At 44.7% G+C, this 288,358-nt stretch overlaps 1 protein-coding gene across 5 annotated transcripts; it reads right to left on the minus strand.

The window, feature by feature from the left end:
- Positions 1 to 32,574: 32,574 nt before the first annotated feature.
- PNPLA4 (patatin like phospholipase domain containing 4) lies at positions 32,575 to 183,742 on the minus strand. 5 transcript variants are annotated; one of them, XM_055121510.1, is made up of 7 exons: positions 183,667 to 183,742; positions 52,772 to 52,956; positions 48,071 to 48,165; positions 47,810 to 47,945; positions 41,744 to 41,809; positions 39,879 to 40,031; positions 32,575 to 33,877 (listed from the first exon to the last, which is right to left on the minus strand). In XM_055121510.1, the coding sequence occupies exons 2-7, from the start codon at positions 52,949 to 52,951 to the stop codon at positions 33,554 to 33,556; spliced, it is 954 nt and encodes a 317-aa protein (XP_054977485.1). In that variant the 5' UTR covers positions 52,952 to 52,956; positions 183,667 to 183,742; the 3' UTR covers positions 32,575 to 33,553. The 5 variants fall into 5 exon arrangements, 4 of the variants coding, with proteins under 4 accessions (XP_054977485.1, XP_054977483.1, XP_054977484.1 ...); XM_055121508.1 differs by lacking the exon at positions 183,667 to 183,742 and adding an exon at positions 55,087 to 55,144; XM_055121509.1 differs by lacking the exon at positions 183,667 to 183,742 and adding an exon at positions 54,928 to 55,013.
- Positions 183,743 to 288,358: the final 104,616 nt, after the last annotated feature.

Here is a 288,358-nt window from a genome sequence, read left to right on the forward strand (position 1 = left end):
CCCTCACCCATTTATCTACACATACACACAAAACAACACTCCCCACACATTCATTCACACTATCCATGTTGACTAATACTAATATCCACACTAGCTGATTTAACACACATCATCCACAAACTCCCAGACTGAGACAACACTTTCACACAGTCAATCATTCACACTCACCTACACTCCCTCACACCTTCACCCCCACACTCACACAACACTCAGCCACAAGCATCCAGTCACCCTCCACACTCTCTCATGCATGTTCATTCCTGCTCATGCTCCGTCACACACACTTCCACACACTCACAAAACACTCTCACACATTCACTCACATATCCATACACTCACACACATGCTCACACATTCACACACCCACACACATTCACCCACACATCCACACACTAACACACACTCTCACACATTCACCCACACATCCACACACTCACACACACTCTCACACATTCACACATAATCACAAGCTCACACATTAACCCACAATTTCACTTGCTCCCCCACACACTCACACACTCTCACACATTCACACCGTTCCACAATTTCCCACAGCCCTTTCACACATTCACCCATACATCCATGCACTCACACACACTCTCACACATTCACCCACCACACATCCAAGCACTCACACACACTCTCACTCATTTACATGCACATCCACACGCCCTCACACATTCACCCACACATCTACACACATTTTCACACTTTCACACACATATCCACACACTTCCACAACCCTCTCACACATTCACTCACACACCCACACGCTCACACACACTCTTACACATTCATCTACAATTCCACATGCTCCCATAACCCTGTCACACATTCATCCACACATCTACACACACACCCTCACACATTCACCCTCAATCCACACACTCATACACACTCTCACATATCCGTACTCACTCTCACACACTCACACACATATCCACACACTCCCACAACCCTCTCACACGTTCACCCACACACTCACACACACTCTCACACTTAGGGCACACACCCTGTTCACTCTCTCATACGTACACACGCACATCCCTGATAGGACACACAACTACCCTTCCACACTTCCACTTGAGAATGCGGGTGGCCGCCTAAAGTCTCAGGCTCTCAGCCCACTCCTGTTTGCGTTTGGGGGCCTCACTACGGAGCTCGGATTTATTCGTGGCTCTGTGCCCTGGTGGGCATGTGGGTTGGGGCTCAGGGGACCAGCCCCCTGCCCTGTGCACTCCCAGACTTACCACCGGGAGTCATTCCTGAGCGCAGAGCCAGGAGGAACCCCTGAGCATCGCCCGGCATGACCTCCCGCCCCCAAAACAGCCTCCACACACAAGTGAGTGTCATTCCACTCACTCGATTGCTGTGTCCGTTATGGGGCTGGGCATCACCCTGGGCATGGGGGGCGGTGGGGATTTAACTTATGGCCACATACCTGCAAGGTAGACACTTTCCCTGGACCCTGCAAGGTCTAGAGAAATTTCGAGATATGGGCCAGAGACAGACAGAGACCCAGGCCTCCCGCTAATTCCACTGCAAAGGGGAAACAAAGGCCCAGCTCGGCCGGCGAGGGCTGACCATCCTGGTCTCCCTCATCCTCAGCCACGTTCAACCCACCCTTCATCACTGGGGCATCAGAGACGAGAGGACGGAGCGATATGGGCCCTTCCCCACCCCGGGTGGCGGGGGCATTGCTCTAAGATGACCCGGAAGTGGATCTCTGAGGGATCATGGGATTTAGGATGCAGGCTAGGTCGTTGGGAATCACCGCAGGAATCAGGCAGAGCCTTGTGAGCTTCCTCTACACAGCCACGGCTCCAAACAGAAGCAGGAAATGCCAGCCAGGCTTTCTCCGTCATCTCCGATACCCAGAGCAGGGCCCTGGCAATGCTTGAATTGTGTCCTGGTCTGCATTTGTGTTCAAAAACACCACACGTCTACATTTTTCCCCGGGGAGGACAAAGGCAGGGTGAAACGTGGCGTCTGCTCTATGCACTCCCCCCAAGTCTCTGTCCAAATCACACATGAACATGAATGAGTCTTGGGTCCGGTCACATGGTGTCCAAATTAGTCACGCCGAAAAAAAAAAAATCCTTCTTTCAGAATAGAATCCAAATGACCCAAATGTATCCCTATTAGCTCCAAAGAGTATTCCGGTCAGGAAGAAGTGTCTCGGCACACACAGAAATGATATAGGAATGATGAATTCTACATCACTCGGCACTGGCGTGGCATTGTCATTACTTGGGATGTCTCGTTATTTTAATTGCAACCAATTACTCTAGCTGGAATGGTCGCGGCGAGGAGTATTATATATTTTAGTGGTATATATGAAATGTATCATCCACTCACTCATGCCGGCGTCCTTTTTTGCATTCATTAAAAGATCAAAGTTTCCATTAATGCTCACAGGAAATTTGGAATCCAATAAATATATCATTAGGCTGAAGGTGAACAGCTTGGAGTTCCCTTTCCCCAGCAGGCTGGGAAGTGAAATTGCTAGCTCAGGGCATTCGTACTTCTAATTCATCACAGACAGTTATGGTACCGCCGTGCTGCTCAGTATTAATCTCACCGTCTTCCACCACGCAGGAAGATGACATTCTCGCACCCTTTCATCCCCTTCTTCCCGGACACGAATCCGTCTTGCCTCCTGCAACCTTCCTTCTGGGTTTCCCAGGTAAATTATTACCTTAAAGTTCTTAAAGTGGACCCATCCGTCTCTTCGGGTAAAAGCCTTGAGGACGGGGAAGAGTGAGATGCTGTTTGAAGGCAGGATTTGAAAGGTTGTGGGTTGGATCTAGCCATCATCTTACCTTTCCTTTGGACGTGGCTCAAGCTGTCATTGTCACCGTTATCCCATGTTGCTCATCGATGGGCTCGAGCGGGCGCCAGTCACGTCTCCATGGTGAGACTTGTTGTGACTGTGTTTGGCATCTCGAAGACGCCACGGGGAGCTTTCCAGGTTCTGCCATTCGGGCGGGAGACTCTCGGGAGTGTGCTGGGCTCTCCGAGAGGGGCGGAGGAATCGAACCCGGGTTGGCCGAGTGCAAGACGAACGCCCTACCCACTGAGCTATCGCTCCAGCTACCACAGTAAAAGTCCTCTCTACCAGAATAAAAGTCCCATTCACTGGACGTTCCTATATCACAATAAAAGTCTTTTGCTGGACATGCCCCTGTCTTCCACAATAAAAGTCTCGTCTACTGGATGTTCCTGTACCACAATAAAAGTCATCTACCGAATAAGCGTCTACCTACCACAGCAAAAGTCTTCTCTACTGCACCTCTACTTATTACAGTAAAAGTCCTCTCTGCTGGATATGCTTCTATATACTATAATACTGGAATTCCCGCACCACATTAAGAGTCCTCTACTCAGCATGCCTCTACCTACCACAATAAAAGTCCTCTCAATGAGACCGGAGCAGTATTACGGTGGGTAGGGCATTTTCCTTGCACCAAACTGACTCGGGTTCAATTCCCAGCACCCCATGTGGTCCCCCCTGTACCACCAGGAGTGATCCCTACAATGCAGAGTCAGGGGTAAGTCCTGAGCGCCTCCGGCTATGTCCCGAAAACCAAAAAATAAAAGCCCCATCACCTACTGAGCAGCTCTGTACCACCATAAAAGTTCTTGAATGAGGGCTGGAGCGATAGCACAGCGGGGAGGATGCTTTCCTTGCATGCGGCCGACCCGGGTTCGATTCCCAGCATCCCATATGGTCCCCTGAGCACCGGCAGGAGTGATTCATGAGTGCAGAGACAGGAATAACCGCTGAGCATCGCCGGGTGTGACCCAAAAAAGCAAAAAAAAAAAATGTTCTCTAATGAACCAGCATCTCCCTACCACAGTAAAAGTCCTCTCTACTGGACATGCCTCTATTCCCCACACAAAAACAGTCCGCTGTACTGGACACTCCTGTACCATAAGAAAAGTCTTCTCTACTGGACATGCGTCTATTCATTACAATAAATGTCCCATCTACTAGGCATTCCTGTATCACAATAAGAGTCCTCTACTGGATATGCCTCTATCTGCGACATAAAAGTCCTGTCCACTTCACATGCCTCTAATTCACCACACAAAAACGTCCTCTCTACTGGACACTCCTGTACCATAAGAAAAGTCCTCTGTACTGGACTCTTTGGTGCCATAAGAAGATTCCTTTCTCTGGGACGTGCCTCTTCCTACCACAATAAAAGTCCCATCTCCTAGACATTCCTGTATCACAGTAAAAGTCCTCTACTGCGCAGGTCTCCACCACAATAAAACTCATCCCTGGCTGATAGGCTTTTTGTCTCTCACAACAAAAGTCATCTCTAGGGGGCTTGTCTTAAATGTGAGCAAAACTATGGCCAATGGGTCTGGCTCTACCACAATAAAAGTCCTTTCTACTGGTGTTCCTTGGTTTAGCGCAGTAAAAGCCGGTAGACTGGACCCTGCAGAGCTTGGAGCTAGCATTGTCACTGTCGCAGTTATGCGTTTACAGTTTTGTTCCTTCACGTGTGCTGTGGGCTGGAGCGATAGCACAGCGGGGAGGGCGTTTGCCTTACACACAGCCGACCCGGGTTCGATTCCTCCGCCCCTCTCAGAGAGCCCGGCAAGCTCCCGAGAGTCTCCCGCCCGCACGGCAGAGCCTGGCAAGCTCTCCGTGGCGTCTTCGAGATGCCAAACACAGTCACGACAAGTCTCACCGTGGAGACGTGACTGGCGCCCGCTCGAGCCAATCGATGAGCCACGGGATGACAGTGCTACAGTGCTGCGCTACACGTGTGCCGTTTGGGTGGTTTCTGACCCTCTCTGTTCCATAAACATAGGTAACTTGGAGCTCAACTCATTGCCTTCCTTTTCCAAAAATCCCCTCCGCCCCGTCCCCCCCAGCCCCCACCATACATTGCTTCCTGCAGCGACTTGCGTGATCTCTTTTCCCTGCGGATGATCTACTTCCATATAGATGGGGAAATCAAGGCAGCCGAGGAAGCCAACCGCGAGCAGATTCCGCGCTGGGCGCGCGGCCTCTTTGGCGCTCCTTTCTCTGAGCCGCGCTGCTCCCCTCTCCCGTGGGGATTACAAGGAGATGGAAAATAAATCCATTCGGAACGTGTCGGCAGCCTCGAGTGCGCCGGGCTGACCTTTTCGCAGGTCCTTTGTCCCCTAATCCATCAAAGCTGCGTCATAGTTCATCTGGGCTGCGGGGACAGAATGCCACCACCGGGCGGGCGGGCGCTGCCTAATCAGGCCCGGAGACGGATTCCCCGAGCGCCGGGGGGCATGGGGGGGGAGGGCTGGGACAGGTGCACGGTTCTTCCCTACCCCCCTCCCCAGACCCTACCACCTCCTCAATCCCCCTCCGCCTCCTCGCACCCCAGCCAGAGGGGGAGAACCAGGTTACACTGTGGGACCGGCTTCCTCCGGCCGCTCTGAAGACACCACGGTGCTCCCAGCTCTGGTGCTCCCGGCTCTCGGGGAATCCACACACGGTCCCCGGCCGTGCCACCGGCTACGTCACCCTCGGCCACTGGCAGGGAGGTTCCGGGGCAGGACGGAGCTTTGCTAAGGGGGAGCCCTCAAGTCAGCTCCGAGAGCAGAGCTCCAGCAGCTGCCTCGGTTTCTCTAGGCTGCTGTTCCCTGCTCTGTGGGGTGGACAGAGCAATGCAGCCCCACACGCTCTCAAGAGGAGATTTGTTTTATTGTTTTATTGTTTGTTTGTTTGTTTTATTGTTTGTTTGTTTTTTTCTTCTTGGGTCACACCCAGTCACACCCAGAATCTGCCCCTGGCTGCCCTGTGATTCCATCAACGGCCAACATCCAGAGACTATGAAACCAAGCTCCGGGCCGCGCGACATCTAATAGCCTAGTTCTCCCTCTTGGAAAACCCGACAAGCTACGGAGAGTCTATTACCCACTCGGGTGTATGAATATATGGGTACGAATACCAAATACAGTAACAGATATATACATCCCTCTCGGAGAGCCCGGCAAGCTACCGAGAGTATCCCGCTCCCACGGCAGAGCCTGGCAAGCTCCCCCGTGGCGTATCCAATATGGCAAAAACAGTAATGATAGGTCTCATTCCCCTGACCCTGAAAGAGCCTCCAATCATTGGGAAAGACGAGTAAGGAGAGGCTGGGTAAGTCTCAGGGCTGAGTGTAATAGAGACGTTACTGGTGCCCGCTCGAGTCAATCGACGAACAACCGGATGACAGTGATACCCGGGGATGCACAGGGCTTACTCCTGGCTCTGCACTCAGGAATCACTCCTGGCAGTGCTCGGGGAACCAACCGTATGGGATGCTGGGAATTGAACCCGGGTCGGCTGCGTGCCAGGCAAACGCCCTCCCCGCGGTGCTATCGCTCCAGCCACTCAAGAGGAGATTTCTGAAGAGCGGGCAGGGCAAGACGCAGCATCTTGAGAAGGACAGCTGCATGTACCGGTCATCCCACTCAGAGTGCCCCCTGCTGGCCGCCAGAGCCAGGCGCGGAGGGTCCAGTCCAGTGTGTGAGCCGGAAGCACCCGGTTCAGAGTGGCCAGAAGTGGGAACAGGGGAGAGTTCGGTGTCACGGGCTTGGTGGTCCCGTGGAAGGTAGATCGCGGGCTGCATGGAGCTGGACCCAGGCCATGGCTGTCCCGAGGGGCGTCCGCAGCCCGAGCGGCCCGTGCCACAGAGACACCCACCACTGGCCCCTGTTCTCCGCGGTGAGTGGAGCTGGTCCCTCCTGCCACTGCTCGTCCTCTCGGCGTCCTGCTGGCCTTGCCCATGCCTCCAGGTCACAGGGACACGCGCTCTGCTCATCCCCTCTCTCGTCCACGTCCCGCTGCTGCTTCCTCGCCAGTGCGGGGGCCAAGGGGAGCTTGGGTGGACCCTCAGCACCCCAGGGCAGCAAGTGGCGGAGCTCCTGGGCGCGGCCGTCAGACTGGACCTAGGACCCTGCCAAGGCTTGGACAAAGCCAGTGATCCCCTGGGCCTGGCCCCCACACAAGCACTGCAACGGTGTGAGTGATGTGGGTCAGTACCAGGGTAACAGTCTGAGGAACAGGTGTGGGTAATATTGTGAGTAATAGGTTGAGTTCTGGGTGAGTGATGGTATGAGTAATGATATCCTGGCTAAGTAACAGTGTAACAGCTGTGGGTAATGTGTGTGATGGTGTGAGGAAAGGCTGCAAGGGTGTGAGTGATGTAGGTCAGTACCAGGGTAACAGTGTGAGTAATGCTGTGGATAACATTGTGAGTAACAAGTTGAGTTCTGGGGTGAGTGACGGTATGAGTAATGGTATCCTGGCTGAGTAACAGTGTAACGCCTGTGGGTAGTGTGTGTGATGGTGTGAGGAAAGGGTGCAATGGTGTGAGTGATGTAGGTCAGTACCAGGGTAACAGTGTGAGTAATACTGTGGGTAACATTGTGAGTAACAGGTTGAGTTCTGGGGTGAGTGACGGTATGAGTAATGATATCCTGGCTGAGTAACAGTGTAACGGCTGTTGGTAGTGTGTGTAATGGTTTGAGGAAAGGGTGCAATGGTGTGAGTAAGGTAGGTCAGTACCAGGGTAACAGTGTGAGTAATACTGTGGATAACATTGTGAGTAACGGGTTGAGTTCTGGGATGAGTAACGGTATGAGCAGTGATGTCCTGGCTGAGTAACAGTGTAACGGCTGTGGGTAATGTGTGTGATGGTGTGAGGAAAGGCTGCAATGGTGTGAGTAATGTAGGTCAGTACCAGGGTAACAGTGTGAGTAATGCTGTGGATAACATTGTGAGTAACAAGTTGAGTTCTGGGGTGAGTGACGGTATGAGTAATGGTATCCTGGCTGAGTAACAGTGTAACGCCTGTGGGTAGTGTGTGTGATGGTGTGAGGAAAGGGTGCAATGGTGTGAGTGATGTAGGTCAGTACCAGGGTAACAGTGTGAGTAATACTGTGGGTAACATTGTGAGTAACAGGTTGAGTTCTGGGGTGAGTAACGGTATGAGTAATGATGTCCTGGCTGAGTAACAGTGTAACGGCTGTTGGTAGTGTGTGTAATGGTTTGAGGAAAGGGTGCAATGGTGTGAGTAAGGTAGGTCAGTACCAGGGTAACAGTGTGAGTAATACTGTGGATAACATTGTGAGTAACGGGTTGAGTTCTGGGATGAGTAACGGTATGAGCAGTGATGTCCTGGCTGAGTAACAGTGTAACGGCTGTGGGTAATGTGTGTGATGGTGTGAGGAAAGGCTGCAATGGTGTGAGTGATGTAGATCAGTACCAGGGTAACAGTGTGAGGAACAGTTGTGGGTAACATTGTGAGTAACAGGTTGAGTTCTGGGGTGAGTGACGGTATGAGTAATGATATCCTGGCTGAGTAACAGTGTAACGCCTGTGGGTAGTGTGTGTGATGGTGTGAGGAAAGGCTGCAATGGTGTGAGTAAGGTAGGTCAGTACCCGGGTAACAGTGTGAGTAATACTGTGGGTAACATTGTGAGTAACAGGTTGAGTTCTGGGGTGAGTAACGGTACGAGTCGTGATGTCCTGGCTGAGTAACAGTGTAACGGCTGTGGGTAGTGTGTGTGATGGTGTGAGGAAAGGCTGCAAGGGTGTGAGTAACGCAGGCCAGCACAGTACCGGGGTAGCAGTGTGAGTAACGGCCGTGAGTACCGATGCTCGGGCATCCCAACAGAGACCCGGTACCTGGAGCCAGACAGAACGTGTGAAGGCTGGATGGGCGGGCGGAGGAGGAAGCGTGTGAGCGGGAAGTGCTGAGAGCCACTCGGTAAAGCGCAGGTGGGTAATTTCTGAAGAGGGAACGTGGCGCGTGCAACTGTTTGCCGTCCTCACGGAAGGCAGGAAGCGCTGAGGGGCTCCTGGAGAGGCTGCGGGCGCGGGGCGGCGGCTCCGGAGAGGGCCCGGGCGGGCGGGCGGAGGGCTGCTCCTGCCAGCCGCCCGCCCTCGGGGTCACGCAGTCCTGTGGCAAAGTCACCCCTTCACGCAGTCCTGTGGCAAAGTCACCCCTTCACGCAGTCCTGTGGCAAAGTCACCCCTTCATTCCACCCCCGTGTTCCTTTGAATTGCAGCACCTCTGGGCTCGGGTTACGGCTCCCCCTTTCTCCTGCCTGCCCCGCCCTCGGCGTCCCCTTGCTCCGTTCTCCCCCCCTCCCCACACGCAGGGCTGCTCCCAGGGCTGACCGCAGCTGTCCCCAGCTCTGGCCCACTTCGAGCCCTGTCTCTGTTCTAAGCTCTTAGACAGACGTGCCGTGGGCTTTCCCTTCTGTCCTGTGCAATAAAGGGGGCCCCTTGGCTGGCTGTTCTCTCAGCCACCCCCTGGGGAACAAAGGCTGCCCAAGGGTAGGCTGACCTAAATAGGGGGAGAGAGGGAAAGAGAGAGGGAGAGAAGGAGAGAGAGGGGGAGAGAGAGAGAGGAAGAGAGAGGGAGAGGGAGAAAGGGAGAGGAAGAGGGAAAGGGAGAAAGGGAGAGAGAAAGAGAGAGGGGAGAAAGGGAGAGAAGGAGGGAGAGGGGGAGAGAGAGGGAAAGAGGGAGAGGGAGGTGGAGAGAGGGAGAGGGAGAAAGGGAGAGAAAGAGGGAGACGGAGAGAGGGAGAGGGAGAGAGAAAGAGAGAGGAGACAGGGAGAGAGAGAGGCAGAGATAGAGGGAGAGAGGGAGAGGGAGAGGGAAGGAGAGAGAGAGGGAGGGAGAGAGAGGAGAGGGAGGGAGAGAGAGAGGGAGAGAGAGGAGGGAGAGAGGGAGAGTGAGAAGAGGAGGGAGGGAGAGAGGAACAGAAAGGAACAGAGAGTGAGACAGAGAGAGGGAAGAGGAAAAGAGGGAGAGGGAGCAAGAGGGAGAAGACAGGGAGAGAGACAGGGAGAGGGAAGAAAGAGGGAGAGTGAAAGAGAGGGGGAAGACAGGGAGAGAGAAGGAGAGAAAGGGAGAGAGAAGAATGGAGAGTGAGACAGAGAGAGGGTAGAGGGAAAGAGGGAGAGGGAGAGAGGGAGAAGACAGGGAGAGAAAGGGGAGAGAAAGAGAGGGAGAGACAGAGAGGGAGAGAGAAAAGGAGAGAGACAGGGAAAGGGAAGAAAGAGGGAGAGGGAGAGAGAGGGGGGAAGAGAGGGAGAGAGAAGGAGAGAGGGAGAGAGAGAAAGGGGAAGAGAGAAAGGGAGAGGGAGAGAAAGAGCAGGAGAAGACAGACAGAGAGAGGGACAGGGAGAAAGATAGGGGAAAGACGGGGAGAGAGAGGGAGAGAGAGAGGAGAGAGGCAGAGGTAGAGGGAGGGAGAGAGAGAAAGAGGGAGACAGAGAGATGAGCGAGGACTTTGCTGTGCAAAGTCACATCCTCACCGTGCCCCCGCCCTGGTTGTGGACACGCGGCAGACTGGCAGGGTGAAGGACGCAAATCCCACGGGCAGCGTCCCCGGGCAGGGACCCCCGGGCATCAGCCCTCCTAGAACTGGGTCCTTGGGGCCAGTGAGCAGCCCAGGCCCCCGCTGGGCGGAGCTACGGCCGGGACTCACGGCAGAGCCTCCCGTGCTGTTCTGTACTCGGCTCCTGTCCCCTTTCCCGCCACGGACACGGCTCGGAGACTCGCCGGACACTTCCCTGCCCTGTCTGCACGTGGCTGGGCGTGGCCACGCACGTCTGTTCACTGGGCCCCAGGACCTGACAGAATCACACAGGTCCAGCGGCGGGAGCCCTTGTGCTCTCGTAAGAGCCCTCGGAAGATGGCCCAGGCCTTGCCGGGGACGGGGAGCTGAGTGCCCAGGCCAGCCCGGGATGCGTCCCGGAAGAGCCGCACACTAGCTGAAGGGCGGCACTCTGCAGGAGCACTGCGTGGCCTCCTGGGTCACAATGGTGGCGTCGGTAGGTACGCCCAGGCCAAGCTGCGGCGTTGGACTCAGGGTCTCTGGGACCAAGCAGAGTGCTGAGTCTTTACTGCACGGGCCGAAAAGTGCAGGCAGGAGTGCTGGGCCTGAGGGTCTGGGTGCGGGTTCTCGGGCCATTGAGCATGTCCAGGGGGGCAAAGCCCCCAAGAGGCGCCACAGAGCTCCCAGCGCTTGTGGGCTGGGGGAAGCCCCAGGTGAGCGCTTCCTGCGTGGCGAGGTGGTTCTCACGGGGGCTGGACAGGTTGCTCGGAACCCTGGGGAGGAGGCTGCGTGGGAGAAAACGGTATCACAGAAGAAACAGAAGAAGAAAAAGTGTATGGCCCCGGGAAGAGACAAAGCATAGGATAAATAGAAATCTAAGTGAATGGCAAATACATTTAAAAAAGAAGGAAAGAAACTCTGGTCTATAGACACAGTGGAATGCTAGTTGGCCGTAAGAAGACATGAAGCCACGCAATTGGCTGCTACGGATCCAATGACATCTCTGGATGGATCTGGGTGGATCTTAATTCAATGACCACTCCAGATGGATCTGCGTGGATCTACAGAGCCAATGACATCTCTAGATGGATCTGGGTGGATCTATAGATTCAATGACATCTCCAGATAGATCTGGGTGGATCTATAGATTCAATGACCACTCAAGATGGATCTGCGTGGATCTACAGATCCAATAACATGTCAAGATGGATCTGGGTGGATCTACAGATCCAATAACATGTCAAGATGGATCTGGGTGGATCTACAGATCCAATAACATGTCAAGATGGATCTGGGTGGATCTACAGAGCCAATGACATTTCTGGATGGATCTGGCTGCTCAGGATGGATCTGGATGGATCTATAGATTCAATGATATCTCCAGATAGATCTGCGTGGATTTATAGACCCAATGACACCTCTAGATGGATCTGGGTGGATCTATAGATTCAATGACATCTCCAGGTAGATCTGGGTGGATCTACAGAGTCAATGACATTTCTGGATGGATCTGGCCGCTCAGGATGGATCTGGATGGATCTATAGATTCAATGACATCTCCAGATAGATCTGGGTGGATCAACAGAGCCAATCACATCTCCAGATAGATCTGGGTGGATCTATAGATTCAATGACATCTCCAGATAGATCTGGGTGGATCTATAGATTCAATGACCACTCAAGATGGATCTGCGTGGATCTACAGATCCAATAACATGTCAAGATGGATCTGGGTGGATCTACAGATCCAATAACATGTCAAGATGGATCTGGGTGGATCTACAGAGCCAATGACATTTCTGGATGGATCTGGCTGCTCAGGATGGATCTGGATGGATCTATAGATTCAATGATATCTCCAGATAGATCTGCGTGGATTTATAGACCCAATGACACCTCTAGATGGATCTGGGTGGATCTATAGATTCAATGACATCTCCAGGTAGATCTGGGTGGATCTACAGAGTCAATGACATTTCTGGATGGATCTGGCCGCTCAGGATGGATCTGGATGGATCTATAGATTCAATGACATCTCCAGATAGATCTGGGTGGATCAACAGAGCCAATCACATCTCCAGATAGATCTGGGTGGATCTATAGATTCAATGACATCTCCAGATAGATCTGGGTGGATCTACAGATTCAATGACATCTCCAGATAGATCTGGGTGGATCGACAGAACCAATCACATCTCCAGATAGATCTGGGTGGATCTATAGATTCAATGACATCTCCGGATAGATCTGGGTGGATTGACAGATCCAATCACATCTCCAGATAGATCTGGGTGGATTTACAGAGCCGATGACATCTCTGGATGGATCTGGGTGGATCTAATAGGTTCAATGACATCTCCGGATGGATCTCGGTGGATTGACAGGTCCAATGAGATCTCTGGCTGGATCTGGAGGGCGTCATGGTGAGTTGAAGGGAGTCAGAGCGGGTGGGACAGACACACAGCACTCTCACACGTGCAATGGGAAGCACAGTAGGACAGTAAGGAATGGGCGCAGGCGAAGAGAGTAAGAGCAGGAGAGCTGTCTTCGGGACGATGCGTGTCACTGGGCCCTACGGTGGGCTCAGGGGGACGGCAGTTAACAGGTCAGGGAAGGGCGCACCGTGACCATGCGGGAGGGGCACAGGGAAGGACACTGGGGACCTGGGTGGAGGGCAGTGGACACTGGTGAAGGGGTGGGTGTTCCTGGAGCATTGTACCCCGGGGACATGCGATCCTAAAGAACTTTGTGATCCGACTGAACACATGAATAAGGAATTCCTTTTCCTCCTGAAAAGCCGTAAATCTACGCAGGCTTAGACCTCCTGCTCCCCCTCCTCCATCCGCCACTGGCTCCTCCCTGGACCTTGCTCCCGGATACGCCGTGGACAGCACCGCCCAGCTCTTCTCTCCCGCTGCCGCTGCCGTGGGGTCTAAGTGGTGGGGAACGAAAAGAAAGGAGAATTTGGGGCGAGATGAGCATGCGGACTCTCCTGAGGGCTGTGCGCTTCCCGGAGAAACACGGGCATGGCAGGCGGAGGAGGGAAGAAGAAGGTGGAGCACGGGGAATCTCCGGAACTCTCAGCCTGGGGTCTGCAGCCCGGCGGTGTGCAAGGGGCTGAAACTCATCCCGTGCCATCCACTTTCTGATTTGCTTTCTCTTAGGAACACACTCGGCTGTGCTCAGGGCTTACTCCTGGGTCTGTGCTCAGGGCTTACTCCTGGGTCTGTGCTCAGGAGTCTCTCCTGGTGAGGGGGCTCCGGAGACGGAAGCAGGGCTGGCTGCAGGCAAGGCAAGCCCCCTTCCCGTCGTGCTATTGCTCCGCCCCCAAGTTTCACCTACTGGGATCAAAGACGCATTTTTCTGCGCCTGCCTTATCGTCACCGTCCTCGCTCTCTGGCGAGACTTTTCGCCCATGTTGAACACAAACTCGTTTCTGGCAAGCCCAGGAGCGCGTCGATGCAGGAAAGAGGCAGGGGGCAACAGCCGTCGGAGAAAGCCCTGTGACTTCTGCACGTTCATGCCAAGATGTTGGCGTGGGAGTCGAGCAGACACCACTGCACACAGGCACAGGAATCTGCCCTGGACTGTGCCCTTCAGCATCTGCTGCTTGCTGCCAGCAAGGCGGGAAGCGGACGGGGAGTCTGGGATGCAAAGTCTCAGCCCGTTGCCCGCCTTGTGGCCCAGAGACACTTCTCATACACTCCGCTTTGTAATTTTTGTCTTTTTGGGTGGGGATAGGGGTATACCTGGCAGTGCTCAGGGCTCACTGCTGCCTCGGGTGGGTCGGGGTGGAGGACCCTCTGGGGTGCCAGGGATCAAACTGAGGTCGGCCGCATGCAAGGCAAATGCCCTACCCGCTGTAGTACCTCTGTGCCCTCTTGACCCATGTTCCTGGGGTTAGGTTTCCGGGCATGGTTCATTTTCCTCTGCCTCCAGAAGACTCCTCATTCTGAGAATACCCTCCGTAACCCCCACCACCCCGCCTCCGCCACGCTCCAGGCCACTTTCCACATGCTCACGCATGAGCAAAGTCCCACGGAACCCAGGTAATGCGGAACGCTGTGATCTTGGACTCTGGGATCAATAGGACCCGGGGGGAGAGATCCTCTGCCTGCTTCTGCCAGTTTCCGGCGACCCAGGGGTCACACCCACAAGCCACCTCCTTCTGGCGCCAGATAATCTCCTCATCAGCCACCCTCTAGAACTCACGACTGCTCTTCTATGCCTCTTGGAGAGCCCGCAAGCAACCAAGAGTATCCCGCCTGCATGGCAGAGCCTGGCAAGCTCCCCGGGGCGTATTTGATATGCCAAATGCAGTAACAATAACAGGTCGCATTCCCCTGACCCTGAAAGAGCCTCCAATCGTTGGGAAAAACGAGTAAGGAGAGGCTGCTAAAATCTCAGGGCTGGGACGAATGGAGATGTTATTGGTGCCCATTCGAGTAAATCGATGAATAGCGTTACGGTGATACCATCAGGAAAAAGCACCTCTTATGGTCTGTGCTTCAGAGCCTCACCCGTGGATGGGAATTCACAAAGATCCATTCAAATATATCGACTCTTTAAGAAGAATGTTCCCTCAGTACTGCCAGAGGCAGCTCCCAAACAGACAAACAAATTCTAAAGTCACAGGGCTGGAGCGATAGTCCAGCGGGAAGGTCGTTTGCCTTGCACTTGACCGACCCGGGCTCACTTTCCGGCATCCCCTAGGGTCCCCCGAGCACTGCCAGGAGTCACCTCAGGGCATTGCTGAGTGTGACCCCAAAAGCCAAAAAAATTAAAAAGAATTTAAAAAATAGAGACCTCTGGCTCCTCCGATTAAAAAATGTAGCATTGTCACACTGTCGTCCAGTTGCTCATCGATGGGCTCGAGCGGGCGCCAGTCACGTCTCCGTTGTGAGACTTGTCGTGACTGTGTTTGGCATCTCGAAGACGCCACGGGGAGCTTGCCAGGCTCTGCCGTGCGGGCGGGAGACTCTCGGGAGCTTGCCGGGCTCTCCGAGAGGGATGGAGAAATCGAACCTGGGTTTGCCGCGTGCAAGGCAAACGCCCTCCCCGCTGTGCTTTGATATAATAATAATAATAATAGTAATAATAATAATAATAATAATGAAGTCATCAATGGCCTCAAATTGAGAGTCTTTTTAAGTTTTTGGCACGAGAGGAACAGAGTGTTGAGGAAAAAGGAGTCCGTGATTTAGTGACCAGCCCCAAACCTAGAGGGTCACACGGGGCTGTGGATCGGCTGTTCCTGTTGGGGCTGGCCCGGTGCTTGCCAGCCTCTCCTCATCCTGCTGCACAAAAGCAGCCGCGTGGCGGGGACCCGGCTGCCTCTGGCTCTCGTAGCTTCTTGCTTCCTCTCCCCCCGCCTCCCCGGGCCTGCTGGGCTCCTTCCCCGGGTCAGTGCCCTTCCTGGTCTTGCTCCGTCTGCCACCATGATTCGGAGGGACCGGCAGCTCGACTCCTGCTGCCCATCAGGGAGAGACTTGGGGTGCAGGGGTGCGTGCAAGCCGGGCGCGAGCCCAGCAGGGCAGGCTGGACCCGGTGTGCACCTGCTACAGGTGCCCCCAGTACACACCATGCGCCTGTGACTCTTGTGCATTTATTTGGTTTTCGGGGCCTCGCCTGGCAGTGCTCAGGGCTTCCTCCTGGCTGTGAGCCGAGGGGTCACTCCGGACAGGGCTCAGGGGACCCTGGGGGGGGCCTGAGATTGAGCCCGGTCGACGGCTTTCGAGGCAGCGCCCTGCCCACAGCACTGTCACTCCAGCCCTGGCATTTTTACTTGGTTTCTTCAGCCATACCCAGCGTTGCTCAGGGCTGACTCCAGGCTCTGTGCTCAGGGCTGACTCCAGGCTCTGTGCTCAGGGCTGACTCCCGGCTCTGTGTTCAGGGCTGACTCCCGGCTCTGTGCTCAGGGCTGACTCCCGGCTCTGTGCTCAGGGCTGACTCCCCGCTCTGTGCTCAGAGCTGACTCCCCATTCTGTGCTCAGGGCTGACTCCCCACTCTGTGCTCAGGGCTGACTCCTGGCTCTGTGCTCAGGGCTGACTTCCAGCTCAGTGCTCAGTGATGATTTCTGGCTCTGTGCTCAGGGCTGGACTCCTGGCTCTGTTCTCGGGTCAGGACTGACTCCTGGCTCCATGCTCTGGACTCACTCCCAGCTCAGTGCTCAGAGATGACTCCTGGCTCTGTGCTCAGGACTGACTCCTAGCTCGGAGCTCAGGCCTCACTCCTGGCTCTGTACTCCGAGGACTGACTCCCGCCTCAGAGCTCAGACCTCATTCCTGGCACTGTGTTCCGGGCTCACTTCCAGCTCAGTGCTCAGGGATGACTCCCGTCTCTGTGCTTAGGGCTGACTCCCAAATTAGTGCTCAAGCTTGACTCCTGGCTCTGTGCTCAGGGCTGACTCCCGGCTCTGTGCTCAGGGCTGACTCCTGGCTCTGTGCTCAGGACTCACTCCTGGCTCTGTGCTCAGGGCTCATTCCCAGGTCTGTGCTCAGGGCTGACTCCTGGCTCTGTGCTCAGGGCTGACTCCTGGCTCTGTGCTCAGGACTCACTCCTGGCTCTGTGCTCAGGGCTCATTCCCAGGTCTGTGCTCAGGGCTGACTCCTGACTCAGTGCTCAGGGCAGACTCCCAGCTCTGTGCTCAGGGATTCATCCTGGCGGGGCTAGGTACAGTATGTGGTGTTGGATTGGAGCCTGGCTTAGACACGCGCAAGGCAAGTTCCCGCCCAGTAAACTGCCCCTGTGGCCCCTTCGGAGAAACATGTTCCAGAAAGTGGTTCAAGGTTCTGGTGAGCAGAGGGCAGAGGGCCCTGATGGGGTGGCGCTTCTCTGGGACAGTAGTTAAACGCCTCTTTCTGGGCCGAGGGACGCCGGCTGATTTCTGGGCCGGCCTGGGCTGTTGAGGCGGGAGGGGACATGTTGCCACCAGGTGTCATTTGTGTCTGTTATCTGTCCATGTGTGTCTATGTGTCTGTCTGTCTGTCTGTGTCTCCATCTCTGTGTGTGAACCTGTGTGTGTTTGTGGCTGTCTGTCTGTGTGTCTCTGTCTGTGTGTCTATGTGTGTGTTCTGTCTCTGTGTGTCTGTGTGTGTCTGTATGTGTCTGTGTGTGTCTGTGTGTCTCTATGTGTCTCTGTGAGTGTCTATGTCTGTCTGTCTGTATCTGTGTGTGTCAGTCTGTGTATTTGTGTGTCTGCATGTGTGTGTTTGTGTCTATCTGTCTGACTCTGTGTGTGTGTCTGTGTGTGTCTACCTGTATGTGTTTGTGTCTGTCTGATTCTGTGTGTGTTTGTGGCTGTCTGTCTATATGTTTCTATCTGTGTGTCTATGTGTGTGTTATGTCTCTGTATGTGTGTGTCTGTGTGTGTGTCTGTGTGTGTCTGTATTTGTCTGTGTGTGTCTCTGTGTGTGTCTATGTCTGTCTGTCTGTGTCTGTGTGTGTCAGTCTGTGTATTTGTGTATCTGCGTGTGTGTATTTGTGTCTATCTGTCTGACTCTCTGTGTGTCTGTGTGTGTCTGCCTGTATGTGTTGTGTCTGTCTATCTGATTCTGTGTGTGTCTCTGTGTTTCTGTGTGTCTGTGTGTGTCTGTATTTGTCTGTGTGTGTCTCTGTGTCTGTGTGTGTCTATCTCTGTCTCTCTATGTCTGTGTGTCTGTGTGTGTCAGTCTGTGTGTGTCTGTGTGTGTGTCTGTGTGTGTGTCTGCCTGTATGTATTTGTGTCTGTCTGATGGTTGTGTGTCTGTGTGTGCCTGTCTGTGTGTGTCTGCCTGCATGTGTTTGTGTCTGTCTGTCTGATGGGTGTGTATCTGTGTGTGTGTCTGTGTGTGTCTGTCTGTATGTTTTTGCATCTGTCGTGTGACTCGTGTGTGTGTGTGTGTGTGTGTGTGTGTGTGTGTGTGATGTCCAAGGACATGTTTTCAGGTTTTCTGTTCTCCCAATACCGAGGTAACCCTCTACAACCCCCGGCACCCATAGGGTACTTCTAGTCCGGTGGGACCCAAAAGCCAAACCAAAAAATGATTACCGAAAATACACCTATTATCCAAGCAAGTTTATATTAGATCAATCTCCTTATAGGCTCTTACAAAAGCAAGCTGAGGTTTTATTTTAAAAGAAAACAAGAAACAAACAACAAAAACGAAAAACAACCACTCCCCGCCCCCACACACACACAAAAGAACTTGTCTCGATGTTCCCCAGAGGAGGTCAAAGAGGACCAAAGTGTGACAATGTTCCCCCCAAACAATTTAGACTTTTTGCCTTTCAAACTGCATTTGGGAAGTACATTTCCAATATCTTTGGACGTTGTGTCACTCCGCGCATACATATTCATGACAGCAATGCCTCCATTGACATTTTCTCTTAATTGATGAGTGCTTTCAAGTTTTGTCCTTGACATATTTTAGTACCAAATGTTTGAGTGATTCAAAACTTTGTTCCATCTTAGAGTTGTTGTGTTGTTTTTTTTTTAAAGTTCTTTTCATGCAGATGAGCTGTGTAGAGGCTTGGAATTGATCCTTATGTGGATTTCAGGGGGAAAAAACAATACAGGTAGATAGGATTGTGCAAAATAAATTTCACATTTTTGTACACAGAGGAAAATGGAAAATTAAAAAAATTTAATGATTATTTTTAATGGGGGCGATTAAAACTTTGTAAGCATACACTGCAAAAGTGGAGGGAAGAGGTAGTAATTCAGAGAGGAAGAGGGTAACAAAATCCAACACCAAGTTCTATTTCACAAGGAGCAAGAGGAGATCACACACGGACACTCCCTTTGCCCAGCTGAGACATTGATTCTTGATCTTGGTTCAAAGTCTTTTCATGGATCAAGCGGTGATATCCGCTTGAATTCCCCCGTGTGGCTCCACGCCACAGAATTTTCTTCCCTGAGAGACCCTGCTTTTAAGCCTGCACTTCTCAGAGTGCTAAGGGTTTGTATCGCTATTCTGAACGCTTTCAAACAGTAGCAGAGACGCCCGACTTCAGCGCCTGGGTGTTTGAGGGGCTCGTACCACAGGCGTGCGGTAGATCTCGTGGACCAAGCTGTGTGGTGTTGGAAAGACACAATTGCTACGGACATACCCGGAAAGGGAAGGGCAGGAGGAAGCATCCTTTTAGAGCACCTAGCATCAGACTTTTCTCCGAGAGAAAAGTCTGTCCTTCCTCATTCCAACAGCCGTGCAGTAAGCCACACGCTTCCCTTTCACAGACCTCAAACCAGGGCGTCCAAGCCTTTCATACCTTCTGGGTTTTCTCTTTTCATCCCGGACAAAAAATCAAACGATGTAGGCGGCCCCTATGGGATCAGGGTGAGCCGACATCCACTGGCCTGACCCTTGAGGCCTGTCGTTCAATGGGGCGAGCTCCTCCTTGGTATTTTCTAGCCCCTGTTGGGGACACGGGGAATTCTAAGATCACAGGAGTCGGTAAGGACCCGGACCCCCCAGGTCATCAAGGCTCAGCCCAGTGCAGGGACTTTGCCAGCCTCTCACTTCCTCCTTAAGAACTGCATTAGAGGGGTTGGAGCGATAGCACAGCAGGGAGGGCGTTTGCCTTGCACGCGGCCGACCTGGGTTCGATCCCAGGCATCCCATATGGTCCCCCAGGCACTGCCAGGAGTAATTCCTGAGTGAAAAGCCAGGAGTAACCCCTGTGCATTGCTGGGTGTGACCCAAAAAGAAAAAAAAAAAAAAAAAAGAACTGCATTAGAGGGGTTGGAGCGATAGCACAGCGGGTAGGGCATTTGCCTTGCACGCAGCCGACTTGGGTTCGATTCCCAGCATCCCACACGGTCCACAGAGCACCGCCAGGGATAATTCCTGACTTGCAGAGCCGGGAGTGACCCCTGAGCATCACTGGGTATGACCCAAAAAGAAAAAGAAAAAAAAAAAAAAGAACTGCATTAGAAACATCTCTTGCGGGGAGACGCATTTTCTGTCCAGGTGAGGGCGCACCTTGCGTTGGACCTGCTCTCTCTCCTCCCTGATGCAGGAGCTCCCAGATGCAGACTTAGAATCTGGCTGTGCACATCTGGGCACAGAGCCACGACCCCATGCATGCTCCCTCCCGAAGCGCCAGTTGGGGGGTCTCGCCGTCTCCTGCCGGGTCACCGTCCACACTCGGCGGTGCTGGGGGTCCTTTCGGACACACGGGCTTGAGGCAGTTACTCCCGAAGGCTGAGGAGTGCCTCTTCGCCCAGATGCCCACCGCCCGGCTCCCCGAACACACACAGGTGCAGCCGTCACGCTGGCCGGGCTGGGGGGGGAGGGTGGTCACTGCCCATGTGACCGTGAGCAATGCTGAGTGTCACCTGGCACGAGCTGGGGAAGCTGAGAGGGATGGTGAGGCCCAGGACATCCCCGGTAACAAGCCCTCTGTCTTCCCCTGCACACATCAGTTGCTCCTACCCCGTCTGGGCAGCGAGTCCAAGCGGTGCCGAGGGCCCTGAAGACCTCCAGGATGTGTGCAGAGAGCTGGGCTGGGTCAGACACAGACTCGCACACGCGCTCAGCTTTGCTCAGGGCTGACTCCTGGCTCTGTGCTCAGGGCTGACTCCCGTCTCTGTGCTCAGGGCTGACTCCTGGATCTGTGTTCAAGGCTGACTCCTGGCTCTGTGATCAGGGCTGACTCCTGGCTCTGTGCTCAGGGCTGACTCCCGGCTCTGTGCTCAGGGCTGACTTCCAGCTCAGTGCTCAGTGATGATTTCTGGCTTTGTGCTCAGGGATGGACTCCTGGCTCTGTGCTCAGGTCAGGGCTGACTCCTGGCTCCATGCTCTGGACTCACTCCCAGCTCAGTGCTCAGAGATGACTCCCGGCTCTGTGCTCAGGACTGACTCCTAGCTCGGAGCTCGGGCCTCACTCCTGGCTCGGTACTCAGAACTGACTCCTGCCTCCTGCCTCAGAGCTCAGACCTCATTCCTGGCACTATGCCGTGGGCTCACTTCCAGTTCAGAGTTCAGGGATGACTCCCGTGTCTGTGCTTAGGACCGACTCCCAAATTAGTGCTCGAGCTTGACTCCCGGCTCTGTGCTCAGGGCTGACTCCTGGCTCTGTGCTCAGGGCTCATTCCCAGGTCTGTGCTCAGGGCTGACTCCTGACTCAGTGCTCAGGGCGGACTCCTGGCTCTGTGCTCAGGGATCCTTCCTGGCAGGGCTAGGTACAGTATGTGGCATTTTTTTGTGTTTTTTTTTTTAAATTGGAAGTGGTATTTATCCAGATCACTGTAGGGGAAATAACCAAGTCACAAGTATGTAATTCCGTAATTGTAGAATACCTGCTTTCGTGTTCGATACATCTTCCGGGGAGATGGCAGCGGCGATTAAATTCCATCTTGTTTTCAGTGTTGAAGTAAAAATGAGCAAATGTGGGACCGGAGCGATAGCACGGCGGGGAGGGTGTTTGCCTTGCACACGGACAACCCAGGTTTGATTCCCAGCATCGCAGAGGGTCCCCTGAGCACCGCCAGGAGTGATTCCTGAATGCAGAGCCAGGAGCAACCCCTGAGCATTGCCGGGTGTGACCCAAAAAGCAAAAAAAAAAAAAAAAAAAGAGCAAACATGAAAAAAAAAAGAAACCCAACTATCCAATGCCGTGTTTATTTCCAGTTGGCTGACCGTCACTATTATTTACAAGGCACTGACACGGGGGTTTCCAATGGTGACAAAGAGTGACAGTGCAGATTTTCTGCTCCCCATCCGTGGCGAGAAAATCTTGAAGTCACAGTTCCGCTCCAGACACAGAGTGCCAGCCTGCAGTGGGTGCGGCTGACAGTGGAACCCCGTGGCTGACTCCCCGTGCCGATGTCACTGCCGATGACCGGGGGTCTCTGCGTGGGGCGAGTTTGAGATTATTTTTCCCTGCACAAGTATAGAACAGTCAACGTTGGTAGCTGTGAGGTGAATGTGTCTCTGTCTCGATGTCACTCTAGCAAGTGTGGGTCCCCTCGTCCATGCAGAGTGTGCTCACATCGGGGATGATTTTTTAGGGCTGGGAAAGCTCTTTCGGTGTCTCTGGCTTTCATCAGCCACTTTTCACCGCCCTGCTTTGCATCTCCAGCACTTCTGCCCTGCCACTCGGGCAAAGCCGCATCTTTCCTTCTCCAACAGGCAGACTGCAGCTTTCGGACCCTCACCACCCCCTCTTACCTCCCATCACTCTAGAATTTCTTTTTGAAAAGTTTTCCTCGTGCACCCATGGTTTATGTTCTGTGTGGTTGAGTTCCACGCACACAGTTTTCCAACACCAATCTCCTTCTTTTTTAAAAAGAAATAAATTTTATATTTAAATCTCTGCGTATTTAAATTTTATTTATTTTGTATTTCTTTGTTAAAAAAGAAATACGTTGGTGTACAACATCCCATCATCTCAGGCCTAGCTAGACTTGGATGTAAACATCGTTTTTCTGTTGCTGTTACTTTATTTATTTATTTATTTATTTATTCTTTTTGGGTCACACCTGGCGATGGACAGGGGTTACTCCTGGCTCTGCACTCAGGAATCACTCCTGGCGGTGCTTAGGGGAACATATGGGATCCTGGGATTCGAACCCGGGTCGGCCGAGTGCAAGGCAAACGCCCTACCTGCTGTGCTATCACTCCAGCCCCCTGTTGCTGTTACTTCTAACGGACTATACTTCTGGCTGTGTAACTGACTTTGATACTGTTTCCGTGGACTAAGTTAATTTGCATATTCTGCCTCTGTGGCTGCATATCATTGGTTAGAACATCAACCTACTTAATTAATAAAAGGGGCTGAACAGGCTGCTCTCTGGCAGGCCACAACACAAAAACCTCCAGAGACAATTATCTGATCCTCCCCAAAAACGTATATTTCTTCCGCATGCATATTTAAATGCCTCAGACTGTCTAACCAAACCTTACTGCAACATTGTTGCAACAGAAATAAATCTCTTTATTTAAATTTCTGTAAAATTGATTCACAGTGAGATACACAATTACAAGGTTGTTCATGATTGGGTTTCAGTCATATAATGGTCCAGTACCCGTCCCTTCACCAGTGTACGTTTCCCACCACCAATGTCCCTAGTTTTCCTCCCTCCCACACCTCCACCTCTATGGCAGACACTTTTCTTCTCTGTCTCTCTGTCTCTGTCTGTCTCTCTTTCCTCTTTTTGGGCATTATGGTTTGCAATGGGCTGGAGCGATAGCACAGCAGGTAGGGTGTTTGCCTTGCAAGCGGCCAACCCGGGTTCGATTCCTCTGTCCCTCTCGGAGAGCCCGGCAAGCTACTGAAAGTATCCTGCCCGCACGGCAGAGCCTGGCAAGCTCCCCATGGTGTATTCGAGATGCCAAAAACAGTCACAACAAGTCTCACCATGGAGACATTACTGGTGCCCGCTCGAGGAAATCGATGAACAACAGGACGACAGTGATACAGTGATACAGTGATGGTTTGTAATACAGATACTGAAAGCTTATCACGGACCAGTATCTCAGTAAGACTTGGAAAAGATTGCTTTGAACAAAAACTGACTGTTGAAAGTAGGTGAAGGGCCATAGCCAATGTCCTTTTCAAACAAAGCGTCCAGCGGGGAGGGCGCTTGCCTTGCGTGCAGCCCGAGGACAGTCCGGATCCTGCAGACACACTTTGCTGGACTCGTGGAAAATTGGGAAGCCCGGAACGCTGGGATGATCACACTTCTTGGGATACACGGTGTTGCTGTACAACATCTCACAATCTCAGGCCTAGCTGGGCTTGGAGGTAAACATCGTTTTTTTTTCTGTGACTGTTACTGTAACTGACTCTGCTTCCGCTGATGTAACTGACTTTGATACTGTTTCCATTGACTATGCTAATTTGCATATTCTGCCTACGTGGTGGAGTATCATTGGTTAGAACATCAAGCTAGTTAATAAAAGGGGTTGAGCAGGCTACTCTGGGGCACAACAAAACAAATATTGTCTCCCCACACATCACCAAGGATTGATCCCTGAGCACTGAGCCAGGAGTCAGCACTACAGGGCCAAACTCCTTCCTGCACAGTTGCTCACCTGAGGTCTTGGGGGGTACCCAGGAGAGAAGGTTGGGGGGATATAAATTTAACTCTGGATCTCAGTGTCTGTCAAGTGGCTGAAATGGGAGGATCAGGCAAAGGGTAACACTGTAGCACTGTAGCACTGTCGTCCCGTTGTTCATCGATTTGCTCAAGCGGGCACCAGTCACGTCTCCACGGTGAGACTTGTTGTTACTGTTTTTGGCATATGGAATACGCCACGGGGAGCTTGCCAGGCTCTGCCATGCGGGCGGGATACTCTCAGGAGCTTGCCAGGCTCTCCGAGAGGGACAGAGGAATCGAACCCAGGTCGGCCGCGTGCAAGGCCAACGCCCTCCCCGCTGTGCTATCGCTCCAGTCCAGGCAAAGGGTACCGTCCCGCAAACACCAGCCAGCACACGGACAAGGGGACAGAATTACGAGCAGCGGTGCCTGATGCTTTGTGCTGGGACCTTCCGCTCCTTCCTACACCACGGTGCGCCCTGCCAGCGAAAGTCAGCCCCGTCCTACCCTCCTCAGAGCCTTGGTTACTCGGGCAGCACAGGACCTCGGGGACCGGCAGCAGAAGGCCGGGAGTGTTCTATTTGATTTCCCTCTGTTCCAACCCTTCCACCTGCCAAACTGTCTCCGTGGCACCCGTCTTCTTTTCCCCAGGACCCGGCTGCCTCCGCGTTGCAGCCGGTGGTGGCCCTGGGGGGTGGTGGCTGCGGAGGCCCCCACAGATGGTGAACAAAAAGCAGCTTCCTGCTCCACTGGTCGGGCGCCCTGCAAACTCTGGGCCAGCTGCCCGGGGGCAGAGTTCAGAGAAGCGCCAGGAGGCAGGAAGTGGGGAGATATGCAGGAATTGGGGGTGCCAGGTGAGGCTCGTCTTTCTCAGGACTGCCAAGGGGGGTCCTTGACAGCTGGCACCCAGCGGTGGGGGGACACATTCACATAGCCACTGGTCAGATGTCCAGGGACTCAAAATTGTCCATTTCACAGGCTCAGTCCTTCTGGACACGCCACAGCACCCAGGGGGTGGGGGTTTGCTGCGGTTCTTCGTGAGGAGACCGGGCAGAGACAAATCCCACACTGAGTAGAATGAAGTGACTTTAGCACATGGTGTAGACTAGAATGAAGTGACCTTTGCACGTGATGTAGACTAGAATGAACTGACCTTTGCACGTGATGTAGACTAGAATGAACTGACCTTTGCACGTGATGTAGACTAGAATGAACTGACCTTTGCACGTGATGTAGACTAGAATGAACTGACCTTTGCACGTGATGTAGACTAGAATGAAGTGACCTTTGCACGTGATGTAGACTAGAATGAAGTGACCTTTGCACGTGATGTAGACTAGAATGAACTGACCTTTGCACGTGATGTAGACTAGAATGAACTGACCTTTGCACGTGATGTAGACTAGAATGAACTGACCTTTGCACGTGATGTAGACTAGAATGAACTGACCTTTGCACGTGGCTACTGTGCACAGTGGGTTCTATAGAGGATAACAGCTGCTGTACAATGATGAGGGTGTGTGTGTGTGTGTGTGTGTGTGTGTGTGTGTGTGTGTTCAAGGGACACAGATTCTATTTCTTGAATGAAAGTTGTTTAGTTTGAGAGCAGACGACTGGTTAAAGAAACTTTGGTCCATCTACACAATGGAGTACTATGCAGCTGTGAGGAGAGATGAAATCATGGAATTTGCTTCTTAGTGGATGGTCATGGAGAGTATCCTGCTAAGTGAAATGGGTCAGAAAGAGAGGGACAGACATAGAACAAATGCACTGATTGGTGGAATAGAAAATAACATAGTATGAGACTGACACCCAAGGACAGTAGAGACAAGGGCCAGGAAGATTGCCCCACGGTTGGAAGCCGCCTCATGAGCTGGGGGAGAAGGCGGCTGGGATGGAGAAGGGGTCACTGAGTCAGGGATGGTTGGAGGGATGCTCGGGATGGGAGACGTGTGCTGAGAGTCGACAAAGGACCCACCGTGACGGCCTCTTGGTGTCTGTATTGCAAACCAGGATGCCCCAAAGCAGGGAGAGAGTGTGGGGGAGATTGTCTGCCATGGAGGCAGGGGGAGGGCAGGATGGGGGGATACTGGGGACACGGGTGGTGGGGAATGTGCACGGGTGGAGGGATGGGGGTTCTGTCATTGTGTGACTGACACTCAAACATGGAAGCTTTGTCACTGTAGCTCACGGTGATTCAGTAATAAAGAAGAAAGACACTTGCTTAGAATCCCATGTGAGGGGAGAGGGGAGGGTTGAGAGGACACCGCCTTCTCCTGAGTGGGGATTAGCTAGCAGCAGGGACACAGAGAGACGGGCGGGCAAGGCAGGTGGTCGGGGCTGGGAGAGCCCACAGGGGGCTTTGACCGGGGGAACCGGCGCCGAGGGTCAGCTGGGAAGCTGCCGAACCTCTCCTGGTCTACGCCAGCGACCGACCGGGTGACAGAAGAAGGGCACACACAGAGTTCGGGGAGGGTGAGTGTGTGTGGGCGTGGGGGAGGGGCGGGGGGGACACTGTGTGGCCAGTGTGGGCTTCTGAGAGCTCTGTCCATCTGGCTGGGCAAAGATGCCAGGCTATACTGGCAGGAGAGCGTCTGAGGCTGCCCTGGTGGTGGGGTAGGGGGTGCAGATCCGACAGACAGGCCGCTGCTCTGACTCATGAGCACTGTCACCGTGGTCAGCCAAAGAGACCTGATCCCATCCTCGCCCCCGTCCCATACTCTGTGGTGCAACGGGCTCGGTTTCATACCGCGCCCAGAGATCCTAGGAAAAGCGGGCCCACCCGACCCCGATCTGAGTTAAACTTCATCAGGCGAGCGATCAACGTTCAGTGTGGGCGATTAATCCACATTCGCTTTGGGGGTGGCGTAAGTCCAGCCCGGGCGTTGGAAAGAAGGCTCTCTCTGTCCAGAGGGACCAAAGCGCTGTTCCTCATGCTCTCAGAAACGTGTGGGTTCTTCAGGAGATATCGGTATGACAAAGAAGAGACAGAACAACAGCTCCCACAGAAATGGGACAGTGACGTGAACGTTTTTCAGCCAACCCTGCTGGTACCCTGGGGACCCAAAAACACACAGCGGAAACAGCATCTGCACCTGTATGTTCTTATAGTCATTGCAGCACTGTTCATCAGAGTCAGAATCTGGAAACAACCAGAATGCCCAAGAACAGAAACTATGGCACATCTACACAATGGAATAATATGCAGCTGCTAGGAAAAAATGAAGTTATGAAATTAGCCTATAAATGGATGTACATGGAGAGTATCATGCTAAGTGAAATGAGTCAGAAGGAGAAGGACAGATGTAGAATGACTGCATTCATCTGTAGCATATATATATATATGTATGTGTGTATGTATGTATGTGTGGTTGGCAACTATACCACCTCTTCTTCACTGATGACATCGTTCTCATAATGCCAAACATTAGCCAAGTGGCACAAGTGCTGGCCGACTTCGACCACAAGTGTGGAAAAGTCGGACTGCAGCTGAACCTCAGCAAGACGATGTTCATGAAAAATGAACTAGTCCCTGACGCTCTATTTGCTCTCAATGGAACAAACATCTCCGAATGCAGCAGCTATGTCTACCTGGGTCGAGAACTCAACATGAGGAATGACTTGGCACCAGAACTGCTCAGGAGGAAGAGAGCAGCGTGGAACACCTTCAAGAGCATCAAAGAGGTGGTTAAGAGGATGAAGGACCTCTGACTCTGGGCACATCTTTTCAATTGCACCGTTATTCCTGCGTTAAGATACACCTCAGAGACCTGGGCCCTACACAAACAGGATGAGAACGCTATTCGGGTATCCCAGAGAGGAATCGAAAGAGCTATGCTAGGAGTATCACTTCTCTCTCACTCAAGTGAGAGAAGGAATCCGGAGTTCCGACCTCCGTCGACGGTCAACAATCAGGGGTGCTGTCTCATTTGCCAAGACATCAAAAATCAGATGGGCCGGACATGTAACGTGTTCAGAGACGACCGCTGGACTAGCGCTGTTACCGACTGGATTCCACAGGATGTCAAAAGACCGCGTGGCCGCCCACCAATGAGATGGTCAGACTTCTTCGTCAAAATCCTGAATGAATGATTTGAGGCTCTTCCTGTTCCTGGAGTGAGCAGATACCATTGGGCTACACTAGCACACGACAGGGACAAATGGAGACGTTACTGGCGCCCGCTTGAGCAAATCGAAGATCAACGGGAAGACAAGTGATACAAGTGTATACACACACAGATCACCCCCTGACTGGTCACCCTGAAAGATCATCACCCTAAAAGATGATCCCTTTGGCAGATCAGCCCTGATGAGCTCCCCCTAACAGATCACCCCTCTAGAGTCATTCCCTTGACACATCACCCATGGCAGGTCATCATCCTGATACATCACCCCGACAGGTTCTCTTCCTGACAGATCCCCCCGGATAGATCATTGTCCTGAGAGATCACTCCTGACAGATCACCCCTGATGGACCCCCCTGACAGATCATTGTCTTGACAAATCATCCCGAAAGATCATCACCCTGAAAGATGATCCCTCTGATAGATCAGCCCTGATGGATCCCCCCTCACAGATCACTAGTCCAGAATCATTCCCCTGATGTGATCAACCCTGAATGATCACCCCTGACAGATCACTCCTGACAGATCACTCCCCCTGATGGGTCACTCCTGCAGATCATCTCCCCAATGGGTCACCCCTGACAGGTCATTCCCTCTGACAGATGATCCCCAACAGATCAGCCCCTCCCCCAGTCACTCCCCTGCTGGGTCACCCCTTGTATAAAGGATGCTGTACTTTGGGTTCCCTTCAGGGGGCGCCTCCTCCCCATGCCTAAGAGGGAACAAGAGGGGCTGGAGTGATGGCACAGCACAGAGGGCACTTTCCGTGCACACCTACTATCCACGTGGTCCCCTGCGCACTTCCAGGGAACAACCCTGGGTGCAGAGCCAGGAATAACCCCTGACCCTATAGGATGCCCAGGGGATGTCCCCAGCTCGAGACCAGAACGACGCCTCCAGGCTGTGCACTGCCAAGGTCCCAGTGGACAGGTGGGTGGCCGCAATGTCCTGGTCCCGGGGGAAAGTTGGCTGGCAGTGAGCAGGGAGCTAAGATGTGACACTCAGTCCCCGTCTTTAGGGCCGGAGCCAGGGTTCGGCCGGGACAGCACTTGACCTGGGTTTGCTTCCCGGCGTCCCATAGCTCCCCCAAACACCGCCAAGATCCCCGAGTGCAGAGCCAGGAGGAAGCCCTGAGCATTGCCGGGTGTGACCCCAAAAGACCCCCATCCCAATAAATAAGAAAAGGAAAAGAAAGGCGCCCCCTGGACAGCTTCAGGGGTCTTGCAGGTTCTTTGACCGCCTCCAGGGGCATTGTGTTGGGGACAATGGAGCTGCGAGCAGCAGTGGGTTGGGGGGCACGGGAGGGGGGAACTGAGGCTTCTTCTGTCAGCAGCATGTCAAGGTGACGGGCGGGAAACTACAGGGATCAAGTGCCTCGATGTTTCCTGGGCGTTTCCTTTCGCCCTGATGCAGGTGCTGTTCTATGTTGCAGTCCTGTGAACATCGAGTACATCAAGTACTTTCATGCATCTCTAGAGACTTTGATTTCTCTTTCAGGGCGTGTGTGTGTGTGTGTGAGAGAGAGAGAGAGAGAGAGAGAGAGAGAGAGAGAGCGCTATACCTAGCAGGGCGGACTCCTGGCTCTGCACTCTGGGACCGGTTGTGGCAGGGCTCGGCGGGGTGGGGAGGGGGACTATATGGGGGGGCCGGGGATGGAGCCCGGCTCAGCTGCCAGTCAGGCAAATACACCCCCACTAGAAAATCACTCTGGCCCCACTACAGGCTTTTAAATAAAATCGATGATGTCTCCTAACACTTAGGAGATCATCTTGATTTCCAGGCGTGCAGTCATCTGCTTAGTCCTAGCTTTGTGTGTGTGTGTGTGTGTGTGTGTGTAGGACCACAGCATGGGTGCTCAGGGAGGGCGAAGCTGATGCCATGACAAGCTGAAGTTAACATTAAGTCTCAACGAGGCCTCAGTTTCTCTTTCCCCGGAGCAGGACTTGAAGTTTCTGGTAAACTCCCAGTTGAGTGATTTGCTGAGATAAGGAATTGGGAAATTGGGTCTGGTCAGTCATGTGGAGTCACTGTCCCCTGCTTAGAAACTGCTACTAACCATTGTCTAATTGCCGACCGCTGTTGTAATAGGGCTGATGTTAAAAACACACCAATTGTTGGGAAAGACGAGTAAGGAGAGGTTGCTAAAATCTCAGGGCTGAGTATAATAGAGACGTTACTGGTGCCTGCTCGAGTAAATAGATGAACAATAGGATGACATGACGGTGATAGAAACTGCTCTTAACCCGAATCCTATAGAAACCGCTTGTGAGTCGTGTTGCGTGAATATTCGTGCGGTCGGAGGCACTAAGACAAGGAACGCGGAAGAAATGTATGCCATGGAGGGTCTAGGTTCTCTCTGACTCTTAGACCTTTGAGGCATAATTTTACTCTCCCGTATTATTTGCCCTAAAAGTTCCAAGGAACCTGGAGTTGCATTTTATCCTGTGCAAGTTTTAAACCCACGACTCTAATTAATAAATGACAGCTTCATAAACCTTCTGCAAATTTGTCTGAGGTGCAGCAGTAAATAGGATATCATTCGTATAATGGACAATTTTAGTCTCAGGGTACTGTGTCCTTATTACATCCAATGGTTGATTAACAGAATATTGGCACATTGTCAGTCTGTTCATCACCCCTTGTGGCAAAACAGTTCACTGACACCTTTTAGTAGGATGCTCTTTTTTTTTTTAAAGTTTTTATTTTATTGAATCTCCGCGAAAAAAACACAAAGCTTTCAGGTTTAAGTCTCAGTCATATAATGATTGAACCCCATCCCTTCACCGGTGCACATGTTCCACCACCAAGAACCCCAAAATACCCCCCTTCCACCCAGCCCCCACCCAAGTAGCAAATGATCTTCACTTTATTCTCTCTATACTTGGAATACATTCAATATTTCAACAGAGAACCCACTATTATTGCTTGGAATTTCCCCCCCAACAATCAGGCCTGCTGAAAAGGCATCATTTAATAATTTCTTTTCATTGCTGAGAATGAAGACTCTATGAGCCCTTTTGGATTTAGGATGCTCATATTTTTTTTTTTTGCTTTTTGGGTCACACCCGGCAACGCACAGGGGTTACTCCTGGCTCTGCACTCAGGAATTACCCCTGGTGGTGCTCAGGGGACCATATGGGAGGCTGGGAATTGAACCCGGGTTGGCCACATGCAAGGCAAACGCCCTCCCCGCTGTGCTATCGCTCCAGCCCCAGGATGCTCATTTTTAAAAGAAGGCACAGTGAAAGCAAATTTCTCTCCATCCTCTTCCCTTAGAGGGATGTTATAGAAACAATCTTTTAAATCAATTATAATAGAGTCGGGGTCCTGGTCAGGACTCCCATGCGTTGGATGAGACTCGGACCCTCGCTCCATGTAGCGATGGCTCGGGCTAGGAATCAAGTTCCTTTGGTCGTGCACTATGGCGTGTGGACGGGGTCTCTCTGTTAATTGGGGACCCGAGACTCGGGCACGGCAAGGGCTTAGTCTGTCTACACTGAGGGATCCCACTCCCGATGGGACTTGGGGAGCCAGATGTGGTGCCAGGGATCCAACTGGGATGTGAGTTGCCACGTAAAAGCCACCCTCTTGCCCCCATGTCATCTCTCCCGCCCTTTCCCCGCCCGTTTTGAGGCTCCTGTGTCCACCGCTCACGCGCATGGGAGGAGACCCAGGTGAGGACGAGGAGCAGGTGGCTTCCGTTGCTGCGTCAACGGAACTTCCTTTCGGGGTGTCCTAAGGTTCCCACAAGCCCGTGAGCGGCCTGCGTGGACGGAACGACCTTGGCCCTGAATTGTGAGACAGCTTCATGCCGTCGTTCGTGGGGGACTGGGGGACACACCCACTGTGCTGTGGGGTGCACCGGGGGTCTCGGCCTGTCCGTGGTGCTCACGCAACAACAGTTCACTCCTCGAACCCTTTCTTCTTCTTCTTTTTAAATTTATTTTATTGAATCACCATGTGGAAAGTTACAAAGTTCTCAGGCTTATGTCTCAGCTATCCAATGCTCAAACACCCGACCCTTCACCAGTGCCCATATTCCACCACCAAAAACCCCAGTATACCTCCCACCCCCCATCCCTCACCCCCGCCTGCGTAACTGATAAATTTCACTTCATTTTCTCTTTACCTTGATTACATTCCATATTTCAACACAAGACTCACTATTGTTGTTGGAGTCTCCCCCCAAAAAAAGACAGCCCTACTGCCAAGGAAGCATTTGATAATTAGTTTTCCATTGCTGAGAATGGAGAGATATGAAGTTGTGCGGCCACGGCTGCGCGATTTAAGATTTCTGTATTTTAGTAATTAAGTCCAGGGAGATTTGTGTTTAGAAATTGCATCATTTCCCTTCCTGGGGCAGCATGGGGCAATGGCTTAGTTCACAGTCTAGAGACATGGCTGCAAGCAGTTTCTGGGACCAAAAGTACTCTAGCTGGCCTCTGGATCCTGGTCGATCAGCAGAAAAAGCGACCGCACAAAAGTGTGGCCACCCAGGTCGAATCTCGGCAGAGGGCGCGCCGGTATCGGCCCCGGCCCGAGACTGCCCAAGCGTTCCTGTTGTTCCAAGTACAAAACCCTTTCTTCTTCATGGCGCATGGCTGCTTTGTTCACTGAACGTGCGTCCTGAAAGTGATCATGTCACGTTACTGCATCTGACACAGAGCTTGTCTCCCTTCGGGCGAGTCACACAGCAGCTTCATTTAAAAGCTGACTGGCTGAATTATCCGACGATTCAACAGCCATCGGAATGCGCGAGCCCAGGAACTGGTAGACTCTGCTGATTCGCCGAGGGACAGACAGACGTGGGGACCAAGCACGCACAGGCATGGAAGGAGAGCTGTCGCACAAACGTGTGTGTTTGCAAACATAAGCTATGTACGTCCGTGTGCATGGGCAAAATCCGAGTGCAGTCATATGTGCAGAAAATCAAAGACTGCCACTGGTGACTGACTGAGAAGTTAATCCAGTGACTTAGAAGCCAGGCTGGACACCCCAGTTTGACCACCCGGCGGTCCGGGTTCTCCCCATTTCACGGGCCAAGCCCTGTCCAGCTGCAGAGCCAAAGGTTCAGGCTCCTGGTGCCGGGGGAGCGGGAACCCAATTCAAGACTCCTGAAATAGAGAAAACTGGAATATTCCGCAGGACGCATGCACACCTCTTTGTCGCTGGTCTCAGGGCAATAGCTGAGACATTGGATAAAGCCCAGGGGTCCGACGACGACGATGACGGCATGTGAATGCACCACGAAGCTGTGATGTCCAGGCACCGTGGAATACTATGCAGCAGCGGCAAGGCACGGCGGAACCGGGGCTCTTCGCTGCAGGCTGATGGGAACTGGGCAATGCCGCGTTGAGCGAGGTGAGGGAGGGGGAAGACAGGCACGGGAAGTGTCTAGAGCAAATGAACCAGGAAATTTGACACGGTGAAGGGGGATGCTGAGGGCCGCCCTCAACCTCAGAGTACCGGGAAGAGAAGAGGAGCAGAGGAGAAAAGCAGCTGGGGCGTGGGGAGAAAGATAGCAAGCAGCAGGGGGCAGGGGTGCGGGGGAGTGGAGCGTATCAGGGCTAGAGCAGAGAGCTACAGCCGAGGACCCCCGCCAGCCAGGGTCCAACGGCCACAGCAGGAGGCGGGAACTGCAGCCCCCAACGCACAACTGTGCCTGTCCCGGGGGTAGGCTGGGGCGGGGAGGACAGGAACGTGAGACCCCCCCATCCCCCGCAGGTGGAGGGGTGGGGGTCAGGGCTGCCACGCCGCGTGTCTGAAACGCAGCTCTGAGTCTCTTAATCGGACAGATTGGTCTTTCACTCACATGACGAGATTTTCCAGAGTGGAGGCGCAGAGGTGGGATTGCGGGGAGGGTCTGTCGACGTTGCTGACCGGGCACGGCAGCACAGCATGCCCTGGCCTTCGGGGGGGGGGCGCAGGGGACGGCAGAGCCCAGAGAGCACCGTGCTCCCCACTCCCTACCTCCCCCAATTGTCCCCGCGCCCCTGCAAACGTGGGAGAGGCAGGAGCTGGGGTTTACGTGCTGAAAGCCGCGTTGTCTGGGGCTCAGGAGAACCATAACGGTGATTTAGAGAAGGGCTGCGGCTGGCGAGAGGAACAATTACAGACGTGCAATTAAATGGGCTCGTCTCTAAGTGCCTCTTAGTAATTAAGGGTTCATGCTTGGTGAAGCCTCATAAAATACACCGCGGATTGGAGACGAGAGACGCCGAGAATTGGGAGAAACCCACACACGCCCTCCCACGCGAGGGGACAATCACTCGCACGCGGCGCTAGGCTGGCGCGCCACGCTCCGCACGGAGGCGGGCGGGGGCCGGGGAGGAGTCATTCTGGGTCGAATTCTAATGGGGTCAGCGCCGTGATTCCCACAGTGGGGGAGACGGCGGCGTGGGGGTGTCAGGACGGCAGAGGGGGGGTTGGTACGAGTCTCTGGTGCAACGCTGCGTTCCCCTAAAGCAGGCGGATTTCCAAAGGGGTGATGAGTAATTTTTCTCTTGAGGGGAGGGGCTCATGGTTCTCAGGGAACCGTGCTCGGGGATCACTCCGGGTGGGGCTGGGAGCCGTAAGCAGTGCTCGGGATCAAACCTGGCCCAGCCGAGTGCCAGGCAAGCGCCTGCCCCCCGCAAGACATCTCTCCAGCCGACGTGCTTGTTTTGAAAAGGTGGCAGTGGGCCAAGGATGTTTGGGGACCCCCAGGCTGATGGATTGACCCGAAAGAGAGAGATGAGACAGCTGCAGAGGCAGAGAGGGAGTGAGACTCAGAGAGAGGGGAACAGAAATAGATGGGACAGAGATGCAGATAGGGACAGGGACCGGGATGAGATACAGGCAGTGACGTGATCACAGAGACATGACATACAGAGAACAGAACACACAGATGTGATGCACAGATGACACAGACATACAACATGTAAGTATAGAGATGCAGCATGCTGAGGATATAAACACATGATGCAACATACAGATGCCATAAACACACAGATACACACAGATGCCATAAACATACACATACACACATATAGCCATAAACACACAGATACACACAGATAGCCATAAACATACAGATACACACAGATAGCCATAAACATACAGATACACACAGATGCCATAAACATACAGATACACACAGATAGCCATAAACATACAGATATGGAATTATGGATGACATCAACAGTGATACAACATACAGATGACATCAGAGATACAACGTACAGATGACATCAAGAGAGATACAACATACAGATGTCATAAACATATAGATACAAACAGATGACAAACATATGGCATACAAATGAAATCAACAGAGATACGACATACAGATGACATAAAGAGAGATACAACATACAGATACCACAAACATACAGATACACACAGGTGACATAAACATAGAGATACAACATAATGACATAAACAGAGAGATGTGACATACAAATGACATAAGCACGCAGACACATATAGAAGCCATAAACATACAGATACATACAGATGACATAGAGATATGACATACAGATGACATAAAGAGAGATACAACATAAGGTGACATAAACATAGAGATGCAACATACAGATGCCATAAACATACAGATATATACAGGTGACATAAACATAGAGAAATGACATACAGATGCCATAAACATACAGATATATACAGGTGACATAAACATAGAGATGTGACATACAGATGACATAAACATAGAGATACGGCATACGGATGACATAACCAGAGACATATGGCATGCAGATGACATAAGCAGATACAGGTGCTATAAACACATGACATATGGATGACATCAACAGAGATAGACATATGGATGACATAACATGCAGATACAACAAACAGATACCGAGCGACACAATATACAGATGACAAACATAGAGACGGTGATGGGTATGAACAGAAACCTCAATACACATGTAGACGGTGATGGGATACAGATGTAGAGAAAATGGCGACAGGCATGATATATGATATGACAGAAACATTAGATACGGCAGAGAGATGATACTAGCCTGGAGATGGTGACAGAAACATGCACAAGCGTGTGACGTGAGAGGTCACAGATACACATATGGGTGGTGACAGACACCACAGAGTGGCAGATATGACCTCTGCATGGTGACGGGCATGGCAGAGACATGCATGCTGACAGAGATGATGTAAACGTGCAGCGGTAACATATTGTGACATGAACATGGAGATGGGGACGGGACTAGATCTAGATGGTGACAGACAGGACTGATGTACTGATGATGAAGACAGTGGCCTGGAGAATAGGTAGTGACAAGCATGACACCCACATAAACGCAGAGGCGATATGATAGTCATAAATGGTGACAGATACGACATAAACAGATATGACATAGTATATAGCTGAAACAGATGGCATGACACAGAGATGGTGACATGGCATAAGCATCGATGAGACGGTGGCAGATATGACGCAGATACAGATGGTGGCAGACGTAACACAGGCATGGAGGTGTGACATAATCGCAGTGATAGGACACATGGATGGTGACACGGTGTCAACATCGATGCAGACAGTGATCAATAGGACACAGATATAAATGGTCTGTCACAAACACATAAACACATCGATCTGACATATACATGATATAACACAAACAGTGACATGGGATAAACATCGGTGATTTTTATCCCATGACGGTGATTGCCCAATCTGCCTGCTGTCTGTCGTCTACAAGTTGTTCACTCGAGTCATCCTGAATAGAATAGGCAGAACACTAGACTAAGGACAACCAGGTGAGTAAGCCGGGTTCCGAAAAGGATTCAGCACAATCGACCATATCCACACGGTGACCAAGCTCATTGAAGTTTCGTGACAGTTCAAGATGCCACTCTGTCTAACGTTCATTGATTTAAAAAAGGCCTTTGATTCTGTTGAGACTGAAGCAGTCATCGAAACCATAGCCAAACAGGGCGTTCAAACACAGTACATCAAGATCTTCCTTGAGCTCTATTTCGGATTCACCACCAGGATCTCACCTTTCTACAAGGAAGCAATCATTGACGTAAAGAGAGGGGTTCGGCGGGGTGATACCATTTCACCAAAACTCTTCAGTGCCACCCTCAAGAATGTCATGCAATGACTGGAATGGGAAGGAATGGGAGTGAAGATAGATGGTCAGCAATTACACCACCTCCGCTTCACTGATGACATCGTTCTCATAACACCAAACATTAGCCAAGCGGCACAAATGCTGGCCAACTTCGACTGCGAGTGTGGAAAGGTTGGACTGCAGTTGAATCTCACCAGAACAACGCTCATGAAAAGCAAACTAGTCCCTGACGTTCCGTTTGCTCTCAATGGAATGAACATCTCTGAATGCAGCAGCTATGTGTACCTGGGTTGAGAACTCAACATGAGGAACGACTTGGCACCAGAACTGTGCAGGAGGAAGAGAGCAGCGTGGAATGCCTTCAAGAGCGTCGAAGAAGTGGTTAAGAGGACGAAGAACCTCCGGCTCCAGGCACATCTTTTTGACTCCACCATTCTTCCTGCACTAACATACGCCTCAGAGACCTGGGCCCTGAGCAAACAGGATGAGAACGCTATTCGGGTCTCCCAAAGAGGAATGGAAAGAGCTATGCTGGGAGTATCACGTCTCACTCAAGTGAAAGAAGGAATCCGGAGTTCCGACCTCCGTTGACGGTCAAGAATCAGGGACGCTGTCTCGTTTGCCAAGGCGTCAAAAATCAGATGGGCCGGACACTGTTGCGATTCAGAGACGACCACTGGGCTAGAGCTGTTACTGACTGGATTTCACGGGACGTCAGAAGACCACGTGGCCGCCCACCAGTGAGATGGTCAGACTTCTTCGTCAAAACCCTGAATGAATGCTTTGAGGCTCTTCCTATTGCTGGAGCAAGCAGATACCATTGGGCTACACTCGCACGTGACAGGGACAAATAGAGACGTTACTGGCGCCCACTCAAGCAAATTGAAGATCAACGGGATGAGAAGTGACAAGTGATGGTGATTGACAGGACACATGAGGATGAAAACGTCAAGATGTGCCATAACCACGGAGACAGGGTGGACGGATGACATAGACCTGTGGATGGGGACAGTCGCAGCTTCGGGCAGGGACAGATGTAGACCGAGCTGATGACCCACAGAGACAGAGGACTCCATCCACAGGCAAATGTCCACAGGCGCCCACACAGACAGGGCAGACAGAGACGCAGAGACTCGGGATCAAACCCAGTTACCAGCAGCGCGGGAACAAGTGGGGGAAGAAAAGAAGCAGCGGAGTCGCGCAAGGTTTAGAGGGGGGAAAAAAGAAAGACAAAGGTTTAATTCGCAGCCTCCACGGACAGCTGCCCGCGAGGCCGTCAGCGGTTCTCCTCGTCCTCCTCGAACCAGTTTTCTCTGTGCAGGAAGAGCACGGCGTCCTGGAAGCCGCGGCGGAACAGCGACCGCATCCCCTTCTGGCTGGGCGGGAACAGGGCTTGGTTCAGCCTCACCAGGTTCGCCAGGGAGAGCTAGGAGACAGAGAGGGGAGAGTGACGAGGAACTGGGGCCGGCCACGTCACGGCGCGTGGCTTCCGTGGTGGCAGGACACGCCACTGAGTGTCTTCGGTGGTGGCAGGTCCACGTCACAGCACGTGGTTTCCATGGCACAGGCCACGTCACCGTGTACGGCTTGTACAGCCAGAGGTGGGCCGAGCCAGCAAGGAGAAAACAACATCTAGGTAAGAAGAGCTCCAGTCCAACAGGGGTCCTGGGGCGTGTCGGGGAAGGACGTGGCCGGGGGCAGAGTGGCTGTGCTCCGAGCAAGGCCCCAGCTTCTGTCCCAACACCCGGGGCTGTCTGAGCCTCAGGACCACGGATGCTGACAGCCATAGACGTGGGCCTGTGGCTGGGGAGACGGGGTGTCTGTCCTGGGCACTGCACCAGGGGCTTCGCTCCACCCCCAATTATGCCTCCAGAGGTGGCAGCTGTGCCCCAGAGATGGCCAACTGCCCCCGGGGCTGGCCACACCGGGCAACAAGAAATTTATGTGAGTTATTCAGGAGTCCCATCAGGCTTCTGTGCTTCTGTTTCAGATACCACAGCGGTGTCCCGTCATTCAGCCAACTGAAGACTGCACGGCCTGTTAGGACTCGGCCAGAGGCCCAGGACCGTGGACACTCACCTTGCACAGGGCTGACCCGGGGTTGACCCCCCACACCCCACATGACGCCCTGAACCCGGCCAGGTGTGATCTCTGGGCACAGAGCCAGCAGTCTACCCCCCCGTACCGCTGGGAGTCCTCCCCAAACCGAACCGAAACACACTCTGGGCAAGATTGGCCCTGGGGATGCTCATCACGGGGGTGGAAGCCGTGGAAGCTCCCGGAAGACCAAGTCGGCAACAACTCACCACGAGGTCCTGGTTGGAGATGTTCATGTACACGTCCAGCTGCCCCTTGTCCCGTGGGGAGATGTCCAGGCGTCCGCTGAAGGGGGAGACGGTCACTGTTCGGCCCACGGGCAGGATGGGCAGGCTGTCGGTGAGGCCACCGTCCACCCACTTCTGTGGACAGGAAGGGGCGGGGTCAGCGCGGGGCAGACCAGGGTCTGGGTGGGCGCTTCTGCTGGGACAGGCCCCCACGCCTTAGGGCCGACGAAGGTCTTCTTTTTTTTTTGCTTTTTGGGTTACACCTGGCGATGCACAGGGATCACTCCTGGCTCTGCACTCAGGAATTACCCCTGGCGGTGCTCAGGGGACCCTATGGGATGCTGGGAATTGAACCTGGGTCGGCTGCGTGCAAGGAAAACGCCCTCCCCGCTGTGCTATCACTCCAGCCCCTCTTGGGGCCCACAAGGACTCGGTCTGACGCGCTGGGCGCAGGCTTGCTGGGAGGCAAATCCTGCCCAGATGGCAGCGAGTCGCATCCAGCATGACCTGCACAGGCGGCTGAGCCCAGCTGTGGTCTGGAGCTCTGAGGAGGCGGGTGCAGGGGGCAGCCAGCGTGCACGGGAAGGTGGGCTGGAGGTGCTCATGGGAAAGTCACGTTCACTGCTGATGGTGTGTGTGTCTGTGTGTGTGTGTGTGTGTGTGTGTGTGTGTGTGTGTACGGGTCTTTGCAGGGTAAGAGCTGGGAACGGGCCCTCTCTGCAGCTGACACCACATGGCACACAGTGTCACAAGCTCTTTGGTTTGCGAGCTTGGTTGGGCAATGCCTGGACGGGTTTGGAAGGGGTACTTGGTTTTGGGGAGTAGGAGGGGCCGTGAAGATGCAGGCAAGACTCAGGAAAGCCAGCCCGGATGCAGAGAGGTGAAGGAAGGAGAAGGGGAGAGAAGGCAAGGGAGAAGTCAAGGGAGGGAGGAGGGGGGAGGGAAGGAAGGAAGGAAGGAAGGAAGGAAGGAAGGAAGGAAGGGAGGGAGGGAGGGAGAGAGGGAGGAAGGAAGGAAGGAAGGAAGGAAGGGAGGGAGGGAGGGAGGGAGGGAGGAAGGAAGGAAGGAAGGAACGGAGGAAGGGAGGAAGGGAGGGAGGGAGGGAACGAAGGAAGGAAAGAAGGAAGGAAGGAAGGAAGGAAGGGGGGGAGGGAACGAAGGAAGGAAAGAAGGAAGGAAGGAAGGAAGGAAGGAAGGGAGGGACGGAGGGAGCAGGAGGGAGGGAACGAAGGAAGGAAAGAAGGAAGGAAGGAAGGAAGGAAGGAAGGAAGGAAGGAAGGAAGGAAGGGAGGGAGGGAGGGAGGGAGCAGGAGGGAGGGAACGAAGGAAGGAAAGAAGGAAGGAAGGAAGGAAGGAAGGAAGGACAGAGAGAAAAAAGAGGAAAGAGAGAGCAAAAGAAAGAAAAAGAGAGACAGAAGGAAAGAAGGAAGGAGAGAGAATCTAAGGAAAGAAAAAAGGATGGAAGAAAAGAGGGAAGAGCACAAAAGAAAGAAACAGAGAGCGGGAGAGAAAGAGAAGGAAGGAGAAAGAGAGCAAAAGGAAGCGAGGAAAGCGAGAAGGAAGGAAATAAAAGAGAAAAAGAAACAGGAAGGGAGGGCGGAAAGCATGAAGGAAGCAGGAAGGGAAATTGCGCGGCTCCCCCAGCGTTGTTAGCCGTGAGGTCTGGGCCAGGCTCCCGGCTCGGAGAAATCTCTATCTGTGTATCCTTTCCTGAAACCAGGAACCAAACTATTCCCGGCGGAAACCTCGCGCTGCCGGCTGCCTGCAAAGGCTTCTCGTGCTCGACTTCGACTTCCCGAGGCCTCGCGCCGGCGGGACCTCCCGGTCCTTGTCGGGGGCGCACCTACCTGCCCTTTGTACTCCACCGGTTTCAGTCCCGCGTAGATGGGCACAAAACTGCTGGCCAGCAGCACCTGGGTGCACGGAGAAGACGCGGCTGGTGAGGCGCGGGGCCCGCACACGCCCTCGCTCCCGGCTGCCCTCACGCTCTGCTCTCATGCCAGCCGGCGGGAGCTGGCACTTGGCAGCAGGAGGGCGGCGTGCCACGTGAAGGAGACAAAAACAAGTGGACTGAAAGCGAGCCCTGTAATGTCACCTGCCCGAAGGCGGGGGAATCAGGAACAGAGGGTGGCCTGGCCGGGCGGCGGCAGCAGACGGAAGGAGCCTGCACTGGGACCCTCTCTCCAGGCCTCTCTCCCTCCCTCGGTCTCTCTCTCTTTCTCTCTCTCCTTCCCTCCTTCTCTTTCCCTCCCTGTCTCTCTCTCCCTGCCGTCTCCCTCTGCATGGCCAACCCAGGTTGGACCCCCGGCACCCCAAATGGCTCCCTGGGGCCCCTCCAGGAGTGATCCCCGAGTGCAGAGGCAGGAGGAAGCCCTGAGTGTCCTGGGTGTGGCCCCAGAGAAACAAAACCCAAGCAAACACCAAGGGGCCAACACGCAGGGGGGAAATGCTGGGAGATCCTCAGGTGAGTGTGGGGAGATGCTGGGAGATCCTCAGGTGAGTGTGGGGAGAGGCTGGGAGATCCTCAGGTGAGTGTGGGGAGAGGCTGGGAGATCCTCAGGTGAGTGTGGGGAGAGGCTGGGAGATCCTCAGGTGAGTACGGGGAGAGGCCCCGCCCCATACGCCCCCCCCCTGTCAGCAACAGCAAGGGGGGCAGCGAGGCCTGGATCAGGGTGCGAGTCCGTGGACAAAGTCCGTGGCCAGGTGTGCCCACCGTTAACACAATCTGAGCTCGCCTGTCCTGGCGGGGGCTCTGGGTAGGGGCACAGGGGCGGGGGGGACAGGGGGAAAAGAAGACCACAGCAGCCCCTTGGCGTGTTCTGTGAACCCAACGTGGGTCTTTACATGCAGCTGTTCTGTGGCGTCAAGTGAAGGATTTGCAGGCACAGGCTGGGAAATGACGGAGCTTTGGGGTCACGACAGAACCGGTGTGGGGTGGGCTGCGGCAGTGAGCACGGTCTCCCATCTCGGGGGAAGAGACCGGGTGCCTAGAAGCCAGGACACGCCCACGCTGCCCTGCCTCCAGTCACGGGCGCCAGGCCTCATGCCACACGTGTGTGTATGCACACAACACCCATACCACATACATACATACACAATGGTCACACACCCACATACGGACACATACATGCACACACATTACACACACATGCACACTTACAGACCGACACATAACATACATACAGCACTCACAACATGCATGCTCACACAATAGTCACACGCCTACACATACTGACAACACACATACATGCACATTTACAGACCAATACATAGATGCACACCAGCACTCACACATTCAAGCATATTTACAGACCAATACATAGATGCACACCAGCACTCACACATTAAGCACATTTACAGACCGACATATACATGCACACCAGCACTCACACATGAAAGCACATGCAAAACCCACACCCACACGTACTGACACATGCAGACAACACACACATGCATGCACACACAACACTCATAAACCCACACATGCTGACCACACATGCCCATGCCATGCATGCACACTCCCATGCCTATACATGACATATACATCCATACAAATCACTCATACTCACATATTTCAACACATGCATGCACACACAACGTTCACAGACCCACACATACTGACACATACATACACAGAACACACATACATGCATATACAACACACATGCTGACATATACACATAACATGCATGCACAGACAACACACAGAGACATATATTCACACACAAAACATACATGCATACAACACATGTATGCACACATAACACACATCTATACATACTGACACATGCATACACAATGCACACATGCATGCACACTTACAGACCCACACATACATGCACATAACACTCACATGCATGCACAGGTAACACACACATGCTGACACATGCATGTCATACAGCACACACATACATGCATGCACAGGTAACAAACACACCCATGCATTCTGACACATGCACAAGCAACACTCAGACACAGGCATGCACACCCCATACCCACATGACACACACATGCACACAAACCACTCATACTCACATATACACATGCATGCACACGCGGCACTCATAAACCCAAATATACTGACATAGATGCACACAAAGTACATGCATGCACACACAACACTCACCTCCACACATACTGACAAAGGCACAAGCAACACCCACACACATGCATGCACACTCACCTGCACATACTGACACATCCATGTACACAGAACTCACACACGCGAGCGTACACAGTAAACTGCACACCCATGCACACAAGTCACATACATGCATGCACACACAACACACACATACACATGCATGCACTCACAACATACATAACCGCTGCACACTGACACATACAGGCACATAAATCCTGACAGTCACACGCCCAAGCATACATAACACTCATACGCATGCGCACACTCATACACAACAGACACACACATACACTACCACACTCTCACATGTACAGACATACACCCACACTCACACCCCCACGTGTCCCCTCACACACAGGCACCGTCATGCCACACACACTGACGGCTGTCCTGGCCGTCTTGTTCTTCCCCCGTTCTGCGTTCTGCTCTGTGGGGAGGAATCGGGCATGGCTGGGCGGTTTCTCCCTTTGCAGTCTGCCAGTCCACGGCTGACGGTAAGAAGACGCTGGGGAAACGTGTTCCTCTAAGCCGGGATGCCAGAGTAGAAGGAGCCTGGCACGAGGGGCGCCGAGTGATGCTGGGGTCTAGGAAGTCATAGACTCATTTCTTCCTGGGGTCTGTTTCCTCAGGCAGCTGCGGTCACAGCCTTCGTGCACGGGGGCAGCTGCAGGTGACGCCCGAGTGCCACATCCAAGCGTCTGCTGTCCCTGATTGCTCCCGGTCCGTGCCCCGCGGCTCTTCCTAGACACACACTCGAGTGCGTGCCCTGTGGCGTGCTGTGTCCCCAGGAGAACGGAGTGGCCTGGTACCTTTTCCAGAGGATGGCTGTCTTTTTTCCACCCCCCCTTTTGGTTTTAGGACCCTCCTGGGCTTCGTCCTGGCTCTGGACTCAGGGACCGCTCCTGGCGGTGCTCGGAGACCCTACGGGATGCCGGGGAGTGAACCCAGGTGGGCCGCGTGCCGGCCAGCTCCCTCCCGGCCGGACCCCGTCTCCCCTCTAAGGAAGGGGACTGAGCGCGGCTCTCAGCTGCCTGCCAATCAACTTTTCCCAAGGATCAGGCCCTCTCGGCCACACGTGTCCACTGTGACCTGGGCAGTGCACAGCCTGGAGGCGCCGTTCTGGTCCCGAGCTGGGGGCGTCCCCTGGCCGACAGGAGAGCCCTGGGCACCTCCCGCCTCGTCTCTGCTGGGCAGTATCGCAGGATGGACGGTGCACTGGGGTGTCCTGCCCACTGGCGGGGGGCTGCAGAGGGAGGACGCCGCACTGGGCAGTGTGGCAGGAAGCCGCAGGAGAGAGGGGCTGGACGGCAGGAGACAAGCTGCCTCCCCGGGGTACTGGCCGGTCCACTAGTGTCTGGATCACTGAGCACCGATCACTCACTTTTCTGCCTAAAGGAGAAATGAATGACTGAGCGTCCCCCCACCCTCACAGAGACTCCTGGAAACGACTTTTTCTGCTTTATTCGGGGACCGGAGCCTGCAGGACTCAGGGCTGGCTGACTCCTGGCAGTGCTCAGGGGACGCTATGCCATGTGGGGATCAAGCCCGGGGAGGCCACGCCCCAGACAAGGCCCGGAACCTCTGCACTGGCTATCTGGCCTCCAATTCTCCCCATTCTTTCCCTCCCATTGGTTTTTATTTAGGCCACACCTGGCAGTGCTCAGGGCTTACTCCGGGCAGGATCGGGGCACCCTCCGGGGTGCCAGGGATCAAATCTGGGTCTGCCGCATACGAGACAAGCTCTGCTCAGTACACTGTCCCTGGCCTCCAACTGTCCCCGTCAGAAGCAAGCAAACAGGACACGTCCCAACTGTGCCCCTCGGCTTCCACCCCCGCCCCACGGTGCTACAGTCCTACCCTGTGGCGGTAGGTGCCATGCAGAACAGGGACAGTGAGCTACAGCAGGATGGGGTGTACCATGCATACGGAGACAGTGAGCTACAGCAGGACGGTGTGAACCATGCACTCGGGGACAGCGAGCTATAGCGGGACGGTGTGTACCACGCAACGCAGGGACAGTGAGCTATAGCAGAACGGTAGCAGGACGGTGTGTACCATGCATACGGAGACAGTGAGCTTATAGCAGGACAGTGTGTACTATGCATGCAGGGACAGTGAGCTACAGCAGGACAGGGTGTACCACGCATGCGGGGACAGTGAGCTACAGCAGGACGGGGTGTACCACACACGCTGGGGACAGTGAGCTACAGCAGGATGGTGTGTACTACACACGCGGGGACAGTGAGCTACAGCAGGACGGTGTGTACCACGCATGCGGGGACAGTGAGCTACAGCAGGACGGGGTGTACCACGCATGTGGGGACAGTGAGCTACAGCAGGACGGTGTGTACCACACACGCTGGGGACAGTGAGCTACAGCAGGATGATGTGTACCACACATGCTGGGGACAGTGAGCTACAGCAGGATGGTGTGTACCACACATGCTGGGGACAGTGAGCTACAGCAGGATGGTGTGTACCACACACGCTGGGGACAGTGAGCTACAGCAGGACAGTGTGTACTATGCATGCAGGGACAGTGAGCTACAGCAGGACAGGGTGTACCACGCATGCGGGGACAGTGAGCTACAGCAGGACGGTGTGTACCACGCATGCGGGGACAGTGAGCTACAGCAGGACGGGGTGTACCATGCATGCGGGGACAGTGAGCTACAGCAGGATGGTGTGTACCACACATGCTGGGGACAGTGAGCTACAGCAGGACAGTGTGTACTATGCATGCAGGGACAGTGAGCTACAGCAGGACAGGGTGTACCACGCATGCGGGGACAGTGAGCTACAGCAGGACGGTGTGTACCACGCATGCGGGGACAGTGAGCTACAGCAGGACGGGGTGTACCATGCATGCGGGGACAGTGAGCTACAGCAGGATGGTGTGTACCACACATGCTGGGGACAGTGAGCTACAGCAGGATGGTGTGTACCACACACGCTGGGGACAGTGAGCTACAGCAGGACAGTGTGTACTATGCATGCAGGGACAGTGAGCTACAGCAGGACAGGGTGTACCACGCATGCGGGGACAGTGAGCTACAGCAGGACGGGGTGTACCACGCATGCGGGGACAGTGAGCTACAGCAGGACGGGGTGTACCATGCATGCGGGGACAGTGAGCTACAGCAGGATGGTGTGTACCACACACGCTGGGGACAGTGAGCTACAGCAGGATGGTGTGTACCACACACGCTGGGGACAGTGAGCTACAGCAGGACAGTGTGTACTATGCATGCAGGGACAGTGAGCTACAGCAGGACAGGGTGTACCACGCATGCGGGGACAGTGAGCTACAGCAGGACGGTGTGTACCACACACGCTGGGGACAGTGAGCTACAGCAGGATGGTGTGTACCACACACGCTGGGGACAGTGAGCTACAGCAGGATGGGGTGTACCATGCACGCAGGAACAGTGAGCTACAGCAGGGTGGTGTGTACCACACACGCAGGGACAGTGAACTACAGCAGACGGTGTGTACCACGCATGCGGGGACAGTGAGCTACAGCAGATGGTGTGTACCACGCACGCGGGGACAGTGAGCCACAGCAGGACGGGGTGTACCACGCACACGGGGACAGTGAGCTATAGCAGACGGTGTGTACCACGGACGCGGGGACAGTGAGCTATAGCAGACGGTGTGTACCACGCATGCGGGGACAGTGAGCTAGCAGGACCCTGGCGAGGCCGGGGTGCAGGGAGGGCGGCCGAGCGCCGGGCAGAGGCGCCAGAAGCCAGCGCGGGCACTGCCATACCTTGATGAGGTCCTCCCGGGAGCTGAAGCTGGACACCAAGTAGTTCTGCCTGGTGCTGGTGTTGGTGATGGACACGTGCAGGCGGCGGTGGGCCAGCTGGTGGGCGTTGGCGGGGAGGATGGTCTCCATCCCACACCTGCAGGGCACAAACGGGGCTGCCTGAGCCCCCCCGCCACACCCGCAGGCCCTAGGCAGCACGGCCCCGCCAGGGCCTTGGCAGGAAGTGGGCTGGGGAGGGGGGTGTCTGTGGGGGCCACTGACCTGAGTCGGGCCATGAAGTCGTAGCCGGGAGTCACGGTCCCGAAGGACTGCCCGCGGATTTCTTCGGCCAACGTGTAGGTGAACGCTTTACATTCCTGAGACAGTGAGACAGTGCCCGCTGGGCGGGGATGTCCAGACGGATGCGTCGGACTCTGACGCGGAGTCGTGTTCTCTGAGAAAAGCACCTGCACTCTGACCCCACCCACCCCCATCGGGCTGGACCCCCGACTCCCGACTCTGCCACCCCGCTCTGGGCCCTGGCAAGCAGCCTTCGCCGAATGCCAATCTAACCCCTCACCCCCTCGGTTCTGAAACCGACCCAGACCCGGCTGGCCCACACGTGGGGAACCGAGAAAGGTCTCACGTCTAATCTAGCACTTTCTTCTGCTGCTTTCTCCCTCATCCTGAAGCCCTCGCCACCCTGACAAGGGAGGGGGACGATTTCCCTGTGCGTGTGTATGTGTGTGTGTCTGTGCATTTCTATGTGTGTGTATGTCTGTGTATTTCTGTGTGTGTGTCTGTTGTATGTCTATATCTGTGTGTGTGTCTATGTGTATATTTGTATTTCTCTGTGTGTGTCCGGGTATTTCTATGTGTGTCTGTGCCTGTGTGAGTCTGCCTGCGTGTGTGTCTGTGTTTGTCTTTGTGCATTTCTATATGTGTGTGTCTGTGTATTTATCTGTGATTCTGTGCACACTCTGTGTATTTCTATATGCCTCTGTGTGTGTCTGCTGGTATCTATGCATTTCTATGTGTGTGTCTCTGTGTATTTGTATGTGTGTGAGTCTGTGTGCATTTCTATGTGTCTATGTATTTCTGTGTGTGTGTCTGTGCATTTCTTTTTTTTTGTGTGTGTGTCTGTTGTATGTCTATCTCTGTGTGTGTGTCTATGTGTATCTTTGTATTTCTCTGTGTGTGTTCGGGTATTTCTATGTGTGTCTGTGCCTGTGTGAGTCTGCCTACTGTGTGTCTGTGCTTGTCTTTGTGCATTTCTATCTGTGTGTGTCTGTGTATTTATGGGTGTCTCTGTGTACTGTCTGGGTATTTCTATGTACCTTGGTGTGTGTGTGTCTGTTGGTATCTGTGAATTTCTATGTGTGTGTCCCTGTGTATTTGTGTGTCTGAGTCTGTGTGCATTTCTATGTGTCTGTGTACTGGTGTACAACATCCCGTAATCTCAGGCCTAGCTAGGCTTGGATGTAAACTTAGTTTTTCTGTTACTGCTACTGTAACTGACTATACTTCCGGCTGTGTAACTGACTTTGATACTGTTTCCATTGACTAAGTTAATTTGCATATTCTGCCTACTTGGCTGAATATCATTGGTTAGAACATCAAGCTAGTTAATAAAAGGGGCTGAATAGGCTGTTCTCCGGCAGGCCACAGCACAAAAAACTCCAGAGACAGCTATGTGATCCTTGCAAAAAATGTATATTTCTTTCGCGAGTATGTCTTAAATGCCTTGGGACTGTCAAGTTAAATCTTACTGCAACATTGTTGCAACACTGTGTATTTCTGTGTGTGTCTGTATTTATCTGCGTGTGTATGTGGCTGTGTGCAGGAACTGAATCCGGAGCTGTGTGCCATGTAGTCCAAACGCTCTGCAGCTGAGCCCGACGCCCAGCCGGGCGGGGGAGGTTTGTACCTCGGCTCCCCCAAAGTGGCTACTAACGGCAGGAAGAGCAAGTCTGGCCTGGACACTCGGGAGCTGCACTGGGGCCGGGAACTGGGGGACACTGACTGGCCTTGGCGGGGGAGAGGAGCGTCGACGAGCAAGCAGAAGGGGGACTGGAGCGACAGCACAGCGGGGAGTGGCCATGGGCTGGCCAGACTCCAGCTCTAGTGCTCCCTCTCTCCATCCCAGGTGCGTGCAAGCAGTGAGCTTCCGTGGCCGGAGCCTGTGCGGGGGGGGGGGGCGAGTCAAGGAAGACCCTTCTGGCTCAGGAGCAGAGAGGGGCCGAGGGAAAGACAGCCGGGGCATCCCCCCCCCCCCCCCCCGAAAGGCTTTGGGTCCAAGGAGCCACGGAGGCCGGGCCGCAGAGGAGAGTTGGGACCCCCGGCTCCACAGGGGAGCCCCGGGGCAGCAGGACGGAAGGCGGGGGAGGAGAGTCGGGGCCCAGAGTGCATCTGGTCATGGCTGTGAAGGGCAGGGGCATGGACTGGGGGAGCTGAGAGACAGAGGAGGCAGCTCAGAGGCCCCCTCCCCTGGGTGACCATGGCACCAGGCCGGACTGGCCCCGCCCCCCCCTCCCCACATAGTCCCCTGAGCCCGCCAGGAGGGATCCCTGAGTGCAGGGCCAGGAGTCAGCCCTGAGCACGGCCGGGGGCGCCCCCTCTGCACCCCAGGAGAAACCTGGAGTCTTCAGCAGGGACAGTCATCCCAAACCCCACAAGGTCTGCCACTGGCCCTCCCGGTGCTGAGGGCTGTGTGTGTGCATGTGTGTGCGTGTGCGTAGGGGAAGAAGTTTGGGGGGTGGTAAAGGCTGCGCACCTCACCTCCAAGTCTAAATTTGCTTCCACTGAAAATACACCCGAGTCAGGTGCTCCTCCTAATTATACGTGTCTGCGCTCAGGACGGGACTAATTGCCCACAGACGTGTCACAACACTGCACAGCTCCAGGAACGTACACCATCGGCGAGAACTGAGCTAACGTGCCACAGCCTCGTCGGGGGAAAAGCAGTTTGGTTTCAAAGAAAGAAGGAAGGAAGGAAGGAAGGAATAAAGGAAGGAAGGAAGGAGATAGTGAAAGAGAGAAAGAAAGAAAGAAAGAAAGAAAGAGAAAGAAGGAAGGGAGGAAGGAAGGAAAGAGATAGCGGAAGAGAGAAAGAAAGAAAGAAAGAAGGGAGGAAGGAAGGAAAGAGATAGTGAAAGACAGAAAGAAAAAGAAAGAAAGAAAGAAAAAGAACGAAAGAAAAAGAAGGAAGGGAGGGACGAGGGAAGGAGATAGTGAAAGAGAGAAAGAAAGAAAGAAAGAAAGAAAGAAAGAAGGGAGGAAGGAAGGAAAGAGACAGTGAAAGAGAGAGAGAAAGAAAGAAAGAAATAAGGGAGGAAGGAAGGAAAGAGACAGTGAAAGAGAAAGAAAAAGAAAGAAAGAAAGAAAAAGAAAAAGAAAGAAAAAGAAGGAAGGGAGGGAGGAAGGAAGGAGATAGTGAAAGAAAGAAAGAAAGAAAGAAAGAAGGGAGGAAGGAAGGAAAGAGACAGTGAAAGAGAGAGAGAAAGAAAGGAAAGAAAGAAAAAGAAAGAAAGAAAAAGAAGGAAGGGAGGGAGGAAGGAAGGAGATAGTGAAAGAGAGAAAGAAAGAAAGAAAGAAAGAAAGAAAGAAAGAAAGAAAGAAAGAAAGAAAGAAGGGAGGAAGGAAGGAAAGAGATAGCGAAAGAGAGAAAGAAAGAAAAAGAAAGAAAGAAAGAAAAAGGAAGGGAGGGAGGGAGGAAGAAAGGAAGGAAGGAAGGAAGGAAGAAAGGAAGGAAGGGAGGGAGGGAGGGATGGAAGGAGGGAGGGAGGGAGGGATGGAAGGAAGGAAGGAAGGAAGGAAGGAAGGAAGGAAGGAAGGAAGGGAGGAAGGAAGGAAGAGGTTGAAGCTGTCCTTCCAGTGTCTCTCCTGCTACAAGGGACAGAGAAAGAACCTTCCACCCCACGACAGTCAGAAAAGGCGCTTTGGAGAGGGGGAGGAACGAGGGCAGCAGTGACAGTGGCTCTGAGCCTGCGACAGGCGTGGCCCGCCTCTAAGGCACGGACACCGCGGTGCTGGGCTTCCCACACCCCCAACAGAGCAGGGCACCCGCTCAAAGGGGAGGGGGCCAGGGCACCGTGGCGCTTTCAAGAGACACCCAGGACACGTGGAGCTGGCGCAGGACGTGGCCCCGTTGGCGGGACCTTCTCACGGCTTTTCAGGTTCACCCCCTTGGGGTTCTCCGAGCCCGCCAGGCGCAGGGAGGCAGCGGCCAAGCCCACAGACGGGAAGAAGCTCCCGTCTGAGCAATGGGCCTTGAACCGGATTCCTCCTGCGTGAGCAGCTCAGCGGAGACCCGGGAACAAGACTCTGGACGCTGGACATTTCCCAGCTCCTGAATCTGGGACGCGCCCTAAATTCAGCTCGGAAGGCCGCGCGCGGCGTGTTAAGTCATTGGCAGATGTAACGGGGCCCCCCACGGACGCACGTCTAGAAGCTGAAAACAGATTTTCTAAAGCAGATGACATGCAGGGAAATGCTTATGAAGCCTCATTTTCAGTACGGCCGGCCGGGGCCGCTGCTTGGCCCCCAGGGCGGCTGCTCACGGGGAGGATGAGAATCAAATCACATCCCCGTGCCCTTCCCCACCTCACAGGAGTCGGAGGACTCCGCTTTACTTCACCCCGTTTGCAAACAGCAGGGACCAAGGACCGCACGTGCACGGTCCCCCCCCCCCCCCCCCCCCCCCGCAAGAGGCCCCGTGCTCTCCTGCCATCCCACAGAGAAGGAAATACTCTTGCAACAAGAGGCGGCCGGACTCTTAACGCGGACTCCAGTGAAGGAAGTGTCCCTGGCCCCGACGCCCCTCCACACCCGCAGGGATGCTCTGGGGGCCCTCCGGGGAGATGAGACCCCAGTGGGCGCGTGCACGGCAAGCTGCTGCGCTGGCCGGTTTTCCTGCAGGAGGAGGTTTCTGTCCTTCCTTCGGAACGCCCAGGCCGAGAGCTGCCTTCGTTCCCCCTGAATTACCTCTAATTTCTGCGGTGCCGTGAGCAGGACCGTGGCCACCAAGGAGCCCGCGGAGGCGCCCGCGAAGGCCTTCACGTCCTTCAGCAGCTTCCTGCCGTGCTTGCAGAGGGCAGACGCTGCCCCCAAGTGGTAGATGCCCAGGAACCCACAGGCGGCAAAGGACAAATTGATGTGCTTCATTTTAACTGGGGAAGCGACGACAGGAAACAGACAGAAACAGAGGCTTTGGTAAGCTGGGATCCTTTGTGAAACTGGGATGTTTTGCTGCAAGCTGTCATACCCAGGGGAATGTCATACCCCGGCCGCCGGATGAGTGACTAAGACTCTCTGGGAAGCGCCCAGCTGCCAACCCGCACCCCTCCCCCACCCCCACCCCCAAAATCTTTGCAGGGAACATTTTCTTTCTCCTCTCTCACCTGGGCCCAATAGTGTCACAATAGACACAAAGCTACAACAGACCCGTCAGTGACCCCTGGGGGTGCATCTGCTATGGCTACATTTATGCTAATTTTTATATTCTTTATTCCTTAACGGTAAACACAGAGAAGGCCCAAAGTATTTGCCCCTCCCCCCACTGTTCTTAGTTTATTATTTTCCCTAGATTTTTATGGAACTTTGGGGGGTGGAGAGAGGGTAGAGAAAAGTAACATCTGCAGAGATCCGAATTCCCGAGGGTCCCACTGGAATGCATCCCAGTTTGCCAAGAGCACCGGGGTCGATGGGGGCCGCAGTCCTAAAGCTCTGATAGAAACGTTGATGCTTTAGCAGGTTTGAAACTGCGGCCCCTGACCCCCAGGCCTGGCCGGAGCGAGGCTGCATCTATATAATCGATAGAACCCCCTTCCCGGGGCGCTGCACCATGCAATCCTGCAAACTGCCATCCTGCAGCAATTCTGAACTCTTTCCATTGTGCATACGTGCACACACACACACACACACACACACACACACACACCCCTCTCTGAGGTGCTTCACCATGCAATACTGCAAACTGCCATCCTGCAGCAATCCTGAACTCTTTCCATTGTGCATATGTGCACACACACACACACACACACACACACACACACACACACACACCCCTCTCTGAGGTGCTTCACCATGCAATACTGCAAACTGCCATCCTGCAACAATCCCGAACTCTTTCCATTATATTGCACACACACAAACAAACACCCCGATCCTGAATTCTTTCCATGGTGCGTACACACACACACACACACACAACCACCGCTCCCTGGGGCACTGTACCATGCAATCCTGCAAACCGCCATCTTGCAACAATCCTGAACTCTTTCCATTGTGCATACACACACACCAATCCTGAACTCTTTCCTTTGTGCATACACACACACCAATCCTGAACTATTTCCATTGTGCATACACACACACACACACACACACACACCATCCTGAACTCTTTCCATTGTGCATACACACACACACCAATCCTGAACACTTTCCATTGTGCATACACACACACACACACACACACACACCATCCTGAACTCTTTCCATTGTGCATACACACACACACACACACACACACCCCAATCCTAAACTCTTTCCATCGTGCATACACACACACACACACACACACACACACACACCCCTCTCCCTGGGGTGGTGCACCATGCAACCTTGCAAACTGCCATCCTGTAACAACCCTAAACTCTTTCTATTGTGCATATGTGCACACACACACACACACACACCAATCCTAAACTCTTTCCATCGTGCATACACACGCACACACACACACACACACACACACCAATCCTAAACTTTTTCTATCGTGCACACACACACACACACACACACACACACACACACACACACACCTCTCCCTGGGGTGCTGCACCACGCAACCCTGCAAACTGCCATCCTGTAACAACCCTGAACTGTTTTCATTGTGCATACGTGTACACACACACACACACACACACACACACACACACACGCCCCGGGTGCCAGTGTGTCGCTGCAGCCGCGCGCCCAGAGCAGGCGCCTGGAGCTCCCCGGGGTGCAGGGGCCGCCGGCCCGTCTGCGGAGCCCTGGGGTCCGGGGCGTGCGCCCTAAGCCCCCGGCCGGACGCGGCACCGAAGCCGGGTGACGGGCCCGCCTCCCCGCTACCGCCCTGAGCCCACCCGGCCCACCTGGGGACCCGACTCCCTTTCCCAGCCAAACACCCCTTGCTTCTGGCGCGGGGCCGCCCAGCCGCCACTCAAGCGCGCCCCGCCTATCGGAGCGCCCGGGCCCCGCACGGCCCGCCTCTCACTCCGCTCGACCAATAGCAGCGCGGCTCGCTTCCATACCTCCCGCCCCCTTGCGGTCCGCCTCAGTGCCCGGAACCGGAAGACGGGGCCCGGCGTCTCCGCGAGGCCCCGCCTCTCTGCACCGCGCGCCTCCTGGGAAGGTCCAGAGGGAACAGGTGTGGGGGCGGGGACGTGGCCAGGAGACACCGCCCCACCAGACTTTGTGACAAAATCACGCTGCGCGGCCCCGCCCAGGAAGGTACGAGCGGTGCCGGGGTCTCGTTTGTGACGTCATCGTCACTGGCTTGGCCGCTATTCGGAGCGCCCCGGAAGTGGTTGCCTCCGCTGGCCGGCGATCCCGGAAGTGGTTCCCTGCGCCTGTTTCCCCGTTGCCCCTGGCAGCCGGAGCACACACTGAGCGGCTGCGCCCCCTGCCGGAGGGTGAGCGCGCCCCGCCCGCAGGATGCTGGCTGGCCCTGGGCCCAGGTACTGCCCCGCGCTGGTGACGTCGGAGCCCGGGAGGCGGGCGGGGGCGGGGCGGGATGCACTAGGGAGGCCGCCCAGCAGCATCCCTGCATCCCTGCATCCCCACATCCCCGACTCCCTGCATCCCAGCCCCGGGCGCTAGCTAGCCCACGCGGGTACCAGGCAGAGCCGAAAACGCAGCGCACTCCGGGGTCCCGAGGTGAAAGGCGTAGATGGAAACGAGAAGGGGCGTCCGATTCTGTTTTATTCGAGATGGAAACGAGGAGGGACGTGTGAATCTAATTTATTCCATCCAGTAGGGTTGATTTTCTGATGGATACAGGGCAATACGGGATACGATCCTCATTCTACTGGCTCTGAGCATGTTCTGATCCTTACCATTTGCCAGTCCTTAAGGGTTTGGTGGGAATAACCGGGAGGGAACCCCATTTCTCACGTGCCTGGGGGTCAGTGAGCAGATGGTGCAGGACGGAGGGTCTCTGTTGGTTGGCATGTCCAGCTCTCCAGTATTTTCAGGAATGGAAGTTGGGAGTCCTGAGGACGCTCAGACTCAGAGTGGGAAAGTGGAGAGCCTCAGTTTATTAGCCTCTTAGCTAATGGGCTCCTTTATTAGAAAGGAGGAAGAGAAAACAAAGGGAGAGGGAGGACTACTCTGGTGTTGAGTTGTGTGGTGTTGGAATTATGTGCATGTGAATACAGGACTCCTAGTGTGGGAAACACAGAATTTCAATGAAAAAATTTCAAAGTAAAAGCCTAAGTACCAAAGGAAAAAAAGTAGAAGAGAAAAAAAAAACGAGAGAAACTCCCCATGTGGGAAGGAATGGGAAGGAATGTAGTTTATTTTGTGGGGTTTTCATAGGGAAATGGCTCTTTGTCTTACAGGGGGTGCAGACTTTAGAGATAAGGGGGTTTCCTGCAGACCCTTTGAGATGGAAATTGGTTTCTTGGAAGATCCCTGTCAGGCTAACTCCCAATTGATCAGAAAAAGGTCTGGGACTTGCGGGAAGTCAGAAATGTAGGATGCGCCTGCCCTGCCTGGGCCTGCTCCCTGCGGCTGGAGCGGACGGACACCCAGGCGCTCTCAGCAGCGCTGTGCGGGGAGGGAAGCGGGTCTCAGTGCAGGGGAAATCATTCTGGTGGCGCTGGAACAGCCGTATGATGGGCAACTCGGTAAATCGGGGTGTTTTTCACAGAACATTGTTTTTAGAATGTATGTGGAGCAGAGAGAACTGAAATGGAGCCACGTGCAGCCGCCGAGGACGGGAAACTGAGGCTTCCTCCTGCCCTCACTCACCCCAGGACCCTATCCTTCATGTTCCCGGTGCCGTGCCGGGTCCCCATGGCAGACACAGATCCTGGAATACAGAGGGAGCGAAGACGGGGCCGGAGCAGGTCCTGGCCTGTCTACCCTCTGGTGAGTGACGACCCCCCCGCCCCCCCCCCGCCAGATTACGCTCTCAGGGCTCTGTCTGGAAAGCTCCAGAGTTTTAAAATTCCTTTTGCCTTTGGGGACTGTGTGGCCGAGGCTTACACCTGGCTCTGTGCTCAGGCTGTTTCACCAGGAAATCCACAGTCGAAGATGCCACAGGGGGAATTAACCCCAAGCAGAAGGGGAAGCGCCTCTGTCCCATCACAGCAGCTGTTTGCAGGACAGGGAGTGGCGGCCGGGTCAGGAGGCTTCACTAAGCTATTCTCTGTGGCTTCAGAAGCTGCAGGCACCGGGTTCTGGGCTAGGTGGCCTCCGACACCATCCTGAAAAGTCAGTGCGGGGGCAGAAGGGTGTGGCTGGGCTCAGGAGTGGAGGTTAGCAGCACGCTGCTGCCGCCTGAGCTCAAGGCGCCTCCAAATTCTCCTTTCGGACTCTCCGGGGGTCTTTTAATCTCAGCTCCCCAACAAGGGATCACTTGGGGTGGGGCGGTGATGTCAGAGCACCCCACTTAGGTGAGGCTTGTGTGAAGCGGGGAGGAGAGACACAGACAGTCACTTTCTCCCCATCTGCCTCTGTACCTGGGGACCCAGGGTCACTGGGTTCTTGTCTCGCCTCACAGAAAAGGATTTCAGGAGTAGACGAGCAGTGAAGTGAAACAGGTTTTATTTGGCGGGTTTCAAAGGGGAGGAAGGAGAGAAAGTGGGAGAGAGTGGAGAGGAATGCGCTCAAGAGAGAACGATGGGCTTCTCCAGAGGCACAGAGAGCCTACACACACCCCAACAGGAGACTTGGAAGGATCAGAGGCCAACCCCCAAGAGGGGAGATTCGGGCGACACAGGTGCCCGGCCACATTGGCACAAGCTGCACATGTGGCCCCTCCTTTTGCTCAAGGTGGCTTTCATAGGGTTTTTCCAGCCTGGCCCCACCTGGGGCTTCTACCCAGGTAAGAGTCTGTCACTAGGGAGGTTGCCAAGGGGGTGGGCTTGGGAGTGGGGATGGTCTTCTTGGAAATCCCTTTCCTGGCCTTTGTTCCAGCTGTAGCTTCTCCAGCAGGGGGGTCCAATCTCCTCCAGGTCTGTTGCTGGCCACCCCCCCTGTGCTGTCTCTCAGGCCCGCAGTGCTGCTGTGCCCCCCAGGTGAGCAGCTGACAGCCACTCGTGCTCTTTCCCGTCTCAGTCCCCGAAAGAAACAGGATTCCACATAGACGTTTATCTCTGTGTAGTGCTTAGAGAACTGTGGACTCTCTCTCTCTCTCTTTCCCTCCCCCCTCTCTCTCTGTCTCTGTTTCTCTCTCTCTGTCTCTCTGCCTCTGTCTCTCCCTCCCTCTCCCTCTCTTTCTCTCTGTCTCTGTTCTCTGTTTCTCCCTCCTTTTGGGCATTAGGCTTTTTAGTACAGGGGCCGGAAGGTCATCCATCATGCACATCCCTTTCCCTCCTTTCAACACCTGGTCCTTGTCAGAGTGACCATCTCCAGCTCTCATTGTCATACTGGTCCCTTCTCTGTCCTCACTGCCCCTCGCCCCGACACACTTGGGCGAGCTTCCCACCACCGAGCCTCCTCCCGGCCCTGTTGGTGTGTGCCATACCCCCCTGGCCACGCCCCAGCTCACGTGCGTCTCCTTCTCCGCCAGGAGTCTGGAGCCATCAAGAGCAGAGGCCCGGGAGCTGGTCAGCGGCCGGAGACCCGCCCGGGGAACAGGCCGGGCAGACACAGCTTGGGGACCTCTGTGGGAACTCTGGGTAGGTGAGTACACCGGAGAGCACCACACGGGTCGGGGACACGGAAACTCGGCGCCTGCTCTGCACACGGTCCCAGGGCTGGTCTGCACGTGCTGTCGGGACACTGGCCCGTGGCCTGGATTGCCCTGGTGTCCACAGAGGGCCCGGCTCCAGCGCTGTGTCCGTGGCTAGGCTGCTTAGCCTCTCTGATTCAAACTCCTGGCCAGTGCATTGTGGGTGCCGCTGCCACCTGAGTGACAGAGATGGTCCATGACACTGTGGAGAAGTCAGGAGTGTGGAGTGTTTGTCCAGAGAAACGCCCACGCTAGTGTCCTTATCATCCCCGGCCGTAACAGGGTTCATGGTAGTTTACCAGGTAGGAATAATGAAATGATTGTCACTCATTAGTAAGGAAATAATGGTCCTACAGTATGTTTTAAGCATTTGTGAGGCCAAATACTGTAGACATACATATATGTGTGTATATATGTGTACGCATATGCATGCAAGGCCCAAAGAAGAGTGCTGTTGCTTGCTGGCCTATTTCATTTCTAACAGCCTGAATCATACTAGTCAGATTGACATCTCAAGGTAGATCCTCTTCAGTGTGAAAATAGTTTACTAGGTAGCGCAAAGCTTTGGATGATTTTTAATATCTTAAATCTGTTGGAAAGATAATTTGTTAAAAGAAGAACTCTAAACGGTTAAAACAGTTAAAGTAAAATTACAGTAAATTAGAGTATCTCTTCTCTCTGTGGAGGGAAAAGAGATCTACGTGAAATCCAGTTCCTTGGAACTGAAAACATTTTTGAATCCTAATTCATTCTCCTTGCAATTTATGCATCTGGCATTATTAAAATATTCATATCTCTGAGCTAAAGTGCCATCACAAATTTAATTTGCAAAACAGAGATACCATGAATAGAACATAATCCATAATCACTTTTTCTAGGCTTCGTGTTGAAGGCACTCTTTGGGAAATATAGATAACTCAGTTCTCTCTTGTAACTCTGTAACAAAATTTTTTCAAATAAGCATCGTTTTAGAAAATCATGATGTAATAGACACTCAGAGCCAAAAGTTTAAGGATTATGCACACACACATACATACACACATGTCCACATGTGTACACACATTGTATATGTATATATGCATACACATTTGTGATATATGTTTGTGTGTATATATACATACACATGTACATACATACATGTGTACACCCGTGCACATGTATATGTAGTTCATTCTTTTGCACGAGGGTATAAGCGGGCATTGGGTTGCAGTGTGGGGAGCTCTGCGCATTCTGCGGGCTCCCCCCAGAGCCTACCGCGCTGGCCGGATGGGCTGGGGCTGGTCAGCGCCTGGCTGTGCCCTGCAGCCCTGTCCCCCTCCAGGCCCCCGGCTTCCTGCCTGGGCAGAGCTTGTGTGCCTGAACAGTGGCCCCCTCCCCGGGCGTGTCCCCCGCTGTGTACCTGGGTGGTGCGTGCGGTGCCACCAGGGGGCGCCCTGCTCCCAGGAAAGGGGCCGCCCTTCCCAGCAGCCCGCCCTGCCCTGTAGGAAACAGAGCTGGCCCTTCTGTTCAAAGGAGGACTGGCACGCGAGCCTCTGCGAGGGCCTTGGGCCTGTCTCCTTGTGAGACCTGGTCCTTGGGATTGTGACCTCTGGGTACACACAGAGCTCACTCCTGGGGAGCTGCAGGCCTTTGGGAGACTTTGCAGACATGCGTGCAGCTGTCCTGGGTTTCCTCCCTGGCACGCTGTATGCTCCCCGTGTCGGCCAGGACTGAGTCCCGAGCACTGCCGGGTGTGGCCCCCTAAGCAAACCACACCAGACGCAGAGAAACCCCCAAACACAGACTCAAGCACACGTACTTATTTCCAGCTCTTTTCCCGGTCGGCATGTCCCCTTCCCTCCTGTCAGCACTCGGTTCCCCCAGAGTGACCATTTCCAAATCTCTCTGTCCGGGTGGTCACTTCTGTGTCCTCATCTGCTGGTGGCACAACGAATTTTGGACCCTTGCAGCCTTGAGGCTGTATGTATGTGTGTGTGTGTCCATGTGTATGAGTCTATACTCCCCTGCCACCCGGTCTCGGGTTTCTGGTTCCCCTCTGCTTCACGGGCAGGCCCACAGTCTGTCCTGCCACTGGGGTTCCGGAGCGTGGCCTGAATCCGCGGCAGTCTGCCCTGCTGACAGCAACGTGCGCTCCCGGGTCCTGCAGTCTCTCCTTGCTCCTTGTTGGCATCTCTCCTCTCAATCTTGGCTCCATTTTCCACTCACGTGTCTTGCACATTGATTTTAAAGAATAATCTGCACATTTTAATATTATTATTTCAGGTTTTTTTGTTCCCATGGTGGTGCTCAGGACTCACTGCTGGCTCTGCTCCGAAGACACTCCTGGTAAGAAGGGGGTTTGGAACCTGGGTCGATCGCATGTAGGGCAGACAGACACCTTCCCCACTGTCCTGCGGCTCGGCCCTAGTCCAATCTGTACTCTTGACTGTGTCTTCTGAGCTGCTCTGTAAGCTGTGTGCTGTGTCCCTTCCTCGCAGTGGGGTCTGTGCGCCAGAGTCTCTGTGCATCTCCCGCGACTGCAGGCTCACTCGTGCCGGAGTGTTTAGAGAAGAGGCAGCCGTTTCTCTGTCATGGCAGCCCTGGTCCGTTGGGTCCCCTGAAGGAATCTTTCTTCTCCTGCCTTGACTCAGGAGGTAGGTAGAAACATCTCTTTTTTTCCTCAAGAGATGATTGTGTTTTCTTTTTGGGGGGATGGGTGATGGTTCTGGGTCACACTTGGCGTCACACATGTTTACTATGGGCTCTGGGCTCATAGATCACCCCTGGCAGGGCTCAGGGGACCACGGCAGGTGCCAAGGCGCAAGGCCAGGTCACTGGGTCGACCCTTGTGTGCATCTGTGTCCCGCGAGGGCCATTGCTGTCTTTGGCCCACACGGGGTGGAAGGGGTACAGCCCTTCGGGCCTTGCCCTCTGCATGCAGGTGCCGGCGTTTCCTGAGCAGCAATGAAGAAGGTCGTGCTGTCATCGTCCAGAGGAGCCCACAGCGGCCCTAGAACTCACATGTGTGGTGGGACCCAGCCCTGGCACCGTGTATGTGCTGCTGGTAAGCTGGGGGACAGTGTCCGCGCCCTCTGTCCATTTGCAGCTCTGATTGGAACACACTGACCACACCCACCACATATACAGTGGCACACACAAACACACATATTACACAGAGAAACACAGACATACACATATTGCACACATAAGCGCAAGTAAATAGTAATATACACAAACAGACACACAGATATATGTATTGATACAGACACATACATACACAATTAGGCATACAGAAACCAAAGACACAGATACACATATACATGCATAGGCAACACACAGATACATGCACAAGCACACAGACAACACACATATGCACACATGGAGACAGACAGACATGTGGCACATATGCACAGACATGAAGACACACGCAGACATATCACACACACTTGCGCACACACAGATATAGACACAGACACACACCTATGTACATGTACGTGACACATAGACATATATACTGACAGATACATGTGCACACACAAGACATACTGATTCACACAGACACACAAACACACAGACAGCAGTTATACACTTAAATGTGTAAACAGACAAATGCACACACAGACATATACACAGACACATGCACACACAGATGTGCACACAGATGTACACATAGAGACAGATGTATATACAGACATGCAGACACACAAACACATGCACACAACACATTCACATGCACACACACATTTATACAAACACACTTAGACATATACATACAGACATGTGCACAGATACACACAGACATTATTGTACACGCAGACATAAACGTATCCAGACATATACAGAATGTACAGACATACAGTCACACAGACATACAGATACAGCAACACAGGCACACAGAAACATACACACATTTATATACAGAGATACAGACATACACATACCAGCATAAAATGTACACAGAGATACACATGCACACACAGAGACACTACACACATAGCATATATATACACAGACATATATATAACACATCTGCAGGTACATTTATAGTCATATCTAAAGAAACACACAGAATGTACACACACAGGTATATACATAGACATATATCAGACATACAGATACAGAATTATATGCTGACACACAAATATAAATATACACAAACACAAACATATGCACGCACAGACACAGACATACAGAGACTCAGACATAAACGCATACCCACATGCACACAGACAAAACACACACATACATAGACTCACACACAAGTGCACACGTAGACATACACAAACACGGATACAGAAAATGAATACAGACACACCGACAGTTAAATACACTGGTGCACACACTTATACAGAGGCATGCACAGATACACAGATGAATATCCCAACATACACATACAAGGACACATATACCCAGATCATAATCATATACACAAAATAGATATACAGACATACACTCACATGCACACACAGACATATGTAGATATAGAGAGACACCTGTGTACACAGACACACATGTGAGCTCACAGGAACCCACATGCTCACACAGACACACTCACATGCACACACATACACACTCATATACAATATATTCCAGCATAAACTACATACACAAAGACACAAATACATACACAGATTCACTCTGACGTGCATACAGAGACACATGGACTCATACGGAAAGACAAACAAGCTTGCACACACAAATGACAGACAAAATACAAAAATAGACACAAATCCACACTGACATGCACACACAAGCATCTATAGACAGACACTCACATGCACACAGACATATAGAAAGACACACAGAGATTAACATATAGACACGTAAACACAATGATAGACACACAGACATATACACAGACACACTGAGACACAGACATCCATAGACATGGACACATAAACATAGACATAGACACACAGATATAAATGGTCACACATAGAAACACAAGGATATATACATTTATACACAGACACACATGCACATCGAGACCCAAACAGACATGTACACATACATACAATTACACACACAAATGGACATATACAGATACACACGCACACACAGACAACAGACTTGTACACAAATAGACTCAAACACACAGAGATATACACAGACATATGAAAATATATACACAGACACACATATATATACAGACACACTTAACATGTACGTACACGCACACATATACACATAGACATAGACACAGACATACATATACTTACACACAAGCACATATAGACAGACAAAGATATATATCTAGACAAAAACACAGATATATTCATAGACACACATGCATACACAAAGATATATAAACAGGAACATGAACATACACAGACTCACATAGACATATGCACACATGCACATACAGCTATAACATGTACATATATACAAACTTATGCGCACAGACACAGATACGTAGATACACATAGACACAATCATACAAATACACAGACATGCAGACATGCAGATACACATGCTAAATTATACTTACACTAACTCATACACAGACATAGATACATATATACCAATACACATGCACATACAGACAACACGTATACATGTAGACACATGCACACACAGACATACACTAACATAATATGTACAAAGAAATATAGAAACAGATATGTGCACAAACAGGCATATCCAGACACATGCACACACAGACATGCACACTAACACAGACACAATATATTTACAAGCACAGACATATTCATAGACAATGCATACAGAGAGCAGCACATATACATAAACACACACCTACATCCTCACACATATACATGTACACACAGACATACACACAATCAAATACACACATAGAAACACATGCACATAAAGTGATATGCATATATATATACACAAAGATACACAGATGCACAGGTACACACATATGTACAGAAAGACAGACCCATGCACAAATAGACACAGACATACATACACAACCAGACCCACACATACATATATGTGGTCACATTCACACTCAAAAACACAGACATATACAGACACACATAGATATACAGACACATGCGTGCACACACAGACACACACACTCGCACTATTTATACAGATATCCAACATTCTCATACACAAAAAACATATACATAGATACATAACAGGCACACATAGGCATGTATACATAGACACAAGACAGATTACATGCATAGACAAATACATGCACACAGAGACATATATTCAAACACAGATTCACATAATCACACATGAACAACACACATATGTATACATACCCACATTTGCATATACCCATGAATGCACAAACACATACATACAAACATGTGCACAAGCAAATAAACACACACAGAAACACAGAGAGACACAAAAACAGAAACACAAAAACGTACATGTACATATACAGAGATATGCACATACCCACATATATCCCACAGACATAAAGACACATAGACATGCTCAAACACATGAATACAATGCACACACCCATGCACCCACATGCATATATAAAAAAACACAAACATATACACTGACCCACACACATGGAAACACACAGACACAAACATATACACACAATGACGTGACCACAGGTACAGATACATACATACAGAGAGTCAAACACCCAGTGTACATAGGATACATACATATATATAGACACAAACATGTGCACAGATATATGCAAACACATGCAAACACAGACAAACATGCATACACGGATATACAGACATGAACACACATGTAAATTGATGCACATAAACAGAGATAAACTTGTAGACACACACAGACATAAATACACAAGCCACACAGACATAATATGCACAGACACGCACACAGAGGTACACACAAAGACCTATATAGTCACAAATATATGCATGCACAGAAACACACATCGATTCACACAGACATTTACATAAACAAATACCCACATGCACACAGAGACACAATACACAATCAGCCACAAATGTGCACACACAGAATGCAGTAGGCACAGACACATAAATATACACATAGACACACAAACACAGACACAAAGATACATAAAAATATTTAGGCACAGAGATATACACATGCACCCAGATACACACAGACATACACAGAAACACATATGCATACTCCAATACCAAAGCACGCAAACAAATCACACTTGCAAACAGACATATACTTAGAGTCATACAAGGATACAGAGACACACATGCACAGACATACACGGACATAGACATAGACACTTATATACACAAACATGAACATACTAACGTATACACATACAGACATAGACACAAATACTGACAACTACATAGACATACACCCGTATTCACACATAGAGATATGCAAATATATGCACAAATACATGGACACACACAGACATATAAAAAATAGACACGGAGAGACATATATACAGACACTCATGCAAAAGATGCACAGACATACACAGACACACAGCCACATACACAGACACCACACACATGCTCACAAAAAGACACAGATATAGACACAGAGAGATACATATGTATACCTAGATACACATGATCATATAAATAAATACATATGCAAAAACACATAGGCATCTAGATACAGATGCACAGAGATAAACATATACACCAACATACACAAACACAGACAAGTACACAGACAGACATGCATATGCACACAGATATTCACACAGACATATACATAGACATACACATTCACGCATCCATAGACACACAGACACAGTGACATACACATAGACATAAACATGCACATAACAGAGATGTATATACAGACACCACATACATGTGCACACAAAGACACAGATATATACCTAGATACACACTTAGTGGACACACAAACACAAGACATATACAGACACACATACCACATGTACAGACAGTATACATGGACACTCAGACTCAGATACACTATAGATATATCCCCAGACAAATACAGACACAGAGAAACACAGGTATACACACACAGAGGGACACACAGAATAGTATACACAGAAATGTAAAGAGACATGCAGATGCATGCTCACACAGATATATACAGGAACAAACACAGACATACACAACTATATACATACACGTATGTGCATGTAAAGACATACAAATACACATACACACAGCAAAACAGACACCCAGAGATACACATGTATACACACAGACATGCAGACACATATACAAACATATACACAGACACACAAGGCACACAAATATACACAGACATCCAGTGGACACACAGATGCACATACAGAGATGTACAGAGAAACATATCCACACTCAGACACAGATAAACACGTACAGACTCACACAAACATATACACAGACACAAATTCATAGACATGCAACAGAGACATATACACAGACACAGAAATGTTCAGACATGTGTGCACATATACAGAGACAGAGACAACACATATATAAACACAGTCAGAAGCAGAGACACAGATATATACACAAACTCACAAATGTGCAGACAGTCATATACACACAACCACACCCACATGGAGACACACACAGATATAGACATGTGCACACACATTCATGCACTCAGATACACATAGGCATACGCACACCAATTTGCACAGACATATATATGCACAGAGAGACACAAGCATATACACAGACACACAGAATATATAGACATATACAGACACACAGACATGGACACATAAAACAGGCACATGAAACCTACAGACATACACAGATACACACTCAGATACTGGCGTACAGATGCACACACATATACACGTGCACACACACAGACATACGCACACACAGAGAACATATATATATATATATATATACACAGACATAGATGTAAAACTTGTGGAGCCAAAGAAATACAGATGCACACATAGGCACACTCATATGTATAGAGATATATATGCATGTGCACACACAGACTTAACAACACAGATATAAACATAGACACACCAAAAATGCAAGCACAGACACAATGACATACACAGACACACACACATATATATATATACACAGATACACATATGTGCACACACAGAACAGATATACACACAGAATCAGGAACACACTGACATATACTCCACACGTGTGAACGCAGACGCAGTGATATACACAAACTCAGAGAGACATATACGCAGACACATACACATAGACATATACATTTAGACTCACACAGACATATATACACAGACACATATTCACAAATACACACAGTCATAGCACAGACATATGAAAACAGTCACGTATGCACACACAGACATGTACATGGACACACAGAAACATATATACATAGACACAATGACACAGACACAGACATATACACAGACACGCAGAGATAGAATTAAAGCACACAGACTGACACACAGAGACACACACAGAAACACAAAGATGCAGAGATATATACCCAGACCCACAGAGACAAACAGGTATAGGCATAGACAACTGTTGGCATAGACACTTGAATACACAGGCATATACATAACTACACAGATATGCACATACAGATATATACACAGATACACACACAAACACCAGACATATAGATACACACCCAGAAACGCATACAATATACACAGAAATATACACGGAGACATAAATAGACACACCCATGGGCACACACAGACATACAGACACATACGAGCATATACAAGAACTTTCTCCATGCACACACCTAGGCATAGCACGGTTTATACACAGCTACACTCATTTGCACACAAAGACACATACAAATATATACACATGTGCTACACTAACACAGAAAGACAGACATATATACAGAGACACAGATATATACCTAGGCACATATGCACAGACAGATGAACATATAGCCACCTGTAAACCCATAGACTCACACAAATACATAAAGAGACACACACCCACATGCACACAATCATAGAATGGACTTATATACAGATTCACATGTACACACACTTAATACACAAGATACACGCAGGGACAGACTAAAACACACAATGGGCATAGTATGGAGACAGAGGTATATATCAACATATGCAATACTCAGATTCATAAACAGAGACATATGCACATACAGACGTACACAAACACAATGAACAGACATATTGTATACACCCAGAGACATAAACACACCTAAATAGACATACACATACACCTATGTGCAACACAGACATGCAGACTCACAGACATAAATGCAGACATATATGGATACACTCCAGACATACACATACACTCACAGACAGTATGTACACACAGACATACAATCACACCACCCAGATACACACAGAGAAGAACATACATATGCACACTCAGACACAGCTATACACACAGACACATATTCGTATACAGACACAAGCATGCACACACAACAGCACACAAATATACACACAGAGAAAAACGTGCATACACTCAGAAAACACACATAGACAGACGTACACAGACATATACCAAATATATGTGCACACAGAGACACACAGACCTGTACAATTAAAGGCATGCACATACAGACAACAGACGTGTATAGACACACATACAAATGCCCACACAGAGACATACACATAAGTTCGTGGACACACAACACAGTCACAAAGACATATACACAGACATAAACACAGACACATAGACATACACAAAGACAAATACACACCCAATACACGGACGTATGCATCCACAGACTAAAAAGTATATATGCAAAGATATGGGCATATGACACAGACACACAAATATACAGATATTTGTACATATGAGGAATATAAACAGACATGAAAACTTACACTGGCACACATCCATGTATACATACAGACACAGACATATACAGACACATAACAACATAGATACAAACACACCTGCATACACAAACAGCATACACACACCCACTTGAATAGACTGACAACAGATATATAGAGACACATGCACACTCAGAGACATAGACATACACATTGACATACAGACATATTCAGACAATACAACATATGCACACAGACATTTACATACTCAGTTACATAAACATGCACACACAATACACATATACACAGGAACATACATGTGCACAGTCAACTGCACAGAGACATATAGACATATACACAGAGGCACATAGATATATGCATAGACACACACACAATCTCACAGACACAAAAAAACAGATATAAAGACATAGAAATACCGATACACAGACACACATATACAATGATACACATGAACACAGACATACACACAAAGACAGAGATACACACACAGACATATGCAGACATACCCAGTGAAACACAGAGAGACATAGTCATATACACAGATGCATACATGCACATACAGACACAAAGACATATACACAGAGTACTAGAAACACACATAGATATATGCATAGAAACATAGATGCACAGAGACATGTGCATAGCATAGACACACAAAAACACATGCACACATATTCATATACCCAGGCACACAGACATTTACACAGAGACATACATGTTCACACAGATATATATAAAGACACTCTAACACACAGATACAGATACACAACATATACAGACACATACTTGCCCACATGACATTGACATGCACAGACACACAGACATATGCACAGACACACATGAACTAACAACAGAGACACATGCATACACAGACATGCACAGACACGGAGATACAGACACAGACACTTAGACACGCATACTCATTGTTATATAGACATACACTACAATATGCAGAGACACACATGCACACACAGATACAGAGACATACTAAAGCACACAGACAGACCTATGTACAATATACACAGACAATATGGACATATTCATAAGCAGACACATACAGACGTATACATATACAAAGACTCACACATATACATGCACTTACAGAGATGCAGGTAAGTGCTTCCACACTGAGACACATACAGAGAAACACACAGACATGTACAGAGACACTCAGATGCGCACACACAGATGTATGGACATATACATATACATAGCCACACAGAGACATTTAGAGACATGCAAAAAGAATCAGAGACACATGTAGACATATATATAGACTCACAGACATGCATACTCACACACATGCATACAGACACACAGACATATGCAAACAAAAAGAACATAGATATATGCATAGACCACACAGGAACATGCACAGAGAGACACAGAGACATTTACACAGATGTATATGAGACACATGCACACCTACATATGCAAATAAACACAGACATCATCACAGACACACACGTGCACACAAACACGTGTTTGTTTGTGACATACACTCAGACACAGATATATACATAAACATACATACACATAGATATACATGCAGACACAGAATGACATAAAAACAGGTACACACATAGACACAGAGACGTATATAGATTTTATATGTATATACATATGTACACACATAGACATACATACACAGAGACACAGACATACACAGAAACTTGCACAGAGACACAGATATATGCAGACACACAGACATATACATAGACATATATGGAGAGAAACACAGACACATAATAACTCAACACATGCACCCAACATATACATACACACATGCACACAGGCACACACAACATATACACAGATATACAAAGACACATATGTACATAGACACAGAAACATCAGACACAAAACAACATATGATTGGACACACAGACTTGCACACACAGACATGCACGCAGACATATACATAGACAAAAACATATAGACAGACACACACATGCACACACAGAATTACATATATACAGCCATGTATACAGACACACACAAATACACAAATATATACAAAGACACATGCAGACACAGATACACAGAAACATTCACAGACACAAACATGTACAGAAGGATACAGACTACATACACAGAGATAATCACAGATATATGCACAGACACACACAGAGACTCACATACAAACACACATGAGCACACATAGGCATATACCCAGACACACAGAAAAATGCAATCAAAGAAACATACACACAGAGCAAGAAACAAAGAGATATAAATTAGACTCAGGCTCACACAGATATGTATACACAGAGATAGATATATGGACATAGAAGCACATGCACATTCACGCAGAGACAATTATATGCACAGATACATGTATACACACAGATAGCGTAGAGATACAGAGACATCTGTGTATATACACATATACACACATCTCATACACATATAGACTGATACAGAGACACAAATGCACACCAAGAGGCACAGACAACGGCATAGGCAAATATGGACATGCCCACATGCGAACACAGAGGCACAGAAAGAGACATATACAAAGACAGAGATACACAAAAATATATACATACAAACAGACACATACCCACATATATGCAGATACACAAAAATACATGTATACATATACACAACAGTCCTATACCACACAGATGTATATATAGAAAAACACATGTGAACACAGAGACACATGTATGTATACACACAGACACATACACATGCACACTTACATAAACATATACACAGGCACACATATGCACATACATTTGAATACAGAAGTATATAAACACAGACATATATACAGACAAACATAGATATATACACAGACACATGCCCACACAGACATACTGAAACATAGACACAAGGGAGATATATACAGAGACACAGGTGCACACAGATTTATACATAGACACATATACATGCATATACATAGAAACATGCGCTCACATGCACAGTTATAATCACAGACACTCACAGACATACCAACACACATGCACACACAGACACACTAGAACTATACACATGCACATCCACACCTAACATACATATACATACACAAAGACACACAGATACACACATTTGTATACTCAGACACCCAAACAATGCCTAGAGATACATTTATTCACAGACATAAACATGCATACGCAGACAGAGACATACACACGAAAGCTGCACAGAGAAATATACACATATACAAATATAGCACACAGGTACACACAGACAATCACAGTTTCACATATATGCACAGACACAACATACAAATACAGAGACACATAGATACACAGACACAAAGAGACATACACAGACACATGCACACAGGAAACATATGCAGAAACACACAAACACACAGACATATACAGAGACACTCACATGGACATACATGGACATGCACACATAAAAGATCAACATGTGCACACACAGAGACCTGTACAGAGAGGTCTCTGCACAAAGACACACATACTGACGTATACACGGACACTAACAAATCTGTACACACAGACATATACAAAGACACACAGATATATACAAACATGGAGACACACATACTCAGTTATATACATGTTTACAAATGGATGAAATATATACAGATACACAAACATATATATATAAAGACACACAGACATATATATGTATATATATATACACAAACACACACAGACATACTTGGTCACATACATGCTCAGAAACAGATGAAATATATACAGATAGACAAACACAGATATATACAAAGACAAACATGTATTCAGAGGTACATACATGCACACACCTGCACACAGATTTATACACTATTACACACACGTGCGCACACAGATATTTATAAACACACAGACACAATGACATAGACGCATAGAGAGTCCAGACATAGACCCAGACCCAGACATACATACTAGCACACACAGACACACTTTGGCATATACATAGAAACACACACACATTGGTATACAAACGAACCTGCACGTATCGACATACACAAACGAACATAAAAACATATACCCAAACACAGGACCATATACATAGAAATGCACAGACACAAGACGTGCACTTAGACACACAGATAAACTTTGACAAAATTACAGACATATAGTCAAATAGACTCAGACACACACAGGCTCACAGACATATACATACACAAATGCATACAAAAATACACACCCTTTGGTATACACAAAAACACTCTCATGCGCACACACATTCACCACAGACATACAGACAGGACATGCACACAAGACATACACTCAGAAACACAGACATGCACACAGACATACCTAATGCTTACACAAACACAAAGACATAAACAGAAACACACGTTGTACAAATAGACATGTACACAGGACACATTAACAGGTATAGAGAAAGACACAGACCTCTACACAGACACACAGAAACATACAGATATGAAAGTAGACAGATAGATACACACATACAACACAGACACCTATGTAGACATACACCTACATGCACATTCAGATACACACCAGCATATGCACATACAACATCGAGACATATAGACAAAAAGAAATGTACATTCACAGGCATGTACACATGTACACACAGACATGCACACACATAGACATGCAGACAGACACACACAGACATAGAGGCGCACACACAAATATGCATGGATTTATACAGACAGATGCACACACATATGCAGAGACATATACAGACACAATAAGATATATACAGATATATATAGACACAGCATACACAGCCCACATACATGCACACACCAATATATAGACCCATGCACAGACACACAGACATATACAGACACACAGAGACATGTACACACACAAAACACAGACATATATACAGACACACACCCACATTCACACACAGATGCACACACAAACATGTAAATAGATTCATAGACACACACACAGTCATACATGTGTATACATAGACACACACAGGCATTTACAGATACACACAGGTACACCCCCAAAGATATAGTTGCATAGATACACACATTCACAGACAAACATGCAAACACAGAGACAGACATATACACAAAGACACACACAGACATATATTCAAATTCATTCATACACACAGGCTTACACAGACACAGCATTATTAAGAGACACACACAGACATACACATATGCATAAACAGAGGAATATACAGACACCCAAACATATACACACAGACAGAAGAAATCTACAAACCAAGAAACTCGTACATATACAGAGACACACAAATGCACACAAAAACATATACATGGGCACACACAGACATATGCACACTCAGAAGAAGACATAAAGAGGCACACATAGACATATACACACAGAGAAACAGACATACAGATAGTGCCCACACAAGAAGAGACACACAAATATGCTTAGAGAAACAGACACACACAGATAAATCTATACACACAGACACATGCACACACAGACAAGGATAGACATACAAAATATATAAGACACAATAGATACGCACACATGCACATAGAGAGCCACTCAGGAATATATACTAAGACAGAGAGAGAGAGACATGCACAGACATATACATAGACCAGAGGTATATATATAAATGTATACCAACACAGTGCACACAAGCAGACATACACACAGGTACATAGACATATACAGAGACACACATAGATGCATATACATGCACACATTTACAAGGAGAACATACACATGCTCACAGAGATACACACTGAAACTATACACCTGTATGCATAGAGACATACATACATGTGCACATATATTTATATAGACACACATGCACACACAGACTTATACCCAGACATATACATTGATCAACACCCATGCACACACAGACATACAAACTCACACAGAGAAACATACACACACATACACAGACACACATGCCCCACAGATACACACTCCACATATAAACAGACACACATGCACAACTTACACCACAGACGTAAGGACAGATACAGACATATAGGCAGACTCAGACTTATACACAGGCAAAAATACACTCACGAACTTATAAACAGACATTCAGATATATACAGATACACACAGATACACATGCACACAGATAGGCACAAAGACACATAAAAAACACATGTATACACAGAAACATACACAGATACACATACATGCACACACATAGATACACAGACATAACAGATTTACATATGTACAGACTTAGGGTATATATACATTCACAGAGAACCATGCACACACAAACACTGACATACATACGTACCTACAAAGACACATGTGCACACCCAGAGACACAGAGGCACATAGATATATATGTAGACACAGACATATACACAGGCACACGTAAACATATACATAAATTCACAGACATATACACGTATGTACAGATACAAAAACAGGCACACACAGAGATATATACACATAAATACACAGAGAAACATAGATATATCCAGACACACACAGATTGAATAAAATACACATATGCACACACAGAAACATACACAGACACACACATACATGTACGCACACTGATAAACACTCAGATACACCAATATATACAGAGAAATACATGCACAAAGACACACAGAAACACACATATATATACAGACACAAATATAGACACACACAGATACATACATAGATATATATAGAAAACATATTACAGGCACACAAATGTGTACATAGACACACAACCACATGCACATACAGAAACAACAGACAAAAACACAGAAACAGGAGTTTGCTCACACATAAGACACAAAGACACACATATATACATTGATACACTGATACAGTCACACAGACACACAAAAATACAGACACACAGATTCACAAAAAGACACAGACATTTATAGATACATACATACACATGCACAACACAGAGAAACACACAGATACATACCTGCACATGAAACACCCACATATTCAGGACACACAGATATATCGACGGATACACATAGAAATTTTTATCTACATGTATACACTGACATATATAAAGACATACACATATTGACAGACACAATAGACATCTATGTAGGAACACATTGAGACAGACACACAGGTGCACATGCACACACAGAGATATATACTCAGAGACACACACAGGTATACGCAGACATTACCCTTTATACACAGACTAAATACAAATAGACATAAACATACCCATTTTCACACATACACAGAGAGACACAGACATATGACAGAAACACACAATGAGCACACATGCACTCACATAAATATAAACAAAGAGAGACACACAGATACACACAGACACACGCAAGGCCTAAACACACACAGAAGACACACGGATACACACAGACATGTACACAGATGCATACCCAGTGTACACATAGAGACACACTGACTATATACACAGCCACATGCACACAAAGAGACACAACAAACGTACACAGACTTACACACATGTGCACACACAGACATACAGATATATACATAGACAGGTACACAATCATACATACATGCATATACACAGAAACAGACACAGAGAAACACATGAATATATACATAGACACACAGACACATGCAAACACACAAAACATAGACACACATACATATAGGCAGTATAGTCTTTGCCTGTCTGTCTGCCTGCCTGTCTGTCCGTCCATCTGTCAGCCTGTTCGTCTGTCCATCCAGACTCAGACATATATGCATACATGTATATATGTATGTAGATATATACATAACATACATACAAATGTGTACATCGAAACATGTGAACACAGTCACACAAAAGCACATGCACTGACACACATGTAGAGACAGAAAATGTGCACAGATATGCACACAGACACATGCAGACATATACAGACACATGCAGACATACACAGACACACACATATATACATATATCCACAGCCATATACATAGACACATACACATGCACAAAGTAAGAGAAACAGACAAATATTACGTGCACACACAGATTCACACAAACATACAGGGACACATACATGGACACAGAAATGCACAGACACCCAAATATAGATACATCCGATGCACACACAAATCTACAGTCATATAGGAAGACAATCATATGCACACATAGATATACACAGAGACTCACATAGACATATACAAAGACAAGTGTACACAGATTCACACAGATGCATATACACACGTGCACAGAAAATGCACACATAGAAATATAGACAGCCACACGCATGCACACAGAGACATGAACATGCAGAGATACACACAAGTAGACACCAATGCACACACAGACTAAAGACACTCCCGTGTGAGCACACACATGTAAACATACACATGCATCTAGATAGGCATATGGAGGGATCTACACAAAGACACAGACATATACACAGACATGCACACATATGCAGAGACTCACATATACCCACATGCAGACAGACTCACACAGACATACAGATACACACCACACACCTGTATGCAGAAATGCACATATACACACAGAGGCACCTAGAGACACGCAGAAACATCCACACCCACACGAGGACACACAAATGTATTCAGAGACACACACATGTACACACATGTACACACAGATGTATACACACAGAAACCCAGAGACATATACACAGGTGTGCACATGCACTCACACAACACACACAATATGAGAGAATGAGACACAGGTAAATACAGATACACAGACAACAAAGACATTGGCACAAATATGTACATGCTCACAAAGACACACTTGTGAGCACACATATACAGACATAGACTTATAGACACAGATGTACACAAATACATGCACACAAAGAGGCAGACATATGAACATACCCACTTGCACGCACAGAAATGCAAAGATTTATAGAGACATGCACAGAGACACATGTAGACACACATTTACACAGACTACCACATGTATACAGAGATAGGAATGCACAGAGACACACAGAAAAATTCACAGCAACATACATGTACACACAGACATTTACAGACACAGATATTCACACAGACTTATAAACAGGCACACAAATGCACACACAGACACAGACTTATCCACGGATACACACATACACACAGACACACAAAACATGCACAAACACACAGGTGCACAGGCACACGAATGTAAACACAGAAACATACATTTACAGATATAGACATACATGTACAACAGATAAATACACAGATTTAGACACACATGCACACATATAGAGGCACACAGATATATATGCAGCCATACATAGTGTAAATACAAGACATAGATTTATACAGACACACAAACATACACAGACACACATTTACACACAGACATATACACAGCACACCTTCATGCACACACATGTGCAAACATCAGACATACACACTTACTCTGACAGAAATATACAGAGACACACACATTCACTGACACACAGCTAACCATGGAAACAGAGACACACTCACGAAGACGTACAGATATACAGGAATGAACACAAAGACACAAATATTTACCTGGACACACAGACACATGCACATACACACAGATATTTATACACAGATATACATTCATAAAGAGATGGAAACTGCACACTTAGACAACACATACATATGCACAGACATATAGACACATACAAAGTAATAGACATATTCACAGACAACATATGCACAGAGACATACACATACGGAGACACACAGACATGCAGATCTATACATAGACACATAGACATGATCACACAGACACACACATATACATAGACAGACAAAGACACTGCATGAGCACACACAAACATGCACAGACACACACATGTACATACAGACATACTCAAAGACATACTCAGATGAACACACAAAGACAAAGTACAGATATATACAGAGACTCACTGTGTCCCATACAGGGAGGAAGGGGTGCAGCCCCTCAGGCCTTGCCCTCTGCATGCAGGTGCTGGTGTTTCCTGAGCCGCAGTGATGAAGGTTGTGCTGTCATCGTCCAAAGGACCAGCACAGCAGCCCTGGAACACACATGTGTGGTGGAACCCAGCCCTGGCACCGTGTCTGTGCTGCTGGTAAGCTGGGGGACAGTGTCCGCGCCCTCTGTCCATTTGCATCTCTGACTGGAGAACACTGACCACACCACCTCTCTGCCCCGCTCTGGGGACTCTGCAGAGAGTGTACAGACTTGCTCACCCTCTTCCCACACACATAGCCACAGACATACATCAAGACATAGACAGAACACAGAAACCACACAGACAGACACAGACATATACACAGAAACAAACACATGCATACACAGATACACAGACAGAAAGCACAGACATAGCATACACACAGATACACAGATATATACAGAGGCACATACACCTCATACACGAGACAGACACACAGATACACATGCACACACATGCACACACAGACACAAACACATAAACACATACACAGCCACACACATACACACATATACAGTGACACATGCACACAGAGAGACACGCACTATGAAACATGCATATACAGACAGATATATATATAGAAGCACATATACACATGCAGACACACATAAACGGACACAAGAACACACAGATATACACATATACACAGACAATTGCACGGAAAAACACATGCACACACAGACACATAAATGCACACACAGAAACACAAACACACACACAGACATACGTAGTAACCATACATGCACACAGACATATAGACATGATACAAAGACATAAACACACAAATAGATGTACACAAAGAAAGATCTATACACAGACACAAATACAATTGTACTCACAGAGACCCATAACAAATATACATTGACAGATACACACAAAAACACAGAAATATACCCAGATATAAACAAACATGCAGACATAGGCACAGAGACATATTGCCATACAGACACAGAGATACACATAGAGACATACACAGACATACATATACATGCACACATACACACTGACAGACATATACACTGAGAAAATAATGTACACACAAACACTGAGATACATACACACAGACATGAATACACAGACACAAATATGCACATAGACACAGAGATATATGGATAGATACACAGAAATGCACACAGACATGTACATAGATGGTACCTACAGATCAATACACATACATACAGACACACCAGACATATATGTAGACAAACATGCTCACCCACACATATATGTGTATATATACATATATATAGTCACAGTAACGGAGAGAAAAACACAAACACACATCCACATGCACACACACTGACACACACATGTGCATACATACACAAACACATACATATACACAGACACAGATGCACACACAGGCACAATCATATATACACAGACGCAGACTTATACACAGGCACATAGCACACAGACAGATGTGTATGCACAGAGGTGTATTCACAGAAACACATGCACACACAGAGGCACAAAGACATACATGCACACACACTGACACAGACACATAGACACAGGAAGACATACACAGAAATATTCACTGACACACATAGACACATCCGCATACACATAACTACCACATACACATAAGTAGAGATATATACTCTCAACATGTGTATAGACAAATAGACATATGCACAGACACATGTATAGACACATATGCATACACAGTTATATACACAGAAAAACAGAATTGCATATACAGACACATGAGTACAAACTGACACATGGAGACCAAGACACATAAAGACACACTCGGACATACACACACAGACAAAAAGACATACATATCCACATTGACTCCCAGACACAATGACATAGACACAGAACCACACATAGACAAGTACATACCTAATGCACACAAAGAAAAACAGGCATATTAAGAGACATAATGACAAACAGATACACACGGAGACTCAGACAGACGTATACACAGATACACTCTTATACCAGACAGTCACAACATGGACTTATGCACAGACTCACAACATGAACACACAGAAACACAAAAACATATACACAGACACACAGAGACATAGCCACATACACATGCGCACCAACACATGTGCACACAGACATATACACAGACACACACATGCACACAGACATGCACAGAAACACACACGCACACACCAACACAGAGACACAAAGACAAGGACATAGATGCATACACACACTCCCATGGCACCCAGTTACAACACGGACTTGTGCACAGACTCACAACATGCATGTGCACAGACACAGATATATACACAGATATATACAAACAGATATATACAGTCACACACAGACATGCACTGCCACATACACATGCACACCAACATGTACACACCAACATGTGTGCACGCACAGATGCATAGAAACACATGTGCACATTAACACCAATATAGAGACAAAGATGGACACATATACAGAGTCATAGACAGACACATATACATAGATTGAAAGACAATGACATGGATACGCACAGATATATACACAGACATACAGACATATATATATGCACTAATATGTACACACAAGCACACCCATTGTATACACAGATACGTAACCATAATACCAATACACACATTATCACGCATTGACAGATATATACACATAGTATCACACAGGCACATACATAGACACACACCCACATGCAAAACAATCACAACATGGTCTTATACACTGACTCACAATATGAGCACAGACAGACATGAACACAGACACACACATATGCGCTGACACATGCACACAGAGGTACACACAGACATATGCCAAGAAACACACAAAGTCACACACAGATAAACAGACTCACACAGACACATGCCACACATTAAAACATTTTTGCATGGACTCACAACATGCACACACACAGACAAAAATAGACATATACACAGACATAGACATCCATACACATATGCATGCACTCTGACAAACACAAAGGCACACAAAGACACATATACACAGTAGAAACATATATATTTATATATATGCACAGATATAGCGACATAGATGTACACATATACACAGACATACAGAGACACAGACATGGACATAGTCACAGAAATATACTCAGACACCCAGTGATTACACTGGTAAACACATATGCATATGCAAAGACACATAATCACAGACTCATACATATAAACAGATACACGTGCAGAAACATATGCACACACAGGCATATACATAGACACACACATGCGTACACAGACAGACACACAGACATACACACACAAAGACACAAATATATACACACAGGCATAAGACAGACATAAACAGACATATACACAGACTCACAGAGATGACACATGTGTGCACACATGGCACACATGACATATACACATATATACACAAACACAAATAGACATACAATATATATACAAAGACACACCCAGTGCACACAGATATACACAGAGACATATACCAAGACATACATAATTTCACACAGACACTTACAGACATATTCATAGACACAGACCCATGTGCAGACATATTTACACACAGACATATATAGATACACACAAACATATACAACACATACATGGTACAAACTCACACAGAAACATACAAACACAAGGTATATGCAGATACACATAGAAACAAAGGCACGCACATACATACATAAACACACAGAGACAATGATAGAGATATACATAGAGTTAGACATATAGAATGATGCACAATTATATCTATATATACACAGACGCACCCTATGAACATGCAGATACATAGGCATATACAAAGACACAAACACGTGCGTGCACTCAGACACACAGAAACATGGAGAGGTATACACAGACATTACAAAGATGTACACATGCTCACAGATAAGCGCATATACATATACATACACACTATCCAGATATGTATATGCTCACACATCACAACACAGAAATTCACACAGATATATACAAAGATTCAAAATCACACACATATATACATAGATACATTGACACAGACATATACACAGACCCACATAGACATATACACTGAAACACTAATATATAGACAACACACAAATATATTTAAACACACATCCAGTGCACACACAGATACACATAGACATATACCAGGACACACATATTCATTCCCAAAGATTCACACATACTCACAGACATATACACAGACATACTCTCCTATAACACAGTCACAATACGGACTTATACACAGAATCACAACATTCTCTGCCACACACAGAGACATATACATAGACGCACAGATATATAAACAGCTGCACGTATGTTCACAGAAATGTTTGCACACACAGATGTGTACACAGACACTTGTGCACACCACTACGCACAGAGACATTGACGGACACAGTGATACATATATGGAGACACAGGCCATACACAGACACATGTGCACACACACAAGAAAACAGACATACACAGACACACACAGACTTAGACATACAACGTATCCATAAATACATCTAATGCAAACACAGATCTCTACACAGGACTATACCAAGACATACACATAATCACACACAGAAATACAGGCTGACACAGACCTATACACACGCATTCAAATGCAACACTGTCACAAAACGAACTTCTACCACAATCACAACATGCACACACACGACATATATAGTCACATACATGTTTACAGACACATGTGCAGACACATACATATACAATGACTATATACACACAGACACATATGTATAGAGACACATACACATACACTGGCAGTCTCATAGACTCCCAAAACGCAGACATACTTACAGACACTAAACATATACATAGACTCACAACCACAATGACAGTAACATATACAGGCATATACATAGACAAACATATGCAAACATACAAGCACACAGATGTATACACAGATAGACACAGACATAGACATAGAAACACACAGACATGCAAATATATACATGGAAACCCCCAATGCACACACAAATACACACAGTCCTATGTGAAGACACAGACACACAGACATACACCCACTACAACAGAGTAACAACACGGACTTATACACAGACTCACAGCATGCATAGATAGACTCATATAGGCATACAAAGAAATATACAAGCCACACATTTGTAAACACACAGACATGTAAACAAACACACATGCACAAATACTGAAACACAGACACAAACACAAATTCACACACATATATACATAGAGACACCATGATATATGCCGAGGCACAGCTATATACGCAGACCATGCACAGACACAAGTACACACATATACACAGACACAGACATTGACACAAATATATATACACAGGTATACACAGTGCACACACAGATATATAGACAGGCATATGCGAAGCCATCACATAATCACACACAGACTCACATATACACGGACACACATGCAATACACAACTCGGTCGTATACACAGATAACATGCGCACACACAGACACAGACATTGACACAAATATATATACACAGGTATACACAGTGCACACACAGATATATAGACAGGCATATGCGAAGCCATACACATAATCACACACAGACTCACATATACACGGACACACATGCAATACACAACTCAGTCTTATACACAGATAACATGCGCACACACAGACACAGACATATACAGACACACCTACATAGATACTGTTACACACATGCTCACACAGACATACACAGAAATTCATAGACAAATGTGCACATTCTGACACAGAGACACATAGACACAAACATACACAGACACACACATGCGACCGCAAGCCCACACATTCATATACAGAGACACAGACATATAGAAACATGTAGGATAACATTGGTTTGTCCTTTCTCCCTCTTTTGTGAATAGAAGACACACAGTAAATTAATAGAGACAAACCCAGTGCACACATAGAATCACTCAAGCATATGCAAAGACACACATTCACAAACAGAGACACACACAGACTCAGATATATACATGGAGTCATACCCACATGCAATAAGTCACAACAGGGTCTTATACACAGACTCACAACGTGTGCACATTCAAACAGAAACAGACATGGAAATATATATAGACACACACATACACACAAACACATGTGCAAATATACAGAGACACGTGCATATGCAGGCACGCAAACATATACAGAGACACAAACGTCCACACATTGACACACAGAAACAAACCCAAAGACAAAGAGCTATGTACAAAGACACATAAGCGTATATACAGACACATACAAGCACAAACACATATACACAGATATATAGAAAGATACACAGAGATACACAGATATGCACACTGAATCACCCAATGCACACACAGATACACAGCCATATGCAAAGAAACGCACAGACTCACACAGGCATATACACAGACAACATGCATAAGCAGCAGTTATAAAACAAACTTATACAGAGACTCATGACGTGCACACGCTCAGACATAGACATATACAGAGACACACAGACATGCACACACACAAGCACACAGATACATAGGCATATACACAGACACAACCAGAGCATATACAGATACAACAGACATATATAAAGGCACACACATAAGTAGACATAGATACTCACAGGCACCCTCATGTAGCAGTGTCATAACTTGTACTTACACACACTTACAACATTGATACATAAAAATTGATCTATTCAGAGCTACACATAGAACTGTAGACAGCCATACACACATGCATGCAAACACATATACACAGACATATACAGATGCACACTTATACTGCACATACAGATACACACAGACACAGACACACACAACATATACAGACACAAATACACAGAATTATACACAAATGGCTATGCTTACACAGAAAAAGACATACAGACACACAGATATATAAACAGACATAAACATGCACACAGATACCACAGACATACACAGAAACACACACACAGTCACACAGAACAGACAGATACAGAATCAGACACACAGACATATCTAGACACACATGAACGCATACAGACAAACAGACATACAGAGACACACAGACACACACTACACTGGTTTGTGTGTGTCTGTGTGTAAATACATACAGAGACACATAAGTATGTGTACAGACAGTAAAGACATATACACAGGCAAACACTCAGGCATAGATAGATATTCAGAGATGCACCTGTGGGCACACAAACATACACAGACACACATATATACACTGATACAGAAACAAACATGCACATATACAGCAGACATATACATGCAGAATTAGACATACACAAACATAACACAACACATACACTTGTGCACCCACTGACACAGGGAGGCACACACAAAGACAAAAGCACGCAAACATATACATAGACATAGAGACACACAAGATATATACATAGACACACAACAGACATGCACAGAGACACATGAACAGTACACAAAACACTCACATGCAGATATATACACAGATACATAAATACTACACAGATTTACAGACATAGAACCAGAGACTCACATACAGAGTCATGCCCTTGCATACACACAGACACATACAGAGACACATACATGCTCACAGACATATGCAGATAGAGGCACACAGAAATATACACACACCACACATACAGACAGAGACACAGACACATGTGCACAAAAACACAGATTCGACGGACAGACTTACATACACACATACAGATACACACAACATATTTACAGAAAATGTACAAGAGCAAACACAGACATACACTGACTGACACTGATGCATATGTGACATAGACATACAGAGACACAGACATATAAAGACACATGCACACAGATATACACATAGGCATATACACCGACACACATAGACACATAGACATATACACAGATACACATGCATGCACACACAGACATATACACAGATACAGAGACACAAACACACATAGACTCAGAGATAGATGCATACACATAGACACAGACATATACATAGCCACACACAGACATTCACACATACACAAACATACTGATACAGACATTTACACAAAAGCACACATACACAGACATACAAACACAGGGACATAAACAGATGAAAACACGTATGCACACTTATGCACATATTTATGCACACAGAGACCTGTATACAAGACACACACCCAAGTGCATATAGTGAGACCTACACAGGCATATCCACAGACACAAATACAGTCATATACAGAGACACATAGATATTTGCATAGACATACAGACGATGAACAGACATACAGATATATATATACAGACATACAGACAGATACAAACACAGATATATACAAAAGGAGACAGACACAGAGACATATACAAAGGCACACAGACATCTATACACAGAGACCCACACGGACATACAGAGACACAGTTCACACAGAAGCATACACCTAGATATCCACAGACAAACATAGAAACATAGACACAAACTAGACATATACCAAGACACACCCAATGCATGCACAGATAGACACACAAAGACTTACATAAAGACACACACATGCACAGAGATAGACAGACTCACGCAGACATACACAGATACACTCCCACATTCAGCACAGTTACAACATGAAACTATACACAGGCTTAAAACATGCACACAGAGATAGAAAATTGATATGAACAGAGACATATAGATAGCCACACACAGATGTGCCAGACACATATAGACATATGTGGAAACACTTAGACACAGATACACACATATAGACATATACACAAACACATACACAGAATTATACACAGATGCATACATTCATGCACAAAAAGACATACTGATAAACACAGATATACAAAAACACAATCATGCACACAGACACAATAGACATATGCAGAGACACACATAGCCACACACAGATATATATACACGGACGTATACAGAGACATATGCAGATACACAGAACAGAAATATACACACAGAATCAGATACAGAGACATATACCCAGATACGCATGTGCACACACTGACAGAGACACCGAGACACATACAGAGAGACGTACAGAAACACAGACACAGACAGACATATACACAGAATCCCAGAGACAGATACACTATACTTAGCCACATGGACACATAGAAATACACACATGCACACAGACAGACAATAAGGACATGTTCACAGGCATAAACAGACATATTTTTATGTCTTTTTGTGCAAGTCTGTATGTCTGTGTGTCTTTTTGTGCATAAGTGTATGCATCCATGTATAATTCTATCACACACAGACACACATGGTATATGCACAGAGTCAACCACATGAACTTCCACAGAGACATCAAGAGCACAGTTTACATATAGACATAAACTTAGAAACACAGACACAGAGACATATACACACAGATATACAAACACACAGATGCATAAAACTGCACACGTAACATACATATATACATACAGAATAAATACACAGACATATACACAACATACTTTTGTGCAAACCACTGTCAGAGACACACAGATATATACTAAGACATACAGCACACACATGCACAGACACATGAACACACAGAGAAACACAGACATATACTCACATGCAGATATATATACAAATACACACATGCATTAAACAGATGTGCAGACACATACACAGAGACATACACATATACAGACATACCTTTGTGCACACACAGACATACAGACGTATACAAAGACAAACACATGCACAGAAATGATATATACATACAGATATAGACATATATACACAACACACATGCACACAGTCATACACAGGCACACACATGTACACAGACATACACAGAAAACACAGACTTACACACAGACACAAATGCACGCAGGTGTATTTAGACACAGTATACGTGCAAAGACAAGACATATACACTGACATAGATGCACACCAACGCAGACACCCACATGCATACGGAGACCTATATAAGGACACATTCACACAGATACAAGTATGCACACATTTATAGACATTTACACTAACACAAGTGTGCACACAGGTACATACAGTCATATACTTAGACACACATACCATTTACATAGACACGTGCACACACAAACATACTGGCTCAAAGACATATATGAAAACACACAGAGACACAGATATACAAATCCAGAGACGTAAGCACAGATGAACAAATGTGCACACACAGACACAGAGAGACGGTCATATACAGACCCACAGAAACACATACACACATAGACATACAGACAGATGAACACACACAAAGATACATACATGGACATCTCGACACAAACACAGACATAAACACAGGTATACACAGACATACACAGAGACACAGACACAGTGCACACACAAGCACAAATAAACCAAATATACGTAAATAGATACATAGACATAGACATATGCACATGCAGAGACATACACAAACATACACAGACCCATACAGGTACACACACACGCACATACACAGACACTCAGAGACATATACAAAGAAACATAGAGACATGCACAGGCATCTACACAGACACAGATATGTACAGTCATACACTGACACACACAATGCACACAAGCAGACATACAGACACAGACATCCACAGACATATAAACATCCACACAGATATACACCCAGGCACACTCATATACACAGAGACCACACATATGCACACACGGATATAAAGAGACAAGCAGACATTCACAAACTCATTTATGCACACTGAGACATATACATGGACACATACCTACATGCACACACTGAGACACACATACAGACTTGTGTACAGAAACACACATGTACACATAAGACATATAGATTACCAAAGACACAGATATAGATACACAAATATACACAGACAACGGTTACACACACTTGTAAATAGGGACATACATGCACACAGACATACACGTAGACACATGTGCAGATATGTGCAAACAGACATATACACATACACAAAAATATACACACAGACACATACAGATATATACACAAAGGCAGATACAGACTTATACAGAGACACAAACATTATACGCACACATATATAGAGATATATAAACACATGCACATAAAATTTACACAGACACAACATACACACAAAACACTTGTATGTACACACAGACATAAGCAGAGACACCAATATGCACACAGACATGCACATACACCAACACATATGCTCACACAAACATACACAGATTTATAGACACACAGTTATACACAGATGCACATGGAGACATCGATTTATATACACAAAGACACCCAGGTAAAGGCATGAACACACACACAAACATACAAACATATAGACATATACACAAACTCATGCATCTACATACACATAAGTCATATACACAGAAACACAACAGACATATACACAAGCACACATAGATGAACAGACATACACACAGAGAAACACATAGACATACACAGACACAGTGTCCACACAAGAACACAGAGACACACACAAATACACAGAAATAGACACACAGAGAGATATTCATAGACCCACAGACACGTGCACTCACAAGACAAGCAAAGAAATATCACGAAAAACCTACAGAGACACAGATACACATGCAATGGACAGATACTCAGAGACATGTATGTAGATAGACACAGGTATATACAGACATATAACTAGCCACACACCCACATACAAAGACACAGAAACAGACTTATACACAAACACATATATGCACGTGGAGATAGGCATATACAGAGGCATACAGATATTACACTGACATACTCAGATACACACAGACACACATGCATACACGACACACAGATATACACAAAAACCTCTGCACAGACATTTTGAGCAGGCACCGGTAACATCTCTCATTGTGACACTTATTGTTACTGTTTTTGGCATATCCAATACACCAAATACACAAGGGGTAGCTTGCCAGGCTCTGCCATGTGGCGTGATACTCTCGGTAGCTTGCTGGGCTCTCTGAGAGGGGCGAGGGAATTGAACACGGGTCTGCCGCATGAAAGGCGAACGCCCTACCGTTGTGCTATCGTTCCAGCCCCGGCACAGACATAAACATATACACATACACATTTGCACACACGGACACACAAGGCACATGCATAAACACACACATGCACACACAGATGTATACACAGACACATATGGACACATACATAGACACAGACAGTCACACACTTTGCGCCACACTCAGTCACACACAAACACACAGACATGCACAGAGACACAGACATATATAGAGGCACACCCCAAATAGAACAAATAGATATGTACATAGACATACAGAGATATAAACACAGGCACATATGGTCATATACATAGACACAGTCATACACACATGCGGTATAACAGTCACAGATGTATACACAAACAGACACAGAGATATGCACACATGCATGCAGACATATTTACAGAAAAATATTGCAGACACATGGACACACAGAGAAACACATATAGAAACACACATGTACACATATACATACAGACACATACATATATATACAGGTTTTATATATATATATATATATATATATATATATATATATATATATGGGCTCTTGATGCACACAGACACAAACACACATGCACACACAGAGACTCACACAGGCACACATGTACACAGAGATATACAAAAACACATACCGAGGTGTATACACACTCACACACAGACATATAAACAAGAGAGACTAGTCTGAATTTAGGTTTCATTTTGCAATGTTGCACATTGATTTTAAAGAATAATTTGCACATTTAATATTATTAGTATTCCAGTATTTTTGCGCACATGTGGTGGTTAGGGCTTACTTTTGGCTCTGCTCAGGAATCACTCTGGGAGAGGCGGGGGGCCTGGGGGGTATCGGGGATCGAACCTGGGTCCGTTGCATATAGAGCAGACAGATACCTTCCCTACTGTCCTGCAGCTCGGCCCTGGTCCGATCTATACACTTGACTGTGCCTTCTGAGCTGTTCTGTAAGCTGTGTGCTGTGTCCCTTCCTCGCAGTGGGGTCTGTGTGCCAGAGTCTCCATGCATTCTCCCCCGACTGCCGGCTCACTCATGCCATAATGTTGAGAAAAGGGGCAGCTGTTTTCCTGTCATAGGAGCCACCGTCCTTGAGGTCTCCTGAAGGAATCTTTCTCCTCCTGCCTTGACTCAAGAGGTAGGTAGAAACGTCTCTTTTTTCCTCAAGAGATGGATACACGGAAATACATAGACACAGACACATGCACACTAATACAAACACAGACATCACTGTCATCACTGTCATCCGTTACTCATCGATTTGTTCGAGCAGGCAGCAGTAACTTTTCCATGGTGAGACTTGTTGCTACTATTTTTAGCATATTGAATATGCCACGGGTAGTTTGCCAGGCTCTGCCGTGCAAGCAGGATTCTCTCGGTAGCTTGCCGGGCTCTCAGAGAGGGGCAGAGAAATCGAACCTGGGTCAGCTGCCTGCAAGGCAAATGCCCTGTCTGCAGCGCTATCGCTCCAACCCAAACACAGACATATTTGCAGAAACACAGGTACAAACACATGCACACAAAGACATATATGGAACAAATATAAATATATACACACATATGCTTAGACACACACATGCATACACACAAACACAAAGTCACACACAAGTACACAATTAAATGTTCACACATACATATAGATATACATCTACTCATACATACAGAGAAATATGCAAACACATGTGTGCACACAAAGAGACATATACAGACACAAGCACATGCTCACATAGACATACACATATACTCAGATACAAATGGGACACACATGCACACACTGATATATACAGTCACAGACAGACATGAAGTCACACACATTTACATATGTACACAATGAAATAACTATATACTGACATACATGGGTAGACACATATATAGACAGACACACAGACATGTATGCACATACAATGACAGACATATACAGCATGCACAGGTAGACACACATGAGCACACACAGACATATACACAGATACACAGACACAGACATACATATATGCTTACACATAGACATACATATACACAGCAATATACACACAGAGACATACACAGATACACATATATATTCCAACATAGATAAACGTATACACAGAAGCAGCGACATGCAAACATGGTCACACAGACACAAAAGAAATATACATACAGATTCTCACATATGCAGAAACACATGCGAACACAGACACACTCAGACATAATATACAGACAATCAGAGACACACATGCACACAAATAAACAGACATATGCACACTCAACACAGACATACACAGATACAAAATACAAATACATGTACAACAGACATCTGGAGACAGTACACACATGTAAACACAAATGCACATTTACAAATAGATAACCGACATATACCACACACAGATACATACACACAGAGAAACACAGATACATATGTTTGAAGATACACAAATGCACACACAGACATATTCAGAGACACACATGTGTACATTGACACAAACGAACATACACAAACATGCACACATAGACATATGTACACAGTCACATTTATACAAACATACATACACAAAAAGGAATACAGAGACACATATACACACAGCCATATACACAGACCACCATATGGCACACATATACAGATGTGTACACAAGACAGCAAATATTTACACACTGAGAAACAGAGACAAAAATGTACAAAAATACACACAGTGACATACACATAAACACATTGTCACTGTCACTGTCATCCCATTGCTCATCGCTTTGTTCGAGTGGGCACCAGTAACATCTCTCATTGTGGGACTTATTGTTACTGTTTTGGCATATCGAATACGCCATGGGTAGCTTGTGAGGCTCTGCCATGCGGACGCAATACTCTCGGTAGCTTTCTGGGCTCTCTGAGAGGGATAATTGAATCGAACATGGGTCGGCCGCATGAAAGGCGAACGCCCTACTGCTGGTCTATTACTCTAGCCCACACATACACAAAGATACATAATCATATATCAACACATGCACAAATCTGACCACAAAGAGAGGCAGACATGTACACAGAGACACACCCAAATATACAGATACACACCCACATGCAAACACACACAGACATACATGTTGATACACAGAGACACACAGAGACATACACAGAGATGCACAGAGATATGTACCCAGAGACACAGACAATCACACACAGAGACACATATAAACACAGAGTAAGGCACACAGATATAAATACAGACACATGCATACACAAACATATACACATGGAGACACATAGAGATACATAAACACACATACAGTTGTACACACAGACCCACATATCCACGCAAAGCTGACATACACAAACATATACACAAACATGCACACACAGATACAGACATGCACAAAGAGTCACACGGACATATACACAGAGACATACCAAACATGTAAACCCACATATAAAACAGATATACAGACTCACACGTGGGCACACTTAGACACACATATAAATATACACAGAGAAACACACAGAAACAGACATATATACTAAAATATGCACACACAGACACAGATATAGACAGACACAATCACAGTGCACACAGACATATATACAGACACACATAAACAGAGATACAGATATGTATATAGATACAATCAAAAGACACACTGACACACACTCAGTCAAACACATCTGCCCCACATATGCATACACAGTGTTATTTATAGACACACAGGCATGTGCACGTACACATAGTCATGTATACAGACACACATCCACACACAGGCAAGACATATACACAAACACAAACAGAAAAATGCATAGTCACATAGAAATGTATACATTGACACATATTTTCACACACACATAAACACACAAACATACACAGTAATATAGGCAGACATATAGATATATTAACAGACACAGCCAAATGCATAGAGCGACACAGACATACATAGACACACGCATATTTGGACACTGACATTACACACATATACAGAGTCACATAGATACCACACAAACAGCACATCATATATGCAGAAACATGCAGTATGTACACAGATACATGGATACATGGCAATGCAACATATACATATAGACATATGCATAGACACTTAGACAAATGCACAGAGAGATATATACATAGACACATGCACACAGACATTTACACAGACACAATGCACAGAGATATGGACACACTTATACTCTCAGATGCACTCACAGACACACACATGAACACATAGACATACAGAAACACAGATTGAGACAGAAATAGACACAGACACATACACAGTACATGTGCACACAGGAATAGAGACAGACACATAGACACACTTGCACACACATGGAAACATAGACACGTATACACACAACACAGACTTATATAGAGACACAAAGGTATATGCATAGTCATACAGACAGAATAACACATAGACACACACATACACAGGCATAAGCAGAGACTTAGGCAGACATATACACAGAAACAAACTGAGATACAGACACAACAAAGACATACAACATTGACATATACACATGTACACATATATGCACAGATTCAGATGCAGACACAGAAATATAAACAGACTCACATACCCACATGTACACACAGACACACAGCGACATATACAGAGATACACATGTACACACATACAAAAATAGACACACACATAGACATAAAGACACATGCTCATTGACATATACACAGACACAGATACGCACAGAAAAACACATATACATAAAAACACATGCATTCACATACATGTACACAGACATTTACAAAGAAAAAACATACACATGTGCAACACACCAGACAACAGACATATACACAGACACATGCAGACACACATGTTCACACAGACATAAACTTACACACACAGGCATAAACCCAGACATGTTCAATAGATACACACAGATACATGCACACCCAGGGTCTAATATACAAATACACACTGGCATATACACTGACATAAACCCACATATACACACACAGATACACAGAGACACACAAACAATAGACATTCACATACAGACTGAAAGACGCATAGACATACGCACGTGCTGACCCACAGAAACACAAGAGACACACATACATAGAAGTACAGAAAAATGCACAAATGCAGACATATGCAAAGACACACAGGCACACATGAGTATACAGAACATACAAATGCAAAAACACACATGTGTACACCTGTACACACATTCACACAGATACAACATGCGCAAAGATAAATGAATACAGGTATACACACAAAGACATATAGACAAATACAGGCACATATGCACACACCCATATTTACACAGATTCACACTGATATATACAGATACTTGCATGAACCAACAGACACACACAGATGTAGACACACAGAAAACGAACAGTGACAGAGACAGACACACATATATACATACAAACGCAGGTGCACACACAGACATGCAAAGACTTATACACAGACACATGTATATGTACAGACCGAGAAGAAATATGTACAGACACACAGAGACTCAGATAGGCAGAGACATGTAGACAGAGACATACACATACACAAATGCACACATATATGTAGACATAATTCAGACACATGCATATACATATAAACAAACTCCCTGACATATGGAGACACACGCACACACGTACACTTGCAGAGACATATACACACAGTGTGCACACACATGAACATAAAGACACAGACATAGATAAAGATACAAAAATGCACAAAGATATAGACAGACCTACACAGTCACACACATGCACACACAGACATATATAAAGACACACAATGATACCCAGATGTACACACAAAGTCACACACCCAGTTCATACACAAATACACATACATATAAACAGAAAGACATATACACAGAAAGACACAGACATACACTTGCCACAGAGACTCACAGACCAGACCCACATGCACACACATAAATTCAACACAGACATACAGAGATGCACATACCTGTGCAATGACAGACACATACAGAGACCTACACCCACATGCAGACATAGATTCATACATGTACACACACATTCACACATAGACATGTATATACAGACACGCACATAGACATTCATATACACACAAAGACACACGCATACACAGAGAATATAAAGACATACACAGACACTCAGACATAGAGATAGACACACAAAACAGGTGCACAGACATATAGACATATACACAGATAGAGGCACACACCAGCATAAGATGCACACACATATACACGTGTACACACAGACATATACACCAGAGACATATATACATAGACATAGATATAACACATGCACAGGAAGAGTTACAGTCATATCTACAGGATGCATACACATGCACACACAGATATATACATAGATGTATATCAGACATATAGACAGATACAGAATTATACGCTGACACACAAATATACAGAAACACAATCATACAGACACAGACATACAGAGATTCAGACATAAACTCATACCCACATGCACACAGCCAAAGCACATGTATACAGACTCACACACATGTGCACAGACAAATATACAGACACGTGGACACACAAAATGAACACAGACACATGCAAGACATTAAAGTACACAGGTGCACACACATATATAGAGGCAATCACAGATACACAGATGAATATACCAACACACACATACAAGGACACACATATCCAAATCATAAACATGCACACAAAATGGACACACACAGACATATACACAGACATACATCCACATGTACACACAGACATATGTGATGTATAGAGACTCACATATACATAATCACACACATGTGTGTTCACAGTTACCCACATGGACACAGACACACTCACATGCACACACCTACGCATGTATACACATGCACAAAGCTCAGGCTACATGCACAAAGACACACATATACACAGATTTACACTGACATGCATACAGAGACACACTTGCACTATTACAGCCACAGAAACATAAACACACTTGCACACACAAATGACAGACAAACACAGAGACACAAACCCACAATGACACACACAAGCAGCTATAAACAGACATATGCACATATCCAGACTTATATAAAGACGCACAGAGACTAACAGTTATATAGACACAGAAACACAATGATAAACACCCAGATATACATACAGATGCACTGCTAATCATACAGACACATACACATGCACACACACTGAGACACACAGACATATACATAGAAACACAGCTATGTGGACACACAAACACAGATATAGATGCAGAGATAGACATAGCAGATATGCATAGAAATGCAAAGATGCATAGATATAAACACAGGCACTCATGCACACAGACCCACGCAGACATATACACATACCTACAATCATCACCCACATATACACACATGCACAGAAAACTGAATTGTGCACACATAGACTCAGACATGCATACATACATAGACACATGAAAGTACATAGAGACTCATATATATAGACACACTTAATATGTACATACATATACACATATAAACACAGACATACACAGACACACTTACATGCATTCACACTCAAGCACATACAGACACAGGTATATATCCAGACAAAACACAGATATATTCATAGACACATACACACTAGCATACACACAGACAAATATATACAGAAACATACAAAGAGACTCACTCTGACATATACATACACACATTCACACAGCTACAACTGTACATATATACAGACATGTGCACAGAACGAATATAGACACACAGATGCATACACATAGACACAGTCAGACAAACACAAATACATTGACATGTAGACATACACAGATATACATGCTAACTCACATTTATACACACTAACTCGTACACAAACATAGATACACACATACTCACAAACAACTAGTATACACATAGGCACATGCACACAAACTCACGTACACTAACACATACAGACATATACGCACAGAAGTATGGAAGCAAACAGATATGTCCACAGACAGGCATATTCAGACACATGCATACACAGATGTGCACACTAGAACAGACAAAACATATACACAAACACAGATATATGTATCGACACATGCATACAGAGAGCAACACACATATGCATAAATACACCTTATGCTCACACAGACATATACATGTACACACAGACATACACAACATACATACACACAATATACATATACACATATACATAGAAACGTATGCAAATGACATACATATATATACAAAGATACATAGGTACACAGGCACATACATATATGCAGACACATTCACACTCAAAAACACAATTATACAGACACATTAGATGTACATAGACACACGTGCACACAGAGACACACAGAATGACACAAATACACAGGCATATACACAGACACTTTTTTCCAAACAGACATACACAAAAAATACATAGATACATAACATGCACACACAGACACACAGATGTATACATAGTCACAAAACACAGCTACTTATGTATAGATATACATGCAAAAAGAGACATATTCAAGCACAGATGTACACATAATCTCACACAAACAACACAGACATATAAACCCATTTGTATAAACACATAAACGCATTAACATATACACATGTACACATGTGCACAAGCAAAAAACACACATAAATGTACAGAGAGACACAGAAACATACAGACTTACAGATAGACACACAAATGCTCACACAGACATACAGACACACATAGGTATTTACAGACAATGTACTACAAGAGGAAACACATACACTGACACTGATGCATACATGACACAGACATACATAGAGACACAGATATAAAGACACACATGAACAAAGATACACACACAAATATATATACACAGAGAAAAGCATTCACAGTCACATAGACACAGACACACATGCGTGCATACACAGACATATACACAGATACAGAGACACAAACATATATATAAACTCAGAGACAGATGCATTCACTTAGACACATGTACATACCCACAGACATTAACACATGCACACACAAACATACTGATACAAATAGACATTTAAAGAAAAGCACACATACACAGACATACAAACATAGGGCCATAAATTGATGAAAACTTACATATACACACTTATGCACAGAGACACACACCCAAATTCACATAGTGAGATATACTCAGATATATACACAGACACAAGCACAGAGTCATATACAGACACAGAGACACACAGATATTTGCATAGACACACAGATGCATGAATAGATACACAAATACATATGCAGATATGAAGACATATAGACAGACACCAACACAGACATATATAGGAGACAGACACACAGAAACACACAGACATATACAAAGGCACACAAAGACAAAACAGACATAAACACATAGAGGCCTCCACAGAAATACAGAGACACAGTTCACACACAAGCACAGAGAAACACACAGAAATATACACAGACACAGGTATATGGATAGACACAGAGACATGCACGCACACACAAGCACACACCTAAACATACAAAAACAGACATATAGACAGACACTCCCAATGCATGCACACAAACACACAGACTGTATAAAGACACACACATGCACACACAGAAATACAGACAGAGTCACACAGACATACTCAAACATGCAGCACAGTCACAACATGAAATTATACATGGGCTCAAAACATGCACACACAGCTACAAAATCAACATACACAGAGACATATAGGCAGCCACACACAGATGCACAAGGCACATATACACAGACATACAGGCAGACACACTTATACACAGACACATAGATATATTTACAGACATATATACCCACAGAATTATACACAGATTCATACATTTATGCACAAAAAGACATACAGATAAACACAGATATGTACATAGAGACACACACAACCATGCGCACAGACACAACATACGTATGCAGAGACATGCATAGCCACACAATAATATATACAGAGAGATATATAGAAACACATGTAGATACATAGGGCAGACATATACACAGACAGAATCAGACACACACAAACATATATCAGACACACAGAAACACCCAGACACACACAGACACACAGATAGAGACACAGACAGATATATACAGAAATACACAGAGACAAACACTATATACTTAGATACATGCACACATAGAGATACATGCATTCACACTGACAACAAGGACATGTACACAGGCATGTCTATTATAGTTTTATGCATAAGTGTGTGTCTTTTTGTGTCTTTTGTGCATAAGTGTATGCATCTGTGTATAATTCTGTGTAGCACACAGAGACACATATGACGTATACACAGTCAAACACATGCACTCCCACAGAGACATATGAAGAACACATTACATACAGATATATACGTAGAAACAGACACAGAGACATATACAGACACACACAAATACACAGACACATAAACATGCACATACAACAGACATACATAGAGAATAGACACACATATACATAACACATGTGTGCAACCACTGACAGACAAACAGATAGATACTTTGGCGCACAACACACCTGCGCAGCCACATGAACACACATACAGAATCAGACACTCACATACAGATATATATACACAAATACATACCTTGCACACACAGACATACAGACACATAGACATATACACACACAAACACGCACACAATCATACATACACAGACACACACATATGCTCGCAGAGACATGCAGATACAGAGACATATAAATATATATACACAGCACACACGTGCACACAGACATACACAGTATACACACAGGCCTACACACAGACACAGATGCACACAGATGTATTTAGACATGGTACACGTGCAAACACAGACATATACAAACGTGTACACAAAAATACATATGTCCACACAGACAAACATGCCCACGGACATATATATTCAGAGACACAAGCATGCACACAGACATACACAAACTGAGATTCACACAGACATACACAGAAACATACTAACATGGTGAGCCAAAGACAACACAGAGATATACACAGACTCACTTGTTGGCATACACAGACATATATAGATATATACACACAGAGACACACAGAAACACACTGACACATACACTGACACTTGCACAACAAACTCAGATAAAGATAGACATATACACGAAGATACACATAAACAGATATACAGATATGTGAATAGACACAATCACAAGACACACTGATAGAAGCACACCCAGTCACACACATGTGCCACACATATACATAGTCATTTGCAGACACACAGATGTTCCTGTGGACATGTATACAGAGAACATATATGAAACACAGGCACAAAGAAACATAAGTCATACACAAACACAAAGACAAGGAAATATACAGATAGACATGAACATATGCACTGACACACACGTTGGCACAGACACATGAACACACAAACATACACAGAAATATAGACATACACATAAATATATAAACAGATACACAGCCAAATGCAAAGAGTGACACTTGAGATAAAGAGACGCAAACGTATACACACAGATACCAAACAACACATATATGCATAAACACACATTTACATGGACACACACATGCACACATGGAAACACAACATAGACACATGCATAGATACACAGATATATATACAGAGACACGTAGACACGCATAGACATAAACATAGACACATTGGTGCACACGCGTGCATGCGAACAGATATTTTCACAGACTCATACAAGCACACAGACTTACAAATGCACACACAGATATATGGAAACACAGTCATATAGATCGACAGAGATAAACAGCATATACACATACACATACGTGTGCACATGCAGAGACATACACAGACATATGCTTGCATACATACATGATGACAGACAGAAAGACATATATACAAGACACAGGAATTCACACAGACACAAAGGTGTATGCATAGTCACACAGACACAATAACACATAGACACATGCACAGACATGAACACACAGAGACTTTTGCAGACATATACACAGACACAAACCAAAATGCAGATACAACAAAGAGATAAAACAGACATATACTCATGTGCACACACATGCATAGACACACAATTGCAAACACAGAAATATAAGCACAGACTCATACAGACCCCCACGTGCACATAGACACACATCAATATATAGACACACATATTTACACACACATATAAACCTAGACACACAGAGACATACACAGACGGACACTAATTTGTATAATAGACACATAATACAGATACATACATAGATAAACACATGCACACACAGACATGCGCACAGAAAAAACCAGATAAACACGTGCAACACACCAGAAAACACAGACATATATACAGATACACACAGACATATACACAGACACATATGCACACACAGACAAACTGACACAGACATAAACCCAGACATGCACAATAGAGATGCATAGATATATGCACACTGAGGGACAAATATACAAATACACACAGGCAAATATACAGATATAATCCAACATGTATATACAGATGTACACACAGACATACACAACAGACACACAACAGTCGTACATACACACAGAGTCAGACACAGACATATAGATTCACATGCCCAATCAGAGAAACAGACACACAGATAACATATAGACACACAGAAAAATGCACACAGACATATATAAAGACACAGATACAAACAGGTACACATAGATATACACATACAAACACATATAAATGCAAAAACCACAGGGGCATGTGTACCTGCGTGCACACACATTCACACAGGCACAACATGCTCAAAGATAAATGAACACAGATATATAGCTATACACACAAAGACATAGATCCACATAAAACTTAGACATATACACACAGATACACACCCACATAAACACAAAGTGATATACACTGACTTATACACAGATACATGCATGTACCAACAGACACACAGATATAGACACACACAGAGAAATAGAGACATGTACAGAGACAGACACACACAGAAACACACCTACACAGAAGACACACAGACATATACACAGAAACGCACATACACAGAAAAGAAATATGCACAGAGGCACTCTCATGTATAGAAACATGGACACATATACAGAGACATAAACGTGGATGCTTACAAGTATATACAGATACAATTCACGCATGTACACATTAGTCTCAGACGTAGAGAGATACCCAGACATACATAGACACACACACCCACAGACATATACCAAGACATACATAGAGGAATAATCAGACATACACGTAGTCACACACCTGATGCAGACAGGGATACACATACATATACACAGAAAACATGCACACACAGACATACATGTACACACAGAACTCACAGACATAGACACAGCCACAGACCCATGTGCACACACATAGATACAACACAGACATATGCCGAGACAAACACATATATAAACACAGTCATAAGCAGAGACAGAGATATATACACAAACTCACAAATGTGCAGACACAGTCATAAACACATACCCACACCCACATGCAGACACACACATAAATAGACATGCACACACACATTCATGCACAGACACACATAGACATATGCAAACCTATTTGCACACAGATACAGACATATAGATGCACACAAATATACACGTGCCCACACAGACATATACACAGACACACAGAGAACATATATACGTACACAGACATAGATGCAACACACACGGAGCCGCAGTTAATCATATCTACAGAAACAAACAGAATGTGCATACACACTTACAGATATATACATAGACATCTAGAGACCCACACAGACATAGAGATACAGAATTATAGAAAAACACAAGTATACATATACACAAACACAAATATATGCACTCACAGACACAGACATATAGAGTCTCAGACATATACACATGCCCACATGCACACAGACAAAATACATATGTATACACAGACTCACACACAAGTGCACACATATAAGTACACAGACATATGGACACACAAAACATTTAAACACATCGGTCGACATATATATAGAAAAGCATGCACAGGTGATTGTGATTTTACTGACACACCTATACAAGGACACACACATATACCCAAACCACACATGGGCACATAAAATACACACACATACAGACATACATCCACATGAACACATACATATATTGACACAGTTATACACACGTAAGCACACAGATACACAGAAACACACATGTAGAGACATAGACTCACATACACACATAAACTGAGATATGCACGTGTATTTACAGCACAGACTATATAGAGAAAGATACACATATACACATATTCACACCGACATGCACACACAGACACACATGCACTCAAACAGACACACATTTGCACGCACAAAGACAAAGTTACACACTTTCACACACCTGCACGCACAGAAATGACAGACAACACATATAGACGCAAACACATGAACCACATACACAGACATATATACAGACACACATGCACACACAGACATATAAAAGATACAGAGACTCACAGATATATAGACACACAAACACAATGACAGACACACAGACATGCAGAAATAGATACAGTAGAGATATACACAGCTATATACACAGAAACAAAAGCACACAGACATATACACAAAGACTCATGCAGACACGTCCACAGAAATGTACACAGACACGCTCACATGTACAAATGTACAAGCACAATTACAATACAGATTTTTAAACAGACATATCCACAACAGACGTATACACGGACATATATATATATAGACACAAACACACAAACATACACAGACACACACATACGCACACACAGAGATATGGGCACACAGAACACAAAGAAATATTGATAGACACAGAGATACACAGACATACATAAACAGAACACATGCTCACATATAACAAAAAACAGATTACAGACACATAATGAACACATGCACATGGAGGCATATAAGCAGACACACAAACCTATAGACACAGACATAAACATAAGCCACACAGACATGTATATACAGAAATACACGCACACAGGAGTATACACAGACATATACAGACACAAATATATGCATACACAGACTCACAGATTCTCACAGACACATACATACAGCTATATTCCCACATGCACACACAGACACAACACACATATACAGAGACTTACACAAATGTGCACAGACACAGAAATATGCAGACACACAGACACACAGACATAGACACACATCTATCACATAGATACAGAGAAACATAAAAATACATACATAGACACAGATGCACACAGGCGCATACACACAAACCACAGATATGTGCACACACACACCGACACACAACAGAGACATAAATACAGAAACACAAAATTATGCGCAAAGACTCTCACATGCACACACAGACCTATATACAGACAGAGACACAAAGATACACACACAGACGCACAGACACGAACGGAAATATACTTAGACACTTAAGGACAGAGACACACGAACACACTGATACATACAAAGACATAAATAGACACATAGACGGATAAAAAGACAAATACACAGACACACCTATATGCACACACAAAGATATGCAAACATATAGAGAGACATACACATGGACACACACAGGCATATAAAAAGACACGGAGAGACATACACAACACACATGCAAAAGATATACAGGTATATATAGTTACACACAGACATATACACAAACACCACACATAGCCACATAAAAAGACACAAGGCATATACATAGACACACATGATAATATACCTAATCACAAATAGATGTACAGAGACACACACAAACATATATAGACACAAATGTACAGATACACACCTATACACTGAGGCACCCAAACACAGACCCATATTCATAGGTACACACAGATTCACACACAGACATACACAACACACACATAGACACACAGTCACACATATACACAGACACATGCACACAAGATACACACATATACACAGACGTATACACAAACACCACACACATGCACACTCAAAGACATGTAGAAATGTGCCAAGACATACACCCAGTGCACACAAAAACACAAGGCATATACAGACACAGACAAGTCACATGTACACATAGACATTAGACATGCACACAGACTCAGACACACAATAGACATTTATTCAGAAACACAGGTATACACTCACAGAGGGAAACACAACAACAGTGCATACAGAGATATATACAGACACACAGACGCATGCCCACACAGATATAGAAATAATCACGCACACAGAAATATATATATACACAAACATACTCAGATACACAGAAGTATACACAGATACAGATACACAGACACAGTCATATACACATGTGCACACACAGACCTATAGTCACATAGATCAAACATATAGATGAACACATATGCTTACGCTGTCACACATAGACATATACACAGATATACACCCACATTTACACAGACTTATACAGAATCAGAAACACGTTCACAAAAACACACATACATGCCCACAGATATATAGAAACACACACATGCACACAGAACAGGTTATACACACAGAATCAGACACTCAGAAATGTACAAATACACCTGCATACATAGACATGTGCACAGACATACACCGGCACACAGAGATAAATACACATGTAAACACACAGGCATATGTACAGACACTGACTCAGATATACACACACACGCACGCACACATAGTCACTCACAGACATATACAGAGGCACACAGTCATATAGACAGATACACATACATGCACGCACACACATATAAACATACACAGAAACACGTACAAATATAAACCTATTTTCACACACAGAGCCGCAGACACAAATAGACACACAGAGACAATCATACATACATATACACAGACACATTTGCATAGACAGTGATATAGCCTCACAGACATGCAAAGATATATACAGACACACAGCAATATACATATACCCATAGACATATACATGCACAGACATTGGGACACACACGTATACACAGCCATACAGAGAGACCCAAAATCACCTAAAGACATGTAAAGATACACATGTATACAGACAGCCATATAGACAATACCCACACACGTATATACACAGATATGCAGATGCATACATGATGAAACACAGACATGTAGATACATACAGACAGACATAGACACACAAGGCACACAAGTACATACACACAGACACACCCAGTGCAAATGCAGATACACACAGACATATACTAAGACACACATCTCCACACAGACACGAATAAAGATGCACAGACTGACAGACATACAGAGACACAAATATTCAGACATGTGTGCATAGATAAATAAACACACAGACATGTACAAACTCACAGATGCACATATGGATACACATGCGCACATGCACACACAGATATATACATAGGAACACACAGACATATACACACACATGATCCCAAACACATGACACACAGACAGAAGTAGTTTAGTCAGACACTTACAGATGGATATACAGACATCCACATACACTCATATCCAAATACACACATAGACACAGACACTTATGGCAGCATAAGATACAGAGGTATATACATAGAAACATAGACACAATCAAATATACACATATATACACACAGAAACACAGACATAGACACACAAAGAAACAGACATACAACTGTCCTACACAGGCACCCCCCAATGTATGTAGTCACACACATATATATATGTACACCAAACATACGCACACATAGGTACAGACATATACACACAGACACCTGCACGCACACACACAAACACAACACCGATGTACACAGACTTACACCTGCTCACCTGCATACACAGATAATATACAGACAAATAGTTACACACCCACATGCACACACAGGTTTGAAAACAGATGAATTGACACGTTTATACAGAAATGCACATATGTACACAGATACACGCAGACATATACAGAGATACACATGCACAAACAGTGTCTCAGAGAGACATACAGAGAAATACACACACCCGCACAGACATGGAGAGATACAAAAACCCACACACAGCATGTACACATAGAAAGACATATACACGTAGAGAATTAGACACAGATATAAACAGACACACAGATAACAAGGATATTGATACAGATATATACATGCTCGCACAGACACACACTTGCGAGCACACATATACAGGCATATAGACATAGACTTATAGACACAGATGTACACAAACACATGCACACAAAGAGGCAGACGTAGACAGATACGCACATACCCACTTGCACACACAAATACAATGATGTATATAGACATGCACACACAGACACATGTAGATACACTGACATGTACACAGCCTAACACATGTACATACAGATATAGGAATACATGGGAAAAATGCACAGAAACACATGTGCACACACAGACATATACAGACACAGATATGCACACGGACATATACACAGACATGCAAATGCACACACAGAGACTTATCCAAGGATACACACATATTCACAGACACACAAAACAAATGCTCAAACACTCATATGGACAGACACACAAATGTAAACATAGAAACATACATTTACAAACATAGACACACATAGACAGACTCAAATACACAGACTCAGACACACATGCACACATACAGAGGTATACAGATATATATATATATATATATAGATACACATAATGTAAACAGAGTAGATATATTACACACAGACATATACACAGACACATTTACAGAGAAAAAGATACATACACAGCACACATAAACACACAAATAGACACACACATACACGGAGACATAAATATACCCAGACACAAATACACATTCACAGAGACCCCTAGACATATACACATACATAGACAAATACACACAAACACATGCAGAAACAGATGCTGGCATATACACAGAAACCCAGACATATACACAGACACACAGATGCACACACATGAACATGTAGACATACATACATAGAGACACATAGACACACAGAGATAAACAAAAACACATAAAGATAGAGACACACACATGCTCATATACAAAGATACATTGTGGGATAACCAAAGAAACATGCAGTTACACACCCAATGTATACAGAAATACATACACACAGATATATATATATATATATATATATATACAGAAAGACTTGCACACACAGAGATACACATATACCTAAAACTCAAACAACCATAAATACAGATACAGACTCACATAAATTCACATAGATATAAAACAGACATGTACAGAAACAGAGACACACACATGTGCAGACAGACATATACAAAGACCCACACCGACATTCAGACACAGGCACACACAGTCATAGAAAGACACCTGTGAACATATACATACAGATGTGCACACACAGATACACATGAATATACATACACAGACAGACATAACATACAGATATACACACATATAGACATATGCAGACTGAACCACAGAGACATAAACACGGGCACACATAGAGACACACAGACATAGGATATATACAGACACATAAGTACACACGTGTACATACAGAGCCACACACAATATACATACACAGACAAGTGTATACACACTGAGACATGTACAGAAACACATACACATATGCAGAGAAACACTCATGCATACACACCGACACACTCAATGCTTACACAGGCATGGGCACACAGAGATTCAGAGAGGATTAAGCAAACACGCAGACATGAGCACAACGGAAATACATACACACAGATATATACACAGAAACACATGTAGACACATATATACACAGACACATATATAGATTGCAGACACAGCCAAACAGATATATGCTCACAAATACACACACCTAGAGACACATTCACACACATATACATGCAGAAATACATATATACAAATATATATGCAATACACACTCACACATATACACAGACACATATAGAAACCCAAATACATGTGCACACACATATGTACATACATGCAATCATGTATACAGACAACCACAGACAGATGTTAGATGCACACAGAGACACTCAGACATACACACAAAAACACAGCTACCCACAGAACAAAACAAGCACGTCTACATGCGCACAGACACACAGATACAAAGAGATAGACAAGTGTACACACAGAGACACAATCCTATACAAAGATACACACAGTCGTACACAGACACACATGCACAATAACACAAGCAGAGACACAGACATATATACACACACGGATATACACATACAGACACACATAGGCATATACCCAGACATATAAAAAGGCACACACAGAGACAAACAGGTATAGACACACATAGAGACACACAGAGGTATACACCCAACATAAACAGATATTCATTGATATATACAGACACACACAGACATATTCATACAAAGATATGCACTTAGACATATATACAAACATACATACACAAAAAGGACATATACACAGAGACACAAGGAAATAAACACATAGATACAGATATGTACACAAACACATAAACATGTACACTGACACATGCACACACAGACAGACGTATACAGAGACACAAACATGCAGACACAGATATACATAAACTGAGGTCACACAGACATATATACAGAAACATACCAACATGTAGACCCACAATGTAGAGACATACGCAGACTCACATGTGGGCAGAAACACACGCAGCCATACACACTGACATGCACACACAGACACAGATGTAGACAGACAAAATCACAATGCACACAAACATATACAAAGACATATACGCATAGAGCCAGATACATAAATAGACACAGTCACAAGACACACTGACAAAAACACGGTAAAACACTCATGCACCACACATATGCACACACAGTCATTTATAGATACACAAACATATGCACATACACAAATGTACATAGACACGTACAGCACTCACAAGCACACAAAGAAACAAGCACAAAGAAATATAGACACACACAAACATACATTGACACTCAGACTCTCACAGACACATCAACACACACAGAAATATAGACAGATGTAAACAGACACACAGCCAAAGGCACAATGACACTGACATATACAGACCACACACATGTATGCACACAGACATACACAGACACAGATAATATTTGTATATGTGTACAACACATCATATATGCGGAAGCACACATTTACACGGAGATACGTGCACACGTGGTAACACAATGTACACAGAGACACAGAAATGTAAATAGACACATGCAGACATATACACTGACCCAGGTGTACACACATGCATGCATACACACAGACATTTACACAGACACACAAGCACACAGACACAAATGCACACAGACACACAGATACTCACATGCGCACACAGACATAGAGAATACACATACACACACAGAGATGTAGACACAGAAAGACACTGATAATATACACAGCAGATACAGAGACCCACAGAGACACAAAGTTATGTGCATAGTCTTACAGAAACATATATCCACTGAGATAAACAGAGACTTACACCGACACAAACTGAAATGCAGACCCAACAAAGACATGTAACACAGACATATACATATATACACACATGCACAGAGACACAAATGCACACAGAAATATAAAGACAGAGACTCGCAAACACACCCACGTGCGCACAAGACAAGGACATATACATAGACATACAAGTGCACAGACAGACGTATACAGAGACACAGATACACAAAGATATATATATATATAGACATGCACACAGACATTTACACAGACAAAAACGGATACGTGCAACATACCAGGAAACACAGCAGTGTATACAGACAGACATATACACAGACACACACACAAACATAAAATGACACACACAGACATAAACCCAGACATGCAAAATAGAAATAGATATGATATGCCCACCGAGGAGCATACATACAAAGACACATAGGCATATACACAGACATAATCCCACAGTACACACAAACACACAGAGACATATACAGAGACACACAGACAAAAGACATACATATACAGACTCAGAGATACACAGATATACAGACACACACACATGCTCACTCTCAGAGGCACACCGATATGTACATAGACACCGAAAATTGCACACGCAGACATATACACACAGATACATGCAGACACACATAGACACACATGCATATACAGACATAAATGTAAAGCCACAGACATGTGTACACACGTGCACACATTCACAGAGACAAAATATGTGCAAAGAAAAATGAAGACAGATATATACACACAAAGACATATAGACAAGCACACACAAACATAGCCATATATGCAGACACCCCCACATGTACACAAAGGGATACACACTGACGTATATACCGATACATGCATGTACCAACAGATACACACAGAGACAAACACAGAGAAACAAAGAGTGACATACACAAACACACCCAGATATATACATAGAATCACACAGGTGTGCACAGACACATAGACACCCTCAGATATATAGACATATAGACACATATACACAGAGACATATATCCAAATGCACACATGTAGATGCAGACACAATTCACACACGTGCACACAGACATATATACAAATACCTAGACATGTGACAGACATATATACAAATACCTAGACATATAAACATCACACAGATGCACACAGAGTTGCATAGACATATACACAAACACGATGCGCACACACATGAACACATACGCATAGTCATATATACAAAGACACATAGATATACAAAGATAAACACAAATGCATAAAGATGGAGACACACAACTAAATTCAGACATACAGATGCACACACAGACATACGCAAAGACACATAGTGTGATATCCACAGATACATGTAGTTACACAACCAGTGGATACAGAGATACATATGCATATACATATACACAGAAAGACGTAAGCACACATATAGACACATGCAGCCAAAAGTCACACAACCATAAACACAGACACAGACCCACATGAACTTGCATAGATACAAAACAGACATATACAGAGGCAGAGACACACACTTATATAGACACAGTCATATGCACAGATACCGATAAATACATAGACGCACAGACATTTACACAGACCTGCACCTACATGCAGACACAGACACACACATGCACACAAAATCACCCAGAGACATACATAGACATATGTACAGATGTACTGACGCAGATAAACATAGACATATAGACAGACACAAACATATACACAGACACACACAGAATGTACAGATATACACAGGCACACAGACATATAGACAGACAACACAGGCACACAGAAAGAGACATATACACAGGCACACACCGGCATGCAGATGCACACACAGATACATACACATGTACAGAGACATATACACAGACACACAGGGACATATATACATACATACACAGACATAGATACAATATGTGCATAGACACAGTCAGTCATTTCTACAGAAACATACAGAATGCATACACACAGATATTTACATACACATTTAGAGACCCACAGTGACATATAGACAGAGATAGAGAATTATACAAACACACAAATATACACATATGCAGACACAAACATGTACACTCAGACAGATATACAGAGACTCAGACATGTACACAGACCCACGTACACACAGACAAAACACACATATACACAGACTCACAAAAGTGCACACACAGTCATATACACATAGAAACAGAAACAGGAAATGAATACAATGAGTACACAGACACATGCAGACATTCAAACACATAGATGCACAGACATCCACAGGCACGCATAGATATACAGATGAACATATCGACCCACATATACAAGGCCACACATACATACCCAAATCGTACACATGAATACAAAATAGACACACACAGACATATACACAGACATAACTGATGTGCACACACAGACCTATGCAGATATGCGGAAACATATGTACACAGACGCATACATGCAAGCACACAGACATATACACAGATACCCACATGCACATATATACAGATACACAGAAACCCCCATATACACGCAGCAGAGACTAAATACACAAAGACACACATATACACAGATTCACACTGATGTGCATACACAGACACGCATTCACCCATACAGACACAGACACTCATGCACACACAAACAAAACACAGACATATATACAGACACACTGAGGCACACTAATATGCACATAGACACAGAGTCAGAAAAAGGCAATATACAGACATACATACTGTCATATACACAGACACATAGGGATATACACACCCACATGTACACAGAGCCAGAAAGACATATAGAGACTTACATATGCTAACAGACACACAACTGATCCATACAGAGTCACACACATGTACACACATGCACATATACACACAAACATAGACACATGCACACACAACATATACACGCATAGATGTGTATGTATACACATGCATGCACAACAGATATATATACACACAGAAACAGATATATACAGACACATGTGCACACACTTACACAGATACCTAGACACACAAAGACACACAGATATATACATAGACACACACGCGTATGGACGATATACACCCAGAGATACACAGACACACATGCACGATAGACGTATGCACAGATACATAAAAATAGACATACACCTACACACTGTCACACATATATACACAGACCCACACAGAGGGACACGGATGTACACATACATGCTGAGAATGAGACACAGACATATTCTGACATGCAGACAACAAAGACATTCACACAGGCACAAATACATGCTCATGCAGACACACAAGTGTGAACACATGTGCATATCACAGACATATAGTCACACACGTACACAAAGAGACATACACTCACATGCACACACAAATAGATGTACACTGAGACATATGCACATACAAAGACACATGTAGACACAGACATGTACACAGACTAATGCACCTGTAGACACAGATAGATAGACACACAGACATACTTAGACAAATGCACAGAAACAGAAATGTGCACATAGACTTATACACAGACACACAAATGTACATACAGCTTTATACACAAATATATACACACAGAAACACACTAAACAAATGCACAAGCTCACAGGCACACACAGGCACACAAATGTAAACAAAGAATCATACATTTACAAATTTAAACACAAACATACCACAGACAAATACACAGACTCAGACCACAAACATGTGGATATTCAGAGGTACAGAGACATATACACAGCCACACAACCACACAACACATGCATATACACAAACACACAACTTACAGATACACACTGACACAGATATACACAGAAACACATTGAGTATACACAGACATACAGACATGTACAAGACACACATGTACACAGGACAAAAAAAGACATAGCAGACATTCATATGTATTACAGAAACAAACATACAAGCAGACACCTTTATACACAAACTGAGATTCACAGACATATACAGATAATCATACCCACCTGTACAGACACAGAACACAGAGATATACACAGACTCACAAACATGCGTACACACAGATATATACATAGACAAAAACAGAACCACACACAGGGACACAAGCACACAAACAGACATAAAGACACAGCAAATACGTATGCAGATATAGACATGCACACACAGAAAAGAGACAAAGGAATATAGACATAATCACAAGACAGACACGTACATATACATGCACACACACACACAGAGACACAAATAGATACAGATACACATGGACATATACATAGCCACACAGAGACATGTTCACATATAAACATATACACAAACACAAATGGATATATACAGGGATACACAGACATACACATTTACACATAGAAAACCATACATGTACACAGCATACCCACATGGACACACAGACACACACATTCACACGGACATCAGATATATAGACACATAGACTCTTGACAAACACAGAAGTATACACAGATATATAATCTGACACACAGACACACGAAAATTTTCACAGATAGATATAACACAAAGACACGGATTCAGACACATGCAATACACATTGACATATACAGACATTTATGCACAGGTACACATTCATACCAAAACACAAACTGCACACATAGATAACACATATAAACTGATAGACACACAAAATAAAAGACCTATACACAAATAACACATGCACAGAAACACATGCCTACATAATACACAAACACGCAGATATATACGTAGACAGATAGACATCATACGGACACAAATAGACACAAATGCATACACATGTGCACACGGTGAGACACACAGATGTATAAAAAGATATAGTCACACATACACGGCACATACAAATATTCAGACACGTACATATACACACGTATGTACACAGACATACAAAGACACAACACATGTGTGCATAAATATACACAGACACACAAAGACAGACACAAACACACATGTACAAAGAGATATACATGAACGCATACCAACATGCACACACAAAGACAAACCTACAGACATATACAGACTCACTGTGGCCCACACAGGGTGGAAGGGGTGCAGCCCCTCAGGCCTTGCCCTTTGCATGCAGGTGCCATTGTTTGCTGAGCAGAAGTGAAGAAGGCCGTGCTGTCATCATCCAGAGGAGCTCACAGCAGCCCTGGAACACACGTGTGTGGTGGGACCCAGCCCTGGCACCGTGTCTGTGCTGCTTGTAAGCTGGGGGACAGTGTTTGCGCCCTCTGTCCATTTGCAGCTCTGACTGGAGCACACTGAACACACCCACCCCTGCAACATTCTGGGCACTCTCTGCAGAGATTGTACAGACTTGCACACTCCCCTGCCCCCCTATCAGCCACACACAGATATATGCTCAAGACACAGACAGAACACAAAAACACCACACAGACACACACGTACACAGACATAACACACATATACACAGACTCACAAAAGTGCACAACAGGCATATACACATACAAACACAGAAAATGAATATAATGAATACACAGACTCATGCAGACATTCAAACACATAGATGCACACACATCCATAGGCACGCATACACTCAGGCACACAGATATACAGGGAAACACATGCACACAAACAGGTATGCACACATAGACATATACTCAGAAATGAATTCATATACCTAGATGTATACACAGACACAGACATGCAGAAGCAGATACACATATACACACATGCACACATATAAAAACACACATGGACACACAAAAATATACCCAGCCACAAACACACATTCAAACAGAGATACAGACATATACACATACAGAGATATAAACACAGATATGTACACAGACACACATCCACATGCACACACACTGACATACACAGAAAACACATGCACTTGTATACTAACTGATATACACAGAAACATACTGAAACAGACATATACACAGACACACATGCGCAAAAATAGAAATAGAGCCCCACACAGACATATACCAGACACACAAAGACACCACAGATAATATGCTCAGACACAAAAGAAATGCACACATACACACAAAGAGACATATACCTAGACATATACACACAGATACCCATGAATACAGACATATAGACAGGACACACACAGAAATATACCCAGAACACACACACAGATACACACAGACATATACAGACACACTTCCGCATGCACAGACACTAACATATATAGACACACGTGCACATATGTGCAGACACACACAAGACAAATACACAGACACACGCAATTACACAGTTACACACAGAAACCTATACACAGACACACACCCAATGCAACATAGAGACAGGTATATACATGTGCATTCAGAGACACACAATGGCACACATATAGACACAGAGATAACATAGATACATGCATAGACACAGAAAAATGCACACAAAAACACAAATATACACAAGATATAATAGACACAGAAGAACACATGTAGACAGATTCATATACACAGACACACTTTTACACACACACATACATGTACCTACACAGAGACACAGACATTCAGACAGGAAACACATACACACACATATATAAACACACACACACTGCTACAACCACACGTATACATAGATGCAGACACAATATATATGTAAGACTTGTGGACAGAATCACACATAAACAAATACAAAGGTATTCAAAGACACAAATGTGGAAATACAGATGAATAGACTTAGAAACACACTCAGAATATGCACATAAAAACACAGACACAGACATATAGACACACGTGCACACTCAGAGACAGACACACATCCCCACATGCACAGACATATACACTGAAACACACATATTCAATAAAGACACACAGACATACACAGACTCAGATGTGCACACATTCATATATACAGAAACACACAGAGACACACATAGATGTCCATACAAAAGCACAAACATGCAAGCACAGCCACAAACTTACACAGAGAAATACATATATACAGAAAAGACACACACGTATCTATATACAATATATACAGACACATGTAATGCACACACATAAAAAACAGATACACACAGACACAGGTATACACACAAGCACATATAAAACAGACATATACATAGACACATACACAGACACATGCAAACAAGTATGCACAGATGGAACTTATACAAAGACACACAAACACGTACAGAGACACACTGATATGCACACACAGACTCATACATATGCACACAGAGAATCATACACAGCCAAAAAGAGACACACATATATATTCATAGACATACAAACACAATCAAACACACATGTACATATATACAAACAGACATATTCACACACACATGCACAGATACACACATATACTCAGAGACACACTGACATACATAGAGACAAACAGAAATGTACACACCTACACATACCAATGTGCACAAACACAAGCCAATGAATACACAGAGACACCATATACACAGACACAGACATGAACACACATACACATTATGTACAGCGATACATGTGTAGAGACACAGAGACATATAAACACAAATACAGGTGTGCATGATAGCATAACAGTAAGGCATTCACCTTACACGTGACTGACCCAGGTTTGATTCTTCCACCCCCTCAGAGAACCTGGCAAGCTACTGAGAATATCTCACCTCTCACCTGCATGGCAGAGCCTGCCATGCTCCTCGTGGTGTATTCGATATGCCAAACACAGTAACAACAAGTCTCACAATGGAGACGTTACTGATGCCCTCGTGAGTAAAGCGATGAGCAATGGGATGCCTAGAACACAAAAATATGCACATAGACACACAGATATATACACAGATATATGTGCAGACACATAGATATCGACATATACGCACATACATACACAGATAAACAGACATAAGTAGACCGACATAATCATACGTGCACACAGACACATGTGCAACATAGACGCATAAAGACATATACTCTGAAATAGAAACACACACACATTCATATTCACAGAACACACCGATAGACACATGCAGACACAAAAACAGAGACAAACACGGGCACACATAGAGATACACATACATGAATATATACACACACAATTACACACATATACATACATACAGAGACACACAGAATATACATACACAAACAGACATAAGATACATAGACAAGTATATACACCCTGAGACACATACGGAGACACATGCATATATGTAGAGAAGCACTCATGCGCACATACTGACATACATAATGCAAACATAGACCTATGGACATACAGAAATTCCGAGAGGATTAAAAAAAAGACATGTGCACAATAGAAATACATATGCACACAGATATATACACAGAAACACATGCAGGCACACATATATACACAGACATACACACATGTATGCACACAGCCACACAGACTCACAAACACATGCATGCATATAGAGACACAAACATATTCATGCACATATACATGCACAGATATATATACATAGACACAACATATGTGAAACACACACATACAGAGACACTCAAGGACATATTGACTCACAGACATATACATAGAGACACAGGCATATATAGACAAAGACACACACAGACATATAGAGACATATACACAGACATGCACCTAATGCAAACTCAGAGACACAGACATATACACAGGCACACACATGTACACACACAAAAATCACAGACACATTCAGACAAAGCCAGAACAAGACAGGCATATACACATATACATAGGCACACAGAGACACACAGAGATGTGTCCGTAGAAGCACGAGCACACACAGACACATAAACAAGACAAAGACATTTACACACAGACACATACATGAATGCACACACAGCGACACACATAGACATATAGACAATCACATATAGAAGACACACACAATGCACACACAGATACATGCGTATACACAGATAAATCTGCACACAAACATACACACATAGGATCACACAGACACACTTACACACAGACATAAACACAGATACAGACACATAAACAGACACGGTCGTGCACAGACATACACAATGATATGCACACACTGATATACAGATACATATATACAAATATATAGATATATATGCAACACGGTCACAGATACACAGACACAGCCACCCAAATACACGTACAAATATGTACATATATGCATACATATAAACACAGACAGCCACAGACAGACAATAGATGCACACAAAGAAACTCAGACATACACATAAAAACAGTAGTTACCCACAGAACGAAATACGCAATCATATCTACATGCACACACACATGCACACAAAGACACGTGCACACACATAGAGGCATAGTCATATACAAAGACACACAGAACCATATGTATATAGACACATAGTCATACACAGACAAGCACAAACATCACACAGACACACATGCTCACTAACAGATGCAGAAAGAAACACAGACAATTATATGCACAGATATACGCATACAGGCAGAAATAGAAAAAGACCCAGACACATAAGAAGGTACACACAGAGACAAACAGGCATATACACAGAGAGAGACACACAGAGATATACACCCAAACATACACAGAGACTCATAGATATACAGACACATACAGACATATGCAGACATAGATATACACTTAAACATATACACAAACATACATACACAAAAGGAACAGAGAGACACACAGACATAGGCACATAGCCATATATGCAGACCACCATATGGCACACACGTATACAGATAAGTGTACTCAAGACAATGAACATTTATACACAGAGAAACACAGACACACACAAATACACAAATATATACACAGTGACATACATATGTACACACAGATATACAAACATATACCAAACATACACAAACCTGCAAACAGAGAGAGGCAGACATATACACAGACACCCCCAAATATACACAGACACACAAAGACATATGTAGAGACACATTAGACACATGGAGACACAAAGAGACATATACCCAGAAACAAATATGCACACACAGAGACACATTAAAACACACAGATGTAAGTATAGACAGACACATGCATGCACACACGGATACACACAGACATACACAGACTCACAGAGACATATACACAGATACCCATACGCAACATTCATAATGACTTATACATATTCACAAAAATGAGCACATACAGACACACAGACATATATACAGAGATATATAGAGAGCCATATGCACAAGCATAGACATGTACACACACAGACATACAGAGAAAAACACATAAAACACATGAGCACACACAGATATAAACACATAGAGACACCCTAACACAGATCGATACAAACACAGAAATAGACCCAGACACGAATTCACATGCAGAGAGACACAGACATGTACACAGACACACATCCAAATGTGCACACACAAACATACACACAGACAAAATCATGCACATACTGACACACAGATGTATAGACACATAGAGACATACACTAATACAACAGATATATAAATGAACACACATGCACATTGACAAAAACAGACATATATGCAGACACAGACACACAGACACAGGTAATATGTATAGACACAAAAAGGCACACACAGACACATGGAGACATATATACACAGACACACACAGATACAGAAACATGCACAGACTCATAGACACATATTCACACAGAGACATAGGCATATCCACACACAGAGAAAAACAGAAATATATATGGACACACATACACATACATATAAAGGCATACCACATATAGGCAGACATACAATGCACACTCATATGTATAGATATATATACACATGTGCACACACAGACTAAACAACACAGATATATACATAGACACACCAAAAATGCAAACACAGATACACACATGCGCACACAGACACACATAGAGACACACAGGGACAGACGTATACAAAATCACACACATGCACACACATAACAAACATATACACACAGAATCAGGAAAACACAGACATATACCCTGACACGTGTGTACAGACACAATAATATATACAAACTCAGAGAAACATATACACAGTCACGTATATACAAACACATTCAGAGACTCACACAGACATACACAGACACACTTAGAGATACACAAAATCACAACACAGACATATGAAAAGACTCACATATGCACACAAAGACATGGACATGGACACACAGAAACACAGATCTATATAGCCACAGTGACACAGACACAGACATATACACAGACACACAGAGACAGAAGTAAAGCACACAGACTGACCCACAGAGACACACACAGATATATACATATACACTTGAATACACAGACATATACATAGCTACACAGATATGCACAGACAGACATATGCACAGATACACTCACACACACCCAGACATGTATACAATATACACAGACAAATATTAATAGGGACATAAATAGACACACCCACGGGGACCCACAGACAAACAGACACATACTAACATATATAAGAACTTTCCCCATGCACACACACAGGCACAGCACAGGTACGGCTTATACATAGACACACAGGTTTGCACACAAAGACGCATACAGATATACACACACGTGCTACACTAACACAGAGACACACAGAGAGACAGAAAGACACACAGACAATATACACAGAGACACAGATATATACCTAGACAGATATGCACAGATGAACCTATAACCACCTATAAACCTATAAACTCACACAAATATATAAACAGACATACACCCACATGCACACAATCACAGAGTGGACTTAATATACAGACTCTCACACATGCACACACACTTAACACACATGAGACACACAGGGACAGACGAAAACACAATGGACGTAATACAGAGACAGGGAGGTATATATAGACAAACGCAATACTCAGAGATGCAGGAACACACAGACACATGCACATGCAGACATGTACACAAATATACACAATGAACACAGACATAATGTATACACCCAGAGACACACAAGCATAAATACACACATATAAACCGATAGACATACACAGACATACACCCATGTGCAACGCAGACATGCAGACACAGAGACATACATGTGTAAAAACACAAGAAAGAAGAGAGAGGGCCCAAGCGGGGCTCTATCTCTCCCGCTGCCCGAGTTCGGTAGTCTCACGCTGCTTCCCCACCCCGGGGAGGTTGATGAAAATGATGAGGCAGGCAAAGGCAGAAACGGAGCCAAGCTGGTTGGTCTCAATCGCAGTTTATTCCAATCTCCTCTCTATACACTCCCGTCTCTCTCGTTGCTTCCTCCCCGTTCTCGATCTCTTTCTGGATCTTCTAATATTCCCCTTTCTGTCCTGCTCGCTCTCACTTCTTTCACCTTGTGCTCTGCTTATGTGTGTGCCACTGTACTCTCTTCGTCTGTCTCCTGCGCCTGTCTCTCTGCATCTGTCTCTCTGCCTCTGCTTCTGTGTCTTCTTCCTCTGTCTTCTACCTCTGTCTTCTGTCTGTGCCCCCCTTGTCTTCTTTCTCCCCCCCCATATCTTCTATCTCCTCTCAGTGCCCCACAGTTTTAGTTTATATAGGAAATTACATAGGGTGGTTACACAAAGGTGGGTTTAACATCAACAAATCAACAAAGAAGGGTAAGACCATTTCTTGAGGAAATTAACAAAATCTCATCTAAGGAAATCTCATCTAAGGAGATCCACGCAAGGGTGTGATTTCAAACAAGGGTGTATCAGGGTGTGAGCTAGTAATCTACTTAAATAGTTATAGTAAATCTACTTCTAATATTTCTAACAATGTTATTCTGTATGAGCACAGTAAGAGATATAAAGTTTGTTTTTTCCTGAGGACATTCACTATATAATCCAGACTACAGTCCTCAGGCCAGGTTAGTCTTCCTAACCCCAGCAGGATCCAAATCTCATTGTTACTTTTGGATCATGACAGCATTATCCATGATCATGCCCTCAACTTGTAGTTGAGTATTGTGGCACTTTGGCCTGGCCCATTTCGATGCCAGGGTAGCACATAACTCACTGCGTGCCCTGCATCCGTCCTGTCACTCGTTGGGTTCCTGCTTTCGGGGTGCTAGGAACTGAGGGCAACTTGAGTTAAGAAAGCAGATGCCCAGGAGTAAATATTGGAGTCAATCAACTCCCAAGTTACAAGCACAATATTGTCTTCCTGTGTCCATACAGAAAAGACATTGCTTTAAATCTATGTTCCCTAAGGCAAGGCAAAAAAAGGACAAATCCCATGTTATCCTACACATACATATGGACACACTCCAGATATATACATATACTCAGAGACCATGTGTACACACAGAGAAGAGCATACACACGTACACTCAGACACAGACATACACACAGAAACACATGCACACACGCAGAAAATTCATATAGACAGACGTACACAGACATATACCAAACACATGTGCACCAGAGACACAATTAAAGGCACGCACAGAGACAGCAGACATGTACAGAGAAACACAGTCACACAGCCATATACACAGATATAAACACAGACACATAGACAAACACAAAAACATATGCACAATACATGCACATATGTATCCACGAACTAAAACTATACATGCACAGATACAGACATATGCACACAAAGACACAAATAAACAGACGTGTGTGTATATATGGACAACGTACACAGACACAAGAAAACATACACTGGCACACACCCATGTGTACACACAGACACAGGCACACAAGAACACACACATAGAGACACACATACCTGCACACAGAAAACGACATACACACCCACTTCCACAGACTGACATCAGACATATATAGAGACACATGTACACACAGGGACACAGACATACACATTGTCACACAGACATTTACATACACAATTACATAAACATGCACACATAACACACATATACACAGGAACACATATGTACAGACACTCAACCATAGAGACACATACAGACATAAACACAGAGACACATAGATATATACACAGACCCACATCTACAACCTCACAGACACAAAAACATATACAAAGACATAGAAATACCGACACATGGACGCAGACATATACATTGACATACATGAACACACAGACATATGCACACAGAGACAGAGAGAGACACACAGACATATACACAGATATACCCAATGCAACACAGAGAGACACAAATAGTCACATACACAGATGCACACATGCACACACAGACACAAAGATATATACACAGAGACATAGTGACATAATTATGCATAGAAACACAGATGCACATAGAGACATGTACACAGCATAGACACACAAAAACACATGCACTCATATTCATATACCCAGGCACACAGACATTTACACAGAGCCATACATGTGCATGTAGACATATATACAGACACTAACACACATAGACACAATGCACACAGGTACAGGTATACAACATATACAGATACATACTTGCACACATGACACTGACATGCACAGACACAGACATGTACACAGACACATGCACTCACGACATACAGAGACACATGCACACACAGACATACACAGACACATAGACATGCACACACATAGGTATATACACATACACTACAATATACAGAGACACACATGCACACACAGATACAGAGACATACTAAAGCACACACATAGACACACACCTACGTACAATATACATAAACACAATATGCACACATTCATAAGCAGACACACAGATGTATACATATACACATATACATGCACATACAAAGACAAACACAGATAAGTGCTTACATATTGAAACACAGAGAAACACACAAACTTGTACAGAGACACTCAGATGCACACACAGATGTATGGAAATAGGTATACATAGCCACAGAGTGACACACAGATACATTCAGAGACATGCAAAAACAATCAGAGACACAGATAGACATATATACAGCCTCACAGACATACACAGAGAAACACCCAGAAAGATAGATAGACACAATGATACATACACACACAAACATAAACACAGATACAGAATGCATACACAGAGAAAGTCACACAGTGTCACGTACATAAACACAGACGCAGATATTGCACACACATAGAACACAGATACACATAGCATGAATACAGACACACAGGCACACTCACACCTGTACTCAGACATGCAACTGCATGCACACAGAGAGCTACACAAAAATACACACACGTCAGACCTACATGCTTTCACAGATGTACCGACACACAGAGACATATACACAAACAGACATGCACAGACAAATGTGCACACAGAGACATACACAGATGCATATGCGCACAGAGACAGAGACATATATACAGAAACACCAACATACAGCAACAAACACATGAATACACACAGACACATTTACAGACGTACGTAAGCATACACAGATACACACAGACATATACTCAGCTACACACAGTTACACAGATGTGCACAGACATACATAAACAACAGATGTACACACAGATATATATATATCCACACAAATATAAATTGACACAAATGCACATACACAGACACATGGACACATTCACAGATACACCAACATTCACCTCCACAGACATACAGAGGCACACTTATACACAGACACATATGCACACAGATATAGATATAGACTCAGGCACATACACAGGCATCTACCAAACACACACATACAGACACAGACATATGCACAGAAACCCACAATGACACACAGACACACATGCATACACAGAGATATACGCAGACATATAGACAGATACATATGGACATACAGACACACACACACAGATCTGTACACAGACACACACCACATGAACACACAGAGTTTGTTCAGAAGACACAACAGACATGCATATAGGACATATACACACACAATATACAATCATGTGCACATGCACCCACAGATTTACAGACATTTACACAGACACAGATGTACACAGATACACACAGACACATGCAAATATATATAGACACACACATGAACACACAGACACATGCACATAAAGACACAGACATATATACAGACACACAGATACAGACACAAACAGAAATAGAGACTTATAGATCGACACACACAGAGACAGATATATACACAGAGACATATCCAGATGCACATACAAAGACATATACAGACATACAGGCAGAGACGTACAATCACAGACATAGACACAGGTACACACAGACTCAGACACACAATCACACAGATATATACATAGGCACAGACACATGCACACACAGACATATGAAAACAAACTCACACAGACATATACGAAGATACCCACCGAAATGCACATATGCACAGACAATTACAGAGGTACACATAAATGCACTAACAGATATATAAACAGACTCTCACAGACACACACACATACACAAACTTGCAGAGACAAACACATGCATAAACAGATATTTGCTCAGACAAAAACAAATACATATGTGCAACACATAGACACACAGATAAACAGACACACATTTACACACAGGCAACAGACATATATACATATAGACATACGTACAAACACACACACATACCCACCCACAGAAACACACAGACATATGCAGAGACACACAAATATAGACAAACAAAAACGTGCACACACATATACATAGATATAGATAAGGCACAGTCATACACATGCACAAAGGCAAACACATACATGCACATACATTCACACAGACATAATGACATGTGCAAAGATATATGAACACAAAGAAAGGTACTCAGACACGCAGACATAGACAGGCACACACACAGAGACATAGACTGAGACAACCACATGCAAACATAAGTAGATACAGACATAGACACACAGAGACACAAAATCTGACATGTAAACACATGCAGACACAGACATATACACAGAAAACAACACATGCACACACTGACATAGTTGCAGACATAGAGAGATACACAGACATACAAAGAGACATACACAGAACACATGCGCATACACAGACATGCACATACAGACATATACACAGACATAGACACACACACCTATACAAGATGCACACAAATGCACTCAACGACATATACACCAAGACACTTCCACAGAGATACAGACATACACAGTCACATCTCAATGCACACTGAGTTGTGTACATATAAGTATACAGAGAAAGACATATGTACAGACAGACATATACACACACAGATTCACACAGACACAGACCCACATGCAGACACATAGACGACAGAGACAAGCACATGTACAGACACATATACAGACACAGCTGTGCAAACAAAGGCATGAATACACATGTATACAGACATATACAGATGTGCACAAAAAGATACAGACACATACAGAGACAAATGCATACAGACATAAACCATACATATAGACATGCACACAGACATATGTGCGTGTATCTTATGCAAGCACTTATGCAAACACAAATGCACTATACAAATAAATGTACGCAGAGAGATATATATATACACAGACATCCAGAAAGACACGTGTACACACACAGACACATGCACAGACAGATACACACGCACAGATATATATATACACATATATACAATATACACAAAGCCCACATACACAGTCATATATAGATGTACACATCTCTGTACACACAAACCTATATACATACAAACACACTTAGAAACACACATACGCAGATACAAAGACGATACTCAGACACAAGGACACACAGATAAATTCATAGACCGAAATACATCAACACACAGACACACATAGAGACACAGGTATCCAGACATATACACAGACACATACTTGCGTACACACCATTATACAGACACACAGACATATTCATAGACATCCACAGACACATGGATGCACACACAGATATATACATAGATAAACATAAACATACATATAGCAAAGACACAGATATATACACAGACAAACATATACACAAACATATAGAAAAAAGAACAGATTTAAACAGACACACATAACAGAGAGAGATGTATACATAGAGGCACAATCACACAAGCATACAGATATGTATATAGACAGAAACAGACACACAGGCTTACACAAACACATGCACATACACACATGCATACAGATATACACAGACACATGTATACATAGATATAGACACAAGCAAAGACATACAGAAACACACATGCATATATACAACCATACAAACACAGACACTTTTAATGCATATACACATGTGAGCTCACACACAAACACACACAGAAAAAAAAACAGATTTAGACAGACAAAAGGAAAGAGACACAGATATATACAGAGATGCAATTTCAAAGACACATGCAGACACATATACAGACACACATAGAGACATGCACATACACACATGCAACCACAGACACATAAAAATACATACACAAGAGAGACAAAGATAAGTCTCACACCCACATGTACACACAGACACACAGAGGCATTTATAGAGAGACACATATATACATGAAGACACTATACACATGTGCACAAAGACACATAAGCACCTGAACACAAAGACACAGGAGTGTACACAGAGGTACAACATTCATATGCAGACATATACAGATACTCATACATGTACCTACAGAAACACATTCACTGTCACACACAGACAGACATATACACACACACTTGTGCACATACTGACATACTGATGCACAGACATACACAGATTCACTCGGACACATTTGAACACACAGGCACACAGATATGTTTAAAGACAATAGACACATGCATACAAATCACACACACATATACAGAGACTCAGATGCATACAGATACAAACACACATGTAGACAGACATGCAGACATAGACATCTACACACCATGACTCATAGATACACAGACATACACACAGATGTCACACAGAGACACATATATAGTGCATACAGAGATACACACATATACACAGGCACAAGCACATGCACACACAACATACACAGGCAGAAACACTCACAGACAGATATACACAGACACACCCAAAAATACATCCTCAGACACATATAAATCCAACAGGTATACACACATGAACTCACACAGAGACACACAGGCATATATATACACAGACACCCGCAAACCTAGACATATGCATTCATATACACAAACACGCACACACAGATAACATTGACATATACAGTCAAAACTGACACACACAGAGGAACCAACAGCTATATACACAGACAGAGACACATGAACACACATACACAGATATATATATATGTATGTATGTATATATATATACATATAGCCACACAGACACCATGCACACACAATCACAGTAAAGACATTTAAATGGACTGACTTGCAAACAACAGACACAGACATACAGATATATATATAGAAACATGGACACAATCACACAGACAAAAAAACATATACATACACATGCACACACACAGACAGACATATTAAACACAGACACACAGAGACACAAACTGACACAGAACCATATACAGACATACAGACACACACTGAGATCTATAGACAGAAACACACAGAGACAGACATATACACAGACACAACACATGCGAACACATCGTGAAACAGACATAAAACAGAAACACAATGAGCACACAGACACACCCACACGAGGACACACAAATGCATACAGAAACACACACATGTACACACAGATCTATACACACACCCAGAGACATATACACAGGTGTACATATGCACTCACACAACACACAGTATCAGACAGAGATATATACACAGACACACACACATGCACGCACACTGACACAAAGAGACAAACACGCACATATACACAGACTAAGAGATACACACACATGCATGCACACAGACAACATAGACATATATACAGGCACACAAATGCATTTACACAGGAACACATGTTCACGGATAGAGACACAGACATGCACACAGACACACTGATGCAATTATATACATAGTCATACAGACACATGTATACATTTACCCACACAGTTATACGTACAGAAACACAGATACAACCTAACACACACTTGTACACACATATAATCAAAGATACTCACATACATATAGCACACAAGTGCACAGATGTACATACACAGACTCATACACATGTACACAGACACATCAACATGTCACACAGACATAGACACAAAAACAGACATATTCACATACAACACATGTGCAGAGACAATACAGACATACATAGAAACAGACACAGTGCACAGACACATGCTCATCCAGACATACACAGACACACAGAGACATACTGACATATACACAACACAAACACACACATCCACACAGATACAGATATACACAGACAAAAACATATAAACAAACACAGATACATACAGATTAATACCCACATGTGCAGAGACAGAACATGAATGTTTACACAAACTCAGATATATGCACATATACACAGAGATGTATAAAGAGACACAGAGAAACAGATATATATATAGAGAGAGAGAGAGAGACCCAGACGTAGTCACACTGACACACTTAGACATATAGACACAGACATATACACAGATACGCTAACATGCATACAAAGACACATACACCCATGTGCACACACTCAAGCACAGAGAAACAGACACATACAGACATATATATGTGCGCACACAGACATATACCGAGATACACACCCACCGTCACCCTCAGACATGCACAGACATATGCATCGACACGTGTACACATAGCTACACAGGCATATACACACATATATGCACACACAGGATTCAGCATACAGAGAGAATCAGACACACAGACATATACAGACACAAACATGTGCTCAGACTGACACACAGAGACACAAAGACACATGAACACATACACAGACACACAGAAGAGCACAGACACATAAACATACTGATATATACGTAGACACAGACACACACATGATGTACATATAGACTTGCACACATATACACACATAGCCATACAGTCCCACACCCATTGAGACACGTATACACATAGAGACACCCACACAGACATATACCCAGTCACATATGCGTACAGAGACACAGACAGGTATATGCATAGACTCACAGATACATGCATGCACACAATGATGCTGATATACACACAACAAATGTGCATGCACACAAAAGAGACACTCACACATACAGAGATATAGACACACAAATAGATGTAGAAACAGACATATACACAGACAAATGCACACAGAAACACAAAGACATACACAGATGCACGTGCAAACCAAAGAGACACACAGAGGGTCTGGTGTGATAGCACAGCGGGAAGGGTATTTGCCTTCCACACGGCCGGGCCAGGTTCGATTCACAGCATCCCACATGGTCCCCTGAGCACCACCAGGAGTAATATCTGAGTGCAGAGCCAGGATTAACCCCTGTGCATTGCCAGGTGTGACCCAAAAAGAAAAAACAAACAAGCAAACAAAAAGAAAACAGAAGAGACACACAGAGACACATAAACACAGACACACACAGACATACACAGATACACCCATACACAGACACATATACAGAAATATACACAGACATGCATGTGCAGAGACATACAGAAATATACAGACACACAGATGCACACATGAACATACAAACAAGAGACAGTTTCAGACACAGAGTGATATACACAGATACAATCATGTGTACACACACTGTCACTAGAGACCCACACAGAGAGATATGCAGAGACAAATATATACACAGACACACAGATACGTGCATGCAAATATACAGGCATATACACAGACATGTATACAGAGACAGATTCACAAAACACAGTGACAGATACACAGAAACATATGTGTACAGACATGCACAAACACATGATCAAACATAAACAGACACACAGAGATATATACACACACACAGATATAGACACCTCCTTCATGGACGGAGGAGAGGCAAGCCCGCTCTCCGGAGCCTTGCATCCAGATGTCTGTGTAGTGGGGATAAGCTGAGCTTCACCCTTCAGAATCTTCCCCTCAATGTGCAGTTTGGCCTGTCAGATGCCCGCCTCGGGTGCTGGGGGAGAGAACGGAGCACTGTGGCAAGGAGAATCAGAAATGATCGATCTGGATAAGAACTGAGTGCAGAAGGAGAGAAGGAACAAATAGGGTGACCTCTCAGTACCTGGATTGCAAACTATAGTGCCCAAATTAGGAGGGAGAGGGAGGGAGGGAAAGAGAGAGACAGAGAGAGAGACATAGAGGGAGAGATGGAGGGAGAGGGATGGAGGAAAGAGAGAAAGTTCCTGCTTTAAAGACAGGAGGGGGCGAGAGAGGGGGTGGTGGGAGGGAAAGTGGGGACATTGGTGGTGGGAATGTGAACTGTGAAGGCGGGTGTTGGATCAGTGTATGACTGAAACCCGATCGTGAGTAGCTTTGTAACTATCTCACTGGGATTCACTTTTTTAAAACAGAAAAGATTCCGTGATGGGCCAGCTTTCAAAAACTTCTCCCCTGAATCAGTGCTGTGTCATATTCAGAGTCTTCACTGTCATGTTGGGACAATGAGTGACGGCAGCACGGAGACCACCTCTGAGATTCTGAGAAGTATTCTGTGGATACTCGGCGTGAGATGGTTATACTGAGATGTGGGCACTCGGAGAAGTCAGTACTCAGAGCGAGATGTGGATCCTCTGGCATGTGGCTGGCGGGAGTTAGACGCTGGGAGATGGACACTCGGAGCCCTGGATACTCCCAGTGATTCCGTGTGTGAGACCTGAGGGATCGGAATGAGATGTGGCTAGTGTGGCTGAGTGTCTCGTTGGCAGCCCGAGGGCTCCAGCAACCCAACAGGTGTGTATGTGAGCCCGCCTGCTCTGCATCCTGCAGCTGTCCACATGTGTGCCACTGTGTGTGTGTGAATTAATTTTTCCGCTGTCTGTGATCCCGCTACATGACCACGGAGATCCTGCATGTCCCTCTCACCAAACTGACATTTCTTCAAACCTATCGCTCTTCACAGGGGACACTGCCTGTTTGTGCTAGCCCCCCTACCTCCCAGCCGGCCCTGCGGGAGCCACACTCCTCTGCAGAAACCGAGGTTGCCCCATAGGCCCCTGGAGCCAGTGTGCAGACAGACATGGAGGACACAGAGGCCAGAGCAAGGCCCACTCTCCAGGGAGGGCGCTGACCACCTGCTTTCTTGTGGGCTGTAAACCCAGGACCACCAATGGGGCAGAGGGTGGCAGGGGCGCAGCTGAGAGGAGGTGGTCGATGCACACAGTGACTCAAGTGTGCCCACAGTGGGCAGGGTGTGTGTGCTGTGGGCCTCGGGTGCTGCTGTGCCAGGGTGCAGGGAGGGCGCAGGCCACGGCCATGGCTCTGGTCCCTGCTTCCCTGCTAGTAGCTATTTGCACACGGGCAGTGGGGGTTTGTGGCTGAGCCACTTCCTGTCAGAGACACACCTTGGCTCACCCCTGTCCCTCTGCCTAGGGACATCAGTGCCAGTGGCCTCAGTGTCTTTTTTAAAAAATTGAATCCCAGTGAGATGCAGTAACAAAGCTACTCACGATCGGGTTTCAGTCATACACTGATCCAACACCTGCCGGGGTATATCTCTCTGGGTCGAATCTGCTCATTTCTAGAGCAGGAAACAAGCGTCAGGTCTGGTCTGAGGTAGGGGGGTTCGCGGGGGACTCCTGCTGCACCCCCGACAGCCCAACGTGACCAGACCTGCTTTCTTGTGGCTGTAAACCCAGGACCACCAATGGGGCAAAGTGGACCCAGAAGAACATGAAGGAGAAGGACCAAGAGGAAGAAAACCAGTAGTGGAGGAGGTGGTGGAGGAATGAAGGGAGAAGTGATTGAGGCCTTTGAGAATGAGCGGTAATTAGAAAAATCGTGTATTCTAATGAGGTGGAGTGTTGTTAAAGAGAACTAGATGACATCCGAAGAGGAGGCGGAATAGAGATACATATCTGAAAGTAGGAGTTGAATAAAGAGTGAAAAAAACAAGCAGAGGAGGAGATGGTGGTGTGAAGAAAAGAAGAGTTGGATGACGAAAGGGCAAATAGAGGAAGATGAGGGGGACATCAGAAGAAGACATGGATGGTGATTGGGAGTTTGAATTTGTAAATGGAATTTGTGAGGGGGAGGGACAGGGAAGTGTGGGGAGAGGGAGACACTGGAGGAGAAAAAGACCATCAGGAATATGAATAGGAGACAGAAATGGAGGAAACACAAAAGTGTTTGAATCAGAGAATGTGGATGAGCACAGTAGCAGAAGCAAACAGGTGAAGGACCGGGAGATGGAGGGAAGAAGACATGAAAAGAATAATTTCATGGAGAGGTAAGTAGAAGAAAATAAGACGACACTGAAGGGGGGAGGCACTGAAAATGCTTAAAATAAGAGTAGGACGAGGAGGTACGCAGACACAGAAGATGGAGGAGGAGAAACCGGAGAAAGAAAACCAGAGGTGAAGGAGGTGGTGAAGGAAAGGAGAAAAGTGGAGAATGCGTTTGAGAACAAGAGGTATGTAGAAGACTAGAGATCAGGAGACAATGGGACTGAAGTGGTGTAAACAAGAACAAGACAACATTAGCAGAGCAGGATTATGTGGTACGGAATCAAAAGGCGGAGTTTGAGAAGACGAGGAAGAAAACAGTTGGAGGAGGAGGTGGTGGCGGGAAGAAGAGTAGACCGATGAAAACAGAGATCAGAAGAAGATGATGGGGACATCAGAAGAAGAGGTGGATGGGGGAATGGGAATTTGTATTTGTGAATGATTTTGTGAGGGGTGGGACAGGGAATTGTAGGGGCAGGGAGACCTGGTGTTGAAAAAGACGATGCACAGTTGAAGAGATAGAATTGGAGGAAACACAAAAGTGTTTGAATTGGAGAAGGTCGAGGAGCACAGTTGAGGAAGCAAACTGGCGACGGACCGGTGATGGAGGGAAAAAGAGAACCAGATGTTAATTTTTTGGAAAGGTATGTAGGAGGAAAAAGACGACAGAGACGAGGGCCGCCAGTGAAAAGGAACCGGAGGTGGATGAGATGGTGGTGGAAAGAAGAGAGAAGAGTAGGAGACATTTGAAAATGAGAGGTAAGTAGAAGAACTGAAGAGTACTTCTTGGTGGAGTGGAGTAAAAGAGAAATACTATGAAGGCATAGTGGTGTAAAAGACAGCAAGACAATGTTTTAAGAGGAGGAGTACTTCAAGGTTTGGAACCGAAAGGAGTTTGAGGAGGAGGAGTGAGAAAACAGGCGTTGTAGGAGGTGGTGGAGGGAGAAGAAAAGAAGAGGAGGATGAGTTCATGGACGAGAGGTAATGAGAAGAACTGAAGTGAAGTAAACCCTGGAGGGTGTAATTGAAAATTGAAAAGGAAGACATCAGAACAGAAGGAATTGCAGGTAAGGAGAACTAAGGCAGAGATGGAGGAGGACAGGCTGTAAGGAGATGGTGGAGGGACAAATGTAAAGGGGAGGATGATTTCAGTGACAAGAGGTAAGTAGAAGACTGAAGAGCATCAGTCATGGAGGCAGAGTGGGCAAAATGGAGGAGGCAACAAGAGAACAGAAGCTGAAATTGGAGGTACAATGCCAAACGGACGAGTTGGAGGAGGTGGAGGGAGAAAACAGGCGGAGGAGGAGGTGGTGGTGGGAAGAAGAAAAGAAGAGGGCGATGAGTTCCAAGATGAGAGGTAATGAGAAGAACTGAAGGAAAGGAAACTGGAGGCTGGAGTCGAAAATGGAACAAGGATGACATCAGAACAGGAGAAATTGCAGGTAAGGAGAACGGAGGGAAAGATGGAGGAAGAGGAGGAAGGAAGAATACAGACAGTAAGGAGGTGGTGCAGGGACAAAGAAAAGAAGGGGAGGATGAGTGCATGGACAAGAGGAAATTAGAAGAATGAAGAGCAACAGACAGTGGAGAGAGTGGTGAAAAGAAAAAGACAATGTAGAAGTAGAAGATCAGACGGAAATGGAGGAAACAGAAAAGTGTTTGCATCAGGGAAGGTGGAGGAGCACAATAGCAGAAGCAAACTGGTGAAGGACCGGGTGATGGAGGGAAGAAGACATGAAGAGGATGATTTCACGGAGAGGTAAGTTGAATGCAAATGACAACACAGGCGGAGAAGTAGTGACAAAGAACACATCAGTAAAAGGAGGACCAGGAGGTATGCAGGCCCAAGAAGACGGTGTGGGAGGACCTTGAGAAAGAAAACCAGTAGTAGAGGAGGTTGTGGAGGAAAGAAGAGAGAATTGTAGGATCACTTTGAGAGAGGTAAGGAGAACTGAAGAGCAGGAGACAATGGAGGCAGAGTTGTGTAAACAAGAACAAGACAACGTTAGAAAGAAAGGAGGAATTTGAGGAGCTCAAGGGAGAAAACAGGCAGAGGAGGAGTTGGTGGCAGAAAGAAGAATAAGAGGACGAGAAACAAGACAGGTGCTGGAGGAAGTGGTGGATGGAGAAGAAAAGAATAGTGAGTTCATGGAGAAGAGGTAGTAGAAGAATGAAGAGCAGCAGACAGTGGAGGCAGAGTGGTGAAAACAAAGGAAGCAAAAGAGAACTGGAGCTGGAATTGGAGGTAAGATGCCAAACGGAGGAGTATTAGTAGGAGGAGGGAGAAAACAGGCAGAGGAGGAGGTGGTGGCAGGAAGAAGGGTATGATGCTGGGAGTAGAAATAAAGAAGACAAAGACATCAGAAGAATTGGTGGATGGGTGAAAGGGAATTTGAATTTGTGAATGGAATTTGGGAGGGGGAGGAGAGGGAGACCTGGTATTGAAAAAGACAATTAAGATGTTGAAGAGAAGACGGAAATGGAAGAAACACAAAAGTGTTTTAACTGAGTAGGTGGAGGATCACACTTGATGAAGCAAACTGGCGATGGACTTGGTTAATGGACATAAGACGACAAGTAGATGGTCATTTTCTGGAGAGGTAAGTAGAAGCAAAAAAGAGGACACAGAGGAGGCGAGGCCGTGAGAAGAGTCCTTCATGTAAGGAAAGGACAGGGAGGTATGGAGACCAAAGGCAGACTTGAGGACCAAGAGGAAGAAAACCAGAGATACACGGGGTGGTGAAGGAAAGAAGAGAGAAATGGAGGAAGCGTTTGAAAATGAGAGCAGTATAAAAAAATGAAGAGCAGTTTTTGATGGACTGGAGTAAAACAGAACTATTATGGAGGCATAGTAGTTTAAAAGTCAGCAAGACAATGTTGGAGGAGGAGTATTTTGAGGAATGGAACCAAAAGGAGTTTAAGGAGGAGGAGTGAGAAAACAGGCAGTGGAGGAGGTGGTGGAGGAAGAAGAAAACGAGGAGGATGAGTTCATAGGTCATAGGTAAGTACAAGAATGAAGAGAAGCAGACAGTGCAGGCACAGTGGTGAAGTCAAAGGATGCAACAAGAGAACAGGAGCTGGATTTGGAGGTATGATGCCAAATGGTGAGGTTGGAGGAGGAGGAGGAGGGATAAAACAGGCAGATGAGGGGGTTGTGTTGGCAAGAAGAAAAGAAGAGGGCGATGAGTTTGAAGATGACAAATAATGAGAAGAACTGAATGGAAGGAAACTGGAGGCTGGAGTTGAAAATGGAACAGGACGACATCAGTACAGAAGGAGTTGCAGGTAAGAGAACAAACGCTGAGTTGTGGAAGAGGAGGGAAGATGAATACAGGCTGTAAGGAGTTGTTGGACAAAGAAAAGGGGAGGATGAATGCATGAAGAAAGGTAAGTAGAAGGATGAAGACAGGCAGACAGTGGAGGAAGAGTGGTGAAAACAAAGGAGGCAAGAAGAGAACAGAGTGTGGAATTGGAGTTATGATGCCAAAGGGATGAGTTGAAGGAGTCGGAAAGAGAAAGGAGGAGGAGGATGTGGTGGCGGGAAGAAGAAAAGAGAACAGGAGGATTTTGAAGACTAGAGGAAATGATACAAACTGAATGAAAGACACTGCGGATTGTGAGTTGAAAATGGAAGATGGATGACGTTGGAACAAAAGGAATTGGAGTTATGGAGAAAAAAGGCGGAGATAGTGGAAGAAGAAGGAAGAAGAAAACAGGCGTTGGAGGAGAGAGGGATGGGCCGAAGAAAAGAAGGCAGTACCACAAGTGGAGAAAACACATCAGAAGAAGGTGAAGGGGACGTCGAGAAGAGGAGGATGGGGGAATAGGAATTTGAATTTGTGAATGGAATTTGTGAGGGTAAGTATCAGGGAAGTGTGGGGAGAGGGAGACCCTGGAGGAGAAAAAGAAGATGCAGAAGTAGAAGAGCAGACGAAAATAGAGGAAACACAAAAATGAATCAGAGAAGTTAGAGGAGCAGAGTAGCAGGAGCAAACAGTAGAAGGACCAGGTGATGGAGGGAAGAAGACATGAAGAGGATGATTTCTTGAGAGGTAAGTATAAGAAATGAAGACGACACAGAGGTCAGGCATTGAAAATAAACCCATCAAATAACAGTAGTACGAGGAGGTTTGGAGACACAGAAGATGGAGGAGGAGGAACCAGATAAATAAAACCAAAGGTGAAGGAGGTGGTAAAGGAAAGGAGAGAAGTGGAGGATGCGTTTGAGAGTGAGAGGTAAGTAGAACAGAAGAGCAGGAGACAATGTAAGTGCAGTGGTGTAAACAAGAAGAAGATAACATAAAACAGAATTATCTAGTATTGAATTGAAAGGAGGAGTTTGAGAAGGACAAGAGAGAAAACAGGCGGAGGAGGAGGTGGTACCAGGAAGGAGAAGAGTAGAATGACAAGAACAGAGATGGATCAGAAGAAGATGATGGTGACATCAGAAGAAGAGGTGGATGGGTGAATGGGAATTTGTATTTGTGAATGATTTTGTGAGGGGTGGGACAGGGAATTGTAGGGATGGGGAGACCTGTTGTTGAAAAAGATGATGCACAATTAAAGAGATAGAATTAGAGGAAACACAAAAGTTTTTGAATTGGAGAATTTCGAGGAGCACAGTTGAAGTAGCAAACTGGTGATGGATGTATGATGTTGGGAAATGACAAGAAGATTGTGTTTTTTTAGAGTGGTAAGTCGGAGGAAGAAAGACAAAACATAAGAGATGCGACAGTGAAAAAGAAATGTCATGCAAGAAAAGTATGAGGAAGTACTGAAACACAAGAAGGAAGAAGGAGGACCCTGAGTAAGAAAACTGGAGGTGGATGAGATGATGGTGGAAAGAAGATAGAAGAGTAGGAGATATTTGAAAATGAGATGTAAGTAGAAGAACTGAAGTGCACTTCTTGGTGGAGTCGAGTAAAAGAGAACTACTATGGAGGCGTAGTGGTGTAAAAGACAACAAGACAATGTTGGAAGGGGAGTAGTATTTTGAGGTATGGAACCAAAAGGAATTTGAGGAGGAAGAGTGAGAAAACAGGCGGTGGAGGAGGTGGTGGAGGGAGAAGAAAAGAAGAGGAAGATGAGTTCATGGATGAGAGCTAGTGAGAAGAATTGATGGGAAGTAAACCATGGAGACTGTAGTTGAAAATGGAGCAGGAAGACATGAGAATAGGAGAAATTGCAGGTAAGGAGAACGAAGGTGGAGATGGAGGAGGACAGGGAAGTAGAATACAGGCTGTAAGGAGATGGTGGAGGGACAAATAAAAAGGGGAGGATGAATGCATGAAGAAAGGTAAGTCGAAGGATGAAGAGAGGCAGACAGTGGAGGAAGAGTGGTGAAAACAAAGGAGGCAAGAAGAGAACAGAGTGTGGAATTGGAGTTATGATGCCAAAGGGATGAGTTGAAGGAGTCACAAAGAAAACAGGAGGAGGAGGAGGTGGTGGTGGGAAGAAGAGAGGAGGAGGATTTCAAAAACTAGAGGAAATGATACAAACTGAATGAAGGACACACAGAGGCGGAGTCGAAAATGGAACATGGATGATGTCAGAACAAGAGGAATTGGAGTTATGGAGAAAAAAGGTGGAGATAGTGGAAGAAGAAGGAAGAAGAAAGCAGGCTTTGGAGGAGAGAGGGATGGGCCGAAGAAAAGAAGGCAGTACCACAAGTGGTGGAAAACATCAGAAGAGAATGAAGGGGATATCGAGAAGAGGTTGATGGGGGGATGGGAATTTGAATTTGTGAATGGAATTTGTGAGTGAAGGGTCAGGGAAGTGTGGGGAGAGGGAGACCCTGGAGGAGAAAAAGACGATGTAGAAGTAGAAGAGTAGACGGAAATGGAGGAAACACAAAAGTGAATCAGAAGTTGGAGGAGCAGAGTAGCAGGAGCAAACAGGAGAAGAACCGGGTGATGGAGTGAAGAACACATGAAGAGGATGATTTCTAGAGAGGTAAGTAGAATAACAGAAGACGACACAGAGGTGAGGCACTGAAAATAAACCCATCAAATAACAGTAGGATGTGGAGTTATGGAGACACAGAAGATGGAGGGGGAAAAACCAGAGGTGAATGAGGTGGTGAAGGAAAGGAGAGAAGTGGAGGATGCGTTTGAGAGCGAGAGGTAAGTAGAAGAAATGAAGAGCAGGAGACAATGGAAGTGCATTTGTGTTACAAGAACAACATTAGAAGAAGAGCAGGATTATGAAGTACGGAATCGAAAGGAGGAGTTTGAGAAGGATGAGAGAGAAAACAGGTGGAGGAGGAGGTGGTGGCGGGAAGAAGAGTAGAACGAAGAGAACAGAGTTGGATCAGAAGAAGATGATGGGGACATCAGAAGAAGAGGTGGATGGGTGAATGGGAATTTGCATTTGTGAATGATTTTGTGAGGGGTGGGACAGGGAATTGTAGGGACGGGGAGACCTGTTGAAAATAACTGCTCATTTGAAGAAACGGAATTGGAGGAAACAGAAAAGTGTTTGAATTGGAGAAGATTCAGGAGCAAATTTGACGAAGCAAACTGGTGATGGATGAGGTGATGTTTGGAAATGACAAGAATATGATCATTTTTGTACAGGTAAGTAGGAAGAAAATAGACAAAACATAGGTTGGGCAACAGTGAAAGCAAACTGTCATGTAAGAAAAGGATGAGGAGGTACTGAAACACAAGAAGGAAGAAGGAGGCCCAAGGGAAATAAAACTGGAGGTGGATGAGATGGTGGTGGAAAGAAGAGAGAAGAGTAGGATACATTTGAAAATGAGAGGTAAATAGAACTGAAGAGCAGTTTTTCATGGAGTGGAGTAAAGGAGAACTACTATGGAGGAATAGTGGTATAAAAGACAGCAAGACAATGTTGGAAGAAGAGGAGTATCTTGAGGTATGGAAACGAAAGGAGTTTGAGGAGGAGGAGTGATAAAACAGGCAGTGGAGGAGGTGGTGGAGGGAGAAGAAAAGAAGAGGAGGATGAGTTCATGGACGAGAGGTAAGTAGAAGAATGAAGAGCAGGAGACATTGGAGGCAGAATGATGAAAAGGAAGGAGGCAACAAGAGAACAGTTTCTGGAATTGGAGGTATGATGGCTAACGGAGGAGTTGTAGGAGGAGGAGGAGGAGGGAAATAACAGGCAGAGGGGGCGGTGGTTTAGGGAAGAAAGTAGGATGACGAGAGATTAAATAAGACGAAGACATCAGAAGAAGAGGTGGTGGGTAAATGGGAATTTGAATTTGTGAATGGAATTTCTGAGGGGGAGGGACAGGGAACTGTGGGGAGAGGGAGAGCTGGTGTTGAAAAAGAAAATGCAGATGTTGAACAGTATATGGAGTTTGAGGAAACAGAAAAGTGTTTGAATTGAGAGAAGGTGGAGGATTACAGTTGAAGTAGCAAACTGCTGATGGACGCGGTGATGGAAGGACAGAGACTTGAAAATGGTGACATTGTGGAGAGGTAAATAGGAGGAAAAAAGACAACAGAGGAGGCGCAACAGTAAAAAAGATCCAGCATGTAAAAAAAGGATAAGGACGTACTGAAACACAAGATGGAAGGAGGACCCTGAGAAAGAAAACGGGAGGTGCATGAGATGGTGGTGGAAATAATAAAGAAGTGGAGGATGTGTTTGAAAATGAGATGTAAGTTGAAAAACTGAAGAGCAGTTCTTGGTGGAGTGCAGTTAAGGAGAACTCTTATGGATGCATAATGGTGTACAAGAGAACAAGACAATGGTGGAAGAGGAGGAGTATTTTCAGTTATGGAACAGAAAGGAGTTCGTGGAGGAGGAGTGATAAAACAGGCGGTGGAGGAGGTGGTGAAGGGAGAAGAAAAGAAAAGGACTATGAGTTTAAAGACGAGAGGTAATGAGAACAACTAAAGGGAAGGAAACAGAAGGCTTGAGTTGAAAATGGAACAAGGACGACATCAGAACAGGAGGAACTGCAGGTAAGGAGAACAAAAGCAGAGATGGAGGAGAAGGAAGAAGAAGAATACAGGCTATAAGGAGGTGGTGGACAGGGATCCAGACGGAGGAGGTACAGCTAGCACACCTTCTCCAGATGGAGCCCTGGCGACACTGAGCAGCAACTAACAGGGCTCCGGGTTGCGGGACTGGAATACATACAAGCCGCGGGGGGGGGGGGGCGGGGGCACTGGAGTGAGGCAGCGCCAGCCCAAACTCCAAATGGCCTCGGCCACTGGAAGTCATGCCCTCGCCCCACCCTCAGAGCCATCTCGCCACATTCAACATAGAAGAGGCTAGGCAGTCTGGTGAGCAATGCGGCCGGAGAAATGATCCGGACCGGAATCCGGGCCAACAAAACCTGGGATCCAGATGGAGGAGGTACAGCTTGTACACCTTCTCCAGATGGAGCCCTGGCGACACTGAGCAGCAACTAACACGGCTCTGGGTTTAGGGACCTTTTCTAAAAACTGAAAACATACAAACTTTTAATGAAAAACCAATTATCAAATGCTTCCTTAGTAGGGCTGTCTTTCTTGGGGGGAAACTCCAACAACAATAGTGAGTTTTGTTTTGCAATATGGAACGTAAACAAGGTAAAGAGAAAATGAAGTGAAATTCATCAGTTATACAGTTGGGGGTGGGGGGCGGAGCGGGGGTATACTGGGGATTTTGGTGGTGGAATATGGGCACTGGTGAAGGGATGGTGTTTGAATATTGTATAACTGAGACATAAACCTGAAAACTTTGTAACTTTCCACATGGTGATATAATATTTTTTTTTAAAAGGAGGTGGTGGAGAAACAAAGAGAGGAAGGGTAGGAAGAGTGCATGGACGAGAAGTAGAGAATGAAGAGCAGCAGAAAGTTGTTGCAGAGTGGTGATAAAAGGAGGCAAGAATAGTACAAGAGCTGGAATTGGAGGTATGATGCCAAACGGAGTAGTTAGAAGAAGAGGAGAGAGAAAACAGAAAAGAAATTGGTGGTCGGAAGAATAAAAGTAGACAAGGATGAGTTCAAAGATGAGAGGTAATGAGAAAAACTGAATTGGAGTCATGATGCCAAAGGGATGAGTTGAAGGAGTCGGAAAGAGAAAACAGGAGGAGGAGGAGGTGGTGGCGGGAAGAAGAAAAGAGAGGAGGAGTATTTTGAAGACTAGAGGTAAAGATATGAATTTAATTATGGACATTTTGGAGGCCGAGTCGAAAAATGAACATGGATGACTTCACAACAAGAGTAATTGGAGGTACAGAGAAAAAAGGTAGAGATAGAGGAATAAGAGGGAAGAAGAAGAAAACATGTGGTGGAGGAGAGAGGGATGGGCAGAAGTAAAGAAGGTAGTGCCACAATTGGAGAAAAGCATCAGAAGAAGATGAAGGTGACGACAGAGAAGAGGTGGATGAGCGAATGGGAATTTGAATTTGTGAATGGAATTTGTGAGCGGAGGGACAGGGAAGTGTGGGGAGAAGGAGACCCTGGAGGATAAAAAGATTGTGGGAAGTGGAAGGAGATGGACCCAGAATAAGAAAACCGGTGGTCGATGAGAAGGTTCGGAAATAAGAGAGAAGTGGAGAATGCGTTTTCAAATGAGAGGTAAGTAGAAAACTGAAGAGCAGTTCTTGGTGGAGTGGAGTAAAAGAGAACTACTATGGAACAGAAAATAATTTAGGAAGAGGAGTGAGAAAACAGGCGGTGGAGGAGGTGGTGGAGGGAGAAGAAAAGAAGAGGACGATGAGCTCAAAGACGAGAGGTAATGAGAAGAACTAAAGAAAGAAACTGGAGGCTGTAGTTGAAAATGGAAGAACAACGACTACAGAACAAGAGGAATTGCAGGTAAGGAGAACAAAGGCCAAGATGGAGGAGGAGGAGTAATAAGAGTGCAGGCTGTAAGGAGGTGGTGGAGGGACAAAGAAAAGTAGAAAGGATGAGTGCATAGACGAGAGGTAAGTAGAAGGATGAAGAGCAGCAGACAGTGGAGGGAGAGTGGTGAAAATAAAAGGAGTCAAGTAGAGAGCAGAGGGTGGAATTGGAGTTATGATGCCAAAGGGATGAGTTGAAGCAGTCGGAGAGAGAAAACAGGAGGAGGAGGAGGAGGTGGTGGCGGGAAGAAGATAAGAAGAGGAGCTGATTAGTAAAGCTGTAGAGCAGGAGACAACGAAGCGGAGTGGTGGATAAGAGAATAAGACAACATCCAAAGAAAGAGGAGGATTGGAGGTACAGAACCGAATGGAAGAGTTGGAGAAGAAGGAGGGACAAAGCAGGCAGAGGAGCAGGTGGTAGAGGGAAGAAGAAAAGAAGTGTAGGACGACGAGACCAGAAATATATCAGAGGTATTTGAAGGGGACATTTGAAGAAGAGGTGGATGGGGGATGGTATTTGAATTTGTGCTGAAATTTGAGAGGGGGAGGGTCAGGGAAGTGTGGGGAGAGGGAGACCCTAGAAGAGAAAAAGACAACGCAAGAGTAGAAGAACAGATGGAAATGGAGGAAACACAAAAGTGTTCGAGAGAAGGTGGAGGTGCATAGTAGATTAAGCAAACAGGCAAAAGAGTCAGTGATGGAGGGAAGAAGACAAGAGCATTATTTCATAGAGTGGTAAGTAGAATGAAAAAGACGTTACAGGCGGCGAAGCAGTGACAAAGAACCCATCAGTAAAAGGAGGACCAGGAGGTCGCAGACACAAGAAGATGGAGGAGCAGTACCCTGACAAAACCGGTAGTAGAGGAGGTTGTGGAGGAAAGAAGAGAGAAGTGCAGGATCACTTTGAGAATGAGAGGTAAGGAGAATAACTGAAGAGCAGAAGACAATGGAGGTGGAGTGATGGAAACAAGAACAAGACAACGTTAGAAGAAGAGGAGGACTTTGAGGAGTATGAGGGAGAAAACGGACAGAGTAGTAGGTGGTGGCGGGAAGAAGAATTGGACGATGAGAGGAGAAATAAAGGAAGATGAAACATCAAAAGAAGAGGTGGATGGGTGAATGGGAAGTTGAATTTGTGAATGGAATTTCTGAGGAGGAGGGACAGGGAAGTGTAGGGAGAGGGAGATATGGAGTTGAAAAAGACGAAGCAGATATTGAAGAGGAGATGGAAATGGAGGAAACAGAAAAGCCTTAGAAACAGAGAAGGTGGAGGATCACATTTGATGAAACAACTGGTGATGGACGTGGTGATACACGAAAGAGGACAATCAGATGATGCGTTTTTTTTTTTTGAGAAGTAAGTAGAAGGCGGAAAAAAGGACACAGAGGAGGCGAGGCTATGAAAAGAGGCCGTCAAGTCAGGAAAGGACTGGGAGGTACGGAGACCGAATGCAGTACTTTAGGAACAAGAGGAAGAAAACTAGAGGTGTATGGGGTGGTGGAGGAAAGAAGAGAGAAGACGATGCGTTTGAATATGAGAGGTAAGAAGAAAACTGAAGAGCAGTTCTTGGAGGAGTGGAGTAAAAGAAATGTTATGAGGCGTAGTGGTGTAAAAGACAGCAAGATAATGTTGGAAGAGGAAGAGTATTTTGAGATTTGGAACCAAAAGGAGTTTGAGGAGGAGGAGTGAGAAAACAGGCAGTGGAGGAGGTGGTGGAGAGAGAAGAAAAAAGAGTAGGATGAGTTGATGGACAAGAGGTAAGTAGAAGAATGAAGAGCAGCAGACATTGGAGGCAGAGTGATGAAAACCAAGGAGGCAACAAGAGAACAGGTGCTGGAATTGGACTTATGATGCCAAACGGAGGAGTTGGAGGAGGAGAAGGGAGAAAACAGGCGGCGGAGGAGGTGGTGGCGGGAAGAAGAGTATGACAATGAGAGGAGGAATAAGAGAAAGACATCAGAAGAAGAGTTGGTTGGGTGAATGGGAATTTGCATTGAAAAATATGATGCAGATGTTGACAAAGAGACAAATGGAGGAAACACAAAAGTGTTTGAATCCGAGCAGGTGGAGGATCACACTTGACAAAACAAACTGGCAATGGATTTGGTGATGGACAGAAGAAAAGCGGATGATGATATTCTGGAGAGGTAAGTAGAAGCGAAAAAGAGGACAGAGAGGAGGCGAGGCCGTGAAAAGAGTTCGTCATGTAAGGAAAGGAAAGGGAGGTACAGAGACCGAAGGCAGAACATGAGGACCAGAGGAAAAAAACGGAGGTGGAAGCGGTGGTGGAGGAAAGAAGAGAGAATTTGAGGATGCGTTTGAAAAAGAGAGGTAAGTAGAAAAACTGAAGAGCATTTCTTGGTGGAGTGGAGTAAAAGAGAACTACTATGGAGGCCTATTGGTGTAAAAGACAAGACAATGATGGAAGAGAGGAGTATTTTGAGGTTTGGAACCGAAAGGAGTTGGAGGAGGAGTGAGAAAACAGGCGGTGGAGGAGGTGGTGGTGGGAAGAAGAAAGAAGAGGGCAATGAGTTCCAAGACGAGAGGTAATGAGAACAACTAAAGTGAAGGAAACTGGATCCTGGAGTTGAAAATGGAACAAGGGCGACATCAGAAAAGGAGGAATTGCAGGTAAGGAGAACAAAGGCCGAGATGGAGGAGGAGGAGCAAGAAGAATACAGGCTGTAAGGATGCCATGGAGGAACAAAGAAAAGAAGGAGAGGATGAATGCATGAAGAAAGGTAAGTAGAAGGATGAAGAGAGGCAGACAGTGGAGGAAGAGTATTGAAAACAAAGGAGGCAAGAAGAGAACAGAGTGTGGAATTGGAGTTATGATTCCAAAGAGTTGAGTTGAAGGAGTCATAAAGAGAAAACAGGAGGAAGAGGAGGTGGTGGCAGGAAGAAGAAAAGAGAGGAGGAGGATTTTGAAGACTTGAGGAAATGACATAAACTGAATGAAGGTCACTGTGGAGGCCGAGTCGAAAATTGAACATGGATGGCGTCACAACAGTAGGAATTGGAGGTACAGAGGAAAAAGTTGGAGATAGAGGAGTAAGATGGAAGAAGAAAACAGGTGGTGGGAGAGATGGGGACGGGCAGAAGAAAAGAAGGCAGTACCACTTTTGGAGAAAAACGTTAGAAGAAGATAAAGGGGATGTCAGAGAAGAGGTGGATGTGGGGATGGGAATTTGAATTTGTGAACAGTATTTGTGAGGTGGAGGGCCAGAGAAGTGTGGGGAGAGGGGACTCTGGAGGAGAAACGATTGTGGAAAGTAGAAGATTATGGAAATTGAGGAAACACAAAAGTGTAGAAATTGTAGAAGTTGGAGGATCATAGTAGACGAAGGAAACAGCCAAAGGACGGGGTGATGGAGGGAAGAAGACTACAGGAGGATGATTTCATAGACACGTAATTACAAAAAACCAAATCACAGAGGAGGTGAGTCAGTGAAAAAGTACCCTTCAGGTAAGAGGAGGTCAAGGCAGAATGGACCCAGAATAACATGGAGGAGGAGTACTGAGAAGGGAAAACCAGCAGTAGAGGAGGTGGTAGAGGAATGGAGTGTGAAGACAATGAGGCCTTTGAGAACAAGGGCTGATTTGTAAAACTGTACTGCAGGAGAAAATTAAGTGGAGTGTTGGATAACAGAATAAAACGACATCCGAAGAGGAGGAGGATTGGAGGTACAGAACCGAATGGAAGAGTTGGGGAAGAAGGAGGGATAAAGCAGGCAGAGGAGGAGGTGGTGGAGGGAAGAAGAAAAGAGTAGAGGGGCTGGAACAATAGCACAGCGGGGAGGGTGTTTGCCTTGAACGCAGCTATCCCCGGTTCAATACCCAGCATCCCATATGGTCCCCCGAGCACCGCCAGAAGTATTTCCTGAGCAGAGAACCAGGAGTAACCCCTGAGTATTGCCGGGTGTGACCCTAAAGGTAAAAAGAAAAAAAGGAGTAGAAAAACGAGAGCAGAAATATATCAGAGGTATTTGAATGGGACATTTGAAGAAGATGTTGATGGGATGGGAATTTGAATTTGTGAATGGAATTTGAGAGGGGGAAGGTCAGGGAAGAGTGGGTAGAATGAGATCCTGGAGGAGAAAGAGAGGATGCAGAAGTAGAAGAGCAGATGGAAATGGAGGAAACACAAAAATTTTTGAATCAGAGAAGGTGGAGGCGCACAGTAGCAGGAGCAAACAGCTGAAGGACCGGGTGATGGAGGGAAGAAGAGAAAAAGAGGATTATTTCGTGGAGAGGTAAGTAAAAACAGAAAAGAAGTGACAGAGGAGGTGAGTCAGTGAAATAAAACCCATCAAGTAAGAGGAGGTCGAGGCAGAATGGACCCAGTATAACATGGAGGAGGAGGACCGAGAGGTGAAAACCAGCAATGGAGGAAGTGGTGTTGGAGTGAAGGTCGAAGAAGATGAGGCCTTTGAGAACAAGAGCTGATTAGAAAAACTAGAGCAGGAAACAATGAAGGGGAATGGCTGAGAAGAGAAAAAGAGGACTTCCAAAGTGGAGGAGCATTGGAGTTACAGAAAGGAATAGAGGAGGTGGAGAAGGAGGGACAAAGTAGTCAGACGAGGAGGAGGTGGAGGAAGAAGAAAAGAGTAGGACAATGAGAGCAGAAATATGTCAGAGGTACTTGAAGGGGACATTTGAAGAAGAGCTGAATGAGGGGGATGGAAATTTGAATTTTGAATGAACTTTGTGGGAGGGAGGGTCAGGGAAGTGTGGGGAGAGGGAGACCCTAGAGGAGAAAAAGACAATGCAGAAGTAGAAAAACAGATGGAAATGGAGGAAACACCAAGTGTTTGAGAGAAGTTGGAGTTGCACAGTAGATGCAGCAAACAGGCAAAGGATGGGGTTATGGTGGGAAGAAGACAAGAAGAGGATGATTTCATAGAGTGGTAAGTAGAAGGAAAGAGAAGGAAAAAGCACACACGAGAAGATGGAGGAGGAGGAACCAGAGGAAGAAAACTGGTAGTAGAGTAGGTTGTGGAGGAAAAACGAGAAAAGTGGAGGATGCTTTTGAGAATGAATGGTAAATAGAACTGAAGAGCAGGAGACAATGGAGGCAGGAGACAATGGAGGCAGGAGACAATAGAGCCAGCCAGAATGACTATCTGCTGGGCCGGATTCGCTGTCTGCTGGGCCAGAATCGCTATCTGCTGGGCTGGAATCACTATCTGCTGGGCCGTGGGACTGGAGTCACTATCTGGGCTCCTTGTTCTCAGCAACTACTTCTGTGAGCAGGTCCCTGTCTTTTAGGCACGTACGTGAATCCCAGCCCAACCAACACGCAGATGTCAGGATGTATGCGGCAGGACCCAGGCATAGTACATTGTTAGATACAGTTCAGGTGCATAAGCATGGTTACAGAAGCAGAACAAAGCGAGGTTACAAAAGTCAGGAGTGGGCTTCCAACCATTTAATCCAATATAATTTCTTTCAACTTAACAGTATGGTACCGAAAGAAGGGGTTGGAGCAAGAGTAGGGAAAAACGGGGAGAGGTGATGTGGTGAAGGAAAGAACATTAGAAGGGAAGGATGAGATCTTGAATGAGAGCTAAGTAGAAGAATGAAGGGCAGCAGTGAATGAAGAGTGATGAAAATGAAAGGAGACAAGAAGACAACAGGAATTGGAGGTATGGTGCCAAAAGGAGGAGTTGGAGGAAGAGGAGGGAGTAAACAGGCGGCAGAGGAGGTGTTGGCTGGAATAAGGGAAGAAGAGGATGATTTCGAGGAGGACAACAGGAAATGAGATAAACTGAAGGGAAGGAGACTGTGGAGGCCGAGTTGAAAATGGAACATGGATGACGTCAGAATAAACTTAACTGGAGTACGGTGAAAAATGGTGGAGATTGAGGATGGAAGAAGAAGAAAACAGGAGGAAAATGAGGAGGTGGCGGGAAGAAGAAAGCAGCAGGATGAGTTGACGGATGAAAGAAGAATGAAAAGCAGCACACAGTGGAGGCCAAGTGACGAAAACGAAAGAAGGCAAGAAAAGAATAGGAGGCAGAATTGGAGGTACGATGCCAAAAGGAGGAGTTGGAGGAGGAGGGACATGGTAGCAGGAAGAAGGAAAGAAGAAAAGGATGATATTGACGATGAGACAAAATGAGTGGAAGTGAAGGGAAGGAGACTGTGGAGGCTGAGTCGAAAATGGAACATGGTCTACATCAGAATACGAAGAATTGTAGGTACAGAGAAAAAAACATGGAGATGGAGGATGAGGAGGGAAGAAGAAAACAGGTGGAAGAGAAGATGCTGGCGGGAAGAAGCAAGGAAGAGCAGGACGATAAGTGGAGAAATATGTCAGAATAAGTTGAATGGGACATCAGAAGAGGTGGATGGGGGAATGGAATTTGAATTTGTGAATGGAATTTGTGAGGGTGAGGGACAGGGAAGTGTGGAGGAGGGATACCCTGCAGTAGAAAAGAGGATGCAGAAGTAGAAGAGGAGACAGAAATGTAGGGAGGGAAAGTGTTTGGAGAGAGTCCAGGAGCATACTAGATTAAGCAAGGAGGCAAAGGACGGGGAGGTTGAGGGAAGAAGACGAGAAGAGCATGATTTCAAGGAAAGGTAAGTATAAGAAAAGAAGACACAGAGGAGGCCAGGCAATGTAAACGACCCCATAAAATAAGAGGATGTCATGGCAGAATGGAGCCAGAAGAAGATGGAAGAGGAGTATGAAGAAAACCGGCAGTGGAGGAGGTTTTTTGGGAAGGAAGATAGAAGTGGAGGATGCATTTGGGAATGAGCGGTAAGTGGAAGAACTGAAGAACAGGAGACAATGGAGGGGGAGTGTTGTAGAAGAGAAAACGACGATGTCAGAAAAGGAGGAGGATTGAAGGTTTGCTACTGAAAGAAGTTGGAACAGGAGGAGGGAGAAAACAGGCGGAGGAGGTGGTAGAGGGAAGAAGAAAAGAAGAGGATGAGCTTGGAACAAGAGGTAAGTAGAAGAATGAAGAGCAGCAGACACTGATAGCACAGTGGTGAAAATGAAGGAGGCAACAAGAGAACAGTGTGAAAAACACAAAAATAAAAAGAAAGGGCGCAGGCGGTGAGGCAGGCGAAGGAAGGAAGAAGGACAAACTGGTTGCTCGATCGGTTTATTTCATGTCCATCTCCATTCTGCTCTGATTCTCCTCCTGCTTCTTTCTCCCCCATCCTACTTCATTCTCTCTCTCTCGATCTGTGTATCTGGCCCTCGTGGATCTGGCCCCCAACCCACTCTTACAGCCTAGTTAAATCTCCACAGCATGAGGGGGTTGGGGCATACACATAGGTGTGGTCAGCAATAGGGTAAGGTTCTTTTTACTCAGTGGATGCTTCTCCTAGGACTTAATTCTCTTTCAGCAGGAGAATCCACCCAAGGGCGGAGTCCCATGAATGTGTTTCTCTTCTCCTCAGCCAGAAAATATATAAGAATTCATAATATTAATGATTTTGTATGGACACAATAAGAGATGCATTAAAGCTTATAGAATTGCTCTGCTGGGGCCATCTCAATCTCAGACTACAGTGCTCAGGCCACATCAGTCTTTCCTATCCCTGGCAGGGTCCCAATCTCATAATTACTATTGGATCATGACAGCATCTGTCTATGATCAAGCTCTTATCTTATAGTTAAGAATTAGGCACTTTGGCCAGGCCCATCTCGATGCCAGGGTACGACATAACTCACCGCTTGCCCTGGATTCTTCCCGTCCCACGTCGGGGACCCTACTTTGGGGTGCTAGGAACTGAGGGCAACTGAGGCTTAAGTGGAGAAAGCAGATGCCCAGAAGGGAATAATATTCGAGGCCAATTAAGTCACAAGTTACAAAAACATGATATTGTCTTCTTGTGTTTATACAAAAAAGACATAGCTTTAAAGTAAATTATTCAAAAGGCATAAAGAGGAGAGAAAGGCAATGTTATAATATTCAGTGTCCTAGGAAGTTCTGACCTTACCAATTAACAGAGTTTGATTAAGGGAAGAGCAGGTAAAATGGTAGAAAACGTTACAGATAAACAAAGGAATGGGAGTGACTCGGGAGCACTTTGATGGGTGTGACTGAATAATCTAAGCTCCTAGTGGCAAGGAGGAAAGGACAAACCAATGATATCCAACAAACAGGAGGTGGATTTGGAGGTCCAGAGCCGCAATGAGGAGTTGGAGGAGGAGAAGGGAGAGAACAGACGAAGGAGGAGGTGGTGGAGGAAAAAAAAAGAAGTGGAGGTTGTGCTCGAGGTCGAGGGAAATAAGAAAACTGACAGGCAGGATACTGTGGAGGCTGGTGTCCAAAATGGAGCAAGGATGATATCAGAACAAAAGGAATGGTTGTCACAGAGAAAGAATGCGGAGTTGGAGGAGGAGGGAAGAAAACAGGCAGAGGATGAGGTGGTGGCAGGAAGAAGAAAAGAAATGTAGGACAATGAGAGGAGATATATGTCAGAAGAAGATGAAGGGGACATCATAAGAAGAGGTGGATGGGGAAATCGGAATATAAATTTGTGAATGGAATTTGTGAGCAGGAGGGATTGGGAGGTGTGGGAGAGGGATACTGGAGGGAAAAAGATGATATGTAAGTAGAAGAGACGGAAATGATGGAAATATAAAAGTGTTTGAGCTGGAGAAGGTAGAGGAGCATAATATACGAACTAAACAGGTGAAGGAATGGGTGCTGGAGAGAAGACAAGAAGAGGATGATTTTGTGGAGACATAAGTAGTAGAAAAGAAGACGACACAGGGGAGGGGAGGTAATGAAAAAGATCTCGTCAAGTAAGAGGAGGTTGAGGCCGAACGGAGCCAAAAGAAGATCGAGGGGGTGGTTGGAGAGGAAGAAAACCGGCGGTGCAGGAGTTGGTGGAGAAACGAAGTGAGAAGCGGAGGATGCCTTTGAGAATGAGAGGTAAATAGAAGAACTGAAGAGCAGGAGACAATGCTGGCGGTCTGACATAAAATAAAAATGAACGACCTTAGAATAGGAGGAGGATTTGGACTTATGTAGCCGACAGGAGGAGTTCAGGGTGGAGAAGTGAGAAAACAAGAGGACTAGGAGGTTGTGGAGGAAAGAAGAATGCCTGGGAGGGTGCGTACGTGGATGAGAGGTAAGTAGAAGAATGAGGAGCAGCAGACAGTGGAGGCATGGTGGTGAAAAATAAAGGAGGCAACGTCGGAACAGGAGGTGGAATTGGAGTCATAAAGCCAAAAGGAGGAGCTCGAGAAGGAGGGAGAAAACAGGCAGCGGAGGAGGAGGTGGTGACGGGAAGAAGAAAAGAGGAGTTTGAGGATGAAAAGAAATGAGAACTAAAGGGCAGGAGACTTGGAGGCTGGAATCAAAAATGGAACAAGGACAACGTCAGAGCTAGAGGAATTGGAGTTATGGAAAATGAACGTGGAGATGGAGGATGGAAGAATAAACAAGTGGAGGGGGAGGTGGTGGTGGAAAGAAGGGTAGGATGACGAGAGGAGAAATATGTCAGAAGATGAAGGAGACATCAGAAGAAGAGGTGGAATGGGAGAATGGGAATTCAAGTTTGAGAATGGTATTTGTGAGGGGAAGGGACAGGGAGGTTTTGGGAGAGGGAGTACGTGGAGGAGATAAAAACTGCAAAATTCGAACAGGAGAAATGGGAGGACACACAAAAGTGAATCAGAAACGTGGAGGAGCACAGTAGGCAAAGCAAACAGTCGAAGGACGGGGTGATGGAGGGAAGAAGATAAGAAGAATGATTTCTTAAAGAGGTAAGTAGAAGCAAAGAAGATGACACAGAGGAGGCGTGGCAGTGTAAAAGAACCTGTCGAGGAGAGTGAGGAGGTACGGAGATACAAGGACATGGAGGAGGAGGACCAATAGGAAGAAAGCAACAGTGAAGGAGGTGGTGGAGGAATGAAGAAAGAAGAGGATGAGGCGTTTGAGAATGAGAGGTAAGTAGAAGAACTGAAGAGCAAGAGACAATGGAGGCAAAGTGGTGTAAAAGAGAAAAAGGCAATGTCAGAAGAGGAGGATTTTGAGGTACGGAGCCAAAAGCAGGAGTTAGAGTAGTAGGAGGGAGAAAACAGGTGTAGGAGATGGTCATGGAGGAAAGAAGAAAAAAAAAAGGAGAGGATGAGTTCGTGGATGAGAGGTAAGTAAGTAGAAGAATGAAGGGCAGCAGTCAGTGGAGGCAGAATAGTGAAATAGAAAGGAGGCAGAAAGAACAGGAGGTGGAATTGGAGTCAGGGAGCCAAGAGGAAGAGGGGGAAAACATAGAAGAGTTGGTGGTGGGAAAAAGAAAAGAGGAGGAGGATGTGTTTGAGGATGTGAAGAAATTTAAGAACTGAAGGGCAGGAGACTGGAGGCTAAAGTCGAAAATGGAACAAGGACAACATCTGAAGAAGAGGAATTGGAGGTATGTAGAACGAAGGCAGAGATGGAGGAGGGAAGAAGAAAAGGAGAGTAGGACAATGAGAGGAGAAATATGTCAGACGAAGATGAAGGGGACATCAGAAGAAGAGGTGGATGGGGGAATGGGAATTGGAATCTGTGAATGAAATTTGTGAGGCACAGGGAGGTGTGGGGAGAGGGAGACCTTGGAGGAGAAAAAGATGATGCAGAAGTAGAAGAGGAGACAGAATGGAGAGGAAAGACTAAAGTGTTTGAATCAGAGATGGTGGAGGAGCACAGTAGATGAAGATGTCAGAACAAGAGGAGGATTTGGAGGTACAGAGCAAAAGAACTGGAGGAGAAGGAAGGTGAAAACAGGCTGAGGAGAAGGCGGTGGAGGGAAGAATAAAAGAAGGGGAGGATGGAGGAGAGGTGCTACCCCACTCCCAGGTGATTGCATAACAAATTAAATTCCTCTTTGATGACTTGAGTTTCTGTGGTTTACCCATAATGGTGTATCAGTGCACATCATCCTGACACACACCTGCCACTGGGTACCCACATCCCTACCCCAAAAACTGGGCTTATTTAACCCGGGTGTTGCCTTTGGCCTTTCTTTCTCCCTGTCTTTAAGTTCTGCCTTTGCGAGATCACTGTGTAAGTCCCTGTTCCTCAGACTGAACATCTGAAAAAGAGGAAATGGAGGTAGAGAGAACGAAGGCACAGATGGAGGAAGGAAGAAGAAAAGAAGAGTAGGACAACGAGAGGAGAAATATGTCAGGCGAAGAAGGGGACATCAGAAGAAGAGTTGGATGGGGGAATGGGAATTGGAATTTGTGAATGGAATTTGTGAGGGGGAGGCACAGGGTGGTGTGGGGAGAGGGAGACCCTGGAGGATAAAAAGGTGATGCCGAATTAGAAGAGGAGACAGAATGGAGGAAAGAAAAGAAGGGGAGGATGGAAGAGAGGTACCACCCCACTCCCAGGTGTTTGCATAACAAATTAAATTCCTCTTTGATGACTTGAGTTTCTGTGGTTTACCCATAATGGTGTATCAGTGCACATCATCCTGACACACACCTGTCACTGGGTACCCACGTCCCTCCCCCAAGAACTGGGTGTTGCCTTTAGCCTTTCTTTCTCTCTGTCTGTGTATCTTTAAGTTCTGCCTTTGAGAGATCACTGTGTAAGTCCCTGTTCCTCAGACTTGCTGGACTGTACGTGATGTTCATCGTTCCATTCACGGGTGTGCAGACTGCATGATTTTATTCTTAGAGCAGCCCAGGTCTTATTATTTGTCTATGTCTCTCAGCTTCATAATCCCTTGTTTCATAGTTGGGTTTTTGCGTGTTTTCCACGTCTGGACTAAGCACTGCAGTGGACACAGGCGTGCATGGGTCCTTTAGAATGGAAGACTGTGTGTGTGACAAATCAAAACCTTTCTATGTAGCTTCAAAACTGAAGAGCTGGAAGTTCCTTTAGGCCCTGGAGACCACTCACAAGGTCTGGGCACTTGCTTTGTATGTTGAAAGTTCAGAGTTTGAGACTCTGGGGCCCCGCAGGAGGAATTCTGAGCTGGGAGTACTTCCAGGCATTGTCGGTCTGGCCCCCTAGAGCAGAAACAAATAACTTCCTGTGGCTTGGTAACAAGGACAGTTGTTCTGTCTAACCCAGACCACAGAAATGACATATTCCGGCATGAACTTCAATGACGCTTATCTGAAAGATATTTAAGTCAGGCATTTAATGAGATAAGTAGAAGAATTTTCTCCTCCAGCTCCCTTTTTAAGTGAATTTATTTGTCAAGAGGTCAAAGTTCCTCAGTTTTGTCTCTGGATAGTTATTTTGGCTTTTTGGGTGGTGAACACCCGGCGGTGCACAGGGGGTACTCCTCGCTCTGCACTCAGGAATTACTGCTGGCAGTGGAGGGGGGACAAGATGCGATGCTGTGATCAGACCTGAGTCTGCCACTGAAAGGGAAACATCCTGCCAGCTGTTCTATCACTCTGACCCCCCTGGTTATTTTTTTAATTGTTTAAGCACCCTGAAATACAGTTACAAAGTTGGGTTTCAGTCATACAGTGTTGCAACGCCACTCCCTCCACCAGTGCACATTTCCCAGCACCAATGTCCCCAATTTCTGTCCCGCCACCCTCCCCCCAGCCTGTCTCTATGGCTGGCACTTTCCTTCTCTTTCTCTGTCTCTGTGTCTCTTTCCCTTTGGCATTATGGTTTGCAAACAGGTACTGAGAGTTATCCTATTTGTCCCTTTATCTTTTTTCACCATGTAGCTCTTGTCCAGAGTGATCAGTTCCAGCCATCTTTGTCCTGGTGGTCCCTTCTCTGTCCCCTGACCCTCCCCCAGCCACTGAGGCCATGTTGTGTGTTGGGGTCGGCTGGCAGCATCTCTACCCTCTTCCACCAGGTGGCAGTGGTGCGCTCTCCCACCCTGGCCCTGGGAAGGGTGGCCAGCACCTACCTTCTCTTCTGTGGAAACAGACTCGGGGTGCAAGCACCAATGCCCAGTCGGTGTCATGGGGCCATCCTATTTAGTTCTCGGCCTTGGAGTCTCATAATTACAGCTAAAATCAGATCAAACAGAACTGAGCATGGCTCCCCATGATATGTAAAGGTTATTATGACCCTGCATGGTCCCCTGAGCCCCTGCGGAGGTAAGACCTGAGTGCAGAGCCAGGTGTCAGCTGGGAATTGCTGGGCGTGACCCCAACGACCCCCCCAAAACAATCACTGTCACTGTCATCCCCTTGCTTATCGATTTGTTTGAGCGGGAACCAGTAACGTCTCTCATCGTGAGACTTATTGTTACTGTTTTTGGCATATCCAATGCACCAAGGGTAGCTTGCCAGGCTTTGCCATGCAGGCGCAATACTCTCGGTATCTTGCCAGGCTCTCCGAGAGGGGCGGAGGAATCGAACACGGGACGGCTGCGTGAAAGGCAAACGCCATACTGCTGTGCTATCATGCTAATCGTTCCCAAAACAATAGAAAATGATAATTATTTACATAGATTTTTCGACTGGTTCAGCACGTCCATGTCTGTGCGAAGAATGCTGAGAGTGAGAAAGCCACAAACAGATGCCAGTCTTCAGAAACTCTCCAGCTCATTCGTCAACGTGGTTTGGCACGAGCCTCAGGCAACCACAAGCTAAAGTCTGAGCACACAAAGCTGTGCAGAGATTCGATAAAGGAAGACGTCAAAGAGAGAACAGCAGCAGTGTTGGCCAGTGCAGCAGAAGCCGGGAAAATTATTCGCAATGCTCGCCTGCCTTCGCCAATTACTAAACCAGATGACTGCCCTCCGACTTCCCGGTAGATCTATCACATCCTCCAGAAAGGCAAAAGAGAAAATTATTCCCTTAGTGTCCACGACCCTCTCCCAGTGCCCACTTCCTTCCCCCATGGCCACTCCTCTCCCCGAGCTTCACTACCCTACCCTAGTGTCCACCTCCCTCCCCGAGTGTCCACTTCCCTCTCTGCTGTCCACTTCCATCCCTTAGTGTCCACTACCCTTTCTCAGTGCCCACTTCCCTCCATTAGTGTCCACTTCCCTCCCCAATTTTCCACTTCCTTCCCTGAGTGTCTACTTTCCCCCGACAGTGCCCACTTAGCTCCTCAAGTGTGTCCAGGCTGTCCCTGTCCCCCATTCCACCTCTAGGGCAGTGTTTCAGTTCATGGCTGAGGCTTGAGCCATTGTGAGCTGCCCGTGAGCCCTGCGGCCTCCCCACCTACTCACCTGCTGCTGCAAGGGGCCGGCCTGGCTCCCAGAGACAGGAGCCCCAGACTGCTAATGTACGGAAAAAAATAAGTTCCGCAACTATATGTGGGGTCACCACCGAGGCCGACGGTGTGCTGGACCTCTGTCTGCACCAGGGCGGGGGGTATCTTGACCCTGTGTTCCTGGGGCGGGGGTGGCCTGACCCTGTGTTCCTGGGGCGGGGGTGGCCTGAACCCGTGTTCCCCAGGGTGGATGGTGTGCTGAGTCTCTGTTTGTTTTTTCTTGCAGAACAACAGCTCCCTGGTGTGGTGCCAGAATCACAAGCAGTGTTCTAAGGTATGTGGCCTCACACTGCATGCAGTTCCCACAAGTGTGGGATAATGGGGTGTGGGGGAGAGAGAGAAGAGTGAGAGGAAAGAGAGAGAAGGGAGAGATGGGAGCAGACAGGAGAGAGGAGGGAGAGAAAGGAGAGAGAGGAAAGAGAGGGGAGACAGAGTAAGAGAGGGAGAGGAAGTGAGAGAGAGAGAGAGAGGTTATTATGCCCCTGCATGGTCCCCTGAGCCCCTGAGAGGGAGGGAAGAGGGGGTGGACAGATTCCTGGCTGCTGCTCTGGCCTGCCTGGGAGTATGTGCATTGTGAGCCCCTGGGGTCAGCTGTGGAGACGGTGCTGTGCTGTCACATACATGTGGGGTCACATCCGCAGTGATCATGCACAGTTTCTCGCTCTAGCCAGGATTTTGCCTCCCTTTGGCACCTGTTTCTGTCCCGGGGCCCCTTGTCCCACTGGTTGCCTTCCAGCCGCCACCCTGGTGCCATGCCCTGGCCTCCTCCTCAATGCAGCTGGGTTGGTCTCTTTTGTGGCCACACTCAGCAGTGCTCGGGGCCGACGCCTGGCCCTGTGCATGGGAATCGCTCCTCTCGGGGATCTGGGGAGTATATGGGGTGCCGAGGGTCAGTGTGTGGATGGCAGATACTAGACTCAACCCTGAAACTGACGGTTTTAGAGCAAGGGCTATATCTGCAGAGGTATTCTGGTTTCCTTTGATTTTGAGGCCACCCCTGGTGATACTCAGCGGTCACTACTGACTCCGCACTCAGAAATTATTCCTAGCAGTGCCCAGGAGACTCTGTGGATGCTGGGGATAGAACCCAGGTCGGCCACATGCAAGGCAAGTGTTCCACCCGCTGTACTATCTCTCCAGCCCAATAATTTTATTTTTAAACATGTCATGCCTTTTCTAATGCACATATTCCAGATACCACACCCATATACTACGCATACTGTGTATATTGGACTATGATATGTGCTTGCCCAAATGTTAAAAATTACACACACACACACACACACACACACACACACCACTCGATACTCTACCTTCAGAATGGCATCAGATTTTACATTCTGAAAAGAGCCCTTTTCTAAGTGGGGCTCCTTTTCCCTTTGACTTTCCATTAGCACGGCCCTCTAAATGAGGGGCCATCTGGCAATTTCTCTCCAAGGCCTGAGGTGCATATTTTGCTGTCACCCATCGGATCCCCAGCTCTCCCTGAGTCAGTGATAGACAACATATAAGCCTTTCCATCATTGTAAGGAACCTTGTAATGGCCACTGACTGGAACCATTACATCATGTTCCTGTCATAAAATCTACTTACACCCCCCAACTCTTAAAACGTTGGAATAGGCTAGTAGCCTTTTTAAAGGCCGAACATGATGGCCACTCATTACATCTATTGCAAACTACAACACCCAAAAGGAGAGAGAACAAAAGGGAATGCCCTGCCGTAGTGCCAGGGTGGGGTAGTGGCGGAAGGAGTGGGGGTTATGGGAGGGATACTGGGAGCATTGGTGGAGGAGAATGGGTATTGGGGAGGGATGGTCAAATGATCACTGTATGACTAAAATGCAAACAAGGAAGTTCATATGTTTGTAACTGTACCTCATGGTGATTCACTAATAATTTTTTTTAAGTCAGAATCATTCCTAGCTTCCCAGCTCTATCAAGATATATTCCAGGCGAGATTCGCTGTGGTCCTCTGTGAATCTCTTAGCTATGCCTTGACACTCATATACTGAAAACCAAACTCAATCCCAACTATTCCAGTGCATTCTTCTGTCCAGAAATGGCTCTTTCCATGTACTCAAAACCAGATGGTTTTCCTCCTTTACTGCGTGCTCTGCACTGTCTTGGGAAGATGTTCTGAGTGAATGAATGGGTGACATTGTTGAGAAAAATCTCACCTCAGTCACCGTTCATTTCTGAAAGTGAAAAATCTGATTATTCGAGCTGGTCAAAATGAAACAAGGTCTGGCAGAGGAAGGAAGACTCTGCATGACCGTTGTCTGCTCTGTCCTTTCCTTTCAGCCTCTGCCTGTGGCTGTGGTCTTTGACCTTCTTCCTTCTCTGTGAAGGCAGGATGGGAATAACGCCAGTGACTTGTACACGGGACTGGCAGTGAGTCGTGTCCCGTGGATGACCATACACCAGCCAGCCGTGGACAGAGCACTTTGCATCTGGGTTTTGCAAATCCTCCCCTGCTCCCTTTCTTACATATGTGTACACTTTTCTCAGATGCCCTCCTGTAGTTCTGTTGGTGAAATCAGGTCCCTGGTTCCTGACTAAGCACTTTCACATGTGAGCTGTGTGCTGACCCTCGGAGAGACTGGGGTCCCCGTTTCCTTCCCCAGCACGTCTCTGTAAAGCAGCCACTCTCAGGATACTTGCCCTTCCACCCTGGCTGTGAGAACTCGGTCCCTGGAGGCTTGTTTCCCATTTGGTCTGGAGGCTGCGTGTGGCAACAGGGTGATTCGGGGCCTATCTTGGGGCCTTGCATGCTGCATTGATCTCAGTGGGGGTCTGGGCAATAGGAGGGCTACAGCTACGAATTCTTCCTCCATTTGTGGGTGTATTCAGAGACAAATTTAGAGGTGAGGAAAATGGGTTTTGTTTGTGTGAACATCTGGCCAGCTTCATTTGACATCTGTGAAATTTGTTGGATGAGGGTCAAACCTCTAAAACACAACCAAATGGGAGCATGGAAGATTTCTGGTGTGTGTTCTACACGTGGGTTCATGTGGTCCTGGCTGTAAAGGGAAAGAGAGCTCACTGCCTGAGGGTGCGAAATGCCAGTACCCCTCTACCAGCCTGCGCGACTCACCTCAGGGACACCCATCCTTGCCAGTGTGATTCACCTCAGGAAGCCCTGTATGTGCCTGTGTGACTCCCCTGAGGGACCCCTAAACCAGCCTGTGTGACTCTCCTTAGGGACCCCTATACTGCCTTTTTGACCTCACCTCAGGGACCCCAAGACCTGCCTGTGTGACCTCACATCAGGTGCTCTGTAACTGCCTGTGTGACCTCACCTCAGGGACCCCTATACCTGCCTGTGTGACCTCACATCAGGGATCCTTATACTTGCCTGTGTGACCTCACCTCAGGGTCCCCTATTCATGCCTGTGTGACCTCACATCAGAGACCCCTAATCCTGACTGTGTGACCTCACCTCAGGGACCCTTATACCTGCCTGTGTGACCTAACCTCAGGGACCCCTATACCTGCCCGTGTGACCTCACCTCAGGTGCTCTGTACCTTTTTGTATGACTCACCCCGACAACCCTATCCCGACCTGTGGGACTCACCTCAAGGAGCCCAGCTTCTGGCCATCATGACGTCACATCAGGGACCTTGTATCTGTTTATGATCTCAAGTCAGGGTTCTTCTCCCTCACTGTTTGATTCACCACAGAGCCTCGTGTCTCTACCCATGTGAACTCCCTTCACAGCCCCATCTATGCCTCTGTGACCTCAGCTCACAGCCCCTGTGGTCCCTGTGTGACATCAGCTGACAGCCCCTGCCCTCCCTGTGTGACCTCTGCTCACAGATTCCTGTCCCAGCCTCTTCAGAGCTTCTTCACAGCTGCTGTGTGATGCCACCTCAGAGCCCCTTCTCTGCCTGTGGGACTCCACAGAGAACTCCATCTCTGTCCATGAGACCCACCTCAGAGAGTTATCCCTACTGAGTGATCCACCTCAGTGCCCTTGTTTCTACTTGTGTGACCCTGAGAAGACCTTCCCAATTCGTTGCAACACATCATGATCCGTTCTCCCCTATCCAAAGGACCCCACCTCACAATCCCATGTCCCAGCTTAAGTGACCTCACCTCTTCTGTGACCTAACCTCAGAGTCCTGTGTCCCTGCCTGTGTTGACCCCAACTCAGAATTCTGTGATCCTGTTTGTGTGACCCCACCTCAGAGCCCTGTGCCTGCCTCTGTGACTCCACCTGAGTCCCATGTCTCTACATGTGTGATCCCACTTCAGAGCTGTGTCCCTGCACCTGAGAGTCCTGTGTCCCTGCCTGTGTGACCACACCTGAGAGTCCTGTGTCCCTGGACATGTGACCCCACCTCAGTTTCCATGTCCTTGCCTGTGTGACCCCACCTCAGTCCTGTTTACCTACCAATGTGACCCCACCTCAGAGCCCTGTGTCCCTGCCAGTGTGACCCCACATAAGTACTGTGTTCCTACATGTGTCACCTCATCTAATAGTCCTGTGTCCCTGTTTGTGTGACCCCACCTCAGAGTCCTGTGTTAGTGCCTGTGTGACCCCACCTCAGAGCCCATGTCTCTACCTGTGTGATTCCTACTCAGAACTCCAAGCCTCTAATTGTATGACCCCGTGACATAGCCCATGTTTCTGCCTGTGTGACCCCACCTCAGAGTTTGTGTTCCTGCCTGTGTAACCCCACCTCAAAGTCCTGTGCTCCTACCTGTGTGACCCCACCTCAAAGTCCTGTGTTTTTGCCTGTTGACCTATCTCAGAGCCCCCGTGACCCTAATAGTTTTACCCAATGTATGACCCATGTCCTTTCCTGTGTGATCCCACCTAAGAGCCGTGTCCCTGCCTGGTCCCGGAGAGCAGGACCGAGGCCCACTGGCCGGATGTCCCGGAGGAGCCGGCTGCTTCAGGAGGTGGCGAGTGTCCAGTCTGCAGGTGACGCTCAGGTTCCGTCGGGGTCAGGTTGAGCCGTGGCTGTGCCGCGCTCACAGTCACCCCCTTGAGTCCCTCCCAGACCCTGGGTCTGATGTCTCCACACCGACTCCAGCCCCCGACCACCGGATCCCAGTCAGCCTGGCGCCTGCAGCGTGGGTGGGAATGGCCGCGCTTCTCGGGCTGCTGACTTCGGGCAATAATCTGTGCCATCCTCGGGGAGAGGCGGGCGGCCCTGGGGTCTGCTGTCTGGAGCCTAGAGGCTTTAAAACAGCTACTGATCCCTCCCCCCACCCCCCGTATGAGCTGATCGATGAACTTTCAAGCTTTGCACCAGCCCCGGTGCCGCTCAGGGTCACCTCTGTCTCTGCTCTCGGGAGTTACTCCTGGGGGCTGGGGCAGGTACGGGATGCCGAGGATGGAGCCCGGAGGGCCTTGTGCCACGCCAATGCCCACCCACTGTCCTCTGGCTGCGGCCAGCCCCTATGTCTCCATCCCAGTGTTGGAGGTGTTTGGAGTTTGGCCTCCCAAGGAACGAGCCCAGGGCTGTCTCTGCCATGCAGGTGCCTCCGCTGAGCCCCCAGCCCCATCTCTGACCCTGGTCCGCAGCCTCTCTGCTGCTTGGCTAGAGGGCCCGGCAGTGCTTCAGAATTGGGAGGGGCCTGGCCTGGGACAGGGCTGAGTGGAACTGAGGCTCTCACAGATTGGCAAGGGCCCTCAGCATGGAAGACAGGGGAGCCGTGCCGAGATCTCAGCGCGTCAGCATGGGGAGCACTGCAGAGCACCCGGCCCCTCCCTGCCCTCCCTCACCCAAACGGGGCGATGCCCGCTCACCTGCTCGGAGAGAAAAGCACAGTGCAAGGCCAGGCAGGTTGCAACAACTTTATTATATCACAGACAATCTACTGTCATATTTTTTAAGTTAAACTATAGGCGAACATATTTCATCCTGTGAATTACACACAATCAAAAATTGATCAAAGGTGACTGAGTGTCGTCAGCTATTGTTCTTACTGATGATGACATAGTCCCGGTACCCTTCTGAGGACAGTGTCGTACCAAGGTAAAGTCCATGTGACTCAGGGAGAAAACTAAGGGACAGCGGGAGGAAGGGTGGGGAGGGTGTGGTGCGGGCCCGGATGGTATCGGGCAAAGCACATGTCCATGGTGGGCAGCAGGGACGTGTACTAGATGGTCGTGGCGAGACCATTCTGGAACATTCTGTATGGTAATGGGAGTGCTGAGAGCCCTGTTAGATTGGGGGTCCCCAGGGTGTCTGAGGGGGGTGTCTGACCTTGAGGCCTCAGGTCAGAGGGCCCCATGGGGCAGCAGCCCCTGTGCCCAGCGCCCCCTAGCGCTTCAATTTCCGGGCTGGGGCGCCCTGACCCTGCTGCCTATAGGGGGCAACAACTGACCGTCGGCACCATGCCCGCCGGGTGGCACCACTGCTCGAGCCCTGCTGGGGTGCGGGCAAATGTGCGGGCACACGCTGCCATGCAGGTGGGACCTGGTTGGCACGATTGACAAGTGAATGCTGGTGCCCTGCCTGCAGGCTGGCCCTGATGCTTTTGCCCTGCTGGTTTGCGGTCACATATGAGGGCATACGGTGCCACGCACGTGGGACCTGGTTGGCACGACTGACAGGTGCATTCTGGTGCCACGCTCGCCCCGTGGCACTGGCCAGGCCCTGCTGGGGTGCGGGCACATAGGGGAACCTACGGTGCCACACAGGTGGGACCTGGTGGGGAGGAGCCACAAGTGGCTGCTTGTACCACCCTTTCTTGGGGGCACCACTGGTTGAGCCCTGTTGGGGTGCTGGCACAGGCAGCCTCAGAGTTGCAGGAGCCACAAGTGGCCGCTGGTGCCACCCCCGCTGGGTGGCACCACTTTTCAAGCCCTGCTGGGGTGCGGGCACAAAGGGCGGCACAGGGTGCGGCACCTGTGGGATCTGGGTGGCGGGTGCAGGCACAGGTGCACCCTGGGTACCACGTGTCCCTGGCACTTTGGGAGGCACGAGCTGCCTTGGGGGTGCAAACTGGAAGGCTGGCACGGACAGAGCCCCACTCTGGGTGCCACTTATCCCCCGCATGTTGGGAGGCCCGAGCTGCCGCGGCAGCGCAAACTGAAACGCTGGCACTGGCACATGGGTGCCCTGGGTGCCACTTGGCCCCGGTCCAGCGCCCGGCTGGTGCCTCTTGCGTTGCGGGCCTTGCAGCTTTGTAAGGCCGTTCCATTTCCTCTTTTTGGACTGATTCGATGTCCCTGGGGCCTGGACGTGTGTGGTCTGGCCCTGGGGTGCAGCCAGCGTGGCACGTGGCTGGGTCACGGGGACACTGGGCGGATCTACTTCCATATCGCTCAATGGTTCCCCTTGGGATTCGGTGTCCATAGACTGAACACTACTCCCACAGGACTCTGTTTCCATGGACTCTACGTCACTATCAGGGGCCTGCGTGTCCTTGGTGGACACAGCGTGACCATGGTCAGGGGCTGTCGGGCCCCCTGCAGCTGCAGGTGCAGCTGGGGCGGGCACTGCCGCAGGGGGCGGAGGCGGAGGGGCCTCCTTCTTGGGTGCTGGGGCCTCCTTCTGAGGTGCTGGGGCCTCCTTCTGGGGCTCTGGGGCCTCCTTCTGGGGTGCTGGGGCCTCCTTCTTGGGTGCTGGGGCCTCCTTCTTAGGTGCGGGGGCCTCCTTCTGAGGCGCTGGGGCCTCCTTCTGGGTCTCTGCGGCCCCGTGTTGGGCTGGGGCGGTGGCCACCGCCTGGCCAAGAGGTGTTTTCTGGCCTATCAAGGCCTGGCAGTGAGGCGTGCCCCCCTGGAAGCAAGGGGCTTTCCGTGGACAGTAGACCACGGCCTCGCACCAGTCATTAGGGTGGCGAATGGGCCATCCCTGATCGTCAGAGGGGACTAACAGTGGGCCTTGGGGGCAAGCCCGCTGGCCATAGTAGCCCTGGGCAGAGTGCGGGCCTGGCTGGCTATAGGAGCCAGCCCCCTGCCCATAGGACCCCGTGGGCTGGACACTGGGCCCCGGCTGTTGGTAGTAAGTTGGCAGGCAGTGGAGATACGGCCCTGGGTTGTAGGGATAATGGGCGTGGGCCTGTGGCTGCCCCGGGTAGCTGGGCCCACAGTAGCACCATGTGCATGACACCTGGGATGGTCGCAGCGTCCCCAGGTCCTGGTGGAATCGCACGTCGGAGGGTCTCCGTGTCATCCCAGGTCAGGGCTCTGTAGATCACAGGCCACACTCAGACCCTGGCAGCCCAGAGACCCACAGCCCCTCCAAGCAGTGGGGTCCCTTCCTCCACCTTTGGGGTCCCCGTGGTCACACAAAAATATTTTCTTGTTTGGTCGGGTTCGGGGCCACACCATGGTGCCCAGGGCTGACTCCAGGTCGATCTCAGGGGTCCCTCCTGGTGGGTCTGGGGGCCCATCTCCGGAGCCCGGGGGTGAGTCTGGATCATACAAGGCAAGTGCTGTCAGCCCAGAAGACACCTCCTATCTGGGTATTCCCACCCTGCTCCCTAGAGGCTCCCTGCACTCCTCCCTCTGGACTCCCACCCTCATCGGTAGCTGTTTCCCAACCTCCTGCCTAGAGACTCTCCACTCTCCCTAGCTGTTCCCCTTCTCCTCCCTGGGGAGTCCCATCATTTTCCTTGGGGCTCCCCACCCTCCTCTCTTGTGGCTCCCCACCCTCCTCCCTGAGGGTCTCCCGCCTTTTGTCCTGGGCTGCCACGCCCCCTCCCCTGAGACCGTCCTAGCTCTGGCTGGCCCCGTTTCCCTGACCCTTGGTCCCCCATCTCTGCCCCAGGTCTCTGCCCCCGTGCCCCCGCCACGTGCACTCACTGTGGGCTGGAGGGGTCGGAAAGGGATGACCAAGCTGTGGGCTGGTGCAGGTCCTTGGCGAAACAGCAGCGGGCAGCGCCAGGCGCTGGGCAGCGACCTAGCCCTCGTCTGTCACAGGAATTGAGGTCCCCTGTTGGCGACTAGCGTCCGATCGGGAGTGTGCCGGACCGGCGCCTCCCTAGGACCCAGCGTTCCTTCTGGGATACCCTCAGCGACATGACACGTGACGTCAAAACTTGGGCCTCGGGGGTCCTACACGCTGGAACCTCCCCGCGCACCTCCCCATGTGCGCACATGGGACCGTCAGGTGCACGGAGCCAAAGGCGCAAAGGCTTGGGCGCCTCCATGGAGCGTCTGGCGCGGGTTCCCGCAGAATCAGAGCCTCCCCGGGAGCCTCACTAGCCTGGTACCGGCTCAGGCTTCGACCCGTTGGTCCTGCACGTGCCGGGCCTTCGCCTCCCCGCCCCCGCCCCACTCGTAACTTTGTACCCTCGCGCTCTGCGGCCTCCTCTGCGCACGGTTGGCATCCTCCGAGCAATGTGGTGTGCGCCCATGGGATGCGCGTTTGTAAGACACGCGTCCTTGAAGCAGGGTCCCTTGGAATCCCTCTTAGGATTTGGGGCGGGGTTTGGGCGGTACCCGCCACTGCCCCCGGAGATACTCAGTGAACCAAAGCATAGAAGGAAATGTACAGGACACTCTCTGGGATCTCTTTCGGTTCTGAGATGCTTTGGGTCCACCTCGTTCTGTCCTGGGGTTACCATGTCCCCTCCCCTGGGGCTGCCACGCCCCCTTAGGCCTCCCTCCCTCCAGCTTACCCTGTTTCCCTGACCCCTGGTCCCCCCTCTCTGTATCCTGAGGTCCACATTCCCGCGCACCTGGTGTCTGTCCCTCCCGCGGACACTCACCGTGGGCTGGAGCGGTCGGAAAGGGGTGATCAAGGTGTGGGCGGGTGCGGGTCTGCGGCGGAACAGCCAGTGGGCAGCGCCAGGCGCTGGCCAGCAAACCGGGCCTCCTCTGTCGCAGGAATTCACTCCTGAACTGTCGACTAGCGCCGAGCGGGAGTGTGCCGGTGCGGCGCGTCCCTAGGAACCAGCGTTCCTTCCGGCATACCCTTAGTGACGTGGCCCGTGACCTCAGAACTCGGGGCTGGGGATCCCGCACGCTCGAACCCCCCGAGCCCCCCCACCACATGCACACATGGGACCGTCGGGCGCATGGAGCGGAGGGCGCCAAGGCTTGGGCGCGTCCACGGAGCGCCCGGGCACGGGGTCCCGCAGAATCGGAGCCTCCCCGGGGCGGTCGGGGTGTGGGTGAGGCCCGACGGGATCGTGGGGCAATGGAGCCTCAGGGCGCATCTGGGTAGCTGGGGGCCAGGCAGGGAGTCCAGGCCTGAGTTGCTGCTGAAGGGCGCACCGCAGGCGGCTGGGAGTTTTGTTTACACCTGTGTCGGGGTCCCTCCTGTTGAATAATACGAGTTGACCCTATTTGTATTTATTGACGACTAGATTCAGCCCACCCGGTTATTGTCCCGAGTATGAAAGGAGGATAGTGTGGATATCATTTGGACAAACATGGATGTCTTACATAACGCTCAGTCTTGACCCAACTGTTTGCATGGTTGGCTTGTCCCGGTCCCGTTTACACACACCAGACATTCAAATGGTGGGCTGGTTCCTGGTGGAGCATTGTGAGAACAGTAAGGCATTGTGAAAGACATGTCACCTACTTTTTTTTTAACAACACAGCAAATTTTATTTAAAAAAGCATAGCTAAATTCAATATGATGTTTAATAACATGGCTGTATGGAGAAAAAAAGGGAAAATTTTTGCTTGCTTATAATCAGTAGTAATTAGCATCAGCTATATGGAGAAATCACATAATATGCTTGCATTTTATTTCCTGTTACTTTATAAGTTAAAAAATTACACTGACAATAGAAATTAGAATGCTTCTAGAAAGCTACTTAGAGTTTATTTCCTGTTCAACCTACTCACTCTAATGACTCCTATACGAATTTAACACAGGGTAAAAAGCAGAAAACATTTGATGAATTTCATCTTGCTGTTCAGAAAAGTCACTGCCATAATTGCAGAAAATTGACTGCTTCTTCAAAAACACATCTGCTGGTGATTTTTAAACAACGTTTTGCTTTCTAATTTCTGAGTACTGATTACATTATGACAAATCCTAATAATTTTGAGTGCAAACTGAACATGTCACTTGCATAGATATAAATAAAAGCAAAAAAATATTCACTCCTGTGACTAAAAAGAAAAAAAAAATAAAGAAATTTTCTTTTATTTGTTCTGGGTTGGTTGCTTTCACTTATTAACTCTTAATATTTTTATATATATATATATGCCTCCACATAAGATATTTTATTTTCTGTTGCTTTCTAATTAAGTTTATAACTTTAGTTTGAAATTATTTTTAATTTAGAAGCCAAAATTATTTATGCTTTGATGGTGATTCCCATACAGTAGGTGAAAAGGAGAATTTTTACATATGAAACTAAAGTAAAAAATATTAAGAAAGATTGATAAGAAAATCTTGAACAAAGGCTTGATTTATATAGGAGGTAGGGCAGAAAAACCTATTCTCTACCAACTGAGTATTTTTGTGAAGAAAACCATTGCCAAGAAGATTTTCAGGAAATTACACAAATTATGTTTAAAAAAACACTTGTTTAGTTGAGTTCTATGTTTAAATTGATTGAACAATACATGCTCTAAGAATTATATGACTCCGTGATGCTGAAAATGAGTAAAGTTCAGACTTTAAGTCAAATGTTCTATATGTTAATAGCAAATCTGAAGGCTGGTTTTATCATCTGGGGAAAGAAAGATAATTTCTTGACCATAATACTTGGACTTTAAAGGAGATAAGATACCTGAAGTCTTTACAAGTAGGATGTTCATTTTTATCCAAAACCAGGACTGCTAAGCGTGAAAGGATATGTTATCATTACTCTAAGACACAGGTGTGAACCAGAGTGTCTTAATTATGGTAAATACCCTGTTTGATAAATCCAACATCTACGTTGCTTTTGGTCTGGATATACGTACTGTATTTTTTTAAATTTTGATAGTAGATTATTTCTGTCCTTTGTTGTAAGCTGCATGCATTTTAATATAGTATTATATATTGTGTATATCAAAAGAGGAATATTAAATATTGTGTATATCAGAAGAGGAAGTTCTGACTAATATTTGGCCATGTTTCTTTTTTGAGTCTTCCCTGTGAAAGTGGAGTGAGGTTTGGTCAGTAGCCGCTTGGTAATCTCTCAAGGGGAAGATTCATTTGTCATTTTGTGTTTGAACTATTAATGGTTATGTGAATGCAAAGTTTATATTTTAGAAGTGCAATGTTAGCATACCACATACCACCCTATGTTTAAACATAATTTTTCTATCAATTTAAACATAGAGCTCAAATACGCACGTGCTTATTTTACTACACATTACCATACCACATCAAAACGCTAACAATCCTCTGACACTGTCCATAGAACCATCCATTCCTTCCTGCCCACCTGTATTCCTTAGTGTTGTTTGCTTTAGTCATGGTCTATTTCATTGCTTTGTTTCTTTCCATTCCACATATGGCTGAGGTGGTCTGGTATTTGTCTTTCTTTTTTGGATTTACTTTAGCTCAACTCCCTCTAGTTCCACCCTTGTAGAAAAATGCTGGACTTTTTTCACATTTAAATTATATTTAATATTTTATCTACCCAACTCCCTCAGATTGTTTCTAGATATTGGCCATTGTAAATTGAACTGCAATGAACACAGGAGCACATACATCTTCAGGAATTAGTGTTTTGTGTTTTGGGGATAGGGACTGAGGAATTGAAATGCTGGATCATATGGTCAGTCTGGTTTTGAGTTTTGAGATATGTCTACTGGGTTTCATAGGGGTTGACTCAGTTTACATTCCTACCAGTAGTGACTGAAGACTCCCATCATCAGTCATTTTCTCTCATACACTACAAATGACAACCCCCTTTAAGCTGCTGTTATCTTGAGCTTGCTTGAAGCCTTGCATGACCCATTTGCCCTAACAATGTTCCTGCTCCACCTTCAATTTTCAGTGACCCAACATTTCGTCCCTATGAGATTTCTCCCCATGTTCCCTCCTGGTGTTACACAATAGTTCTTAGATCAAAGGTTGTGATCGGAACAGAGATTCTTCTCTCTTCTGCAGCTTGAATTTCAGGCAGCTACTGAGCATATAAACCAGTGCCCTTGGCATTGCCAGCCTGCCTCTTCAATTAATTTCAGCTTGTATGATGGGATGGGTTTAGGCAGGATTCAGTTCACTGGCTTTCCCTCTGTGAGAATAAGATGTATGCGTGATATTCATCCAAAGTCCTGAACTCAAGCTGGTTTCCTTCCCCCTGCCCCAACACCACCACCACCAGGCAATTTTTGCTTTTATACCCATTTTAAATTCATTGAGTGCTTTATGCCAGGAGTCAGGGTTTTTCATTTTTCCCTCTTCTTTTATTAGTGACTTAGAGGTTAGCTTCAAGTGGAAGGAGGTTTCTTGCATTTGTCTCTGAGCTCATTTTGCTAATGTCCACTGAACCTCAAATATTTCTTTTAAGTCCTTCTGCATAGCAAACAGCACATGGAAATGAACACTGTGAGAAGTACTGATGAATCATGGATCTCCAGGGATGCACAACTCTGCTAGCTTATCCTTAACATTTAAGTGTTTATTCCAGACATGGTTCATCTTCCTCCTGTGCCCTGACCAAGGGGGAAAGGTCACGGAACCTATTTCTTTTCCGAGTGCCAGATTTTTCCATAAATCTCACTGACCAATAATGTCAGTTTTCTAACAGGTTCAAGAAAATTTATAATTGGTATTTTTCTGGCATCTAAGCAGCAGAAGAACCTATTTTTTAAACTTTTTAAAATAAATTTATTTATTTTTAATTAATGAATCACCATGAGGGTACAGTTACGGATTTATACACATCTGTGCTTATGCTTCCCCCATACAAAGTTCGGGAACCCATGCCTTCACCAGTGCCCATACTCCACCACCAGTAAACCCAGCATCCCTCCCATCCTCCCCAATCCCATCTCCCCCCACCCCACCCTGTCACTGTGGCAGGGCATTCCCTTCTGTTCTCTCCCTCTAATTAGCTATTGTGGTTTGCAATAAAGGTGTTGAGTGGCCACTGTGCTCAGTCTCTAGCCCTCATTCAGCCCGCAACTCCCTTCTCCCACATGGCCTTCGACTACATTATAGTTGGTGATCCCTTCTCTGAGTTGCCCTTTCCCCAGAATGTGAGGCCAGCCTCCTAGCCATGGAGTCAACCTCCTGGTAGTTGTTTCTACAATTCTTGGGTGTTACTCTCCCACTCTGTTATTCTATATGTCATAGATGAGTGCAATCTTTCTATGTCTGTCTCTCTCTTTCTGACTCATTTCACTTAGCATGAAACTTTTCATGCCGATCCACTTAAATAAAAAATTTGTGACCTCCTTTTTTTCTAAAAGCTGCATAGTATTCCATTGTATAGATGTACCAAAGTTTCCTCAACCAGTCATCCGTTCTAGGGCATTCGGGTTTTTTCCAGATTCTGGCTATTGTAAACAGTGCTGCAATGAACATACATGTGCATATGCCATTTCGATTATACTTTTTTTGCCTCTCTGAGATATATTCCCAGCAGTGGTGTTGCTGGGTCAAATGGGAGCTCAATTTCTAATTTTTTGAGAATCATCCATATTGTTTTCCAGAAGGGCTGAACCAGTCGGCATTCCCACCAGCAGTGTAGAAGGGTCCCTTTCTCGCCACATCCTCTCCAACAGCGGTTGCTTTTGTTCTTTTGGATGTGTGCTAGTCTCTGTGGTGTGAGGTGGTATCTCGTGGTTGTTTTGATCTGCATTTCTCTGATGATTAGTGATGTAGAGCACTTTTTCATGTGCCTTTTGGCCATTCGTATTTCTTCCTTGGTAAAGTTTCTGTTCATTTCTTCGCCCCATTTTTTGATGGGGTTGGATGTTTTCTTCTTGTAGAGTTCAACCAGTGCTTTATATACCATTGATATCAACCCCTTATCTGATGGGTATTGTGTAAATATCCTTTCCCATTCTGTGGATATTCTTTGGATTCTGGTCACTGTATCTTTTGCGGTGCAGAAACTTTTTTTTTTATATTTATTTATTTTTAATTAGAGAATCACCGTGAGGGTACAGTTACAGATTTATACACTTTTGTGCTTATACTTCCCTCATACAGAGTTTGGAACCCATCCCTTCACCAGTGCCCATTCTCCACCACCCGTAAACCCAGTGTCCCTCCCACCCTCCCCAATCCCATCTCCCCCCCACCCCACCCTGCCACTGTGGCAAGGCATTCCCTTCTGTTTTCTCTCTCTAATTAGCTGTTGTGGTTTGCAATAAAGGTGTTGAGTGGCCGCTGTGCTCAGTCTCTAGCCCTCATTCAGCTCGCAACTCCCTTCCCCCATATGGCCTTCGACTACAATGTAGTTGGTGATCGCTTCTCTGAGTTGACCTTTCCCCGGAACGTGAGGCCAGCCTCGAAGCCATGGAGTCAACCTCCTGGTACTTATTTCTACAGTTCTTGGGTGTTAGTCTCCCACTCTGTTATTCTATATACCATAGATGAGTGCAATCTTTCTATGTCTGTCTCTCTCTTTCTGACTCATTTCACTCAGCATGAAACTTTTCATGCCCATCCACTTGACTACAAAATTCTTGACCTCCTTTTTTCTAACAGCTGCATAGTATTCCATTGTATAGATGTACCAAAGTTTCCTCAACCAGTCATCCGTTCTGGGGCATTCGGGTTTTTTCCAGATTCTGGCTATTGTAAACAGTGCTGCGATGAACATACATGTGCAGATGTTGTTTCGATTGTACTTTTTTGCCTCTCTGGGATATATTCCCAGCAGTGGTATTGCTGGGTCAAATGGAAATTCAATATCTAATTTTTTGAGAGTCGTCCATATTGTTTTCCAGAAGGGCTGAACCAGTCGGCATTCCCACCAGCAGTGAAGAAGGGTCCCTTTCTCCCCACATCCTCTCCAACAGCGGTTGCTTTTGTTCTTTTGGATGTGCGCTAGTCTCTGTGGTGTGAGGTGGTATCTCGTGGTTGTTTTGATCTGCATCTCTCTGATGATTAGTGATGTAGAGCACTTTTTCATGTGCCTTTTGGCCATTCGTATTTCTTCCTTGGTAAAGTTTCTGTTCATTTCTTCGCCCCATTTTTTGATGGGGTTGGATGTTTTCTTCTTGTAGAGTTCAACCAGTGCTTTATATACCATTGATATCAACCCCTTATCTGATGGGTATTGTGTAAATATCCTTTCCCATTCTGTGGATAGTCTTTGGATTCTGGTCACTGTGTCTTTTGCGGTGCAGAAACTTTTTAGTTTAATGTAGTCCCATTTGTTGATCTCTGTTTTTACTAGATTGCTTAGTTCTGTGTCACCTTTGAAGATACCTTTATCTTCAGTATCGTGGATGGTTTTGCCGACCTTGTCTTCAATGTACCTTACGGTTTGTGGTCTGATGTTGAGGTCTTTAATCCATTTTGATCTGACTTTTGTGCATGGTGTCAGGTCAAGGTCTATGCCCATTTTTTTGCATGTGGTTGTCCAGTTGTGCCAGCACCATTTGTTAAAGAGGCTTTCCTTGCTCCACTTCACATCTCTTGCTCCCTTATCAAAGATTAGATGATCATACATTTGGGGTTGTGTGTAAGGGTATTCCACCCTGTTCCATTGGTCTACGGCTCTGCCTTTGTTCCAGTACCATGCTGTTTTAATTGTTACTGCTTTGAGTAAAGATTGAGGTTGGGGAGGGTGATGCCTCCCATCGTCTTTTTCCCATGAATTGTTTTAGCTAACCTTGGACGTTTGTTGTTCCATATGAATTTTAAGATTGCTTGATCCATTTCTTTGAAGAATGTCATGGGTATACTTATAGGGATCGCGTTGAATCTGTATAATGCTTTGGGGAGTATTGCCATTTTGACAACATTGATTCTCCCTATCCACGAGCAGGGTATATGTTTCCATTTCCTCATGTCCTCTTTGATTTCATGGAGTAGCGTTTTGTAGTTTTCTTTGTAGAGGTCTTTTACTTCCTTGGTTAAGCTGATTCCGAGGTACTTGATTTTCTGGGGCACGATTGTGAATGGGGTTGCTTTTTTTATGTCCCTTTCCTCTGCCTCATTGTTTGCATATATGAAGGCCATGGATTTTTTGGGTATTGATTTTGTAGCCTGCAACTATACTGTATAAGTCTATTGTTTCTAAGAGTTTCTTAGTAGAGGTTTTAGGCTTCTCTAGATATAGTATCATATCGTCTGCAAATAGTGAGAGTTTGATTTCTTCCTTTCCTATCTGGATGCCCTTAATCTCTTTTTCTTGTCTAATAACTATCGCAAGTACTTCCAGTACTATATTGAAGAGGAGTGGTGAGAGTGGGCATCCTTGTCTTGTGCCTGATCTCAGAGGAAAGGCCCTTAGTTTTTCCCCGTTGAGGATAATGCTTGCCGTAGGCTTGTGATAGATGGCTTCGACTATCTTGAGGAAAGTTCCTCCAAACCCCATTTTGGCGAGTGTTTTCATCATGAAAGGATGTTGGATCTTGTCAAATGCTTTCTCTGCATCTATTGATATGATCATATGGTTTTTATCTTTGTTTTTATTGATATGGTGGATTATGTTGATTGATTTCCGAATGTTAAACCATCCTTGCATCCCCGGGATGAATCCCACTTCGTCGTGATGTATGATCTTTTTGATGAGTTGTTGGATCCTATTTGCCAGTATTTTGTTGAGGATCTTCGCATCGGTGTTCATCAGGGATATTGGTTTGTAATTTTCTTTCTTAGTGGTGTCTTTGTTTGCTTTTGGTATTAGGGAGATGTGTGCTTCATAGAAACTGTTTGGGAGATTTCCTGTTTTTTCAATTTCCTGGAAAAGTTTGAGGAAAACAGGCAGCAGGTCTTCTTTCAATGTTTGGAAGAATTCGCCAGTGAAACCATCTGGGCCTGGGCTTTTGTTTTTGGGGAGGTTTTTGATCACAGTTTCAATTTCCTTAACATTGATGGGTCTATTCAGGTATTCCAAGTCTTCTTTGTTCAGTCTTGGGAGATTGTAGGAATCGAGGAATCCATCCATTTCTTTTAGGTTCTCCTGTTCTGTGGCATATAGACTTTCTAAGTAGTCTCTAATGATCTTTTGAATCTCACTGGTTTCTGTTATGATGTCCCCCTTTTCATTTCTGATTCGATTTATTAGGGTTCTTTCTCTTTCTTTCTTTGTGAGTCTTGCTAGCGGTTTATCAATCTTGTTTATTTTCTCGAAGAACCAGCTCTTTGTTTCATTGATCTTTCGGATTGTCTTTTTGGTTTCCATGTCATTAATTTCTGCTCTAATTTTTATTATTTCTTTCCTTCGATCTGGTTTGGGTTCCTTTTTCTGGTCCTTTTCTAAGGTCTTGAGTCGTGAAGTCAGGCTGTCTATGTGGGCCCTTTCTTCCTTCCTGAGGAATGCTTGGAGAGCTATAAATTTTCCCCTTAACACGGCTTTAGCTGCGTCCCATAGGTTTTGGCAGCTCGTGTCTTCATTCTCATTTGTTTCTAAGTATTTTTTGATTTCTTCCTTGATTTCCTTCCTGATCCACTCATTGTTCAACATTGAATTGTTTAATTTCCAAGTGTTTGACTTCATTCTCCGTGTCAGTGAGTGGTTAGCTTCTATCTTCAGCGCATCGTGGTCTGAAAAGATGGTTGATACAATTTCTATTTTTCCGATTCTATTGAGGTATGTTCTGGGGCCCAGTACATGATCTATTTTAGAAAATGTTCCGTGTGCAGTGGAAAAGAATGTGTATTCTTTCTTTGGGGGGTGTAAGACCCTGTATAGATCTATTAGGCCTCTCTCTTCAATTTCTTCTTTCAGAGTCAGTGTTTCCTTGTTGAGTTTTGTTCTTGTCGATCTATCTAGAGGCGATAAGGCCATATTGAAGTCTCCGACTACTATTGTGCTGTTAGTGATGTCCTCTTTGAAGTCTGCTAGGAGTTGTTTTAAATATTTAGCTGGTCGCTGATTAGGTGCATATATGTTTAAGAGTGTGATTTCTTCCTGTTGTACATATCCCTTGATAAACAGAAAATGACCTTCGCTGTCCCTTTTAATCTTTTTCAACCTGAAATCTATGTTGTCGGATATTAGGATGGCTACTCCAGCTTTTGTACGGGGGTTGTTTGCTTGCAGGATTGTTTTCCATCCTTTGACTTTGAGTCTATGTTTACTCTGTTCGTTCAGGTGTGTTTCTTCCACGCAGCAGAATGATGGGTTTAATTTCTGGATCCATTTTGCCACTCTGTGTCTCTTTATGGGTGCATTTAGGCCGTTCATGTCACCTACTTTTATGACAGGAGTTGAGGGCCACAGCCGGCTCTACCAAGGGCTTCTGCTTGACACTGCTCAGGCATCTCTCCTGGCATTGTTGGGGGTACAAAATTCAGAATTGAAGAGGGCACATCCAGGACAGCTCTTACCCCTTGGAATTTCATTCCAACCCTTAACAACATAATTTAAAAATTTTTTTCTTAATTGAATCACTGTAGGATTGACCCTCACAAAGCTGTTCATGATTGGGTTTCAGTCATACAGTGTTCTAACCCCCGTCCCTCCACCAGTACACATTTCAGTGTTCCCAGTTTCCCTCCTGCCACCTCCTAGCCTGCCTCTACGGCAGGCACTTCCTGTCTCTCTCTTTCTCTTTCTCTCTCCCTCTCTCTCTCCCTTCCCCCCCTCACCGAATCTGGGTGCACAGTTGCACTGTACACAGTGTTTTGCCTTTTTTTCTGATTCATTTCTATGTTTTGTTACAGTTGTTATTCTCTTCTGTGTTGGAAAGCTTCTTCTTTTTTTAACTAAATCACCATGACATATATGTACAGACTTACAAACTTTCATGATTATACTTCAGTTATACAACGATGGAGTACCCACCCCTCCACCAGTGCCCATTCTCCACCACCAATGTTCCCAGTATCCCTCCCGGCACCCCTACCTCTTCCCACCCTCTGCCTCTGTGGCAGGTGCATCCCCTCCTACTCTCTCTCTCCCTTTGGGGGTTATGGTTTGCACTACAGGTACTAAGAGGTTATGTTTTGTCCTTAGTCTACTTTCAGCACGCATCTCCCATCCCAAGTGATCTGTCCAACCATCATTTACTTAGTGGTCCTTTCTCTGTCCCAGCTGCATTTGCCCCCAGCATGTGAGACCAGATTCCAAGCTGTGATGTGATCCTACTGGCCCTTGTATCTACTGTCCTTGGGAGTTAAATATGTTGGAGAGCTTCTATGGACTCTATGGGTATCGGAAACGAAGGTCTCCTGGACTTAGAAGTGGCCATAAAGACTGCAAGAATAAATGCTCCCCGTGTGTGTGTGGGGGGGGTATCTGCAACCTTAAGCAGCATTATATTGCCAGGGCAAATCACCGCATAACCAGGGAGTATGGCTGAAAGGGGATCCCTGGGTCCCCATTACTGGAACATCACAAGGAATAAAAGAGAGAACAGCATGTCAGGTCACCAGGCTGTCTTTAGCAAGGGTTCTGATTTATTTATTTATTTTTGTCAGACATCTGAGAACAAGCTTGTTTTCGGTCTCCAGGTTCTTCTAAGTGCCAAAGCCCCCAGACAGAGACATGTATGTTAAAAAAAGAAAAAAGATGGGGGGGGAGATAAGTACAATCACTAAGGAAGAGCACTGTGGCTGCCAGTGGCCACGTCTGTTTTGTTCACTGTTTCCTGCCACTCTGAGAGGAAACAGCGGTGCGTGGTGCAGGAGCCCAGGCCAGTGAGGTCACTGCCCCCGCATGGTTGGAAGGAGCCACACTGACCCCTGCTCCAGGAAGCTGTGGCCACAGAGTGGGCAAAAGGATGTGTGGTGCTTCCAATGTAGCTGACCCTTGTCCCGATGGGAAACAAGGGAAGGAGTAGAGGGGGGGCGGCCAGAGGTGGACACAGAACCCACACAGCCACAGGGGTGTGGCCCCTGCATCACAGATTTTCAGTCACAAAGAGCAGAGGTCAAAGAATAGTCTGGAAGCAACACAATGAAGAGAGGCCACTCTCCAGTGTGCCCTTTCACAGCGGAGAGAGGATGAGTTCATTTGTCCTTTCTTGTGGTAGAGAATGAGCAGCCAGTTTCCCCCGGAGCTGGCCGGGGTGCAGAGGCCAGTCTTCCTCCCCGCCCCTGATCCTGTGTGCCGTGTTTGTGTGGATGTGTACCAAGGGGACTCTCAGCCTGCCTTCAGTGATGCGGATCTGCTCTGACAAGAAACACCGGGGAGAGGATCGTGGGTCACTTCTGCAAGGACTGTTGGTGGTGCTGATGTGTATGCACATGTGTGTGCATGTGTGTGTGGCTGTGTTGTTCCTGTGTGTGTCTGTGTGTGCCCATGTGTGTGTGTGTGTGTTTGACTGTGTGTCTATGTGTTCCTATGTATGTGACTGTGTGTTCCTGTGTATGTGCCTGTGTGTTCATGTGCCTGTATGTGCTGGTGCGTGTTTGTGTGTGCCTGTGTTTGTATGTGTGTATGCCTGTGTGTGCATGTATGTATGGCTGTGTGTGCATGTGTGTGCATGTGTCTATGCCTGTTTGTGCATGTGTGTGCATATGTATATGCCTGTGTCTGCACATGTGTGCATGCGTGTGTGCCTGTGTGTTCATCTGTGTATGCATGTGTGAGACACATGTAGTGCCAGGGACTCATCTGTGGCCAGCCACATGGAAATGCCTTTATCCATCTCCCATTTGGCTTAGTAGGAGACATTGCAGGCACCCCCAAACCAACCAGCACGCATCTTCTTGGCCACAGAGGTGGTTTAACTGCCTTTTGAAAGTGGGGAGAAGCCAATTCCCCCGGGAGCCATTGCAGGTCTACACAGGTGTGTGCCTGAGGGCAGGTTGGGGGGCATGGCAGGGTGGGAGTGGGGACCTGGCCCCGTGTGGCATGGCTGATGTGCTGATGTTCCTCTGTGAGCAGTCAGAGCGGTTCCCAGCATGCCCGTGGTGTGGAGGTCTGTGCCGGCCTCTCCTACCGCTGAGCAGCTGGACTGAGCTGGGAGCACGAAGTCTGTACCTTCAGCGGGCCCTGCTCTGGGGCCCTGGTGAGGGGGAGGGTATGGCTGGGAGGAAAAGGGGGCGGCATCTCAGCCCTGTGCCTCCCCCACGCAGCTCTGCGCCACCCGAAGGAGGCCTTGGTGATGGCGGGGTACCGCCAACTCTGAACTGGTTCTTATATAGTCCCCAAGCTAGAGAACTGCCTCGCCTTTTTAGGAGGGGGCTTTGACTGCCCTGCAGTCCATGCTGATGCTATTAAGTGGAAATCTGATATCTTTGTGGGTTGATCTTGGCCCCTCTCACAAGAAAAAAGTATTGCTGCCCAACGGCTAGTGCAGGATCAGCTGGAGTTGGGACATATTGAACCTTCTGATTTACCATGGAATTCCCCTATATTTGTTATTTAGAAAAAAATCAAGGAAGTGGAGGCTGTTACAAGACTTTGAAGAAGTTAATTAATCTAAGGGAACACCTGCAAGCTTTCCAGTCTGGCTTACCTATGTGCTCTGCCATGTCAGCCAATACTTGTACAATTATTTTTGATCTAAAAGATTGTTTCTACTACAACATCCAAAAGGAGAGAGAACAAAGGGGATGCCCTGTCACAGAGGCAGGGTCGGGTGGTGGGGGTTGGGGTGGGGGTGATGAGAGGGATACTGGGATCATTGGTGGAGGTGAATGGGCACTAGTGGAGGGATGGGTAAATGATCACTCTATGAGTCAAATGCAAACACAAAACTTCATAAGTTAGTAACTGTACATCACAGTGATTCTCCAATAAAAATATTTAAAAATAAATAAATAAAAGATCGTTTCTATACGATCCCTTCCTTTCTGGCAGATTGTCCTTGTTTTGCTCTTACTGTTCCTAAAACAAATTTTAAAGAACCTATGAAGAGATATCAATGGAGAGTTTTGCCTCAGGGAACGGCCAATAGATCCACCTTATGCAAAAAGTTTGTAGCACAGGCTATACAACCAGAAAGCAATATCCAGCTAGTTATATTATTCAGTATATGGATGATATATTAATTGTCCATACCGATGAAGATCAATTATTAACTACTTTTAAAAACTTGACAATTGCTTTAACTCAAGCTGGGCTTTTTATTTTGTCTGAGAAAGTACAATGCAAGGAGGAGCCTTATTCTGGTTTGCGTTATCAGTTATTTACAGATAAGGTTAAAATGCAAAACTTAAGCCTTAGAAAAGACAGTTTATGGACTCTGACTTCCAAAAACTTCTAGGGAAAATTATCTCGATTAGGCCTTCCTTGTGTTTAGCATGCTTAAGCCATTGTTTGATATACTTAAAGGAGATTCAGATCCCAGTTCTTCTCAGACATTAAGCAGTGTGGTGCACCATGAACCCTGCAAACTGCCATCCTATAACAAACCTGAACTCTTTTCATTGTGCTTACGTGTACACACACACACATACACACACACATCCGGCAGCAATCCTGAACTCTTTCCATTGTGTAATTGTGTACACACACACACAGAAACACACACGCCCCGGGTGCCAGTGTGTCGCTGCAGCCGCGTGCCCAGAGCAGGTGCCTGGAGCTCCCCGGGGTGCAGGGGCCGCCGGCCCGTCTGCGGAGCCCTGGGGTCCGGGGCGTGCGCCCTAAGCCCCCGGCCTTACGCGGCACCGAGGCCGGGTGACGGGCCCGCCTCCCCGCTACTGCCTGGAGCCCATCCGGCCCACCTGGGGACCCGACTCCCTTTCCCAGCCGAACACCCCTTGCTTCGGGCTCCGGGCCGCCGGGCTGCCACTCAACCGCGCCCCGCCTATCGGAGCGCCCGGGCCCCGCACGGCCCGCCTCTCGCTCCGCTCGACCAATAGGAGCGCGGCTCGCTTCCATACCTCCCGCCCCTTTGCGGTCCGCCTCCGTGCCCGGAACCGGAAGACGGGGCCCGGCCTCTCCGCGAGGCCCCGCCTCTCCGCGCAGCGCGCCTCCTGGGAAGGTCCAGAGGGAACAGGTGTGGGGGCGGGGACATGGCCAGGAGACACCGCCCCACGAGACTTTGTGACGAACTCAGGCTGCGCGGCCCCGCCCAGGAAGGTAGGAGCGGGGCCCGGGTCTCGTTTGTGACGTCATCGCCACTGGCTCGGCCGCGCCCCGGAAGTGGTTGCCCCCGCTGGCCGGCGACCCCGGAAGTTGTTCCCTGCGCCGGTTTCCCTGTTGCCCCTGGCAGCCGGAGCACACACTGAGCGGCTGCGCCCCCTGCCGGAGGGTGAGCGCGCCCCGCCCGCAGGATGCTGGCTGGCCCCGGGCCCAGGTACTGCCCCGCGCCGGTGACGTTGGAGCCCGGGAGGCGGGCGGGGGCGGGGCGGGATGCACTAAGGAGGCCGCCCAGCAGCATCCTTGCATCCCCGCATCCGTGCATCCCTGCACCCCTGCACCCCAGCATCCCAGCCCCAGGTGCTAGCTAGCCCACGCGGGTACCAAGCAGAGCCGTAAACGCAGCGCACTTCGGAGTCTCGAGGTGAAAAGACGTAGATGGAAACGAGAAGGGGCGTCCGATTCTGTTTTATTCGAGATGGAAACGAGGAGGGACGTGTGAATCTACTTTATTCCATCCAGTAGGGTTGATTTTCTGATGGATGCAGGGCAAAACGGGATACGGTCCTCATTCTACTGGCTCTGAGCATGTTCTGATCCTTACCATTTGCCAGTCCTTAAAGGTTTGGTGGGAATCACCCGGAGGGAACCCCATTTCTCACGCGCCTGGGGGTCAGTGAGCAGATGAGGCAGGACGGAGGGTCTGTGTTGGTTGGCATGTCCCAGCTCTCCAGTATTTTCAGGAATGAAAGTTGGGAGTCCTGAGGACGCTGAGACTCAGAGTTGGAAAGTAGAGAGCCTCAGTTTATTAACCTATTAGCTAATGGGCTCCTTTATTAGAAAGGAGGAAGAGAAAACAAAGGGAGAGGGAGGACTACTCTGGTGATGAGTTGTGTGGTGTTGGAATTATGTGCATGTGTAAACAGGACTCCTAGTGTGGGAAACCACAGAATTTCAATGAAAACATTTTAAACTAAAAGCCTAAGTACCAAAGGAAAAAAAGTAGAAGAGAAAAAGGAGAGAAACTCCCCAGGTGGGAAGGAATGTAGTTTATGTTGTGGGGTTCATAGGGAAACTGGTGCAGACTTTAGAGATAAGGGGGGTTTCCTGCAGACCCTTTGAGATGGGAATTGGGTTCTTGGCAGATCCCTGTCAGGCTATTCGCCCTAGGTCTCGCCCATTATCTCAGCATCCATGGAGCCCCAGCTCTGGGGCAGAATGTTTGGATGGACCTTGGCTAACTCCCAGTTGATCAGAAAAAGGCCTGGGATTTGCGTGAAGTCAGAAATGTAGGATGCGCCTGCCCTGCCCGGGCCTGCTCCCTGCGGCTGGAGCAGACACTGAGGTGCTCTCAGCAGCGCTGTGCAGGGAGGGAAGCGGGTCTCAGTGCAGGGAAGGTCGTTCTGGTGGTGCTGGAACAGCCGTATGATGGACAACTCTAAATCAGGGTGTTTTTCATAGAACATTGTTTTTAGAATGTATGTGGAGTGGAGATAGCTAAAATGGAGCTACATACAGCCGCTGAGGACGGGAAACTGAGGCTTCCTCCTGCCCTCACTCACCCCAGGACCCTTTCCTTCATGTTCCAGGTGCCGTGCTGGGTCGCCATGGCAGGCACAGATCCGGAACTCAGAAGGCGGGAAGACGGGGCCGGAGTGGGTCCTGGTCTCAGCAGAGACCACCTGTCTACCTGCTGGTGAGTGATGACTCCCTGCCAGATTCCACTCTCAGGGCGCTGTCTGGAAAGCTCGAGAGTTTTAAAATTCCTTTTGGCTGGGGCTGGAGCTATAGCACAGCGGGTAGGGCGTTTGCCTTGCACGCAGCCGACCTGAGTTAAATTCCCAGCATCCTATATGCTCAGCATTCCCTGAGCATCGCCACGAATAGTTCCTGAGTGCAGAGCCAGGAGTAACCCCCGTGCATCGCCAGGTGTGACGCAAAAAGCAAAAAAAATTCCTTTTGGCTTTTGGGCTTACTCCTGGCTCTGTGCTCAGGCTGTTTCACCAGGAAATCCACAGGCGAAGATGCCGCAGCGGGAATTAACCCCAAGAAGAGGAAGCAACTCTGATCCATCACAGCAGCTGTTTGCAGGACAGGGAGTGGCGGCCCGGTCAGGAGGCTTTAATAACGCTATTCTCTGTGACTTCAGAAGCTGCAGGCACCGGGTTCTGGGCTCGGTGTCCTCCGACAGCATCCTGAAAAGTCAGTGTGGGGGCAGCAGGTTGTGGCTTGGCTCAGGATTCGAGGTTAGCAGCACGCTGCTGTCCCCTGAGCTCAAGGTGCCTCCAAATTCTCCTTTCGGCCTCTCCAGGGGTCTTTAATCTCAGCTCCCCGACAAGGGATTACGCGGGGTGGGACAGTGATGTCGGAGCACCCCACTTAGGTGAGACTTGTGTGAAGCGGGGAGGAGAGACACAAATGGTCAATTTCTCCCCATCCGCCTCTGGCCCGGGGACCCAGGGTCGCTGGGTTCTTGTCTCACCTAGCAGAAAAGGATTTCAGGAGTAGAGCAGTAGTGAAGTGAAACAGGTTTTATTTGGCAGGTTTCGAAGAGGGGGGAAGGAGAGAAAGTGGTAGAGAGGGGAGAGGAACGCGCTCAAGAGAGAACCGTGGGCTTCTCCAGAGGCAGGGATGGCCTACACATACCCCAGCAGGAGACTTGGAAGGATCAGAGGCCAACCCGCAAGAGGGGAGATGCGGGCGACACAGATGCCCGGCCACATGGGCAAAAGCGGCACATGTGGCCCTCCCTTTGCTCAAGATGGCTTTCATAGGGGTTTTTCCAGCCTGGCCCCACCTGGGGCTTCTACCCAGGTAAGAGTCTGTCACTAGGGAGGTTGCCAAGGGGGTGGGCTTGGGAGTGAGGATGGTCTTCTTGGAAATCCCTTTCCTGGCTTTTGTTCCTGCTGCAGCTTCTCCAGCAGGGGGGGTCCAGCCTGCTCCAGGTCTGTTGCTGGCCACCCCCCCCTGTGCTGTCTCTCAGGCCTGCAGTGCTGCTGTGCCCCCCAGGTGAGCAGCTGACAGCCACTCATGCTCTTTCCTGTCTCAGCCCCCGAAAGAAACAGGAATCCACATAGACATTTATCTCTGTGTAGTGCTTAGAGAACTGAGGCCTCTCTCTCTCTCTGTCTCTCTGCCTCTGTCTCTCTCTCTCTCCCTCTCCCTCTCTTTCTGTTCTCTGTTTCTCCATCCTTTTGGACATTAGGCTTTGCAGTACAGGGGCCGGAAGGTCATCATGCACATCCCTTTCCCTCCTTTCAACACCTGGTCCTTGTCAGAGTGACCATCTCCAGCTCTCATTGTTATACTGGTCCCTTCTCTGTCCTCACTGCCCCTCGCCCCAACACACTTGGGCGAGCTTACCACCACCGAGCCTCCTCCCGGCCCTGTTGGTGTGTGCCATACCCCCCTGGCCGCGCCCCAGCTCACGTGCTTCTCCTTCTTGGCCAGGAGTCTGGATCCATCAAGAGCAGCGGCCCAGGAGCTGGTCAGCAGTCGGAGACTCGCCCGGGGGACAGGCCGGGTAGACACCGCGTGGGGACCTCTGTGGGGACTCCAGCCAGGTGAGTACACCGGCGAGCACCACACGGGTCAGGGACTCGGAAACTCGGCGCCTGCTCTACACACGGTCCCAGGGCTGGTCTGTGCGTGCTGTCGGGGCACTGGCCTGTGGCCTGGATTGCCCTGGTGTCCGCAGAGGGCCCGGCTCCAGCGCTGTGTCCGTGCTAGGCTGCTTAGCCTCTCTGGTTCAAACACCTGGCCGGTGCATTGTGGGTGCTGCTGCCACCTGAGTCACAGAGAAGGTCCTTGACACTGTGGAACATGTCAGGAGTGTGGAGTGTTTGTTCAGAGAAACACCCACGGTTGTGTCTTATCATCTGCGGCCGTAACAGGGTTCATGGTGAGTTTGCCAGGTAGGAATAATGAAATGATTGTCATTCATTAGTAAGGAAATAATGGTCCTACGGCACGTTTTAAGCATTTGTGAGGCCAAATACTGTAGACATACATATATGTGTGTATATATGTGGACGCATATATATGCAAGGCCCAAAGAAGAGTGCTGTTGCTTGCTGGCCTATTTCATTTCTAACAGCCTGAATCATACTGGTCAGATTGACATCTCAAGGTAGGTCCTCTTCAGCGTGAAAATAGTTTACTAGGTAGCGCAAAGCTCTGGGTGATTTTTAATATCTTAAATGTGTTGGAACGATAAATTGTTAAAAGAAGAACACTAAATGGTTAAAACAGTTAAAGTAAAACTGCAGTAAATTAGAGTATCTCTTCTCTCTGTGGAGGGAAAATAGATCTACGTGAAATCCAGTTCCTTGGAACTGAAAACATTTTTGAATCCTAATTCATTCTCCTTGCAATTTATGCATCTGGCGTTATTAAAATATTCATATCTCTGAGCTAATGTGCCATCACAAATTTAATTTGCAAAACAGAGATACCATGAATAGAACATAATCCATAATCACTTTTTCTAGGCTTCGTGTCGAAGGCACTCTTTGGGAAATACAGATAACTCAGTTCTCTCTTGTAACTCTGCAAGAAAATTTTTCCAAATAAGCATCGTTTTAGAAAATCATGATGTAATAGACTCTCGGAGCCAAAAATTTAAGGATTATGCACATGTGTACACATATAGTATATGTATGTGTGCATACACATTTGTGATATACGTCTGTGTGTATACATACATATACATGTACATACATACATGTGTACACCCGTGTACATGTATATGTAGTTCATTCTTTCTGAACGAGAGTATAAGAGGGCGTTGGGTTGCAGTATGGGGAGCTCTGTGCATTCTGCGGGCTCCCCCCAGAGCCTAACGGGCTGGCTGGACAGGCTGGGGCTGGTCAGCGCCTGGCTGTGCCCTCCAGCTCTGTCCCCCTCCAGGCCCCCGGCTTCCTGTGGGAGCAGAGCTTGTGTGCCTGAACAGCAGCCCCCCTGCCTGGGCGTGTCCCCCACTGTGTACCTGGGCTGGTGCGTGCGGTGCCGCCAGGGGGCGCCGTGCTCCCAGGAAAGGGGCCGCCCTGCCCAGCAGCCCGCCCTACCCTGCAGAAACAGAGCTGGCCCTTCTGTTCAAAGGAGGACTGGCACACGAGCCTCTGCGAGGTTCTTGAGCCTGTCTCCTTGTGAGACCTGGTCCTTGGGATTGTGGCCTCTGGGTACACACAGAGCTCACTGCTGGGGGAGCTACAGGCCTTTGGGAGACTTTGCAGACATGCGTGCAGCTGTCCTGGGTTTCCTCCTTGGCACGCTGTATGTTCCCCGTGTCAGCCAGGACTGAGTTCCGAGCACTGCCGGGTGTTGGCCCCCTAACCAAACCAGACCAGATGCAAAGAAACCCCCAAGCACAGACTCAACCACACCTACTTATTTCCGGGTCTTTTCCGGGTCGGTATGTCCCCTTCCCTCCTGTCAGCACTCAGTTCCCCCAGAGTGACCATTTCCAACTGTCTCTGTCCTGGTGGTCTCTTCTGTGTCCACACCTGCTGGTTGCACAACGAATTTTGGACCCTTGCAGCCTTGAGGCTGTATGTATGTTGGTGTGTCCATGTGTATGAGTCTATACTCCCCTGCCACCTGGTCTCGGGTTTCTGGCTCCCCTCTGCTTCATGGGCAGGCTCGCAGTCTGTCCTGCCCCTGGGGTTCCGGAGCGTGGCCGGAATCCGCGGCAGTCTGCCCTGCTGACAGCAACGTGCGCTCCCGGGTCCTGCAATCTCTCCTCGCTCTGTGTTGGCATCTCTCGTCTCAATCTTGGCTCCATTTTCCACTCACGTGTCTTGCACATGATTTTAAAGAATAATCTGCACATTTTAATATTATTATTTCAGGTTTTTTGGTTCCCGTGGTGGTGCTCAGGGCTTACTGCTGGCTCTGCTCCGAAGACACTCCTGGTAAGAAGTGGGTTTGGAACCTGGGTCCGTCGCATGTAGGGCAGACAGACGCCTTCCCCACTGTCCTGCGGCTCAGCCCTGTTCCGATCTGTACACTTGACTGTGTCTTCTGAGCTGCTCTGTAAGCTGTGTGCTGTGTCCCTTCCTAGCAGTGGGGTCTGTGTGCCAGAGTCTCCGTGCATCAACCGTGACTGCAGGCTCACTCGTGCCGGAGTGTTTAGAGAAGAGACAGCCGTTTCCCTGTCACAGGAGACCCGGTCTGTTGGGTCCCCTGAAGGAATCTTTCTTTTCCTGCCTTGACTCAGGAGGTAGGTAGAGATGTCTCTTTTTTCCTCAAGAGATGATTGTGTTTTCTTTTTGGGGGGATTGGGGATGATTCTGGGTCACACTTGCGTCAAGCATGTTTACTATGGGCTCTGGGCTCATAGATCACCCCTGGCAGGGCTCAGGGGACCACGGCAGGTGCCAGGGCACAAGCCCAGGTCACTGGGTCGACCCCTTGTGTGCGTCTCTGTCCCGTGAGGGCCATTGCTGCCTTTGGCCCACACGGGGTGGAAGGGGTACAGCCCTTCGGGCCTTGCCCTCTGCATGCAGGTGCCGGCATTTCCTGAGCAGCAGTGACGAAGGTCGTGCGGTCATCGTCCAGAGTAGCCCACAGCGGCCCTGGAACACACGTGTGTGGTGGGACCCAGCCCTGGCACTGTGTGCTGCTGGTAAGCTGGGGGACAGTTTCCGCGCCCTCTGTCCATTTGCAGCTCTGACTGGAGCATACTGACCACACCCACCCCTGCCCCGCTCTGGGCACTCTCTGCAGAGATTGTACAGACTTGCTCAATCAACTGCCCCCCACCACAAACACACAGACAGGTACACGTAGACATACACTCAGGACTCAGACAGAACACAAAGACACACACAGACACACACACATGCATACTCATATACACAGCCGTAAAACAAAGACATAGCATGCACACAGGGACACAGATATAGAGGCACATACACCTGTGTACACAAGACTAACACAGATGTACACACATGCACACACAGACACATCCATGCACACACAAACATGCACAAACACCCAGCCACACATGCACACACTTATATACACAGTAAAACTTACGTGCATAGAGAGACATGCACTGTGAAAAATGCATATACACAGACACAGATAAATACGGAGACTCGTACACAGAGAGACACAGATATATACAGAGGCACTTGCATAGACATACATATAGACTCATGTACACACAGAGACATGCATATATACAGAGACACATGCACATAGACATACACAGACATTTGCACAGAAAAACACATGCACACAGACACATAATGCACACAGACACCAAATGTACACACACATTCACATACATATAGACACCACACATGCACACACACATTCACACATGCACACACAGAGACATTAAACACACAAGTAGATACATATACCCAGGCACAAGTACACATTTAGACATAGACACAGAGACCCACAAACATATACATATACATAGGCAGATACACACAGACACAGAAAGATACCCAGACACAAACACACATGCAGAGACAGACACACAGACATATTCCCACACAGACATAGAAATACACGGCGACAAACACAGATACACATCCACATGCACACTCACACAGACACATACAGAGACATATACACATGCAAAACTTTCAGACACAGACATAGATACACACAAACACAAATACATACAGAGACACAAACATGCACACACAGAGAGACATAGGTATATGCAGACACAAATGCACAGACATATAAATAGGCACACACAGAAACACATGCACACACACTGACGCAGATATATAGATACACGTATGCAGACAAACATACATGTACACAGACATATATACACAGACACATGCACAGAAATGCAGACACAGACACATCTACATGCATGTACACACTGACAGACACACGTACATATATACATGTAGAGACACATGTATACACAGACGAACAGACATGCATACAGGCATATGTTTATACACACTGGTTTTTACACAGAAACATACATGCCCACATAGAGAAACAAAGACATACAGAGGTATTCTTGCACACACATTGACATAAGAGATACAAAGATATACGTAGACATATTCAGACACACAGATACGTGCGCATATAAATGAACACAGATAATTACACAGACATATAGACAGACACAGATACACACAGACACATACCAAGCTATACACATAGTCACACACAGACATATACACGGACACACTCACATGCCACACAGTTACAACACGGACTGATGCACAGATTCATACATATGCACCAAACAGACATATACACAGACACACAGATATATAGAAGACCACACAAAGTGCATAGACAAATCTGCACATGCAGACATATACACAGACACTAACACATGCACACACATATACACAGAGACACACATGTGCACTCACTGGAGAGACTTCTATATATGTAGATACAGATACAATGACACAGACATATACACAGACACACAGGCATATACACAGACACATTCAGATACACAACATGCGCACACAAGCACACAGTCACATAGACTCACAGACACACCCAGTGCACACACAGTTATACACACAGGCATATAACAAGACACACACAATATACAGACTCACAGGCGTATAAACAGACACATATCCACATGCAACACAGTCTCAACTCGGTCTTATATACAGACTCACAGCATCTGCACAGACACAAACACATATACACAGGCACACAAACATATAAAGAGATACACACTTGTGCACAGACACATGTACACACAGATACACAGACACATGCACACATAGACATACACACTAATACAGGCATAAAGACACACACCTACACAGACACATTCCCATGCCACATAATCACAACACAGACTCACAGACTCACAAGATGCACACACACAGACACAAACAGACATATGCACAGACAGACGTACAGAGCCATATACACATCTGTACCAACACGTGCACATACACAGACATACACAGAAACACACATGTGCACACACGGTCACAAAGACAAAGACACACATATACACAGATATAAAGACATATACATACACATAGGTTCAAAGACAGTGGCACAGATATGCACAGATACAATCATATACACACAAAGTATTCACAGACACACATATAGGGATGGACACAAAAACACAAATATATATATGTATATATATATATATATATATATATATATATACATAGGCACCCCCGTTGCATACACAGAAACACAGGCATATATCAAAACACATATCACGCACTGGTAGAGTTACACACACAAACTCAAATAGACACATACACACATACACACAGACATACACACATATAGAACACAGTCACAATATGGTCTTAAACACAGACTCACAACATGGGCCCAGACAGACACAGACAGACATGATGTACACAGACGCACACACATGCACACAGAGATACACACAGACATGTACCAAAAAACACACATAATTACACAGAGATATACAAACTCACACAGATACTCACATGCCACACAGTAACAAAATAGATTTATGCTTGGACTCACAACATGCACACACAGACAAAAATTAACATATACACATAGACATCCATACACACATGTGCACACACTCACAGACACATATATACAGAAAGATATATGCATAGATACACAGATACAGTGACACAGACAGATATGCACACAAACTCATACACAGACACACAAATACATACACAGACACACAGATTCACAAACATACACACAGAGACACACAAGACAAATGCACAAACACCGGCATGCACAGAGACACAAATATTAACACAGAAACATACATGTACACATACAGACTCATACAACAAATAAAAACTCATACACACATGTGTACATAGAGTTACACAGACATATACACAGACGCATATGCAGATATATACATAGATACACATAGTTTAAACACAAGACACAAATAGATATATACATAGACACATTTACACATCGAGAAACACAGACATATACACAGCACACACATATTCACACACAGACACATGAGCCCAGTCATCAGACATATACACACAGACTCTGACACACACAGACATATACACTGACACACAGACATATACCTAAACATAGAAATACAGACACACACACCGAATTTACTCAAACATAGACATGAAGACATACAGACATACACAGATGAACACAAAGACATAGATTTTGACCTGGACACACAGATACACACAGACGTTTATACACAGATACACATTCATAAAGAGACACAAACTCCCCACACAGACAACACACACATATGCACAGACATAAACGCACACAAAATAAAGACAATATTCACAGATAACACATGCACAGAGACACACACATCTACATAGACACATAGATATGATCACACAGACACACACAGAGTTATACACAAATGCGTATGTGCACAGAGAGACACAGACAAAGATACACTCACACACAAGACAGATGCAAACATATAGAGACATGCACATATACACACATGTATACACAGGCACACAGACATACCAAGACACAACACATGAGCACACACATACACAGACACACACACGAAGGTCGTGCCTTCATCATCCAGAGGAGCACCACAGTGGCCCTGGAACACACACACATTCATTGATATTTGACAGACCCATAGACACATACATATGCACAGACACACACATGCCCACGTAGATACAGATACAGACAGACTCACACAGACATATAGAAAGTCCCACATGTAGCACAATCACAATGTAAAATTATACACAGTCTCACAACATGCACACATAGAGACAAAAATTGACATAAACACACACACACATATATATATATAGACAGCCACACACAGATATACAAGATACATACCCACGGACATATACACAGAGAGATACACACAGACATATACAGAGACATACATATGCAGAATTATACATAGAGACTTAGTTATGCGCACACAGACATCTACATAGACAGATGCACACACACCATATAAATAGACACCCATGAACACACAAACATACAACATACAGACATATACGAAAACACAGACACTCAGACATAAACAAAGATGAAAACATGTTCATACACACATGCACACAGAGACAAAGAGACACACAGTCAGATACAGACCCAAAGAGACATACACAGATGTATGCATAAACAGACACGTGAACAAACAGACACACAGAAATGCATATGTGAACACATAGACATAAACACAGACATATACACAGACATATACAAAGGCACACACAAACACACATCTCACACAGAGAGACACAGACATACACATATTGCACACGTAAGCACAAATAAACAGTAATATACACAAACAGACACACAGGTATATGTATTGATACAGACACATACATACACAATTAGGCATACACAAACCAGAGACACAGATACACATACACATGCATAGGCAACACACAGATACATGCACAAGCACACAGACAACACACATATGCACACATGGAGACAGACAGACATATGGGACATATGCACAGACATGAAGACACACGCAGACATATCACACACACTTGCGCACACCAGATATAGACACACACACCTATGTACATGTACGTGACACAAGACATATATACTGACAGATACATGTGCACACACAAGACATACAGATTCACACAGACACACAAACACACAGACAGCAGTTATACACTTAAATGTGTAAACAGACAAATGCACACACAGACATATACACGGACACATGCACACACACATGTACACACAGATGTACACATATAGACAGATGTATAGACAGACATGCAGACACAGAAACACATGTACACAACACATATTCACATGCGCACACACATTCATAGAAACACACTTAGACATATACATACAGACGTGTGCACAGATACACACAGACATTATTGTACACGCAGACATAAACATACCCAGAGATACACAGAATGTACAGACATACAGTCACACAGACATACAGATACAACAACACAGGCACACAGAAACATACACACATATACACAGATACACACAGACATACACCAGCATAAAATGTACACACAGATACACATGCACACACAGATACTACACACATAGAGATATATATACACAGACATATATAACACATCTGCAGGCGCATTTATAGTCATATCTATAGAAACACACAGAATGTACTCACACAGGTATATACATAGACATATATCAGACATACAGATACAGAATTATATGCTGACACACAAATATAAATATACACAAACACAAACATATGCACACAGACACAGACATACAGAGACTCAGACATAAACACATACCCACACGCACACAGACAAAACACACACATACATAGACTCACACACAAGTACGCACGTAGACATACACAAACACGGATATAGAAAATGAACACAGATACACCGACAGTTAAATACACTGGTGCACATACATATACAGAGGCATGCACAGATACACAGATGAATATTCCAACACACACATACAAGGACACACATACCCAGATCATAAACATGTACACAAAATAGATATACAGACATACACCCACATGCACACACAGACATATGTAGATATACAGAGACACCTGTGTACACAGACACACATGTGAGCTCACAGGAAACCACATGCTCACACAGACACACTCACATGCACACACATACACACTCATATACAATATATACCAGCATAAACTACATACACAAAGACACACACATACACAGATTCACTCTGACGTGCATACAGAGACACATGGACTCATATGGAAACACAAACAAGCTTGCACACACAAATGACAGACAAAATATAAAAATAGACACAAATCCACACTGACACGCACACACAAGCACCTATAGACAGACACTCACATGCACACAGACATATAGAAAGACACACAGAGATTAACATATAGACACGTAAACACAATGATAGACACACAGACATATACACAGACACACTGAGACACAGACATCCATAGACATGGACACATAAACATAGACATAGACACACAGATATAAATGGTCACACATAGAAACACAAGGATATATACATTTATAAACAGACACACATGCACACCGAGACCCAAACAGACATATACACATACATACAATTACACACACAAATGGACATATACAGATACACACGCACACACAGACAACAGACTTGTACACACATAGACTCAGACACACAGACATATACACAGACATATGAAAATATATACACAGACACACACATACATATATACAGGCACACTTAACATGCACGTACAGGCACACATATACACATAGACATAGACCCAGACATACATACACTTACACACAAGCACATATAGACAGACAAAGATATATATCTAGACAAAAACACAGATATATTCATAGACACACATGCATACACACAGATATATAAACAGGAACATGAACATACACAGACTCACATAGACATGCACACATGCACATACAGCTATAACATGTACATATATACAAACTTATGCGCACAGACACACAGATACGTAGATACACATAGACACAATCATACAAACACATACAAATACACAGACATGCAGACATGCAGATACACATGCTAAATTGTACTTACACTAACTCATACACAGGCATAGATACATATGCACTGATACACATGCACATACAGACAACACGTATACATGTAGACACATGCACACACAGATATACACTAACATAATATGTACAAAGAAATATAGAAACTAACAGATATGTGCACAAACAGGTATATTCAGGCATATGCACACACAGACATGCACACTAACACAGACACAATATATTTACAAACACAGACATATTCATAGACAATGCATACAGAGAGCAGCACATATACATAAACACACACCTACATCCTCACACAGACATATACATGTACAGACAGACACACAATCAAATACACACATAGATAGAAACACATGCACATAAAGTGACATGCATATATATACACAAAGATACACAGATGCACAGGTACACACATATGTACAGAAAGACAGACCCATGCACAAATAGACACAGACATACATACACAACCAGACCCACACATACATATATGTGGTCACTTTCACACTCAAAAACACAGACATATACAGACACACATAGATATACACAGACACATGCGTGCACACACAGACACACACACACCCGCACTATTTATACAGATATCCAACATTCTCATACACAAAAAACATATACATAGATACATAACAGGCACACACAGACATGTATACATAGACACAAGACAGATTACGTGCATAGACAAATACATGCACACAGAGACATATACTCAAACACAGATTCACATAATCACACATGAACAACACACATATGTATACATACCCACATTTGCATATACCCATGAATACACAAACACATTCATACAAACATGTGCACAAGCAAATAAACACACACAGAAACACAGAGAGACACAAAAACAGAAACACAAAAACGTACATGTACATATACAGAGACATGCACATACCCACATATATCCCACAGACATAAAACACATAGACATGCTCAAACATATGAATACAATGCACACACACATGCACCCACATACATATAAAAAACACAAACATATACACTGACCCACACACATGGACACACACAGACACAAACATATACACACAATGACGTGAACACAGGTACAGATACATACATAGAGGGAGACAAACACCCAGTGTACATAGGATACATACATATATATAGACACAAACATGTGCACAGATATATGCAAACACATGCAAACACAGACAAACATGCATACACGGATATACAGACACACAAACACACATGCAAATGGATGCACATAAACAGGCATAAACTTGTAGACACACACAGACATAAACACACAAGCCACACAGACATAATATGCACAGACACGCACACAGAGGTACACACAAAGACCTATATTGTCACAAATGTATGCATGCACAGAAACACACATCGATTCACACAGACATTTACATAAACACATACCCACATGCACACAGAGACACAATACACAAACAGCCACAAATGTGCACACACAGAATGCAGTAGGCACAGACACATGAATATACACATAGACACACAATCACAGACACAAAGATACATAAAAATATTTAGGCACAGAGATATACACATGCACCCAGATACACACAGACATACACAGAAACACATCTGCATACTCCAATACCAAAGCACGCACACAAATCACACTTGCAAACAGACATATACTTAGAGACATACAAGGATACAGAGACACACATGCACAGACACACACGGACATAGACATAGACACTTATACACACAAATATGAACATATTAACGTATACACAGACAGACATAGACACAAATACTCACAACTACATAGACACACACCCGTATTCACACATAGATATATGTAAGTATATGCACAAATACATGGACACACACAGGCATATAAAAATAGACACGGAGAGACATATATACAGACACTCATGCAAAAGATGCACAGACATACACAGACACACAGCCATATACACAGACACCACACAAATGCTCACAAAAAGACACAGATATATACACAGACAAAGTGAGATACATATGTATACATAGATACACATGATCATATAAATAAACAAATACATATGCAAAAACACATAGGCATCTAGATACAGATGCACAGTGATAAACATATACACCGACATACACAAACGCAGACAAGTACACAGACACACATGCACATGCACACAGATATTCTCACAGACATATACATAGACATACACATTCATGCATCCATAGATACACAGACACAGTGACATACACTTAGACATATACATGCACATAACAGAGATGTATATACAGACACCACATACATGTGCACACAAAGACACAGATATATACCTAGATACACACTTATTGCACACACAAACACAAGACATATACAGACACACATACCAAATGTACAGACAGTATATATGCACACTCAGACTCAGATACACTATAGATATATCCCCAGACAAATACAGACACAGAGAAACACAGGTATACACACAGAGGGACACACACAACAGTATACACAGAAATATAAACAGACATGCAGATGCATGCTCACACAGATATATACAGGAACAAACACAGACATACACAGCTATATACACACACGTATGTGCATGTAAAGACATACCAATACACATATACACAACAAAACAGACACCCAGAGTTACACATGTATACATAAAGACATGCAGACACATATACAAACATGCACAGACACACAAGGCACACAAATATACACAGACATCCAGTGGACACACAGATACACATACAGAGATGTACAGAGAAACATATCCACACTCAGACACAGATAAACACGTACAGACTCACATAAACATATACACAGAAACAAATTCATAGACATGCAACAGAGACATATACACAGACACAGAAATGTTCAGACATGCGTGCACATATACTGAGACAGACAAACACATATATAAACACAGTCATAAGCAGAGACAGATATATACACAAACTCACAAATGTGCAGACAGTCATATACACACAACCACACCCACATGCAGACACACACAGATATAGACATGTGTACACACATTCATGCACACAGATACACATAGACATACGCAAACCAATTTGCACAGACATATATATGCAGAGAGAGACACAAGCATATACACAGACACACAGAATATATCGACATCTACAGACACACAGACATAGAGAGACACATAACACAGGCACATGAAACCTACAGCCATATACACAGATACACACTCAGATACTGGCGAACAGATGCACACACATATACACGTGCACACACACAGACATACGCACACACAGAGAACATATATATATGCATATATATACACAGACATAGATGCAACACTTGTGGAGCCAAAGAAATACAGATGCACACATAGGCACACTCACATGTATAGAGATATATACACATGTTCACACACAGACTTAACAACACAGATATATACATAGACACACCAAAAATGCAAGCACAGACACAATGATATACACAAACACACACACATATATATATATACACAGATACACACATGTGCACACACAGAACAGACATACACACACAGAATCAGGAACACACTGACATATACTCCACACGTGTGAACGCAGACACAGTGATATACACAAACTCAGAGAGACATATACGCAGACACATACACATAGACATATACATTCAGACTCACACAGACATATATACACAGACACATATTCACAAATACACACAGTCATAGCACAGACATATGAAAAGACTCACGTATGCACACACAGACATGGACATGGACACACAGAAACATATATACATAGACACAATGACACAGACACAGACATATACACAGACACGCAGAGATAGAAGTAAAGCACACAGACTGACACACAGAGACACATACAGAAACAGAAAGATGCAGAGATATATACCCAGACCCACAGAGACAAACAGGTATAGGCATAGACAACTGTTGGCATAGACACTTGAATACACAGACATATACATAACTACACAGATATGCACATACAGGTATATACACAGATACACACACAAACACCAGACGTACAGATATACACCCAGAAACGCATACAATATACACAGAAATATACACGGAGACATAAATAGACACACCCATGGGCATACACAGACATACAGACACATACGAACATATGCAAGAACTTTCTCCATGCACACACCTAGGCATAGCACGGTTTATACACAGCTACACTCATTTGCACACAAAGACACATACAGATATACACACATGTGCTACAGTAACACAGAAAGACAGACATATATACAGAGACACAGATATATACCTAGGCACATATGCACAGACAGATGAACATATAGCCACCTGTAAACCCATAGACTCACACAAATACATAAAGAGACACACACCCACATGCACACAATCATAGAATGGACTTATATACAGATTCACATGCACACACACTTAATACACAAGATACATGCAGGGACAGACTAAAACACACAATGGGCATAGTATGGAGACAGAGGTATATATCAACATATGTAATACTCAGATTCATAAACACAGACATATGCACATACAGACGTACACAAACACAATGAACAGACATATTGTATACACCCAGAGACATAAACACACATAAATAGACATACACATACACCTATGTGCAACACAGACATGCAGACTCACAGACATATACGCAGACATATATGGATACACTCCAGAAATAAACATACACTCACAGACAGTATGTACACATAGACATACAATCACACCACCCAGACACACACAGAGAAGAACATACATATGCACACTCAGACACAGCTATACACACAGACACATATTCGTATACAGACACAAACATGCACACACAACAGCGCACAAACATACACACAGAGAAAAACGTGCATACACTCAGAAAACACACATAGACATACGTACACAGACATATACCAAATATATGTGCACACAGAGACACACAGACCTGTACAATTAAAGGCATGCACATACAGACAGCAGACGTGTATAGACACACATACAAATGCCCACACAGAGACATACAGATAAGTTCGTAGACACACAACACAGTCACAAAGACATATACACAGACATAAACACAGACACATAGACATACACAAAGACATATACACACCCAATACACAGACATATGCATCCACAGACTAAAAAGTATACATGCAAAGATATGGGCATATGCACACACAGACACACAAATATACAGATATGTGTACATATGAGCAATATACACAGACACGAAAACATACACTGGCACACATCCATGTATACATACAGACACAGACATATACAGACACATACCAACATAGACACAAACACACCTGCATACACAAACAACATACACACACCCACTTGAATAGACTGACAAACATGTACACACAATACACATATACACAGGAACATACATGTGCACAGTCAACTGCACAGAGACATATAGACATATACAAGGAGGCATATAGATATATGCATAGACACACATACACAATCTCACAGACACAAAAAACAGATATAAAGACATAGAAATACCGATACTCAGACACACATATACAATGATACACATGAACACAGACATACACACAAAGACAGAGATACACACACAGACATATGCAGACATACCCAGTGCAACACAGAGAGACACAGTCATATACACAGATGCATACATGCACATACAGACACAAAGATATATACACAGAGAACTAGAAACACACATAGATATATGCATAGAAACACAGATGCACACAGAGACATGTGCATAGCATAGACACACAAAGACACATGCACACATATTCATATACCCAGGCACACAGACATTTACACAGAGACATACATGTTCACACAGACATATATAAAGACACACTAACACACATATACAGATCCACAACATATACAGACACATACTTGCCCACATGACATTGACATGCACAGACACACAGACATATGCACAGACACACATGAACTAACAACAGAGACACATGCATACACAGACATACACAGACACAGAGATACAGACACAGACACTTAGACATGCATACTCATTGGTATATAGACATACACTACAATATGCAGAGACACACATGCACACACAGATACAGAGACATACTAAAGCACACAGACACACCTATGTACAATATACACAGACAATATGGACATATTCATAAGCAGACACATACAGATGTATATGTATACAAAGACTCACACATATACATGCACTTACAGAGATGCAGGTAAGTGCTTCCACACTGAGACACCTACAGAGAAACACACAGACATGTACAGAGACACTCAGATGTGCACACACAGATGTATGGACATAGACATATACATAGCCACACACACATTTAGAGACATGCAAAAAGAATCAGAGACACATGTAGACATATATATAGACTCACAGACAGGCATACTCACACACTTGCATACAGACACACAGACACACAGACATATGCAAACTAAAAGAGCATACATATATGCATAGGACACACAGGAACATGCACAGAGAGACACAGAGACATTTACACAGATGTAAATGAGACACATGCACACCTACATATGCAAATAAACACAGACATAATCACAGACACACACGTGCACACAAACACGTATTTGTTTGTGACATACACTCAGACACAGATATATACATAAACAGACATACACATAGATATACATGCAGACACAGAATGACATAAAAACAGGTACACACATAGACACACATAGACACAGAGACGTATATAGATTTTATATGTATATACATATGTACACACATAGACATATATACACAGAGACACAGATGTACACAGAAACTTGCACAGAGGCACAGATATATGCAGACTCACAGACATATACATAGACATATATGTAGAGAAACACAGACACACAATAACTCAACACATGCGCCCAACATATACATACACACATGCACACAGGCACACTCAACATATACACAGATATACAAAGACACATATATGTACGTAGACACAGAAACATCAGACACAAAACAACATATGATTGGACACACAGACTTGCACACACAGACATGCACGCAGACATATACATAGACAAAAACATATACACAGACACACACATGCACACACAGAGAATTACATATATATACAGCCATGTATACAGACACACACAAATACACAAATATATACAAAGACACATGCAGACACAGATACACAGAAACATTCACAGACACAAACATGTACAGAAGGATACAGACTACATACACAGAGATAATCACAGATATATGCACAGACACACACAGAGACTCACATACAAACACACATGAGCACACATAGGCATATACCCAGACACACAGAAAAATGCAATCAAAGAAACGTACACACAGAGCAAGACACAAAGAGATATAAATTAGACTCAGGCTCACACAGATATGTATACACAGAGATAGATATATGGACATAGAAGCACATGCACATTCACGCAGAGAGACCATTATATGCACAGATACATGTATACACACAGATAGCGTAGAGATACACAGACATAGACACACATCTCATACACATATAGACTGATACAGAGACACAAATGCACACCCAGAGGCACAGACATAGGCAAATATGGACATGCACACATGCGAACACAGAGGCACAGAAATAGACATATACAAAGACAGATACACAAAAATATATACATACAAATAGACACACACCCACATATATGCAGATACACAAAAATACATGTATACATACACAACAGTCCTATACCAGATATATATATAGAAAAAGACATTTGAACAGAGACACATGTACATATACACACAGACACATACACATGCACACTTACATAAGCATATACACAGGCACACATACGCACATACATTTGAATACAGAAGTATATAAACACAGACATATATACAGACAAACATAGATATATACACAGATACATGCACACACAGACATACTGAAACATAGACACAAGGGAGATATATACAGAGACACAGGTGCACACAGACTTATACATAGACACATATACATGCATATACATAGAAACATGCGCTCACATGCACAGTTATAAACACAGACACTCACAGACATACCAACACACATGCACACACAGACACACTAGAACTATACACATGCACATGCACACCTAACATATACATACACAAAGACACACAGAGATACACACATTCGTATACTCAGACACCCACTCAATGCATAGAGATACATTTATTCACAGACATAAACATGCATACGCAGACAGAGACATACACACAAGAGCTGCACAGAGAAATATACACAGATACAAATATAGCACACAGGTACACACAGACAATCACAGTTTCACATATATGCACAGACACACCATGCAAATAAAGAGACACATATAGATACACAGACACAAAGAGACACAGACACATGCACACAGGAAACATACGCAGAAACACACAAACACACAGACATATACAGAGACACTCACATGGACATACAGGGACATGCACATATAAAAGATAAACATGTGCACACACAGAGACCTGTAAAGAGAGGTCTCTGCACAAAGACACACATACTGACATATACACGGACACTAACAAATCTGTACACACAGACATATACAAAGACACACAGATATATACAAACAGAGACACACAGACATACTCAGTTATATACATGCTTACAAATAGATACAATATATACAGATACACAAACAGATATATATTTAAAGACACACAGATCTATATATATATACACACAAACACACACAGACATACTTGGTCACATACATGCTCAGAAACAGATGAAATATATACAGATAGACAAACACAGATATATACAAAGACAAACACGTATTCAGAGGTACATTCATGCACACACCTGCACACAGATTTATACATTATTACACACACGTGCACACACAGATATTTATAAACACAGACACAATCACATAGACGCATAGAGAGTCCAGACATAGACACAGACCCAGACATACATACTAGCACACACACAGACACACTTTGGCATATACATAGAAACACACACATTGGTACACAAACGAACCTGCATGTATCGACATACACAAACAAACATACAAACATATACCCAAACACAGGACCATATACATAGAAATGCACAGACACACAGACGTGTACTTAGACACACAGATAAACTTTGACAAAATTACAGACATATAGTCAAATAGACTCAGACACACACAGGCTCACAGACATATACATATACAAATGCATACAAAAATACCCTTTGGTATACACAAAAACACACTCATGCGCACACACATTCACCACAGACATACAGACAGGACATGCACACAGACACATACCCAATGCTTGCACAAACACAGACATACACAGAAACACACATTGTACAAATAGACATGTACACAGGACACATTAACAGGTATAGAGAAAGACACAGACCTATACACAGACACATAGAAACATACAGATATGAAAGTAGACACAGATACACACATACAACACAGACACCTATGTAGACATACACCCAGATGCACATTCAGATACACACCAGCATATACCCATACAACATCGAGACATATAGACAAAAAGAAATGTATATTCACAGGCATGTACACATATACACACAGACTTGCACACACAGACGTGCAGGCAGACACACACAGACATAGAGGCGCACACACAAATATGCATGGATTTATACAGACAGATGCACACACATATGCACACAGTGACATATACAGACACAATAAGATATATACAGATATATATAGACACAGCATAAACAGCCCACATACATGCACACACCAATATATAGACCCATGCACAGACACACAGACATATACAGACACACAGAGACATGTACACACACAAAACACAGACATATATACAGACACACCCCTACATTCACACACAGATGCCCACACAAACATGCAAATAGATTCATAGATACACACACAGTCATACATATGTATACATAGACACACACAGGCATTTACAGATACACACAGGTACACACCCAAAGATATAGTTGCATAGATACACACATTCACTGACAAACATGCAAACACAGAGACAGACATATACACAAAGACACACACAGACATATATTTAAATTCATTCATACACACAGAGGCTTATACAGACACAGCATTATTAAGAGACACACACAGACATACACATACGCATAAACAGAGGAATATACAGACACCCAAACATATACACACAGACAAAAGAAATCTACAAACCAAGAAACTCGTACATATACAGAGACACACAAATGCACACAAAAACATATACATGGGCACACACAGACATATGAACACTCAGAAGCAGACATAAAGAGGCACACATAGACATATACACACAGAGAAACAGACATACAGATAGTGCCCACACAAGCAGAGACACAAATATGCTTAGAGAAACAGACACACACAGATAAATGTATACACACAGACACATGCACACACAGACAAGGATAGACATACAAAATATATAAGACAAAATAGATACGCACACATGCACATAGAGAGCCACTGAGGAATATATACAAAGACAGAGAGAGAGACATGCACAGACATATACATAGACCAGAGGTATATATATATATATATATATATATAAATGTATTCCAACACAGTGCACACAAGCAGACATACACACAGGTACATAGACATATACAGAGACACACATAGATACACATACATGCACACATATACAAGGAGAACATACACATGCTCACAGAAATACGCACTGAAACTATACACCTGTATGCATAGAGACATACATACATGTGCACATATATTTATATAGACACGCATTCACACACAGACTTATACCCAGACATATACATTGATCAACACCCATGCACACACTAGACATACAAACTCACACAGAGAAACATATGCACACATACACAGACACACATGCCACATAGATACACACTCCACATATAAACAGACACACATGCACAACTGACACCACAGACTTAAGGACAGATACAGACATATAGGCAGACTCAGACTTATACACAGGCAAAAATACACTCACGAACTTATAAACAGACATTCAGATATATACAGATACACACAGATACACATGCACACAGAAAGGCACAAAGACACATAAAAACACATGTATACACAGAAACATACACAGACACACATACATGCACACACATAGATACATAGACATAACAGATTTACATATGTACAGACTTAGAGTATATATACATTCACACAGAACCATGCACACACAAACACTGACATACATACGTACCTACAAAGACACATGTGCACACCCAGAGACACAGAGGCACATATATATGTAGACGCAGACATATACACAGGCACACGTAAACATATACATAAATTCACAGACATATACACATATGTACAGATACAAAAACAGGCACACACAGAGATATATACACATAAACACAGAGAAACATAGATATATCCAGACACACACAGACTGAACAAAATACATATATGCACACACAGAAACATACACAGACACACACATACATGTACCCACACAGATAAACACTCAGATACACCAATATATACAGAGAAATATATGCACAAAGACACACAGTAACACACATATATATACAGACACAGACATTTATAGATACATACATACACATGCACAACACAGAGAAACACACAGACACACACATGCACATGCAACCCCTACATATTCAGGACACACAGATATATCGACGGATACACATAGAAATTTATATCTACATGTATACACTGACATATATAAAGACATACACATATTGACAGACACAACAGACATCTATGTAGAAACACATTGAGACAGACACACAGGTGCACATGCACACACACAGACATATACTCAGAGACACACACAGGTATACGCAGACATTACCCTTTATACACAGACTAAATACAAATAGACATAAACATACCCATTTTCACACATACACAGAGAGACACAGACTTATTGATAGATACAGCGGAGAGTCCGGCAAGCTATCAAGAGAATTGTGCCCGCACAGCAGAGCCTGGCACGCTACCTGTGGCATATTGGATATGCCAAAAATAGTCACAATAAGTCTCACAATGAGAGATGTTACTGGTGCCCGCTCGAACAAATCGATGAGCAACGGGATGACAGTGACAGTGACAGACACGTGAACACAGAGACACAGAGATACATAGACCCACGTGTGCACACACCCATGTGCATGTAGACATATATATGCAGGCGTATAGATAACAGAGACCCATAGGCAGACACAGAGACATGTACATAGACACACAATACATATGTAAAGACACAGATGTAGACACACAGACACACAAGGGTATACACAGAAATACAAAGACACAAATTCAGTGTATACACACAGACATGAACAGCCACGTACTCAGACACACAGATATATACACAGACATGCATACACAGATGTGTACATAGACACACAACCACATGCACACACAGAAACAACAGACATAACACAGAAAGAGGAGTTTGCTCACACATAAGACACAAAGACACACATATATACATTGATACACTGATACAGTCACACAGACACACAAAAATACAGACATACACAGACAGACAGATATATGCATCAAACACAGACAACAGACATATACATGCAGTTAAGTAGACATATATACACAGACACATGTACATACACAGAGATGTATACCCGAACAAGCACAGACACACAAGTTCACGCATACTAAAACATATCCAGAGATACACATAGATATATATAAAGACACATTTCTTTTTTTTTTTGCTTTTTGGGTCACACCCAGCGATGCTCAGGGGTTACTCCTGGCTTTGCACTCAGGAGTTACTCCTGGCGGTGCTTGGGGGACCATATGGGTTGCCGGGGATCAAACCCGGGTTGGCCGCGTGCAAGGCAAACGCCCTACCTGCTGTGATATCGCTCCGGCCCCTAAAGACACATTTCTATGCACATACACCTACACGCATGCACACAGACACACAAATTTATGGACAAACACACATGCACAGATACACATAGAAAGAAACACCTATAGGCAGATAAACATACACACACCTAGACATATAAATAACATACACAAAGATACAGACATATACATATATTCACAGATAGGCACACACAGATATACACACATGCATACACACAGACAATATAGACAGGTGCATTCACACAGTGATGCATAGATATATACACAGACATACATATGCACACACAGAGACATGCAAAGACAGATGCACACAGTGATAGACATATGCAGACACAAAGACATGCAAATCACAGACACAGAGACACAGATGCATGCAAACACATGTATACACATACACAGTCACACAAGGACATATAAACAGACACACGTGCACACACAGAGACACAGACATATACACACAATGACTCACTGATACACAGACACACAGTTGTGCACATAGAGACACATATACACAGACACAAAGATATGCACACACAACATACACAAGCAGAAACTCAGACACATAGAGACATATACATAGACATACAGATATAATCACAGACAGATATACACAGACACACCCAAGACATACATGCTCAGACACGTATAAATACACACAGGTATATACACACAGATACACAGAAACAAATAGGCATATGCATAGTCATGCACACAGAGACATATGCGTATACACAGACACACAGAACCATGCAAACAACACTGCATATATACAAACACACACACAAACAACATTGACATATACACAGTCAAAAACTGACACACACACAGAGGAACCAACAGCTATATACACGGACAGAGACACATGAGCCCACATACACAGATATATGTATATATGTATGTATATATATACATATATATGTATATATATATATAATTTACAGCCACACAGACACCATGCACACACAATCACAATAGAGGTATATAACCAGATTCACGTGTAAACAACAAACACAGACATACAGATTATGTACATAGACACATAGACACAATCACACAGACAAACAAACACAGATATACATCCACATTCACACACAGACATACAGAGACACAAACTGACACAGAACCATATGCAGACATACGGACACACACTGAGATCTATAGACAGAAACACACAGAGACAGACACAGACATATACATAGACACAGCACATGTGAACACATTGTCAAACAGACATATGACAGAAACACACAATGAGCACACATGCACTCACATAAATATAAACACAGAGAGACACACAGATACACACAGACACACGCAAGACCTAAACACACACAGAAAGACACACGGATACACACAGACATGTACACAGATGCATGCCCAGTGTACACATAGAGACACACACTGACTATATACACAGCCACATGCACACAAAGAGACACAACAAACGTATACAGACTTACACACATGTGCACACACAGACATACAGATATATACATAGACAGGTACACAATCATACATACATGCATATACACAGAAACAGACACAGAGAAACACATACATATATACATAGACACACAGACACATGTATACACACAAAACATAGACACACATACACATAGACAGTATAGTCTTTGCCTGTCTGTCTGCCTGCCTGTCTGTCCGTCCATCTGTCAGCCTGTTCGTCTGTCCATCCAGACTCAGACATATATGCATACATGTATATATGTATGTACATATGTACATAACATACATACAAATGTATACATCAAAACATGTGAACACAGGCACACAAAAGCACATGCACTGACACACATATAGAGACAGAAAATGTGCACAGATATGCACACAGACACATGCAGACATATACAGACACATGCAGACATACACAGACACACATATGTACATATATCCACAGCCATATCCACAGACACATACACATGCACATAGTAAGCGAAACAGAGACATATTACGTGCACACACAGATTCACACAAATATACAGGGGCACATACATGGACACAGAAATGCACAGACACACAAATATAGATACATCCAATGCACACACAAATCTACAGTCATATAGGAAGACAATCATATGCACACACAGATATACACACAGACTCACATAGACATATACAAAGACAAGTGTACACAGATTCACACAGATACATATACACACGTGCACAGAAAATGCACACATAGAAATATAGACAGACACATGCATGCACACAGAGACATGAACATGCAGAGTTACACACAAGCAGACACCAATGCACACACAGACTAAAGACACTCCCGTGTGAGCACACGCATGTAAACATACACATACATCTAGATAGGCATACGCAGGGATCTACACAAAGACACAGACATATACACAGACATACACACATATGCAGAGACTCACATATACCCACATGCAGACAGACTCACACAGACATACAGATACACACCACACACCTGTATGCAGAAATGCACATATACACACAGAGGCACCTAGAGACATACACACAGAAACATCCACACCCACACGAGGACACACAAATGTATTCAGAGACACACACATGTACACACATGTACACACAGATCTATACACACAGAAACCCATAGACATATACAGAGGTGTGCACATGTACTCACACAACACACACTGTATGAGAGAATGAGGCACAGGTAAATACAGATACACAGACAACAAAGACATTGGCACAGATATGTACATGCTCACAAAGACACACTTATGAGCACACATATACAGACATAGACTTATAGACACAGATGTACACAAATACATGCACACAAAGAGGCAGACATATGAACATACCCACGTGCATGCACAGAAATACAAAGATTTATAGAGACATGCACAGAGACACATTTAGACACACGTGTACACAGACTACCACATGTATACAGAGATAGGAATACACAGAGACAGAAAAATTCACAGCAACATAAATGTACACACAGACATATACAGACACAGATATTCACACAGACTTATAAACAGGCACACAAATGCACACACAGACACACAGACTTATCCACGGATACACACATATACACAGACACACAAAACATGCACAAACACCCATGTGCACAGGCACACAAATGTAAACATAGAAACATACATTTACAGATATAGACATACATGAACAACAGACAAATACACAGACTTAGACAAACATGCAGAAATATAGAGGCACACAGATATATATGCAGACATACATAGTGTAAATACAAGACATAGATTTATACATACACACAAACATACACAGACACACATTTACACACAGACATATACACAGCACACCTTCATGCACACACATGTGCAAACATCAGACATACACACATACTCTGACAGAAATATACAGAGACACACAGAGACATTCACTGACACACAGCTAACCATGGAAACACAGACACACTCACGAAGACGTACAGACATACACGAATGAACACAAAGACACAAATATTTACCTGGACACACAGACACATGCACATACACACAGATATTTATACACAGATATACATTCATAAAGAGATGGAAACTGCACACTTAGACAACACATACATATGCACAGACATATAGACACATACAAAGTAATAGACATATTCACAGACAACATATGCACAGAGACAGACACATACGGAGACACACAGACATGCAGATATATACATAGACACATAGACATGATCACACAGACACACACATATACATAGACAGAGACAAAGACACTGCATGAGCACACACAAACATGCACAGACACACACATGTACATACAGACATACTTAAACACATACTCAGATGAACACACAAAGACAAATTACAGATATATACAGAGACTCACTTGTCCCATACAGGGAGGAAGGGGTGCAGCCCCTCAGGCCTTGCCCTCTGCATGCAGGTGCTGGTGTTTCCTGAGCCACAGTGATGAAGGTTGTGCTGTCATTGTCCAAAGGACCAGCACAGCAGCCCTGGAACAAACATGTGTGGTGGAACCCAGCCCTGGCACCGTGTCTGTGCTGCTGGTAAGCTGGGGGACAGTGTCCGCACCCTCTGTCCATTTGCATCTCTGACTGGAGCACACTGACCACACCACCTCTCTGCCCCGCTCTGGGGACTCTGCAGATATTGTACAGACTTGCTCACCCTCTTCCCACACACATAGCCACAGACATACATCAAGACATAGACAGAACACAGAAACCACACAGACACAGACATATACACAGAAACAAACAAATGCATACACAGATACACAGACAGAAAGCACAGACATAGCATACACACAGACACACAGATATATACAGAGGTACATACACCTCATACACGAGACAGAAACACAGATACACACACATGCACACGCATGCACACACAGACACAAACACATAAACACATACACAGCCACACACATGCACACATATACAGTGACACATGCACACAGAGAGACACGCACTATGAAACATGCATATACAGACAGATATATAGAGAAGCACATATACACACGCAGAGACACACATAAACGGACACATGAACACACACAGATATACACATATACACAGACAATTGCACAGAAAAACACATGCACACACAGACACATAAATGCACACACAGAAACACAAACACACACACAGACATACATAGTAACCATACATGCACAGAGACATATAGACATGATACAAAGACATAAACACACATATAGATGTACACAAAGAAAGATCTATACACAGACACAAATACAATTGCACTCACAGAGACTCATAACAAATATACATTGACAGATACACACAAAAACACAGAAATATACCCAGATAGAAACAAACATGCAGACATAGGCACACAGACATATTGCCACACAGACACAGAGATACACATAGAGACATACACAGACATACATATACATGCACACATACACACTGACAGACATATACACTGAGAAAATAATGTACACACAAACACTGAGATACATACACACAGACATGAATACACAGACACAAATATGCATAGACACAGAGATATATGGATAGATACACAGAAATGCACACAGACATGTACATAGACATATACATAGATGGCACATACAGATCAATACACATACATACACAGACACACCAGACATATATGTAGACAAACATGCTCACCCACACATATATGTGTATATATACATATATATAGTCACAGTAATGAAGAGAAACACAGTAATGAAGAGAAACACAGATAAACACACATCCACATGCACACACACTGACACACACATGTGCATACATACACAAACACACACATATACACAGACACAGATGCACACACAGGCACAATCATATATACACAGACACACAGACTTATACACAGGCACATGGCACACAGACAGATGTGTATGCACACAGGTGTATTCACAGAAACACATGCACACACAGAGACACAAAGACATACATGCACACACACTGACACAGACACATAGACACAGGAAGACATACACAGAAATATTCACTGACACACATAGACACATCCGCATACACATAAGTAGAGATATATACTCTCAACATGTATATAGACAAATAGACATATGCACAGAGACATGTATAGACACATATGCATACACAGTTATATACACAGAAAAACAGAATTGCACATACAGACACATATACAGACACATGAGTACAAACTGACACATGGAGACCGAGACACATAAAGACACACGTGGACATACACACACAGACAAAAAGACATACATATCCACATTGACTCCCAGACACAATGACATAGACACAGAACCACACATAGACAAGTACATACCTAATGCACACAAAGAAAAACAGGCATATTAAGAGACATAATGACAAACAGATACACACGGAGACTCAGACAGACGTATACACAGATACACTCTTATACCAGACAGTCACAACATGAACACACAGAAACACAAAAACATATACACAGACACACAGAGACATAGCCACATACACATGCGTAACAACACATGTGCACACAGACATATACACAGACACACACATGCACACAGACATGCACAGAAACACACACGCACACACCAACACAGAGACACAAAGACAAGGACATAGATACATACACACACTCCCATGGCACCCAGTTACAACACGGACTTGTGCACAGACTCACAACATGCATGTACACAGACACAGATATATACAAACAGATATATACAGTCACACACAGACATGCACTGCCACATACACATGGACACCAACATGTGCACACCAACATATGTGCACGCACAGATGCATAGAAACACATGCACACATTAACACCAATACAAAGACAAAGATGGACACATATACAGAATCATATACAGACGCATATACATAGATTGAAAGACACAATGACATGGATACGCACAGATATATACACAAAATATATACAGACATACAGACACATATATAGACACACTACTATGTACACACAGGCACACCCATTGTATACACATACGTAACCATAATACCAATACACACATCATGCATTGACAGATATACACACATAGTATCACACAGACACATACATGGACACACACCCACATGCAACACAATCACAACATGGTCTTTATACACAGACTCACAACATGAGCACAAACAGACATGAACAGATGCACACATATGCGCTGACACATGCACACAGTGGTACGCACAGACATATGCCAAGAAACACACATAATCACACACAGATAAACAGACTCACACAGACACATGCCACACATTAAAACATTTTTGCATGGACTCACAACATGCACACACAGACAAAAATAGACATATACACAGACATAGACATCCATACACATTTGCATGCACTCTGACAGACACAAAGGCACACAAAGACACATATACACAGTAGAAACATATATATTTATATGTATGCGCAGATATAGCGACACAGATGTACACATATACACAGACATACAGAGACACGGACATGGACATAGACACAGAAATATACTCAGACACCCAGTGATTACACTGGTAAACACATATGCATATGCAAAGACACATAATCACACAGAGACTCAGATACATATAAACAGATACACGTGCAGAAACATATGCACACACAGGCATATACATAGACACACACATGCGTACTCAGAGACAGACACCCAGACGTAAAAACAAAGACACACACACATATATACACACAGACATAAGACAGACATACACAGACATATACACAGACTCACAGAGATGAAACATGTGTGCACACATGGCTTACATGACATATACACATATATACACAAACACAAATAGATATACAATATATATACAAAGACACACCCAGTGCACACAGATATACACAGAGACATATACCAAGACACATACATAATTTCACACAGACACTTACAGACATATTCATAGACACAGACCCATGTGCAGACATATTTACACAGACATATATAGATACACACAAACATATACAACACATACATGGTACAAACTCACACAGAAACATACAAACACAAGGTATATACAGATACACATAGAAACAAAGGCACGCACATACATACATAAACACACAGAGACAATGAAAGAGATATACATAGAGTCAGACATATTGAATGATGCACAATTATATATATATACACAGACGCACCCTGTGAACATGCAGATACATAGGCATATACAAAGACACAAACATGTGCGTGCACTCAGACACAGACACATGGAGAGGTAACACAGACATTACAAAGATGTACACATGCTCACGGAATAACGCATAAACATATAAATACACACTATGCAAATATGTATATGCTCACACAACACGACACACAAATTCACACAGATATATACAAAGATTCAAAATCACACACATATATATAGATACATTGACACAGACATATACACAGACCCACATAGACATATACACTGAAACACTAATATATAGACAACACACACCAATATATATAAACACATATCCAGTGAATACACAGATACACATAGACATATACCAGGACACACATATTCATTCCCAAAGATTCACACATACTCACAGAATATACACAGACACACTCTCCTAAAACACAGTCACAATACGGACTTATACACGGAATCACAACATTCTCTGCCACACAGAGGCATATACATAGACACACAGATATATAAACAGCTGCACGTATGTTCACAGAAATGTTTGCACACACAGATGTGTACACAGACATTTGTGCACACCACTACGCACAGAGACATTGACGGACACAGTGATACATATATGGAGACACAGGCCATACACAGACACATGTGCACACACATAAGAACACAGACATACACAGACACACACAGACCTAGACATACAACGTATCCATAAATACATCAAATGCAAACACAGATCTCTACACAGGACTATACCAAGGCATAGACATAATCACGCACAGAAATTCAGGCTGACACATATACACACTCATTCAAATGCAACACCGTCACAAAACGAACTTCTACCACAATCACAACATGCACACACACGACATATAGTCACATACATGTTTACAGACACATGTGCAGACACATATATATACAATGACTAAATACACACAGACACATATGTATCCAGACACATACACGTACACCGACAGTCTCATAGACTCCCAAAACGCAGACATACTTACAGACACTACACATATACATAGACTCACAACCACAATGACAGTAACATACAGGCATATACATAGACAAACATATGCAAACATACAAGCACACACAGATGTATACACAGATAGACACAGACATAGACATAGAAACACAGACACGCAAATATATACACGAAAACCCCCAATGCACACACAAATACACACACAGTAATATGTGAAGACACAGACACACAGACATACAACCACTACAACAGAGTAACAACACGGATTTATACACAGACTCACAGCATGCATAGACAGACTCATATAGGCATACAAAGAAATATACAAACAACACATTTGTAAACACACAGACATGTAAACAGACACACATGCACAAATACTGAAACACAAACACAGACACAAATTCACACACATATATACATAGAGACACCATGATATATGCAGAGGCACAGCTATATACGCAGACCATGCACAGACACAAGTACACACATATACACAGACACAGACATTGACACAAATATATATATACACAGGTATACACAGTGCACACCCAGATATATAGACAGTCATATGCGAAGCCATACACATAATCACACACAGACTCACATATACACGGACACACATGCAATACACAACTCGGTCTTATACACAGATAACATGCGCACACACAGACACAGACATATACAGACACACCCACATAGATACTGTTACACACATGCGCACACAGACATACACAGAAATTCATAGACAAATGTGCACATTCTGACACAGAGACACATAGACACAAACATACACAGACACACGCATGCGACCGCAAGCCCACACATTCATATACAGACACACAGACATATAGACACATGTAGGATAACATAGGTTTGTCCTTCCTCCCTCTTTTGTGAACACAAGACGCACAGTAAATTAATAGAGACAAACCCAGTGCACACATAGAATCACACAAGCATATGCAAAGACACACGTGCACAAACAGAGACACACACAGATTCAGATATATACATGGAGTCATACCCACATGCAAAAAGTCACAACAGGGTCTTATACACAGACTCACAATGTGTGCACATTCAAACAGAAACAGACATGGAAATATACATAGACACACACATACGCACAAACACATGTGCAAATATACAGAGACACGTGCATATGCAGGCACACAAACATATACAGAGACACAAACGTCCACATATTGACACACAGAAACAAACCAAAAGACACAAAGCCATGTACAAAGACACATAAGCGTATATACAGACACACACACAAGCACACACACATATACACAGATATATAGAGAGATACACAGATACACAGATATATACACACTGAAACACCCAATGCACACACAGATACACAGGCATATGCAAAGAAACACACAGACTCACACAGGCACATACACAGACAACATGCATAAGCAGCAGTCATAAAACGAACTTATACACAGACTCACGACGTGCGCACGCTCAGACATAGACATATACAGAGACACACAGACATGCGCAAACACACAAGCACACAGAGACATAGGCATATACACAGACACAACCAGAGCATACACAGATACAACAGACATATATAAAGGCACACACATAAGTAGACATAGATACAGACTCACAGGCACCCTCATGTAGCATTGTCATAACTTGTACTTACACACACTTACAACATTCACACATAAAAATTGATATATTCCGAGATACACATAGACCTGTAGACAGCCATACACACATGCATGCAAACACATATACACAGACATATACAGATGCACACTTATACTGCACATACAGATACACACAGACACAGACATACACAACATATACAGACACAAATACACAGAATTATACACAAATGGCTACGCTTACACAGAAAAAGACATACAGATACACAGATATATAAACAGACATAAACATGCACACAGATACCACAGACATACACAAAGGCACACACATGCAGTCACACAGAACAGACAGATACAGACAGAATCAGACACACAGACATATGCAGACACACATGAACGCACAGAGACAAACAGACATACAGAGACACACAGACACACACTACACTGGTTTGTGTGTGTCTGTGTGTAAATACATACAGAGACACATAAGTATGTGTACAGACAGTAAAGACATATACACAGGTAAACATTCAAGCACAGATAGACATTCAGAGACGCACCTGTGGGCACACAAACATACACAGACACACATATATACACAGATACAGAAACAAACATGCACATATACAGCAGACATATGCATGCAGAATTAGACATACACAAACATAACACAACACATACACACTGACACAGGGAGGCACACACAAACACAAAAGCACGCAAACATATACATAGACATAGAGACACAAGATATATACATAAACACACAACAGACATGCACAGAGACACATGAACAGTAAACAAAACACTCACGCAGATATATACACAGATACATAAATACTACACAGATTTACAGACATAGAACCAGAGACTCACATACACAGTCATGCCCTTGCGTACACACAGACACATACAGAGACACATACATGCTCACAGACACATGCAGATAGAGGCACACAGAAATATACACACACCACACATATACACACAGAGACACAGACACATGTGCACAAAAACACAGAGACGACGGACAGACTTACATACACACACATACAGATACACACACAACATACTTGCAGAAAATGTACAAGAGCAAACACAGACATACACTGACTGACACTGATGCATATATGACATAGACATACAGAGACACAGACATATAAAGACACATGCACACAGATATATACACAGACATATACACCGACACACATAGACACATAGACATATACACAGATACACATGCATGCACACACAGACATATACACAGATATAGAGACACAAACACACATAGACTCAGAGACAGATGCATACACATAGACACAGACATATACATAGCCACACACAGATATTCACACATACACAAACATACTGATACAGACATTTACACAAAAGCACACATACACAGGCATACAAACACAGGGACATAAACAGATGAAAACACGCATGCACACTTATGCACATATTTATGCACACAGAGACCTGTATACAAGACACACACCCAAGTGCATATAGTGAGATATGCACAGGCCTATCCACATACACAAATACAGTCATATACACAGACACACAGATATTTGCATAGACATACAGACGATGAACAGACATACAGATACATATACAGACAGATACAAACACAGATATATACAAAAGGAGACAGACACAGAGACATAAACAAAGGCACACAGACATCTATACACAGAGACCCACACAGACATACAGAGACACAGTTCACACACAAGCACACACCTAGACATCCACAGACAAACATAGAAACATAGACACACACTAGACATATACCCAGACACACCCAATGCATGCACAGATAGACACACAAAGACTTACATAAAGACATACACATGCACAGAGATAGACAGACTCATGCAGACATACACAGATACACTCCCACATTCAGCACAGTTACAACATGAAACTATACACAGGCTTAAAACATGCACACAGAGATAGAAAATTGATATGTACAGAGACATAAAGACAGCCACACACAGATGTGCCAGACACATATAGACCCATGTGGACACACTTAGACACAGATACACACATATAGACATATACACAAACACATACACAGAATTATACACAGATGCATACATTCATGCACAAAAAGACATGCTGATAAACACAGATATACAGGGACACACACAACCATGCACACAGACACAATAGACGTATGCAGAGACACACATAGACACACACAGATATATATATACGGACATATACAGAGACATATGCAGATACACAGAACAGAAATATACACACAGAATCACATACAGAGACATATATCCAGATACGCATGTGCACACACTGACAGAGACACCGAGACACATACAGAGAGACGTACAGAAACCCAGAGACAGACAGACATATACACAGAAACCCAGAGACAGATACTCTATACTTAGCCACATGGACACATAGAAATACACACATGCACACAGACAGACTATAAGGACATGTTCACAGGCATACACAGACCTATTTGTATGTCTTTTTGTGCAAGTCTGTATGTCTCTGTGTCTTTTTGTGCATAAGTGTATGCATCCATGTATAATTCTATCACACACAGACACATGGCATATGCACAGAGTCAACCACATGAACTTCCACAGAGACATCAAGAGCACAGTTTACATATAGACATATACTTAGAAACAGACACAGACATATACACACAGATATATAAACACACAGATGCATAAAACTGCACACATAAAGGACATATATACAGAATAAATACACAGACATATACACAACATACTTTTGTGCAGACCACTCTCAGAGACACACAGATATATACTAAGACATATAGCACACACGTGCACAGACACATGAACACACACAGAAACACAGACATATACTCACATGCAGATATATATACAGATACACACATGCATTAAACAGATGTGCAGACACATACACAGAGACATACACATATACAGACATACATTTGTGCACACACAGACATACAGACGTATACAAAGACAAACACATGCACACAAATGGATATATACATACAGATACAGACATATATACACAACACACATGCACACACATACACAGGCACACATGTACACAGACATACACAGAATACACAGACTTACACACAGACACATATGCACACAGGTGTATTTAGACACAGTATACGTGCAAACACAAGACATATACACTGACATAGATGCACACCAACGCAGACACCCACATGCATACGGAGACCTATATAAGGACACATACACACAGATACAAGTATGCACACATTTATAGACATTTACACTGACACAAGTGTGCACATAGGTACACACAGACATATACATAGACACATACCATTTACATAGACATGTGCACACACAAACATACTGGCTCACAGACATATATGAAAACACACAGAGACACACAGATATACAAATCCAGAGACGTAAGCACAGATGAACAGATGTGCACACACAGACACAGAGAGACGGTCATATACAGACCCACAGAAACACATACACACAGACATACAGACAGATGAACACACACAAAGATACATACATGGACATCTCGACACAAACACAGACATAAACACAGGTATACACAGACATACACAGAGACACAGACACAGTGCACACACAAGCACAAATAAACCAACTATACGTAAATAGATACATAGACACAGACATATGCACATGCAGAGACATACGCAAACATACACAGACCCATACAGGTACACACACACGCACATACACAGACACTCAGAGACATATGCAAAGAAACATAGAGACATGCACAGGCATCTACACAGACACAGATATGTACAGTCATACACTGACACACACAATGCACACAAGCAGACATACAGACACAGACATCCACAGACATATAAACATCCACACAGATATACACCCAGGCACACTCATATACACAGAGACCACACATATGCGCACACGGATATAAAGAGACAAGCAGACATTCACAGACAAACTCATTTATGCACACTCAGACATATACATGGACACATACCTACATGCACACACTGAGACACACATACAGACTTGTGTACAGAAACACACATGTACACATAAGACATATAGATAAACAAAGACACAGATATAGATACACAAATATACACAGACAACGGTTACACACACTTGTAAATAGGGACATACATGCACACACAGACATACACGTAGACACATGTGCAGATATGTGCAAACAGACATATACACATACACAAAAATATACACACAGACACATATAGATATATACACAAAGACAGATACAGACTTATACAGAGACACAAACATTATACGCACACATATATAGAGATATATAAACACATGCACATAAAAGTTACACAGACACAACATACACACAAAACACTTGTATGTACACACAGACATAAGCAGAGACACCAATATGCACACAGACACGCACAAACACCAACACATATGCTCACACAAACATACACAGATTTATAGACACACAGTTATACACAAATGCACATGGAGACATCGATTTATATACACAAAGACACCCAGGTAAATGCATGAACACACACACAAACATACAAACATATAGACATATGCACAAACTCATGCATATACATACACATAAGTCATATACACAGAAACACAACAGACATATACACAAGCACACATAGATGAACAGACATACACACAGAGAAACACATAGACATACACATACACAGTGTCCACACAAGAACACAGAGCCACACACAAATACACAGAAATAGACACACATAGAGATATGCATAGACCCACAGACACATGCACTCACAAGACAAGCAAAGAAATATCACGAAAAACCTAAAGAGACACAGATACACATGCACATGGACAGATACTCAGAGACATGTATGTAGATAGACACAGGTATATACAGACATAACTACCCACACACCCACATACAAAGACACAGAAACAGACTTATACACAAACACATATATGCACGTGGAGATAAGCATATACAGAGGCATACAGATATTACACTGACATACTTAGTTACACACAGACACACATGCATACACGACACTCAGATATACACAAAAACCTCTGCACAGACATTTTGAGCAGGCACCGGTAACATCTCTCATTGTGAGACTTATTGTTACTGTTTTTGGCATATCCAGTACACCAAATACACCAGGGGTAGCTTGCCAGGCTCTGCCATGTGGCGTGATACTCTCGGTAGCTTGCTGGGCTCTCTGAGAGGGGCGAAGGAATTGGACACGGGTCTGCCGCATGAAAGGCGAACACCCTACCGTTGCGCTATCGTTCCAGCCCCGGCACAGACATAAACATACACATACACATTTGCACACACGGACACACAAGGCACATGCATAAACACACACATGCACACACAGATGTATACACAGACACATATGGACACATACATAGACACAGACAGTCACACACTTGGCACCACACTCAGTCACACACAAACACACAGACATGCACAAAGACACAGACATATATAGAGGCACACCCCAAATATAACAAATAGATATGTACACAGACATACAGAGATATAAACACAGGCACATATGGTCATATACATAGACACAGAGTCACACACACATGCGGTATAACAGTCACAGATGTATACACAAACAGACACACAGAGATATGCACACATGCATGCAGACATATTTACAGAAAAATATTGCAAACAGACACATGGACACACAGAGAAACACATATAGAAACAAACATGTACACATATACATACAGACACATACACATATATACAGGTAATATATATACACGGGCTCTTGATGCACACAGACACAAACACACATGCACACACAGAGACTCACACAGGCACACATGTACACAGAGATATACAAAAACACATACCGAGGTGTATACACACTCACACACAGACATATAAAGAATAGAGACTAGTCTGAATTTAGGTTTCATTTTGCAATCTTGCACATTGATTTTAAAGAATAATTTGCACATTTAATATTATTAATATTCCAGTATTTTTGCTCACATGTGGTGGTGGTCAGGGCTTACTGTTGGCTCTGCTCAGGAGTCACTCTGGGAGAGGCGGGGGGTCTGGGGGGTATCGGGGATCGAACCTGGGCCCGTTGCATATAGGGCAGACAGATACCTTCCCTACTGTCCTGTGGCTCGGCCCTGGTCCGATCTATACACTTGACTGTCTCTTCTGAGCTGTTCTGTAAGCTGCGTGCTGTGTCCCTTCCTCGCAGTGGGGTCTGTGTGCCAGAGTCTCCGTGCATTCTCCCCCGACTGCCGGCTCACTCATGCCAGAGTGTTGAAAAAAGAGGCAGCTGTTTTCCTGTCACAGGAGCCACCGTCCTTTAGGTCTCCTGAAGGAATCTTTCTCCTCCTGCCTTGACTCAAGAGGTAGGTAGAAACGTCTCTTTTTTCCTTAAGAGATGGATACATGGAAATACATAGACACAGACACATGCACACTAATGAAGACACAGACATCACTGTCATCACTGTCATCCGTTACTCATCGATTTGCTCGAGCGGGCAGCAGTAACTTTCCCATGGTGAGACTTGTTGTTACTATTTTTAGCATATTGAATATGCCACGGGTAGTTTGCCAGGCTCTGCCGTGCAAGCAGGATTCTCTCGGTACCTTGCCGGGCTGTCCCAGAGGGGCAGAGGAATCGAACCTGGGTCAGCTGCTTGCAAGGCAAATGCCCTGTCCGCAGTGCTTTCGCTTCAACCCAAACACAGACATATGTGCAGAAACACAGGTACAAACACATGCACACACAGACATATATGGGACACATAGAAATATATACACACATATGCATAGACACACACATGCATACACACAAACACAAAGTCACACACAAGTACACAATTAAATGTACACACACATACATATAGATACACATCTACTCATATATACAGAGAAATATACAAACACATGTGTGCACACAAAGGGACATATACAGACACAAGCACATGCTCACATAGACATACACATGTACTCAGATACAAATGGGACACACATGCACACACAGATATATACAGTCACATACAGACATGAAGTCACGCACAGTTACATATGTACACAATGAAATAACTATATACTGACATACATGGGTAGACACATATATAGACAGACACACATATATGTATGCACATACAATGACAGACATATGCAGCATGCACAGGTAGACACACATGAGCACACACAGACATATACACAGATACACAGACACAGACATACATATATGCTTACACATAGACATACATATACACAGCAATATACACACAGAGACATACACAGATACACATATATATTCAAACATAGATAAACATATACACAGAAGCAGAGACATGCAAACATGGTCACACAGACACAAAAGAAATATACATATAGATTCTCACATATGCAGAAACACATGCGAACACAGACACATTCAGACATAATACAAGGACAATCAGAGACACACAGGTATATATAAGACACACATGCACACAAATAAACAGACATATGCACACTCAACACTGACATACACAGATACAAAATACAAATACATGTACAACAGACATCTGGAGACAGTACACACATGCAAACACAAATGCACATTTACAAATAGATAACCGACATATACCACACACAGCCACATACACACAGAGAAACACAGATACATATGTTCGAAGATACACAAATGCACACACAGACATATTCAGAGATACACATGTGTACACTGACACAAATGAATATACACAAACATGCACACATAGACATATATGTACACAGTCACATTTATACAAGCATACATACACAAAAAGGAATACAGAGACACATATACACACAGCCATATACACAGACCACCATATGGCATACATATACAGATGTGTACACAAGACAGCAAATATTTACACACTGAGAAACAGAGACAAAAATATACAAACATACACACAGTGACATACACATAAACACATTGTCACTGTCACTGTCATCCTGTTGCTCATCGCTTTGTTCGAGCGGGCACCAGTAACATCTCTCATTGTGGGACTTATTGTTACTGTTTTGGCATATCGAATACGCCATGGGTAGCTTGTGAGGCTCTGCCATGCGGACGCAATACTCTTGGTAGCTTTCTGGGCTCTCTGAGAGGGACGGATGAATCGAACATGGGTCGGCCGCATGAAAAGCGAACGCCCTACTGCTGGTCTATTACTCTAGCCCACACATACACCAAGATACATAATCATATACCAACACATGCACAAATCTGACCACAAAGAGAGGCAGACATGTACACAGAGACACACCCAAATATACAGATACACACCCACATGCAAACACACACAGACATACATGTTGATACACAGAGACACACAGAGACATACACAGAGACGCACAGAGATATGTACATAGAAACACAGACATGCACACACAGAGACACATATAAACAGAGTAAGGCACACAGATATAAATACAGACACATGCATACACAAACATATACACATGGAGACACAGAGAGATACATAAACACACATACAGTTGTACACACATACCCACATACCCACACAAAGCTGGCATACACAAACGTATACACAAACATGCACACACAGATACAGACATGCACAAAGAGTCACGCGGACATATACACAGAGACATACCAACATGTAAACCCACATATAAAACAGATATACAGACTCACACGTGGGCACACTTAGACACACATATAAATATACACAGAGAAACACACAGAAACAGACATATATACTAAAATATGCACACACAGACACAGATATAGACAGACACAATCACAGTGCACACAGACATATATATATATATACTGACACACATAAACAGAGATACAGATATATATATAGATACAATCAAAAGACACACTGACACACACTCAGTCACACACATCTGCCCCATATATGCATACAGTGTTATTTATAGACACACAGGCATGTGCACATACACATAGTCATGTATACAGACACACATCCACACACAGGCAAGGCATATACACAAACACAAACAGAAAAATGCATAGACACACAGAAATGTATACATTGACACATTTTCACACACACATAAACACACAAACATACACAGAAATATAGACAGACATATAGATATATTAACAGACACAGCCAAATGCATAGAGCGACACAGAGATAGACACACGCATATTTGCATACTGATATTACACACATATACAGAGTCATATAGATACCACAAAAACAGCACATCATATATGCAGAAACATGCAGTATGTACACAGATACATATATGGATACATGGCAACACAACATATACATATAGACATATGCATAGACACATAGACATATGCACAGAGAGATATATACATAGACACATGCACACAGACATTTACACAGACACAATGCACAGAGATATGGACACACTTATACACTCAGATGCACTCACAGACAAACACATGAACACATAGACATACAGAAACACAGATTGAGACAGAAATAGACGCAGACACAGACACATACATAGTACATGTGCACACAGGAATAGAGACACACATAGACACACACTTGCACACACATGGAAACATAGACACGTATACACACAACACAGACTTATATAGAGACACAAAGGTATATGCATAGTCATACAGACACAATAACACATAGACACACACATACACAGGCATAAACAGAGACTTAGGCAGACATATACACAGAAACAAACTGACATACAGACACAACAAAGACATACAACATAGACATATACACATGTACACATATATGCACAGACTCAGATGCACACAGAAATATAAACAGACTCACATACCCACATGTACACACAGACACACAGCGACATATACAGAGATACACATGTACACACATACAAAAATAGAACACACATAGATATAAAGACTCATGCACATTGACGTATACACAGACACACAGATACACACAGAAAAACACATATACATAAAACACATGCATTCACATACATGTACACAGACATTTACAAAGAAAAAACATACACATGTGCAACACACCAGACAAGACATATACACAGACACATGCAGACACACATGTTCACGCAGACATAAACTTACACAGACATAAACCCAGACATCTTCAATAGAGACACACAGATACATGCACACCGAGGGTCTAACATACAAATACACACTGGCATATACACTGACATAAACCTACATATACACACACAGATACACAGAAACACACAAACAATAGACATATACAGACTGAAAGACGCATAGACATACACACGTGCTGACCCACAGAAACACAAGAGACACACATACATAGAAGTACAGAAAAATGCACAAATGCAGACATATGCAAAGACACACAGGCACACATGAGTATACAGAACATACAAATGCAAAAACACAATGTGTACACTTGTACACACATTCACACAGATACAACATGCGCAAATATAAATGAATACAGGTATACACACAAAGACATATAGACAAATACAGGCATATATGCACACACCCATATTTACACAGATTCACACTGATATATACAGATACATGCATGTACCAACAGACACACAGATGTAGACACACAGAGAAACGAATAGTGACAAGGATAGACACACATATATACATACAATCACAGGTGCACACACAGACATGCAAAGACTTATACACAGACACATGCATATGTACAGACCGAGAAGAAATATGTACAGACACACAGAGACTCAGATAGGCAGAGACATGTAGACAGAGACATACACATACACAAATGTACACCTATATGTAGACATAATTCAGACACATGCATATACATATAAACAAACTCCCTGACATACAGAGACACACGCACACATGTACACTTGCAGCAACATATACACAGTGTGCATACACATGAACATAAAGACACAGACATATATAAAGACACAAAAATGCACAATGATAGAGACAGACCTACACAGTCACACACATGCACACACAGACATATACAAAGACACACAGTGATACCCAGATATACACACAAAGTCACACACCCAGTTCATACACAGATACACATACATATACACAGAAAGACATATACACAGAAAGACACAGACATACACTTACCACAGAGACTCACCTACCAGACCCACATGCACACACATAAATTCATCACAGACATACACAGATGCACATACCTGTGCAGTGACAGACACATACAGAGACGTACACCCACACGCAGACATAGATTCATACATGTACACACATTCACACATAGACATATATACAGACATGCACATAGATATTCATATACACACCAAGACACACACATACACAGAGAATGTAAAGACATACACAGACACTCATAGAGATAGACACACAAAACAGGTGCACAGACATATAGACATATACGCAGATAGAGGCACACACCAGCATAAGATGCACACACAGATACACGTGTACACACAGACATATACACCAGAGACATATATACATAGACATAGATATAACACATGCACAGGAAGAGTTACAGTCATATCTACAGGATGCATACACATGCACACACAGATATATACATAGACATATATCAGACATATAGACAGATACAAAATTATACGCTGGCACACAAATATACACAAACACAAACATACAGACACAGACGTACAGAGATCAAGACATAAACTCATACCCACATGCACACAGCCAAAACACATGTATACATACTCACACACATGTGCACAGGCAAATATACAGACACGTGGACACACAAAATGAACACAGACACATGCAAGACATTAAAGTACACAGGTGCACACACATATATAGAGGCAATCACAGATACACAGATGAATATACCAACACATACAAGGACACACATATCCAAATCATAAACATGCACACAAAATGGACACACAGACATATACACAGACATACATCCACATGCACACACAGACATATGTGATGTATAGAGACTCACATGTACATAATCACACACATGTGTGTTCACAGTTATCCACATGGACACAGAGACACACATGCACACACATACGCATGTATACACGTACACAAAGCTCAGGCTACATGCACAAAGACACACATATACACAGATTTACACTGACATGCATACAGAGACACACATGCACTATTACAGACACAGAAACATAAACACACTTGCATACACAAATGACAGACAACACACACAGACACAAACCCACAATGACACACACAAGCAGCTATAGACAGACATATGCACATATCCAGACATATATAAAGACGCACAGAGACTCACAGGTATATAGACACAGAAACACAATGATTAACAACCAGATATACACATAGATGCACTGCTAATCATACAGACACATACACATGCACACACACTGAGACACACAGACATATACATAGAAACACAGCTATGTGGACACACAAACACAGATATAGATGCAGAGATAGACATAGCAGATATACATAGAAATGCAAAGATGCATAGATATAAACACAGACACTCATGCACACAGACCCACACAGACATATACACATACCTACAATCATCACCCACATATACACACACATGCGCAGAAAACTGAGTTGTGCACACATAGACTCAGACATGCAGACATATATAGACACATGAAAGTACATAGAGACTCATATAAATAGACACACTTAATATGTACATACATATACACATATAAACACAGACATACGCAGACACACTTACATGCATTCACAATCAAGCACATACAGACACAGGCATATATCCAGACAAAAACACAGATATATTCATAGACACCTACACACTAGCATACACACAGACAAATATATACACAAACATACAAAGCGACTCACACAGACATATACATACACACACATTCACACAGCTACAACTGTACATATATACAGACATGTGCACAGAACGAATATAGACACACAGATGCATACACATAGACACAGTCAGACAAACACAAATACATTGACATGTAGACATACACAGATATTCATGCTAACTCACATTTATACACACTAACTAGTACACAAACATAGATACACACATACACACAAACAACTAGTATACACATAGGCACATGCACACAAACTCACATACACTAACACATACAGACATATACGCACAGAAGTACGGAAGCAAACAGATATGTCCACAGACAGACATATTCAGACACATGCATACACAGATGTGCACACTAGAACAGAAACAACATATACACAAACACAGATATATGTATGGACACATGCATACAGAGAGCAACACACATATGCATAAACACACCTTATGCTCACACAGATATATACATGTATACACAGACATACACAACATACATACACACAATATACATATACACATATACATAGAAACGTATGCAAGTGACATACATATATATACAAAGATACACAGGTACACAGGCACATACATATATGCAGACACATTCACACTCAAAAACACAATTATACAGACAAAATATATGTCTCTGTGTACATAGACACACGTGCACACAGAGATACACAGAATGACACAAATACACAGGCATATACAGAGACACTTTTTTCCAAACAGACATACACAAAAAATGCATAGATACATAGCATGCACACACAGACACAGAGATGTATACATAGTCACAAAACACAGCTACTTATGTATAGATATACATGCAAAAAGAGACATATTCAAGCACAGATGTACACATAATCTCACACAAACAACACAGACATATAAACCCATTTGTATAAACACATAAACGCATTAACATATACACATGTACACTTGTGCACAAGCAAAAAACACACAAAAATGTACATAGAGACACAGAAACATACAGACTTACAGATAGACACACAAATGCTCACACAGACATACAGACACACATAGGTATTTACAGACAATGTACTATAAGAGGAAACACATACACTGACACTGATGCATACATGACACAGACATACATAGAGACACAGATATAAAGACACACATGAACAAAGATACACTCACAAAGATATATACACAGACAAAAGCATACACAGTCACATAGACATATACAAAGACACACAGGCGTGCATACACAGACATATACACAGATACAGAGACAGAAATATATATATATATAAACTCAGAGACAGATGCATTCACTTAAACACATATACATACCCGCAGACATTAACACATGCACACACAGACATACTGATACATATAGACATTTAAACAAAAGCACACATACACAGACATACAAACATAGGGCCATAAATTGACGAAAACTTACATATAAACACTTATGCACAGAGACACACACCCAAATTCACATAGTGAGATATACTCAGATATATACACAGACACAAGCACAGAGTCATATACAGACACAGAGAAACACAGATATTTGCATAGACACACGGATGCATGAATAGATACACAAATACATATGCAGATATGAAGACATATAGACAGACAACAACACAGACATATATAGGAGACAGATACACAGAAACACACAGACATATACAAAGGCACACAAAGACAAAACAGACATATACACATAGAGGCCTCCACAGAAATACAGAGACACAGTTCACACACAAGCAGAGAAACACACAGAAATATACACAGACACAGGTATATGGATAGACACAGAGACATGCACGCACACACAAGCACACACCTAAACATACAAAAACAGACATATAGACAGACACAGAGACATATAAACAGACACACCCAATGCATGCACACAAACACACACAGACTGTATAAAGACACACACATACACACACAGAAATACAGACAGAGTCACACAGACATACTCAAACATTCAGTACAGTCACAACATGAAATTATACATGGGCTTAAAACATGCACACACAGCTACAAAATCGACATACACAGAGACATATAGGCAGCCACACACAGATGCACAAGACACATGTACACAGACATACAGGCAGACACACTTATACACAGACACATAGATATATTTACAGACATATATACCCACAGAATTATACACAGATTCATACATTTATGCACAAAAAGACATACAGATAAACACAGATATGTACATAGAGACACACACAACCATGCACACAGACACAACATACGTATGCAGAGACATACATAGCCACACACTAATATATACACAGACATATATAGAAACACATGTAGATACATAGGGCAGACATATATACAGACACAGAATCAGACACACACAAACATATATCCAGACACATAGAAACACCCAGACACACAGATAGAGACACAGACAGACATATACAGAAATACACAAAGACAAACACTATATACTTAGATACATGCACACATAGAGATATATGCATTCACACTGACAACAAGGACATGTACACAGGCATGTCTATTATAGTTTCATGCATAAGTTTGTGTCTTTTTGTGTCTTTTGTGCATAAGTGTATGCATCTGTGTATAATTCTGTGTAGCACAGAGAGACACATATGACGTATACACAGTCATACACATGCACTCCCACAGATACATATGAAGAACACATTACATACAGATATATATGTAGAAACAGACACAGAGACATATACAGACACACACATTCAAATACACAGACACATAAACATGCACATACAACAGACATACATAGAGAATAGACACACATATACATAACATATGTGTGCAACCACTGACAGACACACAGATATATACTTTGGTGCACAACACACATGCGCAGCCACATGAATACACATACAGAAACAGACACTCACATACAGATATATATATATATATATATATATACACAAATACATACCTTGCACACACAGACATACAGACACATAGACATATACACACAAACACGCACACAGACATACACAGACACACACATATGCTCGCAGAGACATGCAGATACAGAGACATATAAATATATATACACAGCACACACGTGCACACAGACATACACAGTATACACACAGGCCTACACACAGACACAGATGCACACAGATGTATTTAGACATGGTACACGTGCAAACACAGACATATACAAACATGTACACAAAAATACATATGTCCACACAGACAAACATGCCCACGGACATATATATTCAGAGACAGAAGCATCACAAGCATGCACACAGACATACACAAACTGAGATTCACACAGACATACACAGAAACATACTAACAGGGTGAGCCAAAGACAACACAGAGATATACACAGACTCACTTGTTGGCATACACAGACATATATAGATATATACACACAGAGACACACAGAAACACACCGACACATACACTGACACATGCACAACAAACTCAGATAAAGACAGACATATACACGAAGATACACATAAACAGATATACAGATATGTGAATAGACACAATCACAAGACACACTGATAGAAGCACACCCAGTCACACACATGTGCCACACATATACATAGTCATTTGTAGACACACAGATGTTCCTGTGGACATGTATACAGAGAACATACATGAAACACAGGCACAGAGAAACATAAGTCATACACAAACACAAAGACAAGGAAATATACAGATAGACACGAACATATGCACTGACACACACGTTGGCACAGACACATGAACACACAAACATACACAGAAATATAGACATACACATAAATATATAAACATACACAGCCAAATGCAAAGAGTGACACTTGAGATAAAGAGACACAAACGTATACACACAGATACCAAACAACACATGTATGCAGAAATACACATTTACATGGACACACACATGCACACATGGAAACACAACATATATAGACACATGCATAGATACACAGATATATATACATAGACACGTAGACACACATAGACATAAACATAGACACATTGGTGCACACACGTGCATGCAAACAGATATTTTCACAGACACATACAAGCACACAGACTTACAAATGCACACACAGACATATGGAAACACAGTCATATAGATCGACAGAGATAAACACAGCATATACACATACACATACGTGTGCACATGTAGAGACATACACAGACACATGCTTGCATACATACATGAAGACAGACAGAAAGACATATATACAAGACACAGGAATTCACACAGACACAAAGGTGTATGCATAGTCACACAGACACAATAACACATAGACACATGCACAGACATGAACACACAGAGATTTTGCAGACATATACACAGACACAAACCAAAATGCAGATACAACAAAGAGATATAACAGACATATACTCATGTGCACACACATGCATAGACACACAATTGCAAACACAGAAATATAAGCACAGATTTATACAGACCCCCATGTGCACACAGACACACATCAATATCTAGACACACATATTTACACACACATATAAACCTAGACACACAGAGACATACACAGACGGACACTAATTTGTATAATAGACACATAATACAGATACATACATAGATAAACACATGCACACACAGACACGCCACAGAAAAAAACAGATAAACACGTGCAACACACCAGAAAACACAGACATATATACAGATACACACAGACATATACACAGACACACATACACACACAGACATAATCTGACACAGACATGAACCCAGACATGCACAATAGAGATGCATAGATATATGCACACTGAGGGACAAATGTACAAATACACACAGGCAAATATACAGATATAATCCAACATGTATATACAGATGTACACACAGACATACACAACAGACACACAACAGTCATACATACACACAGAGTCAGACACAGACATATATACACATGCCCAATCAGAGAAACAGACACACAGATAACATATAGACACACAGAAAAATGCACAGAGACATATACAAAGACACAGATACACACAGGCACACATAGATATACACATACAAACACATATAAATGCAAAACCCACAGGCGCATGTGTACCTGCGTGCACACACATTCACACAGGCACAACATGCTCAAAGATAAATGAACACAGATATATAGCTATACACACAAAGACATATAGCCACATAAAACTTAGATATATACACACAGATACACACCCACATAAACACAAAGTGATACACACTGACTTATACACAGATACGTGCATGTACCAGCAGACACACAGATATAGACACACACAGAGAAATAGAGACATGTACAGAGACAGACATACACACAGAAACACACCTACACACAAGACACACAGACATATACACAGAAACGCACATGCACAGATAGAAAGAAATATGCACAGAGTCACACTCATTTATAGAAACATGGACACATATACAGAGACATAAACGTGGATGCTTACAAGTATATACAGATACAATTCACGCATGTACACACTAGTCTCAGACGTAGAGAGATACCCAGACATACGTAGGCACACACACCCACAGACATATACAAAGACACACATAGAGGAATAATCAGACATACACAGAGTCACACACCTGATGCATACAGAGATACACATACATATACACAGAAAACATGCACACACAGACATACATGTACACACAGAACTCACAGACATAGACACAGCCACAGACCCACGTGCACACACAAAGATACAACACAGACATATGCCGAGACAAACACATATATAAACACAGTCATTAGCAGAGACAAAGATATATACACAAACTCACAAATGTGCAGACACAGTCATATACACATACCCACACCCACATGCAGACACACACAGACATAGACATGCACACACACATTCATGCACACAGACACACATAGACATATGCACACCTATTTGCACACAGATACAGACATATAGATGCACACAAATATACACGTGCCCACACAGACATATACACAGACACACAGAGAACATATATACGTACACAGACATAGATGCAACACACACGGAGCCGCAGTTAGTCATATCTACAGAAACAAACAGAATGTGCATACACACTCACAGATATATACATCGACATCTAGAGACCCACACAGACATAGAGATACAGAATTATACAAAAACACAGGTATACATATACACAAACACAAATATATGCACTCACAGACACAGACATATAGAGTCTCAGACATATACACATGCCCACAGACAAAACACATATGTATACACAGACTCACACACAAGTGCACACATATAAGTACACAGACATATGGACACAAAAATCATGTAAACACATCGGTAGACACATATATACAAAAGCATGCACAGGTGATTGTGATTTTCCTGACACACCTATACAAGGGCACACACATATATCCAAACCATACACGGGCACATAAAATACACACACATACAGACATACATCCACATGAACACATACACATATATTGACTCAGTTATACACACGTAAGCACACAGATACACAGAAACCCACATGTAGAGACATAGACTCACATAGACACACATAAACTGAGATATGCACGTGTATATACAGCACAGACTATATAGACAAAGATACACATATACACATATTCACACCGACATACACACACAGACACACATGCACTCATACAGACACACATTTGCACACACAAAGACAAAGTCACACACTTTCACACACCTGCACGCACAGAAATGACAGACAACACATATAGACACAAACACACGAGCCACATACACAGACATATATACAGACACACATGCACACACACAGACATATAAAAGATACAGAGACTCACAGATATATAGACACACAAACACAATAACAGACACACAGACATGCAGAAATAGATACAGTAGAGATATACACAGCTATATACACAGACAGAAAAGCACACAGACATATACACAAAGACTCACGCAGACATGTCCGCAGAAATGTACACAGACACACTCACATGTACAAATGTACAAACACAATTACAATACAGATTTTTAAACAGACATGTCCACAACAGACGTATACACGGACACACACACACATATATATATACATATATATATATGTATATATAGACACAAACACACAAGCATACACAGACACACACATACGCACACACAGAGATATGGACACACAGAACACAAAGAAATATTGATAGACACAGAGATACACAGACATATGTAAACAGAACACATGCTCACATATAACAAAAACAGATTACAGACACATAATGAACACATGCACATGGAGTCATATAAGCAGACACACAAACCTATAGACACAGACACAAACATAAGCCACACAGACATGTATATACAGAAATACATGCATACAGAGGTACACGCAGACATATACAGACACAAATATATGCATACACAGACTCACAGATTCTCACAGACACAGACATACAGCTATATTCCCACATGCACACACAGACACAACACACATATACAGAGACTTACACAAATGTGCACAGACACAGAAATATGCAGACACACAGACACACATAGACACACATCTATCACATAGATACAGAGAAATATAAAAATACATACATAGACACAGATGCACACAGGCGCATACACACAAACCACAGATATATGCAGAGACACACACCGACACACAACAGAGACATAAATACAGAAACACAAAATTATGCGCAAAGACTCTCACATGCACACACAGACCTATATACAGACTGAGACACAAAGATACACACACAGACGCACAGACACGAACGGAAATATACTTAGACACTTAAGGACAGAGACACACAAACACACTGATATATACAAAGGCATAAATAGACACATAGATGGATACAAAGACAAATACACAGACACACCTATATGCACACACAAAGATATGCAAACATATAGAGAGACATACACATGGACACACACAGGCATATAAAAAGACACAGAGACATACACAGCACACATGCAAAAGATATACAGGTATATATAGTTACACACAGACATATACACAAACACCATACATATCCACATAAAAAGACACAAGGCATATACATAGACACACATGATCATATACCTAATCACAAATAGATGTACAGAGACACAAACAAACATATATAGACACAAATGTACAGATACACACCTATACACTGAGGCACCCAAACACAGACCCATATTCATAGGTACACACAGATTCACACACAGACATACACAACACACACATAGACACACAGTCACACATATACACAGACACATGCACACAAGATACACACATATACGCAGACGTAAACACAAACACCACACACATGCACACTCAAAGACACGTAGACATGTGTCATGACATACACCCAGTGCACACAAAAACACAAGACATATACAGACACAGACAAGTCACATGTACACATAGACATTAGACATGCACACAGACTCAGACACACAATAGACATTTATTCAGAAACACAGGTATACACTCACAGAGGGAAACACAACAACAGTGCACACAGAGACATATACAGACACACAGACGCATGCCCACACAGATATAGAAATAATCACGCACACAGAAATATATATATACACAAACATACTCAGATACACAGAAGAATACACAGATACAGATACACAGACACAGTCATATACACATGTGCACACACAGACCTAAAGCCACATAGATCAAACATATAGATGAACACATATGCTTACGCAGTCACACATAGACATATACACAGATATACACCCATATTTACACAGACTTATACAGAATCAGAAACACGTTCACAAAAACACACGTACATGCCCACAGATATATAAAAACACACACATGCACACAGAACAGATTATACACACAGAATCAGACACTCAGAAGTGTACAAATACACCTGCATACATAGACATGTGCACAGACATACACCGGCACACAGAGATAAATGCACATGTAAACACACAGGCATATGTACAGACACTGACTCAGATATACACAGATATTCACACACACGCACGCACACATAGTCACTCACAGACATATATACAGAGACACACAGTCATATAGACAGATACACATACATGCACGCACACACATATAAACATACACAGAAACACGTACAAATATAAACCTATTTTCACACACAGAGCCGCAGACACAAATAGACACACAGAGACAATCATACATACATATACACAGACACATTTGCATAGACAGTGATATAGCCATACAGACACGCAAAGATATATACAGACACACAGCAATATACATATACCCATAGACACATACATGCACAGACATTGGGACACAGACATATACACTGCCATACAGAGAGACCCAAACTCACCTAAAGACATGTACAGATACACATGTATACAGACAGCCATATAGACACATACCCACACACGTATATACACAGATATGCAGATGCATACATGCTGACAGACAGACATGTAGACACATACAGACAGACATAGACACACAAGGCACACAAGTACGTATACACAGACACACCCAGTTCAAATGCAGATACACACAGACATATACAAAGACACACATCTCCACACAGACACGAATAAAGATGCACAGACTGACAGACATACAGAGACACAAATATTCAGACATGTGTGCATAGATAAATAAACACACAGGCATGTACAAACTCACAGATGCACATATGGATACACATGTGCACATGCACACACAGATATATACATAGAAACACACAGACATACACACACATGATCCCAAACACATGACACACAAACAGAAGTAGTTTAGTCAGACACTTACAGATGGATATACAGACATCCACATACACTCATATGCAAATACACACATAGACACAGACACTTATGGCAGCATAAGATACAGAGGTATATACATAGAAACATAGACACAATCAAATATACGCATATATACACACAGAAACACAGACATAGACACACAAAGAAACAGACATAGAACTGTCCTACACAGGCACCCCCCAATGTATGCAGTCACACACATATATATATGTACACCAAACATATGCACACATAGGTTCAGACATATACACACAGACACCTGCACTCACACACACAAACACAACACCGATGTACAACAGACTTACACCTGCTCACCTGCATACACAGATAATATACAGACAAATAGTTACACACCCACATGCACACACAGGTTTGAAAACAGATGAATTGACACGTTTATACAGAAATGCACATATGTACACAGATACACGCAGACATATACAGAGATACACATGCACAAACAGTGTCTCACAGAGACATACGGAGAAATACACACACCCACACAGACATGGAGAGATACAAAGACCCACACACAGCATGTACACATAGAAAGACATATACACATAGAGAATTAGACACAGACATATACAGACACACAGATAACAAGGACATTGATACAGATATATACATGCTCGCACAGACACACACTTGTGAGCACACATATACAGGCATATAGACATAGACTTATGGACACAGATGTACACAAACACATGCACACAAAGAGGCAGACGTATACACATACGCACATACCCACTTGCGCACACACAAATACAATGATGTATAGAGACATGCACACAGACACATGTAGATACACTGACATGTACATAGCCTAACACACAAATAGACACACACATACACGGAGATAAATATACCCAGACACAAATACATACGCATTCACAGAGACCCATAGACATATACACATACATAGACAAATACAAACACATGCAGAAACAGATGCTGGTATATACACAGAAACCCAGACATATACAGACACACAGATACACACACATGAACATGTAGACATACATATATAGAGACACATAGACATACAAAGATAAACAAAAACACATAAAGATAGAGACACACACATGCACACATGGACATATACAAAGATACATTGTGGGATAACCAAAGAAACATGCAGTTACACACCCAATGTATACAGAAATACATACACACACATATATATACACAGAAAGACATGCACGCACAGAGATACACATATACCTAAAACTCACACAACCATAAATACAGATACAGACTCACATAAATTCACATAGATATAAAACAGACATGTACAGAAACAGAGACACACACATGTGCAGACAGACATATACAAAGACCCACACCGACATTCAGACACAGGCACACACAGTCATAGAAAGACACCTGTGAACATATACATACAGATGTGCACACACAGATACACATGGATATACATACACAGACAGACATAACATACAGATATACACACATATAGACATATGCAGACTGAACCACAGAGACATAAACACGGGCACACATAGAGACACACAGACAGAGGATATATACAGACATAAGTACACACGTGTACATACAGAGACACACACAATATACATACACAGTCAAGTGTATACACACTGAGACATGTACAGAAACACATACACATATGCAGAGAAACACTCATGCATACACACCGACACACTCAATGCTTACACAGACATGGGCACACAGAGATTCAGAGAGGATTAAGCAAACACGCAGACATGTGCACAACAGAAATACATACACACAGATATATACATAGAAACACATGTAAACACATATATACACAGACACATATACAGATTGCAGACACAGCCAAACAGATATATGCTCACAAACACACACACCTAGAGACACAAACATTCACACACATATACATGCACAAATACATATATACAAATATATATATATGCAATACACACTCACATACACATACACAGACACATATAGAAACCCAAATACATGTGCACACACATATGTACATACATGCAGGCATATACACAGACAACCACAGATGCACACAGAGACACTCAAACATACACACAAAAACACAGCTACCCACAGAACAAAACAAGCACATCTACATGCGCACAGACACACACTGATACAAAGAGATAGACAAGTGTACACACAGAGACACAATCCTATACAAAGATACACACAGTCGTACACAGACACGCATGCACAATAACACAAACAGAGACACAGACATATACACACACGGATATACACATACAGACACACATAGGCATATACCCAGACATATACAAAGGCTCACACAGAGACAAACAGGTATAGACACACATAGGACACACAGAGGTATACACCCAACATAAACAGATACTCATTGATATATACAGAGACACACAGACATATGCAGACATAGATATGCACTTAGACATATATAGAAACATACATACACAAAAAGGACATATATACAAAGACACAAGGAAATAAACACATACAGATGTGTACACAAACACATAAACATGTACACTGACACATGCACACACAGACAGAATATACAGAGACACAGACATGCAGACACAGATATACATAAACTAAGATCACACAGACATATATACAGAAACATACCAACATGTAGACCCACAGACAATGTAGAGACATACGCAGACTCACATTTGGGCAGAAACACACACAGACATACACACTGACATGCACACACAGACACAGATGTAGACAGACAAAATCACAATGCACACAAACATATACAAAGACATATACGCATAGAGCCAGATACATACATAGACACAGTCACAAGACACACTGACAAAAACACACGGTAACACACTCATGCACCACACATATGCACACACAGTCATTTACAGACACACAAACATATGCACATACACAAATGTACATAGACACACAGCACTCACAGGCACACAAAGAAACAAACACAAAGAATTATAGACACACACAAACATACATTGACACTCAGACTCTCACAGACACATGAACACACACAGAAATATAGACATACATAAACAGACACACAGCTAAATGCACAATGACACTGACATATACAGACCACACACATGTATGCACACAGACATTACACAGACACAGATAATATTTGTATATGTGTACAACACACCATATATGCGGAAGCACACATTTACACGGAGATACGTGTACATGTGGTAAGACAATGTACACAGAGACACAGAAATGTAAATAGACACATGAACACATATACACTGACCCAGGTGTACACACATGCATGCATACACACAGGCATTTACACAGACACACAAGCACACAGACACAAATGCACACAGACACACAGATACTCACATGCACACACAGACATAGAGAATACACATAGACACACACAGAGATGTAGACACAGAAAGACACTGATAATATACACAGCAGAGACAGAGACCCACAGAGACACAAAGTTATGTGCATAGTCTTACAGAAACATATATGCACTGAGATAAACAGAGACTTACACAGACACAAACTGGAATGCAGACCCAACAAAGACATGTAACACAGACATATGCATATATACACACATGCACAGAGACACAAATGCACACAGAAATATAAAGACAGAGACTCGCAAACACCCCCCACGTGCACATAAGACAAGGACATATACATAGACATACAAGTGCACAGACAGACGTATACACAGACACAGATACACAAAGATATATATATATATATAGACATGCACACAGACATTTACACAGACAAAAACGGATACGTGCAACATACCAGGAAACACAGCAGTGTATACATACAGACATATACACAGACACACACACAAACATAAAATGACACACACAGACATAAACCCAGACATGCAAAATAGAAATAGACATGATATGCCCACCGAGGAGCATACATACAAATACACATAGGCATATACACAGACATAATCCCACAGTACACACAAACACACAGAGACATATACAGAGACACACAGACAAAAGACATACATATACAGACTCAGAGATACACAGATATACAGACACACACACATGCTCACTCTCAGAGGCACACTAATATGTACATAGACACCAAAAATTACACACAAAGACATATACTCACAGGATACATGCAGACACACATAGACACACATGCATATACAGATATACAAATGTAAAGCCACAGACATGTATACAGACGTGCACACATTCACACAGACACAATATGTGCAAAGCAAAATGAAGACAGATATATACACACAAAGACATATAGACAAGCACACACAAACATAGCCATATATGCAGACACCCCCACATGTACACAAAGGGATACACACTGACGTATATACCGATACATGCATGTACCAACAGATACACACATAAACAAACACAGAGAAACAAAGAGTGACATACAGAGACACACCCAGATATATACAGAGAATCAGACAGGTGTGCACAGACACATAGACACCCTCAGATATATAGACATATAGACACATATACACAGAGACATATATCCAAATGCACACATATAGATGCAGACACAATTCACACATGTGCACACAGACATATATACAAATACCTAGACATATACACATCACACAGATGCACACAGAGTTGCATAGACATATACACAAACACGATGCGCACACACATGAACACATAGGCATAGACATATATACAAAGACACATAGATATACAAAGATAAACACAAATGCATAAAGATGGAGACATACACCTAAATTCAGACATACAGATGCACACACAGACATACGCAAAGACACATAGTGTGATATCCACAGATACATGCAGTTACACAACCAGTGGATACAGAGATACATATGCATATACATATACACAGAAAGATGTATGCACACATATAGACACATGCAGCCAAAAGTCACACAACCATAAACACAGACACAGACCCACATGAACTCGCATAGATACAAAACAGACATATACAGTGGCAGAGACACAGACTTATATAGACACAGTCATATGCACAGATACAGATATATACATAGACGCACACACATGTGCAGACAGACATTTACACAGACCTGCACCTACATGCAGACACAGACACACACATCCACACAAAGTCACACAGAGACATACATAGATATATGTACAGATGCAGATAAACATAGACATATAGACACAGACACAAACATATACACAGACACACACAGAATGTACAGATATACACAGGCACACAGACATATAGACAGACAACACAGGCACACAGAAAGAGACATATACACAGGCACACACCGGCATGCAGATGCACACACCGATACATACACATGTACAGAGACATATACACAGACACACAGGGACACATATACATACATACACAGACATAGATACAATATGTGCATAGACACAGTTACAGTCATTTCTACAGAAACATACAGAATGCATACACACAGATATTTACATACACATTTAGAGACCCACAGTGACATATAGAGAGAGATAGAGAATTATACAGACACACAAATATACACATATGCAGACACAAACATGTACACTCAGACAGATATACAGAGACTCAGACATATACACAGACCCACGTACACACAGACAAAACACACATATACACAGACTCACAAAAGTGCACACACAGGCATTTACACATAGAAACAGACACAGGAAATGAATACAATGAGTACACAGACACATGCAGACATTCAAACACATAGATGCACAGACATCCACAGGCACGCATAGATATACAGATGAACATATCGACCCACATATACAAGGCCACACATACATACCCAAATCGTACACATGCATACAAAATAGACACACACAGACATATACACAGACATACACTGATGTGCACACACAGACCTATGCAGATATGCGGAAACATATGTACACAGACACATACATGCAAGCACACAGGCATATACACAGATACCCACATGCACATATATACAGATACACAGAAACCCCCATGTACACGCAGCAGAGACTAAATACACAAAGACACACATATACAAAGATTCACACTGATGTGCATACACAGACACGCATGCACCCATACAGACACACTCATGCACACACAGACAAAACAGACATATATACAGACACACTGAGGCACACTAATATGCACATAGACACAGAGTCAAAAAAGGCAATATACAGACATACATACTGTCATATACACAGACACATAGGGATATACACACCCACATGTACACAGAGCCACAAAGACATATAGAGACTTACATATGCTAACAGACACACAACTGATCCATACAGTGTCACACGCATGTATACACATGCACATATACACACAAACATAGACACATGCACACACAACATATACACGCATAGATGTGTATGTATACACATCCATGCACAACAGATATATATACACATAGAAACAGATATATATAGACACATGTGCACACACCGACACAGATACCTAGACACACAAAGACACACAGATATATACATAGACACACACGCGTATGGACAGCCATGCAGTTACACACCCGGAGATACACAGACACACATGCATGATAGACGTATGCACAGATACATAAAAATAGACATACACCTACACACTGTCACACATATATACACAGACCCACACAGAGGGACACGGATGTACACATACATGCAGAGAATGAGACACAGACATATTCTGACATGCAGACAACAAAGACATTCACACAGGCACAAATACATGCTCATGCAGACACACAAGTGTGAACACATGTGCATACAACAGGCATATAGACACACACGTACACAAAGAGACATACACCCACATGCACACACAAATAGATGTACACTGAGACATATGCACATACACAGACACATGTAGACACAGACATGTACACAGACTAATGCACCTGTAGACACAGATAGTTAGACACACAGACATACTTAGACAAATGCAAAGAAACAGAAATGTGCACATAGACTTATACAAAGACACACAAATGTACATACAGCTTTATACACAAATATATACACACAGAAACACACTAGACAAATGCACAAGCTCACAGGCACACACAGGCACACAAATGTAAACAAAGAAGCATACATTTACAAATTTAAACACAAACATACCACAGACAAATACACAGACTCAGACACACAAACATGTGGATATTCAGAGGTACAGAGACATATACACAGCCACACAACCACACAACACATGCATATACACAAACACACAACTTACAGATACACACTGACACAGATATACACAGAAACACATTGAGTATACACAGACATACAGACATGTACAAGACACACATGCACACAGGACAAAAAAAGACATAGCAGACATTCGTATATATTACAGAAACAAACATACAAGCAGACACCTTTATACACAAACTGAGATTCACAGACATATACAGATAATCATACCCACCTGCACAGACACAGAACACAGAGATATACACAGACTCACAAACATGCGTACACACAGATATATACATAGACAAAAACAGAACCACACACAGGGACACAAGCACACAAACAGACATAAAGGCACAGCAAATACGTATGCAGATATATACATGCACACACAGAAAAGAGACAAAGGAATATAGACATAATCACAAGACAGACACGTACATATACATGCACACACACAAACACACAGAGACACAAATAGATACAGATACACATGGACATATACATAGCCACACAGAGACATGTTTACATATAAACATATACACAAACACAAATGGATATATACAGGGATACACAGACATACACATTTACACATAGAAAACCATACATGTACACAGCATACCCACATGGACACACAGACACACACATTCACACGGACATCAGATATATAGACACATAGACTCTTGACACACACGGAAGTATACACAGATATATAAACTGACACACAGACACACACGAACATTTTCACAGATACATATAACATAAAGACACGGATTCAGACACATGCAATACACATTGACATATACAGACATTTATGCACAGGTACACATTCATACCAAGACACAAACTGCACACATAGATAACACATATAAACTGATAGACACACAAAATAAAAGACCTATACACAAATAACACATGCACAGAAACACATACCTACATAATACACAAACACGCAGATATATACGTAGACAGATAGACATCATACGGACACAGATAGACACAAATGCATACACATGTGCACACGGTGAGACACACAGATGTATAAAAAGATATAGTCACACATACACGGCACATACAAATATACAGACATGTACATATACACACACGCATGTACACAGACATACAAAGACACAACACATGTGTGCATAAATATACACAGACACACAAAGACAGACACAAACACACATGTACAAAGAGACATACATGAACACAAACCAACATGCGCACACAGACAAACCTACAGACATATACAGAGACTCACTGTGGCCCACACAGGGTGGAAATGGTGCAGCCCCTCGGGCCTTGCCCTTTGCGTGCAGGTGCCATTGTTTGCTGAGCAGAAGTGAAAAAGGCCGTGCCGTCATCATCCAGAGGAGCTCACAGCAGCCCTGGAACACACGTGTGTGGTGGGACCCAGCCCTGGCACCGTGTCTGTGCTCCTGGTAAGCTGGGGGACAGTGTTTGCACCCTCTGTCCATTTGCAGCTCTGACTGGAGCACACTGACCACACCCACCCCTGCCCCGTTCTGGGCACTCTCTGTAGAGATTGTACGGACTTGCCCACTCCCCTGCCTCCCCTATCATAAACGCACAGCCACACACAGACATATGCTCAAGACACAGACAGAACACAAAAACACCACACAGACACACACGTACACAGACATAACACACATATACACAGACTCACAAAAGTGCACACACAGGCATATACACATATAGACACAGAAAATGAATACAATGAATACACAGACTCATGCAGACATTCAAACACATAGATGCACACACATCCACAGGCACGCATACACTCAGAGACACACAGATATACAGGGAAACACATGCACACAGACAGGTATGTACACACAGACTTATACTCAGAAATGAATTCATATACCTAGACGTATACACAGACACCGACATGCAGAAGCAGATACTCACACATATACACACATGCACACAGATATAAAAACACACATAGACACACAAAAATATACCCAGCCACAAACACACATGCAAACAGAGATACAGACATATACACATACAGAGATATAAACACAGATATGTACACAGACACACATCCACATGCACACACACTGACATACACAGAAAAACATGCACTTGTACACTAACTGATATACACAGAAACATACTGAAACAGACATATACACAGACACACGTGCGCAGAAATAGAAGTAGAGACCCACACAGACATATACCAGACACACAAAGACACCACATATAATATGCTCAGACACAAAAGAAATGCACACATACACACAAAGAGACATATACCTAGACATATACACACAGATACCCATGAATACAGACATATAGACAGGACACGCACACAGAAATATACCCAGAACACACACACAGATACACACACAGACATATACAGACACACTTCCGCATGCACAGACACTAACATATATAGACACACGTGCACATATGTGCAGACACACACAAGACAAATACACAGACACACGCAATTACACAGTTACACACAGAAACCTATACACAGACACACACCCAATGCAACATAGAGACAGGTATATACATGTGCATTCACAGACCCACAGTGACTCACATATAGACACACAGAGATAATATAGATACATTCATAGACACAGAAAAATGCACACAAATACACAAATATACACAAGGTATAATAGACACAGAAGAGCACATGTAGACAGATTCATATACACAGACACACTTTTACACAGACACATACATGTACCTACACAGAGGCACAGACATTCAGACATGAAACACATAGACACACATATATAAACACACACACTGCTACAACCACACGTATACATAGATGCAGACACAATATATATGTAAGACTTGTGGACAGAATCACACATAAACAAATACAAAGGTATACACAGACACAAATGTGGAAATACAGATGAATAGACTGAGAAACATACTTAGAATATGCACATAAAAACACAGACACAGACATATAGACACACGTGCACACTCAGAGACAGACACACATCCACACATGCACAGACATATACACAGAAACACACATGTTCAATAAAGACACACAGACATACACAGACACAGATGTGTACACATTCATATACACAGAAACACACAGAGACACACATACATGTCCACACAAAAGCACAAACATGCAAGCACAGCCACAAACGTACATAGAGAAATATATATATATACAGAGCAGACACACACGTATCTATATATAATATATACAGACACATGTAATGCACACACATAAAAACAGATATGCACAGACACAGATATACACACAAGCACATACAAAACAGACATATACATAGACACAAATACACAGACACATGCAAACAAGTATGCACAGATGGAACTTATACAAAGACACACAAACACATACAGAGACGAACTGATATGCACACACAGACTCATACAAATGCACACAGAGAATCATACACAGCCAAAGAGAGACACATATATATTCATAGACATACAAACACAATCAAACACACATGTACATGTATACAGACATATTCACACACACATTCACAGATACACACATATACTCAGAGACACACTGACATACATAGAGACAAACAGAAATGTACACACCTACACATACCAATGTGCACAGACACAAGCCAATGAATACACAGAGACACCATATACACAGACACAGACATGAACACACATACACATCATGTACAGCGATACATGTGTAGAGACACAGAGACATATAAACACAAATACAGGTGTGCACGATAGCATAACAGTAGGGTGTTCGCCTTACACGTGACTGGCCCAGGTTTGATTCTTCCACCCCCTCAGAGAACCTGGCAAGCTACTGAGAATATCTCACCTCTCAACTGCATGGCAGAGCCTGGCAAGCTCCCCGTGGTGTATTTGATATGCCAAACACAGTAACAACAAGTCTCACAATGGAGACGTTACTGATGCCCTCTTGAGTAAATCGATGAGCAATGGGATGACTAGAACACAAAAATATGCACATAGACACATAGATATATACACAGATATATATGCAGACACATAGATATCGACTATATACACATACATATACAGATAAACAGACATAAGTAGACCAACATAATCACACGTGCACACAGACACATGTGCAACATGGACGCATAAAGACATATACTCTGAAATAGAAACACACACATTCATATTCACAGACCACACCGATAGACACATGCAGACACAAAAACAGAGACATAAACACGGGCACACATTGAGATACACAGACATGACTATATACAGACACACAGAATTACACACATATACATACATACAGAGACACACAGAATATACATATACAGACAGACATAAGATACATAGACAAGTATATATACCCTGAGACACATACAGAGACACATGCATATATGTAGAGAAGCACTCATGCACACATACTGACATACATAATGCACACACAGACCTATGGACATACAGAAATTCCGAGAGGATTAAGCAAACAGACATGTGCACAATATAAATGCATATGCACACAGATATATACACAGAAACACATGCAGGCACACATATATACATAGACATACACACGTGTATGCACACAGCCACAGGGACATAGACTCACAAACACATGCATGCATATAGAGACACAAACATATTCATGCACATATACATGCACAGATATATATATATATATACATAGACACAACATATGTGCAAACATGCACATACAGAGACACTCAAGGACATATTGACTCACAGACATATACATAGAGACACAGGCATATATAGACAAAGACACACACAGACATATAGAGACATATACACAGACATGCACCTAATGCAAACTCAGAGACACAGACATATACACAGGCACACACATGTACACACGAAATCAAAGACACATTCAGACAAAGCCAGAACAAGACAGGCATATACACATATACATAGGCACACAGAGACACACAGAGATGTGTCCATAGAAGCATGAGACCACACAGAAACATACACAAGACAAAGACATTTACACACAGACACATACATGAATGCACACACAGGGACACACATAGACATATAGACAATCACATATAGAAGACACACACAATGCACACACAGAGATACATGCGTATACACAGATAAATCTGCACACAAACATACAGACATAGGATCACACACAGACACACTTAAACACAGACATAAACACAGATACAGACACATAAATAGACACGGCAATGCACAGACATACACAATGATATGCACACACTGATATACAGATACATATATACAAATATGTAGATATATATGCAACACGGTCACAGATACACAGACACAGCCCCCCAAATACACGTACAAATATGTACATATATGCAGACATATACACACAGACAACCACAGACAGACAATAGATGCACACAAAGACACTCAGACATACATATAAATACAGTAGTTACCCACCGAACGAAATACACAATCATATCTACATGCACACACACATGCACACAAAGACACGTGCACACACATAGAGACACAGTCATATACAAAGACACACAGAACAATATGTATATAGACACATAGTCATACACAGACAAGCACACACATCACACAGACACACATGCGCACTAACAGATGCAGAAAGAAACACAATTATATGCACAGATATACACATACAGGCAGAAATAGAAAAAGACCCAGACATATAAGAAGGTACACACAGAGACAAACAGGCATATACACACAGAGATATACACCCAAACATACACAGAGACTCATAGATATACAGACACATACAGACATATGCAGACATAGATATACACTTAAACATATACACAAACATACATACACAAAAGGAACAGAGACACACAGACATAGGCACATAGCCATATATGCAGACCACCATATGGCACACACGTATACAGATAAGTGTACACAAGACAATGAACATTTATACACAGAGAAACACACACAAATATACAAATATATACACAGTGACATACATATGCACACACAGATATACAAACATATACCAAGGCACACACAAACCTGCACACAGAGAGAGGCAGACATATACACAGACACCCCCAAATATACACAGACACACAAAAACATATGTAGAGACACATTAGACACATGGAGACACAAAGAGACATATACCCAGAAACAAATATGCACACACAGAGACACTTTAAAACACACAGATGTAAGTATAGACAGACACATGCATGCACACACGGATACACACAGATATATACAGACTCACAGAGACATATACACAGATACCCATACGCAACATTCATAATGACTTATAACTAGTCACAAAAATGAGCACATACAGACACAGACATATATACAGAGATATATAGAGAGCCATATACACAAGCATAGACATGTACACACACAGACATACAGAGAAAAGCACATAAAAACACATGAGCACACACAAATATAAACACATAAACACACCCTAACACAGATCGATACAAACACAGAAATAGACCCAGACACGAATCCACATGCAGAGAGACACATACATGTACATACACAGACACACATCCAAATGCGCACACACAAACATACACACAGACAAAATCATGCACATACTGACACACAGATGTATAGACACATAGAGACATACATTAATAAAACAGATATATAAATGAACACACATGCACATTGACAAAAACAGACATATATGCAGACACAGACACACAGACACAGGTAATATGTATAGACACAAAAAGGCACACACAGACCAGTCACATGGAGACATATATACACAGACACACACAGATACAGAAACATGCACAGACTCATAGACACATATTCACACAGAGACATAGGCAAATACACACACAGAGAAAAATAGAAATATATATGGACACACATACACATACATATAAAGGCATACCACATATAGGCAGACATACAATGCACACTCATATGTATAGAGATATATACACATGTGCACACACAGACTTAACAACACAGATATATACATAGACACACCAAAAATGCAAACACAGATACACACATGCACACAGACACACATAGAGACACACAGGGACAGACGTATACAAAATCACACACATGCACACACATAACAAACATATACACACAGAATCAGGAAAACACAGACATATACCCTGACACGTGTGTACAGACACAGTAATATACACAAACTCAGAGAAACATATACACAGACACGTATATACAAACACATTCAGAGACTCACACAGACATACACAGACACACTTATAGATACACAAAGTCACAACACAGACATATGAAAAGACTCACATATGCACACAAAGACATGGACATGGACACACAGAAACACAGATCTATATAGCCACAGTGACACAGACATATACACAGACACACAGAGACAGAAGTAAAGCACACAGACTGACCCACAGAGACACACAGATATATACATATACACTTGAATACACAGACATATACAGACACACAAGAACACACACAGAGAGACACACATACCTGCACACAGAAAACGACATACACACCCGCTTCCACAGACTGACATCAGACATATATAGAGACGCATGTACACACAGGGACACAGACATACACATTGTCACACAGACATTTACATACACGATTACATAAACATGCACACATAACACACATATACACAGGAACACATATGTACAGACACTCAACCATAGAGACACATACAGACATAAACACAGAGACACATAGATATATACACAGACCCACATCTACAACCTCAGAGACACGAAAACATATACAAAGACATAGAAATACTGACATATAGACGCAGACATATACATTGACACACATGAACACACAGACATATACACACAGAGACAGAGAGAGACACACACAGGCATATACACAGATATACCCAATGCAACACAGAGAGACACAAATAGTCACATACATAGATGCACACATGCACACACAGACACAAAGATATATACACAGAGACATAGTGACATATTTATGCATAGAAACACAGATGCACATAGAGACGTACACAGCATAGACACACAAAAACACATGCACTCATATTCATATACCCAGGCACACAGACATTTACACAGAGACATGTGCATGCAGACATATATACAGATACACTAACACACATAAATGCACTAACAGATATATAAACAGACTCACTCAGACACACACACATACACAAACTTGCAGAGACAAACACATGCATAAACAGATATTTGCTCAGACAAAAACAGATACATATGTGCAACACATAGACACACAGATATACAGACACACGTTTATACACAGGCAACAGACATATATACACATAGACATACTTACAAACACACACACATGCCCACCCACAGAAACACACAGACATATGCAGAGACACACAAATATAGACAAACAAAAACATGCACACACATATACATAGATACAGATAAGGCACAGTCATACACTTGCACAAAGGCAAATGCATACATGCACATACATTCACACAGACATAATGACATGTGCAAAGATATATGAACACAAAGAAAGGTACTCAGACACGCAGACAGCAGACATAGACAGGCACACACACAGAGACATAGACTGAGACAACCACATGCAAACATAAGTAGATACAGACATAGACACACAGAGACACAAAATCTGACATGTAAACACGTGCAGACACAGACATATACACAGAAAACAACACATGCACACACTGACATAGTTGCAGACATAGAGAGATACACAGACATACAAAGAGACATACACAGAACACATGCGCATACACAGACATGCACATACAGACATATACACAGACATAGACAGACACACACACCTATACAAGATGCACACAAATGCACTCACCAACATATACACCAAGACACTTCCACAGAGATACAGACATACACAGTCACATCTCAATGCACACTGAGTTGTGTACATATGAGTATACAGAGAAAGACATATGTACAGACACAGACATATGCACACACAGATTCACACAGACACAGACCCACATGCAGACACATAGACGACAAAGACAAGCACATGTACAGACACATATACAGACACAGCTGTGCACACAGACATGAATACACATGTACACATAGACATATACAGATGTGCACACAAAGATGCAGACAAATACAGAGACAAATGCATACAGACATAAAACATACATATAGACATGCACACAGACATATGTGTGTATCTTATGCAAGCACTTATGCAAACACAAATGCACTATACAAATAAATGTACGCAGAGACATATATATACACAGACATCCAGAAAGACACGTGTACATACACAGACACATGCACAGACAGATACACACGCACAGATATATATACACACATTTATATATACAATATACACAAAACCCACATACACACAGTCATATATAGATGTACACATCTCTGTACACACACAAACCTATATACACACAAACACACGTAGAAACACACATATGCACATACAAAGACAAGGACACACAGATAAATTCATAGACCCAAATACATCAACACACAGACACACATAGAGACACAGGTTTGCAGACATATACACAGACACATACTTGCGTACACACAATTATACAGACACACAGACATATTCATAGACATCCACAGGCACATGGATGCACACACAGATATATACATAGATAAACATAAACATACATATAGACAAAGACACAGATATATACACAGACAAACATAGACAAACACATAGAAAAAAGAACAGATTTAAACAGACACACATAACAGAGAGAGATGTATACATAGAGGCACAATCACACAAGCATACAGATATGTATATAGACAGAAACAGACACACAGGCTTACACAAACACATGCAGATACACACATGCATACAGATATACACAGACACATGTATACATAGAGATAGACACAAGCAAAGAAACACACATGCATATATACAACCATACAAAGACAGACACTGTTTATGCAGATACACATGTGAGCTCACACACAGACACACACAGAAAAAAAACAGATTTAGACAGACAAAAGAAAAGAGACACACAGATATATACAGAGATGCAATTACAAAGACACATGCAGACACATATACAGACACACATAGAGACATGCACATACACACATGCAACCACAGACACATAAAAATACATACACAAGAGAGACAAAGATAAGTCTCACACCCACATGTACACACAGACACACAGAGACATTTATAGAGAGACACATATATACATGAAGACACTATACACATGTGCACAAAGACACATAAGCACCTGAACACAAAGACACAGGAGTGTACACAGAGGTACAACATTCATATGCAGACATATACAGATACTCATACATGTACCTACAGAAACACATTCACTGTCACACACAGACAGGCATATACACACACACACTTGTGCACACACTGACATACTGATGCACAGACATACACAGATTCACTCAGAAATATTTGAACACACAGACACACAGATATGTTTAAAGACAATAGACACATGCATACAAATCACACACATATACAGAGACTCAGATGCATACAGATACAAACACACATGTAGACAGACATGCAGACATAGACATCTACACACAATGACTCATAGATACACAGACATACACACAGATGTCACACAGAGACACATATATAGTGCATACAGAGATACACACATATACACAGGCACAAGCACATGCACACACAACATACACAGGCAGAAACACTCACAGACAGATATACACAGACACACCCAAAAATACATCCTCAGACACATATAAATACAACAGGTATACACACATGAACTCACACAGAGACACACAGGCATATACATATACAGACACCCGCAAACCTAGACATATGCATTCATATACACAAACACGCACACACAGATAACATTGACATATACAGTCAAAACTGACACACACAGAGGAACCAACAGCTATATACACAGACAGAGACACATGAACACACATACACAGATATATATATGTGTGTGTCTATATATATATACATATAGCCACACAGACACTATGCACACACAATCACAGTAAAGACATTTAAATAGACTGACTAGCAAACAACAGACACAGACATACAGATATATACATAGACACATGGACACAATCACACAGACAAACAGAAACATATACATACACATGCACACAGACACACAGACATATTAAACACAGACACACAGAGACACAAACTGACACAGAACCATATACAGACATACAGACACACACTGAGATCTATAGACAGAAACACACAGAGACAGACAGACATATACACAGACACAACACATGCGAACACATCGTGAAACAGACATATAACAGAACCACAATGAGCACACAGACACACCCACACGAGGACACACAAATGCATACAGAGACACACACCTGTACACACAGATCTATACACACACCCAGAGACATATACACAGGTGTACATATGCACTCACACAACACACAGTATCAGACAGAGATATATACACAGACACACACACATGCACGCACACTGACACAAAAAGACAAACATGCACATATACACAGACTAAGAGATACACACACATACATGCACACAGACAACATAGACATATATACAGGCACACAAATGCATTTACACAGGAACACATGTTCACGGATAGAGACACAGACATGCACACAGACACACTGATGCAGTTATATACATAGTCATACAGACACATGTATACATTTACCCACACAGTTATACGTACAGAAACACAGATACAACCTAACACACACTTGTACACACATATAATCAAAGATACACACACATACATATAGCACACAAGTACACAGATGTACATACACAGACTCATACACATGTACACAGACACATCAACATGTCACACAGACATAGACACAAAAACGGGCATATTCACATACAACACATGTGCAGAGACAATACAGACATACATAGAAACAGACACAGTGCACAGACACATGCTCATCCAGACATACACACAGACACACAGAGACATACTGACATATATACAACACAAACACACACATCCACACAGATACACACAGACATACACAGGCACAAAAATATACACAAACACAGATACATACAGATTAATACCCACATGTGCAGAGACAGAGCATGAATGTTTACACAAACTCAGATACATGCACATATACACAGAGATGTATACAGAGACACAGAGAAACAGATATATATATAGAGAGAGACCCAGACATAGTCACACTGACACACTTAGACATATAGAAACAGACATATACACAGATACGCTAACATGCATACAAAGACACATACACCCATGTGCACACACCCAAGCACAGAGAAACAGACACATACAGACATATATATGTGCGCACACAGACATATATCGAGATACACACCCACCATCACCCTCAGACATGCACAGACATACGTATCGACAAGTGTACACATAGCTACACAGGCATATACACACATATATGCACACACAGGATTCAGCATACAGAGAGAATCAGACACACAGACATATACAGACACAAACATGTGCTCAGACTGACACAGACACAAAGACACATGAACACATACAGACACACAGAAGAGCACAGACACATAAACATACTGACATATACGTAGACACAGACACACACATGATGTACATATAGACTTGCACACATATACACACATAGCCATACAGTCCCACACCCATTGAGACACGTATACACAGACATAGAGACACCCACACAGACATATACCCATTCACATATGCGTACAGAGACACAGACAGATATATGCATAGACTCACAGATACGTGCATGCACACAATGATGCTGATATACACACAACAAATGCGCATGCACACAAAAGAGACACACTCACACATACAGAGATATAGACACACAAATATATGTAGAAACAGACATATACACAGACAAATGCACACAGAAACACACAGACATAGATGCATGTGCAAACCAAAGAGACACACAGAGGGTCTGGAGTGATAGCACAGCGGGTAGGGTATTTGCCGTCCACATGGCCGACCCACGTTCGATTCACAGCATCCCACATGGTCCCCTGAGCACCACCAGGAGTAATTCCTGAGTGCAGAGCCAGGATTAACCCCTGTGCATTGCCAGGTGTGACCCAAAAAGAAAAACAAACAAACAAACAAACAAAAAGAAAACAAAAGAGACACACAGAGACACATAAACACAGACACACACACAGACATACACAGATACACCCATACACAGACACATATACAGAAATATACACAGACATACATGTGCAGAGACACACAGAAGTATACAGACACACAGATGCACACATGAAAATACAAACAAGAGACAGTTTCAGACACAGAGTGATATACACAGATACACTCATGTGTACACACACTGTCACTAGAGACACACACAGAGAGATATGCAGAGACAAATATATACACAGACACACAAATACGTGCATGCAAATACACAGGCATATACACAGACATGTATACAGAGACAGATTCACAAAACACAGAGACAGATACACAGAAACATATGTGTACAGACATGCACATACACATGATCAGACATAAACAGACACACATATATATACACACACATATAGATATAGACTCCTCCTTCATGGATGGAGGAGAGGCAGGCCCACTCTCCGGAGCCTTGCATCCAGATGTGTGTGTAGTGGGGATAAGCTGAGCTTCACCCTTCAGAATCTTCCCCTCAATGTGCAGTTTGGCCGGTCAGATGCCCGCCTCGGGTGCTGGGGGAGAGAACGGAGCACTGTGGCAAGGAGAGTAAAAAATAATTGATCTGGATAAGAACTGAGTGCAGAAGGAGAGAAGGGACAAATAGGGTGACCTCTCAGTACCTGGATTGCAAACTATAGTGCCCAAAGTAGGAGGGAGAGGGAGGGAGGGAAAGAGAGAGACAGATAGAGAGACATAGAGGGAGAGATGGAGGGAGAGGGATGGAGGAAAGAGAGAAAGTTCCTGCTTTAGATACAGGAGGGGGCGGGAGAGGGGGTGGTGGGAGGGAAAGTGGGGACATTGGTGGTGGGAATGTGAACTGTGAAGGTGGGTGTTGTATCAGTGTATGACTGAAACCCGATCGTGAGTAGCTTCGTAACTATCTCACTGGGATTCACTTTTTTAAAAAAGGAAAGATTCTGTGATGGGCCAGCTTTCAAAAACGTCTCCCCTGAATCAGTGCTGTGTCACATTCAGAGTCTTCACTGTCATCTCGGGACAATAAGTGACGGCAGCACGGAGACCACCTCTGAGATTCTGAGAAGTATTCTGTGGATACTCGGCGTGAGATGGTTATAGTGAGATGTGGGCACTCGGAGAAGTCAGTACTCAGAGCGAGATGTGGATCCTCTGGCATGTGGCTGCCGGGAGTTAGACGCTGGAGATGGACACTCGGAGCCGTGGATACTCCCAGTGATTCTGTGCGTGACACCTGAGGGATCGGAATGAGATGTGGCTAGTGTGGCTGAGGGTCTCCTTGGCAGCCCGAGGGCTCCAGCAACCCAACAGGTGTGTATGTGAGCCCGCCTGCTCTGCATCCTGCAGCTGTCCAGGTGTGTGCCACTGTGTGTGTGTGTATGATTTTGCCGCTGTCTGTGATCCCACTACATGACCACGGAGATCCTGCATGTCCCTCTCACCAAACTGACATTTCTCCAAACCTATCGCTCTCCACAGGGGATACTGCCTGTTTGTGCTAGCCCCCCTACCCCCCAGCCGGCCCTGCGGGAGCCACACTCACTCCTCTGCAGAAACCGAGGTTGCCCCATAGGCCCCTAGAGCCAGTGTACAGACAGATATGGGGGACACAGAGGCCAGAGCAAGGCCCACTCTCCAGGGAGGCCGCTGCCCACCTGCTTTCTTGTGGACTGTAAACCCAGGACCACCAATGGGGCAGAGGGTGGCAGGGGCGCAGCTGAGAGGAGGTGGTCGACGCTCACAGTGACTCGAGTGTGCCCACAGGGGGCAGGGTGTTTGTGCTGTGGGCCTCGGGTGCTGCTGTGCCAGGGTGCGGGGCGGGCACAGGCCACGGCCATGGCTCTGGTCCCTGCTTCCCTGCTAGTAGCTATTTGCACACGGGCAGTGGGGTTTTGTGGCTGAGCCACTTCCTGTCAGAGACACACCTTGGCTCACCCCTGTCCCTCTGCCTAGGGACATCAGTGCCAGTGGCCTCAGTGTCTTTTTTAAAAAATTGAATCCCAGTGAGATGCAGTAACAAAGCTACTCACGATCGGGTTTCAGTCATACACTGATCCAACACCCGCCAGGGTATATCTGTCTGGGTGTTATCTGCTCATTTCTAGAGCAGGAAACAAGCGTCAGGTCTGGTCTGAGTTAGGGTGGTTCGCGGGGGACTCCTGCTGCACCCCCGACAGCCCAACGTGACCAGACCTGCTTTCTTGTGGCTGTAAACCCAGGACCACCAATGGGGCAAAGTGGACTCAGAAGAACATGAAGGAGAAGGACCAAGAGGAAGAAAACCTGTAGTGGAGGAGGTGGTGGAGGAATGAAGGGAGAAGTGATTGAGGCCTTTGAGAATGAGCGGTAATTAGAAAAATCGTGTATTCTAATGAGGTGGAGTGTTGTTAAAGAGAACTAGATGACATCCGAAGAGGAGGAGGATTAGAGATACATATCTGAAAGTAGGAGTTGGATAAAGAGTGAAAAAAACAAGCAGAGGAGGAGATGGTGGTGTGAAGAAAAGAAGAGTTGGACGACGAAAGGGCAAATAGAGGAAGATGAGGGAATATCAGAAGAAGACATGGATGGTGATTTTGAGTTTGAATTTGTTAATGGAATTTGTGAGGGCGAGGGACAGGGAAGTGTGGGGTGAGGGAGACACTGGAGGAGAAAAAGATGATCAGGAATATGAAGAGGAGACGGAAATGGAGGAAACACAAAAGTGTTTGAATCAGAGAAGGTGGATGAGCACAGTAGCAGAAGCAAACAGGTGAAGGACTGGGAGATGAAGGGAGGAAGACATGAAAAGAATAATTTCATGGAGAGGTAAGTAGAAGAAAAGAAGACGACACTGAAGGGGGGAGGCACTGAAAATCCGTCAAATAAGAGTAGGACGAGGAGGTACGGAGACACAGAAGATGGAGGAGGAGAAACCGGAGAAAGAAAACCAGAGCTGAAGGAGGTGGTGAAGGAAAGCAGAAAAGTGGAGGATGCGTTTGAGAACAAGAGTTATGTAGAAGACTGGATATCAGGAGACAATGGAAGTGAAGTGGTGTAAACAAGAACAAGACAACATTAGCAGAGCGGGATTACGTGGTACGGAATCAAAAGGCGGAGTTTGAGAAGACGAGGAAGAAAACAGGTGGAGGAGGAGGTGGTGGCGGGAAGAAGAGTAGAACGAAGAAAACATCAGAAGAAGATGATGGGGACATCAGAAGAAGAGGTGGATGGGTGAATGGGAATTTCTATTTGTGAATGATTTTCTGAGGGGTGGGACAGGGAATTGTAGGGACGGGGAGACCTGTTGTTGAAAAAAGATGATGCGCAATTGAAGAGATAGAATTGGAGGAAACACAAAAGTTTTTGAATTGGAGAAGGTCGAGGAGTACAGTTGAAGTAGCAAACTGGTGATGGATGTATGATGTTGGGAAATGACAAGAAGATGGTGATTTTTTAGAGAGGTAAGACAGAGGAATAAAGACAAAATATAAGAGGTGCAACAATGAAAAAAACCATCATGCAAGAAAAGGATGAGGAAGTACTGAAACACAAGATGGAAGAAGGAGGACCCAGAGAAATAAATCTGGAGGTGCATTAGATGGTGGTGGAAAGAAGATAGAAGAGTAGGAGACATTTGAAAATGAGAGGTAAGTAGAAGAACTGAAGAGCACTTCTTGGTGCAGTTGAGTAAAAGAGAACTACTATGGAGGCATAGTGGTGTAAAAGACAACAAGACAATGTTGGGACAGGAGGAGTATTTTGAGTTATGGAACTGAAAGGAATTTGAGGAAGAGGAATGAGAAAACAGGCGGTGGAGGAGGTGGTGGAGGGAGAAGAAAAGAAGAGGTGGATGAGTTCATGGATGAGAGGTAGTGAGAAGAACTGAAGGGAAGTAAACCATGGAGACTGTAGTTGAAAATGGAGCAGGAAGACATCAGAACAGGAGGAATTGCAGGTAAGGAGAACGAAGGCGGAGATGTAGGAGGAGGATAGAAGAAGAATACAGGCTGTAAGGAGGTGGTGGATGGACAAAGAAAAGGGGAGGATGATTACAGTGACAAGAGGTAAGTAGAAGGCTGAAGAGCATCAGACACAGGCAGAGTGGTGAAAACGCAGGAGACAACAAGAGAACAGAAGCTGGAATTGGTTGTATGATGCCAAACGGAAGTTTTGGAAGGAGAAATCAGGCAGAGGAGGAGGTGGTGTTGGGAAGAAGAAAGAAGAGGGCAATGAGTTCCAAGACGAGAGGTAATGAGAAGAAATGAAGGGAAGGAAACTGGAGGCTTGAGTCAAAAATGGAACAAGGATGACATCAGAACAGGAGGAATTGCAGGTAAGGTCAACAAAGACGGAGATGGAGGAGGAGGCAGGAAGAAGAATACAGGCTGTAAGGAGGTGGTGGAGGGACAAAGACAAGAAAGGAGGATGAGTGCATGGATGAGAGGTAAGTGGAAGGATGAGGAGCAGCATACAGTGGAGGGAGAGTGGTGAAAACAAAAGGAGGCAAGAAGAGAACAGATGGTGGAATTGGAGTTTTGATGCCTAAGGGATGGGTTGAAGAACTCGGAGAGAGAAAACAGGAGGATGAGGAGGTGGTGGTGGGAAGAAGAAGAGAAGGATTTTGAGGACTATATGAAATGAGAACTTAATGAAGGACACTGCTGAGGCCGAGTCGAAAATGAATCATGGATGACATTAGAAAAAGAGGAATGGAGGTACAGAGGAAAAAAGGGGAGATAGAAGAGTAAGAGGGAAGAAGAAAATAGGTAGTGGAGGAGAGGGACATGGGCAGAAGAAAAGAAGGCAGTAACACGAGTGGAGAAAACGGTCAGAAGGAGATGAAAGGGACATCAGAGAAGATGTGGATGGGGGAATGGGAATTTGAATTTGTTTATGGAATTATTGAGGGGGAGGCACAGGGAGGTGTAGGGAGAGGGAGAACTGGAATTAAAAAAGATGATGCAAATATTGAAAAGGAGACTGGAAAGGAGGAAACACAAAAGCGTTTGAAGTGGGAGAAGGTGGAGGATCACACTTGATGAAACAACTGGCGATGGATGGGGTGATGGACAGAAGAAGACAAGCATATGATGATTTGTTGGAGAAGTAACTAGAAGTGAAAAAAAGGACACAGAGGAGGCGAGGCCGTGAAAATAGTCTGTCATGTAAGGAAAGGACAGGAAGCTATGAAGACCAAAGGCAGAACATGAGAACCCAGAAGAAGAAAACCAGAGGTGGATGAGGTGGTGAAGGAAAGAAGAGAGAAGTGGAGGATGCGATTGAAAATGAGAGGTAAGTAGAAATGAAGAGCAGTTCTTGGTGGTGTGGAGTAAAAGAGAAATACTGTAGAGGACTAGTGGTGTAAAAGACAGCAAGACAATGTTGGAAGAGGAGGAGTATTTTGAGGTATGGAACAGAAAAGAGTTTGAGGAGAAGGAGTGAGAAAACAGGCGGTGAAGGAGGTGGTGGAGGGAGAAGAAAAGAAGAGGAAGATGAGTTCATGGACGAGAGGTAAGTAGAAGAATGAAGAACAGCAGACAGTGGGGGTAGTGGTGAAGACGAAGGAGGCAACGAGACCAGAAGCTGGATTAGGAGGTACGACGCCAAACAGAGGAGTTGGTGGAGGAGGAGGTTAAAACAGGAGGAGGTGGTGGCAGGAAGAATAGTGGGATGACAAGAGGAGAAATAAAGAAGACGAAGACATCAGAAGATGAGGTGGATAGGTGAGTGGGAATTTGAATTTGTGAATGAAATTTGTGAGGGGGAGGGACAGGGAATTGTAGGGAGAGGGAGAACTGGTGTTGAAAAAGATGATGCAGATGTTGAACAGGAGACAGTATTGGAGGAAACTCAAGTGTTTGAATTGGAGAAGGTGGAGAAGCACATTTGAAGTAGCAAACTGGTGATGGACGCGGAAATATAGGGACAAAGACTCGAAAATGATGACATTGTGGAGAGGTAAGTAGAAGGAAAAAAGATAAAACATAGGAGGCAGGAGAGTGAAAAAGATCGGTCATGTAAAACACGGATTAGGATGCAGTGAAACATAAGATGGAAGGAGGATCCAGAGAAAGAAAACCAGAGGTGCATGAGATCGTGGTGGAAATTAGAGAAAAGTGGAGGTTGCATTTGAAAATGAGAGGTAAGTAGACAAACTGAAGAGCAGTTCTTTGTGGGTGGAATAAAAGAAACTATTTTGGAGGCGTAGTGGTGTAAAAGAAAACACGAAAATTTTGGAAGAGGGGGAGTATTTTGAGGTTTGGAACCAAAAGGAGTTTGAAGAGGAGGAGTGAGAAAACAGGCGGTGGAGGAGGTGGTGGAGGGAGAAGAAAAGGGGACGATGAGTTCGAAGACAAGAGGTAATGAGAACAACTAAAGGGAAGAAAACTGGAGGTTAGAGTTGAAAATGGAACAAGGACAACATCAGAACAGGAGGAATTTCAGGTAAGGAGATCAAAGCCAGAGATGGAGGAGAAGAATGAAGAAGAATACAGGCTGTAAGGAGGTGGTGGAGGGACAAAGAGAAGAAGGGGAGGATGAGTGCATGGATGAGAGGTAAGTAGAAGAATGAAGAGCAGAAGACAGTGAAGGCAGAGTGGTGAAAAGGAAGGAGGCAACAAGAGAACAAGAGCTGAAATTATAGGCATGGTGCCAAATGGAGGAGTTGGAGGAGGAGGTGCTGGTGGAAAGAAGAAGAGGGCAATGAGTTCCAAGATGAAAGATAATCAGAAGAACAGAAGTGAAGGAAACTGTGGAGGCTGGAATTGAAAATGGAACAGAACGACATCAGAACAGGAGGAATTGCAGGCAAGGAGAACAAAGGCCAAGTTGCGGACTAATAGTGAAGAATTCAGGATGTAAGGAGGTGGTGGAGGTACAAAGAAAAGGAGAGGATGAATGCATGAATAAAGGTAAGTCGTAGGATGAACAAAGGCAGAAAGTGGAGGAAGAGTATTGAAAACAAAGGAGGCAAGAAGAGAACAGAGTGTGGAATTGGAGTTATGATGCCAAAGGGATGAGTTGAAGGAGTTAGAAAGAGAAAAGAGGAGGAGGAGGAGGAGGTGGTGGTGGGAAGAAGAGAGGAGGAGGATTTCAAAAACTAGAGGAAATGATACAAACTGAATGAAGGACACATGGAGGCGTAGTCGAAAATGGAACATGGATGATGTCAGAACAAGAGGAATTGGAGTTATGGAGAAAAAAGGGGGAGATAGTGGAAGAAGAAGGAAGAAGAAAACAGGCATTGGAGGAGAGAAGGACTGGCAGAAGAAAAGGCAGTACCACAAGTAGTGAAAAACATCAGAAGAGGATGAAGGGGATATCGAGAAGAGGTTGATGGGGGGATGGGAATTTGAATTTGTGAATGGAATTTGTGAGGGGAGGTTCAGGGAAGTGTGGGGAGAGGGAGACCCTGGAGGAGAAATTGACGATGCAGAAGTAGAAGAGTAGACGGAAATGGAGGAAACACAAAAGTGAATCAGAAGTTGGAGGAGCAGAGTAGCAGGAGCAAACAGCTGAAGGACCGGGTGATGGAGTGAAGAAGACATGAAGAGGATGATTTCTACAGAGGTAAGTGGAAGAAAAGAAGACGACACAGAGGTGAGGCATGAAAATAAACCTGTCAAATAACAGTAGGATGTGGAGATATGGAGACACAGAAGATAGAGGAGGAAAAACCAGAGGTGAGTCAGGTGTTGAAGGAAAGGAGAGAAGTGGAGGATGCGTTTTAGAGCGAGAGGTAAGTAGAAGAAATGAAGAGCAGGAGACAATGGAAGTGTAGTTGTGTTGCAAGAATAGCATTAGAAGAAGAGCAGGATTATGAAGTATGGAATCGAAAAGAGGAGTTTGAGAAGGATGAGAGAAAAAACAGGTGGAGGAGGAGATGGTGGCGGGAAGGAGAAGAGTAGAACGATGAGAACAGATATGGATCAGAAGAAGATGATGGGGACATCAGAAGAAGAGGTGGATGGGTGAATAGGAATTTGTATTTGTGAATGATTTTGTGAAGGGTGGGACAGGGAATTGTAGGGACGGGGATACCTGATGTTGAAAAAGACAATGCGAAATTGAAGAAACGGAATTGGAGGAAACAGAAAAGTGTTTGAATTGGAGAAGATCCAGGAGCAAAATTGATGAAGCAAACTGGTGATGTACGCGGTGATGGTGGGAAATGACAATAATATGTAGAGGTAAGTAGGAGGAAAATAGACAAAACATAGGAAGGGCGACAGTGAAAATGAACCGTCATGTAAGAAAAGGACGAGGAGGTACTGAAAACAAGATGGAAGAAGGAAGACCCAGAGAAAGGAAACCGGAGGTGGATGAGATGGTGGAAAGAAGAGAGAAGGGTTGGATACATTTGAAAATGAGAGGTAAGTAGAAGAACTGAAGAGCAGTTCTTGGTGGAGTGGAGTAGAGAAGAACTACTATGGAAGAATAGTGGTATAAAAGACAGCAAGACAATGTTGGAAGCAGAGGAGTATTTTGAGGTATGGAAACAAAAGGAGTTTGAGGAGGAGGAGTGAGAAAACAGGCGGTGGAGGAGGTGGTGGAGGGAGAAGAAAAGAAGAGGAGGATGAGTTCATGGGCCAGAGGTAAGTAGAAGAATGAAGAGCAGGAGACATTGGAGGCAGAATGATGAAAATGAAGGAGGCAAAAAGAGAACAGTTTCTGGAATTGGAGGTACAATGGCTAATGGAGGATTTGTAGGAGGAGGGAAATAACAGGCAGAGGGGCAGGTGGTTTCAGGAAGAAGAGTAGGATGACGAGAGATTAATAAAGACGAAGACATCAGAAGAGGTGGTGGGTAAATGGGAATTTGAAATTGTGAATGGAATTTTGAGGGGGAGGGACAGGGATGTGAAGGGAGAGGGAGGCATGATATTGAAAAATACGATGTAGATAGTGAAGAGGAGACAGAAATGGAGGAAACACAAAAGTATTTGAATCTAAGTAGATGGAAGACCAAACTTGATGAAGCAAACTGGCGATAAACGTGGTGATGGACGAAGAAGACAAGAGATGATGATTTTGTGGAGACATAAGTAGAAGCAAAAAAGAAGACACGGAAGAGGGGAGGCCGTGATAGGAGTCCGCATGTAAGGAAAGGACAGAGGTACGGAAACCAAAGGTGGAATTTGAGGACCCTGAGGAAGAAAACCGGGGGTGGATGGGGTAGTGAAAAAAAGAAGAGAGAATTGGAGGATGCGTTTTAAAATGAGAGGTAAGTAGAAGAACTGAAGAGCAGTTCTTGGTGGAGTGGAGGAAGAGAGAACTGCTCTGGAGCCATAGTGGTTTTTAAGAAAATGTTGGAATGGGAGGAGTATTTTGAGGAATGGAACCGAAAGGAGCTTGAGGAGGAGGAGTGAGAAAACAGGCGGTGGAGGAGGTGGTCGAGGGAGAAGAAAAGAAGAGGAGGATAAGTTCATGGATGAAAGGTAAGTAGAATGAAGAGCAGCAGACAGTGGAGGCAGAGTGGTGAAGAAGGATGCAACAAGAGAACAGGAGCTGGACTTGAAGGTACGATGCCAAAAGGAGGAGTTGGAGGAGGAGTGAGAAAACTGGTGGAGGAGGATTTGGTGGAGGGAGAAGTGTAGGACGATAAGAGGAGAAATAAAGAAGATGAAATGAAAACATCAAAAGAAGAGGAGAATGGGTGAATGGGAATTTGAATTTGTGAATGGAATTTGTGAGGGGGAGGGACAGGGAACTGTTGGGAGAGGGAGAGCTGGTGTTGAAGAAGCCGATGCAGATGTTGAAGAGGATATGGAGTTTGAGGAAACAGAAAAGTGTTTGAATTGGGAGAAGGTGGAGGATTACAGTTGAAGTAGCAAACTGTTGGTGGACGCGGTGATGGAGGGAAAAAGACGCGAAAATGATGACATTGTGGAGAGGTAAGTAGGATGAAAAAAGACAACAGAGGAGGCACAACAGTAATAAAGATTGGGCATGTAAAAAAAGGATGAGGAGGTACTGAAACACAAGATGGAAGGAGACCCAGAGAAAGAAAACCAGAGGTGCATGAGATGGTGTTGGTAATAATAGAGAAGTGGAGTATGCGTTTGAAAATGAGAGGTTAGTAGAAACACTGAAGAGCAGTTCTTGGTGGAGTACAGTAAAGGAGAACTTATGGAGGTATAATTATGTACAAGAGAACAAGTCTATGGTGGAAGAGGAGGAGTTTTTGAGGTATAGAACCGAAAGGAATTTGTGGAGGAGTGATAAAACAGGCGATGGAGGAGGTGGTGGAGGGAGAAGAAAAGAAAAGGACTATGCGGGGTTGGAGTGATAGCACAGCGGGTAGGGCATTTGCCATGCACGCGGCCGACCCGGGTTCAATCCCCGGAATCCCATATGGTCCCCCAAGCACCGCCAGGAGTAATTCTTGAGTGCAAAGCCAGGAGTAACCCCTGAGTATCGCTGGGTGTGACCGAAAAAGCAAAAAAAAAAAAAAAAGTAAAGGACTATGAGATCGAAGACAAGAGGTAATGAGAACTACTAAAGGGAAGCAAACTGAAGGCTTGAGTTGAAAATGGAACAAGGACGACATCAGAAAAGGAGGAATTGCAGGTAAGGAGAACAAAAGCAGAGATGGAGGAGAAGGAAGAAGAATACAGGTTGTAAGGAGGTGGTGGAGAAACAAAGAGAAGAAGGGGAGGATGAGTGCATGTAGAAGAAGTAGAAGAATGAAGAGCTGCAGACAGTTGTGGCAGAGTGGTGAAAAAAAGGAGGCAACAAGAGAACAAGAGCTGGAATTGCAGGTATGATACGAAACGGAGGAGTTAGAGGAAGAGGATAGAGAAAACAGGTAGAGAAGAAGTTGGTGGTAGGAAGAATAAGAGTAGACAACGATGAGTTCAAAGATGAGAGGTAATGAGAAAAACTGAATTGGAGTTACAGTGCCAAAGGGATGAGTTGAAGGAGTCGGAAAGAGAAAACAGGAGGAGGAGGAGGTGGTGGCGGGAAGAAGAAAAGAGAGGAGGAGGATTTTGAAGACTAGAGGTAATGATATGAATTTAATGAAGGACACTGTGTATGCCGAGTCGAAAATAGAACATGGATGACGTCACAACAAGAGTAATTGGAGGTACGGAGAAAAAAGGTACCGATAGAGGAATAAGAGGGAAGAAGAAGAAATCAGGCGGTGGAGGAGAGAGTGATGGGCAGAAGTAAAGAAGGTAGTACCACAAGTAGAGAAAAACATCAGAAGAAGATGAAGGTGATGTCAGAGAACAGGTGGATGGGCTAATGGGAATTTGAATTGGTGAATGAAATTTGTGAGGGGAGGGGCAGGGAAGTGTGGGGAGAGGGAGACCCTGGAGGAGAAAAAGATTGTGGGAAATGGAAGGAGATGGGCCCAGAATAAGAATACCGGTGGTCGATGAGATGGTTTGGAAGTAAGAGAGAAGTGGAGAATGCGTTTGCAAATGAGAGGTAACTAGAAAACTGAAGAGCAGTTCTTGGTGGAGTGGAGTAAAAGAGAACTACTATGGAACAGAAAGTAATTTAGGAAGAGGAGTGAGAAAACAGGTGGTGGTGAAGGAGGTGGAGGGAGAAGAAAAGAAGAGGACGATGAGCTCAAAGACGAGAGGTAATGAGAAGAAGTAAAGAAAGGAAAATGTGGAGGCTGTAGTTGAAAATGGAACAAGAACGACTACAGAACAAGAGGAATTGCAGGTAAGGAGAACAAAGGCCGAGATGGAGGAGGAGCAAGAACAATACAGGCTGTAAGGAGGTGGTGGAGGGACAAAGAAAAGAAGAAAGGATGAGTGCATAGAAGAGAGCTAAGTAGAAGGATGAAGAGCAGCAGACAGTGGAGAGAGAAAGGTGAAACAAAAGGAGTCAAGAGAGCAGAGGGTGGAATTGGAGTTATGATGGCAAAGGGATGAGTTGAAGGAGTCAGAGAGAGAAAAAAGGAGGAGGAGTTGGTGGCGGTAAGAAGATAAGAGGAGGAGCTTATTAGTAAAGCTGTAGAGCAGGAGACAATGAAGTGGAGTGGTGGATAAGAGAATAAGACAACATCCAAAGAAGGAGTAGGATTGGAGGTACAGTACCAAATGGAAGAGTTGGAGAAGAAGGAGGGACAAAGCAGGCAGAGGAGCAGGTGGTAGAGGGAAGAAGAAAAGAAGTGTAGGACAACGAGCAGAAATATATCAGTGGTATTTGAAGGGGTCATTTGAAGAAGAGGTGGATGGGTATAAAAATTTGAATTTGTGATATAATTTGAGAGGGGGAGGGTCAGGGAACTGTGGGGAGAGGGAGACCCTAGAGGAGAAAAAGACAATGGAAGAGTAGAAGAGCAGATGGAAATGGAGGAAACACAAAAGTGTTCGAGAGACGGTGGAGGTGCATAGTAGATGAAGCAAACAGGCGAAAGATTCAGTGATAGAGGGAAGAAGACAAGAGTATTATTTCATAGAGTGGTAAGTAGAAGGAAAAAGATGAAACAGGCTGCGAAGCAGTGACAAAGAACCCATCAGTTAAAGGAGGACCAGGAGGTCGCAGACACATGAAGATGGAGGAGCAGGACCCTGAGAAAGAAAACCAGTAGTAGAAGAGGTTGTGGAGGAAAGAAGAGAGAAGTGCAGGATCCCTTTGAGAATGAGAGGTAAGGAGAAGAACTGAAGAGCAGAAGACAATGGAGGTGGAGTGGTGTAAACAAGAACAAGACAACGTTAGAAGAAGAGGACTTTGAGTAGTTTGAAGGAGAAAACGGACAGAGGAGTAGGTGGTGGCGGGAAGAAGAATTGGACGATGAGAGGAGAAATGAAAGAAGATGAAACATCAAAAGAAGAGGTGGATGGGTGAATGGGAAGTTGAATTTGTGAATGGAATTTGTAAGGAGGAGGGACAGGGAAGTGTAGGGAGAGGGAGACCTGGAGTTGAAAAAGATGAAGCAGATATTGAAAAGGAGATGGAAATGGAGGAAACAGAAAAGTCTTATAATCAGAGAAGGTGGAGGATCACACTTGACGAAACAACTGGTGATGGACGTGGTGATACACGGAAGAGGACAATCAGATGATGTTTTTTGAGAAGTAAGTAGAAGGGGGAAAAAAGGACAGAGAGGAGTTGAGGCTGTGAAAAGAGTCCGTCAAGTCAAGAAAGGACTGGGAGGTACGGAGACCGAATGCAGTACTTTAGGACCGAGAGGAAGAAAACCAGAGGTGGATGTGGTGGTGGAGGAAAGAAGAGAGAAGTGGAGGATACGTTTGAATATGAGAGGTAAGTAGAAAACTGAAGAACAGTTCTTGGTGGAGTGGAGTATAAGAACTGCTATGGAGGCATAGTGGTTTAAAAGACAGCAAGACAATGTTGGAAGAGGAGGAGTATTTTGAAGTTTGGAACCGAAAGGAATTTGATAAGGAGGAGTGAGAAAACAGGCGGTGAAGGAGGTGGTGGAGAGAGAAGAAAAAAAGAGGAGGATGAGTTCATGGACAAGAGGTAAGTAGAAGAATGAAGAGCAGCAGACATTGGAGGCAGAGTGATGAAAACAAAGGAGGCAACAAGAGAACAGGTGCTGGAATTGGGCGTATGATGGCAAACGGAGGAGTTGGTGGAGGAGGAGGGATTAAACAGTTGGCCGAGGAGGTGGTGGCAGGAAAGAGTATGACAATGAGAGGAAAAATAAGACTAAGACATTAAAAGAAGAGTTGGTTGGGTGAATGGAAATTTGCATTGAAAAAGACAATGCAGATGTTGACAAAGAGACGGAAATGGAGGAAACTCAAAAGTGTTTGAATCCGAATAGGTGGAGGATTACACTTGACGAAACAAACTGGCGATGGATGTGGTGATGGACAGAAGAAGACAAGCAGATGATGATTTTCTGGAGAGGTAAGTAGAAGTAAAAAAGGGGACAGAGAGGAGGCGAGGCCATGAAAAGTGTCCATCATGTAAGTAAAGGACAGGGAAATATGGAGACCGAAGGCGGAACATGAGGACCCAGAGGAAAAAAACCGGAGGTTAAATGGGTGGTAGAGGAAAGAAGAGAGAAGTGGAGGATGCTTTTAAAAATGAGAGGTAAGTGGAAAAATTGAAGAGCATTGCTTGGTGGAGTGGAGTAAAAGAGAACTACTATGGAGGCGTAGTGGTGTAAAAGACAAGACAATGTTGGAAGAGGAGGAGTATTTTGAGGTTTGGAACCGAAAGGAGTTGGAGGAGGAGTGAGAAAACTGGCGGTGGAAGAGGTTGTGGAGGGAGAAGAAAAGAAGAGGAGGAGTTCGGAGACGAGAGGTAATGAGAACAACTAAAGTCAAGGAAACTGTAACCTGGAGTTGAAGATGGAACAAGGACGACATCAGAACAGGAGGAATTGCAGGTAAGGAGAACAAAGGCCGAGATGGAGGAGGAGGAGCAAGAAGAATACAGGCTGTAAGGAGGTAGTGTAGGGACAAAGAAAAGGAGAGGATGAATGCATGAAGAAATGTAAGTAGCAGGATGAAGAGAGGCAGACAGTGGAGGAAGAGTATTGAAAACAAAGGAGGCAAGAAGAGAACAGAGTGTGGAATTGGAGTTATGATTCCAAAGAGATGAGTTGAAGGAGGCAGAAATAAAACAGGAAGAGGATGAGGTGGTGGTGGGAAGAAGAAAAGAGAGGAGGAGGATTTTGAAGAATAGAGGAAATGACATGAACTGAATGAAGGTCACTGTGGAGGCCGAGTCAAAAATGAACATGGATGACGTCACAATAGTAGGAATTGGAGGTACAGAGGAAAAAGTTGGAGATAGAGGAGTAAAACGGAAGAAGAAAACAGGTGATGGAAGAAATGGGGACGGGTAGAAGAAGAGATGGCAGTACCACTTTTGGAGAAAAACGTCAGAAGAAGATAAAGGGGACATCAGAGAAGAGGTGGATGGGGAAATGGAATTTGAATTTGTGAATGGAATTTGTGAGGTGGAGGGCCAGATAAGTGTGGGGAGAGGGGACTCTGGAGGAGAAAAAATTGTGGAAAGTAGAAGATTACAGAAATGGAGGAAACACAAAAGTGTAGAAATCATAGAAGTTGGAGGAGCATAGTAGACGAAGGAAACAGCCAAAGGACAGGATAATGGAGGGAAGAAAACTACAGGAGGATGATTTCATAGACAGGTAAGTAAAAAAAGCCAAGTCACAGAGGAGGTGAGTCAGTGAAAAAGAACCCATCAGGTAAGAGGAGGTCGAGGCAGAATGGACTCAGAATAACATGGAGGAGGAGTACTGAGAAGTGAAAACCAACAGTAGAGGAGGTGGTAGAGGAATAAAGTGTGAAGACGATGAGGCCATTGAGAACAAGAGCTAAGTTGTAAAACTATACTGCAGGAGAAAATTAAGCGGAGTGTTGGATTACAGAATAAAACGACATCCGAAGAGGAGGAGGATTGGAGGTACAGAACCGAATGGAAGAGTTGGGGAAGAAGGGGGGATAAAGCAGGCGGAGGAGAAGGTGGTGGAGGGAAGAAGAAAAGAGTAGAGGGGCTGGAGCCATAGCACAATGGGGAGGGTGTTTGCTTTACACGCGCCTGTCCCAGATTCAATCCCCAGCATCCCATATGGTCCCCTAAGCACCGCTAGAAGTACTTCCTGAGCAGATAACCAGGAGTAACCCCTGAGCTTTGCTGAGTGTGACCCAAAAGGCAAAAAAGAAAAAAAAGGAGTAGAACAACGAGAGCAAAAATATATCAGAGGTATTTGAATGGGACATTTGAAGAAGATGTTGATGGGGGGATGGGAATTTGAATTTGTGAATGGAATTTGAGAGGGGGATGGTCAGGGAAGAGTGGGTAGAACGAGATCCTGGAACAGAAAGAGACGATGCAGAAGTAGAAGAGCAGACGGAAATGGAGGAAACACAAACATTTTTGAATCAGAGTAGGTGGAGGTACACAGTAGCAGGAGCATACAGCTGAAGGACCGGGTGATGGAGGGAGGAAGAGAAAAAGAGGATGCTTTCGTGGAGTGGTAAGTAAAAACAGAAAAGGAGTGACAGAGGAGGTGAATCAGTGAAATAGAACCCATCATGTAAGAGGAGGTCGAGGCAGAATGGACCCAGTATAACATGGAGGAGGAGGACCGAGAGGTGAAAACCAGAAATGGAGGAAGTGGTCTTGGAGCAAGGTCGAAGACGATGAGGCCTTTGAGAACAAGAGCTGATTAGAAAAACTAGAGCAGGAGACAATGCAGGGGAGTGGTTGAAAAGAGAATAAGAGGACTTCCAAAGAGGAGGAGCATTGGAGGTACAGAACGGAATGGAGGAGGTGGAGAAGAGGGATAAAGCAGGCAGAGGAGGAGGAGGTGGAGGAAGAAGAAAAGAGTAGGACATTGAGAGCAGAAACATGTCAGAGGTACTTAAAAGGGACATTTGAAGAAGAGCTGGATGAGAGCGATGGGAATTTGAATTTGTGATTGAACTTTGTGGGGGGGAGCGTCAGGGAAGTGTGGGGAGAGGGAGACCCTAGAGGAGAAAAAGACAATGCAGAAGTAGAAAAGCAGATGGAAATGGAGGAAACGCCAAGTGTTTGAGAGAAGGTGGAGTTGCACAGTAGATGAAGCAAACAGGCAAAGGATGGGGTTATGGTGGGAAGAAGACAAGAAGAGGATGATTTCATAGAGTGGTAAGTAGAAGGAAAGAGAAGGAAAAAGCACACACGAAAAGATGGATTAGGAGAAACCAGAGGGAAAAACTGGTAGTAGAGTAGGTTGTGGAGGAAAAACGAGAGAATTGGAGGATGCGTTTTAGAACGAATTGTAAGTAGAACTGAAGAGCAGGAGACAATGGAGGCAGTATAGTATAAACAAGAACAAGACAATGTTAGAAAAAGAGGAGGACTTTGAGGAGTTTGAGCGAGAAAAAAGGCGGTGGAGGAGTAGGTAGCAGGAAGAAGAGTAGGACAACCTGAAGAGAAATAAGTGAAGACAAAGACATCAGAAAAAGAGGTGAATGGGTGAGTGGGAATTTTATTTGTGAATGGAATTTGTGAGGGGGAGGGACAGGGAAGTGTAGGGAGAGGGAGACCTGGAGTTGAGTAAAACGAGGCAGATGTTGAAGGAGACAGGAATGGAGGAAACACCAAAGTGTTTGAATCGGAGTAGGTGGAGGATCATACTTGATGAAGCAAAGTGGCGATGGATGTGGTGATGGAGGGAAGAAGGCAAGGAGATGATGATTTTGTGGAGAGGTAAGTAGAAGCGAAAAAGAGGTCACGGGGAGGTGAGGTAGTGAAAAGAATCTGTCATGTATGGAAAGTACAGGGAAGTACGATGACAGAGGATGGAAGAGTAGGACCCAGAGGTATAAAACCGGGGGTGGACTGGTTGGAGGAGGAAAGAAGAGAGAAGTGGAGGATGCTTTTGAGAACCAGTGGTGAAGTAGAACTGAAGAGCAGAAGACAATGGAAGCATAGTGGTGTGAAAGACAACAAGACATCGTTAGAAAAGGAGGAGGATTTTGAGGTAAGGAACCAAAATGAGCTTGCAGAGGAGGGAGGAAACAGGCGGTGGAGGAGGTGGTGGAGGGAGAAGAAAAGAAGAGAAGGATGAGTTCATGGATGAGAGTTAAGTGAAAGAATGAAGAGCACCAGATAGTAGAGGCAGAGTAGTGAAAACAAAAGGAGACAACAAGAGAACAAGAGCCAGAATTGAAAGTATGATGCCAAACAGAGGAATTGGAGGAGGAGGAGGAGGAGGCCGTGGTTGGAAGAAGAAAAGACGATGAAATCGATGATGAGTAGGCAATGAGAAGAACTAAAGGGAAAGGAACTGTGGAGGCTGGAGTCGAAAATGTTATATGGACAACATCAGAACAGGAGGAATTGCAGGTATAGGAAACAAATTCTGAGATGGAGGAGGAGGGGAGAAGAATATAGGCGGAAAGGATGTGATGGAGGGATGAAGAGAAGGGGAGGATGATTGCATGGACGAGAGGTAAGTAGAAGATTTAAGAGCAGCAGACAGTGGAGGGAGAGTAGTGAAAACCAAAGGGGGCAAGAAGAGAGCAGAGTGCAGAATTGGAGTTATGATGCCAAAAGGATTACCTCGAGGAGTCTGAGGAAGAAAACAGGTGGAGGACGAGGTGGTGGTGGTGGAAAGAAGAACACAAGAAGACGAGGATTTCGAGGACTAGAGGAAATGAGAAGAACTGAGTGAAGGACAGTGTGCAGGTTGCTTTGAAAATGGAATATGGAATACATCAGAATAAGAGGAATTGGGGGTATGGATAAAAACGGCATAGATCGAGGGGTAAGAGTGTAGAAGATGAAAACGCATTGTATGATAATGGGGCAGAAGAAGAAATGAAGATTCGGACCAGGAGCAGAGAAAAATGTCAGAAGGAGATGAAAGGGACATCAGAAGAAGAGGTGGATGGGGAATGGGTAGTTGGATATGTGAGGAGGAATGACAGGGTATTGTGCAGAGAGAGACTCTGCAGGAGAAAAAGACAATGCGGAAGTAGGCAAGACAGAAATGTAGGGATCACGAATGTGTTTGAATCGGAGAAAGTGGAGAAGCATAGTAGACGAAGCAAAGAGGCGAAGGACTGGTGATGTAGGGAAGAATGCAAGGCAGAAGATGATTTCTAAGAGAGATAAGTAGAAGAGCTGAAGAGAAGGAGATAATGGATGAGTAGTGGTGTAAAAGAGAACGTTACAAGAGGAGGAGGGTTTCAAGATACAAAACAAAAAGGAGGAGTTTGAGGAGAAGGAGGGAGAAAATGGCTGGAGGAGGTGGTGGTAGAAGGATTAAGAAAAGAAGGCCAATGAGATTGAAGATGAGAAGAAATGAGTTGAACTGAACGGCAGGAGACTGTGGAGGCTGGATTCAAAAATGGAACACAGATGATATCAGACAATTGGAAATGGGAGGTATGGCAAACAAGGGCAAAGATGGAGGAGGAGGTGGGAAGAAGAAAAGAGGCGGAGAGTATATGGTGGAGGAATGAAGAAAAGAAGAGGAGAATGAGTGCATGCACGAGAGTTAAGTAAAAGATGAAGAGCAGCAGACAGTGGAGGGAGTCATTTCACTAAAACGAAAGGAGGCAAGAAGAGAAGAGAGGGCAGAATTGCAGTTATGATGCCAAAAGGATGTGTTGGAGGAGTCGAAGGGAGAAAACAGGTGGAGCAGGAGATTTTGGCGTGATGAAAAAAGAAGAGAAGGAAGATGAGAGGAAATGAAAAAATTGAGTGAAGGACACTGTAGAGACCCAGCTGAAAATGGAACACGGACGACGTCAGTATAAGAGGTATTGGAGGTACGGAGAAAAGTGGTGGAGATGGAGGTGTAATAGGGAAGAAGATGAAAAAGGCGGTGTAGGAGATCTGGGTGGGAGGAGGAAAAGAAAGACAGGACTACAGGGGAGAAAAACGTCAGAAGATGAAGCGGACATCAGAAGAAGAGGTGAATGGTGGAGTGGGAATTTGAATTTTGAATAGAATTTGTTGAGGGGGAGGGATGGGAGTTGAGAGGGAGACCCTGGAGGAGAAAAAGACGATGCAGAAGTAGAAGAGGAGACAGAATTGAGGAAACAAAAATTGTTTGAATCAGAGAATGTGGAGGAGCACAGTAGAGGAAGCAAATAGGTGAATGATAAGGTGATGGAAGAAGATAAGAAGAGGATTATTTTGTGCAGTGGTAAGTAAAAGAGAAAACAAGACAGAGGAGGTCGAGGCAGAATGGACCTACAATAACGTGGAGGAGGAGGACTAAGAGTTGAAAACCAGCAGTGCAGGAGGTGGTGGGGGAATGAAGGAAGAAGATGATGAGACCTTTGAGAGCCAGAGGTAATTAGAAAAACTGTAGAGCAGGAGACAATGAGGTGGAGTCGTGGGGAAAATAATAAGTCTTCATCCATAGACGAGGAGAATTGGCAGTACAGACTGAATGGAGGAGTTGGAGAAGACAAAGTGACAAAACAGGCAGAGGAGGAGGTGGTGGAGGGAAAAAGAAAAAAGATAAGGACGACGAGAGCAGAAACATTTCCAAGGAAATTGAAGGGGACATTTGAAGAAGAGGTGATGAGGGAATGGGAATTTGAATTTGTGAATGGAATTTTTGAGGGGGAGGTAAAGGGACATGTGGGGAGAGAGAAACCAGGAGAAAAAAGACGATATGTATGTAGAAGAGGAGACAGAAATGGAGGTTACACAAAAGTGTTTGAATCGGAGAATATGGAGCAACATAGTAGACAAAGCAAACTGGCGACGATGGGGTTATGGAGGGAAGAAGACAAGAAGAGGATGATTTCGTGGAGACGTAAGTAGAAAAAAACACCACAAAGAGGAGGCCAGTCAGTCATAACGAACTCGTCAAATAAGAGGCGGATGAAGAGGTACAGAGACACAAGAAGATTGATGAAGAGGAGGACCTAGAGTAAGAAAACCAGCAGTGGAGGAGGTCGTGTATGAATGAAGGGAGAAGAGGATGAGGCCTTTGAGAACAAGAGGTAGTTAGAAAAACCGTAGAGCAGGGGACAATGAAAGGAGTGGTGGAAAAGAGAATAAGACTACAACAGAATCATATGGAGGATTTGGAGAATAAGGAGGGATAAAACAGGCAGAGGAGGAGGAGGAGTTGGAGGGAAGAAAAGAAGAGGAGGATGAGTTTATGGCGAGAGGTAAGTAGTAGGATGAAGAGCAGCAGAGAGTGGAGGCAGAGTGGTGAAAACGAAAGGAGGCAACATTGGAACAGAAGGTGGTATTGGAGATACGATACCAAAAGGAGGAGTTGGATCGGAGGATAAGGAGAAAACAGGCCAAGGAAGAGGTGGTAACAAGAAGAATAAAAGATGCCGAGGATGAGTTCAAGGACAAGAGAATTTGTGAGGAACTGAAGGGCAGGAGACTGGAGTTGAAAATAGAACACCGACGATGACAGACCAAGAGGAATTGGAGGTACGGAGATCGGCGGCAGAGATGGAGGAGGAGGGAAGAAGGAAACAGTTGGAGGTGTTTGTCGGGAAGGAGAATAGAGTAGGACGACGAGATTAGAAGTATGTCAGAAGACGATGAAGGGGACATCAGAAGAAAAAGTGGATGGTGGAATGGAAATTGGAATTTGTGAGGGGGAGGGTCAGGGAAGTGTGGGGAGAGGGAGACCCTGGAGGAGAAAAAGACGATGCGGAAGTAGAAGAGCAGATGGAAATGGAGGAAACAGAAAAGTGTTTGAGAGAAGTTGGAGGAGCATCATAGAGGAAGCAAACATGTGCAGATGGGGTGATGGAGGGAAGAGGAAAAGAAGATGATGATAATGGAGTGTTAAGTAGAAGGAAAAAAAGACAACACAGTTGGTGAGGCAGTGAAACAACCTGACAAGTAAGACTAGGACGAGGAGGTATGGGAGACACAAGAACATGGAGGAGGAGGAGTAGGAGCCAGACAAAACCGGAGGTGGAGGTGGTAGTGGAGGTAATAAGAAAGATGTGTAGGATATGTTTGAGAACAAGAGGGAAGTAGAAGTACTAAAGACCAGGAGACAATGGAGTTGTAGTGGTGTAAAATACAAGACTACATTAGAAGAGGAGGAGGATTTCGAGGTACGGAATCTAAAGGAGGAGTTTGAGGAGGAGGAGATGAAGGAAAGAGGAATAGACGATGAGTTTGAGGATGAGAGAAAATGTGAAGAACTCAGGGGCAGGATACAGTTGAGTCTGGAGTAGAAAATGGAATATGGATGACGTCAGAAAAAGGAATGGGAGCTATGGCGAACAAAGGTGGAGATGGAGGAGGAGGAGAAAAGAAGAAAACAGGTGGTGTATAGATGAAGAAAAGAATGGGAGGATGAGTGCAGGGACGAGAGGTAAGTAGAAGAATGAAGAGCCGCAGACAGTGGAGGGAGAGTGGTGAAAATGAAAAGCAAGAAGAGAACAGAGGGGAGAATTGGAGTTACGATGCCTAAAGGATGACTTGGAGGAGTCGGAGGGAGAACACAGGTGGTGGAGGAGGTGGTTGCAGGAAGAAGAAAAGATGAGGATTTTATGGATAAGAGGAAATGAGAAGAACTGAGGAAGGACACTGTGCAGGCCGAGTCAAAATTGAAACATGGATGACGTCCGAACAAGAGGAACTGGAGGTACAGAGAAAAAAGGCAGAGATGAAGGAGTAAGAGGGAAGAAGAAGAAAACAGGCAGTGGAAGCGATGGCGCCGGGGAGTAGAAAAGAATGGCCGGATCTCGAGTGGAGAAAAACATCAGAAGAAGTTGAAGGGTACATAAGAAGATGAGGGGGATGGGGAACAGGAATTTGAATTTGTGAATGGAATTTGTGAGAGGGAGGGACAGGGAAATGTGGGGAGATGGAAACGCTGGAGGAGAAAAAGAAGATGCGGAAGTAGAAGAGGAGACAGAATTTGAGGAAACACAAAAGTGTTTTAATCAGAGAAGGTAGAGGAGCACAGTAGATGAAGCAAATATGTGAAGGACGGGGTGATGGAATGAAGAAGACAAAAGAGGAGGATTTCGTGGAGAGGTAAGTAGAACGAAAAAAGACAACAGAGGAGGCGAGGCAGTGAAAAAACTCGTCAAGTAAGTGGAGGTCGAGGCAGAATGGAGCCAGACGAAGAAGGAAGATGAGGATAGAGAGGAAGAAAACCAGCAGCGGAAGAGTTGTTGGACGAATGAAGGGAGAAGAGGATGAGGCCTTTGAGAATGAGAAATAATTAGAAAAGCTGTAGAGCAGGACACAATGAGGTAGAGTGGTGGAAAAGAGAATAAGATAACAGCCGAAGATATGGATTGGAGGTACAGAACCGAATAGAGGACTTGCAGAAGGAGTGACAAACAGGTGTAGGAGGAGATGGTGGAGGGAAGAAGAAATGAAGTTTAGGACAAGAGAAATATCAGAGGAAGATGAAGGGGACATCAGAAGAAGAGGTTGATGTTGGAATGGGAATTTGAATTTGTGAATGAATTTGTGAGTGTCGGGGAGGGATACCCTGAAGGAGAAAAAGACAATGCAGAAGTAAACTAGGAGACAGATGTAAGAAACACAAAAGTGATTGATTCGGAGAATATCCAGCAGCTTAGCAGATGAAGCAATTAGGCATAATACTGTGTGTTGGAGGGAAGAAGACAGTAAGTGGATGGTTTCTTCGAAAGGTAAGTAGAAGAAAAGATGACACAAAGGAGGCCAGCCAGTGAAAAAGACCACGTCAAGTAAGAGGAGATCGAGGCAGAAGTGATTCAGAAGATGGATCAGGATTATGGAGATGAAGAAATCTGGTGGTGGAGAAGGTGACTGACTAAAGAAGAGAGAAGTATAGGATGCGTTTGAGAATAAGAGGTAAGTAGAAGAATTGAAGAGCAGAAGACAATGGAGGCGGAGTGGTGTAAAAGAGAAAAAGATGATGTCAGATTCGAGCTATGGTAGGGGGCTGGAGCGATAGTACAGCAGGTCGAGCATTTGCCTTGCACGCGGCCAACCCAGGTTCAAATCCCAGCATCACATATGGTCCTCTGAGCACCGCCAGGAGTGATTTCTGAGTGCAGAACCAGGAGTAACCCCTGTGCATTGCCAGGTGTGACCCCCCAAAAAAGAACAAAACAAAGAGATTGGAGGTATGGTACCAAAAGAAGGCGTTGGAGCAGGAGTAGGGAGAAAACCGGGAGAGGTGATGTGGTGGAGGAAAGAACATTAGAAAAGAAGGATGAGATCTTGGACGAGAGCTAAGTAGAAAAATGAAGAGCAGCAGACAGTGAATGAAGAGTGGTGAAAAGGAAAGGAGACAAGAAGACAACAGGAATTGGAGGTATGGTGCCAAAAGGAGGAGTTGGAGGAAGAGGAGGGAGTAAATAAGCAAAAGAGGAGGTGTTGGCTGGAATAAGGGAAGAAGAGTATGATTTCGAGTAGGACAATAAAAATGAGATGAACTGAAGGGAAGGAGACTGTGGAGGCCGAGTCGAAAATGGAACATGTATGACGTCAGAATACACTTAACTGGAGTACGGTGGAAAATGGTGGAGATTGAGGATGGAATAAGAAGAAAACAGGAGGAAAATGAGGAGGTGGCGGGAAGAAGAAAGCGGCAGGATGAAAGGTAAGTAGATGAATGAAAAGCAGCACACAGTGGAGGCCAAGTGACGAAAATGAAAGGAGGCAAGAAGAGAATAGGAGGCAGAATTGGAGGTACGACGCCAAAAGGAGGAGTTGGAGGAGGAGGGAGATGGTAGCAGGAAGAAGGAAAGAAGAAAAGGATGATTTTGACGATGAGACAAAATGAGTGGAAGTGAAGGAAAGGAGACTGTGGAGGCTGAGTCGAAAATGGAACATGGTCTACGTCAGAATACGAAGAATTGTAGGTACAGAGAAAAAAGATGGTGATGGAGGATGAGGAGGGAAGAAGAAGAAAACAGGTGGGAGAGAAGGTGCTGGCGGGAAGAAGCAAGGAGGGGAAGGACGATACGTGGAGAAATATGTCAGAAGAAGATGAATGGGACATCAGAAGAAGAGGTGGCTGAGGGAATGGAATTTTAATTTGTGAAGGTGAGGGACAGGGAACTGTGGAGGAGGGATACCCTGAAGATGAAAAGACGATGCAGAAGTAGAAGAGGAGACAGAAATGTATGGGGGGAAGTGTTTGGAGAAAGCCTAGGAGCATACTAGATTAAACAAGCAGGTGGAGGACGGGGAGGTTGAGGGAAGAAGACGAGAAGAGCATGATTTCAAGGAAAGGTAAGTAGAAGAAAAGAAGACACAGAGGAGGGCAGGCAATGAAAAAGACCCCATAAAATAAGAGTATGTCATGGCAGAATGGAGCCAGAAGAAGATGGAAGAGGAGTACGAAGAAAACCTGCAGTGGAGGAGGTTTTTTGGGAAGGAATATAGAAGTGGAGGATGCATTTGAGAATGAGCGGTAAGTAGAAGAACTGAGAGCAGGATAGAATGGAGGGGGAGTGTTGTAGAAGAGAAAACGACGATGTCAGAAAAGGAGGAGGATTGAAGGTTTGCTACTGAAAGAAGTTGAAGCAGGAGGAGGGAGAAAACAGGCGGAGGAGGTGGTAGAGGGAAGAAGAAAAGAAGAGGATGAGCTTGGAACA

Source organism: Sorex araneus, chromosome X (assembly GCF_027595985.1).
Source record: "Sorex araneus isolate mSorAra2 chromosome X, mSorAra2.pri, whole genome shotgun sequence".
NCBI lineage: Eukaryota > Metazoa > Chordata > Mammalia > Eulipotyphla > Soricidae > Sorex > Sorex araneus.

Coding starts and splice junctions, on each gene's coding strand:
- PNPLA4 (XM_055121510.1), bottom strand. CDS start 52,951: ATGAAGCACATCAATTTGTCCTTTGCCGCCTGTGGGTTCCTGGGCATC. Junction 48,166..52,771: donor CGGCACCGCAGAAATTAGAG/GTAATTCAGGGG, acceptor TCACTGTCTCAG/GAATGTAAAGCGTTCACCTA. Junction 33,878..39,878: donor TCTCCAACCAGGACCTCGTG/GTGAGTTGTTGC, acceptor CATTTGCTCTAG/ACACTTCCCGTGCCTGTCTT.